The 243,793-nt window shown below is 51.9% G+C and overlaps 5 protein-coding genes across 10 annotated transcripts in view; 2 read left to right on the top strand and 3 right to left on the bottom strand.

The window, feature by feature from the left end:
• The first annotated feature begins 541 nt into the window (after window positions 1–541).
• CDK5R1 (cyclin dependent kinase 5 regulatory subunit 1) lies at window positions 542–2,902 on the top strand. Its single transcript, XM_048314061.1, has one exon. It carries the CDS (start codon window positions 597–599, stop codon window positions 1,488–1,490), a length of 894 nt encoding a protein of 297 aa, XP_048170018.1. The 5' UTR covers window positions 542–596; the 3' UTR covers window positions 1,491–2,902.
• Window positions 2,903–3,161: 259 nt separating this feature from the next.
• On the bottom strand, window positions 3,162–161,407 carry MYO1D (myosin ID). 3 transcript variants are annotated; one of them, XM_048314028.1, is made up of 22 exons: window positions 161,206–161,407; window positions 124,229–124,437; window positions 123,273–123,366; window positions 122,288–122,453; window positions 120,492–120,545; window positions 119,541–119,636; window positions 118,332–118,448; window positions 116,965–117,168; window positions 115,672–115,817; window positions 115,476–115,590; window positions 114,685–114,855; window positions 109,953–110,023; window positions 108,023–108,097; window positions 106,451–106,583; window positions 95,907–96,073; window positions 90,702–90,909; window positions 76,466–76,689; window positions 75,101–75,245; window positions 74,518–74,622; window positions 67,445–67,558; window positions 61,146–61,300; window positions 3,162–5,587 (listed from the first exon to the last, which is right to left on the bottom strand). In XM_048314028.1, the coding sequence occupies exons 1-22, from the start codon at window positions 161,298–161,300 to the stop codon at window positions 5,431–5,433; spliced, it is 3,021 nt and encodes a 1,006-aa protein (XP_048169985.1). In that variant the 5' UTR covers window positions 161,301–161,407; the 3' UTR covers window positions 3,162–5,430. The 3 variants fall into 3 exon arrangements, with proteins under 3 accessions (XP_048169985.1, XP_048170004.1, XP_048169995.1); XM_048314038.1 differs by lacking the exon at window positions 3,162–5,587 and adding an exon at window positions 15,661–17,646; XM_048314047.1 differs by lacking the exons at window positions 74,518–74,622; window positions 75,101–75,245; window positions 76,466–76,689.
• Window positions 161,408–192,713: 31,306 nt separating this feature from the next.
• MAP3K14 (mitogen-activated protein kinase kinase kinase 14) lies at window positions 192,714–219,596 on the top strand. Of its 4 annotated transcripts, none has more exons than XM_048314011.1 (16): window positions 192,714–192,828; window positions 200,491–200,763; window positions 201,301–201,370; window positions 203,589–203,796; window positions 203,911–204,504; window positions 205,527–205,664; window positions 207,793–207,922; window positions 208,610–208,741; window positions 209,172–209,276; window positions 210,371–210,534; window positions 210,894–211,044; window positions 211,634–211,984; window positions 213,215–213,321; window positions 214,625–214,769; window positions 215,316–215,416; window positions 216,499–219,596. In XM_048314011.1, the coding sequence occupies exons 2-16, from the start codon at window positions 200,511–200,513 to the stop codon at window positions 216,661–216,663; spliced, it is 2,814 nt and encodes a 937-aa protein (XP_048169968.1). In that variant the 5' UTR covers window positions 192,714–192,828; window positions 200,491–200,510; the 3' UTR covers window positions 216,664–219,596. The 4 variants fall into 4 exon arrangements, with proteins under 4 accessions (XP_048169968.1, XP_048169957.1, XP_048169966.1 ...); XM_048314000.1 differs by having other exon boundaries at window positions 203,586–203,796; XM_048314009.1 differs by having other exon boundaries at window positions 192,714–192,832; window positions 203,586–203,796.
• A 2,510-nt stretch (window positions 219,597–222,106) lies between these two features.
• On the bottom strand, window positions 222,107–238,636 carry FMNL1 (formin like 1). The gene is given in 28 exon segments (XM_048313984.1): window positions 222,107–222,156; window positions 222,763–222,854; window positions 223,115–223,238; window positions 223,420–223,512; window positions 223,787–223,888; window positions 224,127–224,290; window positions 224,378–224,507; window positions 225,041–225,121; window positions 225,235–225,303; window positions 225,386–225,620; window positions 226,106–226,308; window positions 226,764–226,885; window positions 227,008–227,182; window positions 227,184–227,314; window positions 227,522–227,759; window positions 227,867–227,968; window positions 228,060–228,209; window positions 228,281–228,391; window positions 228,947–229,021; window positions 229,346–229,439; window positions 229,532–229,608; window positions 229,832–229,940; window positions 231,119–231,253; window positions 231,467–231,550; window positions 232,104–232,177; window positions 232,266–232,349; window positions 232,591–232,674; window positions 238,460–238,636. Coding segments are annotated over 27 exon segments (3,300 nt in total). The 5' UTR covers window positions 238,622–238,636; the 3' UTR covers window positions 222,107–222,156.
• Window positions 238,637–241,995: 3,359 nt separating this feature from the next.
• Window positions 241,996–243,793, bottom strand: part of LOC125330643 (myosin light chain kinase, smooth muscle-like) — an 8,133-nt gene continuing 6,335 nt past the window's right edge. Inside the window, exon 11 of the transcript XR_007205647.1 lies at window positions 241,996–243,173. The gene's annotated coding sequence lies outside the window, so the exon portion shown is untranslated. The remainder of the gene's footprint in view (window positions 243,174–243,793) is intronic.

Genomic DNA, 243,793 nt, shown 5'->3' with positions numbered 1-243,793 from the left:
GGCTCCCCCGGCCCTGCCCGGGACTCGGTGGCACCGCGGGGGCTGCGGCCGCCGGGACCCCAACGCGGGCAGCGCCCGGGGAGCGGGGCGGGGCCGGGGGGCGGGGCGGGGCCGGGGGGCGGGGAGAACGGCGAGGGGGCGGGGCACCCGTCATTCATAAACAGTGGGGGGCGGGGCCTGGGCGATGTGGGCGTGGCCTGGGCTGCTGGGGCGGGCCCCAAACCATTCAAGGCGGTGAGGGGGCGGGGCCGGGGCGATAGGGGCGGGGCTCTGCCATCCGCGGCCGTGTGAGGGGCGTGGCCTGTGCCTCCGGGGGCGTGGCCGCCGCCATCCGTGGGCACGGAGGGGGCGTGGCCTCCGCTGTCGCGGCGGGCGCACGTGGCGGCGCGGGGCGGGGCGGCGGGGGCGGCGGGCGCGCGCACTGCGCCGGCGGGAGCGCGCGCGGCGCGGGGCGGGTCCGGGCGCGGCGCTGAGCGGCGGCGGCGGCGGCGGCGGCGGAGCAGCGAGAGCGGGGCCGGCCGGGCCGGGCCGGGCCGGGGCCGGGGCCGGGGCCGGGGCCGGGGCGGGCGGCGGGGGCCCGCCGGGCGGCCGGCGCCATGGGCACGGTGCTGTCGCTGTCGCCGAGCTACCGGAAGGCCCCGCTGTTCGAGGAGGGGGCGGCCACGGTGGGGCACTACACGGCGGTGCAGAACAGCAAGAACGCGAAGGAGAAGGGCCTGAAGCGGCACTCGCTGATCTCGGTGCTGCCCTGGAAGCGCATCGCCGCCGTCTCCGCCAAGAAGAAGAGCTCCAAGAAGGTGCAGCCCAACGGCGGCTACCAGAGCAACGTGACCCACCTCAACAACGAGAACCTGAAGAAGTCGCTTTCCTGCGCCAACCTCGCCACCTTCGCCCCCCCGCCGCCCCCCGCCGCCGCCGCCGCCGCCCTCGCCTCGGCGCAGAAGGCGCCCCCGGCCGCGCCCGCCGCCGCCGCCGCCACCCCGCGCCGGGTCGTGGTGCAGGCGTCCACCAGCGAGCTGCTGCGCTGCCTCGGCGAGTTCCTGTGCCGCCGCTGCTACCGCCTGAAGCACCTCTCGCCCACCGACCCCGTGCTCTGGCTGCGCTCCGTGGACCGCTCGCTGCTGCTGCAGGGCTGGCAGGACCAGGGCTTCATCACGCCGGCCAACGTGGTCTTCCTCTACATGCTGTGCCGGGACGTCATCTCGGCCGAGGTGGCCAGCGACCACGAACTGCAGGCAGTGCTGCTCACCTGCCTGTACCTCTCCTACTCCTACATGGGCAACGAGATCTCCTACCCGCTGAAGCCCTTCCTGGTGGAGAGCTGTAAGGAGGCCTTCTGGGACCGCTGCCTCTCCATCATCGACCTCATGAGCCCCAAGATGCTGCAGGTCAACGCCGACCCGCACTACTTCACCCAGGTCTTCGCCGACCTTAAGAAGGAGAGCGGCTCCGAGGAGAAGGGCCGACTGCTCATCGGCCTCGACCGGTGAGCGCCCGCCGCCCCCCGCGCCCCCGGACACACCGCGCCCGCCCGGCCCGGAGCCGCTTCCCGGGGGGATTTGCCCGGCGGGGAAGGGCGGGAGCCGCCGCCGCCCCCCACGGGGGGTTCGGCCGCCGGCGGACCGGAGCGCAGACCCCCGGTTCCCTCCCGCGCCGCCGCTTTCCAGCCGCCGCCCCCTCCCCACGCTGCGGGCCCGGGGATGCTGCGGCTCCGCCACCGGATTGATCCCAGCAATTCATGGATGGGAGGACAAGAACCCCCCCAGCCGATATCCCCCGGGAGCGGAGCGGGGCTCCGCGGGGCCGGTCAGCGCATCACCGAGACAGAGCCCAGGTAGGGGAGCAAAAAAAAAAAAAGAAAGGAAAGAAAATTCCTCTAAAGGCTCCAGCGGAGGCGGCTGAACCGGCCCGGTCGGGACTCACTGGCAGTACCGGGACAGAGACGCGGGCACGGCCCGGGGACCCCCCACCCCCCTTTCCTCCCTTATCCCCCCCTTTATTTATTTTCTTTGAAGAGACTCGAATTCCCGAGCGGGTCCGGGTGACGGGAATCACCGCTACTGTTCATGAGATCAATGTGAAATGTCTTGTTCCCATCGTGCACTGATCATGAGTATTGTGTAAAGGATCTACTTGAGTGTGCAAGCAAGGGGAGCCGCCACATGCTGCTATATGAATTCTTCTAGAACAAACCCAATGAACTGCAAACCTGCGGGGGGGAAAGAGAAAAAAACCCGTCTTTCTTCTGTCATTGTTGCTTTTCCAGTGGTATTGCGCATGCAAACAGGAGCATTTTGTGTCTTCGGGAAAAAAAAAAAAGGAAAAAACGCATAAAAAAATAATAATCAAAAGAAAAACCTTAACGAGAGATGGCTGTAAAATTACACCCATGCACAAAGACCCGCCACCACCCCGACACCGCAGTCTCGAGCCGGTATTCCCGTATCAGGCCTGGGGACTGAGACCTTCTTTTTGGGTTTTATCGTTTTTTTTTTCTCCGTGTGCTCAGTTCTAGTTTAGTTCTGGTCCATCGGGCGTTAAACTGGCGAACGAGAGGGAGAAATAACGTGCCATTTATTTTTATTTTTGATTTTTCACTTGAAGCTCTTCATGGCTGTACATTGGACCCTGCTAATGATACATGTGTACGTACGTTTTTTTAGTGCAATCTCTTCTGTAGATCTTTGTTGACCAAATTGGTGGGTATTGTTACTTATTAATTTATATTTGTCTCATTCTGTATGTATGTGTATAGTGTGTTTGTAAGTATGTGTGGTTTATAACCCGACCGACTGTGTCATGGGGCTCAGTGTGCCTGTAATTTAATCCCCTCCCCTTATTTTTATTTATTTTTGTACTGTGCTGATTAAATAAAAATGCACTGACCATCCATTACACGGCAGCGGCTCGTGGCCGAGTCTTTTCTGCTCTCCCACCCCTCGGACGCTGGGAATGGGATTTGTGTTGACGACAGAGGGTTTAACGCAGCCGCCGCTTTAATCGCGTTACCGGCGCCGGGGTCACCCCGTGGTGGGAGAGCGGCGGGGCCGGCAGCAGCCAGAAGGGACGTTCGGGATCCTGGGATATTGGGACACCGATCCCTCGGGGCATCATCACCCCCAGCCCCCGCGCTGGCAGGAACGGGCAGCGCCACGGTGGGATGCAACTAATTGCTTTTTTATTATTTATTACAGTGAATTATGTAAACAAAACCCAGGTCTGTTATAGTAGGTTTTTTTTTTTTTGCTCTTTTACACATAAAATATCAGCGATTTATTAAAAAAGAAACCAAAAAAACAACAAAAAAAGGGTTCATTGCATTATCGCCCCTGGCTGAGAATCAACATTTCAATTTAGAAATAGTTAATTTATGGGAAAACCAGGAATATATATATTTTATATATTTATATATATATTTATATATATATAAAACCAGAGCAGGAACAGATAATATATTTTATAAGACACATCTCATCACATACAATATTGCCATCTCATGGTAGGAGAAATTTCCCAAGCCTGCAATTCGCCGCCGTCCATCCCGATTCCATCCGACCATTCCTTTGGAGGGACAAGGGTACAAAAGTGCTGATCCCACCCCCACCCCCTGCCCGGGGTCAGTGCGGGGGGGGAGCGTCTGCACCAGGACGTGGAAAGCGAGAAGTGCAAATCCAAAGGCACAGCAGCGCTGGGAGCTTCCCTCCGGAGCGTCCCCGGCAGGAGCGGGGGTGTCCCCTGGCTTTGGCGTTGGTGTTGCTCCTCCTGAGGAGCCGGTGGGGGGTGGAAGGAGGCGGTGGAGGGTCCGTGGAGGGTCCGTGGTGGTCCCGGGGTGTTGTGTGAGCGTGGCGAGGTCGGGGCTGCCGGTGTCACCTCCCGGCCCCAGCGCTGGTGGTGACTCGGGGCTGTGGTGTCTGGAGAGCCCCTGGCACAGGACCCTCCTCCGGACATCCCAGAGCTGCACACTGGAAGGGGGCACTGGGGGCTGGGATGTGCTGCTGGGATGCTGCCGGGGCTGGTCCAAGGCCAGGGACGATGGGAATGGGAGAGCTCTGGCGTGGGGCCTCCAGGCGAAGGCCACGGGCCTGGCCCGGTTCAGGCAGGGCCGGAGCTGCTCTACGCTCGTGTCCCCTCCAGTCTCGGGGTGGCAGTGGGGTACCAAGGCTGCAGCGACCTGTCCCTGTGCCCTGTGTCCCTGGCATGGCTTTGGGAAACCTTTTGTTAGTGAGGAGCCTCTTCCAGGCTTTCCAATTCCCAAAATGCTCCATCAAACAACTGCTCCCCCGGAGGGGTCACCACGCAGCCCCCCAATCTCCAGGGCTGGGAATCCTGACCTGACCAGCAGTGCCAGGACAATCCCAATGTACAATCCCAACAGCCTGGGCTGCTCAGGAACCACGGCAGTGCCTGGCACAGTGGGAATAAACCACTGGGGAGATCCATGTCCCTCTGTCAAGACAGAGCTCGGGGTTATCTGGGTCGGGCAGGACACTCCAACACCCACAGCTCACTGCTGGGAAGAGCCAGGAGAACTCTTTGGAGGGAGAAGCCTGGGCGCTGGCAGCTGGGGCTGTAGTGTTGGATAGTGCAAAGCTTGGCCCCCAAAGCTCCCCCTGTTCCTGGGCTCACCCCTGCCGTGGGTCCCTTTAGCCCTCCCTGACCCCAGCGCTGGCACAGACACGAAGCCACGTGGATCATCTAAAAATTCAGCAAGGCCACACGGTCCCAAGGGGAACCCACTGGATTCAGGCCCTTGGAGGGGGTAATTAAGGCAAAAAGCAATGCAGGATTAACAACACCAGGCCCTGCACTGGGAAGTCCCCTCTCCAGCCAAGGTGCCTCAATGGGTTAATGAATTCCCGAGGGAAAGCAGCAAGTCTGGAGATGTCTCCAGGTACCGCCCCAGCCCCGTGGGGGGCTGCAGGAGTGTGGAGTGTCTCCCGGCAGGGGAAACCAGCCCTCCCTTCCCACCCTGGCTCCGGTTCCGTGGGATTTGACCCTACAGAACGTGACTCCCTGAGCCGGGTATCTGTGGTTCCTCCGGAGGAGGCTGCATCATACTGCAAAAACTGACACATGGGAAAGAAACACGGAAGGGGAAATTGGAGAGGGGGTGAAGAATCAACGTGGGAAAGGGAAGAAAGGGTGGAAGTACCTACAAACTTTTTTTTTCTCAGACTAATTCCAAAGGAAGCACTTTCCTGATATTCCAGCCTGGTTTGTAAGATGGAGAACAGGTCACCAGCTATTCTAAGCCTTCATTCCATGTGAATTTGGCTTTTCTAAACCCCTGGAATTTGGGTTTTCCAAACCTTGAGCTTCAGAGGCCGCTTTAGGCACCTGACAAGTCGCAGCTGAGCATCTCCCGATGAATCCCGGCGAGTCCCAGGTGCGGGGAGGGCGAGCCCAGCCCCGGTGCGAGGGGAGGGGCCGTTAATTGCCCGGCACGCAGAGGACGAAGCCGGAGCGGTGCTTGGTGAAATCCGGTTGGGATTGGTTGATCTTGGTCTCCACAGAGACGGTGCATTTCCTGCCGTGCAGGCTGCACTGCACCGGGTTGGTGACCGTGACGTGCAGAGCGCGCTTCTCCCTGCCGGGGAAGGGACACGGGTCAGGAGGGATGGGATGGGATGGGATGGGATGGGCGTTTTTGCGTCAGGCGCATCCCGCAGACATCCCAAAACTCTTGTGTTAAGCCAGGCCTGAGCTCTGAGCCCAGCTTTGGGCTCCTGCTTGTGAAGCCTCGCACTCTGGGATCGGGATCGATGCCGGTGGGAGGACACAGCTCCACGGGCAGAGCACAGGCTGGGTCAAAGGGTCATGGGGTTGCTGCCAGCTCAGCCACCGCCCCCTGAATGAACCTACAGTGACAGGGACATCCCTGGGCTGAGCTCAGAGACTGAAATACAGCCTGGAACAGTGGAAGGAACCACACGTGGGGTGGTGGCTGTTCCCAAATCCCTCTCCAGACGGACAGACCAAGCTGGCTGCTGGGCATGGCTGGGACAAAACTCTGTCCCTGCAACTTTTGAACCCCCTAACCCGGTTTTGGCACTAAAAATGATTCCCACGAGTGAATCGGGACTTTCTGCCACCCACGTCGGTTTGTCCTTGGCTGTTTGGGTCACTGCCAATGGGGGCATGAGGGCAGCAGGGCCAGGGCCTGTCCGCCCCTGCTCTGGCCAAGGCAGGGACAGGGATGCCTGGCAAGAACATCCCCCTTTGCTAAAAGCCATAAAGGCCCCTGCTCTAAATCCCAAATAATGTGCCTTGTGCCATAAGCAGAGAAATCACAAATCATGGAATCATTCAGGCTGGAAAAGCCCTCTGGGATCACCAAGTCCAAGCATTCCCCCAGCACTGCCAAGGCCACCACTGACCCATGTCCCCAAGTGCCACATCCACATGGCTTTAAAATACCCCCACCACTGCCCTGGGCAGCTGTGCCAGGGCTGGACAGCCCTTTCCACGCAGAAAGTGAAGAACCCAGCACTGCCACGGCCCCACTGATGGCCTGGCTGCTCCAGGGGCTGGGATGGAGCTGAGGCCAAGGTGATACCCCAGCTCCAGCCACAATCCCTTGGGACCAGCCAAGAACCCCAGCAGATCCCCCAGGAGAGGGGATCAGCAGAAAAAACCTACAGCAGATCCATCCCCATGAGCCACCACCAATGGGAAGAGCTGTCCAGGGACATGGCCTTTGGGAATTCTCTCCTGTGACCTCACCCACACTTCAAATTCCCGAATTTCCAGCATTTTTAGTGTAATAAATTATAGAATTGTTGACACTGACTCTGCTGCCTCTCAGGATGCTCCAAACACCCTGGGGGGTTGTGCTGGGATCCCATTCCCTGTGTTTGGTTCCCAGACCCCAGGTCCTGCCTTGCCCAAGCCATTTCAGCATTTCCACTGCCACAGCTCAAGTCCTTTGTGCAGTTTTTACTCCATTTCCATTCACAGACTGTTCAAGTCCTGTCACATCCCTTCAGCTGCGTTTTTATGCCGTTCCCAAATAATTCAGATTTTCACCACTTCCATAAAAAGGCATGGTTGGTTGGAGGGGGCTGGCAGGGCCCAGCACACGAAGCCCTCATGCTGTCCCAGGTATTTAATGTTATTTACTCCTGCCTGGGTGAGCTGAGGCTGCAATCCCAGCTTAGGTTGCTATTTTTGCCATGTCTTAGCGGAATGAGCTGCACACACAGAGGAGATCACGGAGATCCCGGTCCCCACGTGCTTGGGAAGAGCTTTAGCACCAAGTGTCCCTAACAGGGTGAAGGACTTTCCTCTCCCCTCCCACAGCAAATTCTGGGTGACAAGGCAGAGGATCTGGGGAGAGGAATGGCAATAACCTGAATTTTGACCCCAAGCAGGACCCAGGCCTGGCAATCCGAAGGTCCTGGATGCCCTGTGGCTGTGGGACCTGCAGCAGGAAGCGGGATCTGTCCGGGTGGGGAGAACCCCCTGAACACAGGTGTGTGTGGAGCTAACGCTGTCCTGGGACAGAGGGATCCGGAGAAGATGCTCTGATCTTTGCCACGTGTGATGATCCCATTAAACGGAGGCTTCCCTCACCCTCTCTCCCTTCCAGACCCCCCCTTGCCAAAGCTCCTTCACTCATCACGTGGTGCTTTCCTTCACGTTGAGATTTCAGCCTCAGAGCCTTTTGCTGGGGGAGCACAACAGCTCCTGGATGGAGCAATCCCCAGGGATCTGAGTGCACAGGGGTGACAAACCCCTCTTGGTGTCCCTGCTGGGCACCCCACAACACCAACCCTGCCACCAGCTCCAGGAGCAGCTGGACCTGCTGGGACCTCGGGACTCTTGGCCGCTGCTCCAGCGCTTGGTCCGAGGCCAGCGAGGGAGAGGGGGGAGGAAATTCCCGTTTGGTTTCCAGCCCAGCGGGCAGAGCAGCCTCACTCCTGGAGCAGCAGTGGCACAGGGGTGGCAGCTGCTGGCTGCCCTGGGGTCCCCAGGTTTGTTTATGGACCCCAGGGCAGGGAACAGCTGCTGCACCAGCCAGGAAACCGGAGTGAGACCTTCCCAAGCTCACTGCTGCAAACGGCTTGGCTGGGGAGCTGCTTCCCCAAGCTCCTGCTGAATTTATCCCAAAGGAAGGAGCTGAGATGGAGAGGGACCAGAACAATCCTGGAAGGCAACAAAGTCTCTCATAGACAAGGGCAACACACAACAAAAACACCCTTGGGGGATCAGTGATGCTCAGCAGGACCCTGATGGCAGCACAGGCGGAGACAAGTCCCACTTCCAATCAAACTTGGGCTGAAAGAGGAGTTTTCACGGCATAAACCTGACCCACCTTTTGGGACTTTGGATAAGGGATGGAGGGACAGGACACAGGGAATGGATCCCAGTGCCAGAGGGCAGGGCTGGATGGGATATTGGGCAGGAATTGTTCCCTGGGAGGGTGGGCAGGCCCTGGCACAGGGTGCCCAGAGCAGCTGGGGCTGCCCCTGGATCCCTGGCAGTGCCCAGGCCAGGCTGGACATTGGGGCTTGGAGCAGTCTGGGACAGTGGGAGGTGTCCCTGCCCATGGCAGGGGGTGGGACTGGGTGGGCTTTGGGGTCCCTTCCCACCCAAACCATTCTGGGATTCCCTGCGGGTACCAGGCACTGCCCTGGCTGAGTCCAGCCCTGGCTGATGGCAGCTCTGGCTCCTCACCCAGCCCTGGTGTGACCAAGCCCCGATGGACGTCAAGTCCATCAGGACAAAGTGACGGATGCTGCTGCCAGGCTTCTCCTGGGAAATAATCCCAGTTATTATTAACAGGGATTCCATCAGAAGTGACAGCGGGATGCGAGCGCTGGCTGAGCACTGCCAGGGGAGGAACCCCAGCCCAGCACCCTGGCCAGAGGCTGCGGCAAAATGGAACAGGGGAAAGAGATTTTGTGGGGAGGTTGGGATCTACCCCAGCACTGCTCCCACCCTGCCAGGGACTGTCTGGGAATGATGAACCACGGGGTAATTTCTGTTTATAATAAACACCAAGGTGCTGGTGCTTTCTGCAAACACAGCTCTTTGTACAATGCAGGGAATATTTCTGGGTGGAAATGGCCTCTCCTGACATCTGAGCAGTACCAGCCACAGCTGGGGCTGCTCTTTGCCTTTTCCTGGCTCAGCAAATCCTGCAGAACTGGGGCACTTCTCTTCCTCTATCTGCCCCAGCCCATCCCAGCACCCAAAGTGCCTTCCCCAGCTCCCCTCGCTCTCCTGGCTCACAGGAGGAGTTAAAGGCTCCGGTGGGAGCCCCACGTGAGCAGGGTCTGTGTGTGGGACACATCCCACAGCCAGAGCAGCCCCAGAGACACCGCAGGAGCTGAGCAGGCACTGGGGGAACGCTGGCAAAAGGGAAACCAGCAGAGAAGGGAGGACTCCGAGTGGAAGCAGATCACTGGCCCATGAAATACGAGAGTTTTGACTGAGCATTTAATCCAGGACCTCGGGGGAAACACAAGGCAAGTGGCGCAGAAATGGCCACAGACATCTGTCAGAGCTGCACACAGCACAGAAACACCCACGGCACCAACACGGGGTGGGAAGGGAATGGGGAAGAGAAGGAGCGCAGAAAGATCAGGGGGAGTTTTGGTGATGACAAGCGGTGTAAGGCTGGGAAGTTAAATAAATGTATTGTTAAATAAATGTTAAATACAGGAGAGGCCAGGTTGGACAGGGCTCAGAGCAGCCTGGGGTAGTGGAAGGTGGCCCTGCTCATGGCAGGGGTGGGACTGGATGAGCTATAAGGTCCCTTCCAACCCAAACCATTCCATGGTTCCATGATTAAGAACAAGCCCAGATGACCTGGAATGCCCTGCAAGGAGCTGTAACAAGCATGAAAACACAGCAAAGACTCGTTGGTGAGAGATTCTCCCTGTGAGCTCCATCTGGGAGCACAGTGGGATGGGGAGCTGGAAACACCCCAGGGACAGCAGCACCAACCAGGGGTGGGGAGCTCCAGAGCTGCAGCCCCATCCCTGACAGGGCTCCGATGGAACAGGGCTTTGTGCAGATTTCCCAGGATCTCTAAATGAGGTGCTGTCTCAGGGATGCAGCCAATGCCATCACAGAGTGATGGAAACAAGCTCTTTTCAGAAGCAGAATTTGGGCAGAGATGGCAAAGCCAGCACAGTAATTGCCTGATTTTCATGACAACAAACCAGAGGGATTTGAACCAAGTGTGCAACCAAGTGTGAAATGAGGGCTCAGCAGCAATGAACCCACTGGGATGGATTCCAGAGGGGATTGCTTTAAACCATCAAACCTTTCCAGAGTTTAGACCAAAGCCTCTTTCTGGAAAGGCAGGAGCACTGTGGGCTACCTGGTTGGCTTCCAGCTCAGGATATTCTGTGATTCTCTGACTCCAAGGAAGCCTGTGGCTGCACATGAGATGTGAGGATCGTGAGGGGCAGGATGGAGAATACCCCCAAAATGGTAACACCTTATGTAAGTCAGTGCTGCAGCCTCATCTGGATCCCGGCTGCAGCCTCTGAGAGGGTTCAGCCATGAAAAAAACATTAAAAAGGCTCCCAGATGAAGGGAGGCTGCAGAAAAGAGCCCAAAAAAGCAGCAGCTATATTCTGCATGAAGAAAATACACAGGAAGCGGGGAGAGAGAAACTCAAGAGGGCTAAAAAAAGGCAGTTTTCAAGGCTCTGCTTCCTAACAAGAGCCAGGAAGACGAACAGGGATACTGAAAATTTCAAGAAGGGGTAAATCAGCTTTCCAGGCTATGTGTGGTGTCACTGCTGGGGAGGACTCCAGGCTGTGGTGGCAGAGAGGTGACAATCGTGGAGTCATAAAATCACGGAATGCTTTGGCTTGGAAGGAACCTTCAAGACCATCAAGTTTCAACCACATCCAGTGCCACCCCTGCCATGGGCAGGGACACCTTCCACTGTCCCAGGGTGCTCCAAGCCCTGTCCAACCTGGCCTGGGACACTCCCAGGGATGGGGCATCCATGGAATAACCTGTGCCAGGGTCTCCCACCCCCACAGGGAGGAATTTCTTGAGCAGGGTCTAAAAAGACACCAGATGTAAGGTGGGTAATAAACAAGGACATATCTGAGTTCCAACAAGTGTCATTTGGGGACAGATAAGTGTTCTCCCAGGAGGGTTTAGGGCCCAGGCTGGGTGTCTGGCAGGGCAGGGATTGGGGTATATCTCACCCCACCACTTGTGGCTTTCTGCAGCTTGCAGGACAATGATACTGAGGGTGATGGGCTCAAAGGAAAACTTACAGACCTCACTGAAAAAATTCTTCCCACAAAAGCTTCAAGGGAGAAAAATAGGAACAGCTGGATTCCCAAGGGGTACAGGAGCAAAACCTGCACTGAAACCTTGTGTGCATTTTGTGTCCCCCCTGTACCACCCAGCATGTGGGAGCTGATCCCTGGAAGGACTGACACTCTCCATGGGAAGGACTGACACTCTTCATGTGACCACAAGAATGCCCAAAGCCACTGTCCCCAGGGAGCCAGGACACAAAGGGCATCACATGTAGATAATCCTGGGTGGATGCTTCATTGCAGAGCTGCAGCTCCAGCACCTCAGCTCTGCCTCAGCCTCTCCCAGGGCACTCACATCTCAAATGTGGCAGCTCCAAAGCACCAGGTCCCACTGCCAGAAGAGATTTACACACTCAGAGCATAAATTCCCCTGTGTAAGACTCAGATGGTTTTGACAGCATCATCCCTGTGACTCCTGGGCACTCTCCATCCTTCTCTGCTCTGCCATCACAGGGAGAAAACACCTTCCCCATCCAGCTCTTGTTAGAACACCTTGGCTCTTGTAAAAGGTTAAAAGCAATGATTTACTGTCCTGTGTGATCCAGAAATGATTTAACATCCTCTTTCCTTCTTGACCCAGCTGCTGGGCTGCACTGAGAGCCCCCCTCCACCCAGCCCCCCCTTTTTCAGTGCAGCCCCAAAGCCAGAGCGGGCAGCTCCCTTCATCCCATGGCTGCCTGAGAAGGAGAGGGAGGAGGTGAACCAGGAGCCTTTTTTGGGTGCAGATCTCTCCCCTCTGGAGGAGGCAGGGGATGCACACGCACACACAGACACACGGGCAGTCTGTGACTCACACGTGCCATGAGGGAGAGGAAAACATTTGAAACCACAAAGGGCTTTGCAAAACCTGCCTTGTGAAAGCCTCTCAGGGCTCACAGGATGTTTTTCTCTGAGTGTCACCGGCTTTTCGGAGCTCTGGGCTTGTTGAGCTCCTCAGAGCCAGGTGGCCTTGGCAGAGATCAGACATTAAGATGGATCAAAGCGATGGAAAAGAGACTACAAAGAAAGTCAGACACAAATCAAGGAGATCTCAAGTCAGGATCAAAAGGAGAATTTCATAGCCAAAGGTCAGACCAAGTGCTCCAGGCATTTTGATGCCAGGAAAGGTCACTGAGCTGAACTGTCCTTCCTCACCGTGTGATTTTTCACAATTATCTGCAGTCAAGTGACACTTCAGACACTGAATTTTTTTTTCCATCTTCAAAACCAGCAAATATTTACAGGGTATTTCTACCACAGTTTTGTGCCTCGTGGTCTGCACAGGCAAATCACCTCGGAGCTGCGAGAGCGGCTTTTCAGAAGCAATTTGTTAATGTCCGGGAGGAGTGCCAGGCTACAACTGCGACCTGAGAACTCAACCCCTCCACTTGAGAAGTGGCTTTCGAGCCTTTGTGGCTCAGCCTTGCCCACGTGTTGTCTGTGCAGCTCGTGCTGACACTGAGCTACCAGAGCAAACCACAGCGTGCTCTTGGGAAGTGCTCGGCACCACGGATTTCATCATCGCGCTGCTGAGCTGTGACAACAACGCTGTTTGTGCCCTTTTAATGAGCAACAAGAATTGTTAATATGTGTCTCTTGCCAGTGCAAAGTGTCACAAGTGTCCCATGGCACAGGGCAAGGCAGAGCCCAGCCAGCTGCACCGAGATGGTCCCTCTGAGTGGTGTCTGAGCCGTAGCTGCTTTCCTGAGACGAGAGCAGCTGCCATGACACTGCTGGGCCTTTTCCATGATGCGTCTGCAGCACATCCAGGTTTATTCCTTCCCCTCTGGCTGAGATGCAAACCCAGTCCAATAAGTATTTGGCTGTCTCATTCCTAAAGTGCATGTATTCCCATTGATCCCGAGGTTGGGAGGTCCCGGGGCAGTTGCTGAGCTGCACTTCCTTCCTCACTGATTCAGGACCTGGGGTGTTTGTGCCTCCCTGCTCAGGAGCCAGGGAGAGCTGGGAATGCCAGCGAGCTGTGAAGTGTTTCTGCCTCTTCCAGCAGACCCCTTTGGTTCAGGTGCTCCTGGGCAGAGGATCCTGAGCTGATGGGGCAGGGGCTGCGCCTCCCCTTCCCCTCCCTGGGCTGCTCTCCCGCTTTGGGAGCTTGGGTTGCTGTAAAACACCCAAACAGCCCAAGGGCAGCTCAGTGGGGCAGGTTCCAGCCATGGGGCTGCACCCCAAAGCAGTATTTTCTGGTGGGCAAGCCCCAAAGGTGGTTTGAGCCATCCCTGGTAGGCACTCTGCGTGCTGTGTCCCAACATTCCCCTCCTCCAGCCTGGGACATGTGGAAATACAGAGGGAATGTCACTGTTCCTATCATGTGAAATCCACGAGAGGGATCACAAACTCTCCCCAGCTCCGCCCTTCTGCTGCTCCAGGGCCAACCCTCACTGCCTGAATCCCAGCCCCAGCCCTAACACAGCACTGGCCCTGAGCTGACAGTGTTGGGATTTGGGGTGGGAGGGATGCATGGGAGGCCCTGAGCTCAGCCACAAACCATGCCTGGACCTCGTTACCACTCTGGGACTATTAATTCATTCTAGGCCAGGCTGGGAAGGGCTTGGAGCAGCCTGGTCTGGTGGAGGTGTCCCTGCTCAAGTTGAGATGCTCTCCAAGGTCCCTCCCAAACCACTCCATGTATAAATTTCCCCCTTCCCTGCCCACGCCAGCACAGGAGGCTCCAGGCTCCTGCTGCTGCCTCAGTTCTGCTCCTGTGGGAGCTGGGAATTCATCTTTGCGATTCAAAGAGAGAAGTCCCAGGTTTTCCCACCTCTGGTGCCATCAGCTTCCAGTGCCTGATGCCATTTATCCCCCACAAGCACTCACTAAAGCTGGTCAGGGGTTTTGTGGAGGAAAAACACAACAGGGCATTTCCTGGGAACTGGCAGTAATGAAGCAGCTTTAAAAAAAATTGAAAAACAAGCACCAATAGTGTGTTAAATATTTCATTTCCTCCAGCAGGCAAAATGAAAAATTTCCAATCCCCTGAGGTGGAGGCAGCTCCCAGTGCCCATGGCAGCCAGGGCTGATGGATGATGGATGGAACATCCTGACAGAGACCCCCAACCTGCCACATGCCACCCTGGGGAGAACTCTGAAATCCACTGAGTGCTCCTTCCCTGATCCCTGTGATACCACAGGGGTGGGGGTTGGATTAGATGACCTTTAAGGTCCCTTCCAAACCAAACTGCTCGATGATTCTGTGAATTAAATTAACTCAGAATTCAATGTAATTTGAATTTTTGAAGGGAAGGAAAAAGGTGGGGAGAGTTGGGCTGGGGCACATGGGGCCTGTGGCTCCCAGTGACACGGCAGGGAGGACGATGGGGACACGTCACAGGCCAGCCCCATGTGCTGCTCCCCTTCATCTCCTCCACCCCACCCTGCTCTCAGCACTGACAGCACCAGGGATAAACTGCAGCTTCTTCTGCAGCCTCCAATTAAGTCACATTTCAGAGCTATTCTGAGCCTGGCAAAGCTTTGGGGAGTCAGAGCTCATCCGGCTCCTGGCTCTACCGTGGCCGCAAGATGCTGGAGTGTTCCATATTTTACAAAAACTACCGTGCCAAAAATATGATTCCAAGTCCTTGGCTGGAGCAGAGGAAAGCAGCGCACGGGGATGATGCCAAGAGCCCGGCATCAGAAATGCACCAGCACATAAATAAAATAAGAGCACTTAGGAAGATGAGCACAGAGCTGCCTCCTGTTTGGGACATCACGGACTCAGTTCCTGGGCAGGTTGAGAAACAGCAAAAGTCTTTCCTTGTATTCTCTCCCCAGTGCTGGTCCTTGCCATGGCCCAGCTGGGGGGATGAATTCACCAGCCCCACATTTACTGGGGCACATTTGCCAAGTCCCCCCTCAAAGGATGCTCCCGGCCTGTTCAGCAGCTGCTGCTCAAATTCTGCCAGCCGAATTTCTGAAGCTTAAGGAAGCTAAAAATTCCCCCCTCAAAAAAATACTTCAAAGGGAATCCAGCACCTTTCAGGCATCTGGGATGTGTTTGTTCAACATCTGCAAGACTGCAAGGTACAGGGGGCTGATGGAGAGGACAAAGGTGTGGGATTATTCAGCTGTTTTGCACTCAAATTTACAAGGGGCAACAATTTTGGAGCAGCAAGCAGTGGCTGGAACAGCTGATGGGTGCTTTACACTGGAAAACGATGGCACAGAGAAGCTGTGCTCTCACTTTGGTACAGAGAAAACCTCCAGCCATCCCGAGGGATGAGCAGCTCTGCTTTTCCCACTGCAGGGCTGTGAATTAAATGGATATTTTTAGAGCCTGGCAGAGGTCTGAAGCCACAACAAAGGCGAAGCTGCCACCGAGCTTCCCAGAGATCACCCAAAATCACGATAGGAAAACAAAAAGCACGGACACTTTTGAAATTCTCTCTTTTGTTTTTTTCTTATCATTCCTTGGGATTGACTGTGCCAGTGCCAGTGAAACTGCCGGGAAGCAGCTCGGATAAGAGTGAGGACAATTTGCTATGGTGAAGCCACCAGCTTGGCTTGCCTGGCTCCAGGGGCTGGAAGCCACAGGACAACAGCACCAGGGCTGTCCCCAGGCAGAGGGGATGGGAAGCAGGGTTGTCACATCCCACCCACAGCTCTGGTTCAGTGACACCTCACGGGCTGCCTGTGCGGGGACCGGGCGGGCGCTGTCCCCATGCTCCCGTGCAGAGCCGAGGCAAACAGCTCAGCTCCGTTATATTCCATGCACATCCCATCCCTGCTGAGCTCGTTAAAGCCGGAGCTGGGAATGTGACAGGAGGGCTCTGCCATCCTGGGGAACATCCAGGGCCAGGCGCTGGGCACGGGCAGCATCCAGCGGCCGCGTACGCTGGACATGAGGGGTGATGGACATGGGGGGTGATGGACATGGGGGCTGATGGACGTGGGGGTGCTGGGGGGTGGTTGGGGGTGCTGGAGGGGCGCTGGAAGAATGATGGAGAGCGGCTGCTCCCAGCGCCGCAGCTCCCGGTCGCTATAGCAACCTGGATATCCCTCATCCCATCTGATGCCTCATCGCTGCCAGCCAACCGGGGCTGCTGCAGAGCAGCGGGATGGGTTCATTTACTGCCGCGATTGCTGCTCCCTGCACCCGGATAACCCCTGGATAAGCACAATCCTGCACGAACTCCCCTCTCGGAGGGGTTTTTCAGGTCCCCTGGGGGTGGCCCTCTGGCCAGGCTGCAGTGGCAGAGCGCTGGCGCGGGCGCTTTCGGGCGGGCTGTCACCGTGACCTACTTAATGCAGGACGCGGTGACATCATGTCCAATTGCCAGCGGCTTCCCGGCCCTCTGGACCGCCGTGTCCAGCAGCAGTGCTGAGCTAATCCGGCCCCGAGGGCAGATTCCGCCGAGGAGGCACCTCTGGCCGCCGGGATAACCTTGCTCTGTCAGCACGGGACACGTCTCCCCTCCGCTGACCTGGAACAGCTGCGCTGGGTCCTGCCTCTGTTTCCAGAGCTGATCTGAAAACCCAGATTTTTCTCCTTTTCTAATGGAAAGAGAGAGAAATCAGCTAAAGCTTCAGGGGACACAGAAACGCCATGAAGAGAGAGCCGCCGCTGTGCTGAGCCCGGCTGCAGCGATTTCCAGAGAGCGGCTCCGTCCCCGCGCCCGCTCCCCGTGAGCAGCGCGCCCTCGGTACCACCGAACCTTCTAAGGGGTCACACTTCGGTACCACCGAACCTTCTAAGGGGTCACACCGCCACGGGCCAACAGTGACACACACGGGCATTTCCCCCACGGCTTTAGGGCCGCGACCCCCAGCTCGTTCCTGCGTGTTAACCCATGGATTCTTGCGGAATGGGAGCGCAGAGAGAGGGGGTGCTCGTGGCTCGGTGCCAGCGAGGAAGGCGGCTCCTCCTCCTCCTCCTCCTCTCCCGGCATCCACACGGTGACATTTTAGCTGAGGAAGCTGAATCATCCTTCAATTAATGACAGGCTTTTAACCTGATGTTGAGGAGCCTCGCTGAGGTCCCTCCTCTTCAAAACGCCCCTCTCCAGGGCTGGGACACAGGCGTTGTTCCATCCCTGGGATTTCTGCTGTCCCTCCTGGGAGCCGTGCGATGGGAAGGACGTGGCAGCGGGGACGCTGCAGGTAGCTCCGTGCTCCCTTCAAACGCATTGTCCTGGCAAAGCAAGGGCAGCTGAAAACACGTCCCCAACCCTGCAGAACAGGGCAGGGAAGGGTCAGGCTGAGCACGACGGACGGGAAGAGGAAGCAGCACAGTCAGGGTGACTCAGGGCAGAGCTCTCATTGCTCCATCATCGCAGCTGGGGTTTAGCTCTGAACCCACTGCTGCTTCCCTCTGATCGATCCCTGGGGCAAGAGCACAGCCAGGGCCCTTCGGAGGAGCCTGAAGAGATACAGCAAATGTGCAGGGCTTAAAAAGGGGGTTAAACACACGAGGAGGTCGGAAGAAAGCCAAGGGGCAGCTTGGACTGAGGTTGGTGCTACTGAAAAATCCCTGAGCAGAGCCCAGGGGGTCTCAGGAACAAGAACCCACATCTTGAAGTGACTCAGAGCACCAGGGTTTGGCTGATGCCTACATGCTCCTGGGATGGTGTTTGAGGGATGATGTTTGAACAGGTTACAGCTGTTCTCGGGATGTTGGGGGCTGATGAACCTCGGTTACACCAACACAGCTGGTTTGTGAACAGCCCTGAGGAAACCTGGCCTCTTCCCCAGCACAGAGGATGGTCACTGAGGAGAATTCCGATGGCAGAAAAGAGGAGCAGTAACTGCAGCAGGGAATGATGAGGTGGATGGGTTAAGGAGGAAGGGTGGGGTTTCAGGATTTCAGGAATGGCAGGAAGGAAGAACGAGGATGGTTGGGCTGCAGCAGTCCCTGGTCCTATAATGAAGAGAAAAGTTGCTTCATTCACCAGGTGAAACTGTCCATGAGGGAAAGCCCAGCTGGAACCAGCACTGACATCACCTCTGGATCAGCATTACAGCACCCCAAGAACACACTTTGAGTCTAATCACATTTCAGGCCATGATGGAAATCATCCCTGCTCCGCCTGGGAGCTCCGGCGTGAGTCGGGATTGAAGACACAAAGCTGGGGAGAACAAAGGCTGGGGTGGGTTTTGTAAGGAAGATTTTCCTTCCATCACAAAACTTTAAAGTCAAGGAACCAAGTCCTGCCATTAGTGCAGGTATTCAAAAAGGGGAATTTCATTGTGGATTCCTAACATCCTCTCCAGGAGCAGGAGCAGCGAGATCAGCCTAAGCTGAGGTGACAGCCAGCCTGGCAGGAGGGTGGCACCAGCCACAGGCACTCCTGGAACACAGACCCGAGCTGAGAAATCCACATCCACCTCAAACGATCAAGGGCAGCCTGTTCTCTGCATTTCAAGCCAGATGATTCCTGAGAGCACCCAAATTTCCCTGTGTTTCCTTTATATTATGCATTCACGACACTGTGAGGCACCAAGGACGAGGCTCAGAGCTGGGAAATCAATTTTTTATGTGACAGCAGAATGACAGGCAGGATTTTAAGTGGATTTTGTGTATTCAGAGAGGTTGAGCAGACAATTTGGGGGTTATTATTTCAGGAGCATTTGCTGAGATGTTCCAGAGTGGTCTCGGTATCACTTCTGCAAAGTAAAGGGCTCTGAAGCTGCAATCCCAGAATGAAAACGCTGGCACTTCTGCTTCCCTTTGTTCTCTTTATTCCCTGATACATTAGCACAATTCACACAAGCAGGAAAAAAGGCAACTTGCTGTGAAAAGAGACAACTACATCTTATTTAAATACCTGACCTATTTCTGCTTTTCCTTTGCCTCACTCCACAAGGAGTCTGGATTTGCAGAAATAGCTGAAAAAATGTGTTGGATCATGTGAAAAATGCTCTTCCCTGTGGCAAAGCTGGCATGAAAAACAGGTGCATAAACAAAGAGATTCTTACTTATAGAAATGCAAAGTTTGCAGGGGAAATGCACATTGGCAGGCTGATTCCCACTGTCACAGAATGGTGGGAAGGGAGCTTAAAGCCCATCCAGTGCCATGGGCAGGGACACCTTCCACTGTCCCAGGCTGCTCCCAGCCCCAATGTCCAGCCTGGCCTGGGCACTGCCAGGGATCCAGGGGCAGCCCCAGCTGCTCTGGGCACCCTGTGCCAGGGCCTGCCCACCCTCCCAGGGAACAATTCCTGCCCAATCTCCCATCCAGCCCTGCCCTCTGGCACTGGGATCCATTCCCTGTGTCCTGTCCCTCCATGCTTTGTCCCCAGTCTCTCTCCAGCTCTCCTGGAGCCCCTTTAGGCCCTGCAAGGGGCTCTGAGCTCTCCCTGGAGCTTCTCCTCTCCAGGTGAGCACCCCCAGCTCTCAGCATTTGCACAACATTTCAATTCTCACACTGGGCTGTTACTGCAGGACAACACCTCCATAAACACAGCGTGGGCACACAGCATCCCAGCGTCTGTCATCAGCTGCCCCTCCTGGAAACACAGCCAATCCCACGGGATTTGCCCCAGATCCAGCTTGCTCAGCAGGCAGCTGATCTCATGCTGGAGATCACAGGCTGGATCCACATCCCTGCCCTAATTAGATGGGGTTTTAATGATCCAGCTTTCAGCGAGGTGATGCCCCAAGAAGGAGCAAGGAAGGTTCAGCCCAAAGGGAGAGGGACAGTGAAGGGCTGGCGCCTGCCTGTGAGCTGGCAGTGAGGCCGCTGGAGCCTCCATGTCCCTGGAATAGCCACGGGTCAGTTCCTGAGCAGGCTTGGGATGTGGCTTGAGAGCAGAGCCACGTCACCAGGCACAGGAACATGCCTTTAACGACTGTCTGGCACAGTTTGCATCCTCAGCTGCAGGAGAATTGATCCTTCTTCCTATCTCTGATTGCAGGGAGGGCAAGTTTTCCCTGAAATGCTGTTTATGAGCCTCTTCCCTTCCCACACCGGACCTGCTGCTCCGTGTGGATCAGAATCAAGGCTGTGATTCCTGGCAGAGTCACTGCTGCAACTCCAGCAACATGAGCATCATCCCAAACAACCTGGCACCCTCTGGCTCTCTGGATTTATCCCTCTGGACTCACCCCTCTGGATTCACCCCACTCCTTCCACAAACACCCCACAGGGATTCGGTGCTGCTGCCAAGGTGGCAAGAAAATGGAGCTGGTGATGTGCAGGGTTTAATGCTCCCCTATCAATTTCTCCACAGACAGATATATTTATCTAAGAATATGACATGGCATGAGATATCCTGAAGGTTTCCAGCCCAAGAGGGACACTGGTCACTTCCCAGGGCTGTGCAAGGACAGGAACAACAATTCCGAGCTGTCAGATCCTGTCTGGAGGTACCAAACGCTGCAGCTTCACCATCAGCAGCTCCATCTCTCAGCAGGCACAGTTATCACCACTTCTGCTTCCATATTTTGAGGCTGTGCTGGGAGAAATCAGCACTTCTGCACATGGCACTGAGAAATTTGCTACATCAACCAAATGCCTGCAAAGCCAAAGCCATTAACAAATCAAACATCCACGGCTCGGGCATTCAGCGTTCATTTCCTTTGCTGCAGTCATTCCAGCTGAGCGGAATATCTCCCCCCACCCCAGTTCCTAATCAGCCTCCATCCTCCTCCAGGCTCACCACAGTTAAATCTTTCACACTGCTCCTGAAAACTTGAGAAATTGAGCTGTGGACAGGGAAAAACGAGTTGTAGAGCAAATGTTTCCCCAGAACCAGATGAACTCTTTGTTCCAAGGCTGTCACGTCAGTTCAAGAGGCTCCCTCTATGTTTTCAGAAGAGCCTTTGCAGTGACAAGATAAGATGCCACCACTGGGAAATAATCTCTGGGAAAAGAGCCATCCCTGCTGCCTGAGGGCTCTGCCCCCACTGAGGCTGAGGCAGAGCTGGAGGGGGCACGGCCCAAAAGCCAAATTAACCCTTCAGCTCGACACAACCTGCACGGGGAGCATCTTCCCCCCATCAGAACACTTCCAACACTTCCCACCGACATCACAGCCATGGAATATTCCTCAGTCCAGCTGAACAGCTGCACCTCAGGATCTCGGCTTTTGGCACCACAGGTTTTTGGTGCAGACAGAGGCGGCTGATGGGGTTTTCAGGATAAAAAAAAAGATAAACCCAATTTTTTTGTGAAGCTGTTCTCAGTCTCATGACTCTCCCTTCCTGTCTGCAGCACACTGAACTGACCTCTTCCCCTTGGCAGCCCAGAGCTTCTCTGCCGGCGGCTCCAAAGGCAAAACTCTCTGATGGGAGAAGAGCTGACGACACCCAGGAGCAGAGGACACGAGGACACGGTGACACCACACTCAGACCTCGTCACATGCACGAGCACAGGGCGTGGAAACCAAAAACCCAGCGGGAAAGGCCAGAGGATGAAAGGGAGCGAGCGCAGGTGTGACCCTCGCAGGGCAGTGCTCTCTTGGCGCAGATCCTGCTCTTACCAAACGCTCTGAGCGAGCTCCTGTTACACCACAAGCCGGGAATGAAGCAATTCTCTGCCTTGCTGGGTGAACCTCCGCGGCTTGGCAGGGGAAGCGATTTGTTTAGACGATGAGAGAGAGTCTGCCAGACCCTGAGAGCCGTGAAAACCCTCCTTAAGTCATGCAAATTTCTCCAGCGCTAAAATCCTGCCCCAGCCCGGAGAGCTTCTTGGGATCCCTGAGGAACAGAGGTCACAGAACCCTCCTGCTGCCAAGCACAGCGTGGCATCACTGCCAGCCCAGGTGAGCTGCTCTGTGAGCCAGGCTCTGAAAAACCCACCTGAGAATGACCTGGCAGCTCAGAAATCCCTCCTGGGCTTTGGGGAGACACTGCCCCACAGCCTCACGGGGAGCTCACACCTGTGGTGCAGCATCATCCTTGCAGTAGATGCTGGAAGGAGATCACAGAATCCCTGAATGGTTTGGGTTGGGAGGGACCTTAAAAACCATCCAGTGCCACCCCCTGCCACGGGCAGGGACACCTCCACTGTCCCAGAGTGCTCCAACCTGGCCGTGGACACTGCCAGGGATGGGACAGCCACAGCTGCTCTGGGCACCCTGTGCCAGGGCCTCCCCGCCCTCACAGGGAAGAATTTCTTCCCAATATCCCATCGGACCCTGCCCTCTGGCACTGGGAAGCCATTCCCTGTGTTCTCTCACTGCATCTTTTTGGACCAGCCTTTCCCAAAGGTGATGGCACTCACCAGACCCTCTCTGGGTGGCTGCGACCTTCCCATGACTCCACTCAGGGAAGAACCAGCTACCTTTAAATTGCTGCCTGTAATTATTGCAGAACTCCTGCAGCACGGGAGGGGAACAGCTGGAATTTCTGGCTCCACGTGTAAACACTGGTGACCAGGAGAAAGCAGCTGCTGACAGGTAATTCTGAGCTCTTTGGGCAGAGCAAACACTGAGGTCACTCACTGGAGCTGCTCTTGGCTCCTTCTGTCCCTCCCACAAGAGCTGAGCTGCTGTGAGCAAAAGGGCAGCGTAATTACGGTTTATTCATCTGCAATTCTGTGCTGAGAGCTTTGCAAGGACTTTCCATGATCTTGGGGGTCTTTTCCGACCGCAATGATTCTGTGATGTTCCACATTCTCCACCGACTCTGAGCTCTCTGGATGTGTGAGCCCCGTGTGCTGCTGCAGGGGTGAGAGGGGAGTTCAGTCCTTGGGAAGGCCCGGAGATGCAGGAGCAAGGCTTGGGAATGTTGGGATCCCATGGAGCGAGGCTGCAGCCAACACTCAGCAGCCTGCAAGTATGGCTACAGCTGTAAAAGCGCTGGGGTTTTTTGGTTTGTTTTCCTTTTTTTAATATGATATTTAAATTAAAACCAAGTTCTGATTTTAACTTTTGCTGTGCACAGGGAAAAGCTCCCCAGCTTTTCCCTGTGGGTCAATCACTGCAATCACTGTTTTTTCACTTCACTGCCTGCAGGTGCTTCTGTCTCACCGCAGCAGGGGCTACATTAACTCACCCCATAAACACCACGTCCTGTGACACCAAACCTGTCCAGCTCTAACAGGTACTCGATGCTCTTGTGCCAAGAGGAGGAATCACACATCCAAACTCTTCCCATTACTGGGATCAAGCGTTTGAAAGCAGCGGTGTGAAGTGAGGGGAAGAAGAGACTCTCCCTGCAGATTTCATGGTTGCACTTGATGATTTTAAAGGACTTTTCCAAGCTCAAGGATTCCTGATTTTGCTCTGCCCCTTGGGTAATTATCCCATTTCCCCTCACAAAGACAAACGGTACAACTGAACCCTGAGCACTCGATCTGCTCCAGAGATAACTTCCACTTGAGATAAAGGAGCAAGTGGTAACAGGAGCTGATTAACAGCCCCACATGGAAATCCAAGCGGCAGCATCATGTCTCGGGATTTACACACCGAGTAGGAGCCCGTAAACCCAACAGTCGGAGCAGCTGTTAACAACAGGCGCAGGAAGCACATTTAAGAGTGTATTGAATTTCAAAGGCATGCTGGCTGGGACTGGGCTGGGCAGCAGGAGAGGCCGAGCTCCTGTTCCCAATCCCTTGGATAGGAGCACGCCAGCTGCTGGCCGTGCGATGGGAGCTGTAAGGCAGCGAAATAAATGAGCAGAGGAAAGAAAAGTCACATTACTGGTAATTTACTGGTACCTCACTGGTTCACTCAGAGCCTCTCTACCCCAGAGACAGGTCTGAGAGCCCCCAGCCTCCCATCCAACTGTTCCCCAGAAGGCAGGATGAGAAAACTCAGTTTATTCAAAGCCACAAAGCCCCTCTTTCCATGCACTATCGATTTCAAAGCAGCCAGTTGCTGTTTGGGAATGGGAAGATCCCGAAGCAGGCAGGATTTCCCTGTGGAATTACCCCGGTGCCTGTCTCAAATTCCCAGCCTGGGACAGGAGAGCCCCTGAGCTGTCACAGAGCAGGGGCTCTACATGGACCCCAGGCTTCCCTTCAGTTCCCACTGACGTTTAGCGGGATCTTGGGAGTGCAGGAGGGTGCAGCGAGCTCAGGTTGGCCTGAAAGGTCCCCGTGCTCCAGAGCCACCCCCATCGCTCTCTCCTGGTCTGTTGGAACAGCCCAAATATTTCCTGCTGACCAAGCTGAGTCTGAGAGGAGAACTGGAGCCTCCCATGCTGCAGAACTTTATCTGGAGAAGATGCAGGGCAGCTCCTGTCCCCTCCAGCAGCACCTCTGTGTCCTTGTTGACATAGGAAACCACAACCCAAACGTGGCTCCGCTGTGGACTCGCACGGCTGCAGCCTCTGGAGGCAGCTGGATGGACACTGTCTGGGTGTGTTTCTGTGCAGGAGGAGCACTCCAAGATCATGGAATGGTTTGGGTTGGAAGGGACTGAAAGCCCATCCCATTCCACCCCTGCCATGGGCAGGGACACCTTCCACTATCCCAGGTTGCTCCAAGCCCCGTCCAACCTGGCCTGGGACAGTGCCGGCGATGGGGCAGCCACAGCTTCTCTGGGCATCCTGTGCCAGGGCCTCCCCGCCCTCACAGGGAGGAATTCCTTCCCAGTATCCCATCCATCCCTGCTCTCATTCAGTTTGAAGCCATTCCCTTGTCCCATCACTGTGGATGTAGTCACTGCACCATCGCTGTCACTCATCACCATCACCACACTGCAAGTGTGAGCTGGTGGAACCCCTGCTGCTTCTGACTGGATCTGCCTCCAGCTGCTTTTTCCCCCCAGGTTTATTTGATGAGGAAAACCCAGAAGGCCAATGATGGCATGGTTTGGCCATGAACAGAGTGACAGCTTTGAAAGGGATTTTCCAAAAATTCCACTTTTGCATCTGAATGCAGCTCCTGAAGGAGCTGCCTGTGAGCTGCCACTTCACAGCCTTTAAGGACAAGGAGATGTTGATCCTAATCCAGACAAATTTAAGATTTTCCTAGAGGTTTCCAGGCACAGGACCACGAGACATCAACAGCTCCACAAATGCTGGAATCAGAATGGAGAGAAAAGCCCAGGAACACCTCACTGCACCTGGGACAGGGCATGGTCAGCTGCAAAGGGCAGCAGCTCCCACAGCCCCAGTCCTGGGACACAGCGAAAAGCAGAGACTGGGAAAATGGAAATGGGTGATGGATGTGCTGCTGAGCCAGGGATGCACCAGTGCTCCTTCCTGTCGTCCTGAGCTTTTCCTGAAGCAAGAGCAGCAGGAAGAGCAGGGGCAGGGAATGGCTGTGGTGCCTGGCAAAGGGGCACAGCCCTGGTTCCAAGCCCCAGGGCAGAGCCTCTGGCTCTGGGAGCACTGGAGGAGATGGGATTGTGCTGCTGGAAAAGGATTGTGGCACCTCCTGCCTGTGGAACTCTGGCCTGGGGCTCCTCCTGCCTCTCCTCCTGCCTTTATCTCCTCACCTGCAGACCTAAAGGAGAGGAAAGCCGAGGGATGAGCTGTCTGCTGCCTGGCTGCACAAGGACACGCAGAAAAGGGAGAAGAGGGGGCTGTGCTATTTTGAGCTGCCTCCTCCTCAATTCCTAGGGGTGGAATTTTACCTCTGGAGTGTTGATTGCTTTGTAGGAAGGATTTAAAGACTACTTACACAAAAATGATAATTAAAACCTAAATTAAACCTAGGCCTAGTCAATACTTTCCATTTCCATTGTTCTCCAAATCCAAAAGAACATTCCTAATTTGCCATAGAGATTTTCTGGCCTTTTCCTACCATTTCACTAAAAGAAACTCAAAATGCTGGGTTTGAAAATGATAAGTCTGTAGAAAGCCCCACTGGCAATAACTCCCTGCACGATTCCTTAACTCTGCAGCATCCAGAGTGACTTCAAATTAAAAGAATTTTGAAGCACCATTACTTTGATTACTGAATCAGCAACTTGATTTAGTAAAATCACTGGCAGCTCACAAAGTATTAACAAGAACAATTAGCAAGTGTTGGCAGTTGTATTTAGGGTTTTGGAGCTATATTTACAAGCTGAACCCAGCCTAGAACCAATACAGCTGAAATCCCACCTCCTCTCATTCTTTTAACATTTCTGCTTTTACTTTGGAAAACAAGAAAATGCTCAAAATAAGGGGAATATCTTCTAAAGCAGAGACCAAACCAATGGTTGGACTCAGTGATCGTGGAGGTCTTTCCCACCCTCTGTGATTCTGTGAAATTCATTACCTGGGCAAAATGCCTTTGGTAAATCAAGAGTCCAGAAAAACCATCTTCCAAACAATCCATTCCAGCCCTGCTGCCCTTGTTCCCATAGACAGGAGAAATTAAATTAGTGAGTGGATATTTAGAGTTGGAAACTGGGGGCATCAGCCCCAGCAGGGCCTGGCAGGTTGGGAGTGGAAAGGGCTCTGAAACAGCTCTGCCCAAGCTCTGGTTAAATGTAATGAGTTGCTGGGCTTGGATAATGCCAGGCAGTGCAGACTGTGCCTCCTTATACAATCTTAAGTGCAAACAGATTTTGTGAATAAGCACTTTCAAGTCATAAGTGGGCTTTTTGTTAATAAAATGTCAATAATCAGTTGCTGTAGCAACGGGAATTGATCCCCTGGTTACAGAAAGGGGGGAGCAGAGCCTGCTCCCTGTCAGCTTCTTTCTTTGCATGATTTCTACCCATCCGCTCTGCCAGAAACTCATGGAATTACGGGGTTCTTGGCACGTGGATCTGGGATGGCTTCACCCAAACCCTGCTGGGGTACTGGGAGGGGATGGTGCAGCCGGTGTTCCCAGGGATGCACCCCATGAGTCAGGAAAACTGCTCTACTCCTTTCCTGCTGGAAAACTCCTTGGTGCTGCCCAGGAGACAAAATAACCTTCCCCAGGTGAGCAGAGCCTGGGGTGACACCTCAGTGTGGGCAGGTGAGAGGGACAGGCTCACGTTTGGCTCTGTCACCTTTGACCGGAGAGGCTTGACCCAAGCACCAAACCACACCTGTGGCCAAAATCTATTCTGGGCAGCGATAAAGCAGCGCTGGCTGTGGTTTAACAGAGCTTGACTTAGCTCAAGGAGCTCCTCCATCGAGTGAGAATGAAAGCCGGCACAGAGCCAAGCCCTGATGCTGCTCAGGTCCATCTGCGCTCCCGCCCGCCCCAGGCGAGTGCAGCAAACACTCACAAACAGGGTTTTTTAAAAAAAAGAGCGAACGTGGCTGTTGGCCAGCAGGAGGATGGAGCAGCGGGCAGGAAAACGCTGGGGGTGTGGTGGGAAGGAGGGGAGGAGGGACAGGGGGACACCTGGGTGGGCTCTACCCCACATCTTCCCCCTCTGCCGCCCTGACGGGCACTGGGCACTGGCAGGAGCAACTCAGCTCCTTTGGAACCACTCAGATGGCCCCAGGGGAGAAACAAAGGACAATTTAATCCCTGTTCTCCAAAGTGCTGAAGCTCCATCAGCTTCTGCTCCCCAGCACACTCCTGCCTCTCCTGCAGCGAGGGCTCTTCCCCACAGCTCCGTTGTAAACACAAACCAGAGGGGTTTGGTAAGGCAGCACCTCCTTCCTGCCCCTTGGTCCCTGTTCCAGAGCCGGGCACCTCCTGGAGACTTCAGATCCTCCCTTTGTCACCGTCCCTCAGCACTCCAGGCAGATCTTACCTGAACGAACTGAAAAGACTCTGCTGGAGTTTGGCCCCGAGGATTCTCAGCCCTGGGGCTGTCTGGCATTCCCTGGCCCTCCCTGGCATTCCCGGGCCCTTCTCCACCTCAACACCAGCAGCACGCGCATGGGTCATACAGAATATGGGATGGTTGGAGGTTGGAAGACTGGGAAGCGAACAAAAATGTCGACTTTGTGTCAAAGTTTCTACCACGGCCCTAAAGAGATGGTGACAAACATTGGACAAATGGGGGGGACGTTCTTGTGTGTTCACACATAACAATCAGCCCAGCTCTAAGAGAACCAATGCACTGACAGACTGACCTGATCAAGTGCTAACATGCTCTGGTTTTCTGCACTTTAAATCGCTTTTATAGCTCTTGTGTGAAAGCATTTTCATCACATCCTTTTCTACGTCCCTCCGTGGAGAGCAGGACTCAGTTCCATCCTCTAGGAAATGCTACTGGGAACAAACACTCTGAAATCCTCCCCCTCCCATAAATACACAGAATTTCTTTGGTCATGATGTCAGGAGCCCCTTTTTTGCATCCTGAAGTTGCAGAGGCACAGTGCTGTGATGGGGAATTGCTGGTTTGAGAGATCACAGATCTCTGACCTGCCACCATTTTTCTCTTGGAGGATTATCAAGGGCTTCCCACACCACACATCTTCCCAGAATGATCTCTCTCTGATGACATCTCTCTGGATAATGTGTTTAAGTTCTTCCAGCTCTGTTGGCAGCACCTGGTTTTATCCTTGCAAACAGCACACGTTTCAGGGAGATGCTCTACTTAACATCCTCCTGTGATCCTGGAGAGCACTCAGGGGTTGCCTCCAGACAGCCCCAGAGGTTCCGCCTTCACAAGCCCTGACTCAGGCAGGTTTAGAATTTCTGATGAAATCAGCCTGGGAATGAGTCAGGAGCTGGCTCTGAAGGCGCTGTCTGGGCCTCAGCTGCTGAAGGAGCTGAAGCTTCAGCAGAGGATGTTCACCAAGGCCAAGGAAGCCGGGAGGGCTTTGCTTGAACCATGGGAAGCTTTCGTTTCCCAGTCCATGGCCTGGGTTCCTGCACTCCCTGAATCACCTCAACACACGGAATATGAACCACCCCAAGCTGAGGGACACGAGGGGCCAAACCCAGTGGCTGCAGGGGATAACTGGCACCAGGGAAAGGACCTCAGCACCATCCACCACCTCAGTCTGGGAGCAGATTTTCCCTACAGATATCACCTGTGAACACTTCCAGCAGCTTCTCTGGCCTGGGAGACCCTCAGGAGAGGATCTCAGCTGCTTCGTCCTGCTGCCTGTGGAGCCACCTCCACACTTGCTCCTGATGTTTATGTGGAAGGAAGTTGATAAAGAAGAAGTTGGAAACTCCAGAGAAAAGATTTTGGCTGAAAATTAGAACTGTGAAAGCTCAGTCCTGAAGGAGCCCAGTTGGAATTCTGGAGGCAAAGGAGTCTGGAGAGGTTTTTCCAATGTACAGCAAACACTCCTCCAAGCCCAGACGCTTCCCAAGCATCCCCAACACATCTATTTCCAGGGTTGGGATGCTGAGCAATAACTCCTGGTGGGAACACCAGAGTCCGGTATCAGAGTATTATCATTTGTTTGAAAAGAGCTGCAAGACAGGAACAAAAAGCCCCCATCAGCTGGGATTTTTTATCCTTTCCACTCCTAATTTACTGGGAAGTTTCTATACCACAAACTCTGCACTGATTGCACCACCAGGGACAGCTCACCAAGCTCTCGGCCCAACCTGGGAGGCTTTTGTGTATTTTATATATTTTATGGATATGTATTTTAATTTCCATCATCCCAAAGATACCACTTAGTTATGTGAGAAACTGGAATTTATGAAGACACTGGAGAGAAGAAAACACTTCCTGGACATGTCTCTCCTAATGCTGGAGGATTATAAAGTGGGGATCTATCATCCCATCTTTTTGTTTGATGCTGATAATTAATATTTATCACATTAACTGCAGAGAACCTCTCTGCCATGTTATGCTTCAGCTCAAGCTACCACCTCCAATGCCAAGAGCTGAGGTTGTTCCAGCAGCAGCTCCCTGTGGGATCACCCTGAGGATATCCCTGACCATCCACACAGGATTTTGGAAGAGGAAACATCCAACCTTGATCCCATGTGGCAAAGCCAACCCTGCCAATCCAAACGGGGACTGTTGTGTACCCTGCAAAGAGCCTGGCTTTGCTTCCAGCAGGAATTCAGAATCGAGGATATGAAACAAATTTCAGCCTCTTCAGAGCTGCCCGAGCGATCCCAGCTCTGAGCACTGCACGTCCCCAGCTCCCCCACGCAGGATCTGGGGAGGGTGGGAGTGTGAGCACACTTTGGGAGCTCTTTGGGAAGCTCAGGATCCTGTTCTGACCAGCTGAGCTCCTGTTGGCATCAACAAAAGGACACTGGAAGTGTCCCAGGCCAGGTTGGACGGGGCTGGGAGCAGCCTGGGACAGTGGGAGGTGTCCCTGCCCATGGCAGGGGCGGCACTGGATGAGCTTTAAGGTCTTTTCCAACCCAAACTCTCCTCTGATTCTGGGACATTCAATCATTGTTACACATTCATGTGAGTTGTTGCTAAGCAAATAACTAAATACTTGAGATAAAATAATTTATTGTGGTTTTTTTAAGCCTTACTCCACTGGCAGGTACCCAAACAGATTTTGGCCAGTGGTGGCTCAAACCCTTCACTTTGGGGGTTTCTCAAAGGATCATTTTGCTCTGAAACATGATGGTGGCTCCTGGTGCCCCTCACACACAGGGGGAGGCTCCAAGGCTCATCCCATGCTGAGCATTCCCTCGGGAATTCCAGCAGTGCTGCCATGCCAGCGACAAGGACAAGCCCCAGAGCTGTGCCAGGGGGATGCTCCAAAGCTGGAGCACACAGGAGCAGCCCTACCAAAACCCTTCCTGAGAGAAAATAAACCCAAAGCTGGGCACAGCTGCAGAGAGATCACAGTGATGGCTGCAACGAGCACTGCCCAGAAAGGAGAAAAAGCACAAAAAAGAGAATTTGGCCCAACTTTCGGGAACACAGGACACTCTGCTGGGGAAGGACCTGCCACCAAGAGCTGTCCCCTGGCCCTGGCTGTGGCCACGTCGGAGGCAGCCCAGCCTGAGCAGCCCAGCCTGTCCTGTGTCTCCCCACAGGACGTGCCCAGACCTGCAGCTCCAAGTGTTCCAGGCAGGAATTATGATGCATCCCAGGTGCATCCCCTCCCCTCCAACAAACACTGCCTGCTTTCATGTCAGACCTCAGTCCAAGCAAACACGCCGAGGTAATTGCAGGGACACAGAAAATAACCCAGGGAAAAGCAGTGTTTGGCCAGGGCTGAGAGGCAGAGGTGGAGCTGTCATCAGACACGAAAATCACGGAGAGAGAGCTGGGGGCATGAGCAGGAGGAAAAGCAGGACAATAAAAATGTAATCTGGGCTGTATAAAACCAGATTTCAATCTCACAGAACCACACAACATCCTGAGCTGGAAGGGACCCATCAGGACCATCCAGTCCAACTCCTGGCCCTGCACAGACACCCCAACAATCCCACCCTGAGAGCGCTGTCCAAACGCTCCTGGAGTTCCCTGGAGCTGGGACCATTCCCTGGGCAGCCTGATCTCTGTTTATCTGAGCAGCCATTTCCTCCTGGTCCGTGTTTGCTGAACACAACGTGGCCACAAAGCTCACTCTGAACTCCTGAGCGAGACCTTCGGTAGAGCTGGGACCTGGGGGAGGGCAGGGAACGCTCTGTGTCCAACCAAGGCCATCACCTGGAATGGGATGAAGCAGCAGCAACACAGGGAGGAAAATCTCCGAATCCAAGTGAAGAAGAGAAATATTCCTACACTGCAAGCTGCTGTGAGGTCTGGGGACAGCGGGGACCTGGAGCTGGCACCTACAAACAGGCAGGAAGGGGAAATTTGTGAATTAAATTCTCTTTAGTCTTAGGTCTGAGACTGAATTCTGAAGTGAAATAAGTCAATTAAATAGAGTTCAAAGTATTTATCCCGTCTTAGCCTAAATCAGTTTTAATAACAGGTTTGTGTGCCAAGGGTTTAATGGCTTCAGCAAAAATATCTCCAATGCACCAGATGAAATAACTCCGTGTAGGAGCCCTACAAACTCCAACCCACCTTCTAATAATAAACTGTTTCAGGCTTTCATTTTCTAAATTGTTCTGTGTCCTCTGGAGAGGTTCCCTTGAACCTGCCGCATAATGAGAGACTGCAATAAATCTTGTCAAACCAGACAAACACCACGAAATTTTAATTTTACTTTTAAATTGCAGCTGAGTGCTCCAGTGGATGTTATTTTTTGGTAACTGCCACATAACTAAGGTGGGGGAGTTTGCTTATTTTTAACAAGAGAGTGTTATTGTCTCCATGTGATAAAATATTTAGTTGTCTATAAAAAATTCAACCTTTATAGATGCAGAGATGAATTTGCTTCCCCTGCTGTAGTTCAGGCCAGTAAGGGAGAGAAAATACAGGAGATAAGGGGGAGAAAATATAATAATTGGAAAGGATGCTTTACCCCCTTGGTAAGAGAGGCTTCTTTTTTCAACATGGAAAATTTTATGTACCAAAAATCAGATTTTCAGCATGGAAAATCCCTCCACACCTGTTCCACCAAGGTGCTGCACAGCCAGAGCCATGGCTAAAGCTTGGCAAGGGTCTGAGAAGCAAAATGACTTTTGTTGTTGAATCACACCCCACGAAAAAAACCCCCAAGATCGCTGGGACTTGTGAGAAATGGGCTTTTTGTGCTATTCCCCCATTTCTGCTGAGGGGAGTTCGCAGAGCACTGAGCAATCTGCATGCTCAGGGTTTCTCTCCACACTCTGTCCTGAGCACACGGAGCTAAAAATGAGGGACAAAGCCCTCCCTTGGAGCCCAGAGGATGCAGGAGGGCACCCTCCTCTCCCTCCTCTCCTCGTCCTGCTCATCCCTGCTCATCCCTGCTCTAGGAACCCCACGTGTGGGTTCCCCGTGGAATAAGAGGCTGCCCCAGCCCCTTGGCCACCAACATTTCCATGATGTTATTGTTATTACTGTTACTGTTAAGGATTTGGAGATGAACTCATTAAATCACTGAGGCGGTGTGACAGAGACTGCCTGGGATGCTGCTGCTGTTGCCATGGTGACTGTCCCTGCTCTGGGGACCCCAACATCCCCTTCACCCCTCCCAGGCACCTCTGTCCCCGTGTGCTGCACACAGGATCCCATTTCCCCTCCTCTTTGCCACAGGAGAAGCACATCGGTACCCCCAGCCCCCGCCGTCCCTCCCTGTCCCTTCTCCCGTCCCGTCCTCCCTGGCTCTGCTCCAGCTGTTTCTTAGAAAGGCTGAAACAAAAGCTGCTCTGGCTGTCACAGGACATCCCTCGCAGGGCATCACCCTTGGCCAAAGTGACAGGAACACCCCCCAGGCTACCAGCAGCCATCTGACCCACTGGGCTACCTGGAGAAAAACATTCTGAGTTTTAACTGGCACGGCCTGACCTCCTGTGTCTGCAGAGTCAGGAAAGCTAGTTCAAATACTGCACAATACTGAGCTTTTTTTAATGAAAAAAACCCCAACCAAGCACAACTTGAATTTGTGTTTACACTTAAGGGACCCTTAATTCAGCCCCCTAAATCAACCTGAGCCCCCTGGATTGTGCTGGGATGCTGTGGCCATTCCAACACATCCCTGTGGGCAGGGGAAAGGACAAATGCTGGAATGGTTACGCTGGAGAGGAGACTGAGCTGGGCAGGACAGGCAGGGCCAGAGTCAGGCACGCTGCAGGCAGGGACAGGCAGGGACAGGCAGAGACAGGGACAGGCAGGGACAGGCAGGGACAGGCAGTGCAGGCAGAGACAGGGACAGGCAGGGACAGGCAGGGACAGGCAGTGCAGGCAGGACAGGCAGGGACAGGCAGGGACAGGCAGGACAGGCAGGGACAGGCAGTGCAGGCAGGGACAGGCAGGACAGGCAGGACAGGCAGGGACAGGCAGGACAGGCAGGGACAGGCAGGGACAGGCAGGGACAGGCAGTGCAGGCAGGACAGGCAGGGACAGGCAGGACAGGCAGGGACAGGCAGGGACAGGCAGGGACAGGCAGTGCAGGCAGGACAGGCAGTGCAGGCAGGACAGGCAGGGACAGGCAGGGACAGGCAGGGACAGGCAGTGCAGGCAGGGACAGGCAGTGCAGGCAGGACAGGCAGGGACAGGCAGGACAGGCAGGGACAGGCAGGGACAGGCAGGACAGGCAGGACAGGCAGGGATAGGCAGGGACAGGCAGGGACAGGCAGGGACAGGCAGGACAGGCAGGGACAGGCAGTGCAGGCAGGACAGGCAGGACAGGCAGGACAGGCAGGGACAGGCAGGACAGGCAGGGACAGGCAGTGCAGGCAGGACAGGCAGGGACAGGCAGTGCAGGCAGGGACAGGCAGGGACAGGCAGGACAGGCAGGGACAGGCAGTGCAGGCAGTGCAGGCAGTGCAGGCAGGACAGGCAGGGACAGGCAGTGCAGGCAGGACAGGCAGTGCAGGCAGGACAGGCAGGGACAGGCAGGGACAGGCAGGGACAGGCAGGACAGGCAGGACAGGCAGGGACAGGCAGGGACAGGCAGGACAGGCAGTGCAGACAGGGATAGGCAAGGACAGGCAGTGCAGGCAGGGACAGGCAGGGATAGGCAGGACAGGCAGGGATAGGCAATGCAGGCAGAGACAGGCAGTGCAAGCAGGGACAGGCAGGACAGGCAGGACAGGCAGGACAGGCAGGGATAGGCAGGACAGGCAGGACAGGCAGGACAGGCAGGGATAGGCAGGACAGGCAGGACAGGCAGGGACAGGCAGGAACAAGCAGGGACAGGAAGGACAGGCAGGACAGGCAGGGATAGGCAGGACAGGCAGGAACAGGCAGTGCAGGCAGGGACAGGCAGGGATAGGCAGGGACAGGAAGGACAGGCAGGACAGGCAGGGATAGGCAGGAACAGGCAGGGACAGGAAGGACAGGCAGGACAGGCAGGGATAGGCAGGGATAGGCAGTGCAGGCAGGGACAGGCAGGGACAGGAAGGACAGGCAGGACAGGCAGTGCAGGCAGGGACAGGCAGGGACAGGAAGGACAGGCAGGACAGGCAGGGATAGGCAGGACAGGCAGGGACAGGAAGGACAGGCAGGACAGGCAGGGATAGGCAGGGATAGGCAGTGCAGGCAGGGACAGGCAGGGACAGGAAGGACAGGCAGGACAGGCAGTGCAGGCAGGGACAGGCAGGGACAGGAAGGACAGGCAGGACAGGCAGGGATAGGCAGGACAGGCAGTGCAGCCTGAGCCAGGCTGCAGCAGCTCCATCCCAGCCCCTGCCCAGCCCGGCTCCTGTCTCCGAGCTGAGCCAGGGCTGTGAGACACAACTCAACATAAAACATGCAGAGCAAATCCCATCTGTAGGGGCTGATCCCCGGCCCTCACACACCAACGGAGCCAGCCCCGTGCCAGGCTGCAGCTCCAGAGCCTGCCAGGATCATTCCCAGAGCTCAAGGGCATGCTGGCACCTCGGTGAGTGGATCCAAGGAGCTGCTGACAGAACCATCTCCGGTGCCGGGCTCTGTGAAGTCACCATATGAGGAGGAAGTGAAACATTTGCATGAGCTAAAAATGTTTTCCTTTAGTGTGTGAGGCTGTGGAGCTGCAGCACGCCCCCTCTGCCACCCTCCTCACCACGGAAACGTCCTCTCCCGGCTGGATCATTCCTATTTGTGCTCCCAATCCCCAGGCCTGAGTCATGGCAGAACAGAACAGAACAGAACAGCCTTTCTTTGCAAAAATATATTTCCCCAACACACGCAGTTACAGGATGAGCCCGACTCCACAAGCTCCCTGAATATTTTTAATGGTGCTGAAAGGAATCATTAAATCCGGAGTTAGGATTAGGATGCCCTCATTCCTAATTCTCACTGTCAGGCAGGCCTTGACCTCCAGTTCCTGCTCTCTCAAGCTCAGCTGACAACACTCAGCAAACCCCAGCAGGATGTGGCTGCTGTCAGCAGGTGAAATGAAAACAACCCCCAGGATTCATCAGAGCTTGCTCTTCAGGAGGGAATTTTAAGATGTGACAGGGCCTGGGGTCACTGTGCTGCTCTCCGGGATGGTGACAGCCCTTCCCCAGCCCAAGGCAGGAGCTGGCAGCAGCCTGGCTCTCTCTGCACACTGAATTTTGGTACTCCCTGACTGAACAGCCCCTCCCAGCACAGCAGTGCTGCAGGGCCGTTTGGAGGATGCTGCTGCTGGCCTGAGCTCCCACAGGGATCTGTGCCTCCCTCCCAGCTCCTGGGGCAGGACCCTCTTCAAATGAATATTTAAAGCCCTGGAAAGCCCAGCACTGATTCCTGGGTCAGGTCAGTGCTGTTGTGATTGTTATTCCAGCATCAGACGGAGGGAGCATCCCTTTATCCCTTTCTGTTCCGAAGGCCTGTGCCAGCAGCCACGCAGTGCAGCAGCAGCCACCCAGGGAAGCTCCTTTTCCAGCCTGCTGCTGCTCCCCCGATCCTGCCTTTCAGCACCCTGTGTGAGCCCAGGCCGGGATCTCCCTCGGAGCTGTGGAATCCCCAGCCTCAGGTGCAGTAACTCCTGATGGATCCGTCCTTTCCTCCAGGCTGGGCTGCTGCCTTTCCCCAGCCTGCTGAAGCACCTGAGGATTTTAGGATATTACAGCCCGTCTCTGCATCTGTTTTATTTCCCCAGACAAAAGGCTTTCCACTGATTTGTGCTCTCCTCCCTCCTCTACCTCCTCACTCTCATCCTGTTTCAGCCTCACCTGAAGACCACGTTCCACAAAGGCAAGGGACTAAGCCCAGCGTGTGAGGTGGTTTGTGTTTAATGCTGCTGTATTTAATTGCCTGCATCCCAGAGATCAAAGACGCTGCAGTGGGAAATCCAGGAGGCATTGAGCGAGCGTCAGTGTAATTTGATGGCTGCCTTTCTGCTCATTAACCCAATTCCTTTGAACTCAAGCAGGAGATGCAGTAACACATCACTGGCAACCAACCTCGAAGGGATGCCAAAAGGGACGAGTCCCGGCTGAGCTGCAGAGGGACGAGCTGATGATGTTGGAATTTCCCAGCCTATGTGGAGGAAAATTTCAGGAGTGCTGATCCCATGTCAGTCTGTCCAAGAGGCTGCTGACATGGGGAACCTCACACCAACCCTGCATTCCAGGCACTCTCCTTTGCATCCCCTCCTCTTTCCTTGGAAAACAGCTTGTGAATTTGGTAATCAGATTTATTGGTATTCTGTATCCCCGCCTACAAAAAGGCTGGAGAGGAAGGAACATTTCACAAGGGCCTGGAGGGACAGGACACAGGGAATGGCTTCTCACTGCCAGAGGGCAGGGATGGATGGGGTATTGGGAAGGAATTGTTCCCCGGGAGGGTGGGCAGGCCCTGGCACAGGGTGCCCAGAGCAGCTGGGGCTGCCCCTGGATCCCTGGCAGTGTCCCAGGCCAGGCTGGACAGGGCTGGGAGCACCCAGGACAGTGGGAGGTGTCCCTGCCCATGGCAGGGGGTGATACTGGATGGTCTGGAAGGTCCCTTCCCACCCAAACCACTCCAACACCCTGTGAGATCATCAACCACTGTTTAGAAGTGATTTCTGGACCATTTCAGAACTGGCCCCGCTGCCCTCTGTACCTCGCAGTGAGCACTGCAGGCCCAACCAGGCTCAAGGCTCTGGAACTGTGCAGAAACCTCCTCCCTGTCCCATTGTCCTTGTGTCCCTCTGCTCTGAACTGTGTAACACAAACAGGAACCCACGGTGGTGACAAAACTGTCCTGCATTCTGGGAGAAGAAACGAGACCAGAGATTGGTCTTCCAGATCATTTAACCATGGAACCCCAGACTGGTTTGGGTTGAAAGGGACCTTAAAGATCATCCATTCCCACCCCCTGCCACGGGCAGGGACACCTTCCACTATCCCAGGCTGCTCCAACCCCTGTCCAACCTGGCCTTGGACACTTCCAGATGGGCAACTGTCACTGGAGCTGCAGGATGAGAGCTGGCCTGGCTCACTCCACATGACCAATGGCCAGTCTGGGATGCCAGTGGGAAGGGGGCATGCAGGAAGCTGTGGCTGGATAAAGCCATTTTCCTTCCAACCACTCTGCAGAAAAACTCCTCTTTGTTTCCCTGTTTGGAATTCATGACTTGGCTAAACCAGCAGGGCTGCTCTGTGTAATCACCTGCACCCACCCGAGGGGTGAGCAGAGCCCACCCCTCACTGCAGCACCAGCAGTGCCCGCACCCAGCGGGGCCACGCCAGCCCCGGGGCTGGAGCTGACACAGCAAAGCACCGAGGGTGCCTCAGACCTGGAGAAAGGGCACTCGCACATCAGGGATCTCATCTGCCTCTTTCCCCACCTTCATTTCATCACCTGCCACCTCCTCCTTGGCTTGCTACCTTTGTTTAAAAATTTACACAGCCCCTGCTGAAACATTGCTTGTGTTCGCTTGCAGGGGTTGCAGAGACGTGACTTGGGACTCGATGCATATTTAGGGATATTCCAGCTGGGCAAGTACCTTGAAAAAGCAGTTCTGAGTCCTCTGGAAACAAAACAAGGAGAATGACAGGGCTTCAGATGAAACAAGGGAACCCAGCCCACTAGGGCTCTGTCAGCAGGGCCTGGGTGAAGCAGGACACACCTCAAAGGAGCCGGGGCGAGGCCGTCACCCCACAGAGCTCCAGGCAGGTCCTTCACCCGCTGCCCACACTGAAACCCACCCCACTCACCTGTCTAGACACAAAGAACTCCAGGTTAATTAAACCTGGAGCCAGCAAACCCCACGGAGGCACCAGTTCAGGAAGGTTCAGATTAAAGACAAACTTTCCCAGGAGGAGCAGTCAGCAAGGGGTGGGAAGAGGCACAAAGGGGCCGAAGCTGTGCTGAGAAAAGACTTTTATCCAGACACAGCTGCATTGGCAGAGCTTTTTGGAGAGGAGAATTGAGATGTGGGGTTCAACACCTCTCCTCAGAGATAAAGGGCACCAAGAGATGGGTGAGAGAGGGATCTTGGGAGGGGTGGATGCTGTCCCCTTTGCAGCAGGGCCCCTCCACCCCACAAAGCTTCAAGCCTCCATCTCCCCTGACATTTACACCTGCTAAGTCACTTGGAATCCCAGCCTGGAGGCCCAGTCCCTGTCAGATCTCTGCTCTGAGAAAAGGAGATAAGCTGTGAGTGACAGGATCTTCAAAGGACACAGAAAACTGCAGTAACCCGAGGCCTAATGGGCAGGAATTCAGTTTAACCCCCGGGAATTCACCTCGAGGCTGCCCCAAAAGTCAAGGGCAGCTACAAGGCTGGTGAAGGCTCCAGCTGGGAGCAGGACTGCTGTGGATTCACAGCCTGGGACAGGAGGTGACCTTTTTGAAGTGCAGAGGAAAGTCGAGAACCTTCCCCTGGAAAGTTTATGGTTAAAAATAAGCTCTTGGTAAAAACCACAAAGCTGTTGCACACTTAACCTCTGGCAGCCCAAACTTCCTCTGCTGACGGTTGATGTTTGGGACTGAAAGCAGAAATACAATTCTGTCTTCTGAAAACAGAGGTGCAGTTCAGCCTGGTTCCCTCTGCTGTCCCCACTCCACCCCCAAATCTCACAGACAGGGAGAACATTCATAAATAAACCAAATGCAAAGCACAGTGCTGGGGTACCCAAATAAATAATAACCCCCTCTCTGGGGGAAGGCAGATCAAACCCAGCCCGTGGCTCTGCCTGGCTCCTGTCACACGTGGATTTCTCTGCACTGGCCACGGGAGGCAAAGGCACCAACCCTGCCCTGGGAAGCTCCCATGGGAGGGCAGCAGGGAGGAGGAATCAGCTGCTGTGCCAAGGGTGGTATTTGGAAGAAAAGGACCCAATCCTCAGGCAAGGAGGTTTTATCCATCCCCTGCTGCTGGGAGCGAGGGATGCTCTGCTGGAGAGCAAAACTCATCCAACCCCAACCTGCCCTGTGCCTTTTCCAGCCTGGCATCTGAATCCCTCCTCTCCTTACTCATAACCACCTCTGCCCCAGAACTGAAGATGATTTTCTCGGGGTTAATGAGCTTTGCAGTTGGAAGTTAATTGATTTCCAAGCTTCCAACGCTCCTGGCGTGAGCAGCCCCCAACGGCCGAGTGCCCAGCTCGGGGTCACGGGGGTGTCTGTGGGGTCCTGCACATTCCCACTGTTCCCTGAACGTTCTGGCTGTCCTAGAGAGGCTCAGAGACCTCCCCAGCAGTGACACCAAAGTAGAACAGGGCCTAATACAGAAGACCACTAAACCTCTCAGGGATTTCCTTCCAATCTGCAGCCAGGTTTGCACTGAGCTGAACGTGCTTGAATTCTTTAACCAAACCTGGAGGAAGTTGCCTGACCAGGGAACAATCCCTTGGAAGCCAAGGTGACAGGCAGACAGCTTTTATTTCTTTGACTCTTAGAAAGCCAAGCACACCAAATCCCAGAACTAGGTCAGTGGTGGCCATCCTGTCCTTTCCCTCTTTATTTTTAGCTCCAGCTACAACCACAACACAACACTGCTACGAGCTACAAGAGATGTGTGATCACAACTGACATGAGACTTGCATGACCCTACACGAGGAATCCAGAATCCCAGAGTTTATGGACACTGGGCCAGCAGCACTGACCCCTCTGTGTTCAGTCATTCATTCTGCTGTTTTTCTCCACATAAATATGAACAAATCCCCCTCTAATCCTGTGGGCAAGATCATGGAATGCTTTGGGTTGGAAGGGACCTTCCTGACCATCCTGTTCCACCCCCTGCCATGGACAGGGACACCTCCCACTATCCCAGGGTGCTCCAAACCCTGTCCAGCCTGGCCTGGACACTGCCAGGGATCCAGGGGCAGCCCCAGCTGCTCTGGGCACCCTGTGCCAGGGCCTCCCCACCCTCCCAGGGAACAATTCCTTCCCAATATCCCATCCATCCCTGCCCTCTGGCACTGGGAAGCCATTCCCTGTGTCCTGTCAATCCAAAGTCCCCCGAGCCCCGCTGAGCATGGCCAGTGCTGCTCCCCTGGCGAGGGTTGGATCAGGAGCACCAAGGCCATTCCGAGCAGGAGATTTGCCCATGGGAGGATGAGGCAGCTCAGGCCTGGCAGTGCCACCTAAAGGAGGTGGAACAGTTTGGGGTGTAACCCCAAAGTCATCAATCACAGCCTCAGATTTCATGAATACAAAAGCCCTTCCAATTTATTCAAAGTAAATAATGAGGCAACAGCCTGGACAGGAATAACAGTGATGAGCCAGCCTTGCTCAGCTCAGCATCTCACCAAGGTCTGTCACACCTGGTACCCACTGCTGCCACTCCTGTTCTTCCTGTGTGCCCCGTGGCTCCCTAAGCTGGCTCTAAACAAGCCTGTGTGGCTGCTGGGGCTGCTCAGGCTGGGAGTGTTGGACTGTTGGTTGTTCTGGAGAAAAGGAGGCTCAGGGGGGACCTTGTGGCTCTGCACAAGTCCCTGACAGGAGGGGGCAGCCGGGGGGGTCGGGCTCTGCTGCCAGGGAACAGGGACAGGAGGAGAGGGAACGGCCTCAGCCGGGGCCAGGGGAGGCTCAGGGTGGGGAATATGGAAATTTCTTCATGGAAAGTTGTCCAGCCCTGGCACAGCTGCCCAGGGCAGGGGTGGAGTCCCCATCCCTGGAGGGGATTAAGAGCGTGTGGATGTGGCACCTGGGGACAGGGGCCAGTGGTGGCCTCGGCAGTGCTGGGGATGGTTGGACTCGATGATCTCAGAGGGCTTTTCCAACCCTGATGATTTTATCGTTCTGTGATGAGAACCCTCAGGCTGAAGCCCCCAGCAGAGAGGAGTCACCAGCACGGATCCCTCCCCCTGCAGGTCCCCAGCTGCCTCAGGTCCCTCCCAGCAGTGGGAGATCCTCGTCACTGTCACTGGGAGGTGACACATCCCAACACCTCCTGCTGCAGGGGGGTGGGAGCCACAGCAGGCACTGAGTCCTCCCTGAGTCACTCAGGTGTGAGGGCTGCACCAGCCTGAGCTTCCTCTAAAGCTGAGCTTCCTCTAAAGCTCACTCCCTCCCAAGCTGTGTTTTCTGCCCTGTTCCGAGCTCATCCTCGTCCTGTTCCTTTCCCTTGGTCAGGACTCTCCCGGCCAATTTGCAGGATACAGCACCGGTGGAGCTGTCAGCGAGGCACAGGAGGACTTATTAACATCCAAACGTCTTCATGTAATTCCTTATTATAAAGCAAATTAATTCCAGCCTGAGCCAAGCCCAGCCCCAACGAGCAGCTGGGCAAACACGTCCCTCACACTGCAAATGAACAACTCAGGCAAATCCAGGCAGGGATGGACGCTCTGGGAATTGGCACCCCTGTCCCACCGGGCCCAAAGAGGGACCTGTCCAACTGTTGGAGACATCTCCTGCTCTGGTTTGAAGGTGGATGGTGGAATGAAGATCCTGAACACGGAGTTGTGGTGGTGTTTTGGAGACCCTGGGGGACACCCCTTGTCCCCAGCCATCACTGCAGAAGGGCCGGAGGCTCCTGTGGGTCCCAGGTCCCACCTACAGCCCCTGGCAGATTCCTGACACACCACAAGGGATTTAAAAACCACCTCCCCTGGTTCAGTCTCCTTAAACCCCCACTTCACACGAGTCGTGCCTGCGCTGGGGATGCACCTTATGTTCCCTGGCTCTGGAAAACAGGATCCTGTCCTGCCTCAGCCTCCAGCCGATGCTGAGTGAGGCAAAACACAACATGTGCTGGCCTTTGAGGTGACAAATTATGAGTAAGTGTTTTAATCACCCATTTTACTCTCTTCAAAAGTTCCTGGGGAGGAAATGTCACCACCTGGATTTGGATGTGAACACCAAGCCCAAGTGTGCCAATCGCATGGGGCTGAAGTTTGCAGCAGCCCAGGGTCACTGGGTTCAGGCACCAAAAGAGCTTTCTTTTCCTCTTTTCCACATTAAAAAAAGGCAAAGGATCCACTCAGGGGATGTTGGGGTCCCTCCCCCGCCGTGTAGCCCTGGGAGAGGGGCCCTGAGGGCACAGACACGGGGCTACCCTGTCCCTGCTCAGCCTCGTTCCCATTGGTTGGTTTGTGTTCCCTGCGCGGGCAGAAGGACCCTTGGTCCCGTGACTGGAACAGTTCCTCGGCAGAGCTCCGGCCATGCGGCTGGAGAAATAAACATCTCTCTGAAACAGCTAGCAAGAATCTGTCTGTCCTTATATATTTCCTTTCCACGGGACTCCTGGTTTGATATATGCGTGTTGCAGGATCCCCACTGCAACAAGGGGATGCTGCTGGATCCTGCACATGGCTGGAGGCTCCACAGAAGCATCTTTTATGGAGCATGAAAAGCATCCAGTGAGACATTCTGTGAGTGGAGGAACAACTACACTGTGCTTTCCCAACAAATAAATAAACCCAAAAAATCCCTCCCTACACTCCTGCCCTGGCCCTCAGCACCCTTTCCTTTCCATGCTGGGATAATTCTTGGAGGGTTGAGGAAGCAGCAAGGCAGTGGCTGCCCAAGGGCTGGGGATGCTGAAACCCCTCATGATGACTGAAGATCTCAGGGCTTGTCTCTTTAATCAAAATGAGCTATTTTCACAAAAAAAGTCTCACAGAGAATGATCTTTACTACCTCTCTCCCTCACTGTCAAATCTCAGGATACAGCAGCGACATAAAGCCCCGTTTCCCTGGGAAACCAAGCTAAAAATAGTGGGGCTGGCTGGGGAGACTGGGCCAGGGGTGTGGAAATTGCAGAGATGGCACCGGGGGCCAACATCCCCCTGCTGACCCTGGGTGCTCAGGGATGTGTGTGGAAATCCTGCTGTCCCTGTGGAACGTGGTGGGGAATGACCCTCCTGCCTGGGCAGGGAGAGCTCAGCCCCTCCAGCTGCCCTCGGATGCAGCAGGACTGGGAACCATCCCTGGGCCAGGCTCAGCTGCCAGCAGCTCTGCAGGGCTGGGGGTGGCTGGAACCCCCAGGACAGAACCAGAGGTGGTCACCAGCAGCCTGGGGGGGACCCGTCCCCATGGCGTGGAGGAGGAAACAGCCCAGATCCTGCTGGATCCACGGCTCAGCTTCTGCAAATCTGCTCCCAGCAGCATCTCCGTGGGGACAGGAGCAAAGGAATGACTCCTGTGCCAGGGGATCGGGGCTGGGGGGACTGGGGGCTCTAAGGAGGGGTTGCTCAGAGCAGCTGTGGCTGCCCCTGGGTCCCTGGCAGTGTCCAAGGCCAGGCTGGACATTGGGGCTGGGAGCACCTGGGACAGTGGGAGGTGTCCCTGTCCATGGCAGGGGTGGCACTGGATGGGCTTTAAGGTCCCTCCAACCCAAACCATCCCCTGATCCATGAGCAGCACAGACGGGGTTATTCTGTTGCTTTTCACTGCTCTCTGCCTGTACACAAAGGAACCATCACAGTTGGAGTGTCTGTCCCTGCAAACACAAACACATTCCCGGGTGAAGGAAGGGTGCCCAAGGCCTGGCTGCAAACTGGGATTCCTGGAAGGGAGCCTGGCCAGTGAACATTCCCAGGAGGGTGGCACAGGGATGGAGCCATCCCCATAAATCTTCCACAGCTGCCCTTGAGGCTGCCAGCAGACACCAGGCTGGGGTGATGGAGAATGAAAAACACCTTTCCTTCTCCAGTATCAGCTCAACTGAGTTCACATGAGGAAAATCACAAAGGGGAAAAAAAAAATCATCTTTTGTGCATTTAATTCAGAATCTAATTACTCGGTATAAATTAGTCAGCTGGCTCCACCTCAGCTTTAGCATGTAACAGCCCATGAATCACAGCTCTGTTTCGGGATGTATGGTGCCATTTAGATGTAAAAATGCTTTATGCAAGGCACCCCGTGGCCCAGGAATATTAATTTATACCACGGGCTCTGGTGGATGAACTGAAATTAAAGCAGATGAGGAGATAAGACACAACCCCTGATCAATGTCTGAAACTGAGGAACAGGCTCTGGGTGCTTTGTAAGGTGGAATCAGCCACTGGAGCTCATGGGCAGCTGGGACATGTGGAGATGGTGGCATTAAATATGGAGGTGGTGGCATTAAAATCCACTGGCTGTGACAAAGATTCTCTGGTCAACAACTCTGTCATGGTTTCCTTCCCCTGCTTGCTCTGTGTCCTTCCAAATATTCCATGTACTGTTCCCAGATGAACTCCCACGGACACAGACCTGGACAGAAAATATTCCTCACGGTAATCCCAACCTCCTCCCACTGAGCCACGTTTTGTGGCAAGAACTTCTCTGGCAGCTCTTCCAGTCAATCCCAGTTTATTCCCGTGGTTTGTGAGGGATGAGGGCTGAGGACTGTCCTGCCTGAGAACAGCACACGCATCCCAGCTTCCCTATGGAGGCAGCAACACCCACTCCAAAGGCTCCAAACTCCCTTTATAAAGCTCAGCCATCACCTAGGAGTTACCCCAGCTGGAGGGGACACCATGGCCATGGACTAAGGGGATACCAGGGATGAGTTCCTCCTCCCAGAGCAGCACCAAGCTGTTCCCGTGTTTATGCCCCTGCCCAGCTCCTCCTCACCACTCAGAGGAGAACCAAACATTCCTTACAGCCTCATTTGGGGCCAGTGCCCTGGAGCCAGTCTGAATTAATTTCCACAGGTGCTGAGTGGTTTTACCAGTGGAGCTGATTACCCCCTGTCCTGCCCCCTCCATGATACTGTCACCTCTGTGGGGACACCACAGGGACAAAGTCCTGCCCTAGGAAGGGAGCACAGGGCAGTCACCCAGAGCTGGCTGGGAGAGGGTGGCAAATGTTCCCTCACACCTCCAATCCCCCAGCCAGCCGTGAAAATAAACCCCCAGTGCAAGAGTGTCTGCTGAGAAAACAGGAAATCTGAATTATCTGAATTATCTGGAGAATTATCTGAACAGGCTGCCCAGAGCAAGGGTGGAGTCCCCATCCCTGGCAGGGTTTAAAAGCCCTGTGGATGTGGCACTTGGGGACAGGGGTCAGTGGTGGCCTGGGCAGTGCTGGGGGAACAGCTGGACTCAGATCTTGGAGAACTTTTCCAACCTGACTCTGTGATCCTATGGGCTTCGATAACCTGAGTTTGTTATTTACACCTGACCCAGGGCTTTGCTTGAATAACACAGTTCTGGGGTGCTGGGAAACACAGAAGACATGAGGTGGAGTTTATTTTATGCATTTTTATCCGTGTGCTTAGGAATTCTGTTTGGATTCGAGGTCAGGGAATTCAGGCTGGCATGGAAACACAGCCTGCTCTGTGTGACTGAGGTATGAACCAGAAGGATTCTGGAGTCACTAGAAAAGAACATTTCAGGTGTGATCCCTTATCTATGGGTTCAGTGGATTCCTGCATCATCCTGATATTCATGGAATTACAGAACCATGGAATAGTTTGGGTTGGAAGGGACCTTAAAGCCCACCCAGTGCCACCCCTGCCATGGGCAGGGACACCTCCCACTGTCCCAGGCTGCTCCAAGCCCTGTCCAGCCTGGCCTGGGAGTGCCAGGGATGGGGCATGATATTCTCTGCAAAGGTAGGATTAATTTACCATTCCATGGACACACTCAAACCTGAATTCACAAATTACAGCAAACGCAGCCCCGTCCCTCCCAACCACAGCAGTGCAGTGCACTGGGGAGTGAAGGAACATCCAAACCTTTCTCTAAATGAATCGGTGAAGAGGAAAACTAGGAAGACCTGAGAGGGGCAATTATAAAGTTGGAGCAAGTCCAGATGAGACCACAAAGCTGCTCTGGAGCCAGGCTGGGAGAGCTGGGGGTGTCCACCTGGAGAGGAGAAGCTCCAGGGAGAGCTCAGAGCCCCTTGCAGGGCCTAAAGGGGCTCCAGGAGAGCTGGAGAGGGACTGGGGGCAAGGCATGGAGGGACAGGACACAGGGAATGGATCCCAGTGCAGGGCTGGATGGGATATTGGGCAGGAATTGTTCCCTGGCAGGGTGGGGAAGGGCTGGTGCAGGGTGCCCAGAGCAGCTGTGGCTGCCCCTGGATCCCTGGCAGTGCCCAAGGCCAGCCTGGGACAGTGGGAGGTGTCCCTGTCCATGGCAGGGTGGGAATGGACGGGCTTTAAGTTCCCTTCCCAGCCAAACCATTCCATGATTTACGAATACGCAAACTGCTGATGACTTCCCATCCTGCACTGCAAACCCATTTACAGCAACCCTACAAAAACGCACCAGAGCAGGCGTGAAGTGTTTGTTAAATAAATAATCACCTCTGCTGGAGTATTTCCACCAGAAAAAAAAAAAAAAATTATGCTGAGCACAAGCCTTTGACAACACAGCTCAGACTCTCCAGGAGAGAGCTAAAAGCCTAATTTTCCTGAAAAACAAACGGAAAAATTATCAAAAGATGAAGGCATCCCATGATTTAATGGCATCACTTCAAACAGCAGCACTGTCTGCAGTCAGGCACAAAGCAGGGAGACCAAAAATGGGAATAATACATCACAAGAGGGGGAAAAGAAGGAAGTCTAAATGATGCAATAAAAAATAAACCACATCTTTGAGAGACTCCAGTTAAACAAGCGAGGGGCCACGCTTTGCATTCATTATCATTCCAGCAGCAATTCCCGGGAGACTCGAGCCAGCAGCGCTGCAGCACACACCGAAGCAGCAGGAAAGAGCATTTTAAGTAGGTCACCAGTAAATATGATCACGATGGAGCTTTTGTTGTTGTTGTTTTTTGTTTGCTGTCAGTCACTGCGGCCCTTAACCGAGGGAAATGCTGGAAAAGGAGGGAACTGATGGAACAGCAGCGAGGTGGGCAGAATTCCAGGGAAAAATGTGTGGCAGCTTCCTGAAAGCAGCTGTGTACTCCTGGGATCAGCACAGCAGCATACAGAACTGCTACTGGGCTCCCAGTATGGAACTGGGTGTTTAGAGGAAGGATAAGGAATATATGGAAAGGCCCGGGGATTTCATGGAATCAGAGCATTATCCTCTTTCCTTTCAGATTTCTTTTCCCTCCTCTCAGGATTTTTGTGCTGAGGAAATCAACCTCAAAGCACCTGCCCCAGTGACCCCCTGCCCAGTTCTGCAGTGGGGTATGGGGGAAAAGAAGGCAGGGAGGAAGGGAAGGGAAGGGAAGGGAAGGGAAGGGAAGGGAAGGGAAGGGAAGGGAAGGGAAGGGAAGGGAAGGGAAGGGAAGGGAAGGGAAGGGAAGGGAAGGGAAGGGAAGGGAAGGGAAGGGAAGGGAAGGGAAGGGAAACTGCCCTTTGGAGCTCTGGGGAGCATCATGTGCTGTGTAGGGATGGGACAGAGATGGGAGAGGGACAGGGAGGGTTCCCGTGGAGGAGCTGCCTCCTCTTGGCTGTGCTGGGAGGCCAAGGGAGGGATGTCCCAGGCCAGCAGAGCATCACCAGCGCACAGAGCCCCAGCCTGAGCGGCCACTCCGCCCTGAAAGGACAGTGCCCCATTCCCAAAGCCCATCCCCTGCCCCTTCCCTGCCCACGGCACTCCTGGATCCAAATGCTCCGTGTCTGGCACAGGATCCCACCGGCTCCAAAGCAGGATCCCATGTTTGGGTGCTCACTGCCCCCAGCCCTGCATGGCCTGACCAGCGCTGACACGGCTCAGCCGGAGCTGGAGCTTCCAGAGGGGAGAGGAGGGGGAACAAAGGGAGCAGCACGGAGCCAGCAGCTCGGTGTCACTGCCAGCTCTTGCTGTTTGACCCCCAAGTTTAAACCCATTCAATGCTGCCCCAAGAACCAAACCAGCACTCTGCCTCCAAGCCTTGCCTGGAGGAGCCTGGGAACAGCCCAGTGCTGGCCCTCAGGGCCACAAGCAGAGATGGACATTTCAAAAGTGATGCTGCTGGAAAGCTGAAGCATTTCAGAAGTTTTCTGGAATATCTGTCTCTCCTCCATGCCTGGCATATCCAGAGCTCCTTCCACCCCAGCATTCCCCATGAGTGGGAAGGAAACCAGGCCAAAACCAACACAAAAACTCATCCAGCTCCGAGGTAGAGCCCAGCGTCGGATGGATCTGAATGTGGGAGCACCAGGTGCTCCTTGGGCTTTTCCTAATTCGGTTTTTATCACCTGAATTGCATTTTCCTCTCAGCACTGCAGCTCCCAAATGAAATCCTTGAAGGAAAAGATGAACTGAAATGGGATGAAATCTGTAGTGAAAGCTACTCCCTGCACACCCATTCCAGCCACAAACTATGGGGAGGTGAGGGGCCCACAAATAAACTTCTCCCTGGGCCTGCACGGGCAACAAACCCCAAACTCCCCAAGGAGTTGGACCTGATGATCCTCCTGGGTCCAGCTCAGGATATTCTGGGATTTTGTGACCCCATGAAGCTCTTTTTGCCAACTACTTATCAACCCAGCAAGGCTCACAAGGAGAAAATGGCTCATTGTTCTCTGCGGGGGAGGGGCTATGGCCGAGCACCCTGGAGATGCTGGAAGCAGCTCTGGCTGCAGGAACCCCCCATGGACTCCCAGGAAAAGGCAGAAACCCCACTGGAACTCCCAGGAGAAGGCAGGAACCCCACGGGCACCCCCAGGAGAAGACAGGAACCCCACGGGCACCCCCAGGAGAAGGCAGGAACCCCATGGGCACCCCCAGGAGAAGGCAGGAACCCCACGGGCACCCCCAGGAGAAGGCAGGAACCCCACGGGCACCCCCAGGAGAAGACAGGAACCCCACAGGCACCCCCAGGAGAAGGCAGGAACCCCATGGGCACCCCCAGGAGAAGGCAGGAACCCCACGGGCACCCCCAGGAGAAGACAGGAACCCCACAGGCACCCCCAGGAGAAGGCAGGAACCCCATGGGCACCCCCAGGAGAAGGCAGGAACCCCATGGGCACCCCTAGGAGAAGGCAGGAACCCCACGGGCACCCCCAGGAGAAGGCAGGAACCCCATGGGCACCCCCAGGAGAAGGCAGGTTGTTCCTGTGTGCCCAGAGGACACCGTGAAGCCTCCTCAGAGCGGGAGATGCGGCTGCAGTGGGCTGGGGCTGGGCTGGCTGGGGCGATCAGCGGTGGAGCCGCTGCCTGGAGCACAGAACACCAGGATGGGGATGTGGCACCTCCCGGCAGCAGCTCGGGGCCGAGCCTGTGCTGCTGTGCTCAGCTGCCTCCCCACCCATCCCCACACTCGATGTTGTGCCTCAGAATCCCAGGTTTTCAGGGAACCCAGGCTGGCACTTGGATCCTTCCCAGGCTGCACAGCCCTGCCCTGCCCCACCAGCCCGGTGCCAGCAGCACTTTTCCAGGCCAGATCCTTTAAGGTGCCATTTTCCACCATGGAATTCTTTCTTTTTTTTAAAGCACCTCGAAGGGATCCCACAGCTCGGAGCCCAGCACAGCATGGAAACTGGGAATAACACAGCTCCCAGAGCTTTCCTGGGAGTGGGACAGACACGATCAGGATCCTGCCACCACACCCGGTGGGGAGAGGAGCCCGAACTCAGCTGGCTCCTCTGAGTGGGATTTATCCCAGAATCCCAGGATAGGAAGGGACTGAAAGCCCACCCAGTGCCACCCCTGCCATGGGCAGGGACACCTCCCACTGTCCCAGGCTGCTCCCAGCCCCATCCAGCCTGGCCTGGGACACTGCCAGGGATCCAGGGGCAGCCCCAGCTGCTCTGGGCACCCTGTGCCAGGGCTCCCCATGCCCACTGTAAAAAGCTTCTTTATTTGGGGAAAAAATTGGGGAAAAAAATTTGGATTTTCCCCACAAGCACTCCCCTCTGGTTTTTTCCCCCTCACTTAATTCAGCACTAAAACATCCTATTTGGATAATAAATTATTACACCCAGCTCTGGGCAGGAGTTCTCAGCCTGACTCCAGGAACAAAGCAGATTTCCAGGGAAATTTGACTCGGCTCATCCTCAGTGCATCTGTTTTCCAAAGGGGTAAAAAGGCAATGTTTAAGCAACAGCAAATCAAAAGTGATTTAAGGGTCTGAAGGGCTGAAATGAAGCCAACACATTGAAACTCACCACGAAATTACCATAACTGCACTTATGCAAATCTTTCTTATATGACATAAAAAACCCAACACTGCTTAATTTGGGAATTTGGCAGAGCAAAGGGGAAAGAGGAGAGCCATGGACCAAACACACTCAGAAATCTGGGTAAGAAATGACAACCTGGTGTGGGAGGATTTGGAAGGAGAACAACACTCCAGGCTCAATAGATTAAGTTGATCTACTTCAGTTTTACACCAGGAACATGATTTTTTTTCCAGCCTGCTTTACAGCACGAGCCTTAAACCTTCAGCTCACAGATTCAGTTCTGTATCTGTAGCAAAAAACAAAATAAAAGCTCTAAAATATGCTGAGAAATAAACGGTTTTGCCTTGTTTTTCCAATACAGCCACATTTAAATTCTAATTTATCTGACCTCAGCTTCAGAAGGAACTGTTGGGAGGCAATACTTCTGCCAAATATTTAGTATCTAATTAGAAAGGTCCTCAGACATTTCCAAAAATGCCAAGCCCCAAGCTTGGGGTCTTCAGCACATCCAGGTCTTATCAGTGAGATCCTCCACACCATCCAGAAAAACCTCAAACCCAACCTCCCCTCTGAGTTCTGTGAAAAATCACTCAGAATCCCTAAAGAGACTGAAGTCACTAAACAGAATCATTTTCTGGGATCCCAGTGACCTCTGACAGAGCAGTCACAGAAACACCAAAGCCTTTTGGGGAACAACTCAAACCTGAGCAAAGAGCTGGGCCAGAGGAGAATGGGAGGAAAGGGAGCTGAAAAGAGCAGTTTTGGCTCTGCTGAAGATGCCACAGAGCAGAAGAGCAGGAAAGCTTTGTTCATGTGAATTTTCATGATACTTCGTTTTATGTAAGAATGTAAAAAGTGGCTGGAATATTTTTGATGAGGCTTATCAAATATCCAATACATTAATCAATACCAATATTTTATTGATGATTATATTTCTCTTGATTAAATATTTAAGAGAAAGAGGCATCTTTCCCTTATTGTTTCAAACATGACCAACCTACTGATCCTCTTTATTTTATTAAATTTCCGTCTCTAAAAATATTAAGGCCTTGAAAACCTTTACTGTCCAAGTTTTTACAGAAACCTCTTTGGGATTGATCCTCAGAGCTCTCTCCAAACTGAAGGAGTGCAGTTAAAAGGCAAAGCTTTTCCTAAGCTTGGCTCAGGGTCTGGCCCACGGAGCACACCAAGACCTTCACTGGGAATAATGAGAGCCAGTGTGGGAAACCAAGGTGGGAAACCCAGCCTGGAGTGCCCCACTGGGAACAAAAGGAGGCTCCAGGATGATCCAAGGGATGGAGCAGCTCTGCTGGGAGGAGAGGCTGGGAGAGTTGGGATTGTTCAGCCTGGGGAGGAGACCAGGGGTGAGCTCACTGTGGCCTCGCAGGGCCTGAGGGAGCTGCAGGAAACATGGAGAGAGACTGGGGACAGGGGATGGAGGGACAGGACCCAGGGAATGGATCCCAGTGCCAGAGGGCAGGGATGGATGGGATATTGGGAATTGGGAATTGTTCCCTGGGAGGATGGGCAGGCCCTGGCACAGGGTGCCCAGAGCAGCTGGGGCTGCCCCTGGATCCCTGGCAGTGCCCAGGCCAGGCTGGACATTGGGGCTGGGAGCAGCCTGGGACAGTGGGAGGTGTCCCTGCCATGGCAGGGGTGGGGCTGGAGGGGCTTTGAGGTCTCTTCCAACCCACACCAGTCTGGGATTTTGGGATTTTGGGATGCAGCAGAGGATTTGGGGCTGTGTTTGTATCATCCAACACTTTTTCAGAGCCACTCCTGCTTCTGTCAGGTTGTTAACGGGGGCGGGGTGATGGCTCATGGAATCACGGAATCATTAAAGTTGGAAAAGACCTTGAAGATCATCAGGTCCAACTGTCAATCCAGCACCACCACCATGTTCATCACTCAAGTGCCACATCCACGGGGTTTTTGAACATTTTCAGGAAAAGAAAGAAGTGTGGATTCGTGTCAAACTTCCCCGGTGCTCACTGAATGCCGAGAGCTGCGGTTCAAGACTGAAAATAAGAATTTGTGATAATGAATGCACTGAACAGAGCCCAGAGCCAGAGAGGAAGAGATTTGTAAGATGAGAAATTTCCATTTTCCTATTCCCACATCACTGCCTGTGCTGGAGGAAATCCCCAGTTCCCAGCACCAAAAGGGAAGCTGGATTGGGAAGGGCAGCTGTGGGATGCAGGAATTCCAGATCCTCAGGAGTGATTGCCTTAATTGCTTTAATTTCTGATCATAAATGTCTCAAGGAGAGCAGGGAGCTGGACAGAGCCTCGTAAAATGACACAGAAAACGTTAAGTGCTCTAAAATATGAAAATGCTCATATTTAGGGGTCTGAGGCTTCTGAAACCCTGAGGGAGGAGCAGGAGGAGGAGGAGGAGGAGGAGGAAGAGAAGGAAGAGGAGGAAGAGGAGGAGGAGGAGGATGGCTTTGAGTTTTCTACTCTAGGACTGTCTCACCTCTTCTGACACTCTCAATGCTGCTTTTCCCCCCCGACCACAAATAAGTCCAGCTTCACCCTGGAGCTTTAGCTTGTCCAAGGATGGAAAGGATTCACCTGTTTAACCCAGCAGATCCTTCAGATGGAGACAGGGAATGAACCGGGAAACTCAGGGAGCTCTGCAAAAGGTCAGCGAGAGCAAACATCATCTGTAGTAATATCACACTGAGGTGGAGGGCTGGAGAGCACCTGTGGGCCACTGAGAGCACCTGTGGGTCACTGAGAGCACCTGTGGTCACAGGAGGGGACCTCTGGCCACTGAAGGGGACTTTTGCATCTCTGGGGAGCACCTTTGGACACCAGAGAACACCTCTGGCCACTGAAGAGGATTTTTGGGTCACTGGAGATCTATTTCCACAGGAATTACAGTTACTGAGGAAACCTGGGTCCAAATTCCCAAAGTAATCCATGATTTTTAAGCGCCCTGGGGAAGACTTCTCGAACACAAAACAATTCCAGGAAACACCAAGTGACACCATGGGAATATCAGTCTCCTTCAGCACCCCAAGCCCCAATAACTTCATTTCTACCCAGAGCTCCCTCCCAGGAGGACCCTGGGCACGGAGCTTCAGCATCCAGGAGCCGCTCAGGGAAGGGAAAGCACCAAAGTTCCACAGGGATGCTGGAATAAAGGATGAAAAGGAATAAAACTGAATCCTCTTTCCAGAGGGTTTTGGACAAAATTGGTGCTGACACACAATGGTGCAGGGCACAGGCAGATTAGGGAAGGAAAACTGACCAATAAACCTGGCTGCACTCAAAGAAAGGCCATGAAATACAATTAATTGTTACTATTTATGTTATCAGACACAAGAATTGACTTTCAGATGCAGAGGCTGGGACTCAGATAAAGGATTCACACAAACCCATTGGCCTGGTGAGAGCCCAAAGCCCTCCCCTGAGCTCACTGTGTTCTCAAGATCACAAATCCGGGACTGTGGGAGACAAATACTTTTTTCCGTGTCAGGAACACATTGAGAAGTGTAACAAAAAGCTGCTTTTCCATGGGAGTGTGAGCTGGGGAGGCTTCCCTGGCCAGGGACCCACTCAGAGACAGAGAACAAGCAGCAGCAGCGGGAAGATGAGCTTTAAGGAAGGGAATGATCATCTTCTGAGTTCCTTAACAAGTTCCCTTCCCACAGGACAAGTGTTGGGGAAAAGTTGCAACAAGAGTTTTCTGAGATGTAAAAGAATTAAACCAGAGACAGAGTCTCATCAGGGTGCTGTAATTCCACCTCTCCATGCCCTGGAGTCACTCAAAACAACAAATCTTTCATCTGTTTTCCCAAGGAAAACTCATTTCTCAACCCAAGTTACAACTGTAGGGTCGACAGAGGAATTACCAGAGGTGATTATTGGGGAATCGTGGAATGGGTTGGGTTGGAAGGGACCTTAAGGATCACCAGTCCCACCCCTGCCATGGGCAGGGACACCTTCCACTATCCCAGGCTGCTCCAAGCCCCATCCAACTCTACAAACACCATAAATCAAAGGTGAATCTTAGCTACAGGCTAGAGATTTTATTGAAGTCACAAAGACAAGCCAAGAGAATGAGGCCAATTTTCCCAGTTTGTTTTATCTTCCCATTTATTTTGTATAAGGAAACTGTTTTCCCCTTGCCACTGCCCTTCTGCAGGGTACTTGGTGCTTAAAAGCTGCTACCTGTGGGTTCAGGCTCCCCCCAAACCCAGCAGAATTTGCCTAAAAATGGATTATGATTAAAAATGAAGGAAGCTCCTCAGCCCTGGCTGTGACCCCCTGTCAGCTCAGGGATTTCTCAAAGCTCAAGTGACAGATTCGTGCCACCCCTCCTCTGAGGGCAGGCTCTGCCCCAGGACAGGGTCATTTCCCTGGGGAGAGCCTTTGGGAGCTGTGCTCATGTTCTCCTGAAGCAGTTTGGTCTCCTCCTCCTGCCTTTGTCCCAAAAATCCAACATTAACATCCCCGTGGTCCCGCTACCCAGAACACGCTCCAGGTTTAGCTCCCTGAATCTCAGCAGTTAATCAAGGTTTCTACCAGAGAAAGGAAAACAGCTTTAAAAGAAAAGAACAATCCTAAACTGATTAAAATCAGCCGAATTTTGATAGGAAAAAGCATATTTATATGACAAATTGAAGGTTTAACCCCTTGCCTGATTGCTGGGCCTGAGCCAAAGGTCTGTCTCTCAACATCAGTGGAAAAAAACATCAAATAAAAAATCTTGAATCCATTTTAATCAAATGATTTGTGTTCTAGGCTGGGCTCATCTTTGAGCTGAGCATTTTTTTCCTAAACAATCAAAATCACCCCAAGTTGAATCTCCTCTGGCTTTGTTTACAGCCAGCACCAAAAATGTACCAAACACTCCTGCTCCTGCACAATGGGCTGAAAATGGGTATTTATGGGGTGTTTGTCTCTATCTCCCTGACAAACCCCTCCACACTCAGACTAAATAACAAAATCACCCCTCAGCTCTGGGAGCATCACCTCAAACACCTCCTCTGAGGTAATGGCATCATTTACACCCTCGCACTTCCCCCTGTTTGCAGAAGCTTTGTTTGCCACCACTGGTGCAAAGAGCAAAACAGCAGAAAAACCATCTGTGTGTTCTTCTCTTTGTACCAAACCGATCCAACCTCCCCAAATCGCTGCAGCTCTGGGGAGGATTTACCTGACAGTCATTTCTGCAGCGCAGGGGGTCAGGGGAATAACGCCTCACCCCCAGTTTTGAGCAGTTCCAGTTCTATGGCTGAAGCTTTGAATACCAGGGAAGCAGCCAAAGTGCTCTTTTTTTCCCTAAAAAAGGCTTTTCTGAATGCCCTGAGGTGTCTCCTCCAGCCCCAGCTCAGCTTTGGGTTTCCCTACACCCACCCCAAGGGATGAGCAGCCTCTGGTGACCCCACTGAGGGGTGACCTCACTTGTCCCCTCCCAGGTCCTGCTCTGCTCAGAATTCAGCAGAAGCAGCTTTAATCCCAGCTGTATCCCTGAGTGCTGAGGGAGGCACCGAGGTGTTTTGGGATGTGCTTCCCCAGGCAAGTCTGGCTTGGTATGGAAGCCTGAGAAACCTGGGCACCTTCCACCAAACCTGGTTTTGAGAGGCTGAGGGCACAGATTTCTCCCCCGTTTTTTTACACCTGTGCACACAGATGTACACAAATAGAATTTCCTACATTTTACATCTATATTAACATATTTTTCCTCTATGCTTGCAGATATTCTGGGCACTGGCACAAGATGCCCAGAGAAGCTGTGGCTGCCCCTGGATCCCTGGAAGTGTCCAAGGCCAGGTTGGATGGGGCTGGGAGCACCCTGGGATAGTGGAAGGTGTCCGTGCCCATGGCAGGGGTGGCACTGGATGGGCTTTGAGGTCCCTTCCACCCAAACCACTGCAGGATTCTGTGATTTGTGCCCATCTATGGATGTACATGGATTTCCCCCAATTTTCTGTATGTAATTTATGTATAAATTCCACCTGCACACACCCATTCCTGGGTTACAGTGACACACGTGCAGGTGACACTGAACCCAACACCCAAACCCCTCCACTTCCCCTATCAAAGAAATTGCTGCCACCTCCCTCATGCAATGGAATGCAGGGATGGAGCACAAGGACAGCACTCAGGGCAGGAGGAAGGGAAGGGCAGGGAATGTGATCTTCCTGAGGATCACCGGGAGCCCTGTGTGGAGCAGGACCTGGAGCCACAGCCCTGGGGCAGTGAGAGATCCCCCTGATTGAGATCCCTCTAATTGAGATCCCTCTGCGTGAATTCCTGCCCCATCAGTACTGGAGCCAACGCTCCAGGGTAAGGCGCCAGAGCTAAGGAAAATGAATCCAGGGCACACTAATGATTAAAATTGGCTGACAGGTCCCAAAGCGCAATAGAAAATATAAAATTATCCTCAGGCAAGTGATTTTCTGCTGGAGTTCTACAGGGATTGCTTTTGACTGCTCTTTTAACGCCCCCTTCCCTCCAGGAATCCTGGAAGGAACCCAGGGGCTGAGGCTGCAGACAATGTGGGGATTAGGGAACAGAAAGCACCGGAGAGCAGGGCAGTGACTCCCTGATCCCAACGCGTGGGCAGCCAGACAGAACAAACCCTGCCTGCACCCCCGGGCAGGGAATCGGCCCTGGGAGGAGGGGAACAGAACCTGGGAACAGGATGGGCCTTGGGCACCCTCCCTGGGGACACCTGAGCACCCCCAGGGATCAGATCACCCCCACGGGGAGGACCCGACACAGGTGGGAGCCACAGCATGGTGAGAGCACAGGGAGGTGACCACAGCTGGGTCATCTCAGGTGAAGGGCACCCAGAAAGTCCTCAGTGCCCAGCACTGACCACTCCAGACATCTTCTAGAGCCTGAGGGGCTGTGAGGATGTAAAATGGAAAGGACAAATATAATCCTCCTCTTCTACACCCACCCCCTCTTCTCCAAGAGCTCCTCAGGTCCCTTTCTCCCGAGCCCCAGCCCCTGCAGGGACACTGTGGCCACACCCAGAGCTCCCAGGAGCTGCTCCCTGCCTTGGCAAACCCAGGACGAGGGCACTGAGCTCTGAGTTACTGCAGAGCACCTCTGCTTCCTGCTGGGCACCAAGGGCAAAACACGATCCACATTTCACACACCTGCTCCTGCAAGGGACCACTGGATTCTCCCAGCTGTTCCAGGCACTCACTGCATCCCAGCTCTCCTGGGCTCTGGCAGAAGATGCCCATCCCTGAGGTGGAAACAGCCAGGGGAGCTCAGGCTCATGGGCACTGTTTTTGCAGGCAGACATGAACTTATTGTGGCCACTACACCAACACCTCATCCAGCTTCCCATCATTCCTGTTGGGAATTCAGGTGCATTGTGAAAAAAAAAACCCAAATCCAGCTGACTTAGTGGAAGTGTGACTTGAAGTCCCATTAACTCCATTACAAACAGCTCCCAGAAGCCTCATGTTAGTTTTCCACTGTATAAACACTTATTTGTGATTCACAATCTCAAAGTAAGACAATTCCTACCAGGAATAACTCTTAAAAGACCCAGCTTTGTGAAGCTTTCATGGGTGATGCAAAGAAATGTGAACTCAGGCAAAACATTCCCAAATGTGAAGCCTTTGTGCTCAGAAGCAGCTGCAGAGTGCAGCATTGAGAGATGTCACCTCTGTAACTGCTCTGAAATGTCCAAGCTATTTCTTGCTGGAAATGTCCAAAATTCCCAAATAGACATGTCAGCAGTGAAGTTCTCAGTTCAAAGAGTTTGGAATAAAAACCAAAACCTGTCAAAAAGCATCTGAATGAGAAGGTTTGGGTGGCCCCAGCACAGCTGACACCAGCAGCCTCCTCCTCCCCTTCCCTATGAACACAGAATGGCCCTGAATTCCCATGATTTTATTCCACAAAGTTAAAGGATCATTACCCACCACCCCCCACACAACCACAGGTGCCTGTGACACCTCAGCCCTGCCAAAACCTCCCAGCAGGGATTCAGGATGGGTCTGAGATGGCTGGAAACTGCTTTTAATATTCAATGAGAGCTCCACAACCCACGGGAGCTGCTCCCACATCCTGGGTGGAGCAGAGCTCTCAAACCCCACCATGGGTGGGATCTTCCCATGAAACTGAACTTTTAGGCTCGAGATTTTCCTGCTGGCTCCAGTCTTTGCTCAGAGCAGCAGCTCCTCAGGCAGGAGGAGAAAACTGACCCCTGCCAGGGGCACATGACCCGCAGCTAATCCTGGTTAATGAGGAATTCCCCCAGCGCCTCTCCAGCAAGGGGTCAGCTAATCCCATTCACTGACAGCAGCTTTTGACTCCAGGAAAATGGGAAGTGACGGAAAACATGAATATTTCCTTCTGTTTTGATTTACAGATACTGCTTTGAAGAGGGAAACCATGACATTTTATATATTTGGGAAACTAAATGCAAGTTGTCCTGTGCATTGCCCTTCATCCAGGAACTTTTATTGGATGTTGGAGAAAAATGGGCTTCTAGAGCAGCTCTCCCATTTACCCAGCTGTGCTGAGATTTGTCATTTGAAGCACTAAAATAAAGCTAATATTGTGTTAAGTGGAGCTGATCAGCACACAAATGTATTTAACTGCCATTCTCCTACAGACAGTGATTAGATGAAGCCTAATTATTTTTAAAGATAGAAATGCCATTGTTAAAATCAGTGTAAGAAACTGAGAATCAGCAGTTTCCACCTTTAGGAGAGCAGTGCAATACTTGAGGCTGATGCTCACAACATCCTTTGTTCAAGTGAAGCAGCTGTGCCTGGGGCTGAGTGGGGGACAGGTGACACAAGGGCTGGTGCTGGGGGGATCCATCCGAGCACAAGGAACAGCAATTTTGGGGAATTGGACACTGAACATGGGACCTGGATCCCTCCAGGTGCTCTCATCCTGGGAGGGGAGGAGATGATGCAGATTAAGGATTAAATACCCCCAAATTCGTGGTTTTATTAGGATGGTAAAGCCAATCACCAGGAAAAGCATGGAGAGTCTCCAAATGGGAGAAGAGACCATCTCTGGGCAGACTCCTTCTTCTCCCCTTGTCCAAATCAGCCTGCCTTGATGCCCCTGTTTTTTCCCTTTTTTCTCCCCCTTTTCCTTCAGCTCTCTCCAGGCCATCCATGGAGTGTTCAGCAGTTAATATGCTTCTGTCTCCAATTGTGCCAATTGTGTCACAGCCCATCCCCACACCAGAGACCTGGCAAGGCCCTGAGGAGCATCAGCCACCTGCAGGTGATGCTGGATGGAAGAGCTCCAGGGACCCCAAGGATTCCCAAATAAAGTGCATTGCGTTACAGAACCTCCCGAGCCTTTGAGAGCAGCCTTTGAAATGCAATGATATTTAGGGAAAAGCAAAACCAGAGAATGTTTTCTGTCGCTCTGCAGCACTGAACTTCCCCAAACAAGTTATGCCAGCACTGAGAATTCATTTCCAGTGGATTTAGCCCCTGCCTCCAGCAGCATGGCCAGCCCTGAACTTCACCCCGTGCTGGTGAGAGGGGGCTGGACCAGCACATTCTTCTTGAATTCATGGAAAAATACCCAGGGACCTAAAGTGACCAAAATTCCCTCTTGTTTTCCTGCCACTCGCAGCTCTGTATGAAGATTTCCCTGTAAAGACTCCACTTTATCCTTTATCCACTCCTGTGGAGCGTGGGACCAGCAAAGCCAAGGCTGCGTGTGCTGAGCAGCATCATTCCTCCTGGGAATCTCCTCTGGAAGAGCCAGGGAACAACCCAAAGGTCTGCTTGCTCCACACCCTGCTTCTCCCCAGAGTTCCTTTTGTAGCTGCAGTGCAGCCACTGCCTGGTGCTGGCATGGGCAGCCTGGAATTCCCTCCTGGGATCCAGGTGACTCTTGCTGCTCCAGCTGTAGCTCCAATCCCAGATATCCCACAGCTGATTACCAGCTTTGGCTCAGGGATTTTCAAGACAGACAGACTTCAGGGAGCAGAGATGACATTTTGCAGCTCAAGCAATAAATCAGCTGCTGGTACTGGGATAGGGGGGCAATCTGAGCAAAGAAAAGCTCCATCTTAATTTTAAATAAGAAGAGTTTGGCTGTAGGAAGCCCTCAGGAGCCATTGTGACACACTCCAAGTGCATCTTCAGTGATCTTTGTCCCCCAAACACCCGTGGCTGTCACACACATATGGGGAAGGCAGAAGAGGCAAAAAGTGTTGTAGGTAAAACATGTGTCTCAAAAATGCCAGGAAAAAAGGTCAGTCTGGTATCCCGGGATTGCAGTGAAGTAACACAGCCCCAGCTGGAGCCCAGCCCCACAGTGACTCCAGGGATGACCTGGCACTTTGGAATGGTGTCCAGCAGCCCCAGCCCCAGCACTGACCTCTTGAAGTGACTGGCCAGGACTCCCACAAGCTCCCCGATCCTGCTGTCGTTGGAGGGGTCGTTACTGAAGAGACAAACTATGAGATCCTTGTTGTCTTTGGTGTGGAACACCACAAGCTGGTCCTTCCCGTTGGAGACACTCAGCCCCACCAGCTGTGGAGAGAAAGGGAGAACAGCATTGGGTGTGCTGATATAAAAATGTTGATGCCCTGTCCCTGGCAGTGTCCCAGGCAAGGCTGGACAGAGCTTGGAGCAGCCTGGGACAGTGGGAGGTGTCCCTGCCCACGGCAGGGGTGGCACTGGATGAGCTTTGAGGTCTTTCCAACCTGAGCCATTCCATGATTCCCTGTGCCTTTGCCGCTGCCAGGCTGCTTCTCTCCTCTCCAGGATGCTCCCAAGCTCCACCATGGAGCTGAGGGGTGGCAGTGGGTGGGTGCTCCCCCAGCAGCTGAGTGAGGTGAAACCACAGCAGCTTTGTGGAATTCAGAGTCTGGGAGGTGTGAGGGAGTTTCCCCACCCAGCCTGGGATGGCTCTGAGCAGCTCCTGTGCCACTGCTGTGCCCCTCTCCTTCTCCAGGGCCATGGGGCACCTGCCAAGGATGGCACCAGCTGCTCTCCCCACAGCCCCAGGTAAAAGCTCTCCCCAAAAGTTCCATGGGATGACAGCACTGGATCCCACATTCACCAGGAGTCTGCCCAACTGCATCTTCAAACCCACACACGCTGGGAAACCAACGGTGTCTGATGGCCTCAGGTTGTGCCAGGGGAGGGTGAGGTGGGATACTTGGAGAATTTCTTCACTGAAAGGGCTGTCCAGCCCTGGTTGTCCAGCCCTGGCACAGCTGCCCAGGGCAGGGGTGGAGTTTCCATCCCTGGAAGTGTCCAAAAAATGTGTGGATGGGGCACCAGAGGACGTGGTTTAGTGGGGGTGCAGCTTTAGTGGGGGCTGGACTTGATGATCTTAAAGGGTCTTTTTCAACCTGAACACCTCAGTGCCCCTGTGATTTGCAGGTAACACAAGAATTTAGGAAGAATTTGAGTTGCAAACCCTACAAAGCCACAACGATTCCCATGTTTAGGCATGGATGAGGGCTGGCTGTTCTGACAAAATAAATAGGTGCCAGGGTTTGGTTTGGGTTTTTTATTTTCTGGCATTTTCTTTGTTGTCTGCTAAGTAACTGCACTTGGCTCACTAAAAGCTTTGTCATCACCTCACTAAGGAAAAGCAGGACATTTTTAGGAGGGGCAATCTGGGAGCACAGGTTACTCAGATGAATATTAGAGAAAGCAAAAAAAGGATCTGTGCTGGGGAAACAAAGTGGATGGAGGGCAAAAAAAGCCTCAAAAGGCAACTACAGCAAAGCAGAGAAAGGGAAATAGAATAAAATAAATAGAATGTAATAAATGGGTTAAAATAAATAGAATGTAAGAGATGGGACAAAATAAATAGAATAAAATGGATTAAATAGAATATAACAAATAAAATAAAATAAAATAAAATAAAGGTGAAAGGATGATGACTACACAGAGAACACAGAGGACTTTCCCTGCCCATTAAAGGGCTCCTTTGAGCCATCCAGAGATTTGCAGAGAGAAGCCCCACTCCCCTCCAAGTGAGAGGCACCCATAAACCACTTTGTGGAAGTTAAAGTCTCGTTATTCCCTTGTTTAAGGAAGAGGCTCCTGTGTTCCCCAGAGCCTGTGTGAGCACCAATGGAGCTGGAGATTCCCGACTCCCTGGGTTTGCTTCAGCAGTCACAATGTGTTATTTCCAAGGAAGCTGTTCCAGCAGCTCTGGATGCCTCACACATCCCAGAAAAGCCCAGCCCAGCCCACAGCAGCATGGTCTGGGCCCTATTTTTGGGATGAGACACCACACAAGGTCCAGTCCCTGGGATTTTGTTGGTTTATTACCCCAGGAGCTGAAGGACAGCAGCTGCTGCTCCTGGAACCCCGAGCAGGGCCCTCTGCTACCAGTTCCACCAGCACAGGTGGAGTTTATTCCCTGTTCAGGCTATTCTGGGGTTGTGAAATGCTTTCCAAACAAGCTCCACTTCATGCACAGGCATTAACAGCTGCCTGGCTTTATAGTGTCCCTTAAAATTAATTTGCATGCCTAAATACCCTCCTGTGAGCACAATAGCACCACAGGGACTGCTGCCATCAAGGTTTTAAATGTGCAGCGAGTGTGAAAGATGAACAAGTCGCAGTGTCGGATTTGAAAAGGCAATTTAAACATTAATTATTCAACAGAACCCTGTTAGGAGGCCAAGAGCCCTTCAAAATCTTCCCATTTCACCCCTCCCCACAAGACTCTGTGAGCGAATAAATGCAACACAAAAGAAATCATTTCAGAGAAGGTGCTTATCTCAGTATTTACCAACACTAATATTGGCCCTGCTTGAAGAGCAGGAAAAAGTCCTCAGCTTCTCCAGAACATCCTTTATTATGTTCACCACTGGAGGGGAGAGGTGGCTGCAAGAGCCCTTCTGCTGCTTGGGTGCCTTTTAATTCCTCACAACCATTACCTGCTCAGTTTTAATTCAGGTAAGAACAAGAAGGTCACTGTGGATTGGTACTCTGAGGCAGTGCCAGAGTGCTGGCACATGGAAAATCCACAGACAGAATCCCCCAAAGCAGCTTCTCCATATGGAGAATCCACCAGGGCTGACAGGGAAGCTGCTGTTTGTCATGTGCAGGGAATGACACATTCCTCACCCAGAGCTATGGGATGGTTTGGGTGGGAAGGGACCTTAAGGATCACCCAGTGCCACCCCTGCCATGGGCAGGGACACCTCCCACTGTCCCAGGCTGCTCCCAGCCCCATCCAGCCTTGCCTGGGGACACTGCCAGGGATCCAGGGGCAGCCACAGCTGCTCTGGGCACTCTGTGCCAGGGCCTGCCCACCCTCACTGTAAAGAACTCCTTCCTTCCATCTGAGCCAAACCAAACCTGTTTAGTTGCCAGCCCTTCCCCCTGTCCCAGTGCAGAGCTGGCACCGTGCAGGGACACGAGTGACTCCAACCATGGCCAGGCAAACCTGACTGTGGGCGATGGGGAGCGATTTCCTCAGCTGAAAACAAGTTTGTGTCTGTAGCAGCCATCAGCTGACTGTCTCCAGTGAGATTTCCATGGAAACACCACCCCTGAGGATGCTGCTGTGCTGACAGGGTGCTTTGAAACGCTGACAGGGAGCAGCAGAGGGAGCAGGCAGAGGATTCCAGCCGGGTTCACCTCTGTGCGTGGGAAGGACGCTCCCTCTTCCCAGAAAACACTCATCCAAACGTAGGACAGGGCTGCTCCACGGATACACATCCCAGCTCATCATCATCCATTTGCTCCTCAAAAAACCTTCAGAGCATTTCAAACAATTGCTCTTTTCCCAAAAAGGAAGGAATTTCTGTATCACTGACCAGCTCCTTCCACTGCCTCCCTCACATGGTGGAAAGGCTCCCGTGAAGGGGGGGATCAGGCACAGAAAAACAGGGGACAGTGTGCAAGGCAGCTCAGGAGTGGAAAAATAACACAAATACAAACATTAGGTAACAAATATAAAACAGAACTACAACAAGGAACAAACAACTGCTCTGCAGGATTGACTGTTTGCCAGAGGTAAATTTGAGAAATCCTGGCAAGAGAAATACAAATGGAGTGGCTTCAAACTGGAAGAGAGTAGGTTTAGGCTGGATATTAGGAAAAAATTCTTCCCTGGGAGGGTGGGCAGGCCCTGGCACAGGGTGCCCAGAGCAGCTGGGGCTGCCCCTGGATCCCTGGCAGTGTCCCAGGCCAGGCTGGACATTGGGGCTGGGAGCAGCCTGGGACAGTGGGAGGTGTCCCTGTCCACGGCAGGGGTGGCACTGGAGGGGCTTTAAGGTCCCTTCCAAACCAAATTCAATCCATGATTCTATGAAATACTTTGTGTCCTGTGTATGAATCAAAGACACCCCAAACTCTCTCCTTCTCTCCCTTTCCTGCAGCTCGGGGGGCTCCGGATCCATCAGCAGGATCAGTGCCCACCCCAGCCCCTGGAGCAGCCCCGCTGGGCTCGGGCAGGGCTGGGGCTGCTCCCCAGGACCACAGGGCAGGAGGAGCCGCTACAGGGAGAGGCTCTGGCCAACAGAGCTGGAATTTTACACCACAGAATTTACCAAAGCTTGTTTTAATCAAATTCCCAGCCTGGAATATTACCCTGACACCTGTTTGGGTCAGCAGAGGATCTCCTGGACCCATCCTTCCTGTGCCAAGCACTCTGGGACCCCTGGAATACCAAGGACTCCTGCTCAGGTCAAAGAAACTGGCCAAGAATCCCTGTGTGGTTGATTACTGAAGGGAATAACTGCAGATCTACCAATAAAACTGATTTGTATCTGCAGAAATGTGAGAATTCTCAGAGCAAGAGAATGGTCTGCCTGCACAGACCATTAACTGCTCGTCCTGAGGAACTGCAAAGCAGCCACACAACCAACACAGAGCCAACACAGAGCCAAAACCACAGCCAGAACACAGCCAGCACAGGACCACCACACAGCCTGCCCCAGGGCTCTCTGCAGGAATGGATATTCTATCTTAGACACACTTTTTTTTGGTGAAAAAGCAACAATTACTGACATTTCTTAGTAACAGATATTCTCTAAGTAACCTGCCATTGTACCTGACTTGCTCACCTCTAATTTTTCAGGCTTTAAGGATTTCAGAGGGAAATGTTCAGGTGACCAACAATGACCTGGTCTTGTGCTGTTGTAAATGTACAGTCTGCACCTTTACACCCATCAGGCACACAGGTACAGCAGACATTGTTCTAAACCTCTGATAAACACAGATTTCTCTCTAAACAGCCCTGCAGTCAGTGAATTTCAGTGACCTGGACACTTTGGCTAAGGTAAGAGAGGAGAAACCAGCAGTGAGAAATCCTGATGGACAAAACCCCACCTTGTCCACGTCACCAAATAACACCTGTCTGGGAACAGCTGGGAAATCAGGTGTGGAAAACCCCTCTGCTAAAACGCTGTGAGTGTGTGAGTGTCTGAGCTCTGCTGAGAGGTTGGGGATGTTTGCACCTTGGTTTTCACCAGGCTGGAGGTGTTTGCACTAGGCTGGGGGTGTTTGCACCCTGGTTTGGATGGGCACACAGCCCCTGGGCACACAGCAGGATGCGCCAGCAGCCCCTCTGAGCACGGAGACACCGGCACTGGGACACAACAGCAGCCAGGAAAAGCTCCCACAGCTGCTCAGGGCAGCTTCCTTTCAAAACAAGAGGCACTGCCATGGAGACACTGCCTGCTGCAGCCAGGATTCCTACTGGGAGCAGCTACTCCATGGATACGCTGTGCTGGGTGCCCAGCTGAGGCTGATGCCCAGCAAGGAGGGCAGGAGGAGACTCTAAACCCCACATTATGCATGCAGCCAGAGCTAATCATTGCCCCCACATCTGTGGATGAGATTTCACCCTCACCCTAATCCCATCCCTGCCCTCCCAGCAATACAGAGATGCCAGGTTTGTCACTTCTCCAAATGCAAACATCCCAACAAATCTGTGCAGGGCATTTCCCAGCAGCCAGGCAGGCTCTGGAGGTTGGAGATAACCAGAGCACTGTCACCTCAGGCTGAGGGAGACAGGCAGGCAGCTGAATCCCTGCTCCAGGATGCCAGGGAGCAGAGCTGAGGTGCTGCCCGCCCCCTTCCATCCCTGATAATCTGCTGCCTCGGCCCTGGCAGCTCCACGCCGTGGCCCCCAAGGCCAGACCTCACCATAATTCCAAGTTTAGCTTTGGTAAGATTTACATTAAGCATGAACAAATATAAAAAAAATAAAAATAAATAAATTCAAGCACAACAGGAAGGATCAAACAATCCCTCAGAGACATGGGAATAGTGCCATAAGCTGCTGTGAAATGCCAACCCCTTCCGGGGGCAGGATCCTGCACACAGCAAAGGAAACTGAAACAGGGAGAGAGCAGAGAAGTGGAAGAGACAGTTTGGGTTTAGCTTTTATTTTATGCACTGAAATTAAAAGCTAATATGATCAGAGAATCATAGAACCATGGAATATCCTGAGTTGGAAGGGACCCACCAGGACCATCCAGTCCAACTCCTGGCCCTGCCCAGGACACCCCAACACTCCCACCCTGATGCTTTGGTGTTGCAATAACTGCACTATAACTGATATAAAGACATTAAATATATTAAAAACTGCAACCCAAGGACTTTTTCCATTTTATGGATATTGAAAATGGAGCTACAGAGTAAAGACACCGTCCTGAAAGAGCGTCAGAGGAGGATCCCCAGCGCTGTACTCACGTTGTAGAGTGGGATGGTCTTCATCACCTTGTACTGCTTCATGGGGTCCATCTTGTACAGGTGTCTGTCAGTGATGAAAATGGCCCTGTCCTCCACCTTGTTAAAGCGATTCACCTGCAGAGAAACACCTGCTCAGTGCCACTGATCACTGCAGGAACACAGGAGAGGAACCTGTGCGGTGCTAAGTGCCAAACTCACACAAAACCACCCCAAACTCACACAACAAACACTCTAACAAATACCCCAAACCCACACAGCTCCTAAACAGGTTTTCTCCTTGGATCCTGGAGCAGTGAAAAGGGAACATGGTCCCTGTAGTCCCATTTTACAAACAGAGAAACGCAGCGTCTCAGAGGAGCAACGTTCCTGGTTATCCAGCAGAGCTGTGGCACCCCGGGAAGTTCCAGGGCTTCACTCAAACCCAGGACAGATGCTACCCCCAGCCACGTTCAAGTCCATGTGGAGCCCAATCCCAGGCTGTTGTTCCCACATTATCCACGTGCCTTTGGCACCCCAAGGGTTCCATGGAGAATCCCTGCCCCACAGAGCCCAGGCTGTTCCAGGGGCTGGCACAGTCCAGACCTGAGGCTTTGGGCCATCCTCGTTCTGGGTTCTGGGTTCTGCCACTCCAGCCCTTGCCCCCAGTCCCTCTGCAGCTCTCCTGGAGCCCCTTTAGGTCCTGCAAGGGGCTCTGAGCTCTCCCTGGAGCTTCTCCTCTCCAGTTGAGCACCCCCAGCTCTCTCAGCCTGGCTCCAGAGCAGAGGGCTCCAGCCCTCAGAGCATTTCCGTGACTCTGGACTCAGTCCAGCAGCTCCACCTCATCCAGGCTGTGGGATGCCCCTCAGCACTAAACACTCACCAGGCAGGATGGGAAGTTTTGTCGGAAGTGCGTAAGAAAGTAGGACACAAAATAGAAATTGTTTTTCACTGAGGCAAAAGCAGAGTCATCAGTGTATCACAGTCACTGAGATATTTATTAATCAACTGAGAAGGGGAGACAAGGGTAAGACGTGACAAGGAGGATGAACATAAATAGGATTTTCCAGGGTGAAATCAGGAGACAAACGGGAGAACTTAAATATCCTCAGTCAGGAGGCAGCAGAGTGACAAAGTTCAGAGCAGATAAAGGCAAAAAATGCAAATTGGGGAGCTCTGTGACAGCTTTACTTTAACAGCACCGACTCAGAAAAAGCAACTGAGGATGATTTCAGACAGCTCTGGAGAGATCTTGGCACAAAGACATGAGGCAGCTCAGAGAAAGCAGAATGCTGGCATAGGCAAGGGATAACATGGGAATGACGTCCTGGGAGCCATGGGCTCACCTGGAATAGCCTGGGAAGGACCAGGGTGGTGAGCGTGAAGGAGACTGGGGTGGTTCAGAGAAGGTGAAGAACATGACTGAGGGCCTGGGAAGGCTCACAGGAAGAGATGCTGAGTAACCAGGATTATTTTAGGAAGCAGATGAATGGAAGAGAAAAGCCTAAAGGCTACAAAACACTGAATGGCCCTGAGAAATTAGGTTAGGAGTGCCTGGCTAGGAGTGCCTGGTGCCACATGTCGGGTGCTGGAGTGGAGCAGCACCAGCTCCTCACCAGGATCGGGGGCAGCTCTGGGCTCTCCACGCTCCAGGTCCTGGGAGCTGAACCAAAGTCCAGTCCCTGGGGCTGGATCTGCCCCTCAGAGCTCAGATCAACGCTGGGGGCATCGATTTACTGTGATTTGTTCGAAGAGTCTGACCCAGTGAACGCTCCCTGTGCACTGATCCTGCCTGGCTGCTGTCCCTGCCCAGCCCCAAGCCCCCGGTGACAAAGGGAGCAAACTCCTGGTGCTGTGACGCCAGAGCCACCCCAGGGCAGGAGGTCCCGTGGCTGCTGCCTGGGAAGCAGAGATGGGAAGCACACTCAGCTTTCACAGGGTCAGAAAGGCTGGAAAAGCCATCTGAGATCACGGAATCAAACTGTTCCTCCAGCACTGCCAAGGCCACCACTGACCCCTGTCCCCAAGTGCCACATGGCTCTGAAACCCCTCCAGAGATGGGGACTCCACCCCAGTCCTGGGCAGCTGTGCCAATGCCTGACTACTCTTTCTGTGAAGAAATTTTCCCCAATATCCACCCTGACCCTCCCCTGGCCCAGCCTGAGGCCGTTCCCTCTCCTCCTGTCCCTGTTCCCTGGCAGCAGAGCCCGACCCCCCCGGCTGCCCCCTCCTGTCAGGGACTTGTGCAGAGCCACAAGGTCCCCCCTGAGCCTCCTTTGCTCCAGCCTGAGCCCCTTTCCCAGCTCCCTCAGCTGCTCCTGGGGCTCCAGAGCCTTCCTCAACTCTGTTCCCTTCCCTGGACATGCTCCAGCCCCTCCAGGTCCTTCTTGTCATGAGGGCCCAGAACTGACCCGAGGACTGGAGGTCCCTCGGCAGTGCCAGCTCAGGGGACAGGCACTGCCCTGCTCCTGCTGCCACACTATTCCTGAACCAGGTGGCCTCTGGCACACCTGGACTCACCTTTAGCCACTGGTGACCAGCTCCCCAAAGGGGCATTCCACAGCAATGGAATACTGTGGGAGTTCTGCAGGCATGTTTTAAATTCCTCTTCTTTCTCGACTCCCCCTTGGTTTTAGTATTAAAATTCAGCTAAAGAAATGTACCAGCAGCTCATCTCACCTGAGGAGCAAATTCTCATGTCCTTCCAGCTCTTTCCAAGCAAAAGAGGCCTCAGGTGCCTCATGCACCTACAGTGCATTTATGTAAATAATACCTGCTGTGGGTTAAAGTAAAAACTGTCACAGTGGGGAGCAGGCACAGAAGGGACTCAGACAGTGCAAATACCAGTACTGGGCTTGTAGGAGTAAGGACAGGCCTTATGTTCTCAGCTACAGCTCATTCCCTCCTGGAGAACAGCCCTTCCCAGCATTGTGTTCTCTGCACCTTCTGGGCATTCTGTATTTATATCTTGTTGATCCAAATGCGAATCAGTCCTAGTTTAGCTTCTTGACAAGCTCATGGGGGAAATGAAGGTCTGGCCTGGAGCTGAAAAATCTTCAAGGAAGTTTTTCAGGTCTCTGTCAGTGGCCTCTGGACACCGCAGGGCACTGGCCTTCGGAAGAGATGTTGCTCTCAGGGGAGCTTGGTGCCACAAGTGACAAGGGAAAAGTGGGATGAAAAGCTTTATTCTAAAGAAAAAAAAAGAGAGTTGTTTCCTAGGTGATCCAACAAAATCTGGAGGTTTGCATGAAATATGCATTTGGTTTCTCCTAAGGCAAAAATTGTGAAGATTTCCTTTGAAAAAGTGAAGAGCACCACAATGCTCAGAAAAGATGGATTTTTCCATAGGCAGGAATGACCTGCTTCTACCTGTACCTACTGCAGGGAAGCAACCACACAGCCCCCAGCGAGGCTTCAAAGCCTCTTCAGAACCCTTCTGTAAAAACTGGTCCAAACAGAGCCCCCCCGTTATTATTCAGCTCAAGCTGCTGAAGTTGGGCCCCCACAGAGGCAAAGAACCAGCAGCAACTCTACCAGCAGCTCTCAAAACCTGGAGAGCAGTTCCTGGATAAATTTACTTCTTTGACTTAGAATCCCAGAATCACTGAGCTTGGAAAAGCCCTCCAAGATCATCGAGTCCACCCTGTGCCCGATGCCCACCTTGTCACCAGCCCAGAGCACTAAATGCCACCTCCAGGTGTTCCTTGGACACCTCCAGGGATGGGGACTCCAAACCTCCCTGGGCAGCCCCTTGCAATGCCTGACCACCCTTTCCAGGAAATTCTTCCTGATCTAGAATCTTCTAGATTCTTCCTGAAGTGCTCATCAGATCAATGTCAGCCATCAGCTACAAAAATTCTGTCTCAATGAATTTAATGAACCAATATCTGCCAGGTCACAGGGTGTGCTCCACTCATAAATGTGTTTAAAAGGTGACCTCTGGGCTCAACCTGTGTCTTTTCAAGTTGCCCAGTATTTATGCTCTTATCCTGTTCAAATAAAGAAGCGTATTAGACTGCAGGTATCTGAGCATTTCCAAGAGCAGACCCTGACATTGCTGTTGACTGTCAACAGCTACGTCACACATGGTTTGGTGACTCAGTACCTGAAGGAAGCCACAAAGGAAGGCTGATGCTGCCTCAGAAACAGAACATTCACCCCAGGCTCACCAAGGTGCCCTTTAACACCTTCCCACAAACACCTTCCTGCCTCAGGGACCAGCAGGAGCAGCACGGTTTTTGTTCAAGAGTCCTCAAATAAGCTGAATCATGAAAACACACCACAGACGAACCTGAACAGCCTTTTTTGTGAATTGCTGCTTTGTTCAGGAGAATTATTTAAGGGAAGCAATGAAATCACCTGATAATTACAATTCCATTTCTGTAATTCACTCTTCAGGCCCCTGTTAAAGCTTCACATGAACCAATTTTCAGCAGAGAACACAATCTGCAAACCCACAAGGAACCTGGTTTAACATCAGAGATGTGACAAACCTGCCCTGAGCACGGGGCCAGGCTGCACGTGCCAGCACCAAGTGCCACCCTGGGCCAAGAACGTTTGGTAGGACATGGGGAAGTCAAGGCTAAAAGGAAGAAACTGATGATTTATTTGTTAAAAATTCAAAGGGAAGAATACAGCAACCAGGAGAGATTCCCCCTGCCCCAGCACTGTGGGTCACCCAGGGACTGCCCTTACTCTGGGGAAAGAGGCAGGATGGCAAAACTTGTATTTCTGACAAGAGAAGCACCTTCCTTTTAAACAGCTCAGGGTGGAAATTGTTTCCTGTGAAGGGCAAAGGGAGACTGAGGCTGTTCCCAGCCTGTGCTGCAGTCGGAGCATGGAGTCACTCCCACTCTCCCTCAGCTCTCACTGGTGCTTAGTCTGCAGATGCAGTGTTTAAGCCAGAACAGACGACCTGAGGAAGTGCCTTGCTTGGAAAGGGAAATGCTAAATTCTCACATGTCAAATCCTTGTCCTGTTAACCTTCAAATTTCAGCAGTGTTTGTCTTCCCTGCTCTGTTCATGTCAGGCCCACACAGATATTTCCTGTCCATACAAGCAGGAAGACAAACGGTTCTCTCAGGAAGGGGTGACATCCCAGTGTGGGTTGGGATGGGATTTGTGACATGGAGATGCTCTGGGATCTCTCAGCAGGCTCACACACATCCCTGAGGATGGCACAGTGCTGCAGTCCTGTGCTCAACAGTGCTGAGATCATGGAATCATGGAGTGGTTTGTGCTTAGAGGGACCTTAAAGCCCATCCAGTGCCCGCCCTGCCATGGGCAGGGACACCTCTCACTGTCCCAGGCTGCTCCAGCCCCGTCCAACCCAGCCTTGGACACTGCCAGGGATCCAGGGGCTTCCTTGCTGATGGCTCCAAAGCCATGCCAAGGAATCCCTAACTGAGCAGGCCAGCAGGGGATCAAGTCCCACATCTCTGAGATAAGAAAGCAACAACAATTTAACCTTTCAAAAGGAAAAAGAAGTTACAAGATAATTTAAAAACCACAAGGCTGCAGGTCTATAACGCTGCAATATTTGTGATTTCAGTTGAGCTGCCCTTTTAATGCACCCCCAGTCAGCTAAAGCTTTGCCTCTGAGAGCACTGGAAGTCTTTCAGGCTCAGGAGAAATCCACTTTATGGTGGGTAACACCTATTCCATCCCCATTCTGCTTCTGCTGTTGAAGTGCTGGCATCTCAATGCAACAAACCCCACAAAAACCGGATTTTCCCAGCACAGTCACAGTACGGAAACATGGTCTGTTGGAATACTCAGGGATTCCTTCACACACCAAAACCAACAAATGCTGCTCAGACACTTGTCTGAAGGCAGGAGCTCTGTCCTTGCACTTATGGAACAGGATGAAATGTGGATCTGTACTTCAGGAATCTGCTTTGCCCTGTGCTTGTGCAGGAGATTGTCCTTGAGAGCTGAACCAGGAGCAAGAGAAACACAAGGACTTAAAGGCTGGAAAGCTGCATGACAGTGAACGAGATAAAACTCCCACGCTGTGTTCATCTCACACAGACCCCGAGTGATTCCCCTCACCATCACTCCATTCCCATCCAAACCCACAATTCCCATCATCACCTCTCTCATGACTAAATATTGTCCTTTTTACAGCTATCCCAGTTTAGCCAGAAACTACAACTGGACTCAGTTCATTACATGAGTTAGAAGAAGAATTATTTTGTTTTCAGCCTAACTTGAAAAAAGCCAGGGGGAATTGTGCATTTCTCTGTCCCTCAGGGAGGCTCAGCCCAAGAGCTGCGAGGTTGTAAAGAGGAACTTTGGATTCAGACTCGCCCACTCCTCCTTTAATCCTGACACCACCACTCACCCAAAGCACCCATCCCAGCAGTGAACCCTGTCCTCACAGAGAACGTGCTCACAGCAACATCAAACTCCACTGAAATGCTTTTGCTTGGAAACCAATTAGAGATTTCTACTTTTATAAACACCAATTGCTGTTGAATAAACAATACAACTCGCTGCCACTGGCAAAGTTTTATTATGAAGTGAGATTTTGTGCTGCAGAATGAGTTGTGCAGATGTAATATTTGCAGAATCATAAGGAATAACTGTGCACGTGGGGACCAACTGCAATATTTAGAAATAAAAAGAATATACAGCTTCTTAAAAACACCTCAACATCCACAGCCCTGGCCCGCCACTAAAATTGGGTTTGTAAAATTAAAATATCCTTCCCTGACAGATATTTCAAATCAGCATCGGTAGGAGCTACCCACAACAATTAAGCAAGTCTGGTTTTTTAATTAGTTGTTTAGACCTTCCAATGAAATTACCAAAAAACCCAATTCCGCTATGAAAAATGTCAGACCCAAACAAGTTATGCCGAATGAAATGATTTTATCATGAAATCATGGAAAGGTTTGGGTTGAAGGGTCCTTAAAGACCATTCAGTTCCAACTCCCTGCAACGAGGCCCCAGCAGCCACCCAGCCCTGGTGCAGGAGGTATCCACCCAAAAAATCCCTGATGCAGCTCCTTGGAACTGCTCTGAACTGCTGCCCAAGCATCCCCAGGGTCACCTCCTGCTCCCACTGGGCACCCAGGACGCCCCAGCCCCGTTACCTTGCGGACGTGGCACGAGAAGAGGATGTTCATGTACTTGTCCTTGCGCTTCAGCTCGTTGGCCACCGGGGTGAAGGAGCCCGAGCTCTGGGGGCTGTCTGGTTTCTGGAAGAGCAGAGACAGGCTCAGGACTCTCCTTGGGGGGCTGGAGGAAGAGGGGCTGGCAGTGGCACGGCTGAGACATGGCTCCCTCCACCCTTCTGTGCTCTGGGAAAGCAAACCTTGACCCACCAAAATGCTCCAAGGAAGGATGGAGTAGAGGGAAGCAAGCAAACCTGCCCAGAGAGAATTTCTTTGTTCCTGTTCAGTCTCTGCTCTTTTCCATCCCATCCAGCATTTTAGTCTCCCCGTGAGGTCTGGCTTTGCCTGTTTGCAGAGCCAGCTGATAGCACTGCTTTAATGCTGCTGGTGCTGCTCAGGATTCACAAAAGTCATTTCCAGTGCAGAGGAAGTCAAGAGTTTGAACCCACATGAAACCCTTTCACAGAGCAAATTTCCAAGTACTTTTCCTCCCGAGAAACCAGCGCTCATTTGCCCAAATTTCCCCCCTTCCAGCACCCTGAGCCCAGGTCCCTGCACTCACCAGTGCGATGTAGTTGCCCTGCCAGGCTCTCTGGAGGCCGATGTCAGCCCTGTGGCCCTTCAGCAGCTCCATGGCAGCGACCTTGGCCCTCAGCTGAGGCAGCGCTTCTGGGGGCACGCTCCGGATGAGCTCGGCCGCTCTCCACCTGCCACCAAACCAAGGCCTGGGTCAGCCCCACAGCCTGGAGCTCACCCAGGAAGGACTCCTGCTGCCAGAGCAGCACCACGAGGACACCCTCAGAGTCCTTCCCAAGCATTCCTAAAGCTGCAAAGGTCAGTTGATGTTTTAAAGTCATGGCTCATCCAACCCTGATAGGTCTGGGTGCCACACTCCCCATCCCACACCCATGAGTCAACCACTGGTACATCTCTTTGCAATGAAGTGTTTGCTAAGCTCATTTTTGGGCTCATTTTCAGCATCATTCTCCTTTAACAGCTGAATTTGGCCCTTCAGTTCCAACTGCACCACGGGGCAGAGCAGGGCAGCCCATCCATTGCTCCACACCACACCCCAGCCTGCAGCAGCAGCACCAGAGCTCCAGGATTAATGCTATAAAAAGACTTTTTAGCAACTAAAATTCTGTAGTTCTGATAATTGAGCTAATTCTGAAAGCAGGTCTCTCTCCCCAGACAGGCTGTGGGTGGATGGATGTCTCTCCTGAAAGAGACAGCTGGGGAAAATAACAAAGCTGACTTGATCTAGAGCTGCTGGAACTGCGCTGCAAGCTGATGGCTGGACAGGAGATCTCTGAAAGCCCTTCCAGCCAACATTTCTCTTGTTCAGCCACTTTCCGAAGTCATTTCTCAAACTGGAATTGTAACTGTTTTGCCTACAGCTTCCCAGAGAAAAAAAGCTCAGCCTTTAGATACTGGGAGGCTTAATGAAGGTACAAACACCTGTTCTGCACACAGAACATGGGTGGCCAGGGGAACATCACTCATTTTACTGCAGAAAAACACTGGCTTACTACCAGGAGTCTTGAGGAAATCGAGAAGATTCTTTTTCTCTTCCCCCTCATCCAAGAGCAGCTGCTCCTTCCTTTCGAAACCAACCAGAAAGGCCAGGAAGGGGCCCAGGAAGGGGCCAGGGAAGGGGCCAAGGAAGGGGCCAGGGAAGGAAACACAACGTTCATCACAGTGGAGCAACCTGGTCTGGTGGAAGGTGCCCTTGCCCACGGCCCGGGGTGGAACTGGATGGGCTTTAAGATCCAAACCATCCTGGGATTCTGTGACTCAACACTAAATGTTTGGACCAGAATTATCTGCCTGCTCAAGGGCACAGCGCCAGCGCCACCCAACCAACATCCTTCAGCCAGGTGTCCCCTGGGGCGAGCAGTGGGTGTGACACGGGGCAGCAGGGCCGTACCTGTGGTAGATGTCCTGCAGAGCCTCCTCGAAGCGGCGCAGCACCTTGGGCGGGGCGGGCCAGGGGATGCTGCGGCCGCGGTCGGGCAGCAGCCGCACGCCCTGGAAGCGCCGCACGACCTCGCGCAGGTAGGCCCGGACCTTGTGGCGCCGGTAGTGCCGCACGATGGCCAGCGCCGCCTTGGTCCGCCGGTAGCGCAGCCGGGCCAGCGTGCCCCTCCACACCTGTGCCAGGGACACACGGAGTCAGCAGGGAGAGCAGGAGAACTGTTTGCTTTTCTCTTGCTGTACTACACAGATTTGTAGTTTTATTTCAAGGGAAGGGACTTCCCAGTGCCAATCAAATCCGGGTAGAACATGACTGAAAACCAGTGTGTCTATGACTGAGATCCCAACACGAGAAAGGCATGGACCTGTTAGAGCAAATCCAGAGAAGGCCATGGAAATGATCAAATGGCTGGAGACCCGCTGCTCTGGAGCCAGGCTGGGAGAGCTGGGGGTGTTCACCTGGAGAGGAGAAGCTCCAGGGAGAGCTCAGAGCCCCTTGCAGGGCCTAAAGGGGCTCCAGGAGAGCTGGAGAGAGACTGGGGACAGGAGATGGAGGGACAGGACACAGGGAATGGATCCCAGTGCCAGAGGGCAGGGCTGGATGGGATATTGGGCAGGAATTGTTCCCTGGGAAGGTGGGCAGGCCCTGGCACAGGGTGCCCAGAGCAGCTGGGGCTGCCCCTGGATCCCTGGCAGTGCCCAAGGCCAGGCTGGATGGGGCTTGGAGCAGCCTGGGACAGTGGGAGGTGTTCCTGCCCATGGCAGGGGGTGGATGTGGATGGGCTTTCCAGTCCCTTCCAACCCAGCCCATTCCATGACTCTGTGCTAATTGAGAACAAAGAAGCATTTTTAACTCTGATTAAAAGAAGATTGCTCTGAAAATAGCCTGGGGAGTATCTATTCTGGTCATGTGTGGAAAAACAACCAAATATGCAAACCAAAGGATATCCCCCAAACTTCTGGGATGGGGCCCAGCTTCTCCAGTGTCACTGTGAGTTGTGTTTGTGCCTGGGGAGCACCACAAGCAGAGCACACAGCAGCTCCTGGGCTTCTCCTGGCACCCCCTGCCAGGGGCCACTCTGGGAAGTGGTGCTGGAAGGCTGCTCCAGTGCTGACAGGACAGTGAGAGTGCACAGCCACCAGCTGCTAAGGAGCAGCCCCAGGAGAAGGAAGGAGGCAGGTGCTGCTCCATCCTGGAACCAGCCAAGAGGAACGGGCATTCCCGAGCACCTTCCCCAGGGATCCTTTCCCACCTGTACTCACCCTCCAACACAACCCACCAAGCAGCAGACTGGATTTTTTTTCCTTGCAGAATTTAACTGGAAGGATAACGAACCTCCTGCACCTGCCAAGAGCCTCCCTGCTCACCACAGTCCTGTCACAGACTTTATTTCCCTCTGAAAAAGATCCCACAGCACTGCTGGTGCACATCAAGCCCCTATTTACAGAAGGATTAATTAATTACCCAAGGCAGTTTTCAACATGGCAGTTGCTTTGTGAAGCTGATGTCAGAGGTTCTCCTGACAGCTTCACTGACAGTCCTGCCATGCAGCTGAGGAAAGCTCACGCAGCAATCAGTGCAGAGCTGTGAGGGGCTGCTCCTCTCCACACATCCCAAGTTTAAAGAGAAACACAGAGATTTTGGGTCCCAAACCCCTCAAAAGCAGAGAAATTCTCTTCAACCTCTGACAGAGTTCTCCCTCCTTGTTCTCCTTCGGCCTCGCTGTCCCCGTGGGGGATGTCTCCCACTCCCAACAGACACGATCCGTGGAGCTCTGGCAGAGCCTGGGCAGTTGCTTGAGCACCCAGCACTTTATGGAGCATCAAACCCATCAGTGGAGCCCATTTGTGCTCTCACACACCAGAACAGAGCCCAGAACGTGCACAGTCCTGCCCACACAGAATCACAGCATTATAGAATAATTTGGGTTGGGAAAGACCTGAAAGATCCTCTCGTCCCACCCCTGCCCTGGCAGGGACAGCTCCACTGTCCCAGGGTGCTCCAAGCCCCATCCAATCTGGCCTTGGGCACTGCCAGGGATTCAGGGGCAGCCACAGCTTCTCCAGGCACCCTGTGCCAGGGACTGCCCACCCTCCCAGGGAACAATTCCTGCCCAATATCCCATCCAGCCCTGCCCTCTGGCACTGGGATCCATTCCCTGTGTCCTGTCCCTCCATCTCCTGTCCCCAGTCCCTCTCCAGCTCTCCTGGAGCCCCTTTAGGCCCTGGAAAAGGCTCTAAGGTCTCCTTGGAACCTCCTCTTCTCCAGGCTGAACATCCCTTCTAGTGGAGGGTGTCCCAGCCCATGGCAGGGTGGGACTGGATGGTTTTTAATGTCCCTCCCAACCCAAAGCACTCTGGGATTCTGAGCACAACCCAACACAGCCGAGGTGACTGAAGGCAACGAGCTCCGTACCAGCCCCAGCCCCTGCTGGGGCCGCTCTCCCAGGGAGGGTGAGGGAACAGAGAGCATTCCAGTGGCTGAGGGAAGAGCTGGAGAAGCCAGGCAGGACAGGGGACACTGAAGGGAAAGGCGAGAGCAGGAGGCACGAAAGCCACAGCAGAAAGCAGCAGTGCTGGACTGAGCACACCAACCAAAGCCAGGGAGCTGGGGCTGAGGATCTCAGCCCTGTGTGCAGATAAAGTAATGCACAACACGTTCCTTATTTATCCCTCAATGGACAGAGGGAAGGCAGCAGCCCCTGCAGCCCCTGTGCTGTGCCCAGCAGTCACTGCTACCACACTCAGTGACCACGGTGGCTTTAGCTCAGATCTGGTGCAGCCTCAGCCACGCAAAGGCCCTCAGAGCTGCTGGGAAGCCCAAGGCTCGAAGCTTCCTGGCTAAACCTGATTTGCACAAGGCTTGGATTTCACCCAAAGCGTGTAAGGCTCGATTAAAGCTGGCATTTCCCTGACTGAGGGCAGAGCAGCCTCTGAAACTGAATTTGACAGAATCACCAACTAGGATCCAAAAACTGAGCATCCAAACGGTACTGGGGAAATTTTTTTTAAAGAAAAGCAAAGAAGATTTGGATTGCCTGAGAAGGTTAAGCGTAGGCTGAAGAGGCATAAAATGTACCTGTAAGGGATGTATGGACAATAAACAAGATCCACGGGGCAAAACCCTATTGCCAACTTCTCATTTTTGAATTTAGTAAGAACAGAAGTGAGGAACAAAGGGCTCAGGGCTGCAGTGCAACAGCCCTTGGGTGTTACACAGGATCTCAAGAACAGAACGCACACAGCAAATCCGTGTAAGATGCTCAAGACTTTGTAGAGCTTCACGTCTGTCAGCTTTTCCCTGGACCATTTGAGACACAGAACAAGGTCTTGATTTTGCTTCCCTGGGCTGGAAGCAGAGCTGCTGTTGAGGGAAGTCTCTCGCTGTGGTTACTTTTTCCACCAGTCAGACATCCCTGGAACAAAGGCTGGAACAGATTGCCCCGATGTTGTATCAGCTGCATCGCTGCAGAAATTGGCTTCACAGTAAGAGGTGTCACAACTGTACAAACAATGGCCTCCCAAATCCAATTATCCAGCCCAGGCATGCCCCCGGCTACACACACAGTGAACTATTAATGAAAAGCATGTTCTCAAATCAAGTTGTCATAACTGGAGAACCCCCTGCCAGTGAGGACCTTCCACAGCACCACGGCAGTGCCTCAAAGCTGAGGAAACAGTCAAAGGGAAGGACAAACTTCTCCCAGGGAATGGGGGACAAATATTTTTTAAATTAACTGTTTTTCTGCCTTGGTGGTTTTCTTTTTCGCTGCAGGGCTCACTGCAGCTCAAAGCAGCCCCTCAGTAATGCTGAGCTGCCACGGTGACCTGGCTGCCTGATGGTCCCACGGAGCCTTCCAGAAACATAGAATGGTCAATCCTAGGGACAAGGGGAGGTGTCAAAGCAGGAAACTCCCTGCTGGGCAGGTACTTTGTGAGCAGCAGGACATAGACAGACAAACAAGGATCACAGAATCATGGAATCACACGAGAGTTTGGGTTGGAGGGACCTTAAAAATCATCCACTTCCAACCCTCTGCCTTGGGCAACCTTCCACTATCCCAGGATACTCCAAGTCCCATCCAGCCTGGCCTTGGACACTTCCAGGGATCCAGGGGCAGCCACAGCTTCTCTGGGCACCCTGTGCCAGTGCATTTCCAGAAGAAGCAGTTCCAGGATGCTGAAGTGTTCCTGCCAACTCACACCTTCCTTGGGTGTGAATATTGGGAGAGCTCTGCCCAATGCACCTTTTCAATTCTCCCCCACCTCCAGTTCATAACTCAAGAACACTGAGCCCTGTACAATGAAATCAAACACATCAGATTCCCAGAGGGAAGTTTACCTGGCCTTTAACAGATTCTCCTGTTGCAAAGGTCCTGCTCTGGTCTGGGGGCCAAGGAGGGCCAAACCCCCACAGAAGGATTTGTGCATCCAGGGTTCTGCTTCTCTCCTTTGGGCCTCTGCACCCAAGGTAAGATCCAAGGGATTTTCATGCCCAGTTCCAAAGAGATCCAGAAGATCCCCCCTCTGAGACCTGACAGCCAGAGGCACCTTAATTCCCACTTCAACCCAGCCACATACCCCAGCCAGCTGGGGGCTTCAGAACTTGCATCTAGAGAATCCTCACAGCCCGAGTAAAGCAGCCTGGGATGGCAGAGCCCTGTGTCATCCCTCCCACAGGCAAGAATAAATCCATACTTCCCTTTCCCCCTTCTGTAGCTTTCCCTGCTGGTTAAGCTGATTTCCCATGGGAATGAGACTGAAGATCCCCCTGTCCCCGCCTGACCTCCCGAGATTGCCCTGACAGCTCCCGAATCCCGAGCCAGCTCCCACCCAAGCTGACAGAGGAGCAGCAGCCTCCGAGAGGCAAAGTCCCTGTATCTTTCAGCAAAAATCAGCCGCAGGGCAGAAGGAGCCTGAAATCAGAGTGACATTGCTGGAACGGCTTCAGCTCCAGCTCCAGAGCCATCTGCCTCCCCAGATCCCAAATCCCAACCACAGACATGGAGCCACCGACTGCCAGCCAAGCACCACAGGCAGAGGACACCAGGAGAGTCTGGCAACATTCCAGAGGGATGAGGAGCTGGAGATGCGTGTGGGGCATGAGGGAGGGGGCGGAGGATTCGATGGCTCCCAAAAAAAACCAGTTTGGTGACAGTTTTCCAAGTGACCCCTGTGGAGCAGACTCCAAGGCAGCCGATTGTGCCATTGATCAGAGCACAGCCCAGGGACCAGCAGGAGCAGAGGGACAGGACACGGAATGGATTGTCCCTACAAGGAGAGCCCGAGGAGACACGGCAGGGGAGGGGAATAGCCAGCAGCATGTGTTGATTCCTCAATGTGAGCAGGCAGGGAAGGGCCCATGAGCAAATCACGGACACAAGAGCAGAGACATAATGGTGATCATGTTGAAAATGGAAAGAAAAGGAGGTTTTTGGCTTAACCCCCCTCAAACAGCACCATAAACCAAGCAACAAACCAAACAACATTCCCCCATCCAGCCCTCACCCACAGTCTCCCCTCACCTCTTTCAATACCTTTGGCTTCTCTATGCTTTGTCCTCCTAAAATTCAGGGGAGGAAAAATTAGGAGGGCAGTTGAAACCAGGACTAAAGGGCTAAGAGAGGGATAGAGAGAAAGGAAAAGGTTAGAAAAACAAAGTCTGAACACAGCTGAAATTCCTGAACATTACAAAGAATATTTATTTCTACAGCTGCTCCCAGTGAGGGAGTTCCTTGTTCTTTCTTCACTCTCCAGAGACCTCTACCAATTCCACAGCCTTTAAAATGGGATATTTCATAGAAACATCAACCATGGAATCCCAAATCCCAGTTGGAAGGGACCTTAAAGCCCACCCAGTGCCACCCCTGCCATGGCAGGGACACCTCCCACTGTCCCAGGCTGCTCCAAGCCCCGCCTAGCCTGGCCTTGGGCACTGCCAGGGATCCAGGGGCTTTCCTCCAGTCCCTTTTATTCCCTCAGTTAAGGCACCCCAGAGGTGGAAGTGACCCCTGGGGACATGAAAAGCTCCAGACCAAGGGATCTCCTCCTGCACAGCCCCAGGTGTTCAGTGATCCCAGCAGTGATCCCGGGGATGATCCCACTACTCCCAGTGCAGCAGCTGCTTTGGCAGCTTCTAAACCAGGGACTTGCACAAACAGCATCCACCCAAAGCAGGAGACACATCCCATCTTAGGGGAAGCACTGATTTTTTTTTTTTTTTCTAAAGAATGTTTAATTCACGTGTTTTTTGATTAAAATTTAATAAATTAAAATTTAGATGAATGGCAGGGGAGATCTGAACACACCTTTGGAATCAGTTTAAAAACCTCAGTGAGCTTCTAGCAGAGTTTCTAAGATTAAAGAAACCTCACCCAGGTCACATCCATCACCTCAACAGAACGTAAATCTTCCACACCAATCTATGCATTACAGCCTTGTCTGCAGGCTGCAGGCTGTTCCAGGTGCTATTGAAAAAAGGGGGGAAAAAGGGTAGAAATAAAGGAAAACAATGAAATGGGCCCTGCAGAGCACAGGGAAAGCCAGCAGAGCAGCCAGGGTGGGCCCAGGATGCAGGGATCGCCTCGCCTGTGCATCTTCCATGGAAAAAGGGATAATCTAGATTTGACCTAGATGCTGCAATCCCTATGAGTGCAGAAAACCCACACAGCTCCCCGTCCAAACACATGAGCGAGCAAACAAATGCCCAGGATTCAGCAAACAAACCCAGCTCGGCTAAATTAAACCCCAGAGCTGTATTTTGGAGCAGTTCTGCAAGGAAACAAACCTTGGAAAACTCCTCCATTCCGGCTGCACCACAAACACCTCCTCCCACCACCCTCCTTCGGCCCAGCCCGGACTGCTCCATGATCAATATTCCATGTGCCCCAGCTCATGGTTTGCCCTCCAGGCAGCCCAACTGGAGAGAACCACACAAACCCCATCACTCACGCAGGCACAGAGCTCCCTGCTCAGCTCTGGGGGCTCTCACACGGGCAGGGTTATTAAATATTTCTGTGCCAGCGCAGAGGAGCCGCACACGCGGCGGCCACGGGGCCTCGGAGAAACGCTCCCATCCTCAGTGATCCCATTCCTGCCTGCTCCAAAGGGCCACCTCCTCGCAGAGCAGGGCTGGGATGGAGTGGCTCAGACCCCGCTCACAGCCCCAGTTTGTGACCTGCCTTTTCCCAGTTTGAGTGAATGCGGATCCCACAAAGGTTTGAGGCAAAGAGTTTAAATCAAAAGCTCCCCGATCACCTCAGAGAGCAGCGAGGGGGAAGAGCTGCTGCATTTGCTGAGAGCTGTTTTCTCTTTTCACATGAGTCAGCTGAACAATGTTCATTCTATTCGCTTAACAGCAACAAGATTCCAGAGGCTGGGAAGAGAGGAGGGTCCCACTCCGAGATTAATTAGCTGGCACTAACAAGAGCGTGTCCAATAATGAACATAAAAATCACCCAAGGAGCTGTGCTTCAGCAGGTCCCAGGTGTGGGATGCAGCCACGTCTCAGCTCCAGCTTCCTCCTGCAGCTCCTTCTGCAGCTCAGCCACGGCTGCAGCAACTCCCCCCCGTGCTCTGGGACAGGGATGAGATTCCAAACCCTGGGAAAGCTCCCAACCACCCCCCATGTGGAGCTGCTGGTCCATGGGTGTCCTTTGTGGTGTCCCATGGACCTGACAGGACACACTGTTAATCCTGGCTGCACTCTGCAGGATTTCCTGCCTCTGCAACACCAGGAATCACAGAATCTCCTGAAGGAGTCCACAAGGATCATCCAACCCAGCACAGACACCCTGACAATCCTGCCCTCTGCCTGAGAGCATTGTCCAAACCCTCCTGGAGCTCTGGCAGCCTCGGGGCTGTGACCACCTCCCTGTCCAGGGAAGGAAAATATGGTGGGAAGGAGCCAACTTTGTATCAACAGATTATGGGAACTGCCAAAGCTCCAGTGTCAGGGAAGCAGTGAAGTTTCCAGTCACCAGAACAAAGCTGCTGCCATCAAAGGGAGGCAGGAAAATTCTCTCATCCCATGAAAATTCAAGGTGGAGTTTTTCATGTTGAAGGTCCTGAACCACAGGTCATTTCCTCACCCTCAGTGTTTGGTACTGGTAAAGGCTGCAGGGACAGCCAGAAGCACAGAACAACCTCCAAACCTGGAGAAATTAAATTACCTGGGACACTTCTCATGGAAAGAGAGGACTGAGAAGGGATGTGACAGATGTCCACAGAGTCAAGGAATCACAGGACGGTTTGGGTTAGAAGGGACAGGAAAGGCCACCCAGTGCCACCCCCTGCCATGGGCAGGGACCTTCCACTATCCCAGGTTGCTCCAGGCTCTGTCCAACCTGGCCTTGGACACTTCCAGGGATCCAGGGGCAGCCCCAGCTGCTCTGGGCACCCTGTGCCTCACAGGGAAGAATTTCTTCCTAATGTCCAATATAATTCTACTCTCAGCTTAAAGCCATTCCCTCTTGTCCTGGCACTCCCTGGTCTTGCAAAAAGTCTCTTTCCAGCTTCACAGTGGAAGTGAAGCTGGAAGTCCCTCTCCAGCTTCTCTCTCCTTCACGCTTCCAGTCCTGAGTGAAATCCTGCCATGCTGGTGCAGGACTGAGGGTGCGACGTGAGGCTGGTGCCTGCAGGGACCCAAACACAGCCAGGTCCCCCCCCTGCAGTGTCCAGCTGAGCTTGCCAAAGGCAGCTGCAAAACCTAAAACCTGATGGGACATGGAAAGGAGAAATCCAGGGGGTGCTGTTGAATGGAAAAACCCATTCCCCGCTCATGTCATCCTGAATCCAGTGGGACTGAGGAAGTGTTCAGGAGAGACGGTGCACCCTGGCCCTGCTGCTCCCAAGGCACTGCCTGCTTGTCCCTCTGGGAGGCACAACCATGGTGTCCATGGACGTTCCATCTGACAGCAGCTGCAGCAGCCTAAAACCTGCGGTCAGTCAGTGTTGGCGCAGGAGACAGAGCCAGCTCTTCCTCCTTCCCTCCTCCTGGTCCTGGCAGCTCCCACCCCCTGCTCCTTGGGAAGGAGCCACAGCATCTCCTGTCACAGCTCCTCCCTGCCAAAGCCTCTCCAGATCAAAGCCTGGGTCTAGGAAACAAATCCACATGTCATTATAGACCTGTTCCCGCTGATAGTCAGCATTCACAAACACTCCCTCAGGATGGAAAAAGCCTGGAGTCCAGAGGCAAATCCACTGCATCCCTTTTATCTGGGTCACTGGTCCAAGCCCCCACTGGATTGCTCCTGCCCCTCCATAACCCAACAGGAAACACGTCCTGTGTCCATGGAGAAGCTTCCCTGCGTGGCTGAGGCTTCCCTGTGTCCCGAGCTGCCAGGGCTCGTGGGGCTGGAGCAGGAAGGTGAAACATGGAATGATGACATGGAATGATGACACGTCAGCCATGGCTCTGTGCTGCTGTCCCCGCGGGTTGGGGAATGTTGCCATGGTGATGGCAGCTCCCGAGCCTCTGCAGAGCCCATGAGGGCTGCAGGACACGCTGGGATGCCCAAGGACACCTTGGGATGCCCAGGGCACATTCCAGGGCCTGCACTGCCCCTCCCAGCCGCGCTGCCCCCCGGGGCTCCCCCCGCTGCCGGGCTGTGTCCCAGGAGGGGCCGGGCTGCACTCAAGGACATTCCTGCTGCCTCTGTGCCAGGCAGGAAGATTTCGGGAGCGATTTCCATACGCAGCTGTGCCGGCCTGATAAAATGACACCGAAATAGTGCAGTAAATTATAGTGACAGGAGCCATCATCTGCGCAGCCCGCACGTGCCGGCTGCCCGGGCTTTCTTCCCCGAACAAAGCTCTGCTCTGCACAGCTAATGAGCCTGTAGGAGCCTTTCCAAGGGCAGGAAAAGCAGCAGAGCTTCATGGCAGCGGGTTTTTTTTATTTTTTATTTGCATGATTAACATTAGAGCTGCTCCATTTGCATTCAGGGTGACAATCCCAGAGCTGGCAGGAGCGCAGGTACAGCAAATAAACCCTTAAGCACCACATGAAGCAATCTCAGCTGGGGCTTCTGAAGTGACCCTTTGGTGTGACGTCCCTGCTGCCATATGGGGTTTGTGACACTGGACACAGCTCTCACTTGCTGAATTCTCCTGGAGCCAGCAAGTTGCCACGGTTAAATCACATCACATCTGCTCACTGACTGCGTTGGGGCAGAAGGAAAATTACAGCCTGGAATCTCACTGACATTTTACCATGGAAAAAAAAGAAGCGTGGAAGATAAATCTAAAGGTGAAGACATCCAGGAGATATAGAACAAAAGAAAGTAAAATTATCTATTTAAACTAGAAGTCAGTTTTAATTCAATTTAACCAAACTCGTGAGCACAATTACACAAAGGCAGCAGCCCTGTTTGCAGGGTTAGGGGTCACTGGATGATGAAGCTCTCCAGTAATTACTGAATCCCTTCTGGAACGCCTCGTGATTTGCAGGAGAGCAATAAGCCACAGAATACACATCGTTAGAAACAGAGCTGCTAAATGTGGATTCTTTCACTTACACTCATTCCTGTGCAGAGGAAAACACCCCTGGGCCCCAGGCTGGGATCAGCTGCTCTAAGGCTGCTCCTCACATCTGCCTCAGCTTGTGTCACACAAGTGCCCATTGTCACAACACCACATTTCATCTCCTCTCATCTTTCCCTCTTCCTAAATTCAAATTTGAGGAACTCCAATGCAACAGAAGGCTCAGTTATTTAAAAGAAAATCAAGTCCTTCTAGATGTGCTCACAGTTTGCCTCCCTCAGCCTTTGATGCTCACAGGCAAAACTACAGAAGGAAAAGAGCAAGAATTACATTTCCCCATGAGTTGTTAATGAACAATTGAAAGCAAGCTGAGAACAGAAATGACAGGCAAAATTGCCTTGATGCTTTCAGAGCTCAGAGAAGCCCTCATCAGATCCCTCCTCTGGTCTGATTTTTGATTGTTGACTGCTCCTTTTCCAGCACTGCCCGACTCCACCGGCCCCATCTGCCGGCAGCAGAGCACGGGAGGGATCCCAGACAGCGCTGGGAGCAGAGTTAACAGGAAATAAGAGAAACACTGAAACTGGAGACAAACTCAAGCGTTTTCAGGTAGAGTTAACACTGCACAAGGTCTCTAATTCATACCTACAGACATCAGCTCAACACCTGCTCTTTAGCTGATGGGCTGTTTAACAAGCATTTAATGATTCATTGAGTGTTTCTTGGTTTAGCTGCAAGTTCCAGGACTTTGAAAAGCTTCTCTGCATCCTCTTGCCAGCATTTGAGAGCCTGGTTGAAGAACATCCAGTGAGTGCAAGCAGAGAGGGTTCAGCCACAGGAAAGGAGCTCCAGAAGGATATCCAGATTTCTCCAGAGTCCTCAGTACCTTAAGCACTGGAGAAGGAGTTTGTGTTTTCCCCACAAATCCTTTATGAGGTAAGTTAGAACCTCCCTGGAGGTTTCTCACAGAAAAATAACAAAAGATGCCTCTATGTCCTACTTCAGTCCTCAGGAAGACTCATGTTGGTCCCTCTCCACCCAGGGAGAGCAGAACACAGGGCAGAGAGGCTTGTGAAGCCACAGGACAGCGTACACCAGCATTTTAATTTCTATCACTTTTGCTCACTGTGGCAACAAGGAAACCCCCAGAAGCACCACAGTTATTCCACACCTGATGCCACACAAAACCACAGCAGCAAAAGCCTTCGTGCAGCCAGGGAGTTGATCCATTACTCCTAAGCAGGTAATTACCTTCCAGGGGCAAAAAAATCCTTTGCCCTGCTCTCTTTGATGCTGAGCCCAGTCCAGATCCCAGCCCAGACTGTGTAATTCTGGAGCTGGCAGCAAACTCACAAAACTGACAAGTTGCTGTTGAAATTGTGCCTCTCGCTGGATTTATCTGAAGGAGGAGCTTGGAGCTCACTGAGCCATGATCTGCTCCCACAGCAACACGGCCTGGGGCTCTGAAGTTATTCTCCAGTAGCTGCACCTTGCAATTTCCTAAAAGGTCACCCCTCAATTCCTCCCTGGTTTAATAGGAAAGCTGGAGTCACCTGGGAGCAAGCAGTCCCCCCTGCAGCTTTATTCCACAAGGAGCTCATTAGCTCACCCCATTCTTTGGGAAGAAAGAGACTCTGGGTTAGAGCTGTGACCTCCCTGAAAGCACCAAAGCGGCTCTAGGCAGGAAATTCCTCCCCAGAAACCCCGGTGAGTATGGGGAAAGCACAGCTGAGGATCCAGAAACACCTCCCAGGGGGTGTGGGGGGCCCCACAGATCAGCCCCAGGCCACCCCAGGAGAATAAGCTAGATGGAGCTTCTGGAAAAGTGCTGCCCTTTCCAGGGAAGGAAGGTGGGAGAAGATGTTGAGCAGTCCAAGGAAGCTCAGCAGCAGGACATACTCAGAGCAGGGAAGAAAACTCTGAAGCACAAAGCTCAGGGACAGGCAGGGCCTGCATCCTCCACAGCCTGAGCTTGGCCTTTCTGGAAAAACTCACTGCACACAGAAGGTGCAGAATTCCCTACTAAACACAAACCATTCAGCACAACAAAGAGCAAGGGACCGACCCTGGACTCGATGCTTTCTGCTCCCACACTGGCCAAACTGGTTGGCTTTCCAGGAAGGGAATCACATCCAATGCACTGCAGACACCACAAATGTGAGTGTTCCACAGAACTCAGAGCTCCCAGGGGAACTTCTCCTTTAGGCTCTTCCCCATTCCGTCCATCAGGTTTGGAGAGTTTGTGCAAACCTGTGCTCCCTGCAGAGCTTTTGCCGTGTCAAGTTTTTATACCCATCTGTCAGCAGTTTCTATTTGTGAAGGACAGGAATGGGATCAGAGGTTCTGTTCTTTCCCAGGTTCCAAGAATTTCACAGAAGATACACATTTTAACAAATTAATTTCTAAAAGTCTTGAACTAATCAACTTTGCCTGACAGGGCAAAGTCAGCCCCACCATTTCTGCTTTTTGCCAGACAGATCTGTGTCGTACAGACACCGTTTTCAGCAAGGACTAACACAGAGAGTCAGGCCATGGTTTGTGTTAAAAGGGACCTGAAAGCTCACCCAGTCAATGGGCAGGTGTTGGACTGAAAGCTTCTTTCGACTCAGGCCCAGAGGGAAGCCAAAGCACAGGGGCTGAATTAAAACCTTTGGACAAGCTGAGATACATGAAGCCACACCAAAGTGAAATAGAAATATAGATTTTTAACTTTCAGTAGAAATATATGCTAAGTGCCTTAAACATTGAAAAGCTGCAGCAGAGACCTTAAACACAGTTCTTGCTGCAGCAGTGTTACCTTTTCACAGAATTCTTTACTTTAGACAAAATCTAGATAGAATTATACTGTTCACATTTTTTTAGATAGAGTGTTCACATAAACAGTAAGAGTGGATAGAAACTGTACAGGCAAATCTGTGTAATACCTATGTAACGGTTGTGTAAGATTCACGACTGCTAGAATTAGACCAGGATAGATTAAGAAAAGGAAAACTAGAATTGTGTGTTAATCTTATTGGTCAGTTAACAAATATAATCCACACTTCTGTAAGAAAAAAATTATAGAGGAAACTAAAATTAGAAGCTGTTTTCTGCCTGTTGTTTGCTGTTGCTGCTTGGCTTTATCATGTAACCCCCTTGAACTCTGCCTTCAAGAAAGCTATGAGACTATGAAATAAAGAACTTAGCACAACAGCAGCCTCCTCTGCTCTTTCACCCTGGTCCGAGAAGGAAGGGTATCCCATCAAAAGCTCAACAGGCAAGGCCACCATCCACTTGACCAGGCTACTCCAGGCCCTGTCCAGCCTGGCCTTGGACACTTCCAGGCATGGGGCAGCCACAGCTGCTCTGGGCATCCTGTGCCAAGGCCTGGTGGGACTGGTCTTTAAGGTTCCTCCTGACCCAAACCAGCCTGGAGTTCTGTGATTCTACATTTCAGCCATAAAAGTCCCTCAAGCTCCCAGGCATGCTCTCTCCACTGAGAACAGAGCAAGTTTTTAAACAGTGATGAACAACTCTTTAGGTGCTACAGCTCACAGCAAGTTCCCACCACACCAAGGCTACAGAGAGCACGATGGAAAGAGCTCTGAAAATATCCAGCAGTGACCAAACTGCAGCAGTCTGGAATCTGTGCAGCAACGGAGCCAGAAAGGAGAGCAAGGGTGGTTTAAGGAACCTGAGCTGAGTTTCTGAGGTGCTGGAAGCTTTACCTTCTGCAGGAAGAGGACGATCCTGACGAGCATCTTGGCGTGCAGCTCCTCCAGGGTGAACAGAGTCCGCGGCGTGCGGATGAAGAGCTTGGTCTTGCCGTAGGCCACGTCGTGCTGGAAGCCGTGGCACTCGATGAGCTTCCTCACAGCGTCCTTGTCTGAGGGGAGGTCGTGGTTGGGCCAAGTGAATTCAGAGATCATCTTGTACCTGGAATTAAAAGGTACAATTTACAAATGTGAACTTGCCACCAAGGTGCTCGAGAAGGCCAAACTTCAACTGGTTTTGGAAAAAATTATCAACTAAACTGTAATAAAACTGAGTACAGATGGGAGAGTCTCAAGACATCCTCTGTAGGAATCATGATCCTCAAAAGACAAGAAAAATGACTAAAGGAGAGGCATGATTTTGTGAGATGCTGAAAAATAATATTGGGAGGGGCAGAATTCATCAGCACTGAACTGATGCAAGGGGACAAACTCAGCATTGGCCTCCTGCAGATTTGTCTGTTCCATTATTCACACCTTCAGTATCCAATTTTAATTTTTATTTGTTTGGTTGGGTTTTGTTTGGTTTGGTTTGGGGTTTGTTTGTGAGGAAGGAAAGCTTTGGTTTGTTCACATTCTGCATAAGGAACCACCTGCAACCAACTGCTTTGTCAGAAAACCTGGATTTAAAAATTCTGCAAGTAATTTTTTCTCATGCATTGCTTTGGGAGCCATTTCTACCAAACTCTGTCACTTGCCCCAGCAGCAGAGCTTTGACTGCCCCAATGTGTGCAAACACTGCCTGGAACTGTGGGCCAGCCATTCCTCCCATCCTCAGTCCCCAAACTCGTTTTCCCACTAAAGAGAGATGCAGACTGGAACGAAGACATCTACAAATCAAACCCGAAGTACCGGGATCAGCCCGAGCTCTGTAAGATTTACCAGCCCAGGAAATGCTGATTAGGGGAACAGGCGTTTGCAAAAAGCAACAATGAATTTTCTGCATAAGATTTATGGACATAATAAGAGCTGTAATAGACACTTTCCCTGGAAAGGAACCCTTAGCCATGTCCTACATAAAACAAGCACTCAGCGAGATCAGCCACCTCGCACTTCAAAGCCCCCAGCCAAGGCAGGCATCAATCTCAATGCTTCAGACACTCTCAGTTCTCAGTTACACTTGAACGGCCTCACAATCACCCTTTTCCTGGGAGTGGCGGCACCGCAGGAGGCTCAGAACAGCCTCGAAGAGCCTGAATGGAAACACATCCCAGCGCCGCGTTCATTCATCAAATCAGCCTTTGGAATACGCTGTGGAAGTGGGGGAAAGTGGAGGTGCACACTGTGCCTGAGCAGGGAACACCATCCCCGGGGGTTACAGGGATCTCACTGATAAATAAACAGGATTATAAACCCCCCTTCGGGCTCCCAGGAGAAGATTTAGCACGTGCTGGCAGAAGCATTCCTGCTCTCACACACACGGACACGGGACATAAGTGCTGCACGCTGGAGTCTCTTCCCTGTTCTCATCAGGAAAATGTTCCTGCAATAAGTCATTCACTGGGAAAAATCTCTCACCTTGAGACACTTATGTTAGCAAAAAGAAAAATAAAAGAGCAAAGCACTGGTAATGCAAACCCCCGAGCTGGGAACAAGGCTGGGAAACAGGCTGTGGACAAGGCTACGGATCATGTGGGACCCAGGCCGTGGATCATGTGGGACCCAGGCCGTGGATCATGAGGGATCCAGGCATTGGATCAGGCTGGGACCTAGGCATTGGATCAGGCTATGGATCAGGCTGGGATCCGGGCTGTGGATCAGGCTGGGACACAGGCTATGGATCAGGCTATGGATCATGTGGGACCCAGGCTATGGATCAGGCTGGGACCCAGGCTATGGATCATGTGGGACCCAGGCTATGGATCATGTGGGACCCAGGCTATGGATCAGGCTGGGACCCAGGCTATGGATCAGGCTATGGATCAGGCTGGGACCCAGGCTATGGATCAGGCTGGGACCCAGGCTATGGATCAGGCTATGGATCATGTGGGACCCAGGCTATGGATCAGGCTGGGACCCAGGCTATGGATCAGGCTGGGACCCAGGCTATGGATCATGTGGGACCCAGGCTATGGATCATGTGGGACCCAGGCTATGGATCAGGCTGGGACCCAGGCTATGGATCAGGCTATGGATCAGGCTGGGACCCAGGCTATGGATCAGGCTGGGACCCAGGCTATGGATCAGGCTGGGACCCAGGCTATGGATCATGTGGGACCCAGGCTATGGATCAGGCTGGGATCCAGGGTATGGATCAGGCTGGGACCCAGGCTATGGATCAGGCTATGGATCATGTGGGACCCAGGCTATGGATCAGGCTGGGACCCAGGCTATGGATCAGGCTGGGACCCAGGCTATGGATCATGTGGGACCCAGGCTATGGATCATGTGGGACCCAGGCTATGGATCAGGCTGGGACCCAGGCTATGAGCCAGGCCTGCCCCACCAAGGAGCTCAGGAGAGAAGGGATGCCATAGAACTGAAAACCTGCCCCACATGTCAAGCCCTCCTCCTCCTTTCCACAGCAACCCGAACTGTGGCATTAGAGACACCCTCTGCCAATGGCCCCCCTCCCTCCCAGCCACAGCAGGTGGAATATCCCAGCTCTCCAGCTGTTCCCGTTGTTCCCACAGCACGTGTCACACAATGCCACCAACTCCTTCCCCGCAGCACAGGGCACAGCCTGGATGCCACAGCCACTCACAATCCTGGCCTGGCACTAATTATAGCCAGGCAGAGTCTGGAATAAATCTGCTCCCTGACACCACAGCCCTGCCCCTCTCCTGCTTGCAGATCCCCACAGCTTCTAAGGTCACTCAGACATGGAACACCCCCTTCCAGCCACCTTTTGTTTCTCCTTCCCCTCTGTACCTCCCTATGGAAACACCCAACATGCATGAGGCTGCTCCTGGACATTTCCCAGTCCAGCTCTCCTAAGAACCAAGATTTCTGCAAGCCACTAAATGGTGAAGCTTTAATGAACAATACTGGGTGTGCAGCTGCAGCTGGGCCTCGCTGGCCCCTGCCAGCCTGCTGTTCACAGCTCTCAGGGTTGATTCCATGCTATGTTTGACATGGCCTGGGATAGGCATATGGATGCCTCTGTGTGGAAAGGGTTGGATTACACTCACAAACCCCTTCCTGAAACCAAATCAGTTGTTGGGGGTTTTTTTTGATGGTAATTTATATATTAAACCAAGAGAATGCACCCCCATCTGTGTCAGTGCCACGTGTGCCACCCAACTGGCCGATGCTGTGACCACGGGAAGGGACAACTTCTCCTTGTCCAACACAACATATTTCAAATTGGAAAGGGCAGCCTGGCTTGCACAGAGCTCAAAGGAAGGTTTTCTTTATCCAAGGAAAGCTTGGAAAGGACATTTATAATGGTCTTAACTGTGCTTCATTTTATTCCCCACTGAGAGAGGAGATACCAACTACCTTACAGGATTTAGGGCTAAATATCAATAAACTCCTCTCCTCCAGAAAAAGAAGTTATTTTTTTGAGTTTATATACACATATAGATAAAAACCAGACACACATGTGCTTATATATAACTTATATATATGTGTTACCTCTTATCTCTCTATATCCTGATCTCGATCTCCTGGCCCCTAAGAGGAATTAGTAAAACAAACCCCAGGGATCTGTTCTGGGCTCAGAACACCTGAAAGCCTCAGGGGCCTGTCAGGGAGTTAAATGTCTGTTTGTGGACCTGAACTCCATGGTATCTTTGCAAATGGAAGCAAACAGATGATGAATTTACATCCCAAAATTGCCTCTTGTGAGTTACTCAAGATCTGTCTTAAAACTGCCCCACACGCAGGGCAGGAGTCCAGAGCTGAGGAGCCTGGAGTCCCCTCCACATTCCCAGTGTCCCAGTAAACCTGGGAAATATAAAGAAACAGAAACCCCGTGTGATCCCTGCTCAAAACCAGCTCAGAAATGTGCAGCTTGTACCACAGATCACATCCCCCAGCCCCTAAGAGGGAATGGCTCACCCAAAGACAAGGAACCAGGAATTATTGAAAAAAAACCCTGAAAACAATATCCAGGCCAGAGGAATATTTTTCTCCTTTTTTGAATTTAGAAAAGCCATTGCAGACCAGGCGTGGAGCAACACCACACACACAGTGTCTGATCCCTCACTCTGGATGTCAAATCCCACTCCAGGGCTGGGCAGGGCTCCTGTTCCAGCAGCCCAAAAGCTGAAGCAGTTGCCATGCACTGATTTGGTTTCCTGGCTGCAAACACTGCTGGGCTGGAGCTCACGGGAGCTCATCAAACATTCATTAAAAACCAAGCAGCTGTTTATATTAATAGCGATTACACAAATCTTAAGAGTAAATTGTAATGAATTCCACATGTGAGGTGAAAGAACACTCTATCTACTGCAGAATGGTTCAGGAACGATCCCCAGCGCTGCAGACTGGATTTAGGAAGCCAGAGCCTTTCATTCCACCTTGCGTATTATGATACATCCAGGCAAATCTCCACTGTGAACAGCAAAAGATCTTTCACCAGCACTTAATTTCTAACTCATGACATCTCACCTGCTTGGATAGTTTCATTTTTTTCGACTCTCACAGCCCTTTTCTCACCTGATTCAATAACAGAACAAAATCTCCATTCACTGTTCCATCAGAGCAGGTTGAACTCGCAGGGCCCACATCAATTTAGTGAAGCCTTAAGACAAATTTCAATCTAAAACATGTCATTTGTCACAAGTCTGGCAGGAATTAAGAGGGCAAGAAGTATCAAAACCACATTTAATGGGGTCATGATACCATCCCCAGTTTTAAAGTCCAGGGTTTTTTCCCACATAATGTCACCATGCACCATCACGTGCTCCCCCAGACACACCACGTCTGTGTGTCTCTCTCGCTGCAACAATCAGACAATTCAGAGAGAAAACACCAGTTAATTAGCTCAGGTTTTAGGGTGATACTCGGGGGAAGCACCTCATTACACATTCCTGCTGCAGAGTAACACAGCCAGGGAGTTTCAGCAGATAAGGAGCTGAGCCTGAGCAGCACAAGCACCTCAGCAGAGGTGAACCAGAGCATCCATGGTCGTGTGGGATCTGCTTCAGCTTATCCAGGAGCTGATTTAAACCAAGCCCAGCCCGAGGCACTGCGCAGTGCCTGGCAGCCTCTCACCTGTGCAGGAACTTCTCGTAGGTCTGGCGGTAGGCGAAGCCGGCCCGGCGCACCCGCACGTTCTCCAGCAGCCCCAGGTACTCGACCTGGTGCCGGCACCGCTCCTCATCAAAGAGCTGCGGGGACTTCTTGTCGTTGGGCTTGATGCAGCGCACGTAGTAGGGCTCCTGGGGGACAGATCACAGCAGTGTCACCCGGGCAGAACACTCTGTGCAGACACAGCCCTTCCTGCACAAGCTGTGAGCCCAGCCCACGAGGCCTGGCTGCTCAGCAGGAATCAGAAGGTTAAAATGGAAGTGACAATAACAGTGTTTAAGAAAAGCCTGGATGTGGCACCCAGTGCCATGGTCTGGGTGACAAGGTGGTATTAGGTCATAGGTTGGACTCAATGAGCCTCAAAGGTCTTTTCCAGCCCGGCTGATTCTCCCCTCCTTCGCACCCTACCATGACCCCTCACAGGACCCATGTGCTCCCCACTGGAGCTCCACTGGCCTGTGCTGTGCACCCACCCAGCACCACATCCCCCTCCTCCTCTACTTTGAGGATAACAACACCAGTCCTCAGAAAGGATATCAAACCCGTGGAATTCATGGAATTCACTGCCCTGTTGGATAGAGCTTTCCCAGCATCACCTCCAAAAGCAGCCTGGTCACTCCACCACTTTTACCTGTGCTGAGCCAAGTCAGACACCCCCAATTCCAACACGGCTGAACGATGGAAAAGATGGAGCCCCAAACCCAGCTGCCTCCAGCCACCCCTTCCTCAGAACAAGCACAGGCCACCAGCACATGGGCTCCTCTTCCTGCACCACCCGGGACTTGCAGGGGGCAGGGAAGGCGCAGTGGGGACAGGTGCCTTTACTCCACCCTGCAGAGGTCCTGCCCTGTGCTGCCAGGGCCGACCCTGGATGTCCAGGTGAGTCCCACGGGGTCACACTCCTTTCCCTGCCAGCCCTCCTGCACCCTGAGATAAACCCCACACAGGTCTGTTGGAGTATTTTGATGTTTACTTTTATTTTTATGAGATTAAAGGCAGTTTTTGTTTAGGCCAATATGATCTGTAACCACACCAGCCTTTGAGGGGGGGTTACAAAGCCTTTAACCTTATGTACTTCCATCCCACTGACTTTTGGAGTCATTTCTTCCTCTTCCTGGTTGGCCTTTGCTATCCCACTTTTAACTTTGCTGGTGTGTGGAAAAGCAATTAATAATCATAGAACCACAAAATGTTCTGAGTTAGACCCCCAAGGACCATCCAGTCCAACTCCTGCACTGACATCCCAGCAATCCCACCCTGGGCATCCCTGGGAACGGTGTCCAAACCACTCCCAGGTGTTCCTGCAGCTCTGGCAGCCTCAGGGCTGGGACCATTCCCTGGGGAGCCTGGGCAGTGCCCAGCACCCTCTGGGGGAGGAACCTTTCCTGATCTCCAGCCTGACCCTCCCCTGGCACAGCTTCATAGAAAGCCCACTGTAGCTTTTCAAATTTTATTCTTCTAACATTAAGAGATAAAACTTTTTAAGTAGCCCTTGCAAAAGGAGCAGCACATCCTGCAGGCTGGCAGAGCCCACCCAGCCTCAGCCTCAGAGAGAACTCCAAGAGGATCCCAGTGAGCTCAGAAGGTCCCAGTATGACTAGAGACCTTCAGAGGACATCACAGATACACACAAACTGCAGCATTCCAAAGGCAGTTCACAGCCATCTGACATGGGGATAAAGGGAATACACAGCCTGGGTGACATCGTAATGTGACAAAATGTCACCTTTGATAACCACAGCTGATAACCAGGACTGGCCTTTCAGCAACCTGGACCAGATGAAGCCAATGCCTGTGAAACCATCTCTAATGCTGCCCTGAGGAACCTGAGGGATCCCAAAAGGGAAAGCCCAGGAATTCTCCAGAGGAGCCTGTTCTGTTCCAGCACTCCTGGATGGCCTCAAAAACCCACAACAGTAACAAAAGGGAGGAATGATCTGGGGGAAAAAAGGGATTAATTTAGTCAGAACAAATGCAAAGTTCCACATTTAGCAAGCAGAAAGAGTTGGTCAATAAAGAATGAAAAACTGATTTGACTGTGGGGCTAAAGAGATCCAGGTGTTCCAGCCAACCTGAGGCAAATCCATGTTTTTCTAGGAAAGGGCACAGGAAAATTGCAAGACAAAAAACCCAACAAATTTCTAGTTCTCTGAGCATCTCACAGAGCCAGGGCACTGCAGTTCAAGTGGGAATGTGAGTCAGTGCAGGAAAGAAGAAGAAAGATCAAAAATCCAGCAAACGTGACTCAGAGGAATTGAGGGTTTAGCCCAGAAGGACCAAGGAGGCACAGAACCCCCCTGGTGGGAGATTCTGTGTATTTAAAGGATAGATACGAGGAAATGCAAATGTTCAAAGAAGTTGAATATAGGACAAAGAAGTCATGGCTTTAACCACAGTATAAAAATTCAAATTAAGCTTCAGGAAAAGGAGGAGTGAGAACAGAATGCCTGTGGGAAGGAGGGAACGTCCACCCGTGGGGAGAAGAGCCTGCAAAGGGAAGATACAGGCAGAGGTGTCCTCAAACAGGAGGTGAATTAGGTGCACTCCCAAGGTCCCCCTCAGCCCTATTTTCTATGATTTGTCTATGATTCAGCCTTATTTCTATGATTTGAGGTCACTTACCTAATCTCAGGATAATTTTAAAGGCCCCAAATTGCCATTTCCCTTCAGTAATGCTGAGGGAACAGGATCATCCGTGGCTGTCCTGGCTAGCCCTGGCACAACCTGCAGCTTTGCAGCACCATGGAGCAGCCCATGGATCCTCCACTCCCTGATGAGTGTGAGCCACGAACGGGCCAAGAGAGGGAGGCCTCGGAAAGCAGAGCCTCCTATCCTGAAAGCTGAGACAAGCCTCTGGATCTTCCAGGGAGAGTGTTGGGCTGGAAGGTTTCCCTGCTTTCCTAAGGACGGGATCAGCAGCACCAGGCTGTGATTTCTCCAGGAAATGTCCCTGCAGTGGGGAATAGACAGCAAAAGCTGAGCCAAGCACCCACAAGGAGCTGGCAGCATCCTGGCACTGCCCACCCTCCCGGCAGCAGCCCAGGAGCAGGGATGGGTGTGAGGAGTGCGGGAGAAGCAGGAGGATGTTCCTGCAGCACCTCCCTTCTCCCAGCCACTCCAGCGCTCCCCAAGTGCGTCAGGAACTGCTCATTCCCAGCCTTGTCTGGCTCCTCTCCCTGCACACAGGGAACTGGGAGCACTGGGAACACAGGGAATCTGTGCCCAGCTCCCAGCACACAGGCCGAGCCTGCGGGCAGAGCTCTCCTCATCCGGCTCTTCCTCAGAGCAGGGGGCTCAGACAAAGAAGGAGCACCAAGGACACGGCTTCCCCAGGGCCAGGTTGGACGGGCTTGGAGCAACCTGGGATAGTGCAAGGTGGCCCTGCCCATGGCAGGGGGGGAATGAGATGATCACAACAGCTTCCCAGGGAACAGTCAGGGCCCAAGGAGCTCCAGGAGTGTTTGGACAACGCTCTCAGGGATGCACAGGGTGGGACTCTTGGGGTGTCTGTGCAGGGCCAGGAGTTGGATCAAAGATCTTTGAGGGTCCCTTCCAACTCAGGATATTCTGTGATTCTGAGATGAACTTTGAGGTCCCTTCCAACCCAAACCATTCCATGATGATTCCATGATGTGACACCAGGCAGCTGAGCAACAGCTCCATTCTGTGCAAGGTCTTCTCCAAGGTCACCACCACCGAGCACTTTCCTCTGCCACGGCAGTTCAGAGACTCACAGAATTATTAAGGCTGGAAAAAGCCTTTAAGATCACCAAATTCAACTGCTGACCCAGCACCACCATCAGTTCACCACAAAACCATGTCCTCAAGTCCTACATCTACAGATTTCTGAACACTTCCAGGGATGGGGACTCCACCACTGCCCTGGGCAGCTGTGCTAGGGCTGGACAACCCTTTCAGTAAAAAAAGGTTTCCTGATATCCAATCTAAACCTCTCCTGGCATGATTTGAGGCTGTTTCCTCTTCTCCTGTCACTTGTTACCTGGGAGCAGAGCCCCACCTGGCTGCACCCTCCTGTCAGGGAGTTGGAGAGATCATTCTTTTCAACTCAACCCATCCCAGTGACACTTGTTCCCCTTTCCTTAAGGAGAAGAAGGTGACACATAATAAGTTGGTACAATTTTAAGAGATTTAAGATATTTCTATATTCACTTTTTTGGCTTTCTCCTGGAAATCCTCTCTGCATGGAAGGTGAGAAGGTTTCCAAGGCTTTTCATTCCCTCAAGAGTCTCCTGGCAGCTCTCAGAACTTGCTGTGGGCATGGCTGCCCTGATCTGCTAAAACCTGGCTCCCATGTGACTGGGAATGAGCTGCTTAGGGAAATGCAGGATACACAGAGAACTCTGAATTACACCTGGACTTGGATGCTGGGAAAGAGCCCAAAGCTGTGAAGGTGAATGGGCAGCATTTTTCCCCTTCCCCTCCTGCTGATCTTCACCCTGGGCCACTTCCCCACCCACACCATGAGGGGCAAACCTCACTCAGTGTCAGGAGCAGGGTCACCAACACCAGATGGTGCTGGGCCAGGCCAGATCTGCCCTGTGCTGCATCTGATGGCAGGATGAATATAAATCATCTAAATCCCTTGATGGGGTTGATATCACAAATATTCCACATTCAATCCACAGAACTGCAACACCTTGGGAACAGAGCATCCAAATGAAAGGAACATGGAACGGTTTGGGTTGGAAGAGATTGTGAAGATCACCCAGTGCCACCCCCTGCCATGGGCAGGGACACCTCCCACTGTCCCAGGCTGCTCCAAGCCCCATCCAGCCTGGCCTGGGACAGTGCCAGGGATCCAGCAGCAGCCCCAGCTTCTCTGGACATGCCATTAGGAGCATGAATTCCAGGAAGTGTCACTCGTTCACTGCTGACACGACAGCAGCCAGTTCTCAGCTGTTCCTCACCGCTGCCACAGAACCCCCCAGCACAGGCTGGGCTGTCAGGCACAGCTCTGCCACTCAAAAATGCCAAACCCCTCGAATACGTGACTTCAGGTCCAGCACAAAGGGCCGTGACTGTGCCTGCGTTTGATATTAAAAGGCTGAAATCCTTTGGAAAGCAGGAATGGGAAGTGCCTGCACAGACAGGAGATCATCTATCAGTGCAATTACAGTGTAATTAAAGCCTCTCAGAAACGACAGCTCCTGGAGTAAATTCTAAAGTAGATTATTCCATGCTTCCAATCCCCCCAGCCCCAGCTCTTCAGGGGGATAATTATGCAGCTCCCATTCTTGCTGTCAGAGAAGTGCAATTTGTAAAGGGAAGAACTGAAATGCAGAGACACAAAGGCCCCAGCTTTGAAAGCTCTTTAGATGTCTAATTGCAGCTGATTTTATTTTTTTCAATCACGCTGAGTGATTTTTAGATTTTTAAGTGTTAAAAAGAAACCAAACCAGTTTTAAGCCATTGCACCCTAAATGAACTCCTTCTTGAAGGGTTTCTTTTCTGCACTTTATAGCTCCTTACATGAGAGAAGTGATGGGACACAGCACTGACAAATTCATGCTGGATGTGTCCAACCAGTCACAGTGGTGACATTATAACTTACCAGAGGTGAAACCTGTCAGCCTGGATAGGAGAGGGGAGAGATGGAAGGAAGAGTCAGACAAAAGGAGTTACAGAGGAGGAGGAAAAGAAGAAAAGAAACAAGGGAGAGATGCATGTCCAGAGAGTTCCCAGAGAAGCTCACCAGTCGCAGCTGGGGCAGCCACAGGGCTTCCTGTGCCAGGATTTACAAAACAGACACCCAAAATAATCCATCACAGAGAGCAGAGCCTGGGCAGTAAAACGTGCTTGAGAAATGGCACATGGCAACCAGAAAAGGCAGTTTTTGTTTTGAGTGGTTTGGTTTTGGAAAAAACAGCACTTTTTTCTATCTATGAGAAGTTTTTGCCCAAAAGATTCTGGAAATCTGGAGGATTCAGCAGCATTGAGAACCAGTGCTGGGAAGCATAATTTAAACTCAGTGTGCTCCAAAACCAGATTTCTGGAGTCACAGAATTGTTCAGGCTGGAAAAGCCCTCTGAGATCATTGAATCCAGCTGACCCCCAGCACTGCCCAGGCCACCACTGACCCCTGTCCCCAAGTGCCACATGGCTCTGAAACCTATCCAGGGATGGGGACTCCACCCCTGCCCTGGGCAGCTGTGCCAATGCCTGACTACTCTTTCTGTGAAGAAATTTTCCCCAATATCCACCCTGAGCCTCCTCTGGCCCAGCCTGAGGCCGTTCCCTCTCCTCCTGTCCCTGTTCCCTGGCAGCAGAGCCCGACCCCCCCGGCTGCCCCCTCCTGTCAGGGACTTGTGCAGAGCCACAAGGTCCCCCCTGAGCCTCCTTTGCTCCAGCCTGAGCCCCTTTCCAGCTCCCTCAGCCGCTCCTGGGGCTCCAGCCCCTCCACAGCTCCAATCCCTTCCCATATCCATCCCTTCCAGGTCCTTCTCGTTATGGTGGCCCCAAAACTGCCCCCAGGATTGGAGGTGTGGCATTTCCAGCCACATTTCCAGTGTCTCCACATGGACTTGTGTTTACAGAAACTGAACTTAAAACCAGATTTGAGAACAGCCCCTACACTGTTAACAACACCAGTACCGTGCCACTGACCCTATGGAAGCCCCTGAGACATCCCAGTAACCACAACACCTGCCCCTTCTCTCAGAGACTGCAGAGCTCTGCTTCACCGCCAGATTCCAGGTTTAAACCAGAATAGCAACAAAAGAGAATTTTAAAGGTTGTTATTTTAGATAGCAGAAAAGTTAAATAACCACTTATGCTGCAGCTACTGCAGCCACAGACTTTGATATTCTGGTGGTGCTGGGATGACGGTTGAACTTGATGATCTTAATTAAATGTCTTTTCCAACCTTAACAATTCTAAAATTCCAAGATTATTGTTATTCCTGCCCACCAAATTGGCACTTTCGGAGACTATTCCCCCAAAGGACAGGTTTAAAGATACTCTTGCTACAGCCAAAAGACCCCGCAGCTTTCCGGGGAGGCCAAACATGAGTATCAATAAAGAGGAGCTCCTGGAGCCATCCTGTTTGAGGACTACAGAAAGTGAGCACATAAATAGGGTTTAAAGGAGTTTTCAGAGCAGCACCGAGGCAGAACAGCCCAGGTGAGACAAGGAGCACTGACTGCACTGGGCACACTCAGGTAACATCCATAAACCATCAGCTCCATCTGCACAAAACTCAAGCCTATCTTCAACTTGGCTTTTTGAGAAACAGCTGAGAATAATATGAACTGGTGTTAGCTGTCACTAAGGAACCTTATTCCTCTGACATCCCTAGACCTCAGCAACTTGTGCAACCCTGTGTTCAGAGCTGCTTCCATCAGCTGTGACCACAGGCTTCCCAAAAAGTCCTGCAGGGTCCAAGCCACAGTCAAGACACACAGAGAGTGTCGTTGATTCCCCACCAGTGCAACTTCAGTCCCAAATTCAGCATGGGAAAAATGAGTAACACAGCCCCAGGGAAGGAGGAGAGCACCTGGAGCTGCAGTGACGGTGTCCCCAAAGCAGAGTGGCTTCACCAGCAGCGGTTCCAGCCCCAGCAGAAGGAAGAGCCAAGTATCCAAACTGGCAGTGACTTGAGGCAGAGCATCCAGTGCTTCGTGCATGACCAGCATCTCACTGGCATGGCCTGAATGCCCAATTATTGACTTGCTAATGACATGTGCATATCATTAACTGTCCCGAAAGTCACCTCACAGAGATGTTCAGGGCAGAGCAGCCAGCCAGAAGCTCTCCACACTCTGATTTACTGTTTGAAGTACACAAAGGTTGTGTTCAGGAGCCTTATCTAAGGAACTTCCCCAACATTTAGACCCTTTAAAGTGACACAAGCATGGCTGCAGGATGGGTCTCACCAACACAACTCCCTGACAGGAGGGGGCAGCTGGAGGAGGTCAAGCTCTGCTCCCAGGGAACAGAGACAGGACAAGAGGAAACAGCCTCAAGCTGTGCCAGGAGAGGCTCAGGTTGGATATTGGGAAAGTTTCTTCATGGAAAGGGTGCTCAAGCCGTGGAAGAGGCTGCCCAGGGCAGGGGTGGAATCCCCATCCCTGGAAGTGTTCAGAAAAGGTGTGGATGTGGCACTGAGGACAGGGGTCAGTGGTGGCCCCGGCAGTGCTGGGGGTCAGTCGGACTCAATCTCAGAGGGCTTTTCCAGCCTGAACAGTTCTGTGACTCCATGAAATCTGGTTTTGGAGCATGCTGAGTTTAAATTATGCTTATCAGCACTGGTATCTCAATACTAATGAAATCTTCTTTCTCCATTGCTATTCAACAGAAAATCAGGAAAACCCCAACAGCTTCAATACAAGTTTCTCAGTGAATGTTTAGGACAGATAAAAAATGGGAAAGGACTACACTGAGACACACACAGGAAGCTCCTCAAGTGAATTTGACTTGGAAACAGTTCCTGGTTATGCCTACTCCTGGAAAGGGCTGGTATTTGTGATGGAGATACTGATGATAAATGGACTGAAGGAAATTAATTCCACCCAAGCCAGGCAGCCTTCAGTGAGCAATGCTGGTACCCACTGATTCAAGATGGATAAGGTGGGATTTAAACTCTCCATGCCCTGCTGGGAGCTGCAGGGATTGTTCAAACCACCACAGTGCACAGCATACTCTGGACTATTCTATTTTTACAACTTCCAGGTGGCCTGGAATAACTTTTCCAATAAACAAGGAAAGGAAATTTTTCCACGGACACCTGCTGAACCTGCCCTCCCAGCTCCCTGCTGTGCTCTGGTCACAGCCCTCCCCACAACACCCCCACAGTGATTCTGGCTGTCCTGAACTGCCTCAGGCTCCCCACGCTGGGCTGGGCACAAGTGACTGTGGCCACTCTGTAGGACCAGACCTGCAACAACAGCCAGCAACACCAAGGAGAAACTTTTCCTTCCACAACTGCTCCTCTCACAACACAAAGAAACTCCCTGGGCTCCTGGCACCTCCTGGCACCTGTACCAGATTCAGCTCAGGGTCAGCCAGCAGATTATTTGGAAGATGAACAGATCAGATCAATTTTGACTCTTTGGGAAGCAGACTGAAGTGTGTCCCCATCCCCACCAGAGTCACAGCCACCTTCCCAGCTCCAACAGCTCATGATTTGCCATCCAGGAAAGCTCCTCTCTGGCTACACAGGCACTCTCTCAATTTTGACTAATGGTGCCTATTTCAGCAAGGCCTGGCCTTGGGCTGGGCTCATGGGGACATCTTCTCAGGACCCCTGAGGCAAAACATCCTGGGGGAGCCACGGGGCTTCATTCCTCACTGGGGAGACTCAGCTGGCACCTCCAGGCAGCTTTGGTGGGTCCCAGACCCTCCTGCAGAGCTCAGATCAAACCCACTCCAGCACAGGAACGGAAAATACAGAAACATGGAATCACAGAATATCCTCAGTTGGGAGGACCCCCAGAGATCACCCAGTCCAACCCCCGGCCCTGCACAGACACCCCACCAATCCCACCCTGGGCATCCCTGGCAGCGCTGTCCCAGCGCTCCTGCAGCTCTGGCAGCCTCGGGGCCGGGACCATTCCCTGGGGAGCCTGGGCAGTGCCCAGCACCCTCTGGGAATGACCCCATAAATCAGGTGTGATTTCATGTTCTAACTCTGGAAACAAGAAGAGAGGGCAGCTCTCTCTTGCTGTGCACAGGCAGCACTGGGCGGCCGTGCTCTGACCTGTTTCCTTTGCTCCCACAGCTCCTGAGAAGACACCTGGAACACTTAGCTCTTTATTGCTTAATTATTCTGAATGTGAACACACAGCAGCACCCTGGGCTCTCTGTTCATCTCTTGTGGGCTGTACTCCAGTGCCAGGAATCCAGCAAGGCCACCCAGCTCCAGTAACACCCCAATATTCCTCAGAGATCTCTGCTCACACAGGATCTGAGCACTTGCTCGGCTGTGCCGCTCCAACAGCCCCTTCCCAGAGCATTCCCTTCCCCCCCTTCCTTCACACAACGTGGTTCTTGCCCAGGCAATGCCTTCTACCATAAAACTGCAATATTTGGTGAAATAAAAGCTTTCCCTCCTCACCCTCTGGCATGGCAAAGAGGAGGAAAGAAGGAACTCACACAGGTCTGCCTGTATTGTATGGAAGCCCATTGGCCTGGGAAGCCAGAGAGAACCTCTCCACCATGAACAGCATCCTCTGGGCCCTCTGCCCAAAGAGCTCTGCTAGAGATGATTTAATATAATAATCATTACCTAAGACAGACTGGCTTTCCTACAAGTGAAAGACTCACTGGTCATGGAGGAACCAAAAGTCCACCTTCTTCATGGGGGATGGAGGCGATCCTCCCTCGAGACCTTCCCAGCCAAAAGCTTGTTTGGCACAGACACGGCTCCTCTCTGCCTTTGATCAGCTCAGCTCCCGTCACATGGCAGCGATGGGAAGGTGGGAATCTCTCCAGGGAGAAGCCACACTCTTCTCATCAGAAGTCAGAGTCAATTTTGAAACAGGAATCTTTACCTTCAGTGCCAGGTTGTCCACCAGTGCAATCATGGAGTTCTTGAACAGAGTAGCCGCTGTCAGAGGTCTCTTGGTGACCTCAGTGATGCTCAGTTTCCCTTCAGGCCACATCATCTTCAACACAGGGTTGGAGCTACGAGAGAGTCTCTTTAATTGCAATCTCCCAGCACTCCCACTCCACTGACAATCCAACAGCTGCTTTCCACCCAGACCCACTGCTGCTTCCAGCTCACAGCGCATCACCCACACCAGGGTGACATTCCTGGCACAACATTTTGTGCTCTTAAGAGCAAGTTCAAGCTTACAACTGAGTATCTGGAAGAACAACCAGCAAATTCTCCCTTCAGATCAAGATGTGCAGGAATAGGACAGTGAAACCCCACAGAGTGATCCATCAAAGGCATGGGCTGCCTCACTGACACAACAGAAAGAATTTAATCAACACAGAGAAGAGTGAGACCACACCATCCTCCCTTGGAACCTGGCACCTGTGTTCAAGCTGCATTTCTGCACCTCTCTTGATATAGAAAGTAATTTATACACTTTAGCCTGTATTTCTGAAGGGTTCAGCATGAGGTAAACTGTCCCTGATGGATGGCAAGAGTTCAGGAACAGACAAAACTGAGCACATTTACAGCAGTCCAATGGCCAATCTGTCACAGGCTTTAATGTGCTGGAAGTGGTGTTGGGGAACAGGATTTTCCAGAGACTTCACACAAAAAACAGGCTAAATTTAATAAAACCACACAGCAAATATTTTGCAAGGTTCCTGGTCGATGGGAAGTGTTGAAAACAGGAACAGTGGGACTGCTTGGGAGAGCACAGCCAGTCAGCCCAAAGGACGGCAAACCAATTTAACACCTGCCCAGGTAAACAGTGCCCAGCACTGCAGGGTGCCTGCGCCCACTGTCCTCTGAGCAGAGCCTCTGAAAGCTGCAGATTACAAAACCAGGACATGTTTAACGCCATGTGAAGAAAAACAGCTCCATGGGCACTTCCACCCACATTCTGATGGGATTTCAAATCTCAAGGCAACTTCTACTTGCCCAGCACGTGACCTCATGGTTTGCACTTTTCACGTCACTGCACACATGAAAGGATTCAAATCTATTTGCCCATTTCCCCCTATATTTTCATCCAAAACAGGATGTTTTAGCTGAGGCCAAGGATAGCTGTTGTTGACCAAAGCTCCCCAGTATCTTCAGCACTGATTACAGACAGAGCAGTGATGGTAAATCTGCAACTGGTTAATGACAAATCAGGCAGCACAGGCAAGCGCTGCACTATCTTGACTGCACAATCAGTTGGTTTTGAACAAACACTTTAAATTCAGTTCAATTAAAGGCTGCATCAGGACAGAGACAACAGGTACAGAATAAGGACTTTAACCTGAAAAATCAAACTAACAGCCTCTGGGTCACGGGAGATGTACAAAGATCAAATCCCAAAGCAAAGTGTTTATTCACACACACTGAAGAGAGAATCACTGAAAACCTGAGTCTCTGATAGCATCACTCCACAAAAAAGGATTTTGACAAATCAGATTAAAATTCACCTCATTAATATTCTTACCTGTTGTACACGAGGCGTTTGAAGTCTTGAAATAAAGTGTCCTTGTTTTTGTCAATAAATCCAGTGACTGAGTAACTAAAAACCACAGGAAAACCAGAGTTAATTACAAAGTAGCAAACTCCATCTGTGAGCTGCTGCTAACTGTGGAATCAGCATCCCTGCACTCCTACAGACACAGCAGATGCTAACCAGGAGGCCAGCCCTGCTCCCAGCCTATCACTAATTGCTGCAGGAGCAGAGTGTGAGACTTGGATCCTTGGGCCCAGCTCCCGCCTCCAGCACAGAACAACAACCTGGCTTCAGAGAGCTCCTGGAGCTGGGCAGGGGCTGGCTGAGACACCTCACAGCACTTGTGCAGGGGGCAGATGGCCCAAATTCAGGAGTTACACTCAGGATTCTGTCTCCAAACTGAGCGTGTGCTTGTGTTAAATCCTAGAGAAACTCAAGTTTGTTTTTCAGTCTGTGCAGTCTGCCCCTCTCGTGGTAGAGAGAGGCTGAATTCCAGAGCAGCCTCTGACCAGTGACTGGGGAGCTCTCCTGGAAATCAACACACACACATTTTAGATTCCTTCCTTCCTCTATTCCCACAGCAACACCACTCCAGGAGGTCACTGTTTCAGGGTCTCATCTCTTCTCCAAGTCTCAAGGTAGGCAGTGCTCTGTCCTCATGGAAAAGGTCCAAAATCTCCCCATTCAGTGACTCTCACACAGATGTTTCCTGAGCTGCAGATCCCACCCTGGGAAGCTGCATCCAACCTGCAGGCTCTGGGATCAACCCACAACCTGCAAATCCCTGTACAAAGCCATCCTCAAATCACAGAATCCTGGAATAGGACCTTTTAAGAGTCATCCAATTCCACCCCCTGCCATGGGCAGGGACACCTTCCACTAGCCCAAGTTGCTCCAAGCCCCATCCAACCTGGCCTGGGACACTTCCAGGGATCCAGGGACAGCCACAGCTGCTCTGGGCACCCTGTGCCAGGGCCTCCCCACCCTCAAGTGTTAGGGCTCCACATAAGATCTGAGCTTGAACTATCTGTGATTCCTTCCACATTTCAGTTTTCTTTTTCACCATTAGTCAGCAACTGGCAGTTCAGAAGGTTTAACCACTAAGACAGCACCTTGTATTTTCTCCTCCAAACCCCCCTGAAATGAGGGATACCTGTCAGGAATTGCCCAGCAAAGGCTCCAGAAGACAACCTGCCTGTGCTACATGGGCTCCAGTCTGGTAACACTGGTTGTCCTTGGAATTAAAATTAAAATCAATCTCAAGGTAAAAGAAATTATGAATTATTCCCCCAGTAACTCCCTTTCTTCTGACATGGGAAGTTACACAAATCCTAAATCATTAAGTGACTCCAGTGATAATCCACACGACAGCTTTCCCAGCAAATGGTTCCTACCATGTGCATCCTTCACTTCCACTCACTCTCCCTTCCCACTGCTGTCACCTCCTGCACTGCTCCTGCAGGTTCCAGGCAAGCACCTCCCAATTCTCCTGCCCCGATCCCTCCTGCAGGTTATCACTCCCCTGTGCTTCCAGCCTGCTCCAGCTGATTGGAGAATTTAAAGCCAGAGTTATATAATCACACCAAACAGATGTCTAAACCAGATTTTATTAGCTCACTGTAGCTTTCTCACATAAACACTGCTGCCTTTTTCCCCTCTTTTTTTTTCCCTGGAGCACTGCTCTCCCCTCACTCCCACCCCTCCCTCTCCTTTTGTTTCACTCCAAGTACAAATTCCCACTCTGTAGAGCAAGGCACCAGCAGAAGATTTAATTGATAAGCAAGCACTGCACTCTGTAACTGTGTGTGACAGCTATTCTGGCTTGCACCAGAAGCAGCAGTAAACCAGAATATTGTACCACTTCAGAGCTGCTGGGAAGACAAAAATAGAAGGTGCAACTTTATTTCTGAAGGCAACTCACATCACATCCCCGGCGTAGTGCTTGATCCGGAAGTCTCTGTCGAACTCCAGCGTTTTGTCCGTGGCACAAAGCTGAAATAAATTCACATACATCAAAATACTAGCCTTGGGTTGATATTAAAACACCATCCCTGGATTTACAAGCTCCATGGAAGAACAACCTGCCTTCAAAATAGCACTAGGAACTGCAGGAATTCCACTTTCTATGTGCATGTGCAGATGTGAAACCCAGCGCTGGATAATGTTTTCATGGATGCACTGTAAGAATATGTGCTTGTACAAATGAAGCTGCAAGAGCCTATAATTTTATCAGGAAATTGATATTATCTCAGAAACACCATTATGCAAAAAGAACACTTGTGCCTGTAGAGAAACACTGCACCCACGAGTTAATTTACGACTTTTTTTAAATCTTCCTTTATTTTTTTTCCCATTGCAGTGTAGCTCCTCGGCAGAGAAATGGGCCAATTGCTGTGACAACAGCAAGGCTTGTTCTGCCCCAGATCCCTCCTGGTCATCTGACACCCCTCAAACAGGGACCCCTGTGCAGATCCACTGCTCCAGCTCTCTGCTTCCAGCTCAAATTCCCTTCCCATCCCATCCCATCCCATCCCATCCCATCCCATCCCATCCCATCCCATCCCATCCCATCCCATCCCATCCCATCCCATTCCTTCTGCACAACAGAAGATGTCCAGTGCCCACATGGCAGCTATTCAGCAGCAGTGGCTGTAACACACTCATCCCTTCAGGAATAGCAGGAGCCAAAAAATCCATCAGGGCTGGCTTAATTAAAAACGCAGAATGAGATAAGAATGAGGATTTTGTTATAGGCAAAAGGAGCAGGAGATGAATTAAGTCTTTGCAGGCAGCATTTAATGACACCGAGGGCTATGAGCAGATATCTGCTATCCACAAAAAGTCTTGGAGAAATAAAAGAGGAAATTAGCATGGTTGAAATGCAGGGCAGGAGGGATGACTGGCACAGGGAGATACACTCCAAAAATTCACCTGTGTCCAAGAGCACAGGATAGATTGGCTCAAACTGTTAAGAACAGATGAAAAAAATAGAATATACTTTACACAAAATTAATCACAAGGAGGAGCCCAAGGAGCGTGAGTACCAAGGTCCCCAGGAGGTCCCAGAGGTGTGGGAAGTCCAGCACAGCAGGAGGAGGGAGCACCAGGAGCTGCAGAGTTGATGGATGACCGAGGTGCAGCAGAACACAGAGGAAATGAAGGAACGAGGCAATACCAGGAAAACAAAGTCATTTTTCTTGCTGCAGTGGGTTCCCAGCACGGGGCTGGGGAGTGCCTTTGTCAGCCACCCAAACACACAGCTCAAACCAACAAGTCAATAAAAGAGGCAAATACCAAATGGAAAAAGAAATGTGTCTGTGCTACCAGACAGGGCACAGCTGGCAGCACAAGCTCCTCCTAAAGCTCATCCAGCTCTGGAGAGGCTGGAAGGAGCCATAACACAGCAATCAGGGGTTTTGTTGTTTGCTGGTTTGTTTTTTGTTAAGGCGTGATTCTCTCCAAACTTTGTGTCTGCTGGACAAAGCAGTCGAAATTAGTGAAAAAAAGAGCAGCAAGTCCATTGATAAAGTGGATCATCTGCTTGGGTTTCTGGGAGCCCTTGCAGGAGGCTCCTCACTGACAGCTCACAGCATTTGAAGGGTAGTAAAGACAGGAGAAAGGTGTTGGAAAGATGGGAATCCTGTGGGAGCCGGCACTGAGGCTGTGCTTTCACAGCATCTGAAATGAGCCACAACCTGAGGACGATGGGAAGGTCATGGGGCTCGGTGGTGGCACTTCATCACTGAGGGCTGCCTGGGAGAAACTGTGGGAGACGCCCGGAGTTAAATGAGGGCAAAGCAGAGCAAATGAAACGCCCCAGGAGGGCAGGGATTCCCACTGAGAAAGGGCGAAGTTCACAGGAACTGATGGGCCCCAAACTGTCCCTTTACCTACTCTCCTTCATCTCAAAAAGGACACGGAGAACTGGGAGAGACTTGAAGGGCAAAACCATCCCCTGCTGACTGCCTGCCCTGGGAGGATGGGCCAATGAACTCGGCCTCTCTGGGTTAGGAAAGAAATGCCCAGAGATGATGGCAAAAAACGTGGAGATGATGTAGTGGAAGACACTAAAGAGAACTGTGTTTTGCCATTTAAAAACTAGGAGGTGAGAGGTGTAATCTAAAATGGAAAAGGGAGGAGGGAGGGAAACAAGGAGGAAGGAGCTCTTCACATGAGTATCTGAGCTGTGGAATTCTTTGTATATTTAAAAAACCAAGAAGACCACACAAAAAACCCTACTAAGGACACCAGGAGGTTCCTGGGCTGCAGGTCCCTGAAGATGGGAGCAGGTCAAGTTATCACTTCACATTTGTCCCATATTGGGCTCTCACGTGGGCGTTCACCACTGTCCAGTGTCTTGGGAGACACAACATCAGGTGGACTGAATGGACCTTCTGATACTCCTCCCTTCAGAACCAGTTTGTTGAGATTGATGCTCTCCACAATTTGAAGACTGAGGCATTCATGGACTGTCTGTCACTGCACTTGATCCTTCCAAAGTATAATATCAACAGAAAAGAAATGGAATTTGGAGAGGTTGAGGATACGAATGGTGACGTTGGGAAGGGCCACCAGAACATGTGGCACATCTGCACATCCAGATTAGTATTAGACAAATCTGAGGAGGACACCCCACGCTCCAGGAGCACAACATTCTGCCACAAATTCTGCTGGTGGAAGTGTTAACCAGCATTCTCCTGGCTTGTTCAGCCTTCCCCAGGACAAGGGCGCCAGCAGCGTGGAGCAGCCGGGTACACAAAGTAGGACACGACTATTTAGGGCACCACAGCCCCCTAGAGCTTCTCCACATGGAGCCTGTGTGCAACATGCTCTGCAGGGAGCAGTGGAGCATGAACTGGGCTGAGGGACGGGAGCTGCTCCCAACACATGACTTTACCTCCTCAGGAGCAGTTCCCATGTGTGGAACTTTACAGGATCTGCGTGGGCCACTGCAGTCTGCAAAGGCACGGCATGAGATGGAATCAAGCCCTTTGTTTTAATCCAAATTAGAAGAGCTCAGAAGGCTCAGGCTTCCCACAGCAGTTGTGGGTGGGACTGAGGAAGAGCTCTGAGGTGCTGGGACATCAGCAGAGATGCGATGGGGAGAAAAAATAATCATTATGCTGAGAGGTTTATGGGTCAGTGTTTTCAAGGCTCTATTGATTTAACTAGAAATTAGCAAGCCAGGCAGATCCATCACCCCCTCCATAAACATTATTTATAGCAGGATTCCTTGTCTCCCTTGTAGCCCGTGCAGGCAGTTTCTGACAACGCCACCTCCTGCTGAGGAACGCTGCAGCTGGCAATGCTGTCCTTTAATGTCTCCTTGCTGGGAGGGGACTCCTGAAGGCAAGGACTTGAGCAGATTTTATTTTTAAATGTTCATTTTATAGCCTCCCATAATACCTCCTGAAATTCCATCCCCTTCTGCCACCGCACCAAAGGACCACCTGCTCCCTCTGTGGCAGAGCCCCTTCCCCTGGGCAGATGTGGGAGCCAGGACAGAGCAGAAACCAAACTCCTCTCTCTACATCCACTGACCAGACAGCTCTGGAAACTGGACCACTCCCCCAGCTCCCCACTGCAGAGGATCCCAGGCTCCATCCCACCAGCATTACCACTAAAGGAAGCCGTTTGCATTCAAACAGGAACCCAGACTAGGCCTCACACTTGTTTTCAGGTGGGTTTTCTCAGAACGTGCCATGTCACTGCTCAGGCATGTGAAATCTGGGTCAACACTGGAATCAAGCTCCCTGTCCCACTCCCTGAGCTCGGGTGCATGTGGCAGGTGAGACATCAGGTGTGCTGCAGCAAAAGGGCATTTAAGGAAAGCAGCATCTGGGAGGAAAAAGTGGTTTTTGGTTTATTTTCATCCTGGCCTCTCCTCAGACAGCTGCAGCCAGACCCATTGTTTATCCTGGGCCTCCCGGAGGCAGCCTTTAGCACATATCTTACACAACCAGGCTAATTTGGTATTTCTGACCTACATAAAACATTGTGCCGGGGTGGGAGGGAGCAGGGGGGACTGGCACTCTGAGCCACGCATTTCAGACAGTGTTTCTGAGTAGAGAGACATCAATAAATTAAAGGCCCTTATTTGATTACTTAGTGTGAAAGATTCTCAAATTAATCAGGCTGGTGACCATTTTGCAATCTGCTGCCAAGTGAGGAACAAATGAAGCCTTTTAATTCGCCCATTGTAGCCCAGACAAAGCCGGGCGAGGGGCCGGGGTGCTCTGAGGTGCAGCGGGAGATGAGCACGTTCTGCAGCCAATGACGATGAAAAAAGCCCAAATCACAGCGCTGTAATAATGCAGGAGTGAGAACAATTTCACTGTCACTATGTATTAGAGCAGCCTGGGAAGAACAACACGTGGGCCGAGCCGGTGCATCGATTGGTTCCAGATGACATCATGGTATGTCAAGGCACGAGCTCAGGCTCCTTTTATCCCGGAATAAAAGGGATGTGCCATCGGACGTGCTGGAGCTCCCTCTGCCGGGTTCGTCTGCGGCTGGAGCTGCTCCGGGCTCCTCATCTCACACTCAGTCGCAGCAATTCCAACCCAGCCACCCCTAAACCCCTTTTTCCTCATTCCATTCCACCTCAGAACACGGAGAAGGGATGGCAGAGGACAGCAAGGTCTGTGGGTTACCTTCCTGCTGGAGAAGTGCGCGTGCTTCCCCAGTTTGTTGTTGAGGGCCTCGAGGAACATCTCATCCGTGACTTTCCCCACGTTCATGCAGGCATCGTCCAGAATGGCAATGATCCCTTTGTGCTGCTGCTCCACCAGGTCCACGATAACCTGGTTGTTGAAGTAATCAATCTGCAGCAAACAAAGGACAGGGTGTTGGTGACCTTGGCTGCAGAAATGGGAGAGTACCAGTGTGACAGCGAGGAGCAATCAGCTCTGAACATGCAGATCTCTAATTCCTGATCAAGCAGGCTGCTCTCCTATGCTGAACAGCAAAGGAAGTGATTTTTCAAACCCCTCACAAACATCTTGAGACCTCTGCTGCTGAATGCCCTTTAAAATGTCTTTTACAATTCAGCTGTGTGCAGTCACCACAGTGACACTGCACATCCTGTCCTTGGCATTCTGAAGAGAGTTTGAACAGGAAAAGTCAAGATTTTTGAGTGTTACTATCAACAACTAGAAAAATCCATAAGCACTCAGAACAGAAACGCACAGTCGTGTGTGCGGCATCACAGAGGTGCCACAAGAGGTTTCATCTCAGACCTGGAGTCCCTTATTTTCCCAAGGACACACGTGCTGAGGTGGCTGGGGAGCTCCCGCCCCAGCCTGATCCCAGCCTGACAGGACAGCTGGCAGGGACACAGATGTCCCATCGACTGGAGCCTGCATGTGGAGCAACTTCAGATCTGGGACTTGTGCTGGTACACTGACCTCACAGCAACCTCTCCCTCCCCTGCCAAAGCACTCACATGCTTCCAGGGAATTCCCTCTCGCTGGTACTCCTCCTGCTCCTGCTTTAGAACCAGCTGAATGAAGAGCTGCTGGAGCTTTTCATTGCAGTAATTAATGCAGAATTGTTCAAAACTGCAAAAACATGAGAAGAAAAGGTGATGAGTGTTCTGGGACAGGCAAGGGCACAACACTGGGCTTTAGAAGGTGGCTGACCTGTTATTGTCAAATATCTCGAAGCCATAGATATCCAGGACCCCAATGACTGTGTTCTTGCCATGCACTGTGGTGTCGTAGTTCTTCACCTCGATGACATCGTTGATGTGTGTCACAATCCAGCAGAAGAGACGCTCGTAAATGGCCTGCAGGAAACACAGACTGAGGGCTCCTGCCTGCACCTGCCTCAGCTCTTCCCAGGAAATTCAACACAGCTCATTCCAGGCCTCCAGCAAAGCTGCAGGTAATGTTCTGTTGAAAGTGAGCAGCTACTGACTGGAGAAAATATTCTATGGAAGTATTTCTTTTCTTTCTTCCAAAACTCATTTATAACAAGTTGAAATCCCAGTGAGGTCACTGGGTGCAGCAGTTCCCTAATTTGCTTCCAGTCAGCTTTTCAGCTGCCTAATAAGTACCATTCCTGAGAATTATTTAACAATAGTGAAGAGCAAGGGAGAGGTCAGTCACAGAAACACAAAAACTGAACGATGACAGGAAAATAATCCTGTTCACCTTTCACAAAGAAAATGTTCTGGAGGCAGAGGTGTCTTCAAAGTCCTCATGTTCAAAATGTGCTGTGAAGCTGGGTAAATACATTATCTCAGGAAAAGAAGTCAAGTTAATAATCAAGGACCTTCATAACTTGATCTGTTCCTCCCTTATAATTTGATTTCTTAGCAGAGGAGGAACAATTGTCACTCCTGCCATCGGTACCCACTTTTCTTGTGGAAGGTGTCCCTGCCCATGGCAGGGGGTTGGAGTGTGAGGGTCCTTCAAGGTCCCTTCAACCCAAACCACTCTACAATTCTTTAAAAAATTAAAAAAACCCAACACTTCGTGTTTCCAACCTGAATTCTAGGTATTCCAGTTCCACTCTCTACTCTTTGACTTTAACTGCAAAATGAAGTTGAGGATCCCATTTCACAGAAAATTCCTCCCTCTATGACATATTTGCAGATGCCAGCCTGGCCTGCAGCCTGTCCCCTCCTCGGTGTGCCCCTCCTGGCACTGCTGGCTGTGGGAGCTGGACCCTGCTGGAAGGGCAGGGATGGGGAGGTGCCACAAACCCCTACAGAACTCAGGAACACGTAGGTTCAGAGAGAAATCTGCAGGATGTACAGCAAGCACTGCTGATGGACCCAGCAGGAATCCTGCTGGCACTGAGCACGGTGCAGTCCTGACGGCAAAGCCTTCCTTGGGCACTGAGAGCAGCTCAGCCCACAGGCAAAGGCAGCAGGAACGTGTCTGGGTGAGTGTCCCACACCTGTGCAGAGGAAGGGGACTGGAACTCACCTTTGCAAAGGCGTCTCTGCCGTAGGTGGCCTCCTGCTCCGTGTGCTGCTTGTCGATGACGTCCCTGCCCGTGGCCACTGTCCGGAACAGCAGCGCCTTCTCCACCAGCTCGGCCTTGGTGGACAGGAGGTCGGCGATGACTGACACCGCCTTGCTGTTCTCGATGATGGGAGTGTCTCCATCCACGGAGAACTTCAGGTTCCCCTGCAATCAGCAGCATTTCTCTATCTACCTTTTACTAGCAGGAATCACCACCCCCCAGGTCCATCCATTTTCCACCTGTTATTCCCAGCAGGAAATATCCTGCCACACTGGAAGGTGGGTCTTCCATATCCACACCCTCAAAGCTCCAAGGTCAGTGGGAGCAGCAAAGGCTTTCTCAAAGCAAAGCATTCCTGCTCAGTGTTCAGCTCAGCTTTTGGGACAAATGACATCAAACACTTCCTGAGATTTAATCAAACACCATGCCAAGATTCAGATTCCAGGGATAGGGAATTGCACCATGTATACAAATGCTGGATGTAGCATTTGTCTTCACTGGCTGCAGTTCTCCTGGCAGTGCTCCTTCCACAAAGGGAATGGGAATGGTGTGGGGAAGCTGGGAGGTCAGTGCCAGTGGGACTGGACTGGCAGCACCCCACCACCACAGCTCTGCTCCTGGGTACCTTCTGTGCCAGGATTAAGCAGTGACATCCTCTGGTGATCCACAGCAGAGGGTGCTCTCCCAGCCTGCCTGCATGGCCCCACTCTGCTCTGCCTCCCTTCCTTCCCAGCACTGCTACCCCAAGGAGGAGAAGGAACTGCAACAAAGCTGTTCTTTGCCACCCTCCTCCTGCCCACTTCTTTCCTCAGGGACACACAAGAGCTGAGATACAGGGACACTGTCCAGGGAAGGAGGCTCTGTGGCTCCCAGGAGGCTCCAGGAGAAGGAAGATTTCCTCAAACTCAGAACACAAAGAATTAAGAGGTCTCCTGTGTTTCCTGTGCTCAACCTTCACCATGAAGTGAAGCAGAACCACTGTGGTGAAGGTGAGTGTGAGGGCAAAAAGGGACAGAAGCTCCCTATGCCCTCACTGCCAAACCCCAACAGTTCCTTTTTCAGAACATTTAACAGCTCCCAGTACTTAGTGGGATGTCTGGTTTGGGATCTGGAACATGCAGAATACATGTGATCATTACTGCAGTGCCCTGTTCCAGCAAGGACTTTCTCTCCCCACTGGAGCTGAGAACTGGACACACTTTCCCAGCCAACAGAGCTGCCAAGTGCTTCTGCAGCAGGAAAATCAGAGCTGCTGGCAGTACAAGCCCTCCTGAGGAACAGCCCAGGGATGGGTTCAGGGATGGATATCCATGGGCAGGGAGCTCACCAGGTGCAGAATGGCTGCCACGATTTTGTAGACAGTCTGAATCTCCTCCTGCTTGAAGCCAATCACCTTCATGGCATCAGCAACTGCCTTGAACTCGGCCCCGTCGTTGATGGAACACTGAGGGGAGAGAGAAGTTTGGGATGGGGGGGGTTTAATGGAAGTCAGCTGTGAGGAAGCAAGGATTTCACAAGCCCATGGAAAATAAAGATGCACTTTGATGTTTCTCACATGCAAGCCACTGTCATGAGGTTTCCCAGCTTACTCCAATGCCATCTTGCATGCTTGGACACTGAACCCTGCACTGCACACACATATTCTGGCAGCAGGACACACAGAAATCCACCACAGCACAATAAATTTCCCAGTGGAATTTGCTGAGAAAGAGTTCATAAAAAATCCAAGAAGAACAGGGACAATTTGTGCAGTCACAGACCCTCTGAGCAGCAGCTGCAGAGCGCCAGCAGGAAATCTCTGTTCTCCACCTTTCTCAAGATGAGCCTCTTCCTCCCTCCCTGCAGCCTCCTGGGTTTGTTTTCGATGCACATTTTTAGAGAGAGTCATCTGGCATGTGAGGAGGTCTCTGGGTTTCTGTACCAAAGTGCATCTCACAAAAGCACCCAGGATATCAGGGAGCCTTGTGTCTGGACCTTGCTTCAAAGGGACAACATTAGGGACAACTCCAGATGTATCTGAAGTGTTCAGGATCTTGCTGTCCTAAAAACTTCATGGGTTTGTTCCCTTCTTTCTTGCTCAGAGTTCCCCCTTGAGGACAAGTCAGACATGAAAACTGAGTGCTTCAGTAACTCAAAGATCATGCTGCAAAAAAATGAGTCCTTATGGCTTTTTGGTGCAGAAAGCAGTTTAAGTTACCTATCATGGGACATGGAATGTCTGCCACTGGTAATATGTCAAATATCTACACCTGCATTTATTAATAAAACATTTTATTGCTGTTTATAAGCAGACACATGCAGCATGCACAGGTATATTTGTATATTTTAAGCAGAATAGAGGGGTATTTTTTCTATGATTTAAGTAAACTCATGCTTTATCATGTAGTGCCAGAGACTTCATTACAAACAGCACACCAGTGTCACCTTTCTATATTCATCCCCACTGACCTCAACTTCTGCTAGCTCAGCAGTGCTTTGAGCATTTCCAGCAGCATTCCCAATGTTAAGCTGTCCCTGGGTCCCTCAGACCCCTCACCTTGAGCTGTGCCCCAGGGCAGATGTAGCTGTAGGCTGATGCATCCTTCTGGAGGTGCAGAGAACGCAGGAGCTGCTCAGATCCTCCCTGCAGGAGCTGCATGAAGAGTGTTTTAAGAAATGGTGAATGAAAAATACAAAATCCTTCTTTTTTCTGTCTCTTGACAAGCAAAATCATAAAAACATTAATTACTGCTACAATATGTGGAACACAACATGCAAGATGCGGAGTCTGCACTGGTGCAGGGCTCTGCCACCACAAATCACTGTCCTTTTAGAGTCACAACTGTATAAAAACCAGCCTGAACCCCCTCCAGACCTGTTCACACCTGGGCCATGCCACAGCTGTGCCTTGGCAAGCACATTGCCCACACAGAGACTTTTCCTCCTGGAAATGACACATCCGTGAGGAAAGTGCTAACACGCCATCATGGAGTACTGAGAAATGGGAAAAAAATAAACAAACCTCCCCTTTCCTCACTGCAGAATCAAGGTTATACTAATAGGCTGACCATATCCCCCAAAGGACACACAGGGAACCACCACACAATGTGGAAGACATTAAAAAACATCCAAAAAACAAAAAAAGTCAACTTGGTGTAATAAAATTACTTCCATATGGACTAAAGGCCTCAAGAGAAAATAGAGGGATTAGACTTACTACAAATAAAACAGTGAGTCAAAGTCCAATGTCCTACCATATTTGTTTAGTCAGCCTCCTTTTAAGTTTATAAATGTGTTAATATGGGACTAGAGGATAGAAAACAATCCATCTTCCCAGGCTCCCTCCCAGCCCAGGCCCCCGCCGAGAACTGAAGAACCCAAGATCACCCAAGATGCTGCAAAAGGGAACCTTCTGCAAAATACATGAGAGGGTGAAAGCCCTGAGTGCTCTGCCCAAAGCGTCTGGGAAACTGGGGACAAGTCACTGCTCCAGCAAAGGAACACAAACCTGGTAGAAGGAGTGGAAGCTTCGTTCCCCTGGCTGCTGCACGATCACACGGGACTGGGGGAACAAAGCACAGCACTGGGTGTTAGCGGGACATCAGCACCTCCCCTCAGACACCCACATCACCAGGACACCCCAAATCCATCACATCTCACACTCAGGCTCTTGGGAACACCATCATACATGTGCGACCCTGGAGCTTGTGGTCTACAGTCAAAAGCACCAGCTTGTGTAAAAGCTGCAATGTCCTACTTCCACCCAGGAACCCCATGTGGGAACCACAGGGTGGCTTTCATGGAAGAGTGAAATAAAACTTCATTTTAGTTTTAGAATTATTTAATCACTGGAAATGAAAACCAGGACTCTGTGACTACAGACAAATGCTCAGGGCCTGGTGGTCACCACTCCTACACCCCCAGGACAGGCTGCCCACAGCTCCCAGCCACGGTACCAGGGAATGCTCTGCTCTGACACAAGGGCCTTGTTTCAGGGAGCCGTAGCTCCATTCCAGAACCCTCCCTCCAAATCAGTGTAAACAGCACAAAAAAGGGTTAAATGCAGCAGGCATTCAGTCACCAAGCAACGTGTCCTTATTTTATGCTGTAAGTTTGAACTACGGAGAGTGATGAGGAACAAAGCTGCTCTAGGGAGGTTTAGGTTGGATATCAGGGAAAAGTTCTTCCCCCAGAGGGTGGTGGGGCACTGCCCAGGCTCCCCAGGGAATGGGCACAGCTCTGAGGCTGCCAGAGCTGCAGGAGTGTTTGGACAGCACTGCCAGGGATGCCCAGGGTGGGATTGTTGGGGGGTCTGTGCAGGGCAGGAGTTGGACTGGATGATCCTTGTGGGTGCCTTCCAACCCAGGACATTCCATGATCCAGTGTGTTCCTGCTGCAAAGCCACTGTCTGTTATGGCTTGTGTTTGGGCCAGAGCCTCCACTGCTTTGAAATGGAAACAAATTTAACTTGGGAGAAGTCAAGAATATGAAATAAGCAATCAGGATAAATAAATCATCAGGATTTAAGTCACTGCAGCTGCAGTCCCAGCCCTCTTTTCACATCAAAGTATCCAAAGTTAAATGTTTGGGTTTGTTGTTTTGTTTTTTAAAATAAAGTGTTTATTCTGAAAATAGACTTCAGGGAAATAAGGAGAGAAGTAAAAAAGAAACACAAACAAAAAAGGGTGTTGGCAGATGTGGTCAAACACATAATCAAAGCCAGACGTGTCTCACACAGCAAGAACTGTTAATGGCTCACGCCTGGGTTCTCCAGTTTTGCATATTCCAATGTTTTCAGACACCACTTAATGACACGAAGAAAATAATTATGCTCAGGATCACTTGGAACATATAAAAACAACACTACCAACAGCTCACCCAAGGCTGTGGCGTTATTCCAAAAGAACACTGCTCAAGCAGACTTGCTCCCTATAGCCCTGGAGATCTCCTCCTCCAGGAAGAGCTCAGGGCAGGAATTACAAAGGAGCTGTGCAGAGGGTAAATTGTATCCAAAATAAAAACTGACATTAAACTTCAACCTCTCCCCTTCCCCCCCAAAATCCTTTGGGTAACACAGCCCTGCTCCTGCTGAGCCCTGGAGTCGTGGTGCTCCAGGAACAGGGCGCTGCCAGCACTGCAGTGGCTCTCCTGACTCCTGAGGAAAAATTAAACCCTGGATTTATTTCCATGCCCTCATATCTCACCTGCTGTACACGTTTGAACGGAAAACTTTCTACTGGCAAAGCACAGATTGCAAAAGTAACTCCAGCAAAGGCTGTAACTCTGGAAGGGAGGGTGCCTCACCTTTTCTAGCAGGTAATTATTGATGTGCCCACCTATGGGGTCTCCCTTGAAGTCGAAGTTGATGTCCATGTACTTTCCAAACCGGCTGGAATTGTCGTTGCGGTTTGTTTTGGCATTGCCAAAGGCCTCCAACACACAGTTGGATTTCAGCAGGATGTTCTTCACTCTGCAGGAGGGAGGGATGGATGGAAAAGGGAACAGGGTAAGACTTCAACACTCACACCATGGGATTTTTTTTCCCAGCCATTTCTCCAGAAGAATTCAATGACAGCAGTGATGCTCTTTGATGGCAGATTTGGGCAGATGTGGATGACATCAGCAATCCCATGGGAAATCAGCTGGGAGCTGTCAGCAATGCTCCTCAGAGCAAGCAAATGCTCTTTGGTTCAAAGACCAGACCCCCACCCTGAAAGCAGCACCAGAAATTCAGTTTCTATACACATTTGAATTCTGAAACCAATTTTCTGAACTCTTTTTCAAGTCATTTTCAAAAGTTCATTCTGGGTAGGTTTAAGTCTGTTTCTGCAGAAAGCCACATTCTTTGCTCCAAAACTTTTACTCCAGGACAGAGAGGGACATTTTGCAATTCGGAATCATGTGAGCCTGGAAGGTCATGGAATACACTCCTTGCACTCCACATGGTGTTCTAGCCCACCCAAATTTCAGGCAGTTTGCCCCAGGAAAAGTGATTTAGAATCATTTAGGTTGGAAAAGACGTCTAAGATCATTGAGTCCTACCATTAGATGGTTGATATTGGCTGGATGGTATTTCTAGATGCTGTTTTGATTTTGAAAGTTTGAACTTTCAAAATAAACTTTTCACTGTGATTTCAGCAATTAATACTGCAAAATTCCCAGAGTAAAAGCAGAAGTTAAGTATAAATCAGCATGTACAAGAGACTGTCTGATAATGTGGTGCTGCAGAGCTCACAGAAAGAGATCCACAAGCAGGAGAATTTCCCTTCTTTTCCAGCCCAGGCCTTACCTCTCCACCTCAGCCCTCTGCCCGGGGTTGGTGATGGCTGCTATGTACTGCATTATGTATTTACTGGCCTCAGTTTTCCCAGCCCCGCTTTCACCTGGGGGCAGAAACACCACGGTGACCAAACAGATGAAAAAAGCAAAACAAATCACTGGACAGAAGACCTCAATTGTACCCCAACAGTGCCTGGAGGGTTTGAGTTTTTCTTTTTAAAGCAATCTTTGTGTGCACTTGGGACGTTTACTAAACACAGCCATAACCCTGCCTGGTTGCTGCTGGGCTGACTTTGAGCAATTGTGCTGTGAGATTTCACAGGTCGGGAAAAGGGCTGGAACACAGAGGATCAAAGGAATATTGTTAGAGGAGAAAGCCTGGCCTGCAGCAGCACAAGGGGCCACTGTTCAGCACCCCAGCCCGGGGCTCTCTCCTTTCAGAGCCGCTCGAGCACGGGGACATTAAGGAAGCAAGTGCCAGGATCCAGCCAGGGATCACTCTGGTACCAGCCCTGCTCCCACTGATGGAGCCACTGCCTTTCCAATGGAGCAGGAAACAAACAGTGGCCAGTCAGGGCAGCGACAAAAATCAGCAGCTTCTGAGGGGAGACAAGCCCAGTTCTACTGCTCCCAGCTCACTCCTGATCCCAGCTCTCCTGACTCCAGGTCACACCTGATCTCAGGTCACTCCTGATCCCAGGTCACTTCCCAGAGCAGACACAGGGCTCTTGCTCACATTATCCCTCTGCAGGCACAGATCCAGCTCCTGACTGGCGCCAGCTCTCGAATGAGATAAGAAATAATTGTGCCGGTCTCCACACACGGATTCAAATGCAAATGAGCAGCTTTAAGATTAATGAAGTTTCTCTTATAAAACGCTGTCATTAGCCAAACAATTATTCTCCTTCCGCCTGGAATTTCACACAGATCAAGTGCTCATCACCATGCAGAGCCCTCCCAGCCTACCTGAGATGACAATGCAGGTGTCTTTGGATCGTCTCTTCATGGCTTTGTAAGCAGCATCAGCGATGGCAAAGAGGTGGGGAGGCCTCTCGTAGAGCTCCCTGCCCCTGTACTGCTCGATCGTGTCCCGCCCGTAGATGTTCAGGTTCTTGTAAGGATTCATGGAAACAACCACCTCCCCGATAAAGGTGTAAATCCGGCCTTTCTCGAACCTGCCCAGCAGGAGACAAAAGGCACAAATCAGACAAGTGCAGAGGTTCAGGACAGGCAGCTGCCCGGGCCATCGGGTGAACTCTTCCATCCATCACCCTATGGAAACACCACAGTAAAACCCTGGCTCTGGACATGCCCCGAGCAGGGATGGCACAGCAGCAGATACAGAGACCCGAGGGTACAAGGACAACAGCCCAGGGCTGACTTGGAGTTCCACCACCTACAAAGGACATTTCTACCTCTGTTTCACTTCTAGACAGGTGATATGGAATTTACAGTTTCTACAACGGACAGTAAGTGAACATGAGTGTGAGGAGCAAATCTAATCCGCTTCATAAAGGGGATTTACAGGCAAATTCTTTTTTCACGTTCTGTAGTTGTCCATGACCCCTCAGGCCAGAGGAGCAGAAGTTCTGAAGCCCTCACTGAGAGGTCTAATCACACTTGAAAGTAAACAAAGACAGAAGCCCAGGAGGGAATTGCAGCCTCCCAGCTCTAGCATTGAGTCCTTTTTGCTGGAAGGCACTTCAGTATCACCACTGCTGCTAAACCAGAGGGGAAATATTTCTAAGAATGTGTGCAAACAACCCTAAACTACACCATTCCTATCCCTACCTCGCCCTTTGATTCTTTCTGCAAACAAGACAGAAAATAACTTGATGTTAGTTTAAAAAAAGTGTTTAAGTTAGAAGACGTTTCCAAACAAATTCCTATTTTATTGAAAGTTACCTATGAGGAGAGCTCAGAATAATTCCAGATTACCAGCTGAGGAATTCACACAGCATTTGTTTCTCAGGAGGAGAAAGGACAGCAGCAGGTTTAGGGATCAACATACAAACCCTGGATTTCCAGCGCCAATCCCTGTCTGCAGCTGCACTTAGACCTCGGGACATTAGATGGCACCAGAACTCCTCCACACAGCCCGGGAGCCTCGAATCCGGATTGGACTCCAGCACAAATTCCAGCATTACTTTATTGAATTTATTACCACCCCCATGTGGTGACAGCCCTGACATTTTCTATTGTTCATTTGAGAATCTTCTGCAGCATCTTGGCAGCTTCAGTTTTTAGCAGGTGTAATAAAACTCAAGAAATATCATCCAGCAACCAGCATTCCACTTTCTAGGAGTGTTTGTGCCTCCAACTCGAGCTTCCACCTGGAATACTGCACTGGGAAGACACGAAAATTGCAAAACTTCCTCTTCTTCCTACATCACTTTTAACTGAAGGTGTCCTGATATGCATTTCCCAAAACAATAATGAGCTTAAAATGCTAAGTTATTTTACATTTTTGAGATACATGCTGTTTGAAAGGTACCAGTAATGTACCTTTCAAAAATAGATAAATAAAATAAATAAATAAAAAATAGATAATAGAAAAGATTAGGTCAACATAATTAGCAATACCAATACCCCTAATTTTAATTTCTTGGAAGATGCCAAACAGGTAGAAGTGCAAAGGGATGGGATACCAGGCTGGGAGTCCATGGGGGACTCTGCATACACAGAGGAGAGCTTGAAAAATCAAACCCACACAACGCTGTTGGTATTAAGGAGATCAAGTCACACTGGGATATCAGTATGTAATGGAAACCACAAGGACATCACAATGAGCAGAATCGTTCCCACCTTTTGGAGATGGACACCCGAAAAAGGTGAGTTACCCAATGGAGAACTCTGAGGCTGCTCTCCCAAGTCCCTGCCCAGCAGCACAGAACTGCTGCTCAAGGCACTACTGATGCTGAAAATAAAGATCCAGCAGATTATGGATGAGGTTTTAAACTCCATGAGCAGCTGGAGGGTTCACGGCCACAGGGAAGGTGAGGGGGTTGGTTTACCTGAGGAGAAATAAAGAAATAAAGGCCATTCCTGCTGCAGTGTCGTGCCAAGCCACCATCACAGCACCCAATACTCTGACCTCTTCCTTAAGTAATGAATTATGTAAACTTGCATTGCCAGACCTAGTTTAAGTTTCCTCCCGCGACAGTTCAGTGTCCCTGAGTGAATCATAGAATCACAGAATCTCCTGAGTGGGAAGGGACCCACAGGGATCATCGAGTCCAACTCCTGGCCCTGCCCAGACACCCCAACAACCCCACCCTGGGCATCCAGGGCTGTCCCAGCGCTCCTAGAGCTCCGGCAGCCTCGGGGCTGGGACCATTCCCAGGGGAGCCTGGGGAGTGCCCAGCACCCTCTGCCTCTAAGCAGAACCCCCAGATCTGGCCCTGCCAGCCTGTCCCTGCAGAGCCCCTGCTCCAGAGGGGTTCCAGCTGGGATGCTAGCACAGGCAGCAGGCTCACATCCTGCCTGTCACTTCCCCACAGCTCAGCTCAGACTACAGATCCCACATTGGGCCTCCAAGCCAAGTTCTAAAAGGTTTTACCAGGCTCTGATGAGTTGTGTCTTCAGCTCTGTGGGAAAAGGCAGATGGAGATGAGGGGGAAGAAGGATCCATCTCCAGGCTTGACAAACAGGCACCTCTCCAGCCTGGCTTTGGGGATACAGAGTTTATGAACAAGTGACACTCTCATTTACCTCTCAGTTCATTTCTCTTTATTTCCTCGCACCAGAGTTAGAATTCCAGAGCTGTGCTCAGATGTTCCCACCAGGAGCTCCGGCTCCTCAGCCCTCGTTGCTGATAAAGCCCCTTTTCATCCCTGAGCGTGGCTCAGCACAGCAGCAGGCCAAGAACAGCAGGGCCTGTTTTCCTGGCTGCAGGGCTCCGGTGGGAGAGCCGGCTTTGCCTTGCCCATGGAGAACTCAGGAAAGCTTAAGAAAACAACCCACGAGGGCAGTGCAAATGGGGAGCTTTGAGCGGTGTTAAATCCGTGATTCCTCTGCAGGGCGAGGTCACAAAACAAGACCATGAATCTATTTGGTGCTTTTCACAGCCAGCACAGTCATTTTAGCGCTGAGGTGTAACACACGGAACTGGGGTTTCGTTATTCAAAGCAACAACAGTGCAGTTCCTTGATCAAAAAAAGCTCCTTGATAAAAGGAACCCCAGTGTCCACTCCTGGGGCGACAGCCCCAGGGTCAAACCTTGGTTTGTATCTCATGGAAATCACATCAGCTTGTGCTACAACAAAACATTTCCCTGGAATAATTCCATTAGAATAATTTCTGTATCAATGTCAGAGAATCATGGAATATTCGGAGTGGGAAGGGACCCACAGGGATCATCCAGTCCCACCCTGGCCCTGCACAGATCCCCCAACAACCCCACCCTGGGCATCCCTGGCAGCGCTGTCCCAGCGCTCCTGCAGCTCTGGCAGCCTCGGGGCTGGGACCATTCCCTGGGGAGCCTGGGCAGTGCCCAGCACCCCTGATCTCCATCCCAAATCCCCCTGACACAGCTCCAGCTGTTCCCTGAGGTCCTGTCCCTGCTCACAGGGAGCAGAGATCGGAGCTGCCCCTGGGGAGGAGCTGCAGCCTCAGTGAGTCTCCCCTCAGTCCCCTCTCTCCAGCAGCTCAGCAGCCAAAAAGCAATTCACAGTATTTAATTCTTGTGGGTTATTTTGAGGAGGAACATCAGCTCTTTCATGAGAAGTTTTTATACCAGTTTTTATTACCTCATTAAAACATCAATTGATAATGAGAAAATAAAAACCAGTGAGTCACAGAATATAAATCATTTTAAGGGAGAGAAATTCTTCTCTAGAAAAGAAGTCCACTAAGGCAAGAAAAAGGCTTTTACTTTGTTTTGTAGCTTTTATTTTTAGGGAAAGGAGTTAAAAAAAAACCCAACAATCTTTAACTCCATGCAGGGTATATTCACATGCAGTTGCTCCTGGAAAATACACTGCAGAAATGGGAACACTGAAGCAGAAATCTCCACCACCAGAGAGCACTCACATTTAGGATTTCCCCCACCTGACAAACACTCCAGTCAAAAACAAAACTCTTCTTACCGAGGAAATGATGCAACTTCAAATGCACTCAGCACAAATAAAGAAAAGTTAGTTGGCAAGACTTGGAACCCACACTCCCAAACAACATCTGCAGGACGGGACCGTTACACAAAGACACCCCACCAGGCCACCCCGCTCCGAGCACTCACATCAGGCAGGGGATTCCTAATTAATCATTACATGCAACTCCTCTGCTCCAGAAGCCAAAGAGCCCTTGGGGGAGCACTGCCAGCCCTGAGCACCAGGCAAATGGCTCCTCACTAATCCACTGTGCCAGTCCGCGCCCATCTGTCCAACATCCAAAGGACAGAGCATCTGTTGGAGAATCATGGCAGGTCACCAGTCTGCTGCTCCTTTAGGAGAGTTGAAGTGTAGGTGTTGGTATTCTGGATCATTTTCTACTGGAAAAAGCCCTTCTCTGGTCCTGACCTGCTCCTTTCTCAGCACTGCTCACAGACTGGCAGCACATTCTGCTTTACACACACACCAAAGCTCCCCCCGTTAGCAGGTGCTCCTTGAAGCTCCTTGGTCTCAGCCCTTCCTGATGCTCCACAGGTCCCCCAGGACAGAAGCTGCTCAGTCAGTCACAGCACAGACACCCACTGAGATGGGCTTTCAGTCTGGCTGTGCAGCAGGGGCTTAAAGGAAAGGAAATGTTAAGGAAAAGCAAATAATTCAGGACAGAATCAGGAGTGCTACAGCTGCCTTAGCTGTGCTGGTCAGCAGCTAACCCAGCCCCACTGAAGGTTAAGAGAATCAAAACTGATGGGTTCAAACTATTCTCTATTTCCAGCTTATTTGTGAACTCCAGAGCACAAACTGAAATACTGAGTATGAGCACACAGCTTTTTCTTCCTCCTTTGTGCATGGGAAGAATGACCCAGAAGCTGCACACCTCCAATATGTGGAGCAGCGACAATTTCTTTTCCTGTTGTAAACACCCCATGTAGTTTGGGTTACTCTCCCAAATAGGGTAACAAGCCTTAGTTATTTTTTTCCATGAAATATATACATTGAAAATCCATGACTGCAGGCTTTGAGTCCATTCTCTTTGCAAACCTATGTGGAGACATTTAATTAAAATTTGTGTTCATGAAGAGATGTTCATGGACAGCCAAGGCTGGGCCTTTAGGATGTGTTCACTAAGGAAGGGAATTTAGGCAGACTTCTGGCATTGAAACCATATTTACCTGGTTTTGAAGTGCAAGAATGAGCAGCCTGCACTCACCCAAGGGAACAACCCCATTCTCCTCAAGCTTTGGGAAGTGAGTGACTTTCCTAAAGCAAACTTCACTCTGCGCCTCAGGTACTTGTGCCTTTCCTATGTGATACTGGGTCTCCCTGCTGAGAGTTCAGTGGTGCGCAAAGACTTTATTTTAGGTAAATCTCAAAATAAACTCAGCTGTCAAGCAGGACTTCAAGTCCTTCAGTAAATTGCTCATAAACTGTCTCACAGCCAATCAGCCTCTCACAAGAGCACTCAGATAAACAGGATTTGCGTTGGCAGAACTATGGCTAAAATATTCCTGCTGCTCTTGGAAAAACAGACCAAAAAACTGTCCAGTCAGTATAACCTCCCTGCACCAGGAAAATGATCCAAGTCTGTCCTGATCATGAATATGCATGTCTACAATATTCAAACTATGCATGTCTACAAGGTTCTGATCCACCCTGAGGGCCACAAAAACTGCAATTAAATTCATTTCGGGTGCAGGTGAGATTTTTGCAGTTGGCCTGCATGGACTCGGTGTTCAGATGCTGCCAGTTGAACAAAATAGGAAATGCCATTTGGAGCATGTTCTGCACCACTCCTTTCCTGTATGGAGGGAGCAGACAGGGCAGGGTGAGGAATACTCCATTCATCTGCAGCCTCCAGCCAGCTTTGAAATTAGGTTAAAAGAGTTCTTTGTAATGATGTCATTTTTTTCTAAATAAAATTAGCAAACTACGAGTGACCACTGCCACATCTTCCTCAACAAACCAAGGTTTAAGCAAATTGACTGTAATTTGATGTGGCTGATTCTGCTCCAACCCAGCTGACCCTTGAGTCATTCACCAGCTCTGCAAACCCACTGGGTAAGGTCAGGGGAAGGAAAATGGGAGATGGATGCTAACCAGCTCTAATGAATGCTGAATAAAGTCTAAAACTGGGAGATGTAGGAACAGAATGATATTAAAATCCCTCTCCTTAAATATAAAGCACTAACCTTGCACTAAAAAAATGCCAAACCACTAAACACAGGAGTCAATGAACTTTCATTTCTATTTGCGTCAGACCAGCCGAGCTCTCTCTGCAGCAGGGAGCACTGCACACTCCTTTTCCAGCTCTGGAAGCACAGCAGAAGGCACAAGCAGGCTTGAAACAGATAAGGAGTCAAAGGGAAGTTCTTTGAAAAGCCTCCAGGACAATGCAACGCTTTGTGGTTCATTCCAATGTGCACAGGAGGAAGTCACTGCCAGCACAGGTAGAGGAAAGCAGTTTGCTCCCTGTGTGTGGAGCAGTAAAACACACTCCCAGTTTCCATGTGAAAATCTGGCTGGGACCCTGTAAAATCTCAGTGCAGTAACCACATTACTGTGCTCTGGGCAGGATGGTGCCCTGAGTGCTGTCCTGAGGCAGAATTATCCTGTGATCCCAGATCTAACCAGGAAAGAGCAGAACAGGCTTGGGATAGCAGCAAACAAGAGACTGCCATCTGCCATAATCTCTAACTTTTTAACCTGTCAAATAAAAGCACATAACCTATAAAGGGACAGTAAAAAGCAAAAGAAAGCTCAGCAGTCAGGTGGGTTCTCCTTTCTGCTCCCATCACACCCTGAGCCAGCTGGAGCACTGAGCCTGTCATGCAAGGAACTCACTTAAATACGTGACACTCACAGAACTACTGAGGAGCAGGAAAAGGTGGAAGTGATCACCTGTAAACACCTGGGGAGATGAGAATCATCCTGCCAGGCAGCCAGAAGAAAATATTAAACAGAACACAACACAGGCCCATACAAAGGGAAAATGGGAATGGAGGACCCTGGCCAACACAGCCTGTAGAGGAAAAGCTGCAGACCAGTTCAGTGGGAGCTGCAAGGACCAGGGAGCCCTGCTGGATATGGCTGAGTTTATTTTATGGATGGATTTAGAAAATTTGGCTTCCTGCACTAACCCACAACTGACTTCATGATCCATTATGTTCCTTCCACGCTGATGTTACAGCACAAAGGTACTTAAAAAGGACATTTCACCTTCATTCACCTCCTCTTTCCAAACCCCGTGCCCATATTAACTGTAACCTGCCACATGACGATTATCTCGGCCTTCAATTTTGGGAATTCAGCTTTGCACGTTGGACTGTGTTAAAGCATTTGCTACCTTCAGGCATTTCAGGGGACAAAATTGCAAAAACACCTGCCTAAAAGGCACACACCAGGGCACTGCCTGGTGGCTGGATAGATTTGCATGAGAAAGATCCTGCCTGATTCCCTCACTCTGGTTCAGTGGGGTGTGAATTCTGCAGCTGTGGCTTTGTCCCAGTGGCCTCCAGGCAAGCTGATGCTTCTAAATAACCTTCTTGTGAGGGATGCTGGAAGGGCTATAAAATCCTTCAAGCCAGCAGAAAGATCCAGAAACATGCAGGAAAACAAAGCCCATGACTGAGCTCCTGTTCCTTGCTCCCAACTCTCCAGTAACTCAGGAAACAACAACCACTCACAAATAACATCACCTGACGCTGCATCAGCCCCTGCACTGATGATTTGCAACCTTATTTTCTAAGCCAGGTTCTAACACATACCTGGTGTGACACCTTCCCAACTCTGTCCACGCTCTGGCTGAACTGGGGAAGGAGTCGACACTGTCTGGTTTAGAGGGGATGAAGGGGAAACCCTGACAAATCTTCAGGTCTGGGAAGGACCAAGCTGTGGAGAAAGGGAGGGACAAGCCATGGTAGGCAGGTGAAGAAGGAATGGATTCAGGTGGTCGGGGGGGTGCTGCATGAAGCCCTGGACAGATTCAGCCCCCTCTCCTCCTGTTGTCCCTTGAGCCCTTGGAGTGTTGCACAATTAACAGAACCTTGTGATAACTACACCTCTACTCACTCCACAAGCCCAAGTGCCAAGGTACAGTCCCAGTATTCCACAGGTTTTCTTTGGAAATGCCTGGAGACCCCTTTAGCAGTCAGCTGGCTGGGAGCTGCTGATGTTCAGCTGCTTCATTGTTCTGCTGGGAAGGAATATTCTGATTTGTTCATCTCGTGGCCACTGCTGACCCGTGGATGCTACTGGAGCCCCTGAATGCAGCATTGTTTGGGACAGGGCTCAGAAAACCCAAGAATCATCTTGCAGCATTAAGATACAGAACCCCATCTGCTAGCACTCCAAAAGATTGGCTCTGTGCTCTGGTAATGTTCCATCTAAAATAAAATTAGGCGCCTTATTTATACAAATACAGGCCACGCCAACCAGGCAAAAATAATAATGCAAAATACACACATAACAACTCGTGTTTCTGCATCATTAGGGCTTCCTTTGGAGTTGTTGCAGTGATCTGCACCATGTCACCCCAAACCAAATAATGGAAGTCCTTACACAGGCCTGTGTGTTGTCTGGCTGTGACACTGGGCTGTGACACTGGGCTGTGACACTGGGCTGTGAGTGACACTGGGCTGTGAGTGACACCGGGCTGTGAGTGACACCAGGCTGTGAGTGACACTGGGCTGTGACACTGGGCTGTGACACTGGGCTGTGACACTGGGCTGTGAGTGACACTGGGCTGTGAGTGACACTGGGCTGTGAGTGACACCGGGCTGTGACACTGGGCTGTGAGTGACACTGGGCTGTGAGTGACACCGGGCTGTGAGTGACACCGGGCTGTGAGTGACACTGGGCTGTGACACTGGGCTGTGACACTGGGCTGTGAGTGACACCGGGCTGTGACACTGGGCTGTGAGTGACACCGGGCTGTGAGTGACACTGGGCTGTGAGTGACACTGGGCTGTGACACCGGGCTGTGAGTGACACTGGGCTGTGACACTGGGCTGTGAGTGACACCGGGCTGTGAGTGACACTGGGCTGTGACACCGGGCTGTGAGTGACACTGGGCTGTGACACTGGGCTGTGAGTGACACCGGGCTGTGAGTGACACCGGGCTGTGAGTGACACTGGGCTGTGACACCGGGCTGTGAGTGACACTGGGCTGTGACACTGGGCTGTGACACTGGGCTGTGAGTGACACCGGGCTGTGACACTGGGCTGTGAGTGACACTGGGCTGTGACACTGGGCTGTGAGTGACACCGGGCTGTGAGTGACACTGGGCTGTGAGTGACACTGGGCTGTGAGTGACACTGGGCTGTGACACCGGGCTGTGAGTGACACTGGGCTGTGAGTGACACTGGGCTGTGACACCGGGCTGTGAGTGACACCGGGCTGTGAGTGACACTGGGCTGTGACACTGGGCTGTGAGTGACACTGGGCTGTGAGTGACACCGGGCTGTGAGTGACACTGGGCTGTGACACTGGGCTGTGACACTGGGCTGTGAGTGACACTGGGCTGTGAGTGACACCGGGCTGTGAGTGACACTGGGCTGTGAGTGACACTGGGCTGTGAGTGACACCAGGCTGTGAGTGACACCGGGCTGTGAGTGACACTGGGCTGTGACACTGGGCTGTGAGTGACACCGGGCTGTGAGTGACACCGGGCTGTGAGTGACACTGGGCTGTGACACTGGGCTGTGAGTGACACCGGGCTGTGAGTGACACTGGGCTGTGAGTGACACTGGGCTGTGAGTGACACCGGGCTGTGAGTGACACTGGGCTGTGACACTGGGCTGTGACACTGGGCTGTGACACTGGGCTGTGAGTGACACCGGGCTGTGACACCGGGCTGTGAGTGACACTGGGCTGTGACACCGGGCTGTGACACTGGGCTGTGACACTGGGCTGTGAGTGACACCGGGCTGTGAGTGACACTGGGCTGTGACACCGGGCTGTGAGTGACACTGGGCTTCTCCAGGCACCCTGGGTTTTACAGCACATGGTGGTGACTCAGCTCCGTGGTTTGGCCCATGAGCTGTCCCAGCCCTTCCAGTTCCAGCCAAGGGCTCTGGTGGACAAACCACTGAGTCTCCAAGCAGCAGATGAGGATATTCCACCTCCAGCTGTCCATCCTGCCCCTCAGTCAAAGATTCCCTTCTGCCACGTCTGCTGTGGGGACAATGAGGGACAGCTGTGACTCCGCCACCCTCAGATTGCCATCAAAGCCTTTCAGACACCAATGGCCTCAGCCAGAGCACGTGGACAAAGAACCACAAGCAGTGGAGGGGAAAATTAAGTTTGCAAATCACAAAGCAAATACGTTTCAACAATATGTCCATGAACTGCTCAGGCTGAAAGAACTTTTCCTCGTGCTCCCTTGAAAGCATGGCTAGTCAGGAAAAGCTTCCCAGTTTGGATATAGATTTGGCTCAGGTTTGTTCTGGGGCTTTCTTTCAAATATTTTCTGTTTTGTACTGGAAAAGCTTCGTGTCCCTAATGGTGATCTGAACAGAACTGCACTGAAATCCCTCTTCTCCATCTCCCAGTCTCTCCCTTCACCAAGAATGAAGCAGGAGGTGCCCTGGAAGACAAACCTCAAGATCCTGTCAGTGTGAAAAGGCCCAGTAAATACACAAGGTTTGTTCTTCCAATTAAAGAGCAACTAATATTTCACAGAAAGTTTGGGTGAGAAATAAAGGGGTTCTTAACTACAACCAAGTGCAGTGAGTTCACTTGAGTGTAACTGACCTGGCAGATTGAGTACCAGGATCTTTCTCCCTCTCACTGAAAGTCAACTTCAAAATGGAAAAAGAGAAGGAACAACACAGAGAATGCTTCAAGCACCCTTGTGGGGATGGAAGTGCAGGGTAGAACTGGCAAGATAAGCAAATGAATTTGCACAGTGGCCTGAAGTACCTCACTTTACATTCTTTGAATGGAAAAGCAGCTGAGCAGCAGGAGAGCTGCTATTTATGCATTCATCATCCACTGCAAAAGGAGTGAATTCCTAAACGGCAACTGTACACAGATAACCCAGGGGAACATTAGCAAAATGGAAAAGGACTTAAAAGGTTTGATTAGTAAAACAGATTACTTGATTTACATGCTGCTTGGTTTATCGTTTCAAATTATCACCGGAAAGATTGGGTTCATTTACTTCCCTTACATTTGACATATTTTTCTCTGTCAAAGACAGCTCCCACTCAGAAGCTGAAAGACTATTCAAGTAATAATAATGTGAGACAGCACAAATACCACACAAATCAAAATTAACATGCAGATAACCTGAAAAGTATCTTCAATTTATCTGCCACCAGCCAGGCTGGCTTTGACCACACCATCAAATTTTTAAACCTAAGCCAGTGGAATTCAGAGCCCTGTGAAATTATTTAAAACAAGATATTTTGAAGGAAAAATCAGCCCGAGGATTCAGGCAGGCTTCTACTTCTGTGAAGTACCAATTGTCAGGTAAAGAGCATTAGTTAATAACAATCTCCAAAAGTCAGAGCAGCGCCACAGTTTATCAGAAAGTTTAATAAAGATGTTTTCAGCCACTAATTATTTACTGAAACCACTGATTTAGCCTGGAGTGGTGGTGAAGGAACCCTCAGCTTTAGCAGACCCAATTACACTCTGAGAGCAGCAGCACGGAGTAAAACTGCTGCTCCTTTGCAGGGTGGTCACATCCCTGTTCACACCAGTCCCAGAGCAGCTGGCCCCGCTCAGGGCAGGGGCGCTGGACCCTCCCCAGGTCCCCTCAAACAGCCCCTGCCAAGCTCTGGCACACACGGGCAGCTTCAGGTGACACATCCTCCTCCAAACGCAGCTCCCTCCCTCCCTCTCCTGAGCAATGAGCTGCTGAACCCTCACAGAACGGCATGAAACACAAAGGAACACTTGGAATCAACAAGTCTGGCAGTCACAAACTGTCAATCTCTTTACACCTCTTACAAACAGAGAGAAAATCATCTATTAGATGGAAAACATATTTTCTACATTATTTTTCTATGTTTTTTTTAAGTGAAGTGGTTTGTGTTACCCTTCTCACACTCATCCCTGCTGCACAAAAGCTGAATGGATATCTCATCCATACTCATGTAGTTGGAATAATCAAGATCTTCCTGAATTACCAATAATTATAAACATAGGAATGGTCACTATCAGCTCCTCACACACTCAGTGGTCAGCCTCCAGCAGGCAATAGCAAATGAGGGGAATGGCTTTACTGCCAGTTTTCCAAGGACTTCTGGAAATAATGGAGTGCTTGAAGTTTCTCAGAATATTTTGCTGTGTCAGTGGGAAAGCACTGACAATCCACAAGTTTAGGTGGCAATCCATAGTGGAATACAACTGCCAACCATTATCTATCAGCACACACATCATGACATCAGCTTATCCATGATTATCCATGAGCAGCAAAGCTGCCACCCTCACACCAAAGCAGCCTTTGGTGAACTTAAGAAATTCTGCTTTGAATGCAAGAATTTGAACCCACAATATACACAACTCTTATTACTTTAGATTTTAGATATTGTATAAAATGTAATGCAACAGTCACTAATACACGGCTCTTTCACACATCCCAATCCTCAAGGATTATAGTATTTTCATGTTCTTTTTATTTAATCTAGCCATGGTTTAAGGTGAAGACAACGAGAGTGAGATGGGATATCAGGAGGAAATTCCTCCCTGTGAGGGCGGGGAGGTCCTGGCACAGGATGCCCAGAGAAGCTGTGGCTGCCCCATCCCTGGCACTGTCCCAGGCCAGGTTGGATGGGGTTTGGAGTCCCCTGGGCCAGTGGGAGGTGTCCCTGCCCACAGCAGGGGGTGGCACTGGATGGGCTTTAAGGTCCCTTCCTGCCCAAACCATCCCGTGATTCCATGATTCTTTATTTTTGATATTTGTATGTAAAATTAACTTTAAAGGTTTACATTTACACAAGGCTCCTCCTAGTAAATATTGCCCATGCTCTTCTGACTGAATCCGAAGAATAAAATGGTCACTTAGACAATCCGCCAGAAAATGTGTCTATAGTTTTGGACACAATGGCATGGCCTGATGGACTTGCAGATAAAGACAGGGTTCAAGTGTTTCAGTCACAGCACTTTCATGCAGTGCCAATAAAATTACTACAAATCCTGGTTTTGTCAAAAGGAGAGTGGAATGTCTTTATGAAATGACTCTTTTCCTCCTAAATATATTCAAGAGAGACTTACAGGAAAAGAAATAAAGCTCAGTTATTTCCTGTTCACATCTCCTGTCCTTTGAGCAGGAGAACAAAGGAACTTGACACTCTGTATCTACACTCATCTTAAACACCATTCTTTGGCCTTTAGCTGGGTACAGAGTGGCACTGACAGTTAAGGAAATGGTCCTACATATATAAAATCAGCAGCTTTGATAAGCTGCACAGGTCATTATGCCGATAAGGACAGTTACTATCACCTTATCTACCCTTCTTTCAAAGTCCCAGGTCAGAGGAGCTAAAACCCAGCTAATTATCCCTCCTCCTTCTCTGCTCATGCAAACAGGAGTTGTCTTTTGAAGGTAATTGCTTCAGGAGTGAAATGTCTGTCTCAGTCCTAAAATAATCGCAGTTCAGCAGTGGAAATGCCAATGGTTCCAGGAAACAGGCCATGCAAAAACCCTCCTAAACTGTCCAGTAACCTGATACAAGAAAAATCCTTCCCTTAGTCCAGATCTGTTGATGTAACCTCAAGCAAGACAGACCAGGGATCCAAAACAGTTTAACACCACTCGAAGAGGACTCTGGAAATATCTGGGCTGTGTCTCATCCAGTTCTGGGGAAGAGAACAACAGATCCTCACTAGCCAAGGATGAAGGAATCCTGAGTGTGCCTGTGCAAGCACTGAGTGGAAGCCCTAAGACACAGGGTCAGTCTGTCCAAACAACCAACCCACCTGTGCACCCAGCCAGCAAGGAGAGCTCACCATTTCCCTCTCCCACCCAGTGCCGCTTTACCAGTGTTAGGCCTTAAATTCTTTCTCCTTCCCTTTTTTTGGTGGTGATATGGGGAAGTGAGCAGAAGTGGTGAGAGAAGGAAGGCTGGGGAGAGGAGATAACAGACACAGTGTAATTCCATCAGCTCAGGTTTGGGTTTGCTTCCACTTCTAGTTGATTCATTCAAACTTGATTTACTGTCCTCCACAAACCACTCGTAACTGTACACCACATTAACCATCTCCATTTCTTTTCATTTATCTTGTATTAAATACAGAGACACAAACCTGTTTATAATTATTACAACAAAACCTGCTTGTATTTTATTGTCATACCAACATTTCCTTGTCTTTTTTGACTGCATCTCCTCCCACAGCATCCAGCCACCTCATGAAGCTCCCTGAGCTGCTGCCTGGTGTCACACGGTGCATTCGGTGTCCTCTCATCACCCTCTGCACTGATCTGTGACCCTGCCATTCACAGCCCATTACTCAGCTGGAAACGAATGGCTCAGCGTTCTGGATAATTGGGTTGCATCCACTGGGATCCAGCATCTTCGGCAGGGGCACCACCTCTCCCTGCTGGGCACCGCTGATGCTGTGAACCTTGTTTTTACAAAAGCTACCTCAGCTTTGTGATCACTGCAGGAGGTTCCTGTTACCCCACAAGCCCAGTGTCCTCAGCAGCCCCTGGCCTAGCAGAGGTTTCAGCAGCCACTGCCCAGCACTTGCAGCAGTCCTGGACAGGGATCTATTGGGAGAGCTCTGTTCACAGTCCCAGAACTCTCCAGCAGCCACGCTCTGCCCTCACAGGGCACCTCTGTAGGCCAGGTTACATCTCTTCCATTGGAGCAGCCCTGCAGGCCAAAGCTGGTTTACCAAACCTCTGTCAAGTCCCTGCATTCCCAGCTGCCAGCCCTGCCCCTGGGCTCACCAGCCACAAACCTTCCCCTGGATACCTTCATATGGGAAGCTGATGTTTTAGCGTTGATATATCAACTGGCCAGGTTTCCAGGGACTGGATAAAGATATTTTAACACCAGTAACTCCTGTATGGTGCCCACACTGCAGAAGTGGGGATCACCTCCTGACAGATCCCTGAAGCTCCTTCCCCAGGGCTCGTGTTCAGAGAACACGGTGGCAAAAGGCTAAAACCTTTCTGTGTAGAGCCCCCTCAGCTCTGCAGCTTCACGAGCTGGAGCTCCACAGGCTGAGGAAGCAGCTCCCCACCTGGAAGCAGCATGGGCACGCTCTCCCAGCTCCACACCTGCTGCCTCTGAATGGAGCTCATGTGCACCTTTATCAGCGCTGTGGTTAATCTGCAACCAGATCACCCACTCTAGGGCAGCTGAGGATTAAGTGCACAGGAAATAAACCAGATATTACTACAACTAAACATTAACTCGCTGCTGCTGGACTATCTTGTTTTAAGCCCCTCATCTTCCTCAGTAAGTCAGGAAAGAAGAGGGTGCTGACACCCAGATGTTACTGAGAACATCAAGCACCACTTCAGTTTCAAACAGTGTAACTACACACACGACATAAACCATCATCTCCCTGAACCCGGGGGACTTGCAGAAATTTAGGATCCTTTTTGATCAGTTACTGCCTCCTCACATACTGATCACCGCTTCCAAACGAGGGCAGGACTCGTATCCATGGCTTAACTGGGTGGGTTACGATTGTTTTGCTCACGAGGTCCTTCCTGATCACCTGTCTGAACCCTGTTTCCAAAGAGACCTGGGAGAACAGGTACCTAAGCCGCACTGGTATGAGCAGCAAGGTGAAACTGCCCTGGCTGTGTAACATTTGTGTCTCCAAAGGTATCACACAGTCCTTCCTTCTGTTCCTGGCAGCCTCCGTAGGAAAACCCCCTGATGCTGGGACACCACCTCATAAAACACTGACCAGCTGCTAATACACAACCAGCACACAGCATGCACCATATGGCACGTGCAGAAACTGCACTGAGTGTGGGACTCCTTATTTAAACACAGCCTCCTGCTGCACTTTCCCCACAGCATTGATTGTTTGTAAATGTGTAATTACAAGGCAAAGGGCACGTGGGAGGTTTTCATCACAGGCTGATCAGATATAAGCAGTGTATAACAAAACAAAGGGATCAGTATTTTAAAAGCTTCCAAACTACAGCACCATATTGGCCAAGCAGTGGGGCCCATTTTCAAATTACAGCTTGTTGGGTGATAATTACATTAACACCACTGCAATTACTGAGGCTGTGATCGTCCCAGTTTGATCAGGAACAGCAGCGTGCTCTGCAGCTCAGTGTTATTACACAGGTTCTGCAACTAGAAAGGTGACATGGAGAAATAATCCAAAATTCACAAGGGACCAATCCGTCACAGTCAAACTGCAAGGACTGTCAAAACATCTAACCAGATGAAAGAACCGTTACTAAAGCAATGGTATCAACCCAGTAACCGACATTAGCACATTGGAGCCCTTTACAAGCCATTGCTCATTCATAATAGCACTTCTATTGCTGTTTCTTGAACCCTGGAATTGGTTCGTGGCCCCCTCATGTCCCTGCCTCTCCCTCACATTGTAACATTGTACCCATGCTTAATTAGAAAGAAAAAAAAAGAGGGAAAATGGTTAGACACAACTGTCTTCACACCACAGCTGACAGCAATGAGAAGTCCAGCGAGGCCCCAGTTTTAGCCACGGTCAGCCAGAATTTGGGCAGCTGTCTGTGCTGGTGTTCCCATCATGAAGGGAACCACCCACTCTCTGAAGGCATGGGAAGGGCAGTTTGGGAGCACCAGGACAGGTTATTTATTAGCTGTGACACGGGGCCAGCCAGGCCAGCAACAGGCATTTCTGGCAGCACCACTTGCTCTGGGATCAAGGTATTATTTCAGCTATTGACAGATCATTCAGGGAGGCATCCAAACAAGGGCCTGTTTCAAACAGAGAGGTCTGACACGGCAGCAGCACACAAGGAGCTGGCACTCCCAGGCAGAACTGCAATTACAGCAGTGCCTCCCTCACAGCTGGCACTCACAGAATCACAACAAAAACTAGGATGTTAAAAGCACAAGCATTCCATATAGATCTGAAGGAAATGAAGACAATAAAAATAGCTTTAAACCAGGTTCAGTGACTTGTGACCACAAAACTGTCCAGCAGAAAGACCTGCACCTTCCTCCACAGCAAAACTGGTCTGTGTCAGGCTGGTACCTTCAGTAAAGGGATGTAGCTTTGAAAATCAACCCCTCGGCCACTTTGGCCAAGGTGGTCTGTCAGCAGTCACTGGCTTGGTTCATCCTTTCAGTACCTGATAAATCAGTAATAAATACATGACAAGTATTTTGACCATATAATACTAATCTGAGCTTTCCCAAGATGAGATTGATGCCACCTCCCAGAGTCATAAAAGCTTTAGACAGGAAAAACACTTAAGCAAATTAATTCCTGCACTGATGGTAATGTTTCTTGCTTTGTCTTAGGACTGAGAAGCTTCAAACGTTCACACGGGTTCTGAACTGGAATGCAGGACTGTTCTTGGGATCTTTGTGCCAGAGCATCCCCCAGGACTGCTCCTGCCAGGAGAGCCAGGGAGGAAGGTGCAGGAGCAGGAGGGGTTGGGTGAGAGGAGCCACAGGGAGAGCAGCACCTGAGCCCCAGGACCATCCCTGTTCACTGCTATGGATGTGAACGCTGGAGAACTCAGAGGAAACCACAGTTTATGTTCAACACAGTAGTGAAACATCATGTGAACAGTGCATCTAAATCATAAAATGGCACAAGATGAGGAAAAGGAAGTGAGTTTCCAAAACAGGATTAGATGCTAAAGTGAAACTCGGAGATGCACTGACGAGCACAGGCCAGAGCTCCTGATAAAATCAAGCTCCTGCCAAGCTCTGCTGTCCCAGAATTCCACATTTGAGTGAGAGGGACAGAATGACCCAACAAGGACCTGCCTCCTCCAGAGCCTTCCTTGGTGCTGCACTAAGGCACAGTTTCTCCTAAACTTAAAATGTGTCCAGAATCTTGAGAAACCCTGGATCTCGAGTGTGCGCCAGGGAACATTTTCAGTGCCAGACCTTTCCTCTTGTCCCCTGCTGCAGGGTGTGAGCAGGGTACCAGTCCCATGTCCCCTGTCACTGTGCTCGGGGTGTCCCTGCTCTGCCCCACACAGCTCCTCAGCCCAAGAGCTGCTGCTGCTGCTGCCACCTCTGAGAGCAGCCCAGTTTGGAGTATTGGTTGTGTGAACTCTTGGAGGACATGCAAGAAGGCAATTTACTATCAGAAAACAAACACTGAAAATTCTGATTCTATCTCAGCCTTCCTCCCCACAATAATATCCAATAGCTCAAGGATTCCCTAAATGGAAATGCAACTAATACAAGGCTTAAAGGTCATCTCAAAGGAAAGCTGTGTGCGACAGAACATGGCCTGTCGATTCCACACACGTTATTCCAGACTGCCTCGGCTCCATCTAGGGCAAAGAAAAAAAAAAACAAAGAAAATGAAGTAGCTGTTTAAAGGGAATTTAAGGAGGTTCCTAACAATTCTTTTCAATATCAGGAAAACAGATTTAAAAACACCTCAGCTGTGGCTACTGTGCCAGAAGAACCAGAGCTCTTGATTCTCTGAACACACCTCTGGTGGGACCCAGACAAAAAGAGTGGCAAAATCACCCAAGACATTCCCCAGGGGCTGCACCACTGCTCTGGAGTCAGCCCTGGCTGTGGCACCTCTTGGAGCATGTCCATGAGAAGAGCTGCATGAAAGTTACCCACTGCAGCCACAAAGCCCTTCAGAAGACATGAAAGGAGAAGGTTTTCCTGGTTGTTTTCTGGTTTTCCTGCCTGTTGGCACTGAGGACAGTCACAGGCACCTGGAGGGGAATAGGATACAGGCACCAATGAGCCAGAGCCTTTATGGCCACACCTCACCTGTGCCACTCGGAAGGGTGCTGCCACAACACAGCCCACATCCAGCTTTACAGTTTCCCTGCTGAAATCACTACTTTGAGGCCAAATAATTATATCTTACATAATGTGGCCACTAGCCAAACTAACAAAAGCTTTCTGAGAAAATCAACATGCTTAAATTAGACTTGCCTTAAGATTTTAAGTAAACTGAATGAACTCTTAAGCCATGGCAGTCTCTGGGCTGTGTCAGACGTGTTGTGCCTTCATACCCTAATAAAAAACAAGGGACAGTGTCTGCCAGCTGGTTCTCTGCACTAGGAGCTGCAGCCACCATGTGCAGTCATAAAATGTGACTTGAAAAATGATGTACAGATGGGCCTAGAAGTTTAGCGTTTGTAAATTCTCTTGATAGCCTGCATTTGCTATAGATAAAAGCAAATCACAATCTTTTCACAAATACCCTTTGCTTGAATTACTCAGAAAACTACCTTAGAGTCAACATCAATTCAGCACAAGAGCAGTGACGAGCTGAAGCACAGACAGGCCAAAAGGAAATCAAACTACTCAGGAAAATGGAATTACATCCTGCCAGACTCACAGCTCGTCTGTGTGCAAGGAGATTGACTGTCTCAAATCTGTGCTATTGGGTTTTTTAAAGGCAAACACCAACTCAGGGTTTTTGGTGGTGTGCAGTTCCTTGCCTGCTGATGCCTTTGCTTTAGCACAGGGTTGGAAGCAAACACCACACGGTACCACTTCTGCTGGTAGAGAACTAATTTAAGAATTAAGAACATCCCCATAACCACAGCCAGTGCAGGCCACAGACATCTTGAGCAGTAACAACATGATAGAAACAGCCATTTTTAGCCCTACTTAACCACTGCAACCTGAGAGAGAGGCTGAAAGTTTTCTAGAGCATATAAAATTTAGATTTAGGTATGTACTTTCTGCCCTGAACAGAGCTTCAGTAATATAAACAAACTTCCATGAAATTTATGGGTACACCAACAAAACTCATGTTGGCCAACAAGGAGATTAAAAAAGAAAAATTCCAGCAACTATTCCTCAAGTCAAAACTAAATTCCAATTCAAAATATATAGCAAAAGTGCTGAGAAACTGGAGCTTTTGAGTAAAAAATAATTCACATATTGAGTGTTACTAAAATTTGCAAAGTAATCAATTCTCCCTTATCAAGGATCTTTTAAAGGTGGGTCACTAAACCTAAAAACCAATCTTAACCAATCTCCTAAAGAACTCTCTCAGATGAACCCAGTTACTTACTCACCTTCAGAAAGATTATAACAAGAATATCTGAAATACTCGGTCTGGCAGCCTGGTACATGACTTCATCATGCCCAGTCTCCCAGAGGACATCTGGGATTATCTGCAGTGCCAGTTCATAAGGCTTGGAAAGACAAACTTGAGCACAAAGCTGTGGCTGTCACCATGTCACTGCAGAGGGACACTTCACCCCTTATCCATAGGCATGTGCACTGCATTCTCTGGGGCAAGAAGCAATGGCACTTCTGCTGTTCAGTGAGGGTCTGAAAAAATGTCACCCCACATTCTGACCTGGGTGGGAATCACGGTACAAAGATGTGTAAAAAGGAGAATTTAGTGCAGTGGTAAAAGTTTGAGACCAGAGAAAGTGTTAGGGCAAACAAACTGTGATCCGAGCGCTTCAGAGCAACACTCCCTCCGTGGCAGCAGGGACTTTCTCAGTCTCCACCTGCCAAAATAAATTTGCTGCCATTTAAGGTTGTTAGATGTTTCCCCGATTAATCACTGCCGCGGAGCAGTGTCCCGGAGCCGGTTCTCCTGCAGGACGTTACACAACGGGGCCGGCCCTGCCAGCGCCAGGGAAGGGCAGCGGCGGGAGCGGAGCTTCCAAGGGTGGAGTGGATCTCAACCCCAGGGCTGCAGAGCACCTCCCTCCCGGGACACCACCACCGCAATCCCGGGAAGCCGGACCACCGCCGAGCACGTGGGATCCTGCTAGAAACGCTTCCCTATCCAAAGAGTTATTCCTGATTCGACAGAAGGAATTTAAACTGGGAGGAATTCACCCGGTTAGGTCACCCGGTTGCTGCAGCCCTGAAGGGGCACTAAAGCATTGATAACAATCTCCTTTTAGGAAGTAATATCTGTAAATATTAGGAAGTAACTCTGTAAATTTGGGGGGAGGGGGGCAGAGCAAAAGAAGCACCATAAACAGGATAATTTCATCCTGGGAAATGCATAGCTTGCACTTTTGTTTAGATCTGAGTGTTTAACTTCACCCATAGAATCCATAAGTGGAGACAACTGCCTTCCATTTAACCTTTAATTTATTTCAAAATTAATTCCATAAACACCTGTGATAGAGACACGACAAATCAACTGCTCCTGGCTCCAAACAAACTGTTTAAAAAAGACCAGAGGCCAGTGGACAAAGATATCAGCAACAAAATGCTGGAGAACAGAAGAAAATGGGAAAGAGTGTCTTAAGCAGGAAAAAAAAAAAAAAATTGCAGCTACAAAACTTTTCAACTTCTATTCCAGCTGTGTGAAGTTCATCACAGCAGTATTTGACAGCTGCCACCCCAGGCCCAGCTGCAGATGCTGCTACTGGTGATGAAGTTTCTGCAGGAAGATCTTGCTTCGGATAAGGCATGAGGAACTTTGCCCTCCCTTTGGATGCTTCAGGAGATGCTGCTCTCAAGAGGAGGTGGCGGTGCTAATTAGCAGCTGGGGGAGTCATCTGTCCCTGATCAGACCAGTTCTTGCTCTCTGGGGAATCCACACCGCACAGATTCTAGACTGAGAGTGTTTCCCCCAGTTCTCTCAAGCCCATCCCATCAGCTTCACAGCTCCTGTGAAACGCAACTACCACCAGTTCACCACCCACAACCAACTCCTTGCTGCAGCTGAGGTTTTGCAAGGCGAAACTCTCACTGAAATGGAGATAACAGACACTATCTAGGAAATTAACACTCATTAACCACCAGGACTCCCACAGGCTGCTGCAAGCAGGAGTCCAAGGTCTACAGAAACCAGCCAAGAGGCAGAGGACTGGCAACAAGAACAGTGTTGCTTTCTCAAAGGTGACCTTGGGCAATTTCCACTCCCAGTTACAAACTCAAGGCAGACGGGACGGCAGGGGAGCAGCAAAAGCCTGAACGGAGACACCCTCCACCCTCATGCCGGGGTTTTGTTGCTCTTTCGTGGACAAATGGGGGAAGAAAAGCAAACTAACCCATAGAAGCTACCAGGAAAAGTTCACTGACTACTGGATAAAATATTCAGTAGCCTAAATAATACACACTGTAATGGCCTGGCCTGGTTTTGCTACAGGTGGATCTGGCAAACATGAGTCATCTTTGCAGGAAATCCCAAAGTGCTCCCCTACCACAGTCATATCTGTACACAGAAAAGAAGAACTAGGCCCATAACCAAAAAAAAAAACCACCTTCACACTGCCACTGGTGTTGGCCAAATTTGCCAGGGAGTTAACTTCCAGCTGGAAAAGTTTAAAGCAAATGTTGGTTAAGATGACAGGATGGTTATATTTGAAATTAGAGGAACAAAGCCCCCTGAAGTATCTTCACAAGTGTGATCTAACAAATGAGTTTTCATGAGATCCCACAATACACTTAGTAAGAAAGCAAGCCACAGCAAGACAAGATGGTATCCACTTACTAGGAAGTGAGTTTTTGTTACTATTTCAACTTCTCTGTGATGCAATTCAAGGCAAATCTAACAAGAAAACTCCAAGGCATGTGAAGAGTGGCCAGTTACACTCTGCAAATGTGAAACCCCGAAGCAAATGAGTGACAAACACTGCAGTGGCATCCAGAAGCACCAGAAAGTGACTAATCCTGTGGATAATTAGAGAATGATAATAATTAGAACAGCAAAGCAAGGCGGTAAGACTGTAGGGTTTCCGTGGCTCCCAGAGGAGCAGGTGCTGGCTAAGAGTAGAGCCCTTCAGCCCTCTGAGGCTGACACCAAGAGAACCATGCTGGAAAGGAAACTTTAACTCAACATTAACATAGCCTGGGGAAGGGAAGGTTGTGTGGAGACCTCACAACACCTTCCAGTGTCTGAAGGGGCTACAGGGAAGCTGGAGAGGGACTCTTCATCATGAACTGCAGTGACAGGACAAGGTGGAATGGGTACAAATTGAAAAAAAGGAGGAATTCAGGTTAGATATTAGGAAGAATTTATTTGTTGTGAGGATAGTGATACACTGGAACAGGTTGCCCAGGAAGGTTGTGGATGTCCCAACTCTGCAAATGTTCAAGGCCAGGCTGGATGAGGCCTTGAGCAACCTGGTCTAGTGGGAGGTGTCCCTGCCCATCATGGGACTAAATGATCCCTTCCAACCCCTTAACATTCTATGATTAAAAAGCTCAGAAAAGAGGGTTTCCACTGAGACCTTCTCTAAGCTCTCTAATGGGACAGGTAGGAGAAGGGAGGGGGTCAGTGGGAACTGAATGCTGAGGAAGGTCTGGTACCCCGAGCCAGCAGGACCCCAGCATCACCTTGTGCCACCAGTTCCCACCCTGGAAGCCACCTGGGGATCCTGAGCGGAGAAGCAAAAGATCCTTTTTCCAGCCAAATCAGTTCCCAGGCATTAACACCAGCACCTGAGAGCACCTAAGGGCAGGGACATCCCTCCTGAAACCCCTCAGTTCTTGTGTGACAATACAGTTCCTGTGAAAGGCAATTCTGACATTCCCCACTCCATAAAAATCCATCTGCTGCCATTACTTTCTCTGTGTTGATTCAAAATTTCTGAGACTGAAAACTACTCCACTTTCCCCCTCTGAGTGAAAGATGCAATTTCAAAGTCAAAATCCTTGGTGTGAAAACTCCATGGCAGGAGAAGTTAGTCCCAGAAAACCCAAGGGGATGGTGGCAGGGAGTGAAGAAAAGTCTGAGAAATGAATTTCACCACTTGTGATTTATTCCATGTGTATCATGATAACTATTGTTTTTTCTTAAAATACACCCTCTTTGAGTAAAAAGAATACAACCATCCTCACCCTTACTAAAAGGTTTTTAGCTTTCATCACTGTGAAGTTGGAAACAACCACAGAATATCTGAAAGGTTTGAACATCAGAGAGCAGAACAAAACCAGGGAATGCTTGAACTCGCCAGTGCTGCTCCCTCACACTGCTCCTCCCCTGTCCTCATAGATAAATGGATGGTTTGTAGCTGATAGGGGATAGGATGTTTTTCCAAGTTACTTTCTCCCCATGATGAAAAATAGGGACTATTTGGCACTCATAGCACTGGAGGGTACAAAGAGTATCAAAACCCAGGTCAAAACACAAAGAAATCACTGTCTTCAGTGATAGAAACTTTTAGTTTGCAAAATATCCATTGCACTCCATTACTCAGGAAATGAATCAAAGGCTCCCACTCTCCATGTGACACCCAGGGACGACCAGATGGGTGGGCACAATTGGGCAATTTTCCTACACAGCAAATTATTTGGGATCTGGCCATTAGTGCTATCAGTTTCCACATCAAATACCTCATTAGGATAAACAGAGGCTGCTCGTTTGTCTTAAACAAGGCAAGCCAGTACATCTACATATGAAAGGCACGGGGTGGAGCTATTTTCCCCAGAAAGCTTTCCCAGATTGACTATGGGGCTTACCCTGCTCGTCAAGACATGAGAGAATTTGGCACTTGAGGTGAAACATCCTTCGGCACTGCACAAAGGATGGGAAGGTGGCGTGGGAATTACTGCCAGTACAAGATTTATGTCACATAACCAGGTACAGGTAAAGAGGAGCCTTCAAAAAGGCAGCAAAAGTGTCTTCATAAAAAAAACCCCAACAAACACTGATCCGACTACTGAACTGTTTGAGCTTCCCACATCCCTCATACAACATAAACCTGACACTGACCAAGCCAGGCTTTCTGTAAGAACCTGTTTATTTATCCCTCCTGTCATTTATTGTGGTTTAAGTGCACATTAATAAATGTAACCCTAGCAAATGATTCCTTTCATTTGGTCAAGGTGCCACAGAATGTCTTCAAAATTCACCACGTTTACTGTTTTAAACTTCTGTTGTTTTTTCCTAGGTACAAGGACAATATGGGAAAGGCAGAAGGTTAAAATGTATCAGATGGAGTTTAACATTTTGAAATATTATGACCCAATTCTACAGTTTCCATGATTCAGCTACAAAGTTTGCAACACAACACATTTTTGTTTGCCCACTAAAACAAGTGATCTGTCCATCTGCACTGGGTCTGCTCGCAAACTTTAATAAACAGCCTCTCAGCAAAGCAGCTGAGCAGCCAGTTACCAATCAGTTATGGGCAGAACTCCCGGGAGAAGACCAAGATTGACACGAGTGTTCTCCCTAAATTCAGCAGCCACACATCTGGGCTGGCCCTGAAGTTAATCACAGCCTGTGGTGTGAGAGAAGAGCCCCAAACTCACATTATCCCCTCAGAGCAGCCCTGGGAACAGTGAAGATCTTCCTGCTCCAACATCTCATCCAGCGAGCAGCAGGTGCCACCTTGGCTCCTTCATGAGAGCATCCAAGATCCAGAAACCCAGAGGAAAAGCAGGACAGAAACAATCAGGCATTCTTTAGATTTATGAAAGCTTGAGATTTATGTTGCTGCTCCTTTCCTGCATGGCAGGGGATGATACACGTGGCATCTTTTAGGAGATGGGTGTCCCCCATCACTCTTTCCTGGCTTCCCCATTCCTGCCAGCCAGCTGGAGCCTGGCACTGCTCCTCAGGGCATGAGCACTCGGCATCCAAACCCCAAAGCATCCATGATTCCAGCATTCCAGGTGCCAGCCTGGCACCAGCTCCCCCTCACTGCCTGCAGGGACACAGGGACAGCACCAAAAGTCAAACCAGGCAGCCAAGGTATTTGGTGAACAACAAGACTCGTTTTGACAATAAGCAGCCCACCCCTTAAGTCTCCAAAAATGTAAGTCCTTAATGGAAAACATGTTTTCTATCGACTGATTGGAAAAATGAAGCCATATATTCCCAATAATTTCAAAATTGTTCAGCTTTCCTTCAGTTTCCTACCAAGCCCAGCTCTTAGGGTTTCATACCAGGTTTAAAGGCTTTACACTTCACACGGATCTGCTTTTCCCTGGTTTTTCCTCAGAGGGGTTTAAGTTCTGAACTAACACGGAGTCAGAGAACCAGCTGCCAGACACTGGAGATGTCTAGCTCAGGAATGTCTGCATCCTTGAAAGCCAGGATGCAGCACGGCCCAAAAAACAAGAACAAAGACAAGATTTCCATTGTTTGTTTTGCTGGAGACACAAATGCTACATTTATCAGGAAAAGAAGGGAAAGGGATACTCCTGTTTCTATCCCAGTGCTGCAGCACAGGTGTTGTTCGTGTTCTCCTCACCTGGAACAGGTCAGAAACCACACAAAGCAAAGTCCCTTTCTGACTGCGACACAGGCAAACTCAAAAAAGGAAACGTTGATTATCAAGCAGCACTGTCTGCAAAGTCAAACATCCAACCTCAGGCTTATTTTAGAAAGGCTCCCTGGTAATTTGCCTGTGCTTTTGAAAAGCAAGGAATATGTTTTGAATTATAAGAGGTTACAGGGACATTTTTGTGGTAAATTTGGACTTTCATTTGCAAAAAAACCTCCTCAGTGCTACAGAGATCCTTTCGGAAATAACATTTTTTTGTCATTGCTAAGCACTTTTCAACAAAGTTTAACAGCTACTGTTCCAAGGAGGTGTTTACATCCAGCTTTAAAAGAATACGGGGGTTCCTCTGTCCCTGCAAGCACAAGGAAAAGCAGCACGGTGTCCTTCCAATACTCTGAGAAGCAAACAAGAGAGGACATTCTCTGCAGGGTGCAGGGGCAACAATTTTTCTAAGCAAGTTCACTTGAAGACTCCGCTGCTCCAGGTCTGGTGTTTTGGGAGCCTAAATTGTATTTACAGCTCTTCGAGGCTGTTTTCATTCACTCCTCTGGTCTTTACACCCGGGATCAAGAAGCAACAACACACAAAGAAGCTGGTATTAAGGAGGAGTAGAAGGCACTGTTTCCAGCCTTGGAAGTTTATAAACTCCATATCCAGTTGCTTTATAAACAGTGCAGGGGAGGGGAGGCCTTCAAAGAACCATAGCTGGAGTTTTCCTTTGAAGGTGAAATTTACTTTATCATTCATTCTTGTAAACAAAATAACCTATTTAGCTGCAGCTTAGCAATGTGAATAACTGCAAAAGTTTTAGTGTAAACATCTCAGCGATGTGATGTGGAGAATGAAAGCTTCATTGTGCCCTTGATGGCCGTGGTGTGAAGGCTTTCACAGCCACCACGGTTTTTACCCCTCCAAATGCCATGGAGGAGCTCTCTCCAAAGAAAGTCATGCTGTTCCTACAGTGGGAAAGGGGATTTTTTGTTTCAGTTTGTTTTTCTTTGCTATTCATGGTGAGACAGCCTTTGCTGCCATCCAGTAGCTGTTAAAAGATGGGTTCTCATTCCTGCCCAGCTGTTGGACTCCCTGGGCAGGATGATGCAGTGAAGTGCTGGAGTTCCCTTTAGTTCCCCTACTAGGACATTTGTCCTGGGCACCATAGATAAATGCCAGGGCGATGATGAAGGCACTGATGCTGTAATGGGGGCAGATACTGAAAGAGACTCTTTCCTGAAAGTTTCAGCTGGTGCCTAAAAGCATAATTCATTTGAGGAGTAGCCATGCACGCCTGCTCTCCATCAGAATGGGACAGAAAACCTACTTGTTAGGGGCCCCAGAACAAAGAGATTTGTTCCAAGGCTGTCAGAACTTACAGTGAAACATGGCTTGAGTTGGCTTGATGAGAATAACAATGCAGGGACAAGGGCAAAAATCCCAATATAAACATTGTGTTTGGAGATGGAGTTAAACCCACCACTCCAAATAGCACATCCAGCCCCAGCAGCACATCACACGCCACATGTTGCAGAGTCCTGCCACAAATCTCCAGTTCTCATTTCCCAGGAAGATGTAATGAGCCTTCGGGCTTCCCAAATTAAGTTACATCAACCTTAAACAGGAACATATCAAGATACTCTAATCAGATAATTTTCTACCTGAACAACCTCAGGCAGGATAACATCAGGGCAGGCTCTGTCCAGACCCAAGAGAACATGAACTCAACGGGCTGGGATCCAGCACGGAGCCAGGAAACAACTTGAGCAGATGAACACGATAATCAGTGACTGCAGCACTGCAAACCTCCTACCATGGCACACTTCGTGTGGGCTCCAGAAATTACACATGGAAGGAGGAAGCAGTGTCTTTGCTCAAAGTTATATGGTGTTTCTTGCATGCCAAAAGGAGCAACTGAGGGAAAAGCACAGAAATGCTGGTCAGAAAGTTCTCAGACAGACATGGTACAGATCAGTCCTGCAGGAGAAACTGATAAACACGGGGAGGAGATAAGCTGTGTTCTGAGGTGGAACAGGAGGGAGGCAAGGAGATGGGTGAAGGAGATAGAATGGCGAGCAAAAGCAATCTTTGTGGATAACTCTGAACAAGCTCTGTGGGAAAGGGGGTTTGTCAAGGCACAGGGAAGGAATAAGCACAAAAATCAGTGTGAGGTGACTCTGGGCAAGACTGGGCTCTGTGTATGGCTCAGGCTTGGGCCTGGCACACCACAGGGGAATAACAACTTGGGACGCAAAGGCCTAGAAAGGACCGAGTCCAACAGTGCAGGTGGAACAAGTGAACTGCTGTCCAGAGGAGCTCACTCGCTCCAGCCCCAGGGAATTCTGGCTGACAGACTGGGCAAGGCTGGGAAAATCAGCCCAAGATCAGAGAGAACACTGGGAGAGCTGAAGGGACATCAACAGCAAGGGGAAAAGTTGGGCAGAGGTGTCCAGCTGCACACAGAAGATACTGAAAGAGGAGAGAGGAGTCACCAAGGATGACCAGGAGGGTACTGCAGTTACAGAAATATGGGAAGTCAGCAGGAGGAGAAAGGAAGGTCAGGTGGGACAACACTTCTTGGAGGGACAGTGGGAGTCAATGCCTGACACCTCGGAGTAGAGCAAGGAACATCCAAGGATGAGAAATGACACCGTGGCAGGTAAGTGGCTGCCCAAGGACATGGAACTGGTTTAATGCCATATTTTCACCCAATTAATACATTTTTCTGGAAATAAAGCTCTGGATCAGACCAGCCCAACAGTCACACACAAAGTGTTCTCTGAAGTGTCACACATCTCAAGACTGGCAGGTCACACTGGGCAAGTGGCAGCCACAGGGCAGGTCACTGCCAACTTTTAAACCCAGAAGGGAAGGTCAGCAGCATTCCAGCAGCCAGGAAACGTGGGCTGCAAAATGCTTCAGCAGAACAGGAGAGAACTGATGAACAAATATTCCAGTGCTGTTCAAGGAGAAAATTTAAAGTCTGCTCAGAAAAATGCTCAGAAATTATTGGGGGCAGAATGGAAGATACCATCACCACCAAGAGTTAGAGCAAGAGCAGGCTTGTTATGCCCCAGTCCCAGTTCTGCTGCCGAGCCTGAGAAGCTGAGCACTGCAGGACCATCAGTGATGACAGGGTTGGGTCCTCTGGCTTATCATTAAGAACTATTTTATTTAAAAGGTCTTTCCAAGATATCCCCCTCCTCCTACCTCAGCTGGGCCCCGAGAGGACAGTATCTGTTGTCCATCTAAACCACCACCCAAAGGAACCACTTGGGGTGTTGCTGCCACAGAGAACAACTAACTCAGAGACCAGAAAAACCTCATTCCTAGCTAAAGACAGAGGTTATCTCGGGAGCAGTTTAATGGCTTAGATTTGAAGAAAAAAGAAGTATTTTCAAACAAGTTAAGTCTATCTAATGGCCCTTTTTCACTCCCAAATACAGAACAGCCTCCCAGCCAGGCTGTTCTTTCAGCACTTGAAAACACCTCAACTGAACACTTTTCCTCCTAGTCTAATACAGGAACATCACATGACAGCAGCATCGGGAGCTGAGATCTCATCACATCTCACTAAAAAAGCCCTTAAAGGAACAGAAATCTTCTTTACAAGTTGTATTTTTGCTTCAGACACTTGGAAATGAGCATTTCCCACCAGGGGACACACAGCTCCCCTATTTCACACTTACAGGCAAAACTGTGTGCAGACATCTATTTCCTTCTCCCCCTCTCAGAATTCCTTCATTCCATAAAAAGATGCAATCATGATGCAGAGAGAGATGATGTAACTCCAAACACCTCGTGAGATCTGCATCTTTAAAGGAATTTGAGTAAGTATCACTAAGTTCAGGTAGTGTCAAAGCCTGCTCAGCCTGAAGAAATGCAAAGAGTCAAAGAAATGCAAGGGCTCGGTGAGTGTTAGATCAGTAAAGGCACCTGGAAAGGCAGATTTTTGAACAGAAGTCAATGCAAAGGACTCTTGACCAAAGGAGGCCATGAGACTCATTGGAAGTATGTGGAAGTATTAGCTAATATTTACTGTAAGAGTTTAGCAGATCTTAGGGTCAACCTTCAGCTGGTGAAACTCAGCAGGTGATGACAAATTACTCCACTTAAGATGATGCAGGTTACACAAGCCACCTCAAACATGTGGTAATCAAAAACCAGAACAGGATTCCACTTGACAGCATCCCAAACAGATGCGCTGCAACTCTGAGGAGCTTCAGGAGCCACAGCACTTCATCAGAATCTACGAAGTAATTGCAGAGTAAGGATGAAAGCCAAAAGGCTGCTGAGGAATTCCTAAATTACCGGCTGACTTCTGTAGATCTACTTCGTGTAAACAGCAGGAAAAAATACTTTTAAAAATGCAAGAAAGGGCATTTCCTATTGAGTTAATTCCCCGTAGTTCTGGTTACTTCACTGATTCTGTCAGGTTTTTGTTTCACACCTGATGCCACGTGCCATGGATGTCCCTCCCCAACTTGCTGCTACCTACCCACAATTAAATGTTGTTACCTGTGCTCTGACAGGGACCAGAGGCAGCTGGAGGCAGAACCAGTAGGTCTGGGGCACGGCATCAGCAGCTTCAAAGTTTACAAGTACAAGGCACCCTGGAAGACTGATCTCATTCATAAATCTGAGCTTGTATATTATTCAACACCCAGGTGCTAAAATTATTAAACACTCCTCCACCCAGCTGCTATAAAAAGACTCCTGTAAAACTTCCCTCTAAGGAGGCTTTCATCAGGCAGGGAGGGCAGATGTGCTAAGGAAGGTCCAGTGAAACCAGATAAACTCAGCACATACGGAGGCAAAACAAACTCCAGGCTGGAACATCACCTCATTCAAAGCCTGGCTCATGGGAATTCCAGTCAGGAATCCCAGAGCACACCTGCAGCAGCTCCAGGTGTCCATGGGCTGAACAGTCCCTGTGGAGTCGGGAAGTTGGCCTGGATCCTCCCTTTGCTACTCGTCTGGTTGGGATTTGCTTTTTAAGTGAGATTGATGGCCTTTTCCATGTCTGAAGATCAGGCTGGCCCCTGGCCAAGCTTGTAAGTCAAATTTTGATGGACTAAGGGAAATTTTCATTCCATTCATTCCAAACTGTGACACGAGACAGCTTCTGCAGGCTGAGCAACTCTGAGGAAGCCAAGAAGGGCTGATGAGACTCAACTGCTGCTGGCCTGAGCAGAGCAAGGAGTGTCCTGCAGCACCCAGAGGCAGGTGCCCTTCTCCAGGGAGAAAGCAGCCTCTTCCGAGCAGCTCTTTAATCCAACACCACATGAACAATTCAAATATTCATAACTATTTAGAATGAGGAAATTAAAATGGCTTAAAGGCATGAAAAGCTTGTTTATGAAGCATGAATATTTCATTAGCAAAAGCACAAATGAAACCAAGCATTCACATAATATTTCCTCTGCTGGGATCAAATACAGTTTATTACCTCATGGGAAGCCAAACCTCTCCCACCGCAACTTCAACCCCAAATATGAATGTTTAAGATGGTGCTCAAAAGATAAGGAACTCAGTGTAAAAACATCAGTGTAATACAGACAGCACCCTTCACTCCAAAACTGCAACTGAGGTTCATCAAGGGAAGAGCAGAAAGAGTGTGGTACAGAGCAAGAGTCAAATGGGACCCACATCCCTGCTAAGAATTGTTCCTAATGGATTACAGGGACACCGATTTCCTGAAGTGGGGACAAATTAAAGCATTTGCTCAGCCCCAGAACTTGTGCTTGCTTTTCCAGACCTGAAAAAGGAAAGGAAAACAACCCAGTCTGCAGACACCTTTTTCTAGGACTCCAGCCTGCACAGCAAACACATCCCTAGCACCAAATACTTTCAGCACATTCTCAGGAGAACCAGATTTTCAGTGTAGATTCTTGATGCCAAAAATATTAATAATCATAGCAAATATTATTTATGTTTCAAAGGTACCTGAAATAAATACAGATCTAGAACTGTTGCCTTAATCTGAAAATGCTGGGGTTTGTGAGATAGTTGAGAAACAGTAGAAAAACCACTTTTGTGTGTTTTTAAGTGAACACAGAACTGTTTTTTATGAAATGCTGCTTTAGGAGGCCAGAAATCACCATGTGTACAGGGAGACAACTGCAAGGACTATTAACCCACAGTTCTTTGCACCACATCCTCAGGCTCAGGATGACCAGGAACCATCTGAGCAGCAAGTACAGCCTTCCACGGTGGGTTTCATGCTGGAAGTAGTTAAAAGAAGAGGAAAATAAACACAAATTCATTTTACAATCATTACACATCACCAGGTGCTCTCACTGTGTTCCTTTCATACATCCTTGAATTCTTTAATAAAGGTGACACATATCTATTGTGTTCCCAGGGGGGATTTGCACAATGCTTATGAAGAATGAGCAACTCACTAGAAATCAGCAGAGGATGAGTCAGGTAGCACCTGCTCACGACACAGATGTGGGAACACAAACACCACGAGCTCACATCAGACTACCCCAAGTGCTACCCTGATGCTGCCCTGTGTAATTGTCTGCTTTTCCCTGCATTTCCATGTGGTTTCCCACTCCTAGTGGTTCAGGAGTGCTGGGTTGGCCCACAGTTGGGCCCCCACATGATCCTGTTGCCCGCCACAGAACACACCTGAGACCCTGTGAGGAGTAACTGCTCTGAAGTGACTCCCAAAGGCATCACTAAGGCTGCACAACAGATAATTCAAGAACTCCAGCTCCCTTTTTGCATTCCACAGATCCCATTTTTAATGCTCTGAGGTTTGATCTGTTTGTCAAGACAAATTCAAGTTGTACAGAACAGTGAGTAGTCTTTGCAGTGTAATACAAGAAATCACTTGATAAACCAGAGTATTTCATACTTGTGAAAAATAAGCTTTTTGTCCTCTTCCTTATGAGGAAGTAAATTAAAAATAGTAACTTTTACTACTTGAAATTTTCACTATGACATGAAGAAAATGAGGTGATGCAGTTTCCTGCTTGTCTTACTCAACAGTTTCGTCTACACCACAATTTCTGCAAAAGCTGAGCAGCTCTGGCCAGACCTACACTCCCTTTCCACAAACACCATCTCGCTCCACCTGCTGTGGAATAGTCACGGTCGTATTAACTCAAAACCAGTGAAATAAAGAGTTTTACCAAGTCCAGAGCATCTTCCCATCACTTACAGCAGGTAACACTTCTCTACAGATAAATACCTGCCTGTCAGTGGCAGGACCTGAGAGCTGCTGGACACAAAGAGATTCCCTGTTTTAAGGAGTTTTTCAATTAATCTGACGTCCTGTAATTGGAATTGCCAGTTACTCCTGCAGCAGTACAGAAATGAGCAGGCACTCACTGAAGGAATGATGGGCAATTGCTGACACACAAACCACTCAAATATGGCTGTTTTAATAATTCTGATTCATGAGTGTTCCAGAAACAATTGTCTGTTACCATTTCGGAGATTACTATAAAGAAACAAAGCTACTGAGTCCACACAGACTGTTCCCATAGTCCTGCTTTTATTTTAACTATTCTGATGACTAAGAATCGCAACCAGACCCTGGGATGAAGCGTGCTCAGGACCAAGGAATTCAAGGACAGGATGACTTTTATTTACAATAAAGTGTAACACGCAGTGACTGCTGAGCGTCCAATGAAACATTCATTAAGTAGCTGTAAGACACAGCCATGAAAAGATACTGACACCGTGATATCCCTGCTGAATCACCACTCAAACCTACAAATAACTGGGCATGAGTGCAGGGGCTGGGAGATGAGGTAGTAAATTCACATAGCATCCACCCACCCACCCAGGCACACTCATCCAGCCCATGTCAACACCACTAAATTCAAGTACTACACTAATGAAAAGTGCAGCTTCACCATTCCTCTTTTTCCCATTAGAGACATCCTTGGGGAAATATCCTTGCATGCACCGAAACTGGTATGATTTCAATTCCACCCACATCTGGGCTCAGTTGGGAACTAAATCCAGCACAGCCCGTCTTGGGTCAGCCAGTGACCCTGAACAAAAATAGCTCTGGCAGAAAGCTGGATTTATGGAATAGGGTGGAGCCCATCCAAGTGTAAACTGAACAAACCCGCCACAGGGACTCAACGATGGAGGAGCAGCAACTCCTTCCCTCTGCTAAGCACAAAGGAGACTCTGCCATCTCCACAAGTGATGTAACCAACCCTTGAGCAGGTCGTGAGTTGGGTCTCACACAGTTTCCTACATGTCAGCACCAAGAGTCAACTGCCCTCTCCAGAGCAGTGAAATGTGAGCAGCAGGTGTTGCCTGAGTGTTGTGGAACACCAGCAGTGGGGCCAGGGCAGCAGCCCAGGGCCACCACACAGCGCCCAACACTCAGCAGAGCTCAGCAACTTTACTGAAAGGCCACACTTTTGGGAAATTCAGATCAGCTTTCCCAAATGTCCCAGTACAGACAGGCCTAGAGGCAGGGGTGACAGCAGCAAGCTTAGAAAAATTAACAGTATCAATTAGCTTCTGACAAAAGCTTGTTCTGCCCACAGCACAGACACCAGATGACTTTGAAACAGGCAGAGCTCATGGCTGGGTGAGAAGAACTCAAGTCTGAACCATTGTCAGAGGATAAGCCTGGCTTTGGGTAGGTTTGAGTGCCAGCGACCAAGGCACTGCAGCTAAACAGGGCCTCCAAGGTCTATCAGACACAGCAGGGATATCCTGACAACACCCTCAGGCACCAGCAGCAGCAGCACAGAGAAAATAATAAATGAAGCTGCACATTTATTGTAAGGATCCAGGACTGCTGGCTTGTTCTTCTCATCCTTTCATACCAAATTAGCAAAGTCTGTCCCTGCAAGGCACCTCTCAATGGATTCCTAAAGGCAACCAACGCGCCACATTGATTTTTAAGCCATCAATCCATTTCCAGTACTTCATTTAGATCTCTAGTACACATTAACCAAAGAATAAAACCCCAAGAACAAACTGTGACACATAAGTTTCCTGCTAATTACAAAGATGCTGCGTGCAAGCCCTTTCTAATACAATTACAATGTCATGGAGTGTACAAGTGAGAAACAAATTTAAACTTTTAAAGGCACTGCAAAATTCATTTCAATCTGTCATCATGTTCAAAGCTCAACTGTTCTCATTATGACTTTCTTATATTCAAACACAAATGCGCTCTCTGCCCAAACAGAAATGCAAAATATAAAAGAAAAACAGCATGAAGTATGCTGGTTGTTATTATACCCCACAGGATCTGAGCCCTAACCTTGCAGCACCTCAGGACACAGGTACACCCTGTAGCTGTGTAGCACAATAATTCCCAAGCACCCAGTGGCTGAAGCAGCCAGATCTCAAAATCTACAGATTTCACCCAGAGGAGGCATCACAATTGTCTGAAAAAGCTTAATTTTCTTCTTCCTCAATAGTTTCAAGCCTACTGAGGGAGCCTAGCCCACCTCCCATCTATTGCCAGAGCCACTCTCAGGTGCATCCAGGGGCCTGACAGGTGACTGATTCCAACACTCTCCAGAACACAAGTGGCAGGAGAGGAACAGGCAGGAAAGTCTGAGCAGAATGGGGGTGGGACACAGCCAACAAGTCAAATTTTTATCCCAAAGGCTTCCCTTTGGCAATTATCAAATCCTTGCACAAGCAAGGGCGTAAGAGTTTATCAGGAGGAGCTCCCATGAATGTTTTATAATGGAAAGTGAAAAGCAGCCGCAGACTTAGGGTCCCCTGGCCATCCTCTATCAGTGCTGCCCAGGATTTAGTTGTGTTTGAGAGGGAACAGGCAGGAAAACTTGGATCTTCCCAGCACCCACCATGTCTACAAGGGAAATAAAACCATAAAGATCACAAAATGTTAACACAGTAAGTCCACACCAGCAAGCGGCTGCAATGCCCCCTCGGGATGGAGCAACCTTGGACTTGGTGACTTTTATTGCTCCTTTTTTTGTTTTCCCAAAGCAACTTTGCAGAATGTCAGCATAGGCGAGAAACCTGGGAGAGGGGAGTGGGACAGGCTGCCCAGAGAAGCTGTGGCTGTCCCAGCCCTGGAAGTGTCCCAGGCCAGGCTGGACGGGGCTTGGAGCAACCTGGGATAGTGGAAGGTGTCCCTGCCCATGGCAGGGGGTGGCACTGGGCTTTAAGATCCCTTCCCAACCCAAACCACCCTGTGTTTCTGTGATATAGGGTAAGATCAACAACATACTGTTTAAAAGTAAAGTCTGTAAGGTCTCTTCGCTCCTAAACCATTCCGTGATCCCATGAGGTAGGTGGGCACTGAGGCAGGGGAGTCCGGAGGGAGGCGTTCCAGATGGGGGACTGAGACCCCCGCAGCCCCCAGGGCTTGGTGCACTCTGAGCACCCTCATCCTCACCCGGCTCTTCCATTTCATAGAAAAATCCACACTTTTGTGCGGGTTTGCTCAGTCAGGGAGCGGCAGAGGCGGGGAAGGCTCAGGGAGAGTTTCGGCTCCCTCACCCCCCCTCACACTCCATCCCAACCGGGCTGTGTGTGAGGGGAAGACTCGCCGAGCCCCGGGGCAGGGGGGCCGCGCCGCCCGCTCCTCACTCACCGCAACCGGAGGTTCGCCATGAACTCGGGCATGGTGACGGCGTCCATCAGCACGAAGTCGGCTTTGCCGAACTCCAAACTCTCCTGCTCCGCCATGGCGGCCACTGGGACGGCCGAGACCGGGATGGGGGCCGGGCTAGGAGCGGGATCAGGACAGCACCGCGACGGGAGCGGGATCGGGATCGGCTCCCGCCGCTCCCCGGGCGGGGGGTGGGGGTGTCACCTGCGGCGGGGCGGGGCCGGGGCCGTGAGGCGGCTCCGCGCAGCGCCCCCTGGCGGCCGCAGCGGGCACGGCGCCCCCGGGCCGGGCCGGGGCGGGAGCGCCCCCTGGCGGCGGGAGCCGCGCGCTGCAGGCGGGGATGGCGGCACGGCTGGGGCGGGGATCCCGGGGAAAGCGGGATCGGGAGCTCCGGGATGGGGCATTTGTGCTTTGGGGCAGGGGCTGTGCTGCCTGGGGTGTGGCCTGCACCCAGAGGAACTCCCCCTCACACCACAAATATAGGGTGCTTTCTAGCCCCCGCCAGGACAGGGGGGAGAAAGCAGATCCTGAACCCAAGGGAAACCCCACCCCATGACCCCACCCGGCAGGGTCAGTCCTGCTCCCACCCCCTGGGTGCCCCCGCAGACCCTGCTCACTCCGGCGTTTACTGACACCCCAGAACCCTCCCCAATTAATGCAGAATAAACCACACAAAAACTTCCCTTGCAACACCCGAGCTCCCCAGAACCAGCCTTGGGCCCCTTACATTGCTCTGCACACGGGAAGACCCCCAGGGTGGGGGGCTGCAGGGTGCTCCGGGCAGGGAAGGATGTGATTCAGAGGGGAATAATTCCTTCATGGGGTGTATCTGGACCCAGGGGAGTCCCCGCTCCAACACAGCTGCAAAAGGGTCACATCCTGCACCTGGGGAGAGATCCCCTCACCACAGCACAGGGTGCTAAGGGGCCGCTTTCTGCACCTGAGAAGACCCCCAGGATGAGGGGCTGCAGGGTGCTGTCCCTCCCTGGAGGATATACTCCTTCCTGGGGTGTATCCTGCACCCAGGGGAGCCCCCTACCCACCCAGCACAGGGTGCTAAGGGGTCACATTCTTTATCTGGAGAGGCTCAATCGCCCTCTCCACCTCAGGGACAGACCCTGCACTGGGACGTGCTACAGGGCCACATCCTGCACCCTATGGAATCTCCATCCCAGAACAGGGCTGGATCCTGCACTCAGGGGACACCTTCTCCTTTCCCTCCCTCCAGGACAGATCCTGCATCCCAGGATCCCCCACCCCTCTCCACAAGGTCCTGCAAGGACACCCAATCCCACCCCATATCCCACAGGAAAAGATGCTGCACCCCAGGGACCCCCCCCAAAAACACCCTGTGGGGTGGGGGGCTGCACCCGAGAGATCCCCCCCTCAAAAACTCATCCCCCTGAGGATGGGGCCACATGTGGAACACACTGAGCCCCTTTTGCTGTACCCCAATGCCACAAACACCACAGAACAGGGTTCTGCACTGAGACCCCCACCAGGACAGGGGGGAGAAAGCAGATGCTGCACCCAGGGTAACGCCCACCCCAGGGCCTCACCCAGCAGGGTCAGGCCCTGCCCTGGCACCCCTGGGTGCCCCCCAGACCCTGCTCACTCTGGTGCTTAGTGAAACCCTGGAACCCCCTCAAATTAATGCAGAATAAACCACACAAAATCCCCCCAGATCCAGCACCACGGACTAATTACCTTAATGATACTAATGAAGGCAATGGGGCAGGGGGGGGACCTGGGAGCTGATGCAGCCTCACCGAATAGGATTTTGGGAAAAAATGGCTGGTTTGAGTGTAGGAGACAGGGTGCAGGTGTGAGGTGGTGTGGCCATCCCTGTCAGTGTCTCCATCCTTGTCTCCATCCTTGTTTGCATCTCCATCCCCATCCTCGCAGCTGGGTGGGCCCCCTCCCCTCCCAGCTGAAAGCAATGATTCCCCCCTGGTTATAGGCAGCAGATCCCGGCTTCCTTTCTGCTCCTGGGGGAGGACAAGACTGGAGGAACTCTTAGAGGTGAGATGCGGGGGGGGGGGGGGGGAGAGGGGAAAAAAAAGACCTTATTTGTGCTTTGTTTTTCTAGTATATTTAGCTTTGTGGAGGGGGTGTCTTCTGGCCTTGTTTATGCAGTACGCTGGATGGCTTTGGTGCTGTAGGTGCCTAATTTGCCTGATGCTAATTAGTGCTCTGGGAAGGACAGGGTGAGGTGGTAGAGGGGGGTAAGGGCAGCAGCATCTTTAGCCCCTGCTTGGCTCTCTCTCGGCAGAGGTTTTGTAGCCACGGGAAAGGTGTGTGGGCAGCAGCCATGGAGCCAGGACCTCTCGCCCTCCCGGAGCCCCCGAGGCCGAAGACAGCAGATGGATGTGCCTGGCAGAGCCTCCGCTGCCTCCGTCTCCACAGGCAGAAGAAGAAAGTGGCTTATTCCGCCCACATCTACAAGCTCCTAAACCGGGTAAGTCCCGGCTGAGCTGGGGTGCAGCCTCCTGCTTCCCGAGCTCCGCCTGCTCACCCGCGTATCCCAGGCTGGATGATGGGTGGAGGCTGAGCGGGGCTGCCCAGGGCAGTGGTGTCACCATCCCTGGAGGGGTTTAAAGGATTTGTGGACGTGGTGGGTTAATGGATGCCTTAGCAGTGCTGGGGGAGTGGTTGGATTTAATCTTTATGGGCTTTTCCAACCTGAATGATTCCATGATCCCAAACTGAAGCTGTGGTGGCTGGGGCTGGGCAGTGCCAGCTGTGCTGCCCTATAATGGCTGTGCTGATGCAGTTGGTTGCTCTCCCCACAGACATGTTCCACTGGAGATTCCTGCCTGGTGGCTTCTGTGCTGGCCTGGCTGGGCAGTCCCCAGCTCCTCAGAGATGTGGCCCTGGAGGCCTCCCGGCTGTCCCGCTGTGGCAGGAGGAGACACCTTGGCCACCGTGAGGTCCTGCTGGCCACAAAACTGGTGCTGCTGCGTGAGCTCTACAAGCCTCCTCCAGGATGCTGAGGCGGGATGGGACAGTCTTTGTAGTATTTTAATATGGTTTTAGTAAATAAAGTGGTTTTTGGCATTGCTTGGCAGAGCCTCCTCCCTGGGCTAGTGCTGCCAGCACTGGGAACAGCAGTTTTGGGTACCTGTGTGCCCAGGGAGGGGGGCAGGAGGGGGGGTGCTCACACACGCCCGCCTCAAGAAACACTCCCAGGGCAGCCTTGCCAGCAGGGAAATGGTCCCCAGAGGTCCAAAGGGTCCTGCTGGGCCAGGAAAGGCTCTTGGCTCTGTCAGCTGCTCAACAGCCCCCCCAGGGCAGCCTGGGCTGCATCTTTGCACCCTCTTTGGCCAAGAAAAGTAAAAAGGGGGAAAGGTGGGTGTTATTCTAAGCCCTGGGGGAATTCCAGGCTTGGAGGCAGCAGCATTCCCTGGTGCTGCTGTGCCAGGTGCTGGCACAGAGTGACCCGTTTCCAGGCTCTCCATGGAGCCCCTGCACATACCAGTCCCAGGGATGGCTCCAGGTTCTCCAGCTTCCTGCCTGCAGCTCCAAATCCTGCCCTGGTGATGGACAGTGCCCAGCTACCTACCTTCCCAGGGCGGGTTCTCAGTCCCAGTGAAGTGCCAGCAGCTCCTGGCAGCACTGGGACACCCTCCCTGGGCCAGCCTTTCCAGCTGCTGAGCTTGCACTCCCAGGGGGCTGGAAAAGGGATGTATGCTTCCATAAGGGTTGCACCTTGCAATGCTGGCATGAGCTGAAGGCTGTGAAGGTCCCTTCAGAGGGAGGTGGTGACAGGTCTGCCCACCCTGGAGGCTGCCTCACCTGCTGGGCACTGCTGGGATTTGGGGGGACTTGCTGGACTGTGTGGTGGCAGATGTGGGACAGTGACACTCCTGTGGCACCACATGGGTACTGTGGTTGTCACTGGTGGGAAGCAGCTCCTGGCTATAGCTGCTGCTGGCTCTGGCTGTGTCCCCAAGCTGCTCCTGTTTGCTCTCTCCCCTCTCCTGGGTGTATCCAGGACTTGTGCAGTGCTTGGACTGTCACCTACCAGTGTCCGTTGGCTGTTTCCCTGTCAAATATTGGGATAATAGATGCTCTCAAGGAGCATATCCTGACCAACTCCTGAGAGCTGAGTTTTGATGTCCTTGCTGCCTGCACTGCCCTGTTGTCACATCCCTGCTGAGGAGCTTCAGCTCAGTCCAGTCCCTGTTCTGGCAGCCTGACTCTTTGGGTTGATTAGGATTGGCTCAAATCTATGGACTTGAGGCCAGATCCTATAGGAAAGCCCTAGCCTTTGTAGAAATAAGAGCTGCAGCTGAACCTGAGGACACAGCCAGGCTCCCACACAGCCCTGCCAAGGCTGATTTTACCTCCAGCATGCCTGGCTGGGGTCTAGTCAACCTGCCCCAAAAGCTCAGGGAGGGGAAGGGGGAAGGGTTCCATGCCCTCTGATACATCCGGTTTGGAGCTTCATCATCCTGTCAGTGTTTTCCCTTGTGTTACAGCAAGGGAAAAACCAAGAAGAGCATTCACTCAGTTTTTCTCGTCCCTGCAGCCAGCCTGGAGCAGTTGCTGTCTTTCTTCTCTGCTCTCTGTGTATTTGGAGCCCCTGCTGCTGCTGGGAGGGTGACATGTGGGGCTGCTCTTGTGCAATGTGGCTGCCTGACTTCTTAGCCCCTGCAGTAATTGTGTGGGAGATCACACCCTGGAAGTGAGCCTGGAGCCATCCCCAGCTCTCAGGGGAAGCAGCTGGAGTGGAGGAGATGCTGGAGAGATCACATGGGGAGGTTCCTGGCCAGGGCAGGAGATTTGATGTTGTCAATGGACCTTTTCCTACCTGAAAACTTGTAGCTCAACCGCGCTCTAGAGAGACAAAATATCGGCTGGCACAGGGTGCCCAGAGAAGCTGTGGCTGCCCCATCCCTGGCACTGTCCCAGGCCAGGCTGGACAGGGCTTGGAGCAACCTGGGATAGTGGAAGGTGTCCCTGCCCATGGCAGGGGGTGGCACTGGGTGGTCCTTAAAGGCCCTTCCAGCCCAAACCATGCTGGGATTCTGTGGTGTCTCAGGTGCATCTCTGCATCTGGTGCTTGACCTTACTTAGCCTCACCATTGACTCAGTGGATTCTCAGCTCTCTGGGATCTACTCTTCAGTATCTTTATTTGGTCTTTTTTCCTGTTTATCTTGTCCTGCCTTCCCCACACAACCCCTGCCTCTGTCCTGCATTTTGTCCTTATAGGTCCTACTGATTTTGGACTTGAGAGACCTTGTGTAAGAGATACCCTGTTCCCAGGGCAGTGGGGATCCCATCCTTGGGAGGATTTGAAAGCCCTATGGATGTGGCACTTGGGCACATGGGCCAATGGTGGCCTTGGCAGTGCCACAGGGAACAGTTGGACTCCATGATCTCAAAGGGCTTTTGCAATCTAAATGTTACCAAATAGGGATCTGAAGCACAAGATGAATCAAGTGACTTCTCAAAGTATTTTCTAGAGTCCAGTCCTTCTTTGGGGGAAGAGGGAAATGTGCTCCACTGCCCCTGTGGCAGCAGGAATTCCGTATGAATGGGCAGCCCCTGGCACACCCAGGGATGGGCAGGGGCCCCTGTGCCAAGACCCCCATAAAAAGTCTGTATTTATTGTTTCTTTTGCATTTGCACTCTCTGTTTGTGATTTCAGCCTCTTCCTCCAGCCTATGGGAAACACCTGGATGCAAATCCTGGATTAAAAAACTGAAAGTGATGATTTATTCCCGTAGGGGAAGTGCCTGTTGAGGCTGCACACACCTTGTGGATACCCTTCAATGAATTGCTTTCCTGTCACCCCAAAAGGCAGCTTTGGCAGAAGCAGGAGGATGAACTCACAAGTAGCTGAGCCTGAAAGGGCTTTTCAGGACAATTTTTTTGTTGTTGTTCCTTTCTGCTATTATCTTTTTTAGCTCTGTTGGTAATAGAAGACAGAAGCCCAGACAGGCTGAGGAAGTGGAAGGGTTAAACATAAACATGGTGCTTTTGTCAGTCTGTGGATCCAGAATCAACCAACGAAGACTTCTGTCCTTTTGGAGCCCTGAAGGAGGAGCAGGGCTCTCACAGTTTGCTGTTCTCAAGGGTGGACTTGTGCCATTCCTGTTGCCTGTGTTCAGGATGGTGTTGGCCTTTCCAAAACCCAGGTCTGAACCCAAACCAAATCTCTCATCTGCAGGACACAGCTGTGGGATTTACAGCTCTGGCTGGAGACTTTGTAGTACATGATCCTAAAAGCTTTTGGAAAACAAGGAGTGGAGCTGCTTTGTGCTCCAGCAAAATGGGGGAAAGCCCATTAAAAGCTGCTGCTTTTTGTCCCAAGTGTGAGGAGGGATGAGCTTGTGTCGTCTTTCTGGGGTGCTGCCAGTGGTGAACTGAAAATGGGCTGTGGAGCACATCCCTGTGCCCGGGCAGGACTCCTGGGAGGGTTTGCTTTTAGGTATTGGATTGAGTTTTACCTGATCCCAAAAAACAGGGGGACAGGGTTGGGGCTGGGCTTGCTCTGGGACCCAGAGCGTGTCAGCATGGGAGGTGTGTGCTGGCCCTGTGCCAGCGCCAGGTATGGCACAGAGCCATGGCAGGGCCAAAAGGTCACTGGGGACAGCAGAAGGGACACGGCTGATGTCCAGGCAAAAGAAACCAGAGCCTGGCCCAGCCAGGGCAGCTCATCCCCATTGCTGTGGTGCCCAGATGTGGGGTTTTGGGGGGTCCAGCATCCCCCCCACCCCTGATTGCTGAAACCCCCCCAGCCCAGGTTCAGGTGCCTGTGGGAGTGAGCGTGGCCCTGCAGCTCTGCCCAGCACTCAGGGCTGGGCACTCAGTGCAGCTCTGTGCCAGGGTGTGCCCGAGTTCAGGCAGGACATCAGCCACTGGGGTCACCCAACTGGGCCTGGACACCTCAAAACCACAGCTCTGCATCACACACGAGGCTTGCACAACTTCTCTGGGATGTAGCTTCTGCCTGGGATAGAAGGATGGAAATGAGGACAAAGCATAAACACAGGGATTTCTCTGAAAAATGCTCTGAGGGCTGGAGCTCCTGTGCTCTGGAGACAGGCTGGGAGAGCTGAGGGTGTTCAGCCTGCCTGGAGCAGCTGTGGCTGCTCCTGGACCCCTGGCAGTGTCCCAGGCCAGGCTGGACAGGGCTTGAAGCGGCCTGGGACAGTGGGAGGTGTCCCTGCCATGGCAGGGGTGGCACTGGATGGGCATTAAGGTCCCTTCCAACCCAAACCATTCTGGGATTTTAGCAGGTTGTTCTCTGATGCTTAAACTGCCTGGTCTCTCTTTAAAAACATGAGTTTTGCTTTTGGTCATTTATATTGATTCTTCATTTCTTCTTTCTTAGCTTCCTGTGGTATTTCTTCTATTTCATGAGGCAGGGCCTCTTCCTCCTTTCCACAATTCCCCTGCTGGTAAATGGCTCAGTGGGCTGCCCCAGCAGGAACCGTTTGTGAGGGAGTAACTGTGTCCTTCCCTCTTCTCTATTTTTTCAAAAAGGGAAGTAATAAAGAAAATTAGACAGCACATCAGAATTTCCAGCCCAACACACACATTGATGTTAAGGTCTCGAGCCAAGGAGGAGGATGTCAAACTGTAAATAAACTAAATATTGACTTCCCAGGCTCTTTGTAATTAAAGTGGATACAGCGTTTTCTTTCACGGAGTTTTCCAGGAAGTTTTACGAAGACTGTGATGTGACTGTTGCACAAATCCATGACCATTTATATTGGGAGAACATTAACATCCCCCTCAGGTCAGCATATGCAGAGCCAGACAGCCTGTGAAAGAACCCAGATGAAGCAGAGTCCTCAAGGCCTTTGCTTCTCATAAGAGGAAGTCTTTCCCAAAGCTCTTCCTGAGAATCCTCTTGAGGATGTTTGTCTTCCTGGGAGCAGAAGGTGGAGGAGCCAGAGGCTGCATGAAGGATTGTGGGCTGCTGTGTCCCTCAGCAGCATCCAACAGCTTTGTTTCCTCTTCAGGAAGGAACTGCCCCGTGGCAAAGCTTCACTATGAGCCACTTCTATTTACATCCAGGTCTGTGATTCCCCAGGCTGAAGAGGGCTGGGAATCCAGCCAAAACCACCAGACTCAGTTGAACAGAAGGGAAACATCTTGAGATGTTCACCAGGTCTGACTGCAGCTGATTCTGCAGCTTCCTAGATAAAAATCCATCCCTGCTCTCCTGGAGATGTGGCACTGAGCCACAGCCAGCCCGAGCCAGCACAAAACAGGCTCTTCAGGAGAAAAGGGCTCCAGGCAGACCTTAGAAATCTCTCCAGTGCCTAAAGGGGCGCCAAGAGAGCTGGAGAGGGATTTGGGACAGGGGCCTGGATTGACAGGACAAGGAGGAATGACTTCCCTCTGCCAGAGGGCAGGGATAGATGGGATATTGGGATAAATCCTTCCCTGTCAGGGCAGGGAGGCCCTGACCCAGGTTGCCCAGAGAAGCTGTGGCTGCCCCATCCCTAGGTGCCTTGGAGCACCCTAAACTAGTGGAAGATGTCCCTGCCCATGGCAGGGGGTGGAACTGGATCATCTTTCAGGTCCCCACACCATTCTGGGATTCTATGATGAGGGATGGAGGCCCACGCTGACCACTGAAATCTCAGCCTCCTGTACCCAGGCTTCCCAGCACAGTGTTGGGAAGTTGTTACCCTGTTGCCCCAGTACACGACATCCAAATGGTTTCCATCAAAATGCCTTAAAGAAAAAGGAAGTTTTGATAGTGTGAAGATCTTTGGCAACACTCACCCAGCTCCGTGGTCCCACCTCACTGTCCCCAGCGTGGTTCCTCATCCTTCCCCACCTGCTGTGGGCCTGAGGCAGCCCAGCACTGCTGCTCCTGCATCCAGGCAGCTGGAATGTCACAGGAATGGGAGCAAACCCCTCCCCCAAACATCCACTCTCGGAGAGGAGGATCTGGCTCCAAGCCAAGGGCAGTTTTCGCCTGCCTGGAGCTATGAGACTGTTGGGAACAGCAGCAGAGCAGCAGAGCTGGAGGGGTGCCTGGAGCAATTGCTGCTCACCCTGATCCAACATAGGGTAAGTGCAACTTAAACCCCTCATGATGGATGTTCGTTTAAATTGTGCTCTTCCCTCCTAAAACTCCCACTGACGGAACCCCGGCACAGACGAGCTGTCCTGGCCCAGTGCTGTGTTTACACTCAGCCAGTCCCCAATGTCTGACTAAAGCTCTCATCGCAGCTTCACCCTGTGATTCCTCATCCTCTCCAGGCAGACACAGAGCAGTTTATTCCCTTCTTTTCCATGGCAGCCCTTTATTTACTGGAGGAGGGTTATCCCAGCAGGGCAGGAAGCACAGCTGCAAAGGGGAGGCTGGAGGTCAGCTCATCCCCAGCTGTCCCAGGCTCTGCTCCTCTGCACCAAACAACCCAATCCTTTCACTCTTCCCTCAGAGATCACATTTTCTAGATTTCCTCTAATCCTTGCTGAGAGCAAAACAAGGGAGGTTTTTCAGGATGTGTTGTAGGAAGGAAGGAGCAAGTTCCCATCCCAGTCCTTGGAGGTGGATCTGCTGTGGGATCTACTGAGGGATCCCAAATTCACCTGGCATTGTGTGAGCATTGCAAAAGCACAGGATGGGAAGCAAAGGCAGCAAAGCAGTTCTGGAAGGACCAACCACCTTTTTCCAGGCTTCAGAAACCAAGAGTATTGCATCACATAAATATCCAGCTCCATGAGAATTCCTCGTCCCAACTGATGTGACATAAAGGATCCTGAACCTGGTGGTTTTCATGAAATAGGTGATTTATTGGGTCTTCTTTGTCCATCAGCTCTCTTGCTTCCTGCAGATGCCTCAAGCAATACCACAGAGCACCTTCACCTGCAGCAGCCCCCACATTCCCTGCCCTCCCCTGGGCCAAGGGAGGAGGTGCCAGACCACACCATGGCCCTTGGATATGATGCTGCTTATCCTGACCATAAAAAAAGCAGCTCCTGATTTACCTATCAGAAAAAAGTCTTTGAAGAATAATTAGTCTCCCTGTAGTGCTTTGTTCCCCCTGGAAGCTAAGATATTCTATTCTATTCTATTCTATTCTATTCTATTCTATTCCATTCCATCCCATTCCACTCTTCTCTATTTCTATTCTCTTCTATTTTATTCTGTCCCATCCCATCCCAAGTTAGGCCAGCTGCAATGGTGTGCCATTCCAAGTGGGAATGACAATTTAAGGGGCAGGTTTCCAGCAAGCTAAGATGCAGTGAAATGCCTGGGAAGATCCCTCACAGACACCTGGGCTTCCAATGCCAGAAGAATGTCAAAAATCACATAGGCATTTCCTTTATCTCGAAATCTTCAAAATCCCTGGATCTAACACAGACTGGCACCCTGAGCTCAGCTGTGTGGTATCAGCATAACTCAGTATGACAACCATCCATTCGTCATCCAACACCGTGTCATCCGAGCAAAAGGACTCCTGAAGGCATGAACTTTCCCGATCAGTCATTGAAAAATAAGTTGCAAATGTTAAAAAGCTTCTTCCAACCACCTCAATGCAGCATCCAGGGCCTGGGGCTCTCCTGGCTGTGAGAGAACAGTCCCAGACAGGAGCTGAGCACAGCCAAGTGCACCGGAGGCTGTGAGCAACAACCTTCAGTTCCTCTGTGCTCCAGTTCCTGGGAAAGCTGTCAATGGCTGTGTGGAAGAGCCAAACCCGTCCCCCCAAAATCAAGGGTGGTGAGGCCCTGGCACAGGGTGCCCAGAGCAGCTGTGGCCACCCCGTCCCTGGAAGTGTCCAAGGCCAGGTTGGACGGGCCTTTGACTGATGTGGTCTAGTGGAAGGTGTCCCTGCTCATGGCAGGGAGTGGAACTGGTGATCCTTAAGGTCTCTTCCAGCTCAGACCATTTTGGGATTCTGTGGGCATAGCTCAGCAGAGATTCTAAAGAAATAGAACAGCCAAGGAGAGGTCCTGGATGCCCACTTGAGTGGTTTCCAACTAGCTTGGCATGAAAGAGTTTTGCCTGGACCCTGGAGCCCAGGACTCATCTGACTTTACTTCTGGCTACCAGAATTCATGATCAGCAAATATGTGATGGGCCTAGGCAGGGAAGAGTTCTATGGATTTAAAGTGAACTGATCAAGGGCAGTTGTTTGAGAGGGAGCTGGGCTCAGCCTCCCCAGGTCTCTGTGTGCATGAAGCAGCCAGAGCTTGCTGAAGAAGGGTAAAGTAAGGGCAGTGTAGCACAGAAAAGACACGAGGACGGTGAGTTTGAGCTAGAAGAACCCAAGGGCCAGAGGAAAATAAAAGAGACGTTGAACTGCACGAAGCTCCTGCCAGCTAATTTCATCGGGTCCCTCTGGATGGCAGCACAACCCTCTGCTCCATCAGGGGCTCACGCGGGGTTTGTGTCGGTGTAAACGCAGTGTCCCATCTCCAGATCATTAACGAAGAGAGATTCCCAGCAGGAAGCTCTGGAGGAAGAGCAGGAGGTAAATGTTTAAAGTAGAAGGAGTCAAGAAGCAGGTACTGACTTGCTGGGCTCCAAACAAAGCCAGACCCATCCAAGGGTTTGGTAGGTGACTCCTACCATGGCTCAGCCAGCAGCTCCTGCAGCCTCCTCACGACTCCCACGTGTTTGGTATTACAGCGCTGGGATGTGCCGAGCTGTGATGGCAGGACCGACAGGATGGACAGCTGACACTGCACTGCCATGCCACCAGTGACTGCTTCCTGGTGCCCCATCCCTGTTCACTGCCCTTGTCCTGCAGGCTTGCTCTGATCAGGGCAAGGCCACCCAAAGAGCTCAGGAAGTCATTAGTTCCCAGGATAAACACACAGGACGTTTCTCCTCAGGTTATTTCTTCCTCCTGTCTCCTTTCTCCTGGTACCACCAGGCAGCAATGACTGGAAAAGACTCAGACCCCCCCACTGCTCCCCAGTGCTCTCCCCCCCCTACAATTCTTCCATGCTCAGGGAGGCCAGGAGAGCATCCTGCATGGCTGGTGGCCTTCATCCTCACTAAAAGAGTCAGGAGAAGCTTGTGCAGCCTCTTCCTTGGCAGCAGCTCCCTCTGATGCCCCTGATGCCTGCAGGGATAGAAATCATGGATAGTGGGACCTTCTGAGGGGATGAGCTGCTGAATGTGCCCTGGCCTGACCCAGGTCCTCAGCTTGGCCACCCCACCCTGACACCAGCACCGGGGCAGGGCTGGGTTCATGCCGTCCCACCTGGCTAGGGATGGCACAAGATGGAACTGCTCCATCAGGGAATGGGGCTGGGGTCCTGCCCTGGGATCCCCTCCAGCCTGGCCCCAGTGAGGGGGCTGCAGCCCAGGGCAGGACGGGGCAGTGGGGATGGGGATGCAGGGGCTGTTTGGATCCATGCTAGGAGGCAGCCAGAGGCTGTACATGAGACCAGTGCCACTGCTGTCACTTTGGGAGCTGGATGGGAATGGAGAGAATGTGTTTGAGAGGGTCACACAAACGTTTGTGTAGCTCAGAAAAGAAGGTAGGATAGGATAGGACAATTGGAAGGGACTTACGATGACCATCTCCTCCAACTGCCTGACCACTTCAGGGATGACCAGAAGTTACAGCACATTGTTAAGGGCACTGTCCAAACATTTCTTCAACACTGACAGGTTCGGGGCATCAACCAGGAAGCCCATCCCAGTGTCTGACCACCGTCTTGGTAAAGATGCTTCCCAATGTCCAGTCTAACCCTCTCCTTGTGCAGCTTTGAGCCACTCCCAGGCATCCTGTCCCTGGATCCCAAGGAGAAGAGCTCAGTATCTCCCTCTCCATGTCCTCTCCTCGGGAAGCTGCACAGAGCCACGAGGTCACCCCTCAGCCCCCTTCTCTCCATGTCTTCCAGCCCATCACCAGCTTGGTTCTCCTTCTCTGGACACATTCCAGGGCTTTCCCATCCTTCTCAAATGTCGGGACCCAGAACTGCACCCATTTTAATATATATCCTATGTATAGGATCAGAGTTACTGTATAAATTTGACTTAGAATGGGAAAATCAGGCTCTAGAAATGGCATGAGGGACCACAGCCAGCCTGGGAGCTCACATCAGCAGGTGGGAAACCTGGGGCAGAACGGGGATCCCACACCTGTGGTGCCACCTGTAGCTCAGGAAAGACTGGATCCCTGGCAGTTCCCATGGGGGAGCAGAAGTTTGACACGGGAGGGTTCTTCCTCTGGCAGGGAAAAGGAAGAACGCGTGCCAGAGCTGTTGGCCAACAGAGATGTGTGGAACTGGGAAAGAGCACATTCTTTACAGGGAAGGTAATTCATTGTTGGAGCCACTCATTAAGGCCTTGGCAGGCTCCGTACTGACAGTCAGAACTGGGGCTCCAGACCTTCGCTATAAGAGGTTTTTCTTCAAATATGAGTTATTTCAGTGCTGTCCTGCATCAGCCAATGTTCTGTTTGGAGTCGATCCTGCATTGTAACACTGGGTTGAAGTGTGGCCTTTGGAGCTGGGGAGTTGGAGCTGACCGTGATGGTCCTGCAGGTGTCACAGCTGAGAGGGCAGGGCCCTCCACTGATGGCTTCTGGGCCAACATATCACACAGGTCTTTGCTCCATCTCTAAGTGAGGGAGTCCTCTGGAGCTCTTGCTTAGTCCCTGTGTGGGTGCAACCAAATCCTTACCCAGCAACAGTCTGGGAGAGCTGGGGGTGTCCAGCCTGGAGAAGAGAAGGCTCCAGGAAGATCTTAGAGCCCTTTCCAGTCCCTAAGGGGGCTCCAAGAGAGCTGGAGAGGGACTTGGGACAAGGGATGGAGGGACAGGACAAGGGGGAATGGTTTCCACTGCCAGAGGGCAGGGTTAGATGGGATATTGGGAAGGAATTGTTCCATGGGAGGGTTGTAAGGCCCTGGCCCAGATTGGCCATCCCTGGAAGTGTCCAGGGCCAGGATGGAGAGGGCTTGGAGCCACCTGGGATAGTGGAAGGTGTCCCTGCCCATGGCAGGAGGTGGTACTGGATGTGCTTTAAGGCCCTTCCCACCCAGACCACTCTGGGATCCCATGACAGCTGAGGCATCTGTTAGGTCTTCTCTCCTCACTCTCCTGATCCCACATAGGGTGAGCAGTTCCCAGCACCCAGTGCCACTCAGGCCTGGATTGGCCCTTGATCATACATCAATTTCTGTCATGGTCTTTCACATTTCTGACACCTGGCACCAGCAGACATTGTCTTTACACAATCAGCCATCTGTACTTGGAATTCACAGGTCTGGGAACAGCATCTCCCAGTTAACCCCTTCACTCCTCCTTGGTAAGAAAGGTGGGAAAACCAAAATACAGGTGTTGTTTCAGGGATGCCGTTTGAAGCTGTGCTGGCCCTGCCCAGGCTGTTTGCAGTTAACAGCTTCTCTGTGAACACCCAAGTGCCACTCGCGAGGTGACCTGCGCTCCCCCCGCACGGAGCGGGTGCCAAGAGGCTGCACCTCGCCAAGTGTTTACAGTAATCCTTGGCAGAGGCCCAGGGCTCCAACAAAGACATCTGCTAATCTGCAGAGAGGAGCTTTCAGGAAAGAGAGGCCTGAGGGTTTCAGGGAAACTCTGCTTCCAGCCAGGCTCCGCGAGTCACAAACTTGCCAGTCCCAGCTGGAGAAGCACACCTGAGTCTCCCGAGACTGGGATTTGTCTCAGACAGCAGTTCCCAGTAGGTTCCCTCTCTTGGATTAATTATTCTGCAGTGCTCGTGGCCTCTGTCCTCGTTCCTGGAGCCTCCTGGCTGTGCCGGGATCAAAGGGGATCCTTGTGAGACATCCACGTGGGACCTGAGCCGGGCCAGGCACTCAATGCCCCAGCAAAGCTGCTCTCCCCTTCCCTCCCCGAATCACGAGGCTGCAGGAAAATGGGACAAGGAATGAGGTGTTGGCGAGAACCTGGCAGCAGAACAAAGCCTGCTCCTGCTGCCATGGAGCTCAGCCACACTGTGTGTCCCCATCAGAGCCAGGTGCCAGGTGCTGTACAGAGTTTGGGGCTCACCAAGGGAAGATTTCCTCACATCCCCTCGCCTCAACATGCCAAACCGGGCAGGTGCAGCTCCTCTGCCCTGATTCAAACTCCCTCTTTGGAAATATCCATCCATACTTTAATGGCTCTGAGAGGAATAAAGCAATTTCCCAGGAAATGTGCTCAAAATCCAGGCAGATCTGAAGTTTTAAGGTGGTCAAAATCCAGGATGGATCTGAAGTTCTAAGGGCTTTCCTTCTCTGAAGGATGCAGCCTGCTTCCTGCATCGTGCCTTGGCAGTCCCATCTCCTGGGCAGAGTCCTGCTGGACACCATGTCCTGGGAGAGAGGATAAAGCCTTTCCTGCTGAATCCCGGCTGGCTCCTGCACAGCTCCTCTCCCTCTGGAGGAGGGAGGCTCTCAGTGTCAGGCTGGGAAATCACATGCTCGATGGCTTCAACATGAGGTAATTGTTTTTGGAAGAGACTTGGTGCTGGTTGGGTTTGCTGGTTTGTCAGGCACACACGGATGTGGGGCAGGGGCACGGGCGGCCAGGACCAGCCCAGCCTCCCCCAGGCACTGCTGGGTGCAAATATCCAAGTGCCCATTTGCAGCATCAATAATTCCTGCAGAAATGGCTGAGAGGGGCTGGCGGGTGCAGTGACACTGGGGGATCCCTCCATGGGGATCACAGGGACCGTTGAGTCCCCCCTGTGCACTTGTCCCCAAAGCAGGAGCTGCCATGGGGGCAGCACTAGTCCAGGGACAACAGTCACAGAGAGTGGCTTCAGCTCCAGAAGGTTCTGCTGGGGAGTCCTTGCTCTGATGCCAGCTGGTGCCAAGGTGCTTTGCCAGATGATCTTTGATCTACCCCGTGAATGGATCTGATTCAAGCTGCCCCATTCATGAGCATTTTAATGTCAAAGAACATGAACTGGAGCACAGCCCCCCATTCATCTCTGCTCACAGCTCCCCAGGGTGTTGGATGGGTCTGTCCTCACCTGCCTGAAATGTGAAGTTGCACAGGGAAGCATGCCCAGGACAGCCACCTGCCATCCTTCACCTCTCTCTGGCCCAGAGCCAGATCCATTGCAGTGTCCAAAAACTCAATTTCCACCCACAAAACGAATGTGCAGTAGCTGAATTAGCCCTGCCAGCTCCAGCTGACCTGTGGTTGAGAGCTGGAGTGGACACAAGCTCAGAAGCTTGGTGGATTTTCCAGCACCATCCTGCCCAAAGCTTCCTTAAGGATCACAGAATCATGGAAACATTTCAATTGGAAAAGCCCTCTAAGATTGAGTCCAACTGTTCCCCCAGCACTGCCAAGGCCACCACTAACCCATGTCCCCATATGCCACATTCACACACCTTTTAAGTCACTCCAGGCATGGGGACTCTGCCACTGCCCTGGGCAGGCTGTACCAGGGCTGGACAACCTTTCCATGATGAATTTTTCCCCAACATCCAACCTGACCCTTCCCTGGCACAACTTGAGGCTGTTTCCTTTTGTCCTGTCCCTGTTCCCTGGCAGCAGAGCCCGACCCCCCCGGCTGCCCCCTCCTGTCAGGGACTTGTGCAGAGCCACAAGGTCCCCCCTGAGCCTCCTTTGCTCCAGCCTGAGCCCCTTTCCAGCTCCCTCAGCTGCTCCTGATGCTCCAGACCCTTCCCCAGCTCCATTCCTTTCTCTGGAATGCCTTCCCTGGAAGGTGAGCCCTCTACAGCTCTTCGAGGAAAACTCGAGGTATCCCTTGGACAAGTCCTTGTGCCGCACGCAGCTTGGAACAGTCACAGCACAGGTGATTCAAGAACTGGGCTCCCAGACCAGCTCATGAATCGAACACATGCCAGTGGGTGATGCTGCAGGAAGGTGGGAAGAGGATCCATGCCAGTGGCTGCAGCTGTTTGCACATGTTTGCTGGACCAGAGCTGATAACAGAGATGCTGTTCCCAGTGCCCAGGAGCAGAGGGCCCAGTCCTAAAAATAGTATCACTGGCAAAAGTGATCTTTGAATTTTTGAAAAAACCCTGTGCAGCTCTAGTGAAACAGGCAGCAAAATTCTGAATGCTGCTCAAGATGTCCACATGGGACAATACACAATACATGTGGCTCCAGGTGACACAGCCCTGTCCAGGCTCCTTATCCAGCTGTCTGAGACTGCCTCTGGAAGTGGGGGAGAATAGGTGTCCTGTGAGCAGGAGGGAGTGAAAAATGCTTTAGATTCTCCTCAGACCTGCTTTTCTTAAGAAAAGAATTTTTTTTTTTTTTTAGAAGTGACTTTTTAAAGTGTACATTTACATTAAAAAAGAAGAACCTATTCCTTAACTTCACAGGGTAGGAGCTGCTTCTAGCTAATACGAGAGTTGCTGCTCTTATCTATAACAATTCTTTGATCTGTTAAGACATGTCTGAGCCTGGTGTACAGAGAAGAGAATCAGGTCCCCATCTAAACTTGGCAAAGCAGCAGCTTTTCCCCATGATGTTGCAAGAGCATCTTGGGATGCCGTTGATGAATGAGCTCTTTCTGTGTCGGGTGTTACATGAGCCAAACCGGAGAGTTTGTCTCTGAGTCAAACCAGTGACAGTGTAACACGACACGGGCGGGGAGGGGACACAGCCATGAGCTTATCCTGTGCTGCAATTCCATGTTGTGGTAGGAGCCGTTTATTTTAATGCAGGAATTACTGTGGGAGATGGTCAAGCTGAGACAGACACTTAATTTTGGTTCACTGATGGAGTTAAAGTGGATTCAATGAGCCTTTTCTGCTCTTTGTGCCAGCCTGGATTTGCCTCCTTCCTCCTCCTGGCTGCATTGGTGTTTCTGTTGTTAAACTAAATGTCCTCTAACACCAGAATCTCCACTGGAGAACACAACTGAGTCACTCCTTAACCTTTTCTTAGTCAAACTCAATCTAGAATCAGAGGATGGTTTGGCTGGAAGGGACCTTGAAGATCATCTTGTTCCCAGTCCCTGCCATGGGCAGCGACACCTTCCACTCCTCCCTTGAGCACTTCCAGGGATGGGGCAGCCACAGCTGCTCTGGGCAACCTGTGCCAGGGCCTCCCCACTAATTTCATCCCAATATCTCATCTACTCTGACAGTGGGAAGCCATTCCCCCTTGTCCTGTCAATCGAGGCTCTTGTCCAAAGTCCCTCTCCAGCTCTCCTGGAGACCCTTTAGGCACTGGCAGGGGCTCTGATGTCTCCCTGGAGCCTTCTCTTCTCCCGGCTGAACAGTCTGAGCTCTCCCAGCCTGCCTCCATATTTGAAAACTTCAGATTTTTAACAGTCTGAGCTGACTCCTTCCTCCATTTATTAAGTTACCAACAATTCAGGCAACCTCTTGATGACAGATGGAAACATTTTTCTGACCAAGAACTCCCCAGGGAGGGGAAGAGAGTCTAATCAGAAGGACATGGGTTTAGGACAGCGGAAGCCATGTGGGAATGGGCTGGTTTAGCCCTGGAGCCAACGCTGTGTCCTCTGCAGAGTGCGAATTTGTTTGTCTGGAGACCCAGCAGATTCACCACGGGGGTCCTTGTTGTGTTTTTCCAGCCCATTACTGTTTTGTTGCTCTTGCTACTGGGTTCCTCAAGTGAGCTGCACGTCCTGTGAACACAAACACCTCGGCTTTGCAAAGCTGGGAACAGAGGGAAAGGTGTGACTTCACCTGAGAGTGCTGTGGGAAATCAACAACTGTACTCTGGGTAAAGCTCAGCTGGGCTGCACTGGAATTGTGGGCTGGAATGCTGCAGCTTTAACCTGTTCCTGGGGGTGGAACTGGGTGATCTTTATGGTCCTTTCCAAGCCAAACCATTCTGTGATTCTGTGATTCTTCACAGGCACAACCAGCCCTGAGCTTCCCCTGGAAGCCTGACAGGTCATGGAATCACGTCTCTGGTGCACACACTGCTCCCACCACCAGCTCTCACCTGTGCCACCAACACCAATGGCAGAATGCCACATGTGAGCGCCAGAGAGCAAGTGGAGGAATCAAAAGGTTCCAAAGGCTGAGACATCACACTCACCTGGCAGGTATGGGCTGTGCTGAAATGTACATGGGCTGTGCCAGAAAGATCTGGGTTGGAAGGGACCTTTGCAGGTCATGGCCTGGGATTTGCATGGACAGATTTTGGCAGTGAAGGGCTACAGGGGTGGCTTCTGTGAGGAGCTGCTGGAAGCTTCCCCCATGTCTGGCAGAGCCAATGCCAGAGGGCTCCTTGTGACCAAGGCTGAGCCCAGTAATGATGGTGGCAGCACCTCCGCGAAAACAGAGTTCAGAAGCAGAGAAAAATATCCCCCTGCAGAACAGCAGCCAGTGAGGAGTGGCAACAGGCGAGAGGAACAGCTCTGCAGACCCCCAGGTCAGAGGAGAAGGAGGGGGAGGAGTTGCTCCAGGCGCCAGAGCCAAGATTTCCCTGAGACTCCATGGGGAAGACCACGGTGAGGCAGCAGCGCCCCTGCAGCCCATAGAGGGCACTGGGGTGCAGAGATGCACCTGCAGCCCCTGGAGGAGCCCAGGTCGGAGCAGGGGGACGCCCAAGAGAGGCCCTGTGTGAAGCCCATGCAGGAGCAGGGTCCTAGCAGGGACCTGTGGCCCTGTGGAGAGCAGAGCCCACACTGGAGCAGCTTTCCTGGCAGGACTTGTGACCTTCAGGAGGACCCACATTGGAGCAGCCGGTTCCTGAAGGACTGACCCTGTGGAAAGGGACCTTCACTGGAGCAGTTTGTGAAGAACTGCAGCCCGTGGGAAAGAATCGTGCTGGAGAAGTTCCTGTGGGATTGTCTCCTGTGGGAGGGACTCACTGGAGCAGGGGAGGAATCTTGCCCCTGAGGAGGAGGAAGGAGCAGCAGAAGCAACGTGTGATGACCTGACTGTAACCCCCCCATCCCCCTGCACTGCTGGAGCAGATGGAGAATTGAGAAGTGAAGTTGAGCCCAAGAAGAAGGGAGTGGTGGGGGGAAGGTGCTTTATGAGTTGGGTTTATTTCTGCTTTGATTTGTAACAAATTAAACTCATTTCCCCAAATCAAGTCTGTTTTGCCCATGATGGTCCTTGCTGAGGGACACCTCCCTGTCCTTATCTCCACCCACGAGCCTTTAGCTCTGTTTCCTCTCTCCTGCCCAGCCAAGGGGAACAACAGAGCGGCTTTGGGGGTACCCAGTGTCCAGCCAGGACCAACCCACCACAGTCAGGATCCAACCCCCTGGAAAGAGCAGGGACAACTTCAACTACGTGAGAATCATAGAATAGAATCATGGGTGGGAAGGGACCTTAAAGACCACTCGATGCCAGTGTCATGGGCAGGCACACCTTCCACTAGCCCAGGTTGCTCCAAGCCCCATCCAACCTGGCCTTGGACATTTCCAGGGATGGAGCAGCCACAGGGGCTCTGGGTAACCTGAGCCAGTGCTGCAGGAGCTCAGCTGTGGGGCTGTGGGAGCCCAGGTGTAGGCAGGCAGTCCCAGAGAAGCAATCACAGGGAGGTGGCTCCATGTTGCCTTTTCTGTTTAGCTGAATTTCCTCTTTATCTCCCTATGGATCCCACCTTCAGACGGAATCCCCGTCCCACAGGATGCTTTAAAGGCTTTGTTATTTTGACCAGATTATTACATAATTCCCTTTAAAGCATCACATACATTTTTCTGTTGGATTAATACCAAATGTCTGATGTAATTTTTAGCCCATTTCCATTTTTACACACTTTTTACAGTCTAGTTTAATTTCATTAGAAATTCCAGTCTCTGACACTTGATTTTCTGTTGGATTTTTTCTGTTGGATTAATACCAAATGTCTGATGTAATTTTTAGCCCATTTCCATTTTTACACACTTTTTACAGTCTAGTTTAATTTCATTAGAAATTCCAGTCTCTGACACTTGATTTATCTTAATAAACTTCCAAAGCCAAGACTGAGCCAGCTGCTATTGCTGGAGCACTGCTGCTTTAGGAGTCTGTGTAACACTGACTTTGTGCCATGCCCCTGCTCCACCCTGGGCTCTGGCTGACCAGGGTTCTGCTGAACTGTTCTTACCAGGATTTACTGTCACAGCAGCTGAAGGTGCCTCACAGGCCCTGCATTTCTCAGCCCAGATCATGCTGCCTGTGAGCTCTCAGGTTGTTTGGTAAAAAGACATTTTTGGAGTTAAGAAAGCAAAGATACTCCGGGTATTGGGTTTTGCAACCTAATATTAATTGTGCTTCTCCTGCCTTCAGCCCTGATGGATCTGTCTGTGGATATTTCCCCAGGGACCCCACATCTTGCTGTCAAACCTGGTGAAGAAAATCGTTCTCCTTTTTAGGTTCCAGGAGAAGGAATGGCTTCTTATAGGCTCCTGCAGGTGGGATGACTTTGGACATGCTGCCCTTGTTCCGTGCCCACCTCTGGGCCTCTGGATGTATTTCTCTCCATCTCTCTTCACACATGACAGCAGGAATGGGGACCATGCAAAGCTGGGCTCCCTCCACCAAGATCATCCTTCTCCTGGGAAGTTGAAAATGAATCACAAAGAGGGAGTTAAAGCTCTGAGCTTTGTGAGGGCTTTCTGCCTATGGGCAGGGAGGTCACTGGGAAATAAAGGGAGAGAGGGACAGGTGGATGGATGGATGGATGGATGGATGGATGGATGGATGGATGGATGGATGGATGGATGGATGGAAGACTTTAACAGCAGGAGATCAGCAGAGCTGGGGGAGCAAGCACCAAGGGAGGTGTCACTGGACTAAGGAGCTGTGTGGGAGGCTGGGGACATCAGGAGAAGGACAGGATACCCAGAGTCAACACTGACTAAAGCTCTGGAGCTGGAATGTCTCTAGTGGGACTGTAGTTGGGAGGAAGGGAAAAAAGCCTTTGCTTTTCTGTTTCTCATTAGCCATTCCCACCACAGATGAGAAACAAGAAAAAAATTGGGACTATTTCCAACATTTTCTCATATTTCCAATTAGAGAAAATTAGTAACTAGCATTAGAACTGTAAACAGTGCTAGTGAGGTCCCAGGTGGTGGCAGAGGCGTTCAGGCAGGGTGACAGCCTGGAGTGGGGCAGGAACCCGGGAACGGGATGTAGCAGCCAGGTAAAGAAACCCGCTCGGGGGATACCGAGCGTGGCAGTTCCACGTCCCTTCTGCAGCCCCGGGGAGGGGCTCGGTGGAGGTAGGAACATGGGAACATGGGAACATGGGAACATGGGAACATGGAGCTGTGCCGACCTCCTCGCGAGGCAGGGGATGAGCAGAACTGGTGGAGAAGAGCCTCACACAGGCAGCAGCTGCTGGGCTTCAACTGAGACCATCTGAGTGCCTGTAAGAGCAAAAAGCTTCTCGGCTGGTCGGGATTTCAGACGGTTCAAGTGGAGGCCAAAGGCTGGGATGAAAGGGGACATTCCAGAAGGGAGGCTGCACAACAGCAGCCGCCGACAGCTGAGCCCCCGCAGGGCTCCCTGTGCCGGCGCTCTCGGGATTTCCTCTGCTCTTGTTCCACTCCGCTGGGGCCGTGTCCATCGCAAGGAGCGCGTCCTGAGGCCAGCCCTGTGCGAGGGCTTGGAGCATCCCAGCCGAGCAGGAAGCTGAGCACGAATTCCAGGAAGCTGAGCAGGAATTCCAGGAAGCTGGGGCAGGTTTGCCCAACACGGTGAGACTGTGCACAGGCAGGGCATCCCGCACACCTGGCAGACACAGAACTGAGGATGTTTCGCAACAAGATCCCACATTCTGGCACTCGACAGCGACTGCAGAGCTGAAATGCCTGGAGCGGTGTGGGCTCAGTCCCACGCTGTTTGTCCATCTGAGATTTGTTCCAAAGTCCACATCTGCAGTGCTGGGAGCAGAGGGGTTCCCAACCCCTTGTCCCAGAGCCAGCCGTGCTGCTTCACCACAGTGTGAGCAGGGGATGAGGGCTGAGCTCAGCCTGGCCAGGAAAGGAGCAGCAGTGACAGGGACGGTGGGCTCTGGTCACGGTGCCTGAAGCTGCAGCCCAGGGCAGCCCCCCCGCCCTGCCCGCAGACACAGCCGGGTCTGACACCCCACAGTGCCCAAAGCTGCCTCCCTCAGCCCCTGTGCTGGGGCTTTGCTCCAGGGAACACCAGCCCTGCACACCTGCCCCTGGGATCCTGTAAACCATGGAATCCCAGAAGGATTTTGGTTGGGAGGGACCTAAAACACCACCCAGTCCCAACCCCTGCCATGGGCAGGGACACCTTCCACTATCCCAGGTGGCTCCAAGCCCCATCCAGCCTGGCCTTGGACACTTCCAGGGATTCAGGGGCAGCCCCAGCTTCTCTGGGCATCCTGTGCCAGGGCCTCCCCACCCTCCCAGGGAAGAATTCCTTCCCAATATCCCATCCATCCCTGCCCTCTGGCAGTGGGAAGCCATTCCCCTTTGTCCCCAGTCCCTCTCCAGCTCTCCTTGAGCCCTTTTAGGCACTGGAAGGGGCTCTGAGGTCTCCCTGGAGCCTTCTCCTCTTCAAGGTGAACCACAACTCTCTCAGCCTGTTCTCATAGGAGAGGTGTTCCAGCCCTTGGCTTCAGTGTCCAGCAGGAATCAGTCTCAGTATGATGACAAAGTGTTGTCCAAGATATAGGAGCACAGATGTGATGTTGTTCACCTTCCTGCCCTCCCTCTGGACTGAGGAAGGAGAGAAATGGACATGAAAATGGTAATTCATTAGCATATTGGGTCCTTATTGGTCATATATATTCATATAAATTGTCATATTTTGACATATATATGGTCATATTATTCATATAAATGATCATTTATTCACATATTGCAGTTCCCTGGAAGTGTCCAAGGCCAGGCTGGACAGGGCTTGGAGCAACCTGGCCTAGTGGGAGGAGTCTCTGCCCACGGCAGGGGGGTGGAACAAGATGGTTTTTAAGGTCCCTTCCAACACAAACCATTCCATGGTTCTACGATTCATAGACTACTGCCATTTGGGGAAGAGGAAACTCTGAAACTCAAGTAAGCCACTCCATTTGTGTCCATATCCTGTAGCCTTTAAAAACTGCTAACTGGATTAATTCTTGTAATTAAACGTGCCTGTACCCAGCAGACCCAGTGACTGTCCGTGTTCTGCTGTGGAAGGAGCAAACCAGATGTACAGAATAAACTCAGTGCTGTCCAACATGAGGAGCCCTGCAAAGCTGGGAGCTTGCAGCCAGCTGAGGATCAGTCTCTTCTCCCAGGTAACAAGTGATAGGACAAGAGAAATGGCCTCAGGTTGTGCCAGGGGAGGTTTAGGTTGGATATTAGGGAAAAGCTATTCCCAGAAAGGGTTGTCCAGCCTTGGCAGAGCCTGCCCAGGACAGTGGTGGAGTCACCATTCCTGGAGTGTTCGAAAAACGTGTGGATGTGGCACTTCATGCCATGGTTTAGTGGTGACCATTGTGGTGGTGCTGGGTTGATGGTTGGACTTGATGATGCTAAAGGTCTTTTCTAACATTAATGATTCTGTTATCTCGTGAAGTGCTGCCATAACCCTGCAGTGGAAGCTCAGCCTCCAGTTCGCTCAGCTGAAACATAAAGCCAAATTCCTTTTTCCAGGTGTCTTCCTTGCAACAAGCCATGGATTATTTTGGAATGACCTGCACACCTCAGCCTGGAAACCCAGCAAGCCAGGGTAGCTTTTGGACCCTGCCTGGCACTTCTCAGCTTGGCTGCATGTGACATTAACAGCAAACTTTTTATCTGCTCATAGTGAAACCACAGTGGGATGTGACCAGAGCAGCTATCTAGGGACAAAGTCCTCTTTGTACACAGAGCAAAACCTGCAGGGAATGTCAACGCTGGCCCCTCCTGCTGCTGAAATACTCCACGGAGTATGAAAACTACACAAATACTGTGCACAGGCACCTCCATTGATTTCTCATCCCTGATCTCTACTGTAGATGTGTAGACATCAGTAAAGACAAAGTCTCTTGAGATGCTGGTCACAAAATCCAGCACACTTTTCCCTCCCAAAGGGACGGATATGTAGATCCAAGTAGCTGGGACATATTTTTGACAAATGGCTACGAAGAGTTGAATTAGAACCTGGGAGGAAGGTTATTTCTCATTTTGGATTAGAGTCACCAGTTAAAGCAAAGAGTACTCAATCGAATAGAAATGTCAACCTCTTGAGCTCTCACAATTCACCAGCCTGATCTCTACAAACTACATATAAACAATTCCTTTTCAAAAGCAGTATCTGAATTTTTCATTTACTGCTTAATCCTCAGAGCTGGGGCTTAAAAAGAAAACCACCACATGCCTATTGTAATATTCTGACAAAGATTCGGGGCTTATTCTCTAATATATTCTTAAATATATGAGGTGAGTGTCATCTGCTTCTGGTGCAACCTGTGACTCCCCGAAAACTGATTTTTAGGGAGCTGAGTTTGGAAAGCTTTAAGGAATCATCACCACCAGAGAAATCCTGTAATCTACAGGAAAAAGAATGCTCAAATTTCCTCAAACGGAGCACCCACGACCCAAAATCAGAGGCTACTTTTAATAATCTCAGCTTTATCTTCCCTGTTCTCATTTCCTCTCTGATAAGGGCAGCGGCAGTGCCTCTGCAGCAGAATCTGATCAAGACTCAGCTCCACACAAGTCGGTCGGAGGAGCACTGAAATCCCCAGCTGAGCTTGCAGCAGAGAGGGAAAATCGATGTTTACTCGATCCTCCTGCCGATAAATGAGCACCCACGAGGAGCCCTGGCCCCGCTCCCTGTGCCTGCTGCGGCTCCTCCCGACAGGACACGCAGCGGGAGAGCCCTGCCATGTGTTTCCTGGTGATAGCTCCGCGCCGAGAGCCGAAAGCAGAACTTGCTCAGAAGCACAAGCGGCTGGATCGTGTTTTGGCAAAGACAAGAGGAAGCTGTGCAGCAGCGTATTCCCTGCAGGGCCAATCTCTGATTAATTGGAACTGCTTAGCATTCAAAAGAGCTGATGAAAAACTCTGGGAAGCCATTGAGGCATTTTCACTGGCACAAGCACTTGGGAGAGATCAAATCTATGTCATGTAACTGAGATTAAAATCAGAATCAAACCCATTCTACAAAGGCCTGAATTTGTTTGTTTTCATATCCCCCACCTAAGGAGATGAAACCAGCCCATTTCCAATGCTAGGATTCATTTCTCTTATGGAGCCATGAATATCCCAAGATATTCTCTTATAGAAGCATGGAATATTCCAAGCTGGAAGGCACCCCCAAGGATCATGAGTCCAACCCCCGGCCCTGCCCAGGACACCCCAACAACCCCACCCTGGGCATCCCTGGCAGCGCTGTCCCAGCGCTCCTGCAGCTCTGGCAGCCTCGGGGCCGGGACCATTCCCTGGGGAGCCTGGGCAGTGCCCAGCACCCTCTGGGGGAAGAAGCTTCTCCTGATCTCCAACCTAAATCTCCCAGACACAGCTTAAAGCCAACCCTTTCTGCAAAGTCTTTTAAGCACCAGACAAACACTCACACGCCAACATCACGCACTTTTAGAACCTTGGGCCCCATTACCTGCAGAGGAGCAGCAGCAGCACTGGGCTGCTCTGATAATTGTGCTCTTGACTTGCCCTGACAAACACCTTGCTTGAGGTGAGGTTATGCAAGGGGAAGAGATAAGATGACCCACTCATTCTACGCATCCAGGTGACTTCAGCTTTCTCAATAATAAAGATACAAACATTACAAACCTACACCCATTGAGACATAGAGAGAGAGAGCGAGTGAGAGGATATTTATATATTTTATAGTATATTTATGAAACATCAGAACCTGAGCACTTCAGCCAGTGCTCCCTACAGACAGAGCCTACCAGTTGAATTTATTACTATATCTGTTGAAATTTTGTTGAAATTATATACTATATATATTATATATATTATATTGAAATTCTGTTGAAATTATATTATTCTGTCTATCTATCTAATATATATATATGATCTTTAAGGTGCTTTCCAAGCCAAACCATTCTCTGATTCTATGATAAGGAAGAAATTGTTCCCTGTGGGGAGGCCCTGGCACAGGTTGCCCGGAGAATCTGTGGCTGTCCCTGGATCCTGGAAGTGTCCAAGGCCAGGTTGGACAGGGCCTGGAGCACCCTGGGAGAGTGGAAGGTGTCCCTGCCCATGGCAGGGAGTGGAACTGGATGGGCTTTCCATCCCAGACCATTCCATGATTCTACGATATATATACACGACATGTAAAGAACAAAGGAAAAGCAGTTATTTGTTTTACACTGAAATAAAACCAAGGAACTAAGAAATTTGTCAGGGATCATAAATCAGTTGCAGAATCAGAAACTAAAGCAAACTAACTTAAGTACTTCTTTGGTTTGGACAGGAAAGTGCTCTGAGATCAGTTGATAAGAGTGGAATAAAGCACTAATATTCCTAAAGCAGTATCTTTAGCTCTGTGATGTCCAAACAGCTGGAAGAAGAGTTTTTCCACTCTAACTGCAGTAATTCTGTGTGCAATTCCCCTCCCGTTTCCTCTCCAGCAGCCCACAGCAGCTCACAGGCTGCAACACGAGTCTGTCCCACAGGCTTCTTACCTTGTGTTTACTCAAGGGTTAAAGAGTTTGTGAGTTACAAAGCTCGCTGTGTCTCATGTGTGGGAGTAAATGTCATATCCCACTGCACAGGGTATTTATAGCACAGCACTATTTGGGAAGTGAAACTTTTGAATGGTGAAGTTTTCAAGCAGTTGCTTCAGGATGAGGCTCCGAAGAACGGAACAGCCAAGAGCCCATTTGTCACTCTGGCTCGAGGTGGCTCCAAATGTCACAACGAAAGCAGCGGGGTCTGAGTGCGGCCACCTCGGGTCTGCAAGCTCCAGTGTTCACTCACAGGGAGGGTTTGTGTAGCTGGCATGTCAATCCCATCTCCCCACTGAAGGATGGTGTCACCACCACCACAGTACCTGGTGGAGGAGCTCTTCCCACGAAAAAGGTACCCAACGTTCCCTGTGAGGGTCACCCTCCCACAAGCCTGCAGCTCCTGGCTGAGCACCCCAAACCCCCAAGTTACTCCACACAGGTACTCTAGTGCAGCTGCCACGGTCAGACACCAAACTCCAACACAGCCTGAAGGAGAGGAGACCTTGACCCAAGAACAGACTCTGGGAATGCCAGCACATAAGGCATGGTGGCCCCCACCCATCCTGTGCTCCAAGCTCAGCAGAACCCATCAGGGCTGGACCTCAGCTTCTAGGAGAGGGATTAAGACAAGAGAATATGGACTGGAGTGGGAGGGGGGTAAAGTGGTCAGAATTCTCTGTTGTTAAAATGGTGACATGTCACTGGGATTGGTGGGGTGATGCTGGAGATCAGCCAAGGTGGAATGAGCTGTCTCCATCTCTGGATCCAGACTAAAGCTGCCAAAGCCCTGCCTGGCTCGAGTCCCTATATTGTAACACGCTGCTCTTGGCTCACACACTCGCAATGAGCACCAAACGTGGAGTAACAGATCAAGAGCTCCCAGCTAAGAGCTTTTCCTGACCAGCAGTCCCAGAGTGGATCACCATAATCAATCCATGCAGGAACAAAAGGTTTCTGTGAGGCCATGGGTGCTCTCTGAACTGTAACTGTAATCACAGAAGTAGGTCCTGACACTACTGGGGCACCTGAAAGGAGGACTCTGCATATTTCGCAGCAATTATTAATGCAGCTATTTGTGCTAACTCTCCAAACCAAGTCACAGATACGCCCTGTGCTATTTCCATAAACAGGAGCACAGCTGTATTTGCATTCTCTCCATGTGTGCTGGTGCTCAGAGCTACTTGTGGGTTTGATTGCCGCAACAGAAACCCGAGCCGGCCAAACCTGGAACCAGGACAGAGGGGCAGAGCAGAGCCGGGCCCAGCGGTGCTTCTGCTCCGGCGGGAGGACACGCGGCGCTCTCGTCCTGCTCCAAGCACTGCGGGGGCTGCAGAGGTGTCAGCAGCTCTGACCGGTACCTGCTCCTGCTGCTCCCAGCTCAAGGGCTCTTCCCATCGCTGAGCTGTACCTGTGCCACGACCACGGCTCGCTGACTGCAGCGCCATTGTTACACACCATTCACACCTTGTTCGTGCCTTCAAGACATCCTTTACAGCTCCAAGAGTGACAAACTTCTCTGCCAGTAAGACTGAGACCATTGATTCATTTTGCACAATTTAACCACAGAAGAAAAGCAGAGTATTCTGGATTTCAGTGTTGAACCTGGGCTTGTGATAAGCTCCACGTGTGCTTTTCTCAGTCCTGTCCACCTCCTGTCCTCCCTCTTCCCCAACAACTACAGAACATAACTCTGATGGAAAGGATGGCTTGTTCAAACCCACAACACGGGTATTAAGGTCTTTTGTATTTTGTTGAAAGCTTTGTTTGCTCTTCTTTCCACTGTGATAAAAATATCAAGGTCATAAATACCCCTAAATGCAACATCACAATCACCTCAACTACTCTGGCAAAAATAACCTCAGACTTTTAAAGGCAAATTATGTAAAATACTGTGATCATCTATTATCACAACTCCTGCCTCACTTCAAGGTTTCTTTCAGTTTGAATTAGGACGAAATGCTCCCCTGGGAGGGCGGGGAGGCCCTGGCAAAGGGTGACCAGAGAAGCCGTGGCTGCCCCATCCCTGGCACTGTCCCAGGCCAGGTTGGACGGGGCTTGGAGCAACCTGGGATAGTGGAAGGTGTCCCTGCCCATGGCAGAGGAACTTTCAGGTTCCTTCCCACCCAAACCAGTCTCTGATTCTGTAAGGATGATTCTTTACTCAGGGATGTTGGAGCCTGGATAGATCCCAGGCTCTGTGACTGTAACACATTCTGCCCAAACACGAGAGCGCACAGAACATGAACCCAAAACTCAGCTCTCTCCATACACCCAACTCAGAGCTGCTCCAGGAAGGACTGAAAACCACCTTGAACTACCAGCTCTCTCCTCAGATGGCTGACCTGATGATAGCAACCCCACTGCAACATTTTCTATATACACTTTAACCAATTCCACAAGTTCTGGAGTAACCTGCAGAAAATCCTGTTGACTACAACACACGAGGTATGACAATGACCTACTGTGACAGGTTCTTTTAACTCAGGGTTCATACCCAGAGTTAAATGGGCAACAGGGGATTATTCTGCAACACAGTGTAGAATCATACAATCATTCAGGTTGGAAAAGACCTCTAAGACCATTGACTGCAACCAACACTCAATGATCAACTGACATAGTAGAATCCTCCTACGAAAGAGCTGTTGGGAGTTAAAATTTCTCTCCAAACTATGTGAGGAGTCTGAGCAAGAGGCCCCTGTGCAGAGCCAGTGTATGCTGAAGGTGAGGGATTGTGGCATCTTGCTACTGCCCGTTCCAAGGCTGCTCGGAGCACCATCCTTGTGGTTCTCACACACAGACTCTGCCAGAGCGAGAGCCGTGAATCATTCCCTGCTCGTGTGTCACACAAGGAGTCCAAATCCAGAAGCAGTGAGCACTGGAAAAATTCTTTCCTGTGAGGGTGGTAAGGCCCTGGCACAGGTTGCCCAGAGCAGCTGGGGCTGCCCCTGGATCCCTGGCAGTGTCCCAGGCCAGGCTGGATGGGTCTTGGAGCAGCCTGGGATAGTGGAAGGTGTTCCTGCCCATGGCAAGGCGTGGCACTGGATGAGCTTTAGGGTCCCTTCCAATCAAATTCATTCCATGTTTCTATGGTTCTGTAAGTTCATCAGAATCCTTTCTTGAAAGCTCTGAAACTACCTCTGAAATTATCTATTTCCTATGGCTCCCCCACCTCACTGAGTCAAGGACCGAGTCACCCACACCCACTCCTTCCTTTAGTGTCAAAGCAAAACATAACCGTACTTGGGCAAAATATAACCCGAATAACAAAGTGCCGCTTACTGGGGAGATCAGAGTTAAGTTATCATAAACTTCTACTACTCGAAAATCTCCCCACAGCAGGACTGACAGCTCTCGCTCCCCATCTCCGGGATGGGGCTCAGCCCGCCCGCCGCCGCCGGGGCAGCGCCGGCATGGGGGGACACACTCCTGCTGCCCTTCCCTTGCCATTTCACCGGGAAAGGGCGACGGAGGCTTAGACAAGGAAAAAAAAATCCAATCAGTGGAAAGCCTCAGCTTCCGGAGACAACGGCAGTGTAACGGGCGAGTCTCTGGAGCAGCTACTGACAGGCAAAACGCTCTAATGCGGCACCGAAGTACCTCCGAGGCGGCTCCGAGGTGGCCTCAACACGCCTGTCGCCCCCTGCCCGAAGGAACCAAGGCACCCAGCGGGGCCCGGGACCGACGAGAGCCGAGGCCAACATGGCGGACGACTGTGAGGGGACCAGCGGCCGCTCCCAGCCCCGCCTCCCGCGACGGAGCGCGCAGGCGCAACGCGAAGGCGCCCGGAGAAGCCGCGGGGCGGGGCTTTCTGCCAAGCAGACCACGCCCACTTCTGGGAAATCCAGCCGGCCGGGGCCGCGCCGGGGGGGCGGAGCCGGAGCAAGGACCGCGCGGTGATTGGGCGCGGCGGGAGGCAGGGCGGGGCCATGCGGAGACAGGGGGCGGTGATTGGCTGTGCGGACACAGGGGGCGGGGCGTCGCTGGGTGCCGCCTGTCAGTGAGCGGGAGCCGCCGAGAGGCCTGAGGGGCCGCGCCGGGCTGTGCCGGGCGAGCTGAACAGAACTGGACCGGGCTGGACCGGGCTGAGCCCAGCCGAGCCGTGCCGGAGCGGTAGGTGCGGGCCTGGCCACCGCCGCGGAGGCGGGATCCGGGTCCGAGGGGCGGCGTTCGGTCCGGGAGCCGCGGGACATATCTGCCCGGTAGGGCCTGGCGGAGCTTCCGCGGCTGCCGGCGGGAGCAGCGTGTGAGGAGCCCCGGCCCGGCCGGGGGGCTCCGAGCAGCTGACGGGTTCTCCGGGCCCCGCCGCAGCCGCTCCCGCCGCAGCGCTGTGTGTGTGTGCTCGGAGCGTGGATGGCACTGCGCTGCCCGGCGCCTTCTCGAGTCTGCGGCTCCCGGTGCTCCGAGCTCCCGGTGCCCTGGGCTACCCGATTCTCTGATCTCCTGGTGCCCCAGGCTCCTCAGTTCCCTGAGTTCCCCGCTTCCCCGGGGTCCCGGTGCAGGGACTTCGCCGATCCCTGGCCCTGGAGAGGTGAGAATGAGGCAGGAATGAGCGCAGCTCATCACAACACAACCGAGCCAGACCTTAATTCACCTGAACCACCCGGTCCTTTTCCCTCTGAGCGTCTCTTTGACACAACTAAATGCCTAATTCTCTTTTTTTTTTTTTTTTTTTTTTTCTTTTTCTGGCAAAAGGTTAAAGTGTTTCTTTGCTGATTAATAAGTTGCTGCTGTGGTTGATCTCAGATGCTTCCTGTCAGCTTTAACTGGTTACATTAGAAACATGTGTTGAGTGCTCTGCACATGTACGACGCAGCAGTCTGAAACCAGCACCTATAAACAAAGTCTGAATTTCTTTTTCGACCGGCTTTCTGAACCCTTTTATGAGTAATAACTCGCGCTTCTGTGCTGTGACATTAGTGATAAGAATAGTTGAATTGAGTGTGTCTGTAGTGAGCTGCTTTATTGCATTTTACCTCAGTTGAAATCTGTTATTGGCACGGCCACCGGATTCCTTGGGAATGAGTCACTTGCTATTAACTATTAAATTTTAACTGTATTAAGAGACTGAATCTTGTAGAGCGCTGTGAAGGAGCATAACAAACAAACATAACTGAAAACCTAAAGGGTTTGTGGGACCTGATCCAACATCACTGGTAATGAACTTAATGAGTCTGTCCTGAGTCTTCTTTCCGTGTTAAACGGGAGGGGGTAGAGCTGAGTTGTTGTACCAGAGATGAGGTGCTGAATTATTATTATAATTGCCAAGAGGATGGAGGCAAAGTGACCATAACTCTTCAGCTTTCCTTCTGTGACTTTTGAACTTTGCTGGCAAGTGTCAGATGTGTTGGTGGAGAGAGAGGGATCAAGGTCTGGAGGACAGGAAGATTTCCAGGTTCTGAGATGAGCAGCTGACTGGGAGTAAAAGAGCCCTGAGTTAGGAAAGGGTCTGGACATACTGGGAGAGGGAGATCTGGATGCATGGAGGGACCAGGAGGAGGGACAGACACGTGGGAATTGAGTCTGTAGGAGACTGGGCTTTGCTGATCACGGTTTAGTGACATCAGGGCCCCGAAGAACATGGACCTTGTCTTGCCTAAAGGCAGTTCTGTTCCACAGTTCATGTGGGAGTTTGTCTCATGAGAATCTGCTCAGGCTGGCCAGTTAGAAATCATCCCAATCAGTTCATATTTTGACTTTATAGCATGGCATCATCACAACTGAATTTGCAGGACCAATCATAAACTAAGATCATATAGAACTGCTTCTGTCTATGCTAAATTTAACTAAACTTTTGGGTTGATTTTTCCTGGCATCCCAGCCTTACTGCTTCCCCATAGATTTACATGGATTTTATAAATGATTGAAATGTAAAGCTGCAAAGCAGTGTAAAGTAACAACTGGTGACAGTCTGGCTCCACCTGCTTGGGCAGAATTGATTTTCAGGTGTGTTTGTGGTGGTTGGTGGAAATTGTCCCTTTAGGTGCTTTACTGTATCACTTAGTTGTAGTTTAGGAACTAACTTCACAAGTGGGTTGTCAAAGCCAGGATGTTGTTAAGCAGTGGCCTGAGAGCTGTGTGAGAACAGCTGGGAAGCAAATCCTTATCAGGCTGAAGTTTGTTCTGATTATTTCTGTTCTCTGTGTTTACAAAGTGGTTGGGATAAACTAGCCATTCTTCGAGGGAATGAGCTTGTGGTGGTGTTTGTAAGCTCTGGGCAAATGGTGGTGTTCATATCTTTGTTCAGCAACATGAAAAGAATTGTTCAGGGGTGAGCTGTGCTCAGGCTGTCCTCAAGGAATTGAGGATAAATTTTGGGTGCTTTTAGAAATCTGCTGATAGTTAAACCCAGTCAAATATTTCTCTGCAGATTTTGTAACCAAACTATTGCAATATCTTAATGTCTGACAACTAAAAAAAACAGTTGAGGCTCATTATCCTGATGTTTACAGTAAGCAACACCAGTGGCTGAAACAGGATTTGGGAGTATTTACTATCAAACCACTTTAAAGAACATGTTTACATACTGACTATCGTTTGTAACATAACGTGCTCATACATAGGGCTGATAGTGAAGTGCTTCAAACAGGGAGTTTGTGGTGCTTTGGGGAGAAGGTTTTTAGCTTCCCCTGGTGCTCCTCAGATAAATCTGTGGATACCATGAGAGGGACCAGAGGGGATTGTGCAGGAGTCCTGGAATGGCTGGATGGGTCACAGTGGTTATCGAAGGGGAGGTGAAGGCTGAGAGCTCCCTGGAATAGCAACTGCTGCTCTGACTCACCAGGATTTTAATCAGTCAGGCATTCTATTTATTTTCACTTTGGGGCTCTTAGATACACAAGGGAAGTGTCTTTTTTTCCTTTCTCTTAGACAAGTTCACTTAAAGCAGCATTAAGCGTGTTTTGAGGTTGGGGGGCTGTTGAGTGCTACAACTGCTTTTTTAAAGTCTCTTCTGACACAAACTGAAACTTGTCCTGCTGACAGCTCTGAGCAGTTTAAATCTCCACCCCAGGCCTGGGCTGCAGTAACAGGCTTTAAACTGCCTCGGCCAAAAACGGAACCGTCTTAATTTCAGTTCCATCTGAAACGTGGGCAGGCAGGGGAGCCCATGAGTGGCATCCAGGCAGAGAGGAGGCAGGGATGGAGGGAAGTGGTGCCCAGGGTCTGAAAGCGTTGTACAAACGGTCATGGAATGGCTTGGGTTGGAAGGGACCTTAAAGCCCACCCAGTTTCACCTGCTGCCATGGACGGGGACACCTTCCACTATCCCAGGTTACTCCAAGCCCCATCCAACCTGGCCTTGAATCCTTCCATATATATATGTATATACACACACCTATATACATAAAGTATATTTATAAAGGATATATGAATACACACATGCCTTGGGCCCCAACCAAACCAGATTTTTAATGTGACCCATCCATGTAACAAGTATCATCTATTTTTTTTTTCCTTTGAAAGAACCTGTTTCTTGACAAGGTTTGATGGCTTTACACAAGGATTTTGCAGCTAATACTCTGTGTAGGTTCTTTTAGCTGCAGACTTGGCACTTTCTCCCATGCTCACTGACAGCTGTTAGGACTGGAAGGTCCCCAAAAGGTGTGTGGTGTTCTTCTCAGTTGACATTCCCTGCTCTAGTGATGCAGAAATTCCTGGCTCTTCCCAGCTGTTGCTTTGTTGTGGTGGTCAGCAAAGCAACATGGCTAAAAATGCTCCTTGTGTTTGATCAAGCCAGCAGCAGCTGCAAAGGCAACCTGAGTTAGTGCTCTGTGCTCAGAACTCCTCTCCATAAGGAAGTGGGAAACCTCACTGAAACAACATTTTTTTTTTCTTCTTCTTTCCTTTCAAACTAAATGTCAGTGTGAAACTGCTGCTGAATGGGTACACTCAGATGAGGAGAAGAAATCTCCATTCGGTGAAGTCGACTTAGGAAGTCTTATGCATATTTTAAAGCTCTTTCCCAAGTCTTTTTTGACCAAATCTATGGGCTGGTGCGCAAAGCATTCAGTGAAATTCTCCCAAAAGCCATTGTCCAGGGGGATTGGGGCCAGGCTCACTAAGCAGGATCCCATATTATGGTGTTCAGTGCTGAAAAGATGTTTGCATGGCTCTTGTCCAGCTCTGAGTTCCTTCCACAACGATTTCATGAAACACAGAAATGCTCTTTTAAGGCCCCTGCTCCAAACATTTTCCAGTTGAGATGGAAGAGCTGAAGAGGAGCCTGTTTAGAGAAGGGGGGAGGTGGTTTTAAAAGAGCAGAAAGCATGTGATTATCTCTTACGTTAATAATGTTTGAGTATCTCATTAATTTTGACTCCCTACAAGTCTCAGGTGACCTTATCCAGTACTTTACTTTCTCCCACACATTATGTGAGGGAGGAGTTGCCATCAGAGTGGTGCCTTCACAGCGCAACTGAGACTGTTTGGCTTTCATTCTGTAAAAACACACTTTCTGTTTTACAGGAGTGGGAACTAACATTAGTTAACCCAAGGTGAGTAAACCCTTAGTGAAGATAAGGAGCAAACAAGCTTTAGGCTGCTATCAAAAGCCCGTTGTGGGTTAGGAGTACAGTATCCACTCTTATCTCCTGCATCATTACCTGACTTCCCCTTTCTGCCTTGAAAATAACGAGCCCATCACATGTCCACAGAAGGAAGAAAGTCAGGGATATTGAAAGCGAGAATTACAGCTGTATCTAAGTGACCTGGCTGAGGGAGAGGAGATTTTGAAAACCAGAGAAGCAGTTCTGGGTAGGACACAACCACCCTCCAGCTCAGGAGCGTGAAGCTCCCCGTGTCGCACGTCTGTGCCTTGTGTCTGTACAGGAAGCTGTGCTCATCCTGGAGCACGTAAACAGGCAGGGCAACCGCAGCTCCAGAGCATCTCATGTGGGTAAATCCTGCTCTTAGTGGGCTTCCTGTGCATCCTCAGGGACCCATTTGCTGCTCCCCAGGCTCCCTTTTATCTGGAGTTCCCTGGGAAGGGCTGTGTGTGGGGTCTGGGCAGAGACCGAGTGCCTGTGTCCGAATTAGTGGGACTCAGGAGCACTTTGTCTCTCTCTTTGCCCCCTCCACGTGCACAGAGATGAGTCAGGCCTGTTCAGTTCTGAATCACAGAATCACTGAGGTTGGAAAAGACCTCCATGGTTATTCAGTCCAACCCTCAACCAAATCCCACCTAAGCCATACCATGAAGTGCCATGTCTGCTTGTTTTTTGAACGCCTCCGGGGATGGGTGGGCCCTGGGCATCCCATTCCAATGCCTGACCAGCTTTTCAGTGAAGAAATTTCCCCAATATCCAACTTGAACCTCCCCTGACACAACTTGAGGCCGTTTCCTCTTGTCCTGTCTCTTGTTCCCCAAGAGCAGAGCCCAACCCTCAACTGGCTTCAACCTCCTGTCAGGAAGCTGTAGAGGGCAATAAAAGTCCCCCTGAGCCTCCTTTTCTCCAGGCAGGAGTTACGCTTCAAAAACTATTTAAAATTTCTGATTGCTTATTTTTAATCACAACTTCTGCCCAGCGTGCTTTGCTGTACACACCACAAAAATAGTTGGTGTTTGACTTTTCCAAGGACTCAACATTGTGCAGCAGCAGTTAAACCAGGCTGGACTTGCAGGTTCTGGTCTTGCACAGCCCCACAGACCTGAGTCACACATTAAACTGGCTGAGCTCTGCCCGGGTCGAGGCCGTTGCTCACAATTGCTGCCTCGGTCTCTTTGAGTCTGCAAGTGAAGTAGAGCTTTGTTGACTTTAATCTCAGTTATGTTTCCTTGTTATTCTTTGCCATTTCAGAGGGCAACAAGGACTTGCAGTTTTGTTTCTCCCCTTTCTCTGTTCTCCTTTGACTCAGCCTAGGAGGGACTTGTAGAATCCTGTGTTTTTTGGCGATGGGAATTGGTTTGCGCCGGAGGACCTTGAAGGTGAGGGGAGGGCAAGGAGAGACAGTTAATGCAAGTCAGGAGAGAGTGAGGATAAAAATAGCTCTGAACTTGTCAGTTTGGTCACTGGTGGCTGGGTTAGTCATCTGGCAGGCTCTGCTCCTGCTGCTCCAAGGGATTATTTTACAGCATTGAGAATTGACATAATTTCTGTAGAGGAGAGGGAGCGGGACGGCCGTAATGAGTGGGATACTGTCATCAGCACTTCTTTTGCACAGCAGCTGTTCTCTGTTTGGCCACTGAATGTGGTCATTGTTGACTTTCCTTGTATACCTGCCAGGTTGTTAGGTGACTCACTGCACCCAGGTTCATGCACTTGGCTCCCAAATGCCTCCCTTTTCCTTGGTGGTCCTTCAGGCATGGAGCACCCACTCATTTTGTCATTTTCCTGATTCATCTCTGTTGCCAGGAGCCTGTTGGAGTAAATGTCCTGTTTGCCCCAGGCAGCTGCTCAAGGTGGGGAAAAAAGGAAAGGAAAAAGGAAAGGAAAAAGGAAAGGGAAAGGAAAAAAGAAAAAAAAAAAAAAAAGAAGAAGAAAGATTTGTGCAGATTGAAGCTGATGAGCCTCGAGGTGTGCTCCTGTAGTGGTGCTGATATCTCAGTTTTCTTGGCCTCTGTTAAAATGTCCCTCCTTGTCCTATCCTGGGTTTGTGGTATTTAATGCCTGTATATGATGCCCAAGGTTTCTGAACTTCCATGGGTTGTTTAGGGTGGAAATGTCCATTTTAAGGTTTTATACTTGTGCTTTGGGAGGACTGGTACAAGGGAGGGATCTCTGCACTTAAGGGGCAACAGAGCATATTCTGGTTTATAAGGAAACAACTGGTTTAACCTCTCCAGAATCCAAGGTGAGGGGATCAGGGGCTAAGCCAAAGCTGCATTCCCCAGAGGCTGGTGCTGTAGGGAACTCCTCACTCTCCATATTGCTGATTTTCACCCCTGGGTATCCCCATCCTGTCCCTCAGTGCTTTGCTTCCATGCTGGTTTATGCTTCTCCCTTTCCATCCCTGGCTCCCTTCCACCTTCCCCTGTGCTGCCAATTGGCCAAGGTTTGGCCTGTGCTGGGACTTGTTTGGAGCTCCATTTGTGTTCCTGGTCAGCTCACAGCCTGTGCTGATCCCCTCCCCAGCTGCCCGGCAGAGGGATCTGTTCCAGCACCGTCACTGTCCTCTATCCAACACCAACTTCCATGAATCCTGCACTCTGTAAGAGCTCTGCTTCTGATAGGCTTGAGCAAGGGTTGCAGAAGTTGTTGGTGATGTAGAAGAAGGAAGGGAACACCAAGGATGGTCAGGTTGGCTGTCGAGCCTGGCTTCACTGGGGGAGAATGAGGAATGGCTTTGAGGATGACTGAGCTTAGGGAAAAAGGGAATTAGCTGAGTTTATGGCCATTCATGTGGTGTGAGAGCACAGTATAATTCCCCCCAGGTGCACTCTAGGAGAAGAACTTTCATGTCTTCCCTTTTTTCCTTTTTTCGGGGATGAATATTCTTCCTGTTTAGTGATATGGGAGTTCCTTCTTCTCTTTTGTTTCACGGTTTGTCTTGAAGTGAAGGGAATATACCAAGAATTAAATTTCTCTGAAACCCATGTAGTTGCATATTTTCAGTCATGAGAATGTTGAATATTCAGATCTTCAGTGGTCCAAGTCAGAAATGGAGGACTGGCACTCCAGGGCTTTTCTCCAGCTCAGAACTTGGGCAGGACCTTGATTTAGTTTAAATTATTTATTAATCTGATATCTTCAGGAGCCTCCTGTTTCTCGTGAACTTGAAGCTGCTTCTGTCTGTGAAGTATTTTGACAAGTGTTTTGTTTTTCTGTTCTTGCTCAGTGTCTCTGTGAACCTGGGAAATGGCAGTGATGGGAATTGCATGCCAAGGAGCTCCTGATCCAGCCGTCAAGCACAAGAAGGAGCTCACGGCTGCTGAGGGGTTGAAAGAGACAGTGAGTGAAAAGCAGAGCAGTGTTTGCAAAGTAGAAGATTCAAAGAAGGTCATCTTTCACAGTCAGTGGAAAATCCTGAATGATGTAATCACCAAAGGAACAGCAAAAGAAGAAACAGAAGGAGGCTGTGCATCAATTTCTATTATTGCCCAAGCAGAATGTGAGTAGCTGTGCTTCATTGAGAAAAAGGAATGTGTAAGGAGGGATAAGATTTCACTCCCTCGGCGCTCCTGGAGAGCTGAGACCACATCTATTTGTAATCCCAAGTGGGGTGGAGCTGATGACACATCCCAGGCTCTATTTAGGAAGCTCATGAAATCTCCTAATAATGTGGCAGCATCCACTGAATAAAGCATAAATAACAGACCAGCATGAGGCCCGTGCACCTCGACCAGATCTGTGTCCTGTGGGTCACCTGTTCTTGGCTGACTTCTGAAAGGTGTTTAAAAGAGGGGATAAAGAGGAGGAAACTAAAGCAAAGCTGTCATCTGGGAAAGAGCTGGGGGATCAGGAGATAGCTGGGAAGCCTCCTAATTGTGGGGGAGGAAGAATGTAGTGTGGGTGGTGTGACATGACTGTGCAGTGATTGTCTGGATCACTCATTTAGCACAGTGGTAGAGCTGTTTAAGACCAGTTGTTACTGGGAGAGACTTTGCCTGGCTTAAGACAAGTGATGATCCTGTTTTCTTTCACACAGGTGAAAACAGTCAGGAGTTCAGCCCCACTTTATCAGAGAGATCCTTTATTGCCCACAGTAAACGTTACAGGTGAGAGACCTCTTAACACAAACACCCCTCTTCACTGTTGTGTCTGCTGACTTGTCCTTGTTCCAAATCACTCCGGCTCTCTGCACTTAAAATATTTTTCCAAAAGCACTCCTGTTGGAATTAGCTCTTCAGTCTGAGGCCTGGTAAGAATGTGTCTTCCCCAAAATATCTTCCTGTTAGGAAAAAGTACAAGTTTAGGCACAAACCACCTGAAACACCTTGCATTGTGTTATTGTCAAAGCCCTTGTAGCCTTCTGCCTCTGTTTCTGGATGGTCAAAGTTCTTTTGAAATGGGCTTTTTTAAGGTTCGTAGGCTTGAAGTAGAAGGATCCAAGGAGAATTTTTCAGTCTTTTTTAACTGAACTGTGCTGCTGGTTTTGAAACTGTTACACCATCTGCTGAAAAGCTGTGTGAAACTTGGGCTGCTGCTAGAAGGAGTCTTCAGAAAAGGGAACAGCTTAATTTCTTGGAAGGGTAAAAGGGGGTGAGAGAACCTTTGCTTAGTGACAGCATCAGCAACAGAAGTTGTGAACACAGAGATGCTGGAAGTGGTAAAAGGGACAGTGACACTTGTGATGGACAAGTGGAGGCCTGGGAATTGCTTTTCTGGAGTGCCCTGAGAGTGAGCTGTTTGTTCTTCATGAAGAATATCTTGGTGTTGAGGCACATACTGGAGCTTTCTGAGGCACATACTGGAGCACTGGAGCCCCATCAGGCAGCCCCAGCACCCTGAAATGGGTGACTGGGGTACAGAATTAGGTGCTGCCTGTTTCCTGGTGGCTTCAGACACCTTGTGGGGTGTGTGGTTTGACACTCTCCAGTGGCTTTATGATGTTGTCCCATGAAGCATCTGAAGAAGTGCAAAGTGCCCCATTTCTGAGGGGTTTTATGTGGGTTCTGGGGTTTTCTGGGATGCACACCAGCTGTGTGTTCAGGCTCAAGGCACTGTGCTGATGCCACCAACCAGACCTCTACTTATGGCATCTTTTGGCACTAAAACGTCAGGAAAAGATGGAGAGAGCAGTGCTGGCTGTGCCCTGCATCAGTGATCAGGAGAGGCAGAGAAATGTCTCAGAACTGTTCTGAGTCAACGGAACAGTCAAATTGCTTCATCTGAAGGTCAAAAATCCTGTTTTCTCTTAGAGCTTAATTTAAAAAATCTAACTGCTATGGTTGGTATTGAATGATAGAATCACAGAATGTTTGGGTTGAGAGGAACCTTAGAGACCATTGCTTTCTGACCCTGAGGCAAATATCCCTCTTTGAGTGTTCATCTCTCTGTGCAGACCCCAGCTGGAGTGTTGTGTATATCTGTGCATTCCTAGAAATCATGTTGTAGTATTGAGCTTTACAAGCCAGCACATTTTGGCTTTTGGAATCTGTTTTATTTGAGTGCACCTAGACATCCCTTTTCTCTGTGCAAAGCTCTTTTCCTTCAAAGTAGAGCAGCTGTTGATATTATGAACGCATTTATTACTTTCAATAATTTTTTAAACTAGACTGCATTTATTCATCATCTCTGTGTTCACTAGAAATCACCCACAAACTGTCTCAGAACAGCCTGGAGAGATGCAGTGCTTTTCCCTCTGCTTTGCTATGTTCAAAAAAGAGACATACAAGAGTGCTGGAGAGGAACTTGGACAAAGGAGCTGGAGTGACAGGACAAGGGACAGGGAATGGCTTCCCACTGCCAGAGGGCAGGGCTGGATGGGATATTGGGAAGGAATTCTTCCCTGGGAGGGTGGAGAGGCCCTGGCACAGGGTGCCCAGAGCAGCTGGGGCTGCCCCTGGATCCCTGGCAGTGTCCCAGGCCAGGCTGGATGGGGCTCGGAGCCACCTGGGACAGTGGGAGGTGTCCCTGCCATGGCAGGGGGTGGCAGTGGATGGGCTTTGAGGCCCCTTCCAACAACCCCCAACAACCATTCGGTGACTGCATGTTCCAGTCTCTTTGTTCTTCCAGAACTTGTAAACCCTGGGACACTTTAATGTTTCGCTTCCCCCACACGCCACCATTTCTTTTATACAATGCCAGAGGTGCTGCTGTGCCTGGACCTTGGACTTGCCCCCATTAGAAGGCAAGAAGTTGTGTTTTAGTTCTTTGTTCTTTGACTCTCAGGAGGCAGAGTTGCCAGTTCTCTTTCTGTGGGTCGGAGGTGTCACCTGAGCTGTGCTTCCCCTGTCACATCTCAGAGCCCTGCTGTGTTCTGGTTTCCAGCAGCCGCTCGGACAGTCTCGATCAGATCCCCAACAATGTGGCCCATGCCACGGAGGGGAGGATGGCACCCACCTGGAGAGGGAGGCACCGAGGCAGGGCCAAGAAGAAACGGCACAAGAAAAGATCCAAGCTGAAAGGACAGCCTGTGGCTGCTGGCAGGAGAAGTCCAAGAACTCCAGAACAGGAGAGCTGCACCCCAATTCCCGTCCAGGTGAGAATCTTCGACCTTCCTTTTGTACTGTCCCTGCAAACTCCTAACAGCTCTTGGGTGAATTTTGGGTGTCTGTACTGAGGTTCCTGCTCAGCTCTTTGGTTTTGTTTTTAGGAGGATGAATCACACCAAAGTACTCTTTATAGAAACAGTTTTTGGGTTCCTGAATTTAACAAGGACTTGGGCTATGATCCACTGTCTTTTGAGAAGCCTGACAGAGTTTTGTCCACGGGCAAACTCCATTCCCCAAGGAGCCAATACAAAACTGAACTGCACAAGCTGATCAGCCCTATTCAGTGCCTTAATCATGTTTGGAAACAGAGGGACACTGTTCCCCAGCCTGAGACTCTCCATCCTTTTCCCTATAACATCCTTCCCCCCCATTTCCCACATGTGGACAATCCTCTCCATGCCATGAAATGGAATGCTCTGGACACATACTTCCATGGTGACCTCAACTATCAAGACAGTCGCTTATCTGGCCTAAACCTAGAATACAATTTCACCAAATGCATCAACCAGTCTGTGCAAACCAGTTCAGACAAGCTTTCTGTGGAAGAATATTTGGTAGATGCCTTGAAGGGGAGCGTGAGTTTTGGTGAACCACAAAATTTAGCCAGCCTGGCCAAAACGTGGAGAGGAGGTGGGCTGGAGCCGAAGGAACAATTCCATGAAGCGAGTGAAAATGAAGGCGTGCTGCTGAACGAGGTGATCTGAGCCACACTCTGGGGTGGTGGGAGGCAGAGTTTCTCCTGGGCTTTGGGAGAGGGATAATCTGCATCCATGTGCTTACTTCTATAACTGCAGTTTCTCAATGGTTCTGGATCTGGTTGAAGCTGCCAGATAACGATGCTGAGTTGTTTTCGGCAGGGATTAAAGCCCTGTCTGTCTCAGACTGCCGGCTCCATGCTGTGCTCAGTCACCAGACACGCAGGCTCAGAGACAGAGCAGTGGTTCTGTGCTTAGTCAGTCTTCAGCCATGTCCTCTGTTTGCTGGGGAAGAGCCTAATCCATTCAGCCAGGCTGCAATATTTATTGGCTCTGGATGAGCTGGACTGTGACAGAAACCAGGGCTGGGTAGAAGGGGAGGTGCAGGAGGCCAGTCTGTGCCTCTGCTGGGACCAGCAGCTCCTGCAGCGTCCCTTGCCAAGCACAGGGCCTGGACACAGAAATGCATTTAAATTCTAGAGACATGATTCACTTCTTCTGAATTCAATTCTCTCTCAACACCTTCAAGTCCTCCTGGAGGACTTCCCTGGAATCAGTGTGACCCTGTCAGTATGGTCTGTGGAATTCAGGGTGTCCCTTACCTGCCTGAACGTGTTCACGCTGACACCTAAGGCACAGTCTCCATCTACTGACTGCAGAAAAGCTTTAACATAGTGCCTGCATTTAGTCATGGGAGTCTTGGTTTGTTGTAGGATTTAGCTTTGTAGTTATGTCCTGCATGAGAAGGGAGGAACACAGAGCTCCAAAGCCATCCAAATCGTAGTGGCCTTTCTTTACAAAGGTGGGGTGCACTCGTTTAGATCCAATAGAGCCCACAGAAATCAAATAGGTTGATCCTGTATGGTTTCATCTCAAGCCTGTGAGAGAAGTAATCTTGGACTGGGATTTCTAGAGGTGTGCTGTCCTTGTGCTGCTTCTGGGAATGCTGATCTCTGTCTGTGCAGCTCAACATTTAAGTGTCTCTTTCCTTGCTTCATCTTGTTTTCTATTTGGACTTCCAGAAGCTGAAGCCGGTGGATTACGAGTACCGAGAAGAGGTTCACTGGACCAAGTGCCATGGTTCCTTGGGCATTGGCTCTTTTGGGGAAGTGTACAAGATAGAGGACAAGCAGACAGGATTTCAGTGTGCTGCCAAGAAGGTAATTCTGTGTGAGAGAAGGCGGGTCCTGGCACAGGAAAGCACATGGAGAGAGAACTTCTCCCAGGTCCTCCTAAGGACCTTGTACAGTCATGGTGAAGTGCTGCTGTTGTGTCCAAGGGAAAACTTCAGGCTGATGGCAGAGAGAGAAGCAGATGGAGGACCTCTATGTGCACAGAGGTCAAGTTCAGCAGCCAGAAATAAGTTCATTTGGCTTTAAAGTGTGCTGAAAGGGATCCTGGGTGCTGAGGCAAGAGTAGAGATTTCTGAATGATTGTGAGTGACTGCAGGGGAGCAACAGCTGTGTGGGGTTGTCTGTTATCTAACTATTCTTATCTCAAGCCATGTCTGGTGTAAATGGTTACATGGCAGGTATTTATTTCCCTGTTGAAAAAGGAATAGAGTAGGAAAAACCCAAGGCAGTCAGTAGGCTCTGAAAACAGCTTTCATCTCCTCAGTGTCATCTGCAGTGCTGGCACATTGTTCTGAGGTGATGCTGTTCCAGATGCAGCAAAGGATGTGTGTTTTTCCAGGAGCTGGCACTATAATCTATGGTACTCCAGGATGTGCCGTTGTCACACCATGTAGGAAGTGTGTGGAATATAACCTGGATCAGGGTATTGGTTTGTAGGCTGCCATGGGGGCCTCAGGGATGCAGACAGAAGGATAATGCAAGGAGAGGAGGAAAATGTAAACTGTTTTATTTGAACTTACACTTGAATAGTTTCATCACCCTCGTGAACTGATGTTTCTCACATTCCTCCACTAGAAAACTTCAACAAGCATGTGGGAAGTGTTTTTCTTGAGTACAAAAATATTATGTGCCCAAAGAACCGTAACTTGCATTTTTCAGTTTAAAATGTCCATTTTCCCCCATTTACACAGGGCTCAGCTTGCTGTGCTCCCTGTGGAAAGATGTAAGTGGCAAGACAAACCAGTGTGTGTATTTCTTTAACCATTTCAGTTGTCAGCTATAGAAACAAACATCTCTCAAGCACGTAGGAAATTACTTCCTATTCTGCATCCTCACAGTTCAGGTGTGAAATTTAGTGGTGACACAACCAGCCTGTTTCCTGTCAGTGTGCAGCTATTTAAATGTATTATCCATGTGGCAAATCCACAGTCTTGGGAGAAATAGCTGTTCCTTGTGGGGTGTATTTTCAGGAAGGAGGATGGTTGTGCTGAAAAGGGAAACATGAAAGTAGGAGAAGCTGAAGTCTTTCAAAATGTCATTTCCCCCCCAATTACTGAAGGATAAATGATGCTTCTTTATATCAGAAATGCATCTTCTTAGCTCACACTCTGAAAGCAGAGAGTTCTAACATGCAAGTTGGACACTTCTCTATGATCTATTTAATTTTCCATGAGTAACTGTCCCCAGTTCCTGCTGCCTGCCTGTGAGAGGAGGGCACTAGTTCGCCTTCTTTCACCAGACCTGGTGTTGGAAGTACCTGCTCTCCAAATTGAGATGAAAGAAAGCCAGCTATAGCTGGATTGCTGACAGTGAAGAAACATGATGCATCTTTTTCCCACCAGAATCTTCATGACTCATGTTTTCCTTCTGGACTTCGGCAAATTCTTGTTTTATTTAGTTTGGCTGAACTTAGTGAATAAAGTTTTTCTTTAACCATTTTCAGGATGAACACCACCTAAAAATTTGGTGACCATGCAGATCACTGCTTGTGGACATATTTTGTATTCCCTCCTGCTTTGGGGAAGTTGAATTTTTGCCAAGTTTTACACCATCCCTGGGGGTTTTTTTCTCCTCTTTTATAAAAGCAGAATGTTCAGTTGTCAGAATTTTCTTTTGACTGAGACAGAAATTACCTTCCTCCTGAAGGGTAGCAGTCCTCAGCTCTAATCTGGAGTTATTGCAAGCTGGCATCTTTTGTGATAAATCTTCACTTTCCTTAGACATTGAGGATTTATCACCCCGAGTGTTCCCACTTCTTGCTGCACTCACTGAGTTCTGTTAAGGAAGGTCACAGAATCAAGTTTGGAAAAGACCTCCAAGACCATCAAGCCCAATTAACCCATCCTTGTGCCTCTGCTGTCACACAGCCACCAGAGAGGGCCAGTTGTGTCAGGCTCCATCCCAGGAATTGCTCAGTGCCTCCCTGTTTCCGTAGGTGCAGGTGGAACACTTCCGTGCCGAGGAGCTGACGACGTGCGCGGCCGTGACGAGCCCCAGCGTGGTCCCCCTGTACGGCGCCGTCAAGGAGGGCCCCTGGGTGACCATCTTCATGAAGCTGATGGAGGGTAAGGAGGGGACAGCACCGTGGAAGCACCACTGGCACTGTCCAGTGCACGTTGACCTCCTCTTCCTCCTGCCCCAATCTGAATCTGTTAGTTCCTCGATGCATCCAGAATGTTCCTGGTGTGAATTCCCGAGTGGGTGGGGATGGTTGTGTGTAATCCCTGCAATAGGCTTGCTGTGGGGGGAATAATTCCCAGTCCTGCCTCACTCCAGTTCAAGGTGTCTCTTTTTCCCAGTAAAACACAGCTGGGGCTGGTTTGTGCTTCCTGTTGATTTGCAGGGCACCACGTGGAGCACATGCCCTGGAAGAGGCGGTACTGTCTAAGCAGACCTAGATGATTCCATTGCCTGGTGCTCTTTTTCTGGCCAGAACCATGGGAAACAGGCTGTGAAGAATGAGCTGGTGGTCAGTTACACCTAGAAATGCCTGTTCTGGTCACAGAGCAGTTGCTTTTGCGCCAAAGCAACACTGTTAAACTGACACTCAGCAAAAAGCCTTATTAACAAGGCCTGGTTTTGTGGGTAGCAAAAACTCTGGGAATAAACAAAAGGAACAGAGCCATGTGTGGAAGATAAGTGCTGTCAGACCTGGAAAATCTCATTTTTTCAATGGAAACAACCAGGAATGCTGATGATGCTGGGGAGAATTTAAAGATAAACTAACATGGACTCCCTGGATTCCTTTCTAGGTGGCTCATTAGGGCAGCTCATTAAACAGAGTGGCTGCCTGCCAGAGGACAGAGCCCTCAGCTACCTGGGCCAGGTGTTAGAGGGTCTGGAGTATCTTCATGCTCAAAACATTCTCCATGGAGATGTCAAAGGTAGGAAAGTGCTTGAAGTACCTTCTTTCCTTTTTCTTAGAAGAGGCAAACTGCTTGGAGATTAAATTATGGGATTACTTACTAAAGTTATGGGATCTACTTACTAGATTTCCAGATCTGTGTTTGAAATTAGAGTTTCCCTTGGTTCTAGACTGCTGGGAATATCATATTTGTCACCTCCTCCTGTCACCCCGTGGGTCTGGCAGGCTGTTTGCCCAGGCTGCCCCACCACTGGGCTACAAGAATCTCCAGGGCAGGTAATTGGTGGTTTATAAACAGAGATAATTACAGCTCTGTATTTGCTTAAGCCAGTGACACTCCTCAGGAGAAATAAACCCTTTGGGCTTAAAAAACTGTCATTCTGTGTGCTTTTGACTGTTTTTCCCATCTCCTAATCCAGAGGTACTAATGGAACCCTTCTCGTTGGCAGCGGAGAACGTGCTGCTGTCGGACGATGGGAGCAGGGCCCTCCTGTGTGACTTTGGCCACTCTGCTCACCTGCACCCGGACGGGCTGGGAAAGTGCTTGGTCACAGGTGAGGCTTTGCTGCTGGTCTTCTGAAGAATTGCCCTTCTGACTCATTCTTTCTCTTGAACATTTACATGTGGCTGATTTGCAAGCAACTGCATTTTCCAGGCTGAGCATTGCTCAGGGTGTCTGGTTTATTGGTATTACTGTGAGGCATCCCATTGGCAGCCAAAATGACCCTAAATTTGGGGGGTGATGGTCCTTATCTCCCAGGCTAGAAGGGGTTTTGTAAGATTATGTCAGCATGCTGCATTCAGTGTTTTGTCCCTGCAAGAAACCACACCGAAACTTTAAAATCCTATTCTGACTTGTTGTGTAACCTCACTAAATAGTGGGGAAGAGTTCTGACCTCCACTAAAGCAAAATTCCTTTTTTTTGACAATTAAACTTAACAGTGCTTCTTCATGCAGCTGTTGAAAGAGAAGGGTACGTTTTCTAGCATCAGGCTCAAGTTTTGCCTCCCAGATTTGCTTGAAAGGGAAGTTTAATCCCTGTTCTAAGGGATGGGTCTGAGAGGGAACGGCTTCTAAAAGCACACAGTGCTACTTTTTGGGTTAAGGTAGAGCCCCTCCACCATGGAGAAAAACTGGGAGAGCTCAGATTGTTCAGCCTGGAGAAGAGAAGGCTCAGAGGAGACCTCAGAGCCCCTTCCAGTGCCTAAAGGGGCTCCAAGAGAGCTGGAGAGGGACTTTGGACAAGGGATGGAGGGACAGGACACAGGGAATGGCTTCCCACTGCCAGGGAAGATGGGATACTGGGAAGAAATTCCTCCCTATGAGGGTGGGGAGGCCCTGGCACAGGGTGCCCAGAGCAGCTGGGGCTGCCCCTGGATCCCTGGAAGTGTCCAAGGCCAGGTTGGACATTGGGGCTTGGAGCAGCCTGGGACAGTGGGAGGTGTCCCTGCCATGGCAGGGGTAGCACTGGGTGGTTTAAGGTCCCTCCCAACGCAACCCAACCCAAACCAACCCATTCCATTCTATGAAGGTGACAGGTCTCTCACTTCAGCTGAAAAGAGAGGGATTCTGCCTTAGGCCTCTCACCAGTGGCATTGGAGCACTTCTCTTGCCTGCATGCAGTGATTCTTCTCCTGGACGGTTTTAGGGAACTACGTGCCTGGCACAGAAACCCACATGGCCCCGGAGGTGGTGATGGGGAAGCGCTGTGACTCCAAGGTGGACGTGTGGAGCAGCTGCTGCATGATGCTGCACATGCTCAACGGCTGCCACCCCTGGACCCAGTACTACAACCACCCCCTCTGCCTGAAGGTGAGTGACCCAGCCTCTCTGCAGTGCCAGGCAGGTGAGCTGCCAGAGCTTGTTATTCCTGGTCAGGGAGCGCTCGCCTCGGGATGGATGGCTGGGAGCCAGCTGGGCATCTGACAGGATGCCAGCCTTGCTTTGGGAGCTGAGCATTCCTTGTGCCTGCTCTGCTTGGGCTGTTCTTCTGTACCCTGCTCATGACTTGGGTGTGACTTTTGAGCCATTCAGCTGTAATAAAATTACTGTTCAGGTCTCACTTAATGCTTTCATTTCAGTTGGAAATGCTCTCGGGGTGGGAAGAACCTTCCTGAAATCAAATGAAGCCTCTCTGGTCTAGCCCCTTTCACTTCCTGTTTGTTACACAGATCGCTAAAGAGCCGCCTCCTCTGAGGGAAATTCCACCTTCCTGCAACCCTCTCACTGCTGAGATTATTAAGCTGGGGCTGGAGAAGGAGCCTCTCCACAGGGCATCTGCGTCAGAGCTCAAAACTAAGACCAGTGTGGCCCTTGAGGAAGGTAATGTCCTGGTGTAACTAAACCTTCGTATTCCCACTGGGAGAGTTGCTGGTTCTGTTCCTTTGGGAAGCACCAGTCTGTTTCATTGTCCTCTATATCATTTTCACAGCATTGATGCATGTTTTGGGTTGATGGCTTTTGCCTGCAGCCGAGTGTTTGTCACCCAAATAAATTATAATTTCCTGTATGCTGTCACATGCTCTTCTTCCTTCTCTGCTGAAGGAGCTGAGCTCTCTGTGGGTTTGTTCAGGTGCTGTGCCTGAGCTCCTGTCAGCTGCACCTGGAGAGACTGGTGTGCAGCACAACTGCAAGCAGAGGTTTATTGCATCCTTAGCTGTAACTCACACTTGTGGTTCAGTCTTCCCTCTGACACCATCACTAATTTATTTCAACTTAATCCTGCTGAGTGGTTCTGTAATACAGCAAGAATTTGTGGAGGTGATCTGGTTTTATCTTTTGAAGAAACTGGGCATTTTACAGCAAATACACTTCAAAAACTCTTACAGCAAAGGAAAACTTTTACCTCTTTTATTACTTTATTTGATAATGTTTGTATTTATTTATTGTTTGTTTCCTTTGTTTTTTGTAGTGGGAGGTGTGAGAAGCCCCTGGAAAGGTGAATACAGAGAGCCCAGACATTTATCTTTGAACAAAGAAAACAGTGCACAGACATCCCTGTCCCCCACAGTGAGCCCAGTTTCTGAGACTGGTTCTGGCCCAAAACTGTCAGTCAAAGTTTCCTGTGCCAGCCCAGTCCTACCACCCCCATCTCTGGAGCAAAGAGAGGAGGTTGAGGGAACCCACTGGAATGAGGGCAAGGAGTTACCTGAGACCTGTGATCCCCCTCCTCTCTCCTCAACTCCTCTGCCCCTGAAGAGCTGCAGCCACGTGGAAAGAGCCACAACCATTTCAGAGCAAGAACTTCAGCAGCTGGAAATTGGTGAGCACTGGGCTGGGGGAGGAATTCAGCTTTTTTTTTTTTTTTTTTTGCTTGAAAGCAGGATAAAAATACAGCTGCTTTCTCTTGGCCTGTTGACAGTTATTTTTGGGTTTTCAGCTTGGATGTCATTTTGCTCATAGTTCCTTTCTCATTACCCAAATTGCTCAACCTTCCTTTAAACAACCAAAACTAATAGTTCTTAACCAATTAAATGTGCCACAAAGGTAGTGAACAGAACTTCCTTCCTCCTGAACAGGAGGGAACCTTCTGAGAGAGGTGCAGGAACGTCTTAGAAAACAGCTTGTTTCAGACTTGTGCTTATTTGCACTGTATAAACAGTGTCAGAATTCCAACTTCATCTGGAATTTTGGGTTCAAACATCATTTTTTTAAAAAAATTGAGGCAAGCCAGGATAAAAATAAAGGGATGACACATGTCAAGCAAAGCAGTACAGTTAAAATCAGCCTGCAACTGTTTTGTTCTGGGCATTGGAAAATCTACAGCCACCAGCCAAGGAATCTGCTTACCAACAGCAATCCAGAGTTTGAAAACCAGCAGTAAATCCAGTGTGGAAATCAGTGATTTGTCCAGTTCCTTTGCCTCAGTATAACTCTACATCTCACTCTTTTTTTCTCCCATATTTTCTAGTCTTTTTAAGTGAATGGAAAGCTTCAAGTTAAGAAGAAAGCGGTTTCAATTGCAACTGTCAGGAAACTGAGGAATGAGGAATTTTAGGGGTTGCTGGTGTGCAGCTTCTTTCTCAAATGGCTTTGAGTCTCAGCAGCATTGTAAGAGCTGGTTATATATGGGATATCTGGATATTATCAGGAATATTTGCAGTATTTGTAAGTCCTTGTATCCAGATAAGGGATTACAAGCATCCAGATACTGGTGGGAGCTGAGTACATGAGTTTGACCTTTCCCTGATAACGTGGATGGATCTAGAGTGACATCTCACAGGAGACATACGGGCAAGAGCTGGGAAATTCTGGGTGCTATTTTGCATGTTGTTGCACAATCCAGCTCCTCTTGGCTCAGTTTCCCCGTGTCACAGTGCTGGCTGTGGCCTCTTCATGGCAGAGTTGTGTGTTGGGTTTTGCTGGCACCAATATGAATGTTCATTAAATATTGCTGAAGAAGCTTTGGGTGTTAATTGCAGAGCTGTGATTAGAGCAGGGAGGCGTGGAAGGAAACACTGGAAATGTCTCCCTTCTCTTCCTTTTGCTGCAGAACTGTTTCTGAACAGCCTTTCCCAGCCTTACTCTCTGGAAGAACAAGAGCAAATGCTTTCGTGCCTCAGCATCGACAGCCCCTTTGTGTCAGATGCCAGTGAGAAGGTGAGTGGGGATGGATGGAGGTGACTGGCTGACCCCCTCTGGAAAACTGGGAGCTGTGACCAACGGAAATCTGGAGTTTCTCACCTTTGCTGCTGCTTTTTGACACCCAGTTTGCTGGGGAGCACCTTGGGAAGAAAGCTTAGCTCATGCCCACTGCAGTGTTGAGGGCTGTAGCTGTGCTTTGGTTTGCTTTGGATCCTTTCCTCCAGAGGCTCTCCTGTGCTGTATCCTCCCCGGAAGTTTCAAGTGTGTGGATATGGAAAATCTCAGCAGCCTCAACTCTGTCTGTGCAGGAGAAGAGAGCTGGGGAGGCAGTGATGAAGGCAGAAGCTGCACCAAGCAGCTGAGCAGGGTCTTCCTGGCCATGGCCACCAGTGGGAAGTTTAGGGAAAGACCAGGAGAATAGGACAGGAAAACAGATACCCAAATCTTGGATATTCATTCCCAGCCTATGGATCTATTCTCCATGGACTTATTTTAACCCATTGATACTAATGAATACATAGTCCTAGTTATTAAAATGCCAATTTTAATTAAATTGGTTTGCTCTCTCTGGTGTTCTGAAGGTAGGGAATACCAGTGAGGAACACGGAATAAGCCCTGTTGGACCAGGGAAGGACAAAAGCCCTTCAATCACATTTTTCAAAGACATCGAGTCCCAAATTTGTGCAGCCTGGCATCTGCAGGAGTCAGTTCTGATTGGGAGCAGCTTTGTGTCCTATTTTTGTCTCTCTTTTCAGTCTTCCAGTGCTTTGTGAGGAGGACTGAGGGAGTTCTGCGCAGCTCAGCTGTTGACACACACGGTGTGCAGCGTGGGCTCTGACTCTGCTTAGTTTTCCCCACTAACACCTACCCCATACATTTAACTTGACTTTTGGCTGGTACAGACCACTGTGCTGATGCTGTGAGGTTGACTGGGACAGACCCTTCCCAACACTGCAGCAGCACAGGGTCTGTGGTTGGTTTTGTACAGTTAATTGTTTTTCCTGTGTGTTTCTAATGTCAGTAAGTGACAAATATTTTAACTCAGGCTTAATTCTCCTGCCAATTGATACAACTCCTCTTTTCTCACCCAACTTTTCAGCTCATTATTGATTTAACTGTTGAGAATATCTGATAATGTCTGCACACTGGTGCACTGCTATCCATTCCCTTTCCCAGATGGCACAGAAATGTTGACTAAGGCCCAGCCTTAAATCCCTCTGGATTTCCACCTTTTTCCTCCTGACCTTGTTTTAATGCTCATCTCCTGCCAGCTCATTTTCTTTCGGAGCCTCAGACAAACTTGTGCTTACTCCTGCAGAACTCCATGAAGGCTTCTCACAGCTTGAGGGACACCATGAGCTCTGGGATCCATTCCTGGAACAGCCAGGCAGACGGGCAGAGCTGCAGCTGGAACAACCTGCTGAGCCGCAGCCGGCACACGGACACTCCCAGCTACTTCAACGGTGGGTCTGCATTTCCACACTTGGGATAAATGGCCAGGAATCATTTTCTCACCATCTAGAGGGGCTGGATATGGAGTTTTTGAGCTCCTTTTATCCTTCAGCTGCTGTGCCAGCACAGACTGGGCCTCCTCACAACCCCTAAAGATGGCTTGTGAGGAGGCCCAGTCTTCCACAGATGGGTGGAAGGCACTGGGTCTGTACAGTAAAATCCAGGGAAGTTCCTGAACACACAGACCCTGTGTTCCCTCCTTCATGCAGCTTCTATGTGCAAGTAGTGTTTTATAACCACAAACATCTACCCAGAATTTTGAGGGCATATTGTGCAAATTAATCCATCACTTCAGCTGCTTTCTTGCTAAATGCAGCTCTGCTCTGTGAGTCATTGCTGTCTGCAGCAAGCTCCATGCTCAGCAAAAGACCTACATAAATTAAATCCTTAATGACAAAGAGTTTTTCCCCATGTGTGTGCCTTGTCAGTCAGTTTTGCTGTGGACTGCGAGGTCCTTGTGGCTCAGCAGAAGTTAAAGAATCTCTTGTGCATTCCAGGAGTGAAAATCCAGATCCAGTTGCTAAGTGGAGAAAATTTGCACATCAGGGATTTCCACAGGACAAAGGTGGGAGACATTGCCACAGGGATAAGCAGCCAGGTGAGACACAGAAGGGGAGTTCAGTGCATCATTTCAGGAACAATTTCTTCCCTTCTGCAGCCTCATAACCCCTGAATGCCAGGGAGACCCAGGAGTTGTTCAGGGATCCTTAGGACACCTTTAGAAGCAGAAGCTCAGTGCTGCTGTTGTGAGTGTGGTCCCAGAGGATGTTTTCTGAATCACAGACTCATTAGGGTTGGAAAAGACCTCCAAAATATGAAGTCCAACCTTTGACCAATCCCACCATGCCCACTAAACCATATTTCCAAGTGCCACATCTACTCATTGTTTGAACCTTTTCAGGGATGGTGATTCCACCACTGCCCTGGGCAGCCTGTTCCAATGCTTGTCCACTCTTGCAGTGAAGAAATTTTCCCTAATATCCAGCCTAAACCTAGTATCAAACCTGAATTGTAAGCCAGTGCCAGTTGTCAGAGTGACCACAGGGATCTGTATCTTAGAAAGCACCTGTGCTGCAGCTTAAAAAATCCTTCTTGTCAATTATAAACTCTTCCCCTTCTCCCTAAAGAATCACTATATGGCTTTTTCACCATGAACAGTAGCATCAGCTCAGGGAAAGGAGCTGTGCTTGGCTGGGGTGCTTCCAACTTGTTCTGTTGGAGATGCTAGCACACTCCTGTGAACCTCTCTGTGAGCTGCTTTGGCTGTTCCTGAAAGAAACTCTGGAGTGTCTGTGGGACTGTGACTCATCTGAGTGTAAAATGGGATCGTCTCTAAAAGATGTTGCACCAGGCCAGAAAATGTTCCAGTGGTGTTGGTTCTCTCTGGATTTTGTTCTTGTGAGGATCGCAAAGCAGAATACCTGGAGAGGAGCTCACGTGGACAGCTCAGGACCCCCCAGCCATGGCCCAGAGCTCAGGGAGGCACTTTGGCAGCAGGGTGGGCACTGCCCAGTCCAACTGGGAGGTATTTCCCTGTGAGAGGAGTTCAGGATGTTCCTGCCAAGCACGAGCCCCTCCCTGGGAGCTGTTCTTGTGTTGGGCGGAGGGGTGTGATGGAGGGGTGTGATGTTCTGGAGGAGACTCTCAGTGCCACTCAGCTCTGTGTGTTCTGCTCCGCAGATCCCCGTCCCTGCCTTCAGCCTGGTGACCAAGGAGGGGCAGCCCGTGCACTACGACATGGAGGTGCCTGACTCTGGCATCGAGCTCCAGTGCACCCTGGCCCCCGACTGCAGTGTCAGCTGGGCCTGGCGCGTCAAGCACGGCCAGCTGGAGAACAGGCCCTGAAGCCCTGCCTGTGCTGGAGGTTTGCACCTTGTGCAGAGAAGGAATTGCAAAAGCTTCTGACCTCCCCTGCCATGGAGCACCAAGTGCAGTGGCTGCTGTTTGTGCTGCAGCAGGATCACAGCTCACTGCCCTCGGGCCTCACTTCTGTTGGCTGTTCTGATCCACTTCCAAGACATGTCCTGAGCTTAGACATTCCCCAGGACAGTGGGAATTACTTGTTTTGGGTGTGTTAGAGCTTGAGAATGGTAGGTGGAAATTCCTTGCTTTTCAGAGGAAGGAGGTTGTGCTTTTCAGGAGAGCAGGGGGATTGGGTGAGAGCTCTTGCTCTTGCTCCGAGGTGAGGTCGGTCGTTGCTGGGCTTGCCCAGAGGAGGAGGTTGGGTGCCCTCAGTGCAGCTGGGGTTGCTTGTGCTGAGGGGAGCTGGCTGACTTCCTTCCAGCTGGAGGAAAAACCATTTCTGTAGGCTCTGGGGAGCATCATTTCCACCTCAAGCCTTTTGCATGGGGAGAATCAACAGCAGTCACTGGCTGGTTCTTGGTTTCACCTCCCACCCTTTCCCGCAGTCGCTTCCTTCTTGAATCAGAAAAGAGCTTTGTTCCCAGAAAGAGCTTTGCTTGCAGCTCCTACCTGCAGGTCTCAGAGGAGCTGGTGTTCTCTCTGGTGTCCCTGGCAGGCAGGGCAGGAGGAGGGTACAGAATTCCTTGGTGGGAGGGTGGAGGGGTTGTTCCTCCATCCTGTTCCCACCTCTGGTGTGGGACTTCAGGTGCACTGTCCCATCCTTGGAGGAGTGAGGGACAGCAGCTGTGTCAGCTGTGACAGGGCTGAATTTTGTTGCAGAGTTTATAAAAATCTCCCTCCCAGCTCCCAATCCAGCCCAGTGCCCCAGTTCTGTGAGCTCAGCCTGGCCTCATGAGGCTTCCCACTCCTCCTCTCACTTCAAACTGGGTTCACTGAGTGGGATGGGCAGCTGAGCCCAGAATGCCTTAAGTTTTGAACTGTTTTTTTACTGATTTGTGAATGTTTGGAACATACTGAAACCTCACAGGTCAAGTTCAGGTGGGCGGGTGTCATTGGCCCTTCTCCATCCCAGAACAGATCCCGAGGGAGCTGTGAGCTCTGAGTGTGCTTGTTCAGGGCTGATCCAAGGCCTGGCACACCTGAAATCACAGTCCCTCCCTGTGGCTCTGTGGCTGCCTCTCAGCAGGGGCTCTGCATCCAGCCTGGGCAGAGAAACAGCTCCCAAAAGCCAAGGTGGGCTCTGCCAGATCCGTGCTGGGCTGGGAGACACAGCAGGGCAGGAATGCTGGCAGTCTTCCCATGGGAAGTTCACTTAGTAAAGAGCTGGGAAAAGCTGAACTCCTTTTTTGAGGAGCAGCACTCCTTAAACAGTGGATGCTCTTTCCCTTTGGTCTCCCAGAACAGGGGCTGGTTTTGCTCCACTAGACAGTGACATCCCTGATCAGAAAACTCAAGTTGTGATGTAATAAAAAAGTGGAACTCAGGAAGAAAAATGAAACCTGTCACCACTCTGGGTATAGTTTTTATAGCACTTTCTGTTCTAAAGCACTTAATACATTGTCCAAGATAGGCACCTAATTATATCTGCAATGCCACATTCAGGGGCTTTTTAGTAAATAATAAACACATTATGCAAATGTCTTCCAGGAGGGAGTGGGGAAAGTGTAGGTTGGCTCGATTTCTTTTTTCAGATGCTATAAACTACTAAGAGTTTAAGCTCTGGAGCAGGAGGGATACAAGGGCCTCTTCCAGGGCTCCCAGGAACTCCCAAGCACACATTCAGTGCATGCCTGGCTCCCTTCCTGAGCTTCCTCTGAGGGGCAGGAGGAAAACTCTTGGTTGTTTCTGTGAGTCTGAGGTGATGTGTCAATCCCAAAGCACCGTGGGTTCCATCCCAAAGGCTGCACCTTGTGCCTCTGTCGCCTGGGGGATGCTCCAATGTCCTGGTATCCAGTTCCATGCCTTGGCATTGGGACTGAGCCCTGGAGCAGCAGGGAGGGAGCAGCAGGACTGTCTGCAGGACTCCTGGGCTCTGCATCTGCAGCATTAACCTGAACTCAGGCCACCTGCACAAGGGCAGCGAACCCTCCCTGGCCCGGGATGTCCTCGCAGGGCCTATGGAGATGTCCATGGAGATGTTCATGTTCCCTGAGTCCATGGATGTCCATGTTCTCTGGTACCCTCACAGCAGCATTAGCCAGGATCCACCCTCTTTGTTTTGTCCAAAGCCTTCAGTCCTGTTTTGCTGCCACCATGAGTGCCCAAGTGAGGCTGCAGGTTCCCAGCCCACAAGCCTTGGCCGTGTCACTGCCCTCAGGCTGGGATGTGGTGTCACAGTCCCTGCCTGGGGACAGACACCTCGGCAGCCCCACAAACCACTGGTGCCTTCCCAGTCCCTGAGCTGGGGTTCTCCTCTGGGACGGTCTCCAGGCTGTGCTGCCAGCCAGCCTGAGCTCTCCCTGGCTTGCTCCTGCTGCCAGGACAGTTTCCTCTTCCCTTGGCTTGTCACTTTGCTGTGACAGGCACAAACAACCCGGCTTCCAGATGAAGGCAATACTGACAGCAGAAAGTCGGGGAAGATTTGCATTATCCTAGTTCAAATTTGGCTGGAACTGTCAGGTTTCATAACGAGTGTTTAGGACAGAACCCCAGCTCAGGGTGGAGAGGACAAGTAGGAGTGATAAACACAGATGGCTCTTGTGTGCAGCTCCTTCCGGAAGTCTGGAAAAATCCCTGTTGGTGAGGTGAGATGGAGCTGAGGATCTCTTGGGGATGGGCAGTGGGGGAAGGTGCTGGAAGGAGGAGCTTGTATGGAATGAATGACACTTTATAAAACTGTGATTTCTTGAAGTTAATGTTTTTGACCTGCATTTTCACAGGGAAAAAAAATAAAGCTAAAAAAAAAAAAGATCATTTTTGTTGTTGTTGCTAGTGGTTTGATGTGCTGTCCCAGAGACCAAGATGGCGATGCTGAGTAAGACATTTTCCAGGAAGGGGAGCCTGGTCTGATTAAACTCTGCTATATATTAATTACCCGTGGGTTTGAGGGATGCAGGAGAAGTCAGGGAGGGTGCTGGGCACTGCCCAGGCTCTCCAGGGAACGGTCCTGGCCGAGGCTGCCAGAGCTCTCGGAGCATTTGGACACCACTCTCAGGGATTCACAGGATGGGATTGTCGGGGTGTCTGTGCAGGGCAGGAGTTGGACTGGGTGATTCTTTGGGATCCCTTCCAGCTCAGGATATTCCAGGATTCTGTGATTTCTGGGGCTGAAGAGGCAGCACTAACTTTGATGGATCTAAGCCCAGGCTTTGCTGAGTATCCTGGCATCTCTCTCCTTCCAAGCAGTCCCTTGTTCTCCCTCTGTCCCATTGTGGGGGATTTGCTGCACTGGGAGCTGCTCAGTCTTGCCTTGGGAGGTGCAAGGGTGAGGCAGGCAGGGCTCTGGGGATCCCCTCACACCTCCCAGTGCTGCAGCCCCTCTGCTGCTGCTGCTGCAGGAGCTGTATGTCTGCACGGAGCTGGATCCTTCCTGTAAGCGAGCCCAGCGGGCTGGGGGGCTGTGGCCGGGCTGCTGAGCGAGGACAGTTATCTTGAAACACATTTTTTGTGCTGTCATGCACCCACGTGTCTGTGCTGTGAACAGACCTCAGATCCGTTGTCCTCAAAAAATGGTGGGTGGTTGGTTGCTAGAATTCCAGACTGGTTTGGGTTGGAAGGGACCCAAAGATCATCTTCCACCCTCTCACCTCCCACTATCCCAGGCTCCTCCAAGTCCTTTCCAACCTGGCCTTGGACATTTCCAGGGATCCATGGGCAGCCACAGCCACTCCCTCCATCTTTCCATCCCTCCCTTCATCTTCCCCCCCTTCCTCCCTTCTTTCCTCCTTCCCTCTCTCCCTTCCTCCCTCCATCCTTCCCTCATTCCATCTTTCCTTCCTTTTCTCCCTCCCTCCATGACAGCATCGCCCCCCCATGCAAACCCTTCTCCCAGACAAGTCCTTTATCCTCTGAGACATTTTATTACCAGTTCTGCTTTAGATTAAACAGGCCTTCAGTATATAAAAATAATGTATACAAATGAGCAGTTAATGGTTTACATTTCTGGCTTAAAGGCATTTATAAGTTACACATTCATTTCCCATCCGTCCCCGGACACGGAGCCGGCGCTGAAGCAGCTTAAATACAGCAGGAAGCAGCGGCTGCTCTGGCTAAAGCTGGGACCAGCGGGAAAGGACAGGAGGAGGGACAGGAGGAGGGAGGCGCGTCCTCGCATCGGGACGAGCGGGGGCCGTTTATGAAGCGAATGCACCGAGAGGTTTCATTGCGGCTCTGCGGGCTCGGGGGTTACTCAGCAGCAGCGGCGCAGGGGAGGGAGCGACAGTCGGGTCCAGTGCGGTACCGAGAATCTCGTGCGGCTCTCGGGCCCCTCCTGCCTGGTGGCAGCAGGGACCCCGCAGCCTTTGGGATCGCGGTTGCTGCGGGGCTGGAGGCTGCCGGCGTCTCCTGCGTGTCCCACCCCGGGCTGACAGTCCCGGTTTATCCCAGAGGCTCCAGCTCCGACAGTGCAGGTGGATGCTGGTGGGCGGAGGTGCCACCACCTCGCAGGGGCTCGTCCCTGCTGCTGACTGTCGCAGCTACGGAGCCTCTCCTGCGGCGAGGAACAGCCCAGCGCTGCTCGCCACAGCCTTGGGGGCACCCTGTGTGGGGGTGTTCCCATCCTTGCTGCCGCAGCACAGAGAAATTTGAAGGAAGACACAAAATCATGTAAAATAGCACCGCTGCCAGCCGGTGGGGCCGGGAGGTGCCCAGGGTGGGAGCTTTGCAGCAGCTCTTCGCTGGCTCTGCAGCGCAGGAGAACGCGGATCTCGAGGGGCTCTGCGGGGCCGGAGGAGGCGGGGGAGATGTGCGGGGACCGCCGTGTCCCCGCTGGCACCCCCTCCCCTCCCGCAGCGGCAATCAAAGGCACCAGCAAGCTGAGGAGTGGGACACGCCGGTGCGCAGGGCTGGCCCCGCGGCTGGCGTGCGAGGGAGCAGCGCCGGGGTAGGGATGGGACAGCCCCTCTTTTCCTTCCAGGACAAGTTGGGGCCCTTTCTGTGCTTCCCCCTCCCTGTCCGTAGCCAGGAGGGTTCCCCAGCCCCGCCAGCCTGGGGAGAGGAGCTCAGGGACATCGCCAAGCAAGCGCCGGGGGTGCCCGTGCCAGACCCCAGGCGGGCAGGGTGGAGCTGGCACGTTAAGCGGCTGGAGAAGCTCGGAGCAGGCACTGTCCCTCCACCCCGCCGAGCCCCGGGCTGCGGGACTGACATCCTGCGGTCCCATCTGTGTCGGGAGGATGGTCCTGCCCCGGTCCCGGAGCTGCAGGGACGGCGCCGGTCACAGCGCGATGTCCGGCGTCGCCTGCAGGCTCTGCCCCGCCGCGCGTTTCTTGGCGCTGCCGCGGGCCTTGTCCCCCCGCCGGTACGGGTTGTTCCGCAGATCTGCACCGGGGGAAGCGCAGGGGCTGCGTGAGCTTCACTGCCCACCCGGGATGGCTGGGATCACCCATCACAGACACATGGAATGGTTTGGGTTGGAGGGACCCTAAAGCTCATCCAGTGCCACCCCTGCCACGGGCAGGGACACCTTCCACTATCCCAAGGTGCTCCAAGACCCGTCCAACCTGGCCTTGGACACTTCCAGGGATCCAGGGGCAGCCACAGCTTCCCTGTGCCAAGGTTCACCCTCACAGGAATGAATTTTTCCGAACCTTCAACCTAAAACTCTCCTTTTAAACTTTTAGTTTAAAACCCTTCCTCCCTGTCCTGTCTCTGCCCGGGATCGCCCCTCTGGGTATGAGGATACTCAGGAGGAGCCAAGAGCCGCACGCAAGGACGGGAGGAGCAGCAGCTACGAACAATCAGCCCGTGGGACCGCGACCCTCGGCTCTCGGAGCCCAGCACAGCACCGGGGGCTGATCCCGGCTGCCCCCGGGGTTGGGGTTCAGCGTGGGGCAAATCCGGCCACACACCTGGAGAAACCCCGGCGGGGAGGGGGAAGCCCGGCAGCCCCCGCCCCCCTGCGCCGGCCCCGCGGCCCCACGTTACCTACAGAGGGCTCTCCTCGTTGAAGCTCATGTCGCAGAAGAGCCGGGACGAGCGTTTGCCCGTCCGGGCCGTGAAAGGGACAGTTTTGAGAGCTGAGCAGAGCGATCCAGAGACAGCGAGGAGGAGCAGGAGGAGGAGAGAGGAGGAAGAAGCAGAAGAGGAGGAAGAGATATGAGACAGGGCAGGGAGCACTCGGCAGCTTTGCCATGTGGGATGGGAAGGTGCTGCTGGTAGGGTTGGTCCCAATGATGGGGCTTGGTGACCCTCCAGCTCCTGTGACAGCCCCTGCAGCCCTCAGCTTTGGGTCTGTGATGGGGGGACACCTGGCTGCTCACCTGAAATCGTCTCTCACCTGAAATTATATCCTCGATGGCCCCATCTTTGCCTTCGTAGATGAGTGGCTCCTTCACCATCTGCCTCTTCTTCAGCTCAGCAATCATGTCCATCTGCTGCCTCCTGGCCTTCTGGACAGGCAGCTGGGGAGGGAACAGGGTGGTTGAGTGGTGTGATCACACCCCAGAGGAGATGGGGTATCCTCACCTTCACCTCCCACCCAGCTCTCCCTCCCCAGGACCCGTTTAGTCCTTCCCCACCACTCAGCCCGCTCAGGGCTGGGGCTGGGACCCCACCAGGACACAGATATGGGGGCGTCTTCACCTCGGGCTGCTGCTCGCTGCCAGGGGAGCCGGATTCCGCCTCTTTGGCCGCAGCCTCTTGTTTCTTCCACAGCTCGATGTCCTGCTCTGCTTTCTGGGGAGAGGTGCAGGAAGGGTGTGCTGAGCCAGGGGAGTCCAGGACTGCAGCCCCCCTCCTTCCTCCCCTCACAGCCCCCAGCCCACCCCAATCCAGTTCCAACATCTCTGACCATCTCAAAGGCATTCCCGAGCCCCAGGGTCTCCTGGCCCCACGAGCCCAAGCCTTGCCTGTGGCTTCTGCTGATTGCTCCCAAGTGGGGTCAGATGCCCCGAATCTCCTCCCCAAATCTCCTCCTCAGAAACAGAGAGGAGGAGATGCCCCCTCCTACCTTGTAGGCTCTGATGAAGCGCATGAACATGGGGAAGAAGGTGGTGGGGGGACTGGTCTTGGGGTTCTCCCCGAAATACTCCACAGCTGACTCATATGCTTCCTGTGGGCAGAGACACCCGATCCGCGGGCTGGGGCTGGGCAGCGGTGCACATCGCGTGCCGCCTCCTTCCAGCCTCTCCCACCTCCCCATCCCGCCCCATATCCCTCCTGGCTGTCCCACCAGAGCCACATCCCAAGCAGGAGCCTCTCCCATGGGGCAGAGGTGTGAGCAGAGGCCACCCCAGGGTGTCCCCATGCAGGGGACTGCCCCCACGACCCTGCCCCACCCCAGCACCCACCTTGGCGGTTTTGCTGTCAGCCTGCAGCTTCTCCATCACCTCCGAGTTGACCTTGAGGAAGTCCTTGAGCACGGGGCTGTCGTCCTGTCTCATGAACTCCCTGCGGGTCAGCTCCATGCCCTGCTGCAGGCTCCGCACGTCCTGCAGGACGCCGTCCAGGGACACTGCGGGAGGGGAGCAGTGCAGGGTCGGGGCAGGCTCAGAGTGCCAGGGGCTGCCTCGACCCCCAGCCCGGGACCCGTGGGCACTACCTGTGCCTGCCTTGTCGAGGAAGTGCAGCTCGGTGTGGAAGCCGGTGAGCTCCGGGTACTTCTCCATGATCACCCGCACCAGGTAATGCAGCAGCGTCTGCTTGCGGTCTGTCGACTTCATCTCCAGGAGCTGGGGCAGGGCAGAGTCAGCCCCGACCCGCAGCCACCACGCCCCCACCCTGCCCGGGGCTGCCTCTGGTGGCTGGGTCTGCATCCCTCCATCCCCCAGCCAGGTCTGCATCCCTCCGTTCCCATGGCTGATTCCCATCTTTCTCCATCTCCATGGCTGGGTCTGCATCGCTCTGTCCCCACACCTGGTTCCCATCTTCCTTCATCCCATCCTTCCTCCATCAAGGTCCTTGAATCCTTTAACCTCTCCACATCAGGTCTCCATCCTTTCAACCTCATTCCTGTATCTCCATCCCTCTACGTCCTCCCCCTGCCTCTCCAACCCTATACTCAGTCTCTTCATCCCTCCATCCCCACAGCTCAACCTCATGTTCCTCATCCCTACTGCTGGTCCTTGTATCCCTCCCCACAGCAGGCTCCTGTGTCCTTCCATGCCTACAGCTGATCCTTGTGTCCCTCTGTCCCCAGGGCTGGTCCCTGGCAGTGGCAGTGCCCCCGATCACCCCCACACCAGGCACCCCATGCCGACCCTACCGCGTCGAGGCTCTGCAGCCGGAAGCCGTAGGCAGCTCCACGCTTGCTGCTGTTCATGTAGTTCCCGAAGGCCAGGACGATCTGCAGGGACACCACGGCTTGGGGACACAGGGCCAGGAGGGCGCAGTGCCTACAGACACCCTGCCAGCACTGGGTGTGCACCCATCGGGGCCACTTCGCCCCAAAGCCCTCACCTCGAGGATGTGGCGCAGTTTGCTGGAGGACTTGAGGGACATGGAGGCGGCGATGATGGCGTTGAGTTGCTGTGGGAGGGAGGGAAGGGTTGAGTGTCGCCGCAGGAGCCGCCCCCGCGCAGCCCCCGCCCCGCCCGTCCCCGGCACACACCGGCATGAGCAGCTGGGCTGTGTCACCGAAGCTGCCCAGGAAGATCATGACGTTCATGCGCTCGGCCAGGCGCGGGATCTTGCTGAAGCGGATCATGAACTGATCCTCGTCCGAGAGCTCCTCTGGCGGCTGCTGGTCGCGCTCGAACTTCCCGATCAGGGTCCGCTCGTACTCGGTGGGCAGGAAGCGCAGCAGCAGCTCCAGGAAGTCGAGGCTCAGGACTTGCTGGTCGTACCTGCAGGGAGGGGACACCCCTGGCACTGTCAGACCCTGCCGCAGGTCCCGAACATCCTTCTGCCCCCACAGCTGGTTCCTGCATCGCTCCATCTTTCTATACCCGGACCCTGCATCTCTCTATCTCTCCATATGGATCCTTCCATCTCTCTGTCTTTGGTCCCCACATCCCTCCATCTCACATCTGGTTCCTGCATCCCTCCCTCTCTCTGCATCTGGTCCTGCACCCCTCCATCCCCACAACCGGTCTCTGCGTCCCTCTGTCTCTCTGTCTGGCCCCCACAGTCCTGTGTCTCGTATCTCATTCCTGTGTCTCTCCATCCCTGCATCTGATCCCTCCATCTCTCCATCCCTCTGTATCTTGTCCCTGCACCCCCACACTGATCCCTGCATCCCACCAAACCCCCACCATCCCAACCCCTTGGTCCAGCTGGGCTGCGCCCGACCTTATCCCGACCTTGCTCCACCCCGGGGGGGAGCACTCACGTCTCGATGGCCGTGCAGATGTCCTGGACACTGCGGCCGCCCTTGCGCAGGGTGATGGCCAAGTTCTTGGCCCGGTTGGACTCCATGAGGGTCACCTTGCAGGGGGCCTTCTGCGTGGCCTTGGCCTTGAGGGCACTGATGTCCAGGGCGGGGCCCTGCGCCTTGGTCTTGAACTGCTCCTCAAAGTCACTCATGTCCAGCTCCTGTGGGGACACAGGGCTGTGGGCACAGCAGGGAGGTGGCACGGGACATCCGCGGTGAGGATGGGGCCAGAGGAACGGGATAAGGGTGAGAGGAGGATTGAGGTGAAGCAGGGGAATGAGGATGGAACAAGGGGACAAGTACAGGGGCAGGCGAGGGGACGGGTGGGATAAGGCGGGGGTGAGGGGACCAGAGGATGGAGATGAGGAAGAAGAAAAAGACAGATGTGAGGATGAGGATGGAGCAAAGGGACAAGGACAGGGACAGAGGAGAAGCACGCCTGATCCCATGCTGTCCCTCTCCATGGTGCTAAGGAGTTTTCCTGACCTCCGGCTCCTCCTGCAGCCCTGTGACACCGCAGGCGGGTGCAGGGTGGGCACGAGGCACCGTCAGCATGGCCTGGGGCACTGACCCACCCAGGCACCCTGTGCCCGGTCCCTCGTCCCCGAGTGCTCACCTGCAGCACCTTCTCGTCGTTGAGCTCGGTGAAGACGGTGCCGTCGATCTGGCTCGGCTTCAGGGCCACCCAGTTGAAGACGGGCATGCGGAACTTGGTCTGGATCGGCTTCTTCACCTTCACTGCAGGGTCAGGGTCACAGGCAGGGGGGGGCACGTCACAGGGGGGGGGGGTCCCAAACCCACTCCAGGGTGCCCCCAGACCCCTCCAGGGAACATCCCCACCATCCCTGGGCCACACTCACCTGAACTGTTGGCAGTGGGGGGGGCACCCGGCCCGGCTGGGGGCTCCCCACCGAGGGGTGGGGGTGGTGGAGGGGGGGGCACGGGCCCCTCCATCCCCCCCGGGAGCGGTGGGGGGGGTGGCGGCACTGGGGCACCCGGGAGTGGGGGAGCCGGGGGGGGGGGCGGTGCCTGTGGGCAGAGGGGGTGCAGGGGGTGGGGGGGGGACGGGCTCAGCCCCCGGCAGAGGTGGGGGGAGTGGAGGGGGTGGGGGCGGGGGGACAGCAGGTGCTGGTGGGGGCGGGGGGGCTGGAGCCAGAGCCGGAGCATCTGCAAGGGAAAGAAGAGGTGGGTGAGACGGTGACACAGCAGGGCACGGTGCCACCGCCACGCTCCCTCTGCCACCGCATTATCCTGAGCCCCTGGGCACATCCCCACATCCCCGCCTCGGTTTCTGTGCCCAGAGACTCGCTGCCACCCCTCCTTTGTGCCAGGTGTCCCCGCCGGGACGGGGACATCCCCTTGCACCCGCGGTACCTGTGCAGGAGGCGGTGGTGTCGGCGGTGGCAGTGGCCTCTCCAGAAACCACGGGGGCTGCGGGGGTTTCTATGACAACGGGGACAATCTCGATGGCGACGTCTCCGTCGGGCCCACGCAGGATCTGCACCAACCCCTTCTCCTCGAGCTCCGCCAGCCGCCGCTCCAGCGCCAGCCTGTAGCACTCCTGGGGCTGCGGGGACGGCGGGCTGGGCGGCCGCGGGGGGCTCAGCTGCTCCTGGAGAGGTGACAACGCCCGGCAGGTCACCGGTGTCCCACTGCACCCCTCAGTCCCCGGTCCCTCAGCCCCAGCCTTCCCTCAGCACCGCGGCGCCCCTGGCTCACCCGCAGCGCCTCCAGCTCCCGCCGCGCCTGGCTCAGCTGCTTCTCCAGCTCCGCTATCTTGGCCATGGAGTCGTTCTCCGCATCCTGCAGCTTCTCCGTCAACTGTGGGGGACGAGGCGCCGCCGCTCAGCCCCGTCCTCATCCCTCCCTCGGGGCTTGCGTCAGCGGCTCTGCCCACGCGCCCACGGCCCACCTGGCTGACGTGCTCCTGCAGCTCCTCCATGTGCTCCAGCACCGCCGTCTTGGTCTCCGAGTCCTCCAGCATGGCTCCCACGTCGAAGACGTTGTCCAGGTAGGCTTGGATCTGCACCTGCAGCTTGTCGCTCTCGGTGAGGCGCAGAGTCTGCCGAGGGACAGCCGGGGTCACCATCAGCACTGGCAGCACCCCCGGCACCCCCCCTCGGGGTCACCCACCTCCAGGTACTGGTCCAGCCCCAGGTGGGTGAACTCGTACTGCAGGAACACGCGGAAGTTCATGTTCTCCACCGAGTGCACCACGATGTTGATGAACTGCATGCAGGCCACCTGCGGGGACACGGCTCAGCGCGGCCACAGGCACAGCACAGGGGCAGGGTGGCCCATGGGGACACTGCCCTGGGGGCTGCATGGGGGGTTGGTGGCCCGCAGGGACACGGTGCCCCTGGGGAGTGCATGGTGGTTTGCACAGTCCTGGGGACATGGTGGCCTAGGGACAGCACCTTGGCCTTGGGGACATGATGGCCTGGGGACAGTTCGGTGGCTTAGAAGCCCTTGGGGACACAAAGCCCTTGGGGACACAAAGCCCTTGGGGACAGTGTGGTGGCTTAGAAGCCCCTGGGGACAGCAGAACAGCCTGGCAGCCCTTGGACACGGCAGCCCTTGGGACATGCCACCCCCAGGACAGCAGGGTGGCTCAGCAGCCCTTGAGGACATGGTGGCCTGGGGAGAGTTTGGTGGCTCAGCATCCCTTGTGGCATGCTGGCACGGGGACAGTGTGGTGGCTTAGGGGCTCTTGGGGCATAATGGCCTGGGCACAGTGCAGCAGCCTGGGTGACATGATGCCCTGGGGACAGCAAAGCACGAGCGCCAGCAGCCACTCACCATGAAGTCGATGTTGGTGTCCTCGTTTCGGAAATATTCCATCAGCTTCTCGAAGCGGTTCTTCTCCCCGCAGACCTGGAGGGGAGCAGGGGGCTGAAGGCCATGGAGGACATGGCCAGGGGACACCCAGGAGGGTGGCAGGACAGGAGGTCCCCGTTGGTGACACCATCCCAACCCTGACTGGTGCTGCCAGGCACCCAGCCCAGCTGGGACATGGCCCTGGGGACACAGGCTGGCATGGGGACATCAAGCTCAGTGACTGGAACATCCCTAAGTGAGCCAGAGACTGGCATTTTGAGGATGGCACAGGGCTCTGCCACACACAGGGAAACTGAGGCACAAACCCAGCTGGAGCACAGATGTTCATGTGGGGACTGGGTGTCCCTGCTGGGGGCTCACCTCCTTGAAGTTGTCAAAGGCAGCCAGGATGATGTCGTGGCCACCTCGGACCAGGCAGACGGCGGCCAGCAGCTCCAGCACCAGAGCCTTGGTTCTGCAGGAACACGCGGTGTGAGGGGGTTGGGGCCATGGGGCTGGTGAGGGGACGGGGGGACAAGGGACAGCAGGGGACAGGGCAGCTCCTACCTGGCACTCTTGTTGTTGAGGCTCAGGGTGATCTCGTTGACACAGGCTGGGTGGTTCATCACCAGGCTGAAGCCAGACTTGGGGAGGGGAAAGGAGCATTAATGGCATCGCGTGTCCCCCTGGAGACACTCCAGGACCTTGGGACACCCCCATGCCACGTTCCCACCAGACAGGAGGTTGGATGAGGACATCTCAGAGCCAGGGGATGCAGACCCGGTCCCACCCCGAAGCTGCCACCGCAGGCGCGGGGGATCCCGGGGGAGCCCCGGGAGGATCCCCGCGGATGCCGCCCACTCGCACCTGGTAGTTCATGATGGCGCGGAGGCACATGATGCACACATGGACATCGTCCTTCTGGCTGACGAGCCGCGAGTTGCGCAGCGTCTTCCTGCTGTGCGAGGGGTTCAGCCTGGGCGGGGAGAGCGCGGCTCAGCGGGGCCCGGGGCGGCCGCGGGCGCAGCGCAAAGCGGGGAGGGGACAGCGCATGGGGATGGCAGCGGGGGCGGGGGGACACCGAGGTACCCGGGCGGCCGCACCCCACGGGAGAAACCCCCGTGTCCGTGTCCATCTAGAAGCCCTCGGGCGGGGGGGGTGATGTGGGGTGGGACGGGATTTGGGGCCCCCTCGTGCACACGGGTGGTCTCGGAGGCTCACCGGGGCGGGCAGGAGCTGCCGGGTGACCTGGGGGCACTGTCCCCATCGCTGCCCGGGGCACCGCAGGGGACGCTGGGGTGGACGTGGCGGAGGAGGGTGTGGATGTGCTGGTTCGAGAGGCAGCAGCTGGAGGCGCGTTAGAGCCTGCAGGACAGGAGGGAGAAACGGGGCTCCCGCGCCGCCCCGGGGACACCCGGCCTCGGGGACAAGGGATGGGACCCCCTGCGGGTGCCACGTCCCTCCTGACCTGTCTCTGGGGCTGGGAGGGACACCCCGGCTCCTCCAGAGCTGCTGGCAGGCGGCGAGGGACCCCCGCGGTCCCCGGGGTGCCACGTTACAGCTCCTGGGGCGACCGCGGTGGGGTGTCCCTGGGACCCCCCGCCCACCGGGGATGCTCCGCAGGCCCTGTCCCCAATACCGGTGACCAGCAGCGGGGTCCCGTGGGGTGTCCCCGTCCCGCCAGTGCCCCGTCACCTACCGTCAGCGCGTCCCCGGCAGCGTGCAAGAGAAGAGCGGGGTTAGACGGGGCTGCGGGCGAGCGGCACCAAGCGAGAGCCACCAGCCACCAGGACCGGCTTCGGGGGACACAGGCCCGTCCCTCCGCCCCGAGTTTAAACCAGGGGGCTGCGAGTTGCTCTCCCAAAATCTCTAACACCCCCAATTTTTGTGTGTTCCTGGGGTTTAACCAGAGCACCCCAGGACGGTCTCAGTGCCAGGGTGGGGACACGGATCCAGCCCAGCCCCTGGGGGCACACAGGGGGATGCGGCTTTGGCCCTACCCTTAAACCAGCAATGGGCACCCATTTTTAGGACCGAGCCTGCGTCTCCCTGCCAAGCCCCTCTCCAAGCGCGGCGCGGCCGGGGGTGCAGCGAGGCAAGAGCGGGGACATGGCACAGGGACAGGGGACAGTTGGGGACGGGACCACACGTTACCTTACAGTGAGGGGCCGCATTTTGGAGGAGCCCTGGGTGGGGGACGAGGAGGTGCTTTTGTTCAGGTCCTCCAGCGACCGCTCCTTGCCCTTGTCAGAGCCGGGGCTGCTGTTCTCTGTGCTCTCCATGTCATACCTGGTGGCCCGTGGGGACATGGGGACGGGTGAGACGTGGCACCCCAATACGGGCAGATGCCCCTCAGAGATGTCGGGGATGTTCTGCTCAGCCCCAGCCATGGAGCATCGCCCTGATGACAAGGGAGGGCACCCCCAGGGACCCCCCAGCCCCGCTGAGCCCCAAGGGAGGCTGATCCCAGCCTTGGGGACGGGGCACCCGGTGGAGACGTACGCGACGGAGCACTGGGCAAAGGCGAGGTACTCCAGCAGCACGTCCAGCCCCTTGTTCTCCTCGTTGAGGAACTCCTGGACCCAGCTGGAGGGTGCAGAGGGTTAGTGGGCTCTGCCAACCCTCACATTCTCTCTCCCCGCGCCCTCAGACCCTCGGTGGAGCCACCCCCTGGTCAGAGCTCCCCAGCAAGGGTGGAACACGCTGGGGACATGAGGTGGCACCATGAGCTGGCATTTCTCTGAGGCCAGGTGAGTGCCATGGTGACCCTGATATATGGGGGACACAGCCCAAGGGCTCTCCTGTCACCACTGCCACCGCTGCCACTGCTGCCACCACTGCCACCACAGGACAGCCTGGCCCTGGGGACCATGGGCACCCACCACCCCACAAGGGGTCAGGGCACCCAGGGTGGGGGCAGGGTCCCTCCTGGCACCCAGGGGGTACCAGAGACCCAATATGGGGTTCAGACCCCACAGCACCCCCATCTGCCTCAGCACCCTCAGCCCCCCCAGGAGGGCAGGATGGGGCCACAGCCTCCACATCCTGCTGTCACCCTCCAGCCAGAGCCAGCAGCACGTCCATCCCCACCCCGGAGACAGTGGCAGTGGCTGGATGGCAGTGCCACCCCCACCCTTACCCAATGTAGTTGGTCCTCAGGGAAATCTCCAGCTCCCGGAGCACCTGCGTGGACTCCTGCACTCGTCTCTTGAACTGTGGGACAGGGACAGCCGTTGGCACCGTGCCTGTGCCCAGCCTGGGATGGGGACCAGGCGACCGGGGTGCAACAGGGACCCCTCACCTTCCTGCTGACACCGCCCGTGTCCAAGTAGCTCTTCAGCTTCTGGATGTAGGCGGACGGAGGGTTTTTCACCTGGAAACGCTCCTGCGAGCCCCAGAGAGAGGCTGAAACTGGGCCACCTGCTGTGGCACGGGGACATGCCACTGTCCCCACAGCAGCCACAGTGTCCCTGTCCCCACCCCAACCGCATCAATGCTTAATGAGGTTAATAAGGTGTTGTGTCAGTAATGAGATGGATGTCAGTGCTCGGTACAGCCAGATTGATGCCACGAGTGGCACTTGGGGACAGGGACAGCACTGGGGATGCTGTGAGCTTGGACCTCACCTGGTCACAGATTAGCTCCCACTTCTTCTCGTTGTCGTACTGGTTGAGCAGCTTCATCTTGTCCGGGGGCAGGTTCATGGAATTCTGTGGGTGAAGGGTGTCAGCACTGGGGGTCACCCCAAAAACACCCCTGGGGCTGTAGCAGCCCTTGCTCACCCAGCACTGGGTGTCCTTGCTCAGTAGTGGGACAGGGGGACACCAGTGGGACATGGGGATACCCATAGAAGGATGGGGATGTTGGTGGGAGAATGGAGACACCACTGGTGGGACATGAAGATTCCAGTGAGAAAATGGGGACAGTAGTGGGACAGTGGGAACAGTGGTGGGGAAATGAGAACAGCATTCTCAGGATGGGGACACTGGTGGATGATGAGGACAACAGCGGGAGGTTGGGAACATCACTATGATGATGATGTGAGCATGCCATGGACTCATCAGGAATGTCCCCACCTGAGGGTCCCCAAGGGGAGGGCAGGAGGTGTTGGTGGGGGACAAGAGGAAGAACTGGACACATCCATCCATGTCATGAGTGCACCCTGTGCCCGGCCTCAGCCAGCCCAGTCCTGGCAGGGCCACATGGGGTGAGGGATGGGGACACTGACTGGTGACACGGCTGAGGGACCCAGGAGCCCAGGCCATGCTGGAGGGGTCACCCCCGAGTCCCCCCCACCACAGATGCAGGATGAGCCCGTCTGAGGAAACCAGTGTTTATTAAGAGACGATGATGTCAGGGCCTGGCGTGTCCCCACGTCTCTCTGTGCCACCGTTGCACAACCCCAGCCCCCACGGCTGCCCCAGGACGTGACGCGGTTTCCGCTCTCGGCACCAGGCGCTGCCGAAACCGCTCCTGCCGTGAGCGGGGTGCAGCTCCCGCCTCTGAGCTGCTCTGCTCAGGGACCCCATGGGGTGACCTTCATGGGACACCCACCATGGCCTGGGCCAGGCTGCCGCTCAGCTCGGCTCACGGGTGATTTATTTTGCTAAAAGATCCATTTCTGGTGCTCCAGCTCACCTGGAGAGCACCTGCAGGCTGGCACGATGGCACGTGGAGCAATGCACAGCCCCAAGTCACCCCTAAATCCCAGTCTTGGGGTTCCCTGATGAGGAGGATGGGGACGTGGCGTGCATGCCGTGCTGGAACAACCACATCCTTGGAGGAAGGCATCTCCCAGGGCTTTGGCTGCCCACAGAAGAGCAGGTCCAAGGGGAGAGGTGCCGCTGTGGTGGGCAAGAACAGGAACCTCTCCACCACCTCCAGGGAGGACCTGTCAAGCTGCTTTCACAGGAAGCCAAAACCAGGAGCTGTGGGTGGGGAGGAGCTGGGTTTGTCTGGGGCTGGCTGGCACAGAGAGCTGGGCAGGGGGTACAGTCAGGCTGCAGGGTCAGAAATGGCCTCACTGTGAAGCCACTGGAGCTGCTGGGGGGATTCTGGGATGGGCAAGGTGACAGCAGCACCTGGGTGTCCCCATTGCTGGTCCCTGAGCTGCCATCCTTGGGATGGATGAGGGTCAGACCAAGAGACAGCGCTGTGCCAAGAGGGACCACGCACCCAAACACCCCACCCAGGGCTCCACCAGCACCCTGGCACCCTCCGTGGGACCCTGTTGGGTGCCCTCAGCGGAGAGGGGAGGGTGGCACCGGCCACGTGGAGCAGCTTGAAGCCATCACCTGGGACCCGGACAAAGCAGGACCCTGCGCTGACGGTGGGACAGGACCCAGCACGAGGGTGGGGCAGGGGACGCTGGGCTGTCCCTGTGGAGGTGGCTCTGCCCCCATCCCTTGCGGGCAGGATGTGGCACAGGTCGGGTACAAACTGGGTGGTGGCTGCGTCCCGAGTGGGCTTGTGGTGCCGGGGAGGAAGCGGCTCCGCTGAGGAGTCTCAGCCGGCAGCACAAAGGAACCGGTTCTCATTTCCTGCCGCGGAGTGGGGACCGGCGGTGTGGGAGGTGGGGCAGGGTGGGTGATGTGGGGCTGGGTGGGTGCTGTACAGAGCAGCAGCCAAGCACCCCAGAGAAGAAGGACTTAGTCCTCCTCCTCTTCCTCCTTCGGAGACAAGGATGGAGGAGCCACAGGGACTTGTCCCCAGCAGCCACATCCCTCATCCAGCACCCAGCACCCTCATCCCACCCCTGCCCGGGGCTTCCCAGCAGCCTCATAGCCCACCACGTCACTGAGTGGGTGCCACCAAATGTCCCCCAACAACCGGCTGTGACTCAAAGTGCCACAGAGCCTGCGGTGCCATCCCAGCCATGCCCAGCACCAGGATGAGGCTGGCTGGGACCCAACACCAGCTGTGGGGTGAGCCAGGCCAGCCCTACACTCAAACCAAGGGCAGGGCAGGTGAAGCAGCACCAACATCGTTTTTGGGTACAAAACAAGCTTTTCCTATCATGGCTGCCAGGGACGGAGCTATTTTGGATGTCAGACACCTCTTTTTGTTCCACACGTGAGCGGGCAGCACCGAGCGGAGCCGAGCTGAGCTGAGCACAGAATGTTCCGGCATCCTCCAGGGAAGTGTTTGTGCTGCAAACCCCGACAGGCTGAGTGTGAACCGGGCTGAACCCTGGGAGCCGTTTCTGGGGCACGGGGGATGCGCATCCACAGAGAGGGGATGGAAAGCCTTGGCAGCACATGGGATGGGACAACATTTCAGTCAGCCAGCGGGCACTGAATCCTGCCCCAGGGAAGGGGACAGGGCAGGGAACTGCCCCAGATGGCGGTTTAGGGGCTCTCTCCAGCTGCAGGAGGACCAACATCTCCAGGTGCCCGGGTGGCTGACGGACCGCGCCACTCCTGGGATGCTCCATCCCTCATGGCCACGGAGCACCCCTGGGGTGGTTTGGGACATGCTCAGTCCTGCAGTGCCAGCCGTCCCATGGTGTCCCCTCCAGTGCCCCCTGACTGCCACTGGACTTGTCCTCCTGCCTCTTCCCAGGGCTCAGTGCAAGGCACAGAGCAGGACCAGGGCTCCCCGACCTCCCTCATGCAGCAAACTGGGCCAGGGGATGCTCCCAGGACCAGTCCATCCCATCAGGGACTCCCTGGATCCAGCCAGGCCCCAAACCCACCAAGTGTCAGCAGGGACAGCCGGTGGAGGAGCAGACCTGTCCCCAGGATGGCCGGGGGAGCAGCGGGAGCGGGCTGGGGTGAGCGGCCGCTGCCGCCTGCGGCTCCAGCTCTATTTTAAGAACAAGCAGAAGCTGCTGTAGCTCAAGTCGGGGAGAGGAGCCTGATCCCATCACTGTGCCCTCATCCCTGCTGGGTGCCCACCCTGCACTGGGATGTCCTCCTGGTTCACCTGGGGCTGGATCCAGCAGCACAGGGGGGCTCCTGCACCAGGACACTCTCCAGACCCTGATCCAGCAGCTCTTGGCTCACAGGCCACTTCCCTCCTTGCCAGGGCACACGTCCCCCATGGGGACACCCTATTGCAGCCCCACATTCCCCAGCCAGCCTTGGCCACTGGGCTGGAACCGGGCTGGGGATGGATCCAGCAGGAAGCTGAGGACCAGTTTCGTTTCCTGCTTGAGCCGAGGCCGACTCTGTGGCCAGGGCTCGCTGGTGACCCATCCTGCTGCTGGGGCCAACAGCACATCTGCAAACATCTGCAAACATCTGCAAACATCTGCAATGGTGACGTTGGCCTTGCACTCCCCCCAGGTCCTGGGAGAAGAGGCAGCAAAGCCCCCACCAGGAAAAGCTCCCGGCTGGAGCAGCCCCAGCCCCAGTCAGCTGCTGTTTGATTTTGACTCCACCACACCTCAACTCACAATTCCACTTTTTATGTTCCCAGTTAATGCCTCTTGACATGCAAAGGGGGAAAATCTCAACTGCTCGAAGCAGGAGTCTCTGAGCATCCCTACCCCAGCAGCAAAGATGCTCCTTCTCTGCTCCATCCCAAAAATCCACCTCGTCATATCCCAAACCACTTGGCACGGGGCAACCCTCCCATCACTCTGCCAAAGCGGCATCTGCCACAGTGCCCCGGCTGGGAAGGAGCCAATTTTGGAGAACAAAGTTTTGGGTAACTAAATTCCCATGTCTTGGCACAGAATGGGCGTATCCATCCCCTACTGGCAGCAATTTGGATCCCCTAGGCTCATCCCTGGGCTTTTCTGCCAAGGCTTTGCACCACCAGCTCTTGCAATTTGGGATGTCCAGCCCAAAACTGATTTGTGCTGAGCTCTCATGGCATCACTGTAACCATGGCAACGTGTGAGGTCTGGATTGTGTCCCGCCAGGAGATTCCCAGCTCATCACCACCTGCTCCATCACTGAGCTCACCAGCTCAGGAGCTGGAAAAGTTGAAGCCAGAGTCAGGGAACGTGTTTGTGGTGGGCGAGGGCAGAGGGACCCCCTGTCCCCATCCCCCCGGGGTGCCGCTGCTCCCACAGCCCTGAGAATGGGGAAGGGACGCTGCGAAAGGAGGAAGCGGGATTGGGACAGCCGGTTTCACAAGACACCCGCTTCCCGTCTGGGCATATCCAACCCCCTGGGTGCTCCCTTCTCCTGGAAAAGGGCTTTCCCTTGGGATGAAGGCAGAGAAGGTGCTGCTGAGGGCCTAAAGTGGTGCTTTCCCCTTTTCTGACCAGTTTTTGTCTTAGGATTTCCAAGCTGCTGGACCCAGCCCAGCAGAAAGTACCTCTTCCTGGGGCCTCGCAGCGGAAGCACCCCGAGGTCTCTTCCTGCCACCGCTGCTGTGACACCCGGAGCCATCACAGGCACCACCACCCCACCCAGCCACCTGCCACCACGGGTGCCCCACGGCAAACCCCTCCTTGGGATTTCGGGGGTCCCACGGGGGTCCCACCAGGCAGAGCCCCTCAGTATCATCCCCCTGCAGCTGCAGTGGCTCCGGCTGCAATGATCCCGAAATAATCCCATAAACTCCACGAGATAAAAAAACTCCCGAGAAATTTGTGCTCAGGGCTGGGATGGGGGACCCCACAGAGCAGATCCCAGCGGATCCAACCGAGCAGATCCCGGTGTGGCGGCATCCTGGAAGCTGCGCCCGCGGCTGCTCCCGGCGCGGGATCGGCAAAGCGGCTCCATCTCCCGCCAGGGGCTCAGGGGATTAAAGCAGCATTTTTTTTTTCTCTGAGCGTTTTTGGGGAGGGCAGGGATAGAGGCTGGAGCGGGTGGCGCGGTGGCGGGAGCCGGCCCTCCTGGCGCGAAGGTCACGGCCGGCCCACCCCGCTCAAGGACGGAGGGAGCGAGCGGGAGCTGCTCTCCCGCAGTTCCGAGTGTTTCCAGGAGCTGCCATCCATCCCACGGGAACGCGGCTCCGGCATCGCCCGCTGCCCACCCCGCGGGAGGCCGGGAGCGGTGCCGGGGGGCATCCCCGGCTCCGGGGGGGAGGAGGAGGAGGAGGAGGTGAGCGAAGCATCGCCATCCGCAGCACCGGCTGCCTGCGGCGCGCTCCGGCCCTGCCGCCGATCCCGCCATGGCGGAGCCCGCCCGGGGTCCGAGACTCGGGGTCACCCCAAGAATTTGGGGGCCGGATCCCCCCAAGGTGAGAGCGATGAGGGGAGGGGGAGCGGCTGGAGGTCATCCCGGGGCAGGGCTGAGCGTCCTCGGGGAAACGAGGTGGGAGCGGGGCGGTCACGGTTATGAATAAGATTATCAATTAAATAATAAATCAAATAATTAATAGAAGGATGAAATAGTAACAATCCCATCATTATAATGACGGTAACGGAGGTAACGCTGCCAATGATGCTGATGCCGGTAGGGATGCTGAGAGATCCCCCGGCGGGTCCGGGCCCCCCGCAGCGGTTCCCCCCCGTCCTCCCCGCTGTGTCCGGCCCCCTCCCCGCCGGACCCCCCTGTCCGGTCCGGCCCCCCCCCGAGGCCGCCCGTCCCCGCTCACCAGGACGCGGCCGAAGCGCTCCTCCAGCTCGGCGGCCCCGGGCATGGGCTGCCGGGGGGGCGGCGGGGCGGCGGCGGCGGGGGGGGCCCCGGGCTGCGGGCGGTGATCGCGGGGCTCCCGCGGGGCCGCGCCCCCCTCCAGCCCCCCGGCCGCGTTGCCCATGGCGGGCGCTGCGGGGCGGCCCCGGCTCCGAGCCGAGCTTCGTCCTCGCCCGTCCCCGCCGCCGCTCGCCGGCGTTTGCAACTTCTGCGGGGCGTTATCGCGCTATAAACGCTCAGCCCGCCCCCCCGGCCCCCGCCCCGGCCGCAGCCAGAGGCGGCCCCGGCACCTGCTCGGCTGCAGGGAGGGAGCCCAGCGGCGCTGCCCCGGCGGGGCTTACTGCAGCTCAGTAATTTTTATTTTTATTTTTATTTTTATTTTTATTTTTATTTTTATTTTTATTTTTTCGCTTTATTTTTTATATTATATTTATTTTATATTTTCATTTTAAAATCTATTTTATTTTATTTTACTTCATTTTATTTTATTTTATTTTACTTTACTTTATCTTTTAAAATATTATTCTTAAGTTTTTTATTTTATTATTTTACTTTATTTTATTTTTTATTCCTGTTTTCTCTTTATTTTATCTTGCCTTATTTATTACACTTTATTTTATTCTTATTTTAAATTTACTTTCACTCTATTTATTTAACTTCTGCTGTAATTTTTATTTTCTATGTATGTTTTATTTTATTACATTTTATTTAACTATTTTATTTTATTCTATTATTTTAAATTTCCATTAGTTTTTTTTTTTAGGCTTTTTGTTTGACTTTCCTTTTATCTTACAATAATGTTCTACTATTTTATATAATTTAGTTTTATTTAATTTTATATTTTTATTATACTTCATTTATTTAATATTTTATTTACACTTCGATTTCTTATTATTTATTGTTTTGTTTTAACTGATTTTCCTTAAATTTTTTACCTTATTATTTTTAAAATTAATTCATTTATTTCCTTTTAAATGTCATTCTGTTCCATGACTGGTTTTTTTTACAGGCAGTGGGAGCAGGGAGAGCACTCGGGAGGTGCTGGGCTCCCTCTCCCACCTCAGCCAGCCCAAGAGGGAGCGCCGAGCCCAAGCAAACTCATCACACCCTGGGCAGGGGACCCTGTGGGTGGGGACACACGGGGGGGGCCAAATCCCAACGGTTTGGGATGCTCCTGCCACAGGCCGGGATAAATCCGGATGGACGGAACCACCTCGGCCAAGGGTGCCATGGCCGGGGCTCACAGCGACAGGGGACAGAGCTGGGCTGGCACCCGCAGGGTCCCCTGGCTGTGCCAGAGGGGCCACAGCGCCCAAGCCCCCGGCAGAGCACCCCCGGCACAGGGATCGGGATGTGGCACCGGATTCACCCCTCGGACACGCGGCTCCTGTCCGGAGCCCGGCACGTGCCGGGATCCTGCTGTGACCATCGATCAGGGCCCTGCCAGGACTGAGGGCAGTGCACAGGTCAGGTCTGCTGAGATTCGGTGAGGTTCCGTGAGAGACACTGAGATTTGCTGAGATTTGCTGAGATTCGGTGAAATTTAGTGCTGTTTAGTGAGATTCAGTGAGATTCACCAAGACTGGGTGAGACCCGGTGAGATTCACGGAGTTTTGGTGAAATTTGCTAAAACCGAAGATTCGAGGAGAGATGTGCTGAGGGATGGGGACGGATCCAGAGGGGATCCTGGCAGCCCCAGGAGCTGCCGTGGTCTGAACCCCCCTGCCCAGCCCCAGGCCAGACGCCGGCGCTGCCGCATCCGTCCGGCTCCCGAGGCACCTCCGGCCCGGCAGGACCTGCCCGGTGTCACCCACGGCACCGCAGGGACCGGGGGAACGCGCCGGGCCTGTTCTGCCAACCTCCCCCGCCCTTTGCAAACCCCAAATTCCGGGCAGGGGACACGTGAGGACAGCAGGCACCGATTCCCTGTGTTCCCTTGGAGCGACGTTGTGTCCATCCCACTGTCCCTGGGGATCTGGGAGAGGATTCATAGACAGCTCAGCAGTGCCAAAATTGGGGTCACCCATATTTGGGGTTGTTCTGGTATTCCAAGGCTCAATTTTGCAGTTGAAATCTCTTTCGTTAAATATTTCAGCTTCTCATTAAATATTTCACATTTCATTTCCCGATCCAGGTTTTTCAGGGAAGGCGTTGCAGTCCTCCGTGGGCACAGGGTCAGCCATCCTGATGAGGTCCCAGAGGAGTGTCTGGGGGGGAATATTGTCCCCTGGACCATGTGTAGGACCGGGGATTCCATCCCCACTTTGGGGACAGGCTCTGCTATGGGGCAGGGGACTGTGGGGACTCCAAGGTCTGGGACCTCCGTGAGCACCTTGCTGCATGCCAGGATCATGGAATCATGGGGTGGTTTGGCTTGGAATGGGCTTTAACCAGCCCCCAGTCACACCCCTGCCATGGGCAGGGACACCTTCACAAGACCAGGTTGCTCCAAGCTCCGTCCTTGGACACTTGCAGGGACGGGGCAGCCACAGCTTCTCTGAGCAGCCGGTTTGGGATGAAACCAGAGAGCTGTCAGCGCATCCAGGCAACACCTCCCTGACCTCGGCTGGAAAAAGGTGCGAGGAGCTGGGCGCGGTTGAGCCCCAGCAGAAGCAGGGCCAGGCCAACAGTACCATCTCCTGGCCGCGGGGAGGGCTGCGAGGGGCGAGCAGGGCTGGGGGAGCCGGGTGGGACACGGGCCGTGCGCTGGGAGAGACGGGCTCGCAGCGCCCTTCGCAGGGGGAGGCGCTCCAGGAGGGGTTTGGATTCTCCCGATTCCCACGGGCACGGAACCGAGCAGGAGACGGGGAGCCCAGGCTGGATTTTGGGCTGCTGGAGGTGTTTGGTGCAGCCTGGACGTGGCAGTCCTTGTACCAGTGACACCAGCAGGACGAGCTGGGGGAGCATCCTGCCCACCCTTCATCCCAGCCCCAGGCACTGGAATGTCTCTGGAGATGAGAGACCACCCAGACCACCCGTGGTTGGCAGGACTTCATTGCTCTCATCTGCTCCTCTCCCGAGTGCTGCACCTTGGGGTGATGGCTCTTGAGCTCCTGTGACCTCAAAGAGCCTCCTGACCCCTCAGACGCTGGCTGGGACCTTTGGGAAGTGAGGACACCCCACTGGCTGTCCTCTTCACCTGGGCAGCTTTGCTGGGAGGTGAGTGCATCCCAGCTCAGGTGCTCCTGGTGCTCCTTCAGCACACACAGCTTCTCCCTCCATCGAGCCACCCTCACCTCAGGCTTGTCCATGTGGACAATGATGCGGTCCCTTGCACCACACCCTTGTCACCACCCGTGTCTTCCCTCCTTTCACCGCTCTCCTCGTGTTTGGTACACGAGGGTGTTGACCTGACGTCTTCAATTATCCCAGGGCTGCTCGCTTCCTGTAATAAAAGTCCTTAAAAAACCATTCTAGAAACGATACATTCAAATGATCACCTTCAATGTGTGCCCAGGGCTACATTTTTTACATTCAAGGTGATCTCAGACACTTCCGTTTGTTTTCTTAATTAATTTAAATTCTCTGGAAAACACTCAAGCAGGAATGGATTTTTTTTTTTCCCTTAAATTTGCAGGTCCACAAAAAAAAGTCCTATTTCTTGATGTCCGAGCTACCCAGGCAATACTCCCTCATCCAAACAGGCACTCCCAGATTTAGACTGTGCAGCCAGAGGTTATCTGATCCCTTGGCACTGAAGGATAAAGCTCCAGAAACTTGAGGGTGTTTGGAGAGCTGATCCCACTTCATGTTCCTCAAAGAGCTGGACCTGGGGGCACCTGAAATACCTGAGAGAAGGTGGGAACCACTTCTCAAGATTCCCCAGGGGACATCACTCATCCTTTCTGCCCCCATGGAGGATTCCTGAGGATCTGAGGACATACTCTGGGGTTGTGTGGCTGAAGTGAAGGTCAACCCAAGAGTGTCTTGATGGAAGGACAAGATCTTAATTCCTTTGCCTGTGAGATCCTGAGATTAGAATTCTATTCTCAGCACTGCTGAATTTCTCAGTGGCTGTGATGAGTTCCAGGTGTAATCCACTCTCCATTCCTTCCTGAATTGCAGAGTTTAATGTGTTAAGCCACGGGAAGCAGTGGAAGGAGAAGGAACACATGTCTTCTGTCAGTAAATAAGTTTCTTCTGTAGGTAAATCAGGTTTTTACAGTATAAATATAGGATTAGAGAAAAAAAATTCCTGTCTGGAGTCCTGGGACTTGGATTTTCAGGGCCACGAGGAGTTTGGAAAACAGAGGAAGATAAACATCTTTCCCAAGCAGAAATATTTTGGTAATGTCACATGGTAAATAGCTCATCAAGGGATTGATTATACGCAACTTGGTGTTTGCTTATCATCTGCAGCTTGAGCACATTCAGCGCCGTTCCCGAGGGATGGGTTTGGAATCTGTGTAACGAGGAAAACACGGGATAGATAGAGGGTAAAAACCGGGATGTGATGTGTGGGAAAGGGGTTCCTCAGCCTCCCTCTGCTACTCTGGGATGGGAAGCGCTGTGGGCAGAATATGGAGTATTTTTGTTTGTTTATTTGTTTCTAAGGAGTTTCTCCTCCAACTTGGAGCAGGGAATTCACGGCTCCTGCTGCAAACATGGGAGGAAAAGGAAGCAGGTGAGGTCTGTCAGGATGTCTCACACAGCTGCTGGAGAGCCAGGGTTGGACCCTGCAAGGAATCACGGAATCATTCAGATTGGAAAAACCCTCTGAGATCGAGTCCAGCCATTCCCCAGCACTGCCAAGGCCACCACTGACCCCTGTCCCCAAGTGCCACACCCACAGGGCTTTTAAACCTCTCCAGGGATGGGGACTCCACCCCTGCCCTGGGCAGCTGTGCCAGGGCTGGACAACTTTTCCATGAAGAAGTTTTCCCCAATATCCAACCTAAACCTCCCCTGGCCCAGCCTGAGGCCGTTCCCTCTCCTCCTGTCCCTGTTCCCTGGCAGCAGAGCCCGACCCCCCCGGCTGCCCCCTCCTGTCAGGGACTTGTGCAGAGCCACAAGGTCCCCCCTGAGCTCCTTTTCTGCAGGGAACGTTGGGGATTTCCAAAAGGGCTCCCCATTCCCCAGCAGCAGGTCCATACACAAGTTTCCAAATAAATTTCCTTCTTAAATTTCATCTTCTATTTCCACCAAGAGATAAGAGCACCGAGCCCCGGGCAGGGTGTGTGACAATCTGCCACCCCCCGGTGCTGTCCTGCTTCCCATGGTCAGATAGACCCGTCAGCCATGGACATTATTAACAGGAACAGGCTTTTACCACAAAAATTCAGCTCAGGCCTGGGCA

This window comes from Corvus hawaiiensis, chromosome 1 (genome assembly GCF_020740725.1).
Source record: "Corvus hawaiiensis isolate bCorHaw1 chromosome 1, bCorHaw1.pri.cur, whole genome shotgun sequence".
Taxonomy (NCBI): domain Eukaryota; kingdom Metazoa; phylum Chordata; class Aves; order Passeriformes; family Corvidae; genus Corvus; species Corvus hawaiiensis.
Note: the sequence above shows the minus strand (reverse complement) of the source record. Positions and strands in the feature narration are given on the sequence as shown.

Coding starts and splice junctions, on each gene's coding strand:
- CDK5R1 (XM_048314061.1), top strand. CDS start 597: ATGGGCACGGTGCTGTCGCTGTCGCCGAGCTACCGGAAGGCCCCGCTG.
- MYO1D (XM_048314028.1), bottom strand. CDS start 161,300: ATGGCGGAGCAGGAGAGTTTGGAGTTCGGCAAAGCCGACTTCGTGCTG. Junction 117,169..118,331: donor TGGCAGCCATTCTGCACCTG/GTGAGCTCCCTG, acceptor TGCTGATTGCAG/GGGAACCTGAAGTTCTCCGT. Junction 96,074..106,450: donor TGGACAACCTGGCACTGAAG/GTAAAGATTCCT, acceptor TCTGTCCCCCAG/GAGCCCTACTACGTGCGCTG.
- MAP3K14 (XM_048314000.1), top strand. CDS start 200,511: ATGGCAGTGATGGGAATTGCATGCCAAGGAGCTCCTGATCCAGCCGTC. Junction 205,665..207,792: donor TTCAGTGTGCTGCCAAGAAG/GTAATTCTGTGT, acceptor CTGTTTCCGTAG/GTGCAGGTGGAACACTTCCG. Junction 214,770..215,315: donor CACTCCCAGCTACTTCAACG/GTGGGTCTGCAT, acceptor TGTGCATTCCAG/GAGTGAAAATCCAGATCCAG.